The following is a 288358-nucleotide window of genomic DNA, read 5'->3' as shown; positions in this document are numbered from 1 at the left end:
GAAGTGAAGTAGATGAGAATAAAACAAAGGTTATTCTGTTGATGGCCTACCCATTAGCGATAATGACTGTATTTGAAAACTCACATTTATTGACACAAAATAAAACGGTTATTTTCTGTAAAGAGTCCTTTAACTTGAGCAGAGTTCAAAGGTGGCTGGGGTTACAAATGAGACAACCAAAGGTTGGTAAGCAGATCACACCACTGCCTGGCCTAACCTTGCCTGATAAAGCAAGGTCAACTCTATGATAAAGTGTACTGGTGCTGTGGGTGCATGTTTTATGATGTGCCGAGAGCACTACAGCCATGGTAGCATTATAGGGTGAACATCTCATTAACATTAAATTCGGAAGCTGAATGAGCCCAGTGCATGGCTTAGACACAGGTTTCCAATCCCCTTTTGCACTGGTTTATAGCACTGGGAATTTAAAAGGAGAAGCTGCAGCAGGATGGAGCATACTGAGCATCTCGGGCACATTATTGGACTCAAGCCTTTATGCCCAATTTCCCGGTTTCGATGCACTGAAACACATTGGGCACCACCTATCATATGAATGGCCTACGTGTGTTTATTTATTTATATGCCTCACACATACACACACACACACACACACACCTTCCAGTAAACAATCAACAGAAACCAGTTCAAATTTATCATTAATATGTAATACTTCCAAGTGTAGTTGGACATAAGCCTTGCCTATAAGTTCTCAGGCTAAAATAACAAAAGTACATTTGATTGAAGTAGTATTTCTGGTGTGCGTTTTAAAAAACCGCAGAGTCTAGCTTCAGTGAAAAATAATTTAATATTAAAAATCTTATGTACACACCCACGTCCTTTCCCAAAAACATAAATTCCTATTGTCACAAATTTTAAGTAAAGCATTTGTTATGTATGAATAAAGAGTCTGACTAGATACTGTGAGCTCAAAGTAAAGTATGACCTTAGTCTTTTTTGCAGGTCTCCAGAGTGCCTCTCCAGCCTGTGAGGCCTCCTTAAATACTCCCAAGGGATTGTGGGATCCCGTGGGATCCCTTGGGACTCCAGGGGATGAGCCCTCCGGTGGCTACACAAGGTATATACAGGTTTACACATATATAACAACATCGCCCCCGCCCCCAAAGTCAATAGTGAAACTATTTACAAGGTGAGTCGATCTGGGGCCTTTCTTTCCCTGATTGATCATCTCGGTGAAAATGCTGGTTTTGGTGAATCGTTTGCTGGGCCCTCGCTAGGCTGCTGTGCAGCTGGCCTTGCTGGACTGCCTGGTGTGGTGAGTCCTGCTGGGCTGCTGCAGGTGCTGGGTTCTGCTTCGTGGTCAACCGTGGTGTCGGTTGCCACTGGTGTGTATGTTGGGGAGGTCAGAGAAGGTAGGGTCCAATGTGGGTTGCTCTGGATAGTCCGTAAATCTGAGTTTGATTTGGTCCAAGTGTTTTCGGTGGGTGAGTCCATTTGAAAATTTGACCCGAAACACTCTACTCCCCTCTTTGGCCACAACAGTGCCGGGAAGCCACTTGGGACCTTGTCCATAGTTCAACACAAATACAGGATCATTAATTTCAATTTCGCGTGACACATTTGTGCTATCATGATATGTACTTTGTTGAAGCCAACTGCTCTCTACCTGTTCATGTAGATGAGGGTGGACTAACGAGAGCCTTGTCTTAAGTGCCCTTTTCATGAGCAGCTCAGCGGGTGGAATCCCAGTGAGCGAGTGGGGTCTCGTGCGGTAGCTAAGCAGGACTCAGAATAGGCTAGTATGCAGTGAGCATTCAGTTACCCTCTTCAAGCTCTGCTTAATGGTTTGCACTGCTCTCTCTGCCTGACCATTGGATGCTGGTTTGAACGGGGCAGATGTAACATGTTTGATCCCATTATGGGTCATGAACTCTTTGAACTCGGCTCTGGTGAAACATGGTTCATTTTCGCTCACAAGGACATCAGGCAGACCGTGTGTGGCAAACATGGCCTGCAGGCTTTCAGTGGTGGCAGCGGACGTGCTTGCCGACATTATCTCACATTCAATCCATTTGGAATATGCATCTACAACCATTAGGAATATGTTACCCAAAAACGGGCCTAGCATCGTCGACGTGGACCCTGGACCACAGTTTGGAGGGCCAAGACCATAACTTAGTGGCGCATCCCTGGGTGCATTGCTTAACTGCAAGCATGTGTTACATTTGTGCACGCAGGACTCTAAGTCCGCATCGATACCGGGCCACCACACGTGGGATCTGGCTATCGTTTTCATCATTACAATGCCTGGGTGAGTACTGTGGAGATCACTGATGAAAGTCTCCCTGCCCTTCTTGGGGACCACTGTCCAATTGCCCCTCAGAAGGCAGTCTGCCTGTATAGACATTTCATCTTTGCGCCGCTGGTACGGCTTTATCTCTTCCTGCATTTCCACAGGGACACTGGACCAGCTCCCGTGAAGCACATAATTTTTTACTAGGGACAGTAATAGGTTCTAATCTGTCGGGCTGTGACGGGTGATTGCTCATTCTCGAATGCTCATAACCATGAATAAATCTGCAGGCTGTGCCATTTCCATCCTCGTGGTGGGCAATGGCAACCTACTGAGAGCATCTGCACAGTTTTCTGTGCCTGACCTGTGGCAGGTGGTGTAGTTGTATGCGGACAACATGAGTGCCCATCTCTGGATGCGGGCCGATGCATTCGTATTTATCTCCTTACTTTCGGGAAAATAGGGATATCAGTGGCTTATGGTCAGTTTCCAATTCAAATTTGAGCCCAAACAGATATTGATTATTTTCTTTACCCCATAAACACACGCTAACACTTCTTTTTCAATCATGCTGTCGGCTCTCTCAGCCTTAGACAGACTTCTGGATGCATACACAACCGGTTGCAATTTCCCAGATTCATTAGCTTGTTGCAATACTAACCCGATGCTGTACGATGATGCTGTACATGCTAGTACCAAACACTTACATGGATCATACAACACAAGCAATTTGTTTGAGTGTAACTATTTTCTAGCTTTTACAAAGGCATTTTCTTGGCTTTTGCCCCATTCGTCTCCTTTATGCAGTAAGGCGTGCAGTGGTTCTAACAGTGTGCTGAGACCCGGTAAGAAGTTACCAAAGTAGTTCCAGAGTCCTGCAAACGACCGCAGCTCCGTCACGTTCTGCGGCCTCCGATTGCCTCCGTCTTCGAATCGGTGGGCCTGATGCCATCCGCCGCGATTCTTCTCCCCAGGAACTCCACTTCAGACGCCAAGAAAACGCACTTCGAGCATTTTAACCTGAGCTCCATGAGGTCGACTAAGAACCTCCTCCAGATTCTGCAGATGCTCGACTGTGTCCCGACCTGTAACCAAGATGTTGTCCTGGGAGACCACTGTGTGCGGGACCAACTTCAGTAAGCTTTCCATGTTCCTCTGGAATATCGTCGCGGCTGATCGAATTTCAAACATGCATCTGTTGTAAATGAAGAGACCTTTGTGCGTGTTGATGCAAGCAAGGCCCTTCGATGATTCCGCCAGCTCCTGCTTCATGTAGGCCGAGGTCAAGTCCAGCTTCGTGAAAGTCTTCCCTCCCGCCAGCATAGCAAAAAGGTCGTCAGCCTTTGGTAGTGGGTATTGATCCTGCAGGAAGAAACGATTGATAGTTACTTTGTAATCACCACAGATTCTGATGGTGCCGTCTCTCTTGAGGACTTGAACAATCGGACTGGCCCACTCATTGAATTCGATAGGCGAAATGATGCCCTCTCGTTGCAGTCGATCTCTACCCTTTCTCTCATCATGTACGGTACTGCTCTCGCCTTGTGATGGATGGGTCACGCCTCCGGAATTAGGTGGATCTGCACTTTTGCTCCTTGGTACTTCCCGATGCCTGGTTCGAACAGCGAAGGAAATTTGTTTAAGACCTAGGCGCACGAAATGTCATCAGCGGACGAGAACGCTCGGACGTCGTCCCAGTTCCAGCGTATCTTTCCCAGCCAGCTCCTGCCGAGCAGCATGGGACCATCGCCCAGTACCACCCGGAGGGGTAGCTTGTGCACCACTCCACTGTAGGAGACCTTTACAGTAGCACCGCTGATTACAGGAATCAGTTCCTTTGTGTAAGTTCTCAGTTTCGTGTGAATAGGAGTCAAGACTGGCCTTGAGGCCTTGCTGCACCACAATTTATCAAAAGTCTTTTTGCTCATAATGGACAGACTCGTGCCCGTGTCCAGCTCCATTGACACCAGGAGTCCATTCAATTCAACCTTCAGCATTATTGGGGGACACTTTGTGGTAACTGTGTGCACCCCATATACCTCTGCCTCCTCGGACTGAGGCTCTGGTTCATCGTGATCTGCTGTGGATCTGTCCTCCTCTGCAACATGGTAGTTTGCAGGATGAACAGGGTTTGCAGCTCGCCTGCACATATTGGGAGGTGTCCCATTGTTCCACAGCCCTTGCAAATGTACCCTTTGAAGCGGCATGAATGGAAACAATGGTCACCCCCACAGCGCCAACAAGAAGTTAATGGCCTTCCATTCATCACCCTTGATGGTGGACTCTGAGACATCTGCGGATGTGCAGCTGTAGGCATATGGGGCCTGCCCTGTACGTTGCGATTTGGAAACAACATCACTTTGTTCACAGTACTTGTAGCAGCACTTGTGTGCTGAGAGATTTGCTTAGTATTGTCACTAGTGGCAATGAATGCCTGGGCTATCACTATGGCTTTACTCAAGGTTGGTGGTGTGTTCCAAACACAGATGAGACTGCACACAGGGAGGTTAAAATAACAGTGACCTCAGTCTTTATTAAGACACTCCAGAGGGCCTTAGGGGCTGGCTAATATACAGTACTCCCACGGGATGCTGGGATCCCTTGGGACTCCAGGGGAGGCGCTCTCTGGTGGAGGAATATAGGAGTGCATGCTTTACAGATACACAACGTCACTCCCTCCCAAAGTCAAAGTGAAAACTATTTACAAGGTGAGTCGGTCGGGAGCCTTTCTTTTCCTGGTGGACCGCCTCGGTACAAATGTCTGTTCTGGTGTGTTGGCTGTTACCTCGCTGGGCTAGCGTGTTGTTGGCCCTGCAGGGCTGCTAGGTGAGCCTGGCCTTGCTGAGCTGTTGGGCGTGATGGGTTCGATTTCCTGGTCCGGCGTGGTGTCGTTGATCCTTTGGGTGTGTGTTGTGGGCTTGAAAAAGGTGGTGTCTGCTGTGGGTTGTTCAGGGCGGTCTGTGAATTGCAGCCTCGTTTGGTCCAGGTGCTTTCTGCAAATTTGTCCATTGTCTAGTTTGACTACAAACACCCTATTCCCTTCTTTAGCTATCACCGTGCCCGCGATCCACTTGGAACCATATCCATAGTTTAGCACATAAACAGGGTCATTCAGATCAGTGGCGCGACCATCGTTTACATTTTGTTACTGCCGCCTGCTCTCTACATGATCATGCAGGTTGGGGTGAACCAGTGAGAGTCTGGTTTTAAGTGTCCTTTTCATGGAAACGGGGGCACCCCTGTGAGAGAGTGGGGTTTCATGCGGTAGCTGAGCAGTACTCGGGACAGGCGGATTTGGAGTGAGCCTTCTGTGACTCATTTGAGGCTCTGTTTGATTGTTTGTACTGCCCGCTCTGCCTGCCCCTTGGAGGCTGATTTAAACGGGGCCGAGGTGACATGTTTGATCCCATTGCGGGTCATGAATTCTTTAAATTCGGCACTGGTGAAACATGGCCCGTGTCACTGACCAGTATGTCAGGCAGGCCGTGGGTGGCAAACATGGCCCTCAGGCTTTCAATGGTGGCGGTGGCGGTGCTAAACGACATTATTTCACATTCAATCCATTTTGAAAAAGCATCCACCAGGAAAATTTTACCGAGAAACGGGCCCGCATAGTCGACATGGATCCTCGACCATGGTCTGGAGGGCCAGGACCACAAACTTAGTGGTGCCTCTCTGGGCGCGTTGCTCAACTGAGCACATATGCTGCATTGCCGTACACAGGACTCTAAGTCAGAGTCGATACAGGGCCACCACACGTGGGATCTGACTATCGCTTTCATCATTACTATACCCGACTGTGTGCTGTGGAGATCCGAGATGAATATCTCCCTGCCCTTTTTTGGTAGCACTACGCGGTTACCCTACAACAGGCAGCCTGCCTGAATGGACAGCTCGTCCTTTCACCACTGGAATAGCTTGATTAGCTCTTGTATTTCAACAGGGATGCTGGCCCAGCTCCCATGCAGTACACAGTTTTTTACTAGGGACAGCAGAGGATCTTGGCTGGTCCAAGTTCTAATCTGGCAGGCCGTGACTGGTGATTTATCATTTTCAAACGCTTCCATGACCATCAACAAGTCTGCGGGCTGCGCCACCATCAACAAGTTTGCAGGCTGCGCCATTTCCACCCTCGTGGTGGGTAATGGTAGCCGACGGAGAGCATCCGCACAGTTCTCGATGCATGGCCTGTAGCGGATGTTATGGTTATATGCTGATAGCGTGAGTGCCCACCTTTGTATGCGGGCTGAGGCATTAGTATTTATCCCCTCGTTTTCAGCGAACATGGATATGATCGGTTGTGATCGGTTTCCAGCTCAAATTTGAGGCCAAACAGGTACTGATGCATTTTCTTTACCCCGAACACACACGCTAATGCCTCTTTCTCAATCATGCTGTATGCCCTCTCAGCCTTAGGCAAGCTCCTGGAAGCATAGGCGACAGGTTGCAACTTCCCTGCAACGTTAGCTTGTTGTGATACACACTCCGTACCACGATGCATCACATGCTAGCACGAGTCTTTTACACGGGTTATACAATACAACCAGCTTGTTGGAGCATAAAATGTTTCTGGCTTTCTCAAAAGCAATTACTTGTTTTTTTCCCCATACCCAGTTCTCACCTTTACGCAATAACACATGCAGGGGCTCTAATAGGGTGCTTAACCCTGGTAGGAAGTTACCAAAATAGTTGAGGAGTCCCAGGAATGACCGCAGCTCCGTGATGGTCTGTGGCCTGGGCGCATTCCTGATAGCCTCTGTCTTGGCATCTGTGGGCCGAATGCCGTCCGCCGCGATCTTTCTCCCCAAAAACTCCACTTCTGTTACCATGAAGACGCATTTCGACCTCTTCAGCCGCAGCCCTACACGATCCAGTCGCTGGAGGACCTCCTCCAGGTTTTGTAGGTGCTCGGCAGTGTCCCGACCCATGACCAATATGTCATCCTGAAAGACCACCATGTGTGGTACCGACTTGAGTAGGCTCTCCATGTTTCTCTGGAAGATCGCTGCAGCCGACCGAATTCCAAACGGACATCTGTTGTAGATGAACAGTCCCTTGTATGTGTTGATGCAGATGAGGTCTTTCGAAGACTCCTCCAGCTCCTGCGTCATGTAGGCCGAAGTCAGGTCAAGCTTGGTGAACGTCTTGCCTCCTGCCAGCGCCGCAAATAGGTCATCTGCCTTAGGTAGTGGGTATTGGTCCTGTAGCGAGAAATGATTAATAGTTACTTTATAATCGCCGCAAATCCTGACCATGCCATCACTTTTGAGTACTGGAACAATCGGGCTGGCCCACTTGTTGAATTCCACTGGAGAGATGATGCCCTCGCGTTGCAGCCTATCCAGCTCGATTTCCACTCGCTCCCTCATCATGTGAGGTACCGCTCGCACCTTGTGGTGAATGGGTCATGCCTCTGCGACCAAGTGGATCCGCACCTTCGCTCCGAAAAAGTTTCCAATGCCTGGCTCAAAAAGGGAAGGAAATTTGTTAAGAACCTGGGTACATGAGGCCTCATCAACATGTGATAGCGCTCGGATGTCATCCCAGTTCCAGCGGATTTTATCCAGCCAGCTCCTTCCAAGCAGTGTGGGGCCATCGCCTGGGACAATCCAGAGTAGCAGTTCGTGCACCGTGCCCTCGTAGGTGACCTTGACCATGGCGCTGCCCAGGATAGTGATAAGCTCTTTGGTGTACGTTCTCAGTTTCGTGTGGATGGGGCTCAGGGCTGGGTCTGAGTGCCTTGTTGCACCACAGTCTCTCAAACATCTTTTTACTCATGATAGATTGGCAAGTGCCAGTGTCCAGTTCCATGGCTACGGGTAAGCCATTCAAATTTTCATTTGGTATTATAGGTGGACATTTCGTCAAAAATGTGTACACCCCATGTACTTCAGCATCTGCCTCCTCTCTCTGAGGCTCGAAATTGCTTTGGTCCACCATGGACCGATCTTCCTCTGCCACGTGGTGGTTAGCAGGTTTTGCAGAGCGTGAAGCTCATCTACGAGCTCGTTGGAGATGCCCCATTGTTCCACAGCTCTTGCAAACATACCCTTTGAAGCGGCATGAATAGGCTGAATGGAAGACTCCACAACACCAACAAGGTGTGAATTGCCTTGCATTCATCCTTTGTTGGGGACTCTGAGTCATCTGGGTCACCTGAGGCCTGCTGGCAGTTGCAGACTCGTGGTTTCTGTCCTGTACATTTCTGCTCGCAAACACAGTTCCAATTAATTTATGAACATTGCTAGCACTTGTGTGCTGAGAGATTTGTTTGGTGTTATCACTGGTGGACATAAATACCTGTGCTATCGCGATGGCCTTACTGAGGGTCTGTGTCTCTACAGTCAAAAGTTTTCGTAGGATGGTCTCGTGGCCAATGCCCAGTACAAAAAAGTCTCTGAGCATTTGGTAGCCATCAAACTCACATTGTCCTGCAAGTCACCTTAGCTCGCCGACGTAGCTCGCCACTTCCTGACCTTCAGATCGCTGGTACGTATAGAACCAATACCTCGCCATCAGCATGCTCTCTCTCGGGTTAACATGCTCCCGAATCAGTGTACACAGCTCCTCACCGGAGCCAGAAGATTCTTCATGCGGCTGTGGGTCGGTGCCCCGCAGACCGTGAGGAGGACCGCTCTCCTTTTTGCAGCGCTTCCTTCTCCGTCCAGCTCGTTGGCTACAAAGTACTGGTCTAACCGTTCAACATAGGCTTCCCAATCCTCACCCTCCGAGAACTTCTCCAGGATGCCCACAGTTTGCTGCATCTTTGCGTTGAATTCGTATACTCGTCGCCAGTAATTGTGTTCCTAACACAGATGAGACTGTATTTCAAGTTAGAGACTTTAATAAATAATCCTTCAAATATCTAAAGGATAATTGACCCATCACAGACTTTTCTCATTGTATTTCAGGTAATATTTTGTACTGTTAGTATTGAACTTTTATGCTTCAAATCGCTAATGTAAACAAACATCTTAGTCTGTCAAAGCTAATCTAAGTCTAATACCCATCATTCTGAAGTGAGTGTGATAGCGCAGCACAAGACTGTTTAAGGAAGTAAACAAATTACTGGAAATTGGGTGATTATTAATTTTCAGGTGATGAAAATCTCGAAGGGCAGATTACTGAAAATGTTTTTCCTTGTGTCAGTTGAGGCAGCTTAAGTTATGTGATTCACGATCAATGTGGTTCACCACCAATGTGGGTTCTCACGAAGGTTGTGGCTAGCCTTGTGCTACAAAAACAAAACAAACAGAATCTAACACAAGGGTTCAGTCCTACATTACATAGCCTCCTAGAAATGTTTTGGTCATATAGGGTTCTTCATTATCAAACCAATGCAGAATTATACAATACTCCATGTGACCACTTTACGAGACAACGTGCGACTGAACCTAACTACACAGCTGACTCTTTGAATCCTGGGGGCCAATTTTCATCAAGGCCTCCGCCCGCCCAAGTGCTACCCAAATCATCATCATCATCATCATAGGCAGTCCCTCAGAATCGAGGAAGATTTGCTTCCACTCTAAAAGTGAGTTCTTAGGTGACTGTACAGTCCAATACGGGAACCACAGTCTCTGTCACAGCTGGGACAGACAGTCATCCAAGGAAAGGGTGGGTGGGGCCTCTGTGCCACCAATGGCCACCGAGGTACCGGACGGTACTTTGGGCAGGATATTCATTGCCGAGGTCCCTTGAAGATCGGTGGGCGGCAAATGGGTGACGTACGCCGCCAATCTGAGCAGCAGCGGGTGGGAGGTCTCATTCTCGGCGGCAGAGGATGGAGTCGGGCCCATGGAGGGTCAAAGATCTGAAAAAAAATCAACAGTAAAAAATAAAAAAACTATCCGAAGACTTTCGGGGATCCCAACCAAGTAAGTCGCCATTGCAAATTTTAAAAAAAATGTTCAATTACCTTTTTTCAGGTTCTTCAAACTTACCGTCAGGGACAGACCAGCCTCCTCGCATATTTGCATTGGAGGCTGTTCAGTGAAGGTTCACCAGGTTGATTCTGGAGATGAGGGGATTGATTTATGAAGATAAGTTGAGTAGGTTGGGCCTATACACATTGGAGTTCAGAAGAATGAGAGGTGATCTTTTTGAAACTTATACGATAATGAGAGGGCTCGACAAGGTGGATGCAGAGCGAATATTCCCACTCATAGGGAAAAATAAAACTAGGGGACATAGTCTCAGAATAAGGGGCCGCCCATTTAAAACTGAGATGAGGAGGAATTTCTTCTCTCAGAGGGTTGTAAATCTATGGAATTCTCTGCCCCAGAGAGCTGTGGAAGCTGGGTATTGAATATATTTAAGGTGGAGATAGACAGATTTTTGAGTGATAAGGGAGTAAAGGGTTATGGGGAGCGGGCAGGGAAGTGGAGCTGAGTCCATGATCAGATCTTATTGAATGGTGGAGCAGGCTCGAGGGGCCATATGGCCTACTCCTGTTCCTATTTCTTATGTTCTTATGTTTTCGCAGTGGTTCACCCCCGTTCTGTCGCCGAGTCCCGCCGACTCCCGCCCACAGGAATCTGGGAGCTCGGCGGATGGGAGCTCAGTTGCACCATTCGGCCGTCCGCTGACATCAGCGGGTGGTTCCTGGCAGCTCTCTACTCCTACCTCCTCCAGCCCACTCCAGGCCACCTCAAGTGGCACTGGGCAGATCTTCAGGAGGAATGTCGGTGGCAGTCAGCGTCAGCGGGCGGTGAGTTGATGAATTTCAGCCCCCAGATTTCTTTTGATTTCTGATGATCAAATAAGAACACCAGAAATAATAGAAATTTGAGTTGGGCAAAATTTAAGCACTGGTATTTACACATTAACCTCATAGTCCAATGTAAGTACTTTGTATAGCCAATGCAATTCAGGCAACAATACTTGATCAAGGCTAAATACTGCATTGCTTTGTAAACACCGTAGTAATGTCATGGTGCATTGATATAACACTTGTAAGAACTTTGGGCTGGATTTTCAGCTCATTGCCACCTCTGTTTTCACTCTGGAGGGGCACCAATGGCGGCAGTAAGCTCTTCTGGGCGGGCAGCCAGCTTCCAGCCGGGGTTTTCGGGGCTGGTTTTGGCAGGGCGTGGAGCATTACAGCCTGGAGGAGGCGAGCCGGTGTGCAACGCCCCTGGTTGCAACACCGGCTCGATCTTTGGCTCCCGCCCGACCCATAGCACTGCGTAGAGCGCCGTGCTGGGACCGCCTGTGAAAGTGGGTGGTCCAAGCTGTACAGTTGCAGTGAGGTAAGTAATGTCGACCTCAGGTAAGTGTCATTGTTATTTTTTCTTTGCAATTTATGTTGTGGTGGCGTGAGTTATTTATTGGGAATGTTTTTGGTGTATTATTTCAGGTTTTTATTCTCCCCAGGCCTCTCTTGGAGCGCTTCTGGCTGGCTGTTTAGCTTGGGATTTTCGCATGCTCAGCCAGCCTAGCGCCCCAAGAGAGGTGTGCAACACCTCCCTTTTACCGCTCCGCCCTACACTCAGGGCTCAGCTGCCCAATTTTGTTGACTAAGGCACAAACCTTTTCCAGGTGGTATCAGGACCGCCCCGTCTTCATTAACGCCCTAAAATCCTAAAAGCCGAAAATCCAGCCCTATGGATATCAGCTTTCGGTATCCTCATAAATATATGCCAAGGAACCAGATGAAAGTGTAGCTCCCTCATTTTCACTCCTCTCTAAGGAACCGTCTGGGTTTTACAACTCGTCTTAGGTCTAGGAGTGAATGGGCGATGCACGCCTAAATACATATGAATTTTGACGAATAAAAAAAAATGGGAATTTAGTGGGAATGACTATTTTAATTCCTGTGCCTATTAAGGATCAGTGAAAGCAGGGCAGCATGTATGAATGGCATTTGAATATATTATTGATGATTCATAAAATATGATTTACACAAATAGATAGAATTGAATTTTACTGCCTGTCCAAAAAAATTACACTTAGCATTAGTGCTGAAGCAATTTGTAAAAATAAAATTTACCACAGAGGTTCTTTTCATTTTTTTGTGAGTGAGCCTATCTCTTTAAGGTATTTTTTCTCTTGCCATTGGATTTATTTTGCAGTTGAGAAGACAGGTGGATGGATGACCTGTTTCCAGTCCTATGCCAAATCCACTCACAAACTGACCACTCAAGATAGAAAAGACAACTGCCCCTTCAAATTTACCTCCCTCCTCTCGTAAGGTGCCACTTGCATGGCTGGGATATAGAGAATGGTGCACCCAATATGAAAAAATTGCTTTTAGCTAGTTAAACTCCAACAAATGTTGTGCACAGTTGTGCTCCCTAAGCCTGGGCTCTGCTAACCTATGCCTAAAAAGCTGTCCAAGCTTAGTTAGGTAGGGTGTGTCTGTAAGGGGAGGGAATGTGCATTCTCTATTGGACAAACAGAAACTCAACAGGCTTAGTTTTCTCAGTAGCTTGGATTATAAACATGGCTGTTGAACATAGTAAAAATATAGTTGAAGCTGCACACATATAGAAACATTGCTAACCAAAAATAAATGTTGCAAGCTGGATTTCTCTACAACATAGCTGTATTTCATTCACAATATTTCGTAAAAGATTTTATTTGTGAATAAACTATGGAAATGTACTGTTTTTAAAACATGGTTTTGGGTTCCTCTCTGAAGCAATATTAAACATTTAAATCACAGTTCTGAATGTAATTTGGATCACTAAGCAGTTTCAGCTGTATTTTTGCTCTCTTTATTAATGGTCATTAATTCTACAACAAAAACACAGTTGTGATTGAAATACTATATATGGAAAGCATGAACAAAATGCTATTTTCCGTTAAAGACTTGAGGTCTTATTTTGGAAACAGGATACCTGCTGAGATTTTAAAATCTGCTTTCGAAAACAAGGTTGTATTTGATAATAAAACATGCATGTGAAACTAGCAACATGCAAGAAAGGGAGAGTATAATAAGGTCACATTGAGTATTGCTTCAAGTAATGGAGACCAAAAAGAGGGGAAAGTGCTCGTAATGAGAATGATTTGGGGTAATATTTCATCTATAGTACCAATTTTAACTCTGAGGAGGATCGGGGGCTGGGACGAGCGAGAATCGCCCATGACAGCGCTGATGTGAAGCTCGGGTCATTTTAACCCCGAGCCTCGTTGCCATGCTGCAGGTCAGATTCCTGCCTGAGCCCATTGTCCAGAGGGTGGGCGCCACCGCCAGGGACCCAAGCAAACTGTTGTGTCCTTAGATGCTCTAGCAATGACTCCACGAGGCTGTATGTTGTACTTGAACTGTAGTGACTTTAGTCCTTTATTGATAACTCCAGAGTGAGGATCACACCTGGTGGCCTGCCTTTTATACTAGGCCAGGCACACCTGTACAGGTAACCTACAAGTCTCCCACTGCTGTGCCCTCTGGTGGCACACCTTGATATGGTACCAACAGTAGCCATGTAGAATACGTGACATCACTCCCCCGTGAACCCTCAGTGCAAATCACCTCTGCATTATTTATGCTCTGGGTTTAGCTCTATATGGGTTCTGTCTGCTAGATCTCTAGCGGGCTGGCTCAACCTCGGGTGGATAGTTGGTGCAGTAGCGTGCTGGTGGCTGCTGTTTGTGTGTGTGTGTTCCTGACCACTCCATTCTTTCCCCTTCCCACGTTGGTGTGGTGGGGGCTCCTGGCATTCAAGTACACACAAGTTCAGGTAAGTGGGTTTTGCATGTTTTTTTTGAGTGTTTCCGTGGTGCAACAAGAGCGTTAGGTGCCCTGCCGATGCGGTGACCAGTGCGTAAGGACAAGCTAGTTCTGGAGCTGCTGTGTGATGTTCCTGCAGTCCAGTGGCGGTTCAGTGCCCGGTGCTGGCAGTGGGAAGACGGTTGGCTCGCGTAGCCTGCTCTCGGGGCTGTTGTCGTGGTTCCTAGCGTCAGGCAGGTTCACAGATGTCTGTGACTCCCCCCTTCCTTTCTTTATGCCCTGGGTCCCAGCTGTTCCCTGAGGAGCTGTCGTCTAGCAGTGCACAGGGAACCACTGGCTCGCTGGCCTGAGCGTTGCTTGGTTTGAGATCCTGACTGGTGCTTGTTTCCTCTGGGGAAACAGTGGCGGGTGACCCTACATCAGTGGGTATGGCCTTAGTGCAGTCTACTCCTTCAGGCTCATGGCAGTCGGTGCCATCGATTGCCTGAGAGATGCAACTGACCCAGGGCGTGGTATCACCACCGCTGCCTTTGCCCTGCTGAGGCCACTTGCTTAGCGGCTCGTGTGTGTTGGCTGCTTGTGGCCACACTTCATGGTGCATGGCTCTGGTCTCTGGGATGCAGGCTACTGCATTGGGTAGCTTGCTGGACCTGTGTGCACCCGATGGGTGTCTGTCCACTGCATTGGCTGCTTGTGGTGGTAATCCTGCATCACACAGCTTTTCCTTACTTATGATGGACACTCTAGGGTTCCAATCGCGATCGCGCGACTTTTCCTCGCTGTTTGCGTATGCACAGTTCAAATCATCAATTACACATTGTACATAATCGCGTGACTTTTACTCATTGGTTGCATGTATACAATTCCGATTGTCAGTTACACATTTTAAATGGTCAGTTACACACTTTATATAATCCGTTACACCTTTAGTCTCTAACTAACAATTCTTGTTACATTGCTTAATTGTGTGGAACGGTCCCTTTATTTTGTAGTGGGTTGCCGGCCTCCTTTAAAAGAGCCTGGCTTGCTTTGCCCCAATCCGCTTCTCCGTTTGGTGCTACGTGTTGCTCCATCAGCGCTGCACCTCGTGGTCTGGCCGCGGCCATCTTTGTCTTCAGCGCATTGCCTTGTGGTGCGGGCGTCATCTTTTCTTTGTCCACGATGTCGACTGCAGCGATCCTCTTCTCCCCGGGTTCTGCCTCCGCAGTTGGGAAGTCGCTGCTGGATCCGATTTTCTCCCTCCTGAGTCTGCCACTGGAGCCTGGACGGTGCGTTCGGGTCGCCTCAGCTGGATCATCTCCACGCAGTCGTGCTGAACAGTCTGTGTCTCGGGTGCCGTGCTGGTCAGCTCATCGGTGCTGGATCCATCCTCAGGTGAGGGCTGGCTTTTCTTCTGAGCGCAGAGGGCTTCGATCGCTGGAGGGGTGAAATCTTCCCACTTCCCACTGGATCTTCTCCATCCACCTTCTGCCGAGCAGCGTTGGTCCATCACCTGCAACAATCCACAGAGGTAACTTGTGCACCGCGCCATCATGGAGTACCTTTACATTCACACTACCAACGACTGGGATAATTTCATTGGTATCGGTGCGCAGCTTTGCCTGAACTGGGGCCAACTTGGGTCGTTCAGCCGGATTGTCCCATAGCCTCTCAAAGGCTTCTTGACTCATCACTGACTGGCTCGCCCCCGTGTCCACTTCCATGAAGACTGGAATTCCCTCTATTTCAACTTCCATCTTCAGCGGGGAGCACTCGTTGGTGCAGGTAAACATGCTATGTACCTCCCCGTGGGACTGGGCTGCCTCTCTGTCTAACAATTCATAATCCACGCTGGATTCATGGCTATCTGCAAACTCCTCATTGACACAGTGAGTCCTATTTCTCTTACACATTCGCTGGAGGTGGCCCTTTGTGGCGCAGCCTTTGCAAACATCGTTTTTAAAATGGCACTGGTGAGCCCTGTGATTCCCTCCGCAATGCCAGCATGGTGCTACTCAATTTGCCCCCCTCGGCGGACTGAGTTAAGGGACTCGGGTGTTATATATGTGGACTTGTATTTACTCTGTACAGCCACCAGAGGGCTCATTCCCCGGAGTCCCAAGGAATCCCATAATCCCTAGGGAGTGCAGGTACTTAAGAAGGCTACACAGGTTGGAGAGGCATTCTGGAGACCTGCAATAAAAGACTAAAGTCACACATTACTTTGAACTCACAGTATTCAGCCTGACTCTTTCTCCATACACAACAACTGGCGACGAGATACAGATAGCGAACCCAAAGATGCAGAGAACAGTGGGCATCCTGGAGAAATTTTCGAAGGGAGATGATTGGTTGGAAAACTTTAGTGGAATGATCCGACCAATACTTCATGGCCAACGAGCTAGATGGGGAAGAGAGTGCTGCCAAATGTAGAGCGATCCTCCTCAGTTTCTGTGGGGCACCAACGTATGGCCTCATGAAGAATCTGCTCACTCCAGAAAAACCCACAGAGAAATCGTACGACAAATTGTGCACACTGGTCCGAGAGCATTTGAACCCAAAGGAAAGCGTTCTGATGGCGAGGTACCAGTTCTACACCTACAAAAGGTCTGAAGGCCAGGAAGTGGCGAGTTATGTCGCCGAGCTAAGACTCCTTGCAGGACATTGCGAATTTGATGGACATTTGGAGCACATGGTCAGAGACTTTTCATACTTGGCATTGGCCATGAAACCATACTTCGTAAACTTTTGACTGTAGAGACCCCAACCTTGAGTAAGGCCATTGCAATAGCCCAGGTGTTCATTGCCACCAGTGACAATATGAAGCAAATCTCTCAGCACACAAGTGCTGCTACAAGTACTTTGAACAAAGTGATGTTGTTTTCGAATCGTAATGTACAGGGCAGGTCAAACATACCTGCAGCTACACGTCCGCAGATGTCTCAGTCCACCATGAAGGGTGATGAATGCAAGGCCATTAACACCTTGTTGGCACTGCGGGGGTGATCATTGTTTCCCTTCATGCCGATTCAAAGGATACGTTTGCAAGGGCTGTGGAACAATGGGACACCTCCAATGAGTGTGCAGGTGAGCTGCTAGGCCTGTTAAACCTGCAAGCCGCCACATTGCAGAGGAGGACAGATCCAGGGAGGATCACGATGAACCAAAACCTCAGATAGAGGAGGCAGAGGTACATGAGGTGTACACATTCACCACGAATTGTCCCCCGATAATGCTGAATGTTGAACTAAATGGACTCCCGGTATCAATGGAGCTGGACACGGGCGCGAGCCAGTCCATCATGGGCAAAAAGACTTTCGAAAGGTTGTGGTGCAACAAGGCCTCAAGGCCAGTTTAACTCCAGTTCGCAGGAGACTAAGAACTTACACAAGAGAACTGATTCCTGTAATCAGCAGTGCTACCGTAAAGGTCTCCTACGATGGAGCAGTGCACAAGCTACCATTCTGGGTGGTACCGGGTGATGGTCCCACGCTGCTCGGCAGGAGCTGGCTGGGAAAGAGATGTTGGAACTGGGACGAAGTCCGAGCGCTATCGCCCGCTGACGACACTCCGTGTGCCCAGGTCTTAAACAAATTTCTTTCGCTGTTCGAACCAGGCATTGGGAAATTCCAAGGAGCAAAAGTGCAGATCCACCTAATTCCGGAGGCATGACCCATCCATCACAAGGTGAGAGCAGTACCGTACATGATGAAAGAAAGGGTAGAAATTGAGCTAGACCGGCTGCAACGAGAGGGCATCATTTCACCGATCGAGTTCAGCGAGTGGGCCAGTCCTATTGTCCCAGTCCTCAAGGGAGATGGCACCGTCAGAATCTGTGGTGATTACAAAGTAACTATCAATCGTTCCTCCATGCAGGACCAATATCCACTACCAAACGCTGACGACCTCTTTGCAACGCTGGCGGGAGGAACAACGTTCACAAAGCTGGATCTGACTTCAGCCTACATGATGCAGGAACTGGAGGAATCATCGAAGGCCCTCATCTGCATCAACATGCACAAAGGTTTTTTTGTTTATATTCGGAATCCGATCAGCGTCAGCGATATTCCAGAGAAACATGGAAAGTTTACTGAAGTCGGTCCCATCTTCCAGGACAACATCTTGGTCACTGGTCGGAACACAGTTGAGCATCTGCAGAACCTGGAGGAGGTTCCTAGTCGACTCAACTGCGTGGGGCTCAGGTTAAAACACTCGAAGTGCATTTTCCTGTCACGTGAAGTGGAGTTCCTGGGAAAGAGGATCGCGGCGGCCGACATCAGGCCCACCAATGCAAAGACGGAGGCAATCGAGAACGCACCGAGGCCACAGAACGTGACAGAGCTGCGGTCATTTCTGGGACTCTTGAACTACTTTGGTAACTTCTTACCGGGTCTCAGCACATTGCTAGAACCACTGCATGTCTTACTACAAAAAGGGGGCGAATGGGTTTGGGGCAAAAGCCAAGAAAATGCCTTTGTAAAAGCGAGAAAATTGTTATGCTCAAACAAATTGCTTGTGTTGTATGATCCATGTAAGCATTTGATACTAGCATGTGATGCATCGTCATATGGCGTCGGGTGTGTATTGCAACAAGCTAATGCTTTTCGGAAACTGCAACCGGTTGCTTATACGTCCAGGAGTCTGTCTAAGGCCGAGAGAGCCTACAGCATGATTGAAAAAGAAGCGTTAGCGTGTGTCTCTGGGATAAAGAAAATGCATCAATACCTGTTTGGGCTAAAATTCTAATTGGAAACTGGCCATAAGCCACTTATATCCCTGTTTTCCGAGAGAAAAGGGATAAATCCAACGCATTGGCCTGCATCCAGAGATGGGCGCTCACATTGTCCGCATACAACTGCGCATCTGCCACAGGCCAGGCACAGAAAACTGCGCCGATGCTCTCAATAGGCTGCCATTGCCCACCACGGGGGTGGAAATGGCGCAGCCCGCAGATCTAGCCATGGTTATGGAAGCATTTGAGAGTGAGCAATCATCCGGCAGATCAAAACCTGGACAAGCCAGGACCCCTTACTGTCCCTAGTTAAAAACTGTGCGCTTCATAGGAGCTGGTCCAGTGTCCCAGTGGAAATGCAGGAAGAGATAAAGCCATTTCAGCGGCGCAAAGATGAAATGTCTATACAGGCAGACTGCCTTCTGTGGGGCAATCGCGTAGTGGTTCCCAAGAAGGGCAGAGACACCTTCATCAGTGACCTCCACAGTACCCACCCAGGCATTGTAATGATGAAAGCGATAGCCAGATCCCACGTGTGGTGGTCCGGTATCGATGCGGACTTAGAGTCCTGTGTTCACAGATGTCATACTTGCTTGCAGTTAAGCAATGTACCCAGGGAGGCGCCGCTAAGTTTATGGTCTTGGCCCTCCAAACCGTAGTCTAAGGTACATGTCGACTATACAGGCCCGTTCTTGGGTAAAATGTTCCTTGTGGTTGTAGACGCGTACTCCAAGTGGATTGAATGTGAGATAATATCGACTAGCACGTCCGCTGCCACTATTGAAAGCCTGTGGGCCATGTTTACTACTCACGGCTTACCCTGGTGAGCGACAACGGGCCATGTTTTACCAGTGCTAAGTTCAAAGAATTCCGTAACGGGATCAAACATGCCACATCTGCCCCGTTTAAACCAGCATTCAATGGTCAGGTAGAGAGAGCAGTGCAAATCATCAAGCAAGGCTTGAAGAGGGTAACTGAAGGCTCATTGCAGACTTGGCTATCCCGAGTCCTGCTTAGCTACTGTACGAGACTCCACTTACTCACTGGGATCCCATCTGCTGAACTGCTCATGAAAAGAGCACTTAAGCCAAGGCTCTCGTTAGTTCACTCTGATCTACATGAACAGGTAGAGAGCAGGCGGCTTCAACAAAGTGCATACCATGATAGCACAAATGTGTCCCGCGAGATTGAAGTCTATGATCCTGTATTTTTATTAAATTATGGACAAGGTCCCAAGTGGCTTCCCGACACTGTCATGGCCAAAGAGAGGAACAGGGTGTTTTGGGTCAAACTTTCAAATGGACTCATTCACCGGAAACACTTGGACCAAATCAAACTCAGATTCATGGACTATCCTGAGCAACCCATCTTGGTCCCCATCTTTTTTGATCCCCCAACATACACACCAATGGCAACCGGTACCACGATTGACCACGAAGCAGAACCCATCATCCACAGCAGCCCGGCAGAGCCCAACACACCAGGTAGCCCAGCAAGACCAGCTGCACAGCAGCCCAGCGAGGTCCCAACAAATGATTCAACAACACCAGCTTTCACACCGAGATGATAAACCAGGGCAAGAAGGGCCCCAGATCGACTCACATTGTAAATAGTTACACTAATTACTTTCGGGGGGAAATGTTGTTATATATGTGGACTTGTATTTACTCTGTACAGCTACCAGAGGGCTCATTCCCCGGAGTCCCAAGGGATCGCATAATCCCTTGGAAGCACAGGTATTTAAGGATGCTTCACAGGTTGGAGAGGCACGCTGGAGACCTGCAATAAAAGACTAAGGTCACACGTTACTTTGAGCTCACAGTGTTCAGTCTGACTCTTTCTCCATACACATTGGGGGCCTGTTCTTTCTTCCCTGAGAGGATTCGCGCTCTACGTCCACTCCTGAATGGCGCCACTCTGTGCACAGTACCGGAGGGGTTTGAGTCCTGAGAGTGAGACATCTGCCTAGAGCCACAGGTCGATGTCATGAAAGACTGGCTCACAGAGATGGCCTTCTGCAAGGTGACTGTGGTATCCGCCGAGAGTAGCTTGTGAAGAAGGCTCTCGTGGCCAATACCAATGATGAAAATGTCGCGCAGCGCTTCCTTAAGATGAGTGCCGAACTCGCACGGTGCCGCCAGCCTCCTGAGGTCTGTGGCGTACTTCGCGACTTCCTGGCCTTCGGGCCATCAGTGTATATAGAACTGGTGTCTGGCTGTGAGGATGCTCTCCTTGGGCTTGAGTTGCTCCTGGATCAGGGTTACAAGCTCCTTGTACGACTTGGTCGTTGTTTTCGCTGGTGCCTGCAAGTCCCTAATGAAGCCATAGACGTTGGGCTCACAACTGGTTAGCAGGATAGCATGGCGCTTATCAGCCAGTCATCTCCTGGTCATCTCCTACCAAGTCGTTTTCTGTGAAAAAGTGTTCTAGCCTCTCCACAAAGGCATCCCAATCATCACTATCGGTGAACTGCTGCAACGAACCAAGGGTAGCCATTTCCGCGTGAAAGTTCGTATTCTCGTCGCCAGTTGTTGTGTCCTTAGATGCTCTAACAATGACTCCACAAGGCAGTGTTTTATACTTGAACTGTAGTGACCTTAGTCCTTTATTAGTTAATTTCAGAATGAGGATCACACCTAGTGGCCTGCCTTTTATACTAGGCCAAGCACACCTGTACAGGTAACCTACAAATCTCCCACTGCTGTGCCCTCTGGTGGCACACCTTGATATGATACCAACAGTAGCCATGTAAGATACATGAGAGAAACAATCCCTGGCATTAAGGTAAGTTGTCTGGGAGGGGGCAGGAGTCTTGAAGTGGATCATGGTCGGGGGTAATTCTGAGCATGGGAGGTCTGAGGTTTACATGTGGGGCCAGAGGAGCACTCCTGCTCCTCCTGACCTATAAGGAAACCTTAAAAAAATGTAAAAATTACAACTTATCTGGGCCTCTTCTGGCAACAGCAGTGCTTGCTATCAAGTGGGTCCAGCACAGTGCACGACTTGCGCAATTCTCAGTAAAAATTGAGATGGTGTCTGAATGGCATCATCAGAGAAGACGTTTACATTTAATGAGATCTCCACCTGCTTGTGACAGGCACCTTTAAAGGCTGCTGAAGCTTGAAGAGTCAGAAGGCCTTGGAAGTGTTAAAGATCCTAAATCATAGAAAGAGCACAGGAAGCGAAGAATGACAGAAGGTGGACTTCCTGTGGTCAAGGCCCTAAGATTCTCAGAAACTTCCATAGAGTTGATATCGCCAGAGATATTTGGAACCCAAGGCAGGAAGCTCTAGAAAAGGGTGGTGCAGGCAGATCTGGAGGGAGGTGATACAGGCATTTCGTGCAACACCAATCACCCCACAAAGAGTGCCACAAATATTGCAATGTTGGCCAAAATAAGAGAAGGCACAGGTACCTATGTACATCTTGAAATAATCTGGAAGCAAGAATCACCCCTGCACCATTCATGTCCACACGGTGGAAATGAAGAGATGATTGAGACAGTTAATATGCACCACATATTCCTCCCAAACATAGCAACACATACCTCGTCCACTATTCCGCTGCTCCTTAAACCACTTTCTGAGTGCAGGGGGTGGTTTTTGAGTTAAAAGTGAAACGAATGCTGTATAGCCTGCATCTGCGAGCATGATCTTAATGGAATGTCTGCAGACATTGTGGTGACATTTAATTCCTCGCTTTCTATACCTTTATTGCAAAGGAAAATCTCGGCCACAATCCGTGGCAATTAAATGACACGGGGAGAACCTGCAACCATCAGGTCATTAAGTAGGAATGAGGAGCAAGGTCTACTACTCTTGGGTAGATACAGTGGGAGGCAATGGGAGATGGAAAAGCTGAAGGAAAAGCTCTCGGGTACAGGTCGGCAATGGGGTAACCTGCATGCAGTACTGTGAGTGGTTACATTCTTCAGAGATTGAATATTGCCCAGTAACTTCTTCTGAATCACAAGTGTGAATGCACCCTCCTAGATGCTGGACTTTACAGAAAGAATGTAACATTCAGCAGCATTTTAAGTCTTGAAGCACAATTCCATTGCCAAGATCACTGAAGGGGAATACCTTGCAATACACCTCAGTGAATGTGTCCAAAACAATAATGGTGTGCTGTTTGTTCCATTATATCACAATGACGAAAAGTATCTGCATGCAGGACAGCAGTCAGGTTCCTTCAGGACAGAGGTTCCAAGCTTTATTATGCTGAGCCCCCCTTTGACATTCATGTCCCATTCATGTTCCCCTTTTTCTAATAAACAATATTTTGCAGTCTCCAAGAAGATGGCAGAGTTTGATCCTATTGTTTTACAAACTGGGAATAAAAATTTGAAGAAGTTCAAAATGCTCACCCTGCCTTCAGTCATGAAGGATTGTGTGCCTCAAATTGCCACCTGATTTAAGGATCTGTATTTTCATGCAGCAATCGGGAGATGCCATAGAAATGTCTTTCACTTTAAATAGTACAGCCTCACGTAGCCACAGGAGGTGCATTATGGGACGATCTCAGCACAGAGCGGGTCGTTTGAATCTTTGCCACTTTCTAGAAGTGGGCGTTGGACCTTGGACCTATCAGGGCTACTTTTGGTGCAACAGTAATCGGTTATTTTCCTCCGAAGAGTTTGTATTGGAGAAGTGACACCTGAATATCCGCTGTGGGTATGGCCTCCTGCACACGCCATCCTCCTCCTCCCTCTTGTCGCAGCTGCTCCTGCTCTCTGCTGTCTTCTTTGCTGCTCCCTCCCCTCCTCTAGCCCCATAGACAGTTTTACCAAACCACCCATGGCTGCAGTTAAACTGTGCAACACCATTCAAATCTGTTTCTCAGCAGTCAAAATTAAGTTTCCCGAGTCGGATAACAGCAGCCTGAAATGACAAGCCAGCAACTAACCTTGTAAGTATTGCATGATCCCTTTATAAGGCACCGGTGAAGGGTCCTTCCTGCTTGTTAGTGCCACAAGTTGCTGGGCAAGTTTATCACGTGGTGAGTCCGGCACTGGGGCTTGCCAATATAGAAAAGGGTCCGCCAACAAACCCAGGACCCTAATTTAAATACATTATTCAGTGTTTTCCATAGTTCTGGCTTGTAAGAACATAACATAAGAAATAGGAGCAGTAGTGGGCCATTTGGCCCCTCAAGCCTGCTCCACCATTTACTGAGATCATGGCTGATCTAATCTTGGGCTCAGCTCCACTTCGCTGCCCGCTCCCCATAATCCTTCACTCCCTTATCATTCAAAAATCTGTCTATCTCCATCTTAAATATATTCAATGACCCAGCCTCCACAGCTCTCTGGGGCAGAGAATTCCACAGATTTATGACCCTCTGGGAAAAGAAATTCCTCCTCATCTCAGTTCTAAATGGTCGATCCCCTATTCTTAAGCTATGCTCCCTAGTTCTAGATTCCCGCACGAGTGAAAACATTCTCTCTGCATCTACCTTGTCGAGCCCCTTCAGTATCGTATATGTTTCAATAAGATTACCTCTCATCCTTCTAAACTCCAATGAGTATAGGCCCAACCTGCTCAACCTTTCTTCATAAGTCAACCCCTTCATCTCAGGAATCAACCTAGTGAACCTTCTCTGAACTGCCGCTAATACAAGTATATCCCTCCTTAAATAAGGAGACCAAAACTGTATGCAGTACTCTAGATGTGGTCTCCCCAATACCCGGTACAGTTGTAGCAGGACTTCTCTGCTTTTATACTCAATCCCCCTTGCAATAAAGGCCAATATTCTATTTGCCTTCCTGATTACTTGCTGTACCTGCACTCTAACTTTTTGTGTTTTATGCACAAGGATCTCCTGGACACCCTACAGAAAAGCTCAATCCAATATGACGGGCGGCACACTTCAAGCTCATAATGAGCACATGTTTCCTGCCCGCCATATTGGACACTTAAGTGCCCATTTAGCACCAGAAAAAAGGCTTGGCTCAATTGAATTTCTAGGCCACAATCTCGTATAGGTTGGCTATAATGTCTCCAATAACTGTACCATATATTGCTTTAGAAATGCACTAAAGATATCTTAGGGCATTATATATTCGCTGGAGGGCAGCAAATTCCTTATAGAGCAAAAGAAAAAAGAACATGAAAGAAAATAAAAGCTTAGCCATTGCAGCTGCAGACAAATCCATCTGTACTTATTTCTCCTATCAATAATTAACAAAACTGTTGTAAACAGTCCATTTTTCTAGTTGCTGAAATTTTTATTATGAAACAAATAGAAAAGGCTCTGAACAAGACAAGGATTTGAAATGTAATATTTTGGGGACAGGAGAACCAATGTAAGTCAACAAGGATAGAGGTAATGGGAAATCAGGATTGAGTGTGGGACAGGATGTGTGCTGTAAACTAGTAAAGCAGATTGCTCACCCATTATGGAACCCGCCCTGTTTTCATCTCCATTGAAATCAATGGAAATTAAAATGGGGTGGGTTCTACACTGGGTGATCCGCTCCGACAGTCTACCGCCTGGGTTGTGAAGGTGAAAATTAACACTTCCGCTCCCCCGCCCACCCCCCCACCCCCGCCCTCCATATCATTCCAGCATCTGAAGTTATTTGCTTTTTATTTCACCGTATTTAAGCTTGTATTTCAGATGATCTTTCCGCAAATGTAGTGCTGAACAACACAAGAGAAGGTAACCTATCTTTCTCAAGGGGAAGGATAATGGAGTTGAGCTTAATGTTGAAAACAGTTTGATTTTCAGCAAGTCTCTGTTCCTCTCGAAGATTTATTTGGGTTTGTACCTCTGAGAAGTTGGTGAGAGACACTTTTCATATTGGGACATAATGTAAAGAAGGATTTCATCTCTTTTTGGTTGTTGCATATCCCCATCCACTGTATTTTGGCATTTTTCTTTTTTGTTGTTCCCTTTTCTAATGCTGCAGGATATCTTTCATTAAAATCACAGCTTTGAGTGGATGCCAAGTTTAACCACTTTAGACAACTCCCCTAGCCTGAGGAATGTATATTAAAGGTGCTTGGACTGGTTTCAATTATAATAGACTTGGAAATGCATGATCAGGCAAATGATTACTAGTTCTGTGATGAACCACAGCCACAGTTATGCATTATATAGCTGCAGGTATCAAATACTGTAAAATGTTTATACAAGGAAGGTAGATGTGATTTATTAAAATATGTACATGTAACTACTTATGAACGAACATAGAAAAAGGCCAGAAAAAGATCAGTTCCATCGAGTGTCCCATTTAGTCATGTTGCAACTAAGCAACATGACCCCCAATGTTCCCCACCTACTAGCAGCAATGTAACCTCCTTGGAGAGGCTGAAAACAGATTTTTTTAAACTCTAGGCCAACTTCGAAAAAAAACTTCTGGGAATTTCCTCTCTGATCCCTGAAGACGAGTTCCAGTAAATAACATTAATAACGAGGTACAGTACTCAACATCCCAACTACCTTTTATATGCAGCGATATCAGCCTTTTCCAGGAACTTGGCCAGCATACTTCTGAACATTTGCAGTGAAACTGAATCCATTACAGGAGCCGTCAACTTATTCCAAAAGCCAGTGATCCTCTGGGAAATCCTAATTCAATGCTTACGTAGCTTTTACGTATGTTCTCCTTAGCTTACCTGATTTAAATAGTCAGTCATATGTACACAGGCTAGTCCATTCATCATTTTAAATACATCGATCAAATACTCCAAAGTCTAAACTTTTCTAGAGAAAGAAAGACTTGCATTTATATAGCGCCTTTCATGACCACCAGATGTCCCAAAGCTCTATACAGCCAATTAAGTACTTTTTGAAGTGTAGTCACTGTTATAACATAGGAAACATGGCAGCTAATTTACAAACAGCAAACTCCCACAAACAGCAATGTAATAATGATCAGATAATCTGTTTTAGTGACTTTGATTGAGGGATAAATATTGGCCAGGACACTGGGTATATTTCCCCTGCTCTTCTTCGAAATAGTGACATGGGATCTTTTATGTCCACCTGAGAAAGCAGACAGGGCCTCAGTTTAACGTCTCATCTAAAAGACGACACCTCTGACAGTGCAGCGCTCCCTCAGTGCTGAGTGTCAGCCTAAATTTTTGTACTCAGGTCTCTGGAGTGGGATTGAATCCATAACATTGTGTGCGCAAATTGGCTGCCGCATTTCCTACATTACAATGATGACTACACTTCAAACAGTACTTCATTGGCTGTAAAGTGCTTTGGGACGTCCGGTGATCGTGAAAGGTGCTGTATAAATGCAAGTCTTTCTTTTTTTCTTTTCATTTGATGGAGGTCATGGGTTTTGCTGTCAAAGAATTGTTGGTGAGCAGATAGTACACACTGCAATTGGTGGTACACTGATGGTGGAGGGAGCACATGTTCAGGTTAGTGAATGAAGTCCTGGATGGTGTTGAGTTTCTTGAGCGTTGTTGCAGCTGCACCCATCAGGGCAAGTGGAGAGTATTGGGTCACTCCTGACGTGTGCCTTATAGGTGATGGAGAGGCGTTGGGGATGCGGACAGTGTGTTACTCATTGCAGTGGTGTGACATTTTTCATATTAAGTTTCTAATCTCAGTATAATGCAGATTTTTTATTACTATCCAAAATTTTGTAACAGGAAATTTTGTATTGGAAAAATTATATCTGTGAGGAGCTTGAAGGTAACTTATATATATTTTAATTATACAGTCAAGAAAGTTATTGTTATTTTTCTGAATTCACTTTAAATTACATATATAGAATAATTCTGTGTCCTTTTAAATAGACTTTTTCATACGAGATTACTGAAGTGTAATGACTGCTTGATTAATATTCAAATCCAGTATAATGAAAATCTCTGAACTTCTTTGCCAATTTTTCTAAGCTACCATCCGATAAATTCAAGTTCAGAACCTGGCATGAGCTCGAAGGAAATAACATCAAAGGCACTCAGCTTCATTGTCCAAGAGTCAGAACAGGTAATATCAATATTAAAAAAGAAATCCTAAAGATTGTAAAAATGATAAATTGTATACTGTTTTGGTTACATTTTAACTGGCACATTTACTGCAAGGTAAGGTCAATAACTTTATAAGATCCATAAATTACTTTCTCTCAAAAATACTGCATAGACAGTGGGGGCTAGATTGAGCTGTGTTGTGCCCATTTCTCAGGTGCTACATAGAAACATAGAAGCATAGAAAATAGGTGCAGGAGTAGGCCATTCAGCCCTTCTAGCCTGCACCGCCATTCAATGAGTTCATGGCTGAACATGCAACTTCAGTACCCCCTTCCTGCTTTCTCGCCATACCCCTTGATCCCCCTAGTAGTAAGGACTTCATCTAACTCCCTTTTGAATATATTTAGTGAATTGGCCTCAACTACTTTCTGTGGTAGAGAATTCCACAGGTTCACCACTCTCTGGGTGTAGAAGTTTCTCCTCATCTCGGTCCTAAATGGCTTAACCATTATCCTTAGACTGTGACCCCTGGTTATGGACTTCCCCAACATTGGGAACATTCTTCCTGCATCTAACCTGTCTAAACCCGTCAGAATTTTAAACGTTTCTATGAGGTCCCCTCTCATTCTTCTGAACTCCAGTGAATACAAGCCCAGTTGATCCAGTCTTTCTTGATAGGTCAGTCCCACCAGCCCGGGAATCAGTCTGGTGAATCTTCGTTGCACTCCCTCAATAGCAAGAATGTCCTTCCTCAAGTTAGGAGACCAAAACTGTACACAATACTCCAGGTGTGGCCTCACCAAGGCCCTGTACAACTGTAGCAACACCTCCCTGCCCCTGTACTCAAATCCCCTCGCTATGAAGGCCAACATGCCATTTGCTTTCTTAACCGCCTGCTGTACCTGCATGCCAACCTTCAATGACTGATGTACCATGACACCCAGGTCTCGTTGCACCTCCCCTTTTCCTAATCTGTCACCATTCAGATAATAGTCTGTCTCTCTGTTTTTACCACCAAAGTGGATAACCTCACATTTATCCACATTATACTTCATCTGCCATGCATTTGCCCACTCACCTAACCTATCCAAGTCACTCTGCAGCCTCATAGCATCCTCCTCGCAGCTCACACTGCCACCCAACTTAGTGTCATCCGCAAATTTGGAGATACTACATTTAATCCCCTCGTCTAAATCGTTATTGTACAATTTAAACAGCTGGGGCCCCAGCACAGAACCTTGCGGTACCCCACTAGTCACTGCCTGCCATTCTGAAAAGTACCCATTTACTCCTACTCTTTGCTTCCTGTCTGACAACCAGTTCTCAATCCACGTCAGCACACTACCCCCAATCCCATGTGCTTTAACTTTGTACATTAATCTCTTGTGTGGGACCTTGTTGAAAGCCTTCTGAAAGTCCAAATATACCACATCAACTGATTCTCCCTTGTCCACTTTACTGGAAACATCCTCAAAAAATTCCAGAAGGTTTGTCAAGCATGATTTCCCTTTCACAAATCCATGCTGACTTGGACCTATCATGTCAGCATTTTCCAAATGCACTGCTACGATATCCTTAATAATTGATTCCATCATTTTACCCACTACTGAGGTCAGGCTGACCGGTCTATAATTCCCTGTTTTCTCTCTCCCTCCTTTTTTAAAAAGTGGGGTTACATTGGCTACCCTCCACTCGATAGGAACTGATCCAGAGTCAATGGAATGTTGGAAAATGACTGTCAATGCATCCACTATTTCCAAGGACACCTCCTTAAGTACTCTGGGATGCAGTCCATCAGGCCCTGGGGATTTATCGGTCTTCAATCCCATCAATTTCCCCAACACAATTTCCCAACTAATAAGGATTTCCCTCAGTTCCTCCTCCTTACTAGACCTCTGACCCCTTTTATATCCGGAAGGTTGTTGGTGTCCTCCTTAGTGAATACCGAACCAAAGTACTTGTTCAATTGGTCTGCCATTTTTTTGTTCCCAGTTATGACTTCCCCTGATTCTGACTGCAGGGGACCTACGTTTGTCTTTACTAACCTTTTTCTCTTTACATACCTATAGAAACTTTTGCAATCCGCCTTAATGTTCCCTGCAAGCTTCTTCTCGTACTCCATTTTCCCTGCCCTAATCAAACCCTTTGTCCTCCTCTGTTGAGTTCTAAATTTCTCCCAGTCTCCGGGTTCACTGCTATTTCTGGCCAATTTGTATGCCACTTCCTTGGCTTTAATACTATCCCTGATTTCCCTTGATAGCCACGGTTGAGCCACCTTCCCTTTTTTATTTTTACGCCAGACAGGAATGTACAATTGTTGTAGTTCATCCATGCGGTCTCTAAATGTCTGCCATTGCCCATCCACAGTCAACCCCTTAAGTATCATTCGCCAATCTATCCTAGCCAATTCACGCCTCATACCTTCAAAGTTACCCTTCTTTAAGTTCTGGACCATGGTCTCTGAATTAACTGTTTCATTCTCCATCCTAATGCAGAATTCCACCATATTATGGTCACTCTTCCCCAAGGGGCCTCGCACAATGAGATTGCTAATTAATCCTCTCTCATTACACAACACCCAGTCTAAGATGGCCTCCCCCCTAGTTGGTTCCTCGACATATTGGTCTAGAAAACCATCCCTTATGCACTCCAGGAAATCCTCCTCCACCGTATTGCTTCCAGTTTGGCTCGCCCAATCTATGTGCATATTAAAGTCACCCATTATAACTGCTGCAGCTTTATTGCATGCACCCCTAATTTCCTGTTTGATACCCTCCCCAACATCACTACTACTGTTTGGAGGTCTGTACACAACTCCCACTAACGTTTTTTGCCCTTTGGTGTTCTGCAGCTCTACCCATATAGATTCCACATCATCCAAGCTAATGTCCTTCCTAACTATTGCATTAATCTCCTCTTTAACCAGCAATGCTACCCCAACTCCTTTTCCTTTTATTCTATCCTTCCTGAATGTTGAATACCCCTGGATGTTGAGTTCCCAGCCCTGATCATCCTGGAGCCACGTCTCCGTAATCCCAATCACATCATATTTGTTAACATCTATTTGCACAGTTAATTCATCCACCTTATTGCGGATACATGGCCTCCTAAGGCCCCAAATAGTGGGCAGAAAACAAGCGCACATTTCCAGCATCACCCACCTTATTGGGTAAGGACAAACTAGAGGCGTCCTTCACCCATGCCTGAATCAGGCATTAGGCACTTTGCAAATCCTGCAACATTTAATTGACTTAGGGAATCCAATACTAAGCATCACCTAAACAAAAGGTAAGTACTCACTACAATCAGCATCCCTATCACTGTGGCTCCCAGTCTTTTGAGGCTCCAATTCCCTCCCACCGGCCTCTAAACCCTCCTATGCGGCCCGATCCCCCTCCCAATGCTCTAGAAACAGCCCAAACTCAGAGTATTTACCACTTCCCACAGCATCGTTTTCATTATGATGATATCTGAGGTCCGATATCCAGGGGTCCTTAGACCTCACCATTTGTGCGTGGGAAAATAAAGCTGAACCAGGGAGGTGCCCAAAAGTGGGCGCTCCCAAATTTAATCCCCAACAACATTCAGTCTGTAATATTCGAACTACAATAGAATGGAGTACATCCTGAAAATGTTGTAAGATTTTACGGACAATGCATAGAACAGATGGAATGTTTTACACTTGTTAATGAATACTTTGCTACAATACAATGCTAGCTTTCTGCATTAAAATATATAGGGGGTGAAATTGGTCTTCGATGGTAGCACAAAACCGATGATAGGGAATTGGGAGCCTGTTTTACATCCCAGCTGATTCTCTTTTTTGTTGAAGTCAATAGAACAGAAATCAATTCAGGGTATAAAATGGGCCGCCGATTATTCCGGATTTTATGGTCAGCGAGGAAGGGACGGCGTTCACTGCTGACCTCAAAGAAAGCTGCCAACAAAGATTTAATGGGCTTTGAGGCGTTGATTTTCCCTATTACGTCATCAATTTCATGCTGGTGCCAACTATAGGGTGCCATTTGGTGAATAGAAACAGTGAAGTCATCAAACAGGCTGAGCAGCTAATTAGATTGAAGAATTCTCACATACAGCAAATCAGGAAGTAAAATGAAAGGATTATAATTAACGTTTTAACAATTTTGCAGAGAGCAAAATAAAGATTGGGACATACACATGGGATTAAGGTAGCATAAAAAAACTTTAAATATTTTTTTTCAATTATTTAAAAAAATCTTTGGAACTTTATTGTGGAATGAAGGGAATGATACTCCAGAATTATAATGTAATTTTTTCAGGGCCAGAGAGGTTGTTCAGCAGTAATTATGACTTTGTACACTGTTTAAAAACTCAGTTACACCTCATTCAGGGAGGCTTAACTTTTTCAAAAGTTTTCACAGTGAGAATAATGGTGAAAAATCTGAAGTTCACATCAAATCACTGATTCTGTGCTGATTGCATCTGCAAAGACTACAACAGTGCAGCCTGTGGAGGAGCAGTGTATCACTGACAGCATTTTCCACATTTCCACCTTTAACTGCGTGTGTGCGGATGGAAGAAGTTGCTGTCAGTTTTACACAGTAATGACAGCGAGCACTGACAGTTTCAGCATTATTACAACTGCAAAATCTGGGCCAGTATAATTTATTTTGTACTACCACCAAAGACCAAATCACCTCCAGACATTCTTTACATGATTCATTCTTCAGGAACTTTAAAAATATGAACTTGAACATACCTGTTTTAAACTGCGGCTTTAACTTCAGCAAAATATTTTTCAAATATTAGTAAATGTAAAAGTGCAATATAGATAATTAGCGCCTGGTTAACATAGCATAGGATTTTTTTTGAGACTTGCAAATTGTAATACTGCTGCCTTATATTAAGATAGAAACAATTTACAATCACTATCAGAAATTTACTAAATGAACAGATCATTTTGTGGGCACTAAATAAAAACTACTAATTATTAAAGCGCACTTAGAGAATAAAGACAGGATGATTTAAAGATTAGTCTTTAAAATTAATCAGCAACGTATATAATTCAATAAAATCTGTACATTATAGGCCCTTCACCAGAGGATCTGTTTTTCAAAGACAGAGGAAGAGTTTCACCTGTGAGAAAGGAGAAACAGAACGAAGGTGCACTAGATCAAAGATTATTGGAAAACTGGGAGAATTGTTTGGTGAGATTCAGTAATAAGACAATTTTTTTTTGCATAAGTAAAAGAATCTAAAACATTACACAATATTTACCTTATTCAATTGCCAAATCTTCTTTCATTGACAAAGCATTCAGCAAATAAAATACTGCAGTAGAGTTAAAGGGCCAATATTTCAAAATCATACTGTCGGCAGAGCCTCACGCACCAGAAGTGCACATCTGTAAAATTGGCCATTAAATTTTAAAATGTTGGAGCAAGTGAGCCAAGGTTTTAGTTACAGTTCTTTAAGCCCACTAAGGGCACGTTATGCTACAGATGACGTTGGTTAGCTCCATGTTGCTCAGAGCAACTTGTGGCTAACAACACCACATTATACTCTCAGCTTCATGACAGGAAAAACAGAGCTGTGCGTTTATACCACAGTGGGTGTGAAGCTGATACAGTGTGCATGACTATCTCTCTCAGAGCTGCCACAGGCAAGGTGGGCCGAATGGCCGCCTTCTGTGCTGTAAGATTCTATGAAGTGAATGCATTGGTGGTAATTTACCAAAATTCCCTGAATTCTGGGGAGTTCCCAGCAGATTGGAAAACTGCAAATGTAATGCCCCTATTTAAAAAATGGAGACAAAAAGCAGGAAACTATAGACCAGTTAGCCTAACATCTGTAGTTGGGAAGATGTTGGAGTCCATTATTAAAAAAGAAGTAGCAGGACATTTGGAAAAGCAAAATTCGGTCAGGCAGAGTCAGCATGGATTTATGAAGGGGAAATCATGTTTGACAAATTTGCTAGAATTCTTTGAGGATGTAACGAACAGGGTGGATAAAGGGGAACCAGTGGATGTGGTGTATTTGGACTTCCAGAAGGTATTTGGCAAGGTGCCACATAAAAGGTTACTGCACAAGATAAAAGTTCACGGGGTTGGGGGTAATATATTAGCATGGATAGGGGATTAGCTAGCTAATTGAAAACCGAGAGCAGAGAGAAATGGTTCATTCTCGGGTTGGCAATCAGTAACCAGTGGGGTGCCGCAGTGATCAGTGCTGGGACCCCATCTACTTACAATCTACAGGCAACACTCGATTATCCGGGTCTCTCGGGAATTGGGCAATTCCGGGTAAACGATTTTGCCGCTAGGGCGAGTGCATGTCTCAGAGCTGAAATTTGACGATGATAGAACCAACCACGTAGACTTAGTTCGTGTTATCATAGCGTGAACGTAATAAAATACATGACAATGGATTCATATCGTCTCGAAATTATAAATTATTTTATTATGTTAGCTTCATACTTCTGCCAGCTTCATACTTCTTTTAATTTCTAACTTTTGTTAAATGCACAATACCTTTCTTTTCCTTTTACTGCCTCCACAAGATATTTTAAATTGTGCACCCGACTGCTTGGCAGTTGCAAAGTGAGAAAGAAGTACACACCTGCTTCAATTTATGTGTGCTTGCTAGTTGAAGTGATCGAGATTTTCAAGTGTGTGACATTTATTTAATGCCTGTGTCAGTTGTGAAGTGAGAAAGGAGTGCACGCCTGAGTCAATTTATGTGTGATTGACACTTGAGGTGATCGAGATATTCACATGTGCGACAGTTTTTAAAAACGCCGTTACAGCGCTTCTCCGTTAGATCCGTGTACGGATAATCGAGAGTTGCCTGTATATTAATGGCTTGGAGGCAGGGACTGAGTGTAATGTAGCCAAGTTTGCCAACGATACAAAGATGGGAGGAAAAGCAATGTGTGAGGAGGACACACAAAATCTGCAAAAGGACATAGACAGGCTAAGTGAGTGGGCAAAAATTTGGCAGATTGAGTATAATGTTGGAAAGTGTGAGGTCATGCACTTTGGCAGAAAAAAATCAAAGAGCAAGTTATTATTTAAATGGAGAAAAATTGCAAAGTGCTGCAGTACAGCGGGACCTGAGCGTACTTGTGCACAAAAGGATAGTATGCAGGTACAGCAAGTGATCAGGAAGGCCAATGGAAATCTTGGCCTTTATTGCAAAGAGAAAGGAGTATAAAAGCAGGGAAGTCTTGCTACAGCTATACAAGGTATTGGTGAAGCCACACCTGGAATACTGCGTGCAGTTTTGGTTTCCATATTTATGAAAGGATATACTTGCTTTGGAGGCAGTTCAGAGAAGGTTCACTAGGTTGATTCCAGAGATGAGGGGATGGACTTATGAGGAAAAGTTGAGCAGGTTGGGCCTCTACTTATTGGAATTCAGAGGAATGAGAGGTGATCTTATCGAAACATATAAGATTATGAGGGAGCTTGACAAGTTGGATGCAGAGAAGATGTTTCCACTGATGGGGGAGACTAGAACTAGAGGGCATGATCTTAGAATAAGGAGCCGCCAATTTAAAACTGAGATGAGGAGAAATTTCTTCTCTGAGGGTTGTGGATCTGTGGAATTCGCTGCCTTAGAGAGCTGTGGAAGCTGGGACATTGAACAAATTTAAGACAGAAATAGACAGTTTCTTAAACGATAAGGGAATAAAGGGTTATGGAGAGCGGGCAGGGAAGTGGACCTGAGTGTATGATCAGATCAGCCATGATCGTATTGAATGGCCTTCTTCTGCTCCTATTTCTTATTTTCACATGTTATTATGATCTCCTGGAGGTGCTGCCAAAGTACTTGCTTGGATTTGATTTAGGTAACTCTATTACACATTTTGTACCATGAGTAGACAAAAACACTGTATAACAACACAAGCTGTATGGTATAATTGGCTGATTCTTGTTCTAATCAAAAGCAAAACTGGTCATTGTAAATTTTGAAATAAAATGGTCGTCGTACACTAGTTTTGAAACCAATTCAGTCAATTACTTCGGGGATAATCACGATATTTTGCTGTACTCTATGTTAATCACTATGAGATCATATTTCGTGAACTTGTTCCGTATTGATCAGGATCACATTTAAATACTATGAGTTACAGGTAAATGTTAACCATTTCAGCTTCAGTGATAAACATGTGTGTTTTTGTGTCAAAAATGTGCAAACTAACATATCTTTCATTTTTTCAATTAGGAAGTAAACCTGTCATACCAAGGCCTTGGTGATACCTATCAGTTGGAAAACTTTTATAAAATTCTTCGCAGGTTGATTCGAGTGGAAAAGCTTCAGCTGGTGGACAATTTTCTGACAGACCTTAGATCTATCAGGCTGCCAAGGTAGGGAGTACTGTGCTTAACTATTGATATCTAACTCCTCTATAGTTTCCGATTTCAACATTTTATTTCCAATAATTCTAACATTTATATGGAAATAATAAGGTCTTCGTTACATGCTCCACATGTTTCTATTACTTGAAGGGGCTGTTCCTAAATTTTTGGCTCCATTTTTTGTCTACGCTCTTTACTTTTGGTCATCTGATGCACAGGGCAAGACGATCAGAGGAGCCCCGAGAGGTTCTGCTCCTGGGCCTGGTGAAATCCCCCATCCACAGTTCCAGAATGCATAGCATCATGGGCAGGATCTCTCCAACTGCATGCCATTGTTCCGATCCCTAATGCGTGCGTGGGTGACCGTGGAGCAAATAATGCGGTGTCCACCGATTTATTTTGAACCTTCTGAGACTGGTTGGCATTGCAGGACTTTGCCTAACTAATTGACAGTGATAACCAAACTGTTATTTAAAGTTATCTATTTATACTTTTGGATTGATTAATAATGGAGTCTTCCTTCTGGTATTTATCCTGAACTTGGCCTGGATAAATTAGTACATACCCCGTACTTAAATCGTTTTTATCCCTCTGATTTAATCTCAATAAGACTTTAGTACTACCAGCAGCTATACTGTTGTCCCTTATCCTTAGAAATTACACACGGAGTTAACCACATTAGCTTTCATCACAATTAGTTCAAATACGTTCTATTTCTACATTCAGGACTAACCTTCTTCTCAAACTCGTTTATTTCCCTTCTGAGGCTGCGGTCCTTTCTGACCTGCAGTTCTTTACTGGGAAAATAGCCATTCTGGTTTCAGTTAAAAGAACAAAAGGTTTAATTGTCCTGGCCTTAGTGCCTTGTTCTTAACAACTCTTTGGGCTAGAACTTCAGCTTTTAGCGATTTCACCCGTTTTTAGGCGATAATCGGGGCGAAATGTTTTTTTCTAGCGTGAGATACTGCTACCGCCAGAGTTCTTAAAATTTGCCAAACGGTGAAGAGTGATAGTGATAGTGATAAATCCGGCATTGCACAACTGAATTTGTGCGCCAGAGCCTAAATTTGCGATCGAAAAAAAAATTGGACCATTTGCAAATGTTTTTTGGGAGAATTTTATTTTGCCATTTTTTTCTTCCCGTGTTTCTGGTCAGACGTCAGGGAGTGTCCACACATGCGCAGTACACTCAGAGTTGAATCATCTATTTGTAGATTGTATTCATGATGGAAGGAGGTGGGAGCAGGCAGCAGGCCAGAAAGTTTACTAATGAGGCCCTTGTTACTGCTGTGGAGAGGAGATGGGGGATTTAAACAGGAAGGGTGCAAGTAAACCCATCCCAATGGTTTTTCGATGTATTTGGACCAGCATCGCTGAGGAGGTGTCTTGTATCGATGACATCCGAAGGACCCACACCCAGTGCCGCAAGAGGTTCAATGACCATTGCAGGGTCATTCGAGTAAGTAATATTTTTATTGATGCACTCCTTGATTACTTAAATTATAAATCTGACACATGTTGGTATAGGTAGGCTTAGTGTTGCACCTTATTTGCCATGAATGATCTTTACACATTGTTAAGATTGCTTTCTGAGATCTTAAAAAAGATGTTTCTGCACTTCGATGTCTTCCTCATGAACCACGTGCAACTTCCAAGGCCATTAACCAGAGGACAGTATTTGTCATGTATGTAACCACAATGTAACACTGAGTGTATTACTGTATACACTCAACCTAGATGCACACCTTGACCACAAGGGGTGAACTTGTGGGAGACACTCCTTACCTGATCACACAGGTATAAAAAGGGAAGTCCCACGCAGGGTCATCATCTTTGGAGTCCTGTGAATAAAGAGTTAAGATCACAGAGTGACCTTGTCCCCAGAATGTGCCTCGTGTGGTTTCATACTGTAGAGCAAGGACTTTACATTGGCGACGAGAAACAAGAAACCCATGAGAATGACCACCGGTAGCACAGAGGAACAGTACTGTGTTGGGGAAGACTGGGACGATTTTGTCGAGAGGCTTCAGCAAAGCTTTGTTACAAAAGAATGGCTTTGGGATGCAGCGGCCGACAAGCGAAGGGCTCATCATTTGACCAGCTGCGGACCAAAGACTTACGCACTCATGAAGGACTTACTAGCATCCGAAAAGCCGGCGGACAAAACCTTTGAAGAACTTAACAAATTGATCGGGGAGCACATCAAACTGGTGAGTAGCATACATATGGCCCGACACAGATTCTACACCCACCGACGCTGTGAAGGACAGAGCATACCGGACTTCGTAGCGGACCTCCGGCGTTTGGCCAGCCTCTGTAAGTTCACAGACGCCTGCAGGGGGGAGATGCTAAGGGACTTCTTTATCGAGGGCATCGGTCATGCGGGAATTTTCCGCAAATTAATTGAGACCAAGGATTTCACTTTGGAGGCGGCGGCGTTGATGGCTCAAACTTTCATGGCGGGGGAGGAAGAGACAAAAATAATATACGTCGCAATTCTGCCCCTAACGCGGTGATGGATCAGGGAGTCAACATCATCAATGCGACTTGGAACCCCGCAGGCAGGCAGGGACAGTCCGACATTTCCCAGGCAGCAATAGACCCCAGAGTAGGACTTCAACAGAGACAATGGCAAGCTGAACGGACATTTACGCCATCACAGTGGACAATGCGGCCCGGGATGGGGCCATTGACACCCACCAATAGGGTACTTAAGAGCAGTCAAAGGGACAGTCAGCGCGGAATGCCTGGCCATAGTCCCTTTGTTTCAAACAATGGAAACTTTAACTCACGCTGGAGGTGTGGGCGAAAACACTCAGCTAGATCTTGCAGATTTCAACACTTTGTCTGCAGGAACTGCAATCTCAGTAGCCACTTAGTTCGAATGTGCAGGAAGTCTGCAACCAGACTAATATATGAGACGGATGGACCAGAAGACGGTTCTTTGAGGCAGGATGACTTTTGGGGCGAATCGATGGACGTCGAGGTTCAGCGAGTCAATGTGGCGAATACTCACAGTTCAGACACCAAAACGCCACCAATGATGATGATGGTTTTATTAAACGCTATCCCTGTACGCATGAAGCTGGACACTGGGGCCAGCCAGTCACTCATGGGCGTTCAGCAATTTGAGAAGCTATGGCCACTTAAAGCCAGTAGACCCAAATTAGCACGTATTGAGACACAATTACGGACTTACACTAAAGAAATCATTCCGGTGCTAGGCAGTGCAATGTTGGCTGTCGCACACAATGGGTTAGTGAATCGGCTGCCGCTCTGGATTGTCCCGGGCAATGGTCCCGCACTGTTGGGGAGGAGCTGGTTAGCCGAGATGAACTGGAAATGGGGGAATTTTCACGTGATGTCATCTGTGGAGCGAAGTTCGTGCTCACAAGTCCACAGCAATTCGATTCACTATTCCAACCTGGCGTCGGGACTTTCAAAGGCACTAAAGTAAGGATACATATCACGCCGGACGCCAGGCCAGTGCACCACAAAGCCAGAGCGGTGCCGTATGTGATGCGGGAAAAGATCGAGAGCAAATTGGACCGGCTGTTGAGAGAGGGCATCATATCGCCTGTTGAATTCAGCGACTGGGCGAGCCCCATCATTCCTGTCCTAAAAGCGGATGGCTCTGTCAGGATCTGTGGCGACTACAAGGCCACCATCAATCGGGTGTCCCTACAAGATCAATACCCGCTCCGGAAAGCGGAGGACCTCTTCGCCACGCTGGCAGGCGGCAAGCTGTTCACCAAGTTGGACCTCACTTCAGCCTATATGACCCAGGAACTGGCCGATGAATCTAAATTACTGACCACCATCACCACGCACAAGGGACTGTTCGTTTATAACAGGTGCCCATTTGGCATTCGATCAGCTGCCACGATTTTTCAAAGAAACATGGAAAGCCTGCTTAAATCCATTCCTGGAACGATCGTATTCCAGGACGATATCCTCATCATGGGTCGAGACACCGAGGAACACCTCCACAACCTGGAGGAGGTGCAATGCCGACTGGACCGGGTAGGCCTGCGACTCAAGAAGTCTAAATGTGTGTTTTTAGCTCCTGAGGTTGAGTTTCTGGGCAGGAGGGTTGCTGCAGATGGGATTCAGCCCACCGAATCTAAAACAGAGGCGATTCAACGAGCACCCAAGCCCTGCAACACATCGGAGATGCGTTCATTCCTGGGACTGTTGAACTATTTCGGGAACTTTCTGCTGAACTTGAGCACGTTGTCGGAGCCGCTACACGCGCTCCTGCGTAAGGGTTGCGATTGGTTTTGGGGGGACTGTCAGGAACGGGCTTTGGATCGGGCGCGTAATCTACTTTGTTCAAACAAGTTGTTGACCCCTGTACGACCTCTGTAAGAAATTGGTTCTGACATGTGATGCATCGTCCTATGGGATTGGGTACATGTTGCAGCAGGGCAATGCTCTGAGGGTCAACTACAACTTGTGGCTTATGCCTCCAGGTCGCTCTCTCAAGCAGAATGGGGATATGGGATGGTCGAGGAGGAAGCGCTTGCATGTGTCTATGGTATAAAAAAAATGCATCAGTACCTATTTGGTAGGAAGTTTGAATTAGAGACGGACCACAAGTCATTAACATCCCTGTTGTCAGACAGCAAGGCTATCAATACCAATGCATCAGCTCGCATACAGCGATGGGCTCTCACGTTGGCTGCGTATGACTACTCCATCCGGCACCGGCCCGGCACTGAAAATTGCGCTGACGCGCTCAGCAGGCTTCCACTGGCCACCACTGTGGGGGCAGCGGAGCAAAGCGCCGAGATGGTCATGGCTGTCGATGCCTTTGACAGCGCAGGCTCCCCCATCACAGTCCGCCAGATCAAAATCTGGACTAACAGAGATTCCCTCCAATCCTTGATTAAGAAATGTGTCCTGACTGGGGATTGGGCGCCTGCATGCGGAGCATGCCCTGAGGAGGTCAGACCGTTCCACAGACGGATGGATGAGCTCTCCATCCAAGCCGACTGCCTACTATGGGGCAGCCGGGTAGTTATGCCCCAGAAGAGCAGGGTGGCATTCATTAGGGAACTCCACAGCGAGCACCCAGGCATTGTGCTGATGAACGCCATTGCCCGATCACACGTTTGATGGCCTGGAATTGATTCAGACCTGGAACACTGTGTTCGCAGGTGCGTGACGTGTGCCCAGCTGGGTAATGTCCTCAGGGAGGCCCAGCTCAGCCCGTGGCCCTGGCCCACCAGGCCATGGTCACGCATTCATGTTGACTACGCGGGCCCGTTCATGGGTAAAATGTTCCTTATTGAGGTAGATGCGTACTCGAAATGGATCGAGTGCATCATTCTGAATTCATGCACGTCATCCACCACCGTGGTAAGCCTACGTGCGATCTTTGCAACCCATGGCTTGCCGGACATCCTGGTTAGTGATAATGGCCCATGTTTCACAAGCTACGAATTCCGAGAGTTTTTGTTGGGCAATGGCATCAACCACGTCAGGACTGCGCCGTTCAAGCCGGCCTCCAATGAAACAGACACTCAAAACTCGGTTGTCCCTCATTCACCCAGTCCTGACCGACATAGTTGAGGGCAAGTCACAAAACGACATGGGGCCCAAATGGCTTGAGGGCACTGTAATTGGCAAAGAGGGGAATAGGGTCATTGTGGCAAAACTCAACAATGGTCAGCTATGCCGTAAGCATCTGGATCAAGTAAAAAAAAAGATTCAGCATCGACACGGAGGAACCTGAAGAAGACCATGAAATGGAGCTCACAACACTGCCAGTGAATGAGCAACAAGAGCAATCAGAAGAATGCACAGTCCCTGCGGTCAGCCCGGACAGGCCGGAATCATCACAGGTGACAGACACTCACGTCAGTGTCCAACAACCAGAGCCCCAACTGCGGCGCTCTACGAGGGAGCGTAAACCAACTGAAAGACTAAACCTATGATCCCAATAAGACATTGGGGGGGGGGCGGGGGGGGGGGAGGTGATGTCATGTATGTAACCACAATGTAACACCACTGTATTACTGTATACACTCAATCTAGATGCACACCTGGACCACAAGGTGGGAGACACTCCTTACCTGATCACACAGGTATAAAAAGGGAGGTCCCATGCAGGGTCATTGGCTTTGGAGTCCTGTGAATAAAGAGTTAAGGTCACAAAGTGACCTTGTCCCCAGAATGTGCCTCATGTGGTTTCATGCTGTAGAGTAAGGACTTTACAGTATTAAATGCACACAGTATGCTATGTGCTTTGATGACTATCTGTGTTTGCCACAAGAGCAGATGGGCCCTCTGGTAACCATTCCCATTGTCATCTTTGCAGGGAAAGTTGTCCCACAAGCGCCGAGAGCAATAGTGGTGGACAGGCGGCGGTCCACCCAGAACCATGCCTCTGACAGACCTGGAGGAATGAGTGGCCGATCTGATCAGTGCCTCAGGGAGGTCAGCTATCCGTGGGGCTGCTGAGCCCTCATTCAAAATTGAGGGTAAATCCTGCAAAATCCCCGGGCTGGGTTGGGGCAGTGTGATGTAATGTCTGTGTACTACGGTTGGGGCAAGGTGATACACTGTCTGTGGACTAGGATTGGGGCAGTGTGATGTCATGTCTGTAGACTAGGGTTGGGACAATGTGGTGCAGTGTCTCTGGATTACATATAATGGAGTAGTGGCAGTCCTTCAAATGAGCCTGTGCTATGTGACCTTACTCATGTCACCCTGCCCCCTCACCTTCTGCTAACCACGTGTCTGTTGTTTTCTATTTCCAGATGAGGTGTCGCATGCGCCACATCCTCCAATGGAAGCCTCCACCTCAGGCCATCAGGAGGAGGGGGATGATGGCAAGGAACTTCAAGGAGAGGAGCAGCTTATTCTGGGGTGGGGGTTGGGTGGGCTGCTGATGCACTCAACACCTCTTTTTTTTTCTCCAGACAGCACCTCATCCGAGGAAGAAACATTCCCGTGCTTTGAGCCATCCGAGGCCCTCAGTACAAGTGGTGTGCAGCAATGCACTACTGGGGTTGAATCCCATGTGCTGTCTCTCCGGAGGGTGAGTCGGTAAAGCCGGTCTGCTGACAGACAGGCAGACACACACCTGGACATGGTGGGACTGTCCAGGGAGAGCGTCCAGCTCACCCGACAAATCCTCGAGGTATTGGGTAGGATTCCCGCAACCATCGCGACACTATCTGTGAAAATGATGGAGGTTAGGTCGCAGACTGTCTGTGTGAGTTACATAACCACTGAGGTTGTCAATGCCCACACGCAATTGATGGTCTCCATCTTTGACACTGCAGTCCCCAGTGTCACACCCAGATCCACATTACCTGTGAGTGGCGACGCCGAGCAAGAGGCTTGTTGTTTTGTTGTTGTTGCTATTTTATAAATGTTTTAAAATGTTTCCAATTCTGATAAGTTATAAAAGTTCACAATAATGTTTAATAAATGTTATTCAAGTTACAATATTTAATTAATTCTTTTGTTCACCTTAACTATTCCTGTGTAGTGTCTCATTTGTAGAATAAGAGGGGGAATAGTCAACATGGTGGGATAGAGTGGCCAGGCAATGCTCAAACGTGCTGTTCACTCTTCAAGCAAAGCTGCTGACGTAAGGCTTTTGCAGCGGCGAAAGCTCCACAAGGCCTCTCCTGTGGTGGTGGGGGTGGTGGTGGCATGGGTTCCTTGCCAGGCTCCTCGTCCTCATCCTCCTCCTCTTCCTCCTCCTCTCCTCTCTCCTGAGGTGGTCCTGCAGTCCCCAATGGCAAATCCTGTTCCCTCATGATGGATAAGTTGTGTAGCATGCAGCACACTACAATGAACTCAGAGACCTGCTGAGGGGAGTATTGCAGGCAGCCTCCAGAGTGGTCCAGGCATCGGAAGCGCTGCTTGAGCACTCCAATTGTCTGTTGGACGATGTGTGTGGCTATATAGCTGTCATTATAGCGATGTTCAGCTTGTGTCTGAGGGTTCCAGAGGGGAGGGGGGGTCATGAGCCAGGTGGCGAGGCCGTAACCTTTATCCCCCAGCATCCAGCTCTGGCCTTGTGACTGACGCTCGAACAGCCATTAGACACTGCTCTCATGCAAGGTGAAAGCATCATGGATGCTGCCTGGAAATTGGGCATTTACTGCCATGATGCGCTGAGTATGGTCACAGACGATCTGTACGTTCATGGAGTAGAATCCCTTTCGGTTTCGGTAAACCTCTGGATTGAGTAAAGGTGCTTGCAAGTCGATGTGTGTACAGCCAATGGCACCCTGAACCTTGGGGAAGCCAGCAATTCATCCAAAACCTGCAGCCCTCTCATCTGTGCCTCCTTGGTCATTGGGAAGTTTATGAAGTCCATCCTGCGTGTGTACAGTGCATTAGTCACCTGGCAAATGCAGCAATGTGTAGAGTACTGCGAGATGGAGCATATGTCCCCTGCTGATGCCTGAAAGGAGCCAGAGGCATAGAAGGCAAGTGCCACAGTCACCTTCACCTCGAAGGGCAGTGCAGTCCTATTTCCGCTGGTAAGCTGTAGGTATGCCTTTATGAGCTGGCATATCTCTGTGATCATCTCTTTTCAGAATCGCAGCCTTCTAATGCACTATGCTTCAGAGAGCTGCAGGTATGAATGCTGCTCCCTGTAAACTCACGGGGGCTAAGGCCTCCTCTTCATACATCTGTAAGCTCTTCGATTACGCTCAAAATGCTCATGAATAAGCCATCTTCCAGCTCAATGCTGCATAGAAAAAGAAGCCAGGCATAATGGCTGACACAGTATAGCCCCCATTTTTTTTAAATGTCCTTAAATATCCTTTAAAACTAACTATAAACTCACATAAAACTTCACTGTGTAAAACGCAGCCTTCTCCCAATTGTTTTATGCATTGAACATCTGCTCCATTTTCAAGATGGTGCCGGGTGCGTCCTGGGTCCGAACTGGGTTTGACTGATTTTTTTGGGGCAGATTTCCGGGTGGACGGTAAAACGGGCGATATCGTTGAATTTTCCACCTGGGGTAATAGCGCAGCATTGCATGCCGATTAACGTCATCAAAATGCTTAAAACATCGGATGGGCGATAAGTTTTAGCACCGGTGCAAAACCATTGCCGAAATTTCCACTTGGGCACAAAATGTTGTGCAACTCGTTTAGCACCAAAAAGAAAATTCCGCTTCGCCCAAGCGGAAAAACAGTCGCAAACCTGTCAAAATTCTAGCCCCTTATCTTTCACTAGGTATCTCAATCTTTCATCATTGAGAAATTTAAGCAATGCATTGCTTTGGTCTGCTGAATTTCTATACAATCTTACAGATTCTAACTGAACACTATGGGCCAGAAATTCAGCATCGTAACAATCGATTTAGCTCCATTTTTTTGAAGCTAAAAGGTTTTTTTTTTGAAGCTAAATAAATTTAGCTAGTTTTGCTAGTTTAGCTAGGCCATTTTGCTAGTTTTGTCAGTGGTGTAATGCCGTCCTTAAAAAAAAAAATAAGGGCCGATTTTTTTGAGAACCATTTTTGTGACATCACTCGGGGTCAAACCCAATGATGACGCTGTTTTTGCAAGTTTCCCCAATGAGGATATTTTTAAGGACAGTGCTAAATACCATTTTTAAAAAGCTTGCCTTACCAAGTCGAGTCCGATTGAAATCGGCGTTAACGGGGCCATCTTGGGAAACAGAGTGAAAAGTTAAAGCTTTTGGAAGGAACAAAACCTATATTTTACATAAAAACTACTTACAAATGTTTACAGCATTTCCTACAAATGTATATCCAGCATTCTAGATAGTGCAGTCAGTTAATCGTGACCTGTATCTGATTATTAATTGATCCGTTGGTCAACCGTTATAACTTCTTGAGCAAATTAATTGAAAAGATACAACCTGTATACAAAGGTAATTTAGAAATAGTAAAACATAATTGAAAGTTTCATAGACGGGACGTGAACAGTTCGGTGATGGCCGAAATCTCTGCCATTCATAATCGGGTCAGTGGGATTCCTTCCAACTGGGGGTTTTGTGAACAAATCCCTCCTGTTTAATATAGCTGTTATTAGTTTAAGGAGCTGGGGCGAAATGCAAACAGAAAATGTAATTTAAGGATATGTTAAGATTGCCGATAGCCCCATCTTTTTGTGAACAAATTCGCCGAGTTGCAATTGTGCCTCACGTTTCATTGAACAACATTACCCTGGAAACCTAAATGCTTCGAATGTTGGGCATGCGCAGAATGGGTGTTATTTTTAAGGCGAAAAAATTTAGCTCCGTCCTTAAACACTGAGGTATTTTAAGGCTACGCTAAAATTAAAAAAACTTTTGGCAAAACTTAGGGGTTTTTTTGGCGTTATTTCGGTCTAAAAAAACGTCCATTAATTGGAAATAACGCAAAAACTAAACCATTTTTCAATGTGAAAAGTCTGGTCCAATATGCTTATTTTATCTTTGCAGGTGTAAAGAACTTAATCTCAACAAAAATCATTTAACATCCTTTAAACAACTGCCGAAAATTCCTCAAATCCAGCATTTGTCACTAACTGAAAACAATATAAAGACATTAAGAGGACTTTACGAACTAGGAGCAACTCCAATAGAATCACTTACTTTGAAAAGGAACCCTTGTGAATTTCAGGATAAGTATCGATCCAAGTATGTGCAATTTAACTTTGCTGGGAAAATATAAATTATATGGGGAGAAATCATTAACTGCTTAAGTGTGAGGTTACAGAAACCTCTAACACCATTATTGACAAAGATTGGGGAAAAATTACAACTATTACTGAGAATTCTGTATTCTAAAGTATGATTAATCTATATATCATATGAAGTAAGTAAAAAAAAAATCCAGTAACAGAAAGCTGTTTTGCATAATACAGTTTTGAGAATTCAGAATTGCCACATAAAATTTAATCCCTGATTGTAATGCAACACTTTTGTTTTAGCAGCAATCAAGGGGCATAAAAGATGGTAATTCTTGAACCTTGGGACAAGCCAGACAAATTACTATAGTCTTTTTTGGTCATGTATTTTCCATTGTATCTAGCTTCCTAATTGTATTCTATAGACATCCTTGTACTCCAGGTACCACTTTACGATCGCTACCTTTAGAGCACAATGTGCAGTTTGCAAACCCAAGTTACACTGCCAGCTGCACCGCACACTCCCCATCTCAACAAGAGGGATTTCTGAATGTCTGTAAGGATGCATGCACACAGTTCCACTTATTGGCCAGTTACATTTTAATGTTAGGAGTAAGTGTATTGGAGCATCAACACCCTACTAAGTTAAGATGGTAAATATTCAAGTTTAAGCTCAGAATTTCCTTGGAGCTGCTCCCGCTCTGTCACAGTAACTCTGTCAGAAATGTAGCTGAAGCTCCATTTACGCAGGGACACGGATTTTCCGCTGCACTTCCAGCGAAGTTATGGTGGCGGAGCAGGAAGAGCTACGAGGAAATACCAGACTTAAGCTTTTCAAATTTAGCTTTGCACTGTCTTATACTTCTGGTGTGAAGCTTCGAATGGAGGTGATTTCACACCACTTGGTTTTAATGCATTTGACAATCAGATTGCTGAACTGTCACCTGAGTTATAACACCACTTTCAAGGTAATGTGCACCTGAAAATGCTTTGTATTGATGCACTAGCAATATTTTGGGCCAGCCACTAGGAGGAGCTGAGAGGATGTCTGAAGGAGGTTCTGCCATTTGAATGCAATTTTCACAAAGTGGAATCAATTTTTCTTGTACTAATCATATATGGCATATCTTCTTCATGTGCTTTGCTGATGATCAGAATGAAATAAACACTATCCTCATTAATGAGTGAATGCAATGCCAGGTAACACATCAGCCTCCATTATTAATGCATATTGTATGAGGCGTGAATTGGCTAGGATAGATTGGCAAATGATACTTAAGGGGTTGACAGTGGATGGGCAATGGCAGACATTTAGAGACCGCATGGATGGACTACAACAATTGTACATCCCTGTCTGGCGTAAAAATAAAAAAGGGAAGGTGGCTCAACCGTGGCTATCAAGGGAAATCAGGGATAGTATTAAAGCCAAGGAAGTGGCATACAAATTGGCCAGAAATAGCAGCGAACCCGGGGACTGGGAGAAATTTAGAACTCAGCAGAGGAGGACAAAGAGTTTGATTAGGGCAGGGAAAATAGAGTACGAGAGGAAGCTTGCAGGGAACATTAAAACAGACTGCAAAAGTTTCGATAGATATGTAAAGAGAAAAAGGTTAGTAAAGACAAACGTAGGTCCCCTGCAGTCAGAATCAGGGGAAGTCATAACGGGGAACAAAGAAATGGCAGACCAATTGAACAAGTACTTTGGTTCGGTATTCACTAAGGAGGACACAAACAACCTTCCGGATATAAAAGGGGTCAGAGGGTCGAGTAAGAAGGAGGAACTAAGGGAAATCCTTATTAGTAAAGAAATTGTGTTGGGGAAATTGATGGGATTGAAGGCCGATAAATCCCCAGGGCCTGATTGTCTGCATCCCAGAGTACTTAAGGAGGTGTCCTTGGAAATAACGGATGCATTGACAGTCATTTTCCAACATTCCATAGACTCTGGATCAGTTCCTATGGAGTGGAGGATAGCCAATGTAACCCCACTTTTTAAAAAAGGAGGGAGAGAGAAAACAGGAAATTATAGACTGGTCAGCCTGACATCGGTAGTGGGTAAAATGATGGAATCAATTATTAAGGATGTCATAGCAGCGCATTTGGAAAGAGGTGACATGATAGGTCCAAGTCAGCATGGATTTGTGAAGGGGAAATCATGCTTGACAAATCTTCTGGAATTTTTTGAGGATGTTTCCAGTAGAGTGGACAAGGGAGAACCAGCTGAGGTGGTGTATTTGGACTTTCAGAAGGCTTTCGACAAGGTCCCACACAAGAGATTAATGTGCAAAGTTAAAGCACATGGGATTGGGGGTAGTGTGCTGACATGGATTGAGGACAGGAAGCAAAAAGTAGGAGGAAATGGGTACTTTTCAGAATGGCAGGCAGTGACTAGTGGGGTACAGCAAGGTTCTGTGCTGGGGCCCCAGCTGTTTACATTGTACATTAATGATTTAGACGAGGGGATTAAATGTAGTATCTCCAAATTTGCAGATGACGCTAAGTTGGGTGGCAGTGTGAGCTGCGAGGAGGATGCTATGAGGCTGCAGAGTGACTTGAATAGGTTAGGTGAGTGGGCAAATGCATGGCAGATGAAGTATAATGTGGATAAATGTGAGGTTATCCACTTTGGTGGTAAAAACAGAGAGACAGACTATTATCTGAATGGTGACAGATTAGGAAAAGTGGAGGTGCAACGAGACCTGGGTGTCATGGTACATCAGTCAATGAAGGTTGGCATGCAGGTACAGCAGGCGGTTAAGAAAGCAAATGGCATGTTGGCCTTCATAGCGAGGGGATTTGAGTACAGGGGCAGGGAGGTGTTGCTACAGTTGTACAGGGCCTTGATGAGGCCACACCTGGAGTATTGTGTACAGTTTTGGTCTCCTAACTTGAGGAAGGACATTCTTGCTATTGAGGGAGTACAGCGAAGGTTCATCAGACTGATTCCCGGGATGGTGGTACTGACATATCAAGAAAGATTGATCAACTGGGCTTGTATTCACCGGAGTTCAGAAGAATAAGAGGGGATCTCGTAGAAACGTTTAAAATTCTGACGGGTTTAGACAGGTTAGATGCAGGAAGAATGTTCCCAATGTTGGGGAAGTCCAGAACCAGGAGTCACAGTCTAAGGATAAGGGGTAAGCCATTTAGGACCAAGATGAAGAGAAACATCTTCACCCAGAGAGTGGTGAACCTGTGGAATTCTTTATCACAGAAAGTTGTTGAGGCCAATTCACTAAATATATTCAAAAAGGAGTTAGATGTAGTCCTTACTACTGGGGGGATCAAGGGGTATGGCGAGAAAGCAGGAATGGGGTATTGAAGTTGCATGTTCAGCCATGAACTCATTGAATGGCGGTGCAGGCTTGAAGGGCCGAATGGCCTACTCCTGCACCTTTTTCTCGATGTTTCTATTGTTGTTATATTTAAAGGGTCATTATACTAAATATTAGGGCAAGGAATGCAACATATGGCAAATACAAAGGATTACATAGGATATACATCACAGAAACAGGCCATTTGACCCAACCAGTCCATGCTGGCATTTATGCTCCACTCGAGCCTTCTAGCATCTTTCCTCATCTAAATCTATCCACATATCCCACTGTTGCCTTCTGCCTCATATACTTGTCTAACCTCCTCTTAAGTGCATCTATACTATTCGCTTCAACCACTCCCTGTGGTAGTGAGTTCCACATTCTCACCACTCTTTGGGTAAAGAAGTTTCTTCTGAATTCCCTATTGGATTTGTTGGTGACTATTTTATATTGATGGCCTCTAGTTATGTTCTTCCCCACAAGTGAAAATATTCTCTCTATATCCACTCTTTCAAAACCTTTCAGAATTTTAAAGACCTCTATTAGGTCACCCCTCAGCCTTCATTTTTCAGGAGAAACAGACCCAGCCTGTTCATCCTTTCCTGATATGTATACTCATGCATTTCTGGTATCATCTTTGTCAATCTTCTCTGCACCCTCTCCAGTGCCTCTATATCCTTTTAGTGATTTATGTATTTGTACTCTGAGATCCCTTTGTTCCTCTATCCCACCTAGACTCGCATCCTCCAAGTAATAAATGACCTCCTTATTCTTTCTTACAAAATGTAGTACCTCACAAGGTATCAAACTTCATTTGCCAATTATGGCCATTCTGCAAGTTTATTAATGTCCTTGTGTAATTTGTTGCAGTCCTCCTCAATATTGACTATCCCACCCAATTTGGTGTCATCCTCAAATTTAGAAATTGAGTTTTTGATTCCAAGGTCTAAATTGTTAATATAAATTGTGAACAGCTGTGGTCCCAGCACTGATCCTTGTGGAACACCACTACCCACCTTCTGCCATTGTGAAGCTACCTTTTACCCCTACTCTCTGCTTCCTCTCTTGAAGCCAGCTTAGCTACCCATTCTACTACTTGTGTTTTATCCTCTTTGAGTTTGATTAGTTTATTAAATATATCCCCTCTTTTTATTTTAAATGCACTAATTAAATTACTAATCTCATCATCCAATGTCATGTCCACCTGTTCCATCTCCCTGGTAAATACTGAAACAAAATAATTATTTAATATTTCCGTCATCTCTCTATCGTTAACTGTGGTATTATCCTGGCTAACCCTCAATGGTCCTATTCCCATCTCAATCTTCCCTTTGTTATTGATGTGCTTGTACAATATTTTACTATTTTGTTTTATGTTCCTTGATAATTTAATTTCATAGTTCCCCTTTGCCTTCCTAAATTTTTTTTTACTTCTCTCCTAATTTCTTTGTATTCTCCCTTATCATGTACTCCCCTGTTGTCTATGTACTTCATATATACCTCTTTTAGTGTAGTTTCTTCTTTCCTTTTCGCGGAATATATTCTTCCTGCACTCTGGTGAACACCATTTTAAGTGTTTCCTAGTGCTGTTCTACATCGTTGTTTGCCAATATTGTTGCACATTTTATTTTTCCAAGTTCTATTCTCAGCCCCTCAAAATCAGCTTTTCTCCAGTCCATTACCCTAGTTTTCATCATACTTATGTCCTTCTCAATTATTATCTTAAATTGTATTATATTATGGTCACTATTGCCTGGATCTTCCCCTAATTTTACTTCTCTTATCTGCTCTGGTTCATTCCCCATTACTAGATCCAATATGGAATCCTCCTTTGTTGGGCTTTTTACATATTGGGTTAGAAGTGGGGTTTACAGAACATGAACTGTACATGGTGTAATTCATAGGGAGGGAGGTTCTGGGAAGACATTGGTCAACAGGAGGGCTGCATGGATCACTGGTATATGCTAGATTAATCAAGTATGTGCTATGTACCATTTATTATATTAACATGTACATACATAATCATTGTCATACTTTAGATAATTAAAGCATAATTGCCAAGTTGATAAGCATGAATGGATGCTAATAATGTCCAACCGCCTCTCTTAGCACATCATGGTGAACCTAGCTTTCATCAGGGCACAGCTGCAGAGGAACAATCATCATGCTAGCACAGATATTCTTAATCAGTCAGCAGTCCAGATACAGACACTTTACGTCAGTTAGTTATTGGGGATGAGATACCATAGGATGAAGCACGTCACTGGTGCAGAACATTTGGTCATGCAACAGCTGCTGAGAGGCTAGCAGATAGAAGGCAAGGTTAGTCATACAGAATGCCTCCCGTGAGTTGCCTCAGGACAGAGAGATTAGTTGGTTTGCTTTCCAACAAAGGACATTAGAAATATGCATTCTCTTTGGAAAGTACTTGGCTTCATAACCTTGATAGTGTAAGAGATGGACAACTGGTTGTGTCAGCTGTAGTACCCCAAGCCAGTGCCACAACGATGAGAATACCTCTCATGGATGTTCATGCTCTTGGTTTGTCTGCCTTGGGGTCCAGTCCAAGAATCATTGAAGGCCTGTCTTGACAGACTTGGATAATGCTTAAAGATAATCATGAAAGGTGGGTTTGAAAACATCTGAGGTTAACTGCTCTGCGCTCAGGCAAAACATTGAACCTTATATGATGATGGCCTCCAGCAGTTACTGTGATGTCATTGGTAGTTCTGAGCCATTTGCTCTGCATACATGACTGTAAGCACCACCTCAGGAATGCCCCCCTAGTGACTGCAGCGCAAACCCACCTGGCACTGTTGCACATAAATTGGAATCGGTCACAGTTGCAGGTAACAGACCTTCTGAATTGCACACAGCTCACCAATTGACTCAACCGACAACCACCTTAGATAAGCAAGCAATTAGGAATAGGGCAAACACATATTGGTACACTAATTGCAAGGGGTAATTTAGAACAACTTGAACACTTACATTTACGTAATAAAATATATATTTACTGTATATTGTAGTCTGTGATTCTTTCATTGTGATGAACAAAGGAGCATATATTTCTCAACATAGAACTACACAGCACAGAAACAGGCCATTCGGCCCAGCAGGTCTATACCAATGTTTATCCTCCACATGAGCCTCCTCCCACCTTACTTCATCTCACCCTATCAACATATACTATTGTAGGTATTACTTTCTCCCTCATGTACTTATTGAGCTTACTCTTAAATGCATCCAAGCTAATTGCCTCAACGACTCCATGTGGTAGCAAGTTTCACATTCTCACCACACTCTGAGTCATTCTCTGAGTAAAGAAGTTTCTCCTGAATTCCTTATTGGATTTATTAATGACTGTCTTATATTTATGGCCCCTTATTTTGGACTCCCCCACAAGTGGAAACACCTTCTCTATTTCTACCCTATTGAATCCCTGCAGAATTTTAAATACATCTATCAGGTCACCCCTCAGTCTTCCCTTTTCGAGAGAACGGAGCCCCAGTAGTTTAGACTTTCCTGATAGTTGTAACTCTCAGTTGTAAATTTTTTTTTGCACTTTCTCCAGTGCTTCTGTCAAGAATTTTCTTGACAGATCCAACACATCCCTGAGAAAAGGGCACCTGCAGGTGGAGAGTTGGGCTATTTGCCCAACTTCTGCCCAGCGAATGCCCGTGAAATTCTTTGCCTGTTAAAAGCAGGCATAAGGCCTGCTTTTAGCAGCATAAGGGTTTATAAAAAAAACATTAAAATAAAATGTTATCATTTATACAATAAAAATCTTGTGCATAAGGTAAGTTTATTTTTAGCCCCATTAAAACATAAATATTTTTTTTTAATAAAATAAAATTTTTGTTTAAAATATTTATTTAAATGCCATCTTAATTAATTTCAAATATGTAATGTTTTTTTATTTATTTGATGTCTAGATGTATTTTTGGGGGTATTCCAATTCATGCATATGGGCTTTCCATACATACGGAATCCCTATAAGCATGATTGGGGATTCCCTTCTTTCATTCGTTGGGCCAGCCCACGTGATCCCAGGGGCGCTTGCGAGCTGCATGCGCCGCTGAGATACGTGGGCCTCCACCTGGGGGTACCCAGAGTGGCCCAGGATCACTAATCTCTATACCTCCTGGACCACCAGGTAAGTGACCATTTTATTTACAGATCGGATGCATTTCCCGACGGGAACCCTCCGACCGCAAATCCAGGGCCATCATTTTGATAATATGAAGACCAGAACAGTTCTAATTGTGGTCTAACCAAGGTTCTACATATATTTAACATAATTACTCTGCTTTTAAATTCTATTCCTCTAGAAATTAATCCCAGTGCTTTATTTGCACTTTTTATAGCTTTGTTATCCTGTGCTAATACTTTTAATGATTTGTGAATCAGGGCAACAATATTCAGTAAGGCCTTATAAAAAAAAAATGGGAAAGAGTAGGGATAAGAAAAAAGTCTGAATTTGCAGACCTTTAAGGCCCATTTTTTGGTTGTACCTGTACCACAATGATAGTATAATTTTCAGCTAAGGTGAAAATACTGGATTTTGCTGGGCTATGAGGAAAGAGCAGATAAGCAGAAATAATTGGATAACTCTTTCACAGACATGTCCAATTAGCCTCTTTTTGTGCTGTATCATTCTATCTATGATTCTATAAATTCTATAGTTCTAAACCTAAAAGTGTAATCTTAGAGGACTTGCACCTCAAAAGTGTCACACCCCAAGGAATTCCACATTGAGATGACTGAAAATAGATAACCAATCAAATATTGGATTAACTAAATGTGAATGAAACCAAAAATACAAGTAATGAACAAATAATCAGCAGAGAGCAGAGCATTTCTCATCCTTTCAGTGAGCATGTTGTTTGCTAAGTACCGTATAATTCGCTCATTTAAATAAAATACAATTCATAACATAAGGAAAGAACAAAAATTAAATCATTTGCATGACAATGTCTCATTGTACCGTAAATTTCCTCTGCAGTGTTGCTAATGCCTGTAACATTTGTTTTATTTCCAAGCCTGGGCTTGAATCCAAGTCGGCGTGGATTGGTTGGGCCAAATGATTTGTTTCCGTGCTGTATATTCTATGCATTTCGGTGCTTCCTTAAGTTTTGATTCCTTAGCTTTGCTTTGATGTCTTTTTTTAGTCCAATACATTTTACATGCTTTTAATTATTTTTGATCTTTTGTTTTTATTTATTTTTAATTATTGTTGATGTGTCTCTCTTTTTGTTTGTGTGTGGTTTAAAGTTTGTTTCTTCTGAAAATCAGCCTGTACTTATGTATGTGCCTGTTGTCCTTTCATTCAAATGTAGGTTCGCTTTCCTTTCCCAGAGGTATTTTTGTATAATTCACACAAATATCTTTCATGCCATTTTTTGTTAAGTGTTGGTATAGTTCTTGTAAGGTTTTGAACAGCATAAGTATTGGAATTTCATAATTAGGTTTAATTATTTGCTTACTAGAATTTTTTCTTTCATATTATAAGATCGCCTATGTTATTGTTTGGAGGTTTTATAAGAACATGTGTTATGTCAAGTAGAATTACCAGGGACACTGACTTCTCAGCATTGGGAGTGGCTCTGGTATCTAGGAATAGTGGGAAGGCATCACAGGATTTTGCATTATTTTGAGGAAGGTCCCAGAGTCTGAGGGCAGTGGGAGGGATTTCCAGGGTTCTTGGAACACTGAAGCGTGGGGCTCTGGTAACAATGTGGCAAGTCCTGGATTCTCAGATCATAGGGAGAGGGGCGAATGTTACATATTCACCATCAGAGATGATAGAAATGAATGTGTGTTAATGTGTGCTAATCATGGGCAAACTGTGGGTTACTAAATGTTATCCGCTGTAAACTCCTATCATGGTTTACATATGATTTAGCCTCTTTCAGAATGTGCATCAATATGTGGTAAATCTCTTCCACAAAGTAGTCCAGCCAATACAAGGAAACAAAACTAGGGCCCAAAATTCACCACCATTGAGCTCCATTTTTTTTGAGCTAACAGCAATTTTGGAGCTAACTTAATTTAAGGCGATTTTGCTAGTTTCGCCAATGGTATAACGCCATCCTTAACGGATAACAGCCATTTTTTTTAAGTACCGTTTTTCTGGCGTCACTCGGGGTCAAACCCACCCATAACGCCATTTTTGTGAGTTTCGCCAATAAGAATTTTTTTAAGGACAGCGCTAAGGACCACTTTTTAAAACCTTGCCTTACCAAGTCGGAGTGCGATCAAAATCGGCATTCCCGACGCTATCTTGGGAAACGGAGCTGAGTTACAGCTTTTGGAGGGAGGGAACAAAACTTATATTATATACAAACTACTTAAAAATGTTTGTGCGGAGGGAAAAGACGAACTTTATTGCAGTTCAAAACTGAAATTGTGAGAGGTGCATAAGTTCCACCACCGAACTGTTGACGCCCGTCTCTGCTGCTCACCGGGCTCGAAGGTTGGAGCACCAACCGGCAGGATCGTTCCCTCAGCCGGACACAGGAACTCGGCGCTTGGCTTCCACCTCCCCGTGGGCTTCTTTTGAAGCCGAGTGTTGCGCATGCGCAGAACGGGCCTCACTTTCTCGGCGGTAAAAATGAGCTCCACCCTCAAAACCGGAGGTATTTCAGCACTGTGCCAAAATGAAAAATAATTTTGGCGAAACTTCAGACTTTTTTTTGACGATATTTTGGACTATAAAAATGGCCATTAATCGGAAATAATGCCAAAAAACAGTTATTTTACAATGTGGAATTTTGGGCCCCGAGGTACCCTGAATCAGCTACAAGCTGTAATTAGGAGCCAATTAATAACTTGAAAAAGCAATGAGTTAACTAGCCACTCATCAAATTGTTGTATATTTGGGTGTTGTTGACTGAAAAAAGTTAGTTTGATTGGCTAAGATCTGTAATCCCTTTTGCCAGGAGTAAGTGAGAAAAAGCATATACTTCAAGGGACTGATGGACATCTTCCTTTACTCAAAGTAGTTGGTGTACATTGGATGGAGGAAGAGCTTGAAACAGTCAATAAAACTCAGCCACAAACATTCTTGATGTGGCTGACTCACCAGAAGAGCACTGACCCTAGGAACATCTAGCAATATCAGAATTTCAGTGAAGTCCTGTGGCCAACCAACTCACTTACTCCTTCTACAAGGGTGTCACTTAGGACTGGTAGACTAGATATCACACCATGTCAATATAAGCTGCTAACATTCACACACCATATAAAAAAGTAAATAAATACCCTGCATTTGATTTTAATATTGTGCTGACTATTTACTTGTCATTGGTTACAATATAGCAGAATAGGATAGCAATAAATGGTAGTTTTGGCACTGTTACTTGGAAAATGTGGTTTGACCATTTAAAAATGGTGTAGCTGTGGCATTTCTTTGGAACCATGTGGGATTAGTGTCTGCCTCAACAATCTTCCTTGCTGCATTGCTGGTATACTGACATAGTATAGCACACAATGAATAATAGATCAAATAGGGGTAGATTGAAATCCTTACGTTCAGAGATTTAGTGCATAGGCTACAAAGTAGGCAGTAATGTCAGCTCCAAAGATCTTTTAACTGTGCTCTCACAAGTTGTAACAGTGCTTACATCTCTACTTAAAAATCTAGTACCCATATATCAACACTTCATTCCTGACATGTGCAAAATTGGATGGCCCCTAGTGACCATTTCATATGACTGAGATTATTGACCAAAGAAAAAGGCATCTGTCATGGTGGCCTCCATTGCAGATTTTCTTGGAGCTACTACATGCTCCTGAGTGGACTGCAATGTTGAGAAGCCATTCATCAGAGTCCCAGTTGCAAATAGTGGATTTCTTTAATTGATCTGCCCTCTGTTGCAGTGTCAGAGATTGTCTGCTCTCTCTCTCTCTCTCTCTCTGCTATTTAACTTCTAAGAGAAGCACTTCAAAGGCATGATCAGAGAATCTGGGAGTCTTCTGTTTTCCAGCAGACCTGACAGACTGCTTGCAAACCAAATTGTATTATTGTTTTTTTCTTGTGTGCTGGCACCTTAAAGCTCCTTCAGGCCTTTACTTCTACAGCAACATGCTGGTCCCTGCCCACAAGTGGTGAGCTCTCAATTGGAGGTGGTAAAACTGCCAAGGATTTGCCTTCATTCTTATAATTGAGCTGACTGGAAACTGCGGCAGGGTCAGTCATTTGAGTTTTGGTATTGGCACGCTCGGTACCCTGGCAATACTCTACTTGGGTTTTCACCTGAGCAGAAAATCTAGGTGGTGAAATTGGACCTCGTTCAGACCATTTTTTGGACATGAAACGTGTTCAAAAACCTACCAATTTTTGTTGGTGATCGCACACGACTAAAGCACACAGGAAGTGTCGGTTGTCATATTAGTTAGGGCGCCTCTTAGTTGTCCTGGGTGCCTGCCAGAAATTAGCTTTAGGTCCATTGTCTATGCAAATAGGGGGTCAAACCTCGTTTCAGGCCCCGTTTAGAAATTGGATTGCAACTGACTACAGCATGTGCATGTTAGGGTCAGTTTTCTCAGGCCTTACAGCAGCCAAACCAACTGTTCTTAAAGAGCCCCCGGGAGTCTGCTACAAAAAGTCAAGTAAAAATGTTTATTAACCTGAATGCAGAGCGAGGAGAAACAACATTCAGGGAAGTAAAAATTGAAATTGAGGGCTACTGCTGGCTATCGCTCACCCATCTCCCGATGTACACCCATGGCACAAACCATTTTCTTCTCCCATGCTCTTATTTAGTAAGTGACTGCCAAGTAACTCTTATATGACCCAGAGTTAATAAAATGTAAGCCATTAGGGAGCTAGATGGCTGTTTTATGACTGGCTGATTAAAACTTAGAAGTAATACATTGAACAAACAAAAATCCTGAAAATATTTGAAATATTTAAAACTGCGTATTTTATTATTTCCAGAGTGTTCTCCTCATTGCCAAACCTGAAGACACTGGATGGAATTCCTAAATTGCCAGCTGATTGTGCACCTGTGGACAGTCCTATAAACTCCAGAATGTGCACTATTTCATGACTACAAAACTATTAATGAAGTGCTGCCTTTACGAGACTTCAATTGTTTTTTTTGACAAGTCATTGTAAAACTATTTTTAATTGTGATACTGAGAAATAATGAGCTTCGAGTATTTTTGTATCAAATTATTATATTCATTAAAGAAGCCACTTTATAAACTTATTTATCTTCCACAAATGTGCTAAATTTACAAAATTATTGACACATATGTATAAGTTATTGTTTGTACATAAATATATCCACAGAATAATAATTTACATTTATGTGTAATAAACAAATTCAATTTAATTTCAAAAATTATTTTGTCCAAAAGTGCTTGAAAAAAGTGCCTGTAACAAGATTACAGGATGGTTTACGGATGAGGAAGATCATTCTATCCATCTTAGCTCATCACCCAGCAGATCCTAAAGTCCCTCCATTTCAGCATCAAATTTTTTTCTTGAGATTACAGAGTGTTTGCCTCCACTATGGTGGTCTTGTCTTAGTGATCAGATTTGGACACAGGACTCGAGGTGTGGTCCAACAGTGCATCGGACAATTCAATCACAACTTCCCCTGAATTGTAGTGTATTGATTTGGCGATGGAGTTCAGCAGCCTATTGGCTTTGTTAATTGATGTTCTGTATTGATTAGGCATGTTGAGCATCATTGGACAAGATACACTAGTGTAATGTTACTGGACTAGTGTCAGCTGTGGCTCAGTGGGTTGCATTCTTGCCTTTGAGTCAAAAGGTTGTGGGTTAAAATCCCATTCCACTTTGGCAGAAATAATAGAAAAGCAAATTATAATTTAAATGGAAAAAAAATTGCAAAGTGCTTCAGTACAGAGAGACCTGAGGTTCCTTGTGCATGAGGCACAAAAGTAAGTGTGCAGGTACAGCAAGTAATCAGGAAGGCAAATGGAATGTTGGCCTTTATTGCAAGGGGCATGGGGTATAAAAACAGAGAAGTCCTGCTACAACTGTACAGGGTATTGGTGAGGCCACACCTGGAGTACTGCGTACAGTTTTGATCTCCATATTTAAGGAAGGATATACTTGCTTTGGAGAAGGTTCACTAGGTTGATTCTGGAGATGAGGGGTTTGACTTATGAAGATAGGTTGGGCCTAAACACATTGGAGTCCAGAAGAATTGAGAGGTGATCTTATTGAAACAGATAAGATAATGAGAGGGCTCGACAAGATGGATGCAGAGAGGATATTTCCACTCATAGGGGAAACTAAAACTAGGGGACATAGTCTCAGAATAAGGGGCCGCCCATTTAAAACTGAGATGAGGAGAAATGTCTTCTCTCAGAGGGTTGTAAATCTATGGAATTCTCTGCCGAAGAGAGCTGTGGAGGATGGATCATTAATATATTTAAGGTGGAGATAGACAGATTTTTGGGAGTAAAGTGTTATGGGGAGCGGGCAGGGAGATGGAGCGGAGTCCATGATCAGATCAGCCATGATCTTATTGAATGGCGGAGCAGGCTCGAGGGGCCAAATGGCCCAATCCTGCTCCTATTTCTTATGTTCTTATATTCCAGGACAAAAGAAAATTGCCACTTCCAGCTTTGAGGAACAACTGCATACAGCTTTACAAACCAAAAGTTCCAACATAAAGGTTTGCAGGAAGGTTGATACCCTCAGCAAACCAGATCATGCCCTCTGAACTATAAAATTAAAAATGATGTTCCACTATGGCTATTCATGGTTAAGGAGCTACGCAAAATGTTTAGGGGAAATAACTGGTTTTGAATTTTTTCAACCTCTATATTTATTGGAAATAACTAGCATCAAAGATTTAGCAATTTAAATAAAGCACATAGTTCATTTCAGAAAGGAATGGGATTGATTCACTATTGATCTTTTCTACAAAATAGTAGATTCATAAGAATCTTTCATGCTTATGATATTTCCAAGATTTTTTCTAACCACCTCCCATCTTATATGTTGTGAATATCCCTGTGTGCTCATTCCGGCTCCTCCTGTCTCAGGAAGGATGTCTTCAACCCTATATTAAAAATGCAGTTTAGATAAAGGAAACATGTTTACAACTCAGAAGTTATGAATAAGAAAAATCTTGAAATGTAATTTTCTGAATACCCAATGTACCACTTGTCATCATCAAAGCCCAGCGATCTTCCTGGAACTCCAGAGCGGATCTTCAGAAACCCTGGTACTCGTTGCTCTAGAAGCAGTATGGTGGCTGCAATCTGAAAAAGATAAGAACATAAGAAATAGAAGCAGGAGTAGGCCACTCGAGCCTGCTCCGCCATTCAATAATATCATGGCTGAACATGCAACTTCAGTACCCCATTCCTGCTTTCTCGCCATACCCCTTGATCCCCCTAGTAATAAGGACTTCATCTAACTCCTTTTTGATATATTTAGTGAATTGGCATCAACAACTTTCTGTGGTAGAGAATTCCACAGGTTCACCACTCTCTGGGTGAAGAAGTTTCTTCTCATCTCGGTCCTAAATGGCTTACCCCTTATCCTTAGACTGTGACCCCTGGTTCTGGACTTCCCCAACATTGGGAACATTCTTCCTGCATCTAACCTGTCCGAACCCATCAGAATTTTAAACGTTTCTATGAGATCCCCTCTCATTCTTCTGAACTCCAGTGAATACAAGCCCAGTTGATCCAGTCTTTCTTGATAGGTCAGTCCTGCCATCCCGGGAATCAGTCTGGTGAACCTTCGCTGCACTCCCTCAATAGCAAGAATGTCCTTCCTCAAGTTAGGAGACCAAAACTGTACACAATACTCCAGGTGTGGCCTCACCAAGGCCCTGTACAACTATAGCAACACCTCCCTGCCCCTGTACTCAAATCCCCTCGCTATGAAGGCCAACATGCCATTTGCTTTCTTAACCGCCTGCTGTACCTGCATGCCAACCTTCAATGACTGATGTACCATGACACCCAGGTCTCGTTGCACCTCCCCTTTTCCTAATCTGTCACCATTCAGATAATAGTCTGTCTCTCTGTTTTTACCACCAAAGTGGATAACCTCATTTATCCACATTATACTTCATCTGCCATGCATTTGCCCACTCACCTAACTTATCCAAGTCACTCTGCAGCTTCATAGCATCCTCTTCGCAGCTCACACTGCCACCCAACTTAGTGTCATCCGCAAATTTGGAGATACTACATTTAATCCCCTCGTCTAAATCATTAATGTACAGTGCAAACAGCTGGGGCCCCAGCACAGAACCTTGGGGTACCCCACTAGTCACTGCCTGCCATTCCAAGGCCACCTCCTTAAGTACTCTGGGATGCAGTCCATCAGGCCCTGGGGATTTATCGGCCTTCAATCCCATCAATTTCCCCAATACAATTTCCCGACTAATAAGGATTTCCCTCAGTTCCTCCTCCTTACTAGACCCTGTGACCCCTTTTATATCCGGAAGATTGTTTGTGTCCTCCTTAGTGAATAGAAGTTTGTATGTTTCAATTAGATCACCTTTCTTCTAAACTCAACAGAATATAGAGAATCTACTCAATCTCTCCTCATAGGTCAATCCTCTCATCCCAGGAATAAGTCTGGTGAACCTTCATTGCACTCCCTCTAAGGCAAGTATATCCTTCCTAAGTAAGGAGACCAAAACTGTACACCAGTGTGGTCTCAACAAGGGCCTATATATTTGTAGTAAGACTTCTTTACTCTTATACTCCAATCCCTTTGTAATAAAGGCTAATATACCATTTGCTTTCCTAATTGATTTCTGTACCTGCGTGTTAACTTTCTGTGATTTGTGTACAAGAACACCCAGGTCCTTCTGAATACAAACATTTCCCAGTCTCTCACCATTTGAAAAATATTCTGCTTTTCGATTTTTCCCACCAAAGTAGGTAACTTCACATTTCTCCACGTTATATTCCATCTGCCATGTTCTTGCCCACTCACTTAACCTGTATATATCTCTGCAGCCTCTTTGCATCTTCCTCCCACCGAGCTTTGTATCATCAGAAAACTTGGATACATTACATAGAAACGTAGAAAATAGGTGCAGGAGTAGGTCATTCGGCTCTTCGAGCCTGCACCACCATTCAATAAGATCATGGCTGATCTTTTTCCTCAGTACACCTTTCCTGCTTTCTCTCCATACCCCTTGATCCCTTTAGCCGTAAGGGCCATATCTAACTCTCTCTTGAATATATCCAATGAACTGGCATCAACAACTCTCTGCGGCAGGGAATTCCACAGGTTAACAATTCTGAGTGAAGAAGTTTCTCCTCATCTCAGTCCTAAATGGCTTACCCCTTATCCTTACACTGTGTCCCCTGGTTCTGGACTTCCCCAACATCGGGAACATTCTTCCTGCATTTAACCTGTCCAGTCCCGTCAGAATTTTATATGTTTCTATGAGATCCCCTCTCATCCTTCTAAACTCCAGTGAATAAAGGCCCAGTCGATCTAGTCTCTCCTCATATGTCAGTCCAGCCATCCCTGGAATCAGTTTGGTGAACCTTCGCTGCACTCCCTCAATAGCAAGAATGTCCTTCCTCAGATTAGGAGACCAAAACTGAACACAATATTCCAGGTGAGGCCTCACCAAGGCCCTGTACAACTGCAGTAAGATCTCCCTACTCCTATGCTCAAAACCTCTAGCTATGAAGGCCAACATACCATTTGCCTTCTTCACGCCTGCTGTACCTGCATGCCAACTTTCAATGACTGATGTGCCATGACACCCAGGTCTCGTTGCACCTCCCCTTTTCCTAATCTGCCACCATTCAGATAATATTCTGCCTCCGTGTTTTTGCCCCCAAAGTGGATAACCTCACATTTATCCATATTATACTGCATCTGCCATGCATTTTCCCATTTACCTAACCTGTCCAAGTCACTCTGCAGCTTCTTAGCGTCCTCCTCACAGCTCAAACCGCCATCCAGTTTAGTGTCATCTGCAAACTTGGAGATATTACACTCAATTCCTTCATCCAAATCATTGATGTATATTGTAAATAGCTGGGGTCCCAGCAGTGAGCCCTGCGGCACCCCACTCGTCACTGTCTGCCATTCTGAAAAGGACCAGTTTATCCCGACTCTCTGCTTCCTGTCTGCCAACCAGTTCTCTATCCACGTCAGTACATTACCCCCAATACCATGTGCTTTAATTTTGCACACCAATCTCTTGTGTGGGACCTTGTCAAAAGCCTTTTGAAAGTCCAAATACACCACATCCACTGGTTCTCCCTTGTCCACTCTACTAGTTACAGCCTCAAAAAATTCCAGAAGATTTGTCAAGCATGATTTCCCTTTCATAAATCTATGTTGACTTGGACCTATCCTGTCACTGCTTTCCAAATGCGTTGTTATTTCATCTTTAATAATTGATTCCAACATTTTCCCCACTACTGATGTCAGGCTAACCAGTCTATAATTACCCGTTTTCTCCCTCCTTTTTTAAAAAGTGGTGTTACATTAGCTACCCTCCAGTCTATAGGAACTGATCCAGAGTTGATAGACTGTTGGAAAATGATCACCAATGCATCCACTATTTTTAGGTCCATTTCCTTAAGTACTCTGGGATGCAGACTATCAGGCCCCGGGGATTTATCGGCCTTCAATCCAATCAATTTCCCTAACACAATTTCCCGCCTAATAAGGATATCCTTCAGTTCCTCCTTCTCACTAGACTCTCGGTCCCCTAGTACTTCCGGAAGGTTATTTGTGTCTTCCTTCGTGAAGACAGAACCAAAGTATTTGTTCAACTCGTCTGCCATTTCTTTGTTCCCCATTATAAATTCGCCTGAATCTGACTGCAAGGGACCTACGTTTGTCTTCACTAATCTTTTTCTCTTCACATATCTATAGAAGTTTTTGCAGTCAGTTTTTATGTTCCCAGCAAGCTTCCTCTCATACTCTATTTTCCCCCTCCTAATTAAACCCTTTGTCCTCCTCTGCTGAATTCTAAATTTCTCCCAGTCCTCAGGTTTGCTGCTATTTCTGGCTAATTTATATGCCTCTTCCTTGGATTTAACACTGTCCTTAATTTCCCTTGTTAGCCACGGTTGAGCCACCTTCCCTGTTTTATTTTTACTCAATGTTCCCCTCATCTAAGTCATTGATATAGATTGTAAATAGCTGGGGCCCAAATACTGATCCTTGCGGTACTCCGCTAGATACAGCCTGCCAACCTGAAAATGAACCGTTTATTTGTACTCTCTGTTTTCTGTCCATTAACCAATCCTCAATCCATGTTAATATATTACCCCAAATCCCATGATACCTAATTTTGTGTAATAACCTCTTGAGTGGTACCTTATGAAATGCTTTTTGAAAATCCAAACACACTACATCCACTGGTCCCCCCTTATCTACCCTACAAGTTACAACCTCAAAAAACTCTTAACAGATTTGTCAAACACAACTTCCCTTTCCCTAAAAATAGATTCTAGCATTTTTCCTTCTACTGATGTCAGGCTAACTGATCTATAATTCCCTATTTTATCTCTCCTTCCTGTCTTGTATAGCGGGGATACATTTGCTACCTTCCAATCCACGGTGACCATTCTAGAATCTAGGGAATTCTGGAATCAAAACCAATGCATCCACTATCTCTGTAGCTACCTCTTTTAAAACCCTAGGATGTAGGCCATCAGATCCAGGGGATTTGTCGACTTATAGGCCCATTAATTTCTCCAGTACAATTTCTTTGAGGAATAGACCCTTGGTTCCCCACTATTTTCGGAATATTATTTGTGTTTTCTACCATAAAGACAGACATTAAGCGCTGGATTTTCCAGAGGGGCAGGGTGTGCGATCAGTGGTGGGTCGGGTAGGGAAGTGTTTTTTGTCCCCCAGCGGGTCAAGACCTCACTGTGAACCCGCTGCCACACGCTTTTCCCCGATGTCGGGTCTGTCAGCACTGAGCAGACCCAACACGCAGTGGTAGGTTCGAAGCGGGGGAACCAATTCAGGTAACTAGTGGGCTGTTGAGAGCTGTACACCATGGCTGCCACATGATGTGCCAGGTTAGCACCACCCCACACCAACACCATAAACCATCCCTACAATGACTAAGCCATCTTAGACTGGGTGTTATGTAATGAGAGAGGATTAATTAGCAATCTCGTTGTGCGAGGCCCCTTGGGGAAGAGTGACCATAATATGGTGGAATTCTGCATTGGGATGGAGAATGAAACAGTTAATTCAGAGACCATGGTCCAGAACTTAAAGAAGGCTAACTTTGAAGGTATGAGGCGTGAATTGGCTGGGATGGATTGGCGAATGATACTTAAGGGGTTGACTGTGGATGGGCAATGGCAGACATTTAGAGACCGCATGGATGAACTACAACAATTGTACATTCCTGTCTGGCATAAAAATAAAAAAGGGAAGGTGGCTCAACCGTGGCTATCTAGGGAAATCAGGGATAGTATTAAAGCCAAGGAAGTGGCATACAAATTGGCCAGAAATAGCAGCGAACCTGGGGACTGGGAGAAATTTAGAACTCAGCAGAGGAGGACAAAGGGTTTGATTAGGGCAGGAAAAATGGAGTATGAGAAGAAGCTTGCAGGGAACATTAAGACGGATTGCAAAAGTTTCTATAGATATGTAAAGAGAAAAAGGTTAGTAAAGACAAACGTAGGTCCTCTGCAGTCAGAATCAGGGGAAGTCATAACGGGGAACAAAGAAATGGCGGACCAATTGAACAAGTACTTTGGTTCGGTATTCACGAAGGAGGACACGAACAACCTTCCGGTTATAAAAGGGGTCGGGGGGTCTAGTAAGGAGGAGGAACTGAGGGAAATCCTTATTAGCCGGGAAATTGTGTTGGGGAAATTGATGGGATTGAAGGCCGATAAATCCCCAGGGCCTGATGGACTGCATCCCAGAGTACTTAAGGAGGTGGCCTTGGAAATAGTGGATGCGTTGACAGTCATTTTCCAACATTCCATTGACTCTGGATCAGTTCCTATGGAGTGGAGGGTAGCCAATGTAACCCCACTTTTTAAAAAAGGAGGGAGAGAGAAAACAGGGAATTATAGACCGGTCAGCCTGACATCAGTAGTGGGTAAAATGATGGAATCAATTATTAAGGATGTCATAGCAGTGCATTTGGAAAGAGGTGACATGATAGGTCCAAGTCAGCATGGATTTGTGAAAGGGAAATCATGCTTGACAAATCTTCTGGAATTTTTTGAGGATGTTTCCAGTAGAGTGGATAAGGGAGAACCAGTTGATGTGGTATATTTGGACTTTCAGAAGGCGTTCGACAAGGTCCCACACAAGAGATTGATGTGCAAAGTTAGAGCACATGGGATTGGGGGTAGTGTACTGACATGGATTGAGAACTGGTTGTCAGACAGGAAGCAAAGAGTAGGAGTAAATGGGTACTTTTCAGAATGGCAGGCAGTGACTAGTGGGGTACCGCAAGGTTCTGTGCTGGGGCCCCAGCTGTTTACACTGTACATTAATGATTTAAATGAGGGGATTAAATGTAGTATCTCCAAATTTGCGGATGACACTAAGTTGGGTGGCAGTGTGAGCTGCGAGGAGGATGCTGTGAGGCTGCAGAGCGACTTGGATAGGTTAGGTGAGTGGGCAAATGCATGGCAGATGAAGTATAATGTGGATAAATGTGAGGTTATCCACTTTGGTGGTAAAAACAGAGAGACAGACTATTATCTGAATGGTGACAGATTAGGAAAAGGGGAGGTGCAAAGAGACCTGGGTGTCATGGTACATCAGTCATTGAAGGTTGGCATGCAGGTGCAGCAGGCGGTTAAGAAAGCAAATGGCATGTTGGCCTTCATAGCAAGGGGATTTGAGTACAGGGGCAGGGAGGTGTTGCTACAGTTGTACAGGGCCTTGGTGAGGCCACACCTGGAGTATTGTGTACAGTTTTGGTCTCCTAACCTGAGGAAGGACATTCTTGCTATTGAGGGAGTGCAGCGAAGGTTCACCAGACTGATTCCCGGGATGACGGGACTGACCTATCAAGAAAGACTGGATCAACTGGGCTTGTATTCACTGGAGTTCAGAAGAATGAGAGGGGACCTCATAGAAACATATAAAATTCTGACGGGGTTAGACAGGTTAGATGCAGGAAGAATGTTCCCAATGTTGGGGAAGTCCAGAACCAGAGGTCACAGTCTAAGGATAAGGGGTAAGCCATTTAGGACCGAGATGCGGAGGAACTTCTTCACCCAGAGAGTGGTGAACCTGTGGAATTCTCTACCACAGAAAGTTGTTGAGGCCAATTCACTAAATATATTCAAAAAGGAGTTAGATGAGGTCCTTACTACTAGGGGGATCAAGGGGTATGGCGAGAAAGCAGGAATGGGGTACTGAAGTTGAATGTTCAGCCATGAACTAATTGAATGGCGGTGCAGGCTAGAAGGGCCGAATGGCCTACTCCTGCACCTATTTTCTATGTTTCTATGTTTCTATTCCTTTTACAATCATCACTATTGTGGGGGGTACTGTTATGTCTCATCATTCACTGCAACTCACTAAGCCACTTGCAAATGTGCGCACAAATCTGTCCCAAGAACGCAGTGTTGAAAATAAAGGTTTCAATGTTTGACACCACATTAACAGAAACTTCATGTGAACATTGCATAAAACAGTGTGTTATTAGTTGGTATGATTGCACTAGGATGAGGGTGAGTGTGAGGGATGGCTAGTGAGATGGAGATGTGATCATATAGATAGATAGAGAGGGATGGGTGGAGTTGCAAGGTAAGTTGGTGTGAGTAAGGATGTACAGGAGTAGGGTAGGGAAGGCAGAGTGAGGGGGATGTGATGAGTGTCACAGCAGGATGAGGTTGAGTGTGGCTTTGTACTAACGTTTCGTGATCTTCGAGATCATTGAAAGGTTTGCGGCATTGCACCCAGTTCCTCCTGACAACATCCCTGCATGTGCTCTCCTCTGCAATGTGCAACCAGGCTGTGTTGATCTCCTGGGGAGGTCTCTTCCACCCATGCGAAGAGAAAATGATCTCCCTGCATGCTGTGGCTCCCTCCATAAGCATATGGAGGGAGTCATGGGAGAGCCTGGGTGCGGCCCTGCACTACTGAGCAGTGTTTGTCAGTGTTTGCAGCATCTCAATGCTGTAGAATGTATTACAGTGTAGAGCCTCAAAAAGCTAGTGCCAAAGGCAACGGCAGTCTGTCCCAAAAAGGCAAGCGGTGTTAGGGCTCAGTACAGATAACATTCCCTCCCTTCTGCTCTATTTGATCTGCTGTAGCTCACAAACTACATTAAAAGAATGCAGATTTTACCTGTACTTTCCATAGTTCCTCTGTTTCTGGTACAATTCTCCAGTATGAATCATCCATCATCGCAATCAGCAGATTTAACAGTAGAAGGTATACAAAGAGCATATACATGATATAGGCAATATATATATTGGTGGGAGTCGGCTTGCTATAAGGAAGAGGAATATCCATCAATCCCATCATTAGCTCAAATGTGGTGCGCAATGTCATTGCAAAATCACTAAAATATGGATAATCTGCCAGATCCACAGTCTGAAACAAAATGTAAAATGCTGCAGGAAAGAAATAAAACACAAAGTCATTCAAGGAAGTGTAGAGCTTTCAATTATAATTTCTACAAACACTTCAGCATCTTGAATGTTATTTTTTTAAAGAGTAATTTATCAATTGGCAGTAAGGTCTAAGGATTAACATAAATTAAAACGACTAAATTAGATGCAAACTTTTGGCACCACCATGCTATACATTACATTCGAAACAAGGCTAAGACCAACAGAATTTGTTACTAATCTATACACTACAAAAAAGGGGGAACAGAAATTAAAATATGTCCCAGCAAAGCATTGTTATAATTGGACCTAAAGTCAAGGTACTGATAATAATAACTAACATCAAATCACATATATTTTAACATTTTGAGCAGGATAGGTCAAAGGGATCCTAGAAAATATTCAGGGGGGCTCAGGTGGAAATTGCAGTGCATATAGTAGTTCAAAAACAAACAAAAAAGGAGAGAGTAGAGTAGCAGTCAGAAATTGTGCTTTAGACACTACAGGTAAAGGGAAACTAAAAGATGCAAAGCGATTAAACCAGGAGAGAGAAATAAGAAACAAGTGAGTAAAACATCAGAGCTGAAGGACAGGCTAGGGTGTGTGGCCCAAATAAGCTTTCTTTATACAAACACACAGAGTATAAGGAGTAAACTGAATGAACTGTAGGCACAGATTCGAATTTGAGGGTTTGACATGGTAGCCATCACTGAGAAATGGCTGGAAGACAGTCATGACTGGAAACTAAATATACCACGGTATAAGGCCTACAGGATAGATAGTGAAATGGCAGAGGGGGAGAAGTAGCTTTCGGGATTAAGGATGAAATCACTTCAATGATAAGAGAGGATTTAAAGAAAGGTGAGCAGCCAGTGGAGACTCTTTGGGTTGAATTCAGAAAAGGAAAGGATCTCAGACTGCACTGGGAGTTGTGTTTCGGCTTCCTGGTAGCAACTTTGAAGTGCTAGATTGGCTAAATGCAGAGAATAGACAAGCGTGTAGTAAAGGCAGAGAGGTTGAATGGGGAATTTGAACTTTCATAAAGATTGGGAAAAGCAGACCAGCACCTGCCAGAAAGGTAGTGAATTTCTTGAGTGTGTCCAAGATTGTTTTCGACAACAATATTTCCTAGATGTAACAAGAGGGCAAGCCATATTAAATTTAGTAATAAATAATTAGCCAGATTTAGTTAACAACCTAACCGTGCGTGAACATTTATCCAATAGCAATCATAACATGATGAAGATCAACGCAGCATTTGAAAGGGAGAAACGTGAAACCACTACAAAGATTCTAGATTTAGGTAAAGCTGACTTCAATGGGATGAGGCAGAGACTATCCACAGTAAACTGGGCAAATCTGTTCATGGGTAAAACGATAGAAGATTAGTGAGCGATGTTTAAAAAATAATTTAATGCGATACAGAACCAGTTTATACCCCTGAGGGGCAAGAGACCTACGTGCCAAACAAACAGCCATAGACAACTAAACAGATAAAGGACAGTATAAAACTAAAGGAAAGGGCAAACAAAAAGGCAAAAAAAACCAGAGATCCTGGTGATTTGGAGAGATATAAAGAACAACAACGGGTCACAAAACAGATAGTAAGAGCTACAAAAAGGGAGTATGAAAAGAGACTTGCAAGGGATATCAAAATCAATGTGAAGAACTTTTATAGTTACATTAGGAGCAATGTTGGCCACTTAAAAACTGAAAGTGGTGATATTGTCAATGATAATGGGGAAAAGGCAGACATGTTGAATAACTTTGCATCAGTATTTACAGTAGAAGAGGATAGCATGCCAAAAATCCCCCAAAAACTAATATTGAATCGGGGACAGGAACTCAATAAAATTAACGTAACTAAATTAACAGTAATGAAGAAAATAATGGCAATAAAGTGTGGCAAATCCCCAGGGCCAGATGGTTTCTATCCCAGGGTTTTAAAGGAAGTAGGTGAGCACATTGCAGATGCCCTAACTATAATCTTCCAAAGTTCTCTAGATTCAGGAACCATCCCTCTAGATTGGAAAATTGCACATGACACTCTGCATTTTAAGAATGGCGAGAGAGCAAAACCAGGGAATTATAGACCAGTTAGTCTAACATCTGTTGTCCAGAAATTGCTAGTGTCTATAATTAAAGATAGGGTGACTGAACATCTCGAAAATTTTCTGTTGATCAGAGAGAACCAGCATTTATTTGTGAAAGGTAGGTTATGTCTGACAAATCTGATTGAATTTTTTAAAGAAGTGACTAAAGTAATGGACAGTGGAATATCTTTGGATGTTATTTATATCGATTTCCAGAAGGCATTTGATAATAACATAGAAACATAGAAAATAGGTGCAGGAGTAGGCCATTCGGCCCTTCGAGCCTGCACCGCCATTCAATGAGTTCATGGCTGAACATGCAACCTCAGTACCCCATTCTTGCTTTCTCGCCATACCCCTTGATCCCCCTAGTAGTAAGGACTTCATCTAACTCCTTTTTGAGACTGTTATTTATGGTAGAAGCCCATGGTAGAGTACCAATTATTAACCTGGTTAGGGAATTGGTAGGATGTGACTAGTGGTGTCCCGCAGGGATGTGTGTTGGGGCCTCAACTATTCACATTGGGCTGGATTTTTGAGGGGTTTGAGACTGGGTTTTCACTGCATTTTGACTCTCCGTGGCGAAAACCCGGTCGCAAAGCCTGGATTAGCTGTTTGCAGCGATGAAGGGATGTACCGCTGGGGAGAGCTGTGGCGGACGTCTAACGATGCGGATTGTGTTACCGTCTGAGTTTCGGCACTCTCCCGACCCGTACGTGCGCCCAGAACAGCGACAGGTAAAACCTGTCGATGCAGCCCTGCCAGCAGCGGTAAGTTAGAAAACCTGAAAAAAGGTATGTTAAAGTTTTTATTTTTTAATTTTTGGCAATGATTAGTTAGTTAAGGATCTTGGTAATGATTTTTTGAATTTCCCCCCACCGCCATCCTAAGGCCTCTCTCGCAGTGCAAACGACCCCGCACTAAAGTTGGCGAAACCCACGTTTTGCGCCACGATTAATCATGGAACGCCTCCCTTTGCGATGCGCCCCTGGTGCAGATCACAAAGGCTGAAAGTTCAGCCTAAAATCGGTACCGCAGTGAAAATGGTAATTTTCATATATTGCTACCGTTTTCGCCCAAAAGACCCAAAGCCCGAAAATCCAGCCCAATATGTATTAACGACTTAGATGATGGCATAGAAAGTCATATATCCATATTTGCCAATGACACAAAGAGAGGCGGAATTGTAGCAGTGTAGATGAAAGCATAAAATTACAAAGGGATATTGATTGATTAGGTGAATGGGCAAAACTGTGGCAAATAGATTTCAATGTAGGCAAATGTGAGGTCACCACATTGGACCTAAAAAGGATAGAACAGGGTACTTTCTAAATGGTGAAAAACTAAAAACAGTGGATGTCCAAAGAGACTTGGGGGTTCAGATACATAGATCATTATAATGTCATGAACAGGTACAGAAAATAATTAAAAGACTAATAGAATACTGGCCTTCATATCTAGAGGACTAGAGTACAAGGGAGTAGAAGTTATGCTACAGTTGTACAAAACCCTGGTTAGACCATACCTGGAGTACTGTGAGCAATTCTGAACACCACACCTTGGGAAGGATATATTGGCCTTGGAGGGAGTGCAGCGTAGGTTTACCAGAAGGATACCCAGACTTCAAGAGTTAAGTTACAAGGAGAGAGATTACACAAATTAGGGTTGTATTCCCTAGGATTTAGATGGTTAAGGGGTGATCTGATCGAAGTTTTCAGGATATTAAGGTTAACAGATACACTAGATAGAGAAACTATTTCCGCTGGTTAGGGATTCTAGGACTGGGGGCATAGTCTAATAATTAGAGCCAGACCTTTCAGGAGTGAAATTAAGAAACACTTCTACATACAAAGGAAGTTTGGAACTCTCTTCCACAAATGGCAATTGATGCTAGATCAATTGTTAATACCTTTAATCTCTGATTTGAAATTAAGCTATATGGGCCAATGGCGGGTATATGGAGTTAGATCGCAGATCACCCATAATCTCATTGAATGGCGGAACAGGCTCGAGGGGCTGAATGGCCTACTCCTGTTGCTATGTTCGGTGGGAACATAAAAATTAAACAGCTGAGAATGACTTGCCAACCAAACTGAATATGTGAACTCTATTATTTTAATATAGTGGAGCAGATGTGCTACAAAACATTCCTCTCACCGGATGTTCTGGCACTCACACCATTACAAGGCACACACAGATCGTGCATATGAAGTCCTGCAACTAAAATTATATTTAAAAACAATTTTTTTTAAAACTACATAAAATGAATATAGGGATGAGCACACATCTGTCCTATTCTAAAGTTCCTCTTCAAATCCAGCAACAGTTCAGCTTATAAAACCGGACCAAAACGTTGAGCTTTTCAAGCCACCATTCTATTTTTCATTAGAAAGTAGTTAAAATTGACTATTTATTCAGATGAAGCACATACCAAAGGTAAATCCAATGATGCAGATAAATACCAGACAGCACCAATGCATAAAATCTCCAAATAGTAGCTGTGAGGAAATGAAAATCCACAAATGTGATGCTCAGGTACAATTATACAATTTTACATAAATTAAACTATATTTCTCTCAGTATACATGATGACTGAGTGCCGTAAGCTCATAAATGATGAGAATGTAAATATAAAGGATAAATTTGTAAATTGACACTCTAAATGAATTCCCCCCACCAATAAATTATGAATTTTTATCTAATACTCATTAATAAATAGTGACCTAAACTTAATCTTGATTTTTTATTATTTTTCAATAAAATATCACATTCAAAATTCAAAGTTGAAGTCCAAGTCTCACAGGAACCAATGCCCATTTAGCCAGTGGAAAGGGTTACCTCCAGAAATTAAACTGTAAGGCCTAGAAACTTATCTTGGGCAGTGATGCAAAACGAACGGTATTGGATGGGCTGCCCATTATACGCAGCGCCTGGTATTCAATTCCACTGCAGTCAATGGAACTGATTATCAGGTGTGGTGTAAAACGGGTGGCCGGTCCAATATCTCCCGCTTTATGCCACCGCCCGACACAAATTTCTAGGCCTAATTATATTCTCCAATTCAGACTTTCTTCTGTCTTGTGTTTTCCAAACAACTCATCAACAGAATTTTTGTGAACTAAACCATGGTTAGATCTATATAACAGGTGATAAACATCATTGCATTTATTTAGTTTGAGTGGGGTTTAGTAAGCTAGATTTTCAATTTGCCCCATGGCATAAAACTGGCCATTGTGGATACTGTTCAATTTTAATTTCCATTGATTTCAATGCCAGTTTTATGCCCGGGGCGCAAGTTGAAGATTTACCACGATATGTCCAAAGAAAGAGATGGAAGGTTGTTACTATGACAAATTTCTGCCTTAATCTGGGAATATTGAACTTATAAAAATTAAAGTACATTAATGCAACCTCCAGAATGGGATTGTTAGATTTCACTACATATCCTCAGAAACATATTATGCAGCAATAAATATTTTAATTGCAGTTTTTTGATATTTTCTTGTGGAGAAAAATAACATGTGATCTGTGCTCAAATTTGTGACAATTCAAAAACTCTTCCTTCTAACAATTAGTGGACTTAATTTTACTGTTGGTGATAAAGAGAAGCATTGCTCTACCTTCGGAGATTTTAGTTTCAACTTAGTGGAAGCGTCTCTACACCATGTTTCTGATTCATCCCCATTCCTCCTCCTGCTCCCAAAGAACCGATGGTGAAGCATGATTGCTGGGGCTTAGAAAACACAGCAAATAGTGGAAATAATGGCCTCTTTGGGCCAACAATTGCAGTCGGAGGCTTCCCGTAGGCGGATGCCTCCAATCAAATTTTTCTTTTACGCAAGTACATGGTGATCCCGGATGAACGCACACTTCAAAACCGAGGCCTAGATGCAGAGTCCAGCGCAGAGGCCCATGCATCCCAGGAGCGTAAGCGCATCCTGGGATCAAGTGGGCCTGGACCAACAATGAAAATGGAGTATTCTCATTGATAATGATAGTGAGTTCTGTTTGTACGAGCTCCTATTACTACCAATGGGAATACCACCAAAAACACAGCAACACAATACATAAATAAAAAAACACTTCATATATTTAAAATTAATTAAAATTGAATTAAATTAAATGTAGGAAAAAAAATATTTTTTAAAAATGTGTTTTAATAAGATTAAAAATAAAATTACCTTAATGGACATGGTTTTTAATATAAAATTAGTAATAAAATTTAATTTTTCTATCTTTTAAAACTCTTGCGCTGATAAAAGCAGGCCTTACCAGGCATAAGAGTTTGAAGGACATTTGCTGGGCAGGTGTTGCGCAAATAGTCCAAATCTCCACCCGTGAAGGTCCTTCTCCCAGGGATGCGTGAGATCTGTCCGCAATGCCAGGTTTAGGCACATGCGCTTCGCATGCCTCAACCTGGAACCTGCTGGGCCTCTTCAGGCACGTGCGCAGATTGTATACACCCAGAGAGGCTGCAATTTACAGCCCATTGTCTTTCATTAGAGGCTAGCTCTATGCTTATTGTAGTATTCTTATCATTTTAGGCTCCCTGTCACATCATGCATAGTATGACTTCTATTCTCAGCAGAACACAGCTCCAAATGATTTTTTTATTGGCTGTCATTTGGGTCAAGTAAAATAAAATTAATTAATTTTCAAAATGGTGTGTTCTTCCTACTTGGTTTAACATCTTGGTTACTTTATCTGGCCTATGGAGCCGAGAACATTTTGTAGTGGCCAATTTTTTGGTTGCTAAAAGTCAGGTGGAAATTACTTTTTCTGGGAAAACTAGCAGTGAATAAAGCATAACTATTTGTGTCAGCTTGGCTCCTTTAGTAGTATTACTCTTGCAAGAGTTAGAAGATTGTGGGTTCAAGTCCGACTATAGAATCAGCGGCTGAGGGCGTGTGGCATTCTCAAATGTGCTGACATTCAGATCAGACATTAAACTGAGGCTGTGCTTATCTCCTCCGGTAGATGTAAAAGATCCCATGGCATTATTAGAAGAAGCACATCAAGTTTTTGCAGTAAACTGACCAATATTCCTCCCTTGACAAACAGTAATAGAATATTGATTATCCAGCCATTAATTTTCTGTTCATGGGACCTTGTGTGCAAATCAGCTGCTAAATTTGCCTACATAATAACAGTGACTTCACTTCGGAAGTAATTTGTTGGTTGTAAAGTGCTGTTGGACATCCTACTTACATGATAAAGCACTTTATAAATGCAAGTTATTTCTTTCTTCACACTGCTCACTGGTGGAAGTACCAAAGAAGATTACAAATTGGCTCAGAATTTACTGTAGCTGGTGAACAAATGCCACCTGCCTTTCATTAGAGCTTTTGTATGAGAAGTTGCTGAAAGTGGGGGATCGAAACAGTACGGTGCACTCTACGGGGTGTCTAGGACCTGTGTGAATAGTGTAAGCAACTGTATGTCTCCTTAACCAATCAGATTGAAGATTGTCAATGAACAGCGCAGAGTCTGAACCAGGAAATGTAAGTTAGAACAATGTCAAATCAGGTACAGAAAGTGAAATAAAGAGAGGCAAAAAATGATTGGATTGAGAGAGAAAAAATAAAAAACTCCTACAATTGAACTCCTAAAATCTGAAAGAATGAGATCCCACATTTGTAATAGTTAATTTTCAATGCCAGAGAGGTTGTTTGGCAGTAATTAAGACTGTTAAAAAGGGTACTTAGACTGAAATGGACAAGCCCTAACTTTCTGCAGCAAGTTTAGTTCATATCTACCACACAAGTACAGAAACTTCACTCCATTCAATGCATGTCAATGCAAGATGCTGTTTTCGGGAAGCTAACGGTGAAACGCTGTATCTTGGACAGCAACTTCTGGACTTTCGCGTTTAACCACTAATCTGCTCTTGCCTGAAGTTGCTGTGTGATTTGTGTATAAATAACGGTGAGGGCCATTCGTCTCACCATTATTTTGACAGTAATTTCTGGCCCATTATGTTCCAAGTCCTGTCAGTCTTACTAAATTACCTCAGTCTGTTTTCCTACCTTTTGTATCAAAATAGAAAATTTCGCCAATGTTTTAAAACCTCGGGCAAAATAGATTGTGTTGCACCATCCAATGATCAGAGCAAAGGAGATTGGAACTGCTTCTCCAACATCAGCATGGATTCTCATGATAACTGCCACAGCAATCAAGAGGCAGTAACAGACCCTGGAACATAGGAAAAAGCTATAAAAATCAAACATGCACTTGAATTTTACCTTCGAGTCTGGGCAGGTGCGTGAGGGTTGCGTAGTGGGTTGCCATCCTGAAGTTTCCAACAATGCGTTCTGCACTGCGCGTTTAACTCAACGTCATCAATTGAAACAGTCATGTGGGCTTCTCAGCGAAATAAATGGTGCAGGTCTGATGACATCACTGATGATGTGCCTTCAGCTCAGATAGTTAAAGCAGACTTGCATGAGAGTTGAAGGTATTTGGAGGAAGTATACAAGTGGTGGGGAGAGATAGCAATTGCTACATTTCAAAGAGATTCGTGTGGGTGTGAACAAGGATGGAGTCACAGTGACAGAAAGCTGCATCCAGGTTCTCCAATGCTTCCCTGGCAGGAAAAGAGCAGCCAGAGCAACCATGGCTGAAGATCATCCAAGAAGTGAGCAGCAGGGGTGTTGTCAGCCGCTCTTGGATTCAATGCCGGAAGAGATTTGTTGGCCCTGAATTTGTGGTCGGAGGCATACTTCCAGAGTACGCCACTGACCCGTAAAACATCTACGAACTGACCTCCAGGCGCCAAAGCACGGAGAGTTCGTGTCTTGGGCCTCCATGCATAAAGTCTGTGTAAAGGCCCATGGATCCCAGGGATGCAAGTGGTTCGGAAGCGTCCCTGGGATCACGTGGGCCAGGTTTTCCAATAAGAAAGGAGGATTCCATTGCAGTCATTTCCGAACTGCATCCCCTAATGACATGCAATGGAATCCCCAAATAATTAAATAATTTAGACAATTCTAATAAATATAAATGTTCTGATTCTCAAATTTGATAAAAGTCTCTTCATTACATCAAATACAATAATTTTTTGAGAAATCATTTTAAACATTTTAATCCAGGTCAATATTTGCATAAACTAATTTTCAGTGTGCATCGTTTTTTTTCTTTACATTTTTAATTTATGATTTATAATAACCCTTACACTGGTGAAAGCAGGCACTACACTTGTTTTTACCAGCTATGAGTTTCATAGGCAATTCCTGGGCTATTGTTGGACAAATAGCCCAACTGTGATTTTCCAGTTGGTTCGTATGATTATTTCAACCGCAAGTTCTGAGTTTTTGCGCATGCACAGCAGGCCTTTCAGAAGGATTACGATGGTGTATCCTGACCATCAATTCTAGCCCAATAATCTCATGAGGTCAGGGAAGGTGAGTATAATGCTACAGTCAAATACATCCTGATGTGTGTGTCACCCCAACCCCATCACTCTGCCTTCCCAAGCCTACTCCTACAGGTCACTCTTCCTTACAGATACACCCATCCCTTACTGTCTATGCATTTACTCACCTCCCCAGCTGACCATCCACCACTGACACTCACCCTCCGCCTAATGCTACAGAAGAGGCCATTTGGTAATGTCATGCCACTCCCTCAATCACCCTCTACAGATGCAGCCCATAGAGCCCTTAGACTCATTTCATCACTCTCATTCAACAGTCCCTTCTTTCCTCTTTGCAGAAGAGAGTGCAGAACAGGAGAGAAAACGAACCAGAGGTAGCCCTTTAATATATACAAATTTAACACCAGCACAGGAGGAGGCTCTCGAAATAAGTGGAGTGGCAGAACTGCTAGCGGTGTGAGATGGGTAGAGGGGGACCTCCCAGTAACCTGGTAACATGGCACACAACAATCACTCATTGTTGTCTGATATCAGCAGCCAATGAAATATCATCATGTTGATAATGTTAACGTTACACAGTATTATTATGTCTAATTCTTTACTCTCCCACAGGTCCATCAAGTGCCCCTCCCACTGTCCAGCCGGGAGGAAGACGACTCCGCAGAGGAAGCTCCAGTCTCTGAGGGTGCACTGCCACCAGACTCATGCGCACCCAGGTGCTGTTCAGCTCCCTGCTAGCAGGGAAGTGCGGGTGGCCCATGAGCAGGAGGGTGGTGAGAGGAGCATGGAAGTAGGGGTTCTGCGCAAAGTGCTCTCACGTCTCCCTCATTGCCTCCCACTCAGTCAGAGCCCCACATGTTTCCTCAGGTCCCGATGGCCCAGTCTGCCCTTGCACAGTTGCAGGAGGAGCAGTCTTTGGTGGGGCCCTCACAGGCTCCAAAACCCAGAGAACGTCCACCAAAAGTGTCACAGCAGTCACGTGAGCAGCCTGCCTCTACTCTCCTGGTACAGCATCTGGGAGCTAAATGGGTGCACTGGTGCAACTTAAGTAAGGCGGACCATTATGGGACTATCCTGGGTCTCCCAGTCAGCAATTTGCGACGCTGCTGGTGCCATTTCCACCTCAGGTTCCTCCTCCTCCTCCTCATGTTCCACCTCAGGTTCCTTCTCCTCCTCATCATGTTCCACCTCAGGTTCCTCCTCATGTTCCACTTCAGGTTCCTCCTCATCCTCCTCCTCCACCGATGAGGTTGTGCACTCTGCGCCTTGGTCCTTCTGCAGCTCCAATCCTCGCTGCTGCGCTATGTTTTGTAACACGCAGCAAACGACGATGGTTCTAGAGACCCTAGCTCATGCATACTGAAGAACTCCTCCAGATCTGTTAAAGCATCTGAAGCGCATTTTCAGAATGCTGATTGTTTACTCTATGACACATCTGATGGACATGTGGCTTTCATTCTAACGCTCCTTGGCGTCATTGGCCTCCTCAAGGGTGTCATCAGCCATGTCTTCAGTGGATTGCCCTTATCTCCAATCAGCCAGCTGGTAAGTCTGTTTGAAGAGCTGAGGGAGGGTCGACTGACACAGGATGAAAGAGTCAGGACAGCTCCCTGGGAATCTGGCGCACACATGCATGATAATCTTTATATGGTTGCAGACGAGCTGTACATTGAGGGAGTGGAAACTCTTGCGGTTCACAAACACCCCTGGGTGATGTGGGAGTGCCTTGATGGCCATCTGTGTGCAGTCAATGATGGGAACCAGCCAGAGCTGCAAAGCCAAGCATCCGCTCGGTAACACTGGCTTCATCAGTGGCAAAGTTTACATAATTGTCCGACTTGTGCAATGTGGCATCGGTCACCTGGGTGATGCATCTGTGGGTGGCCCACTGTGAGATGCCACAAATGTCTGCTGCAGATCCCTGGAAGGAGCCCAAGGTGAAGAAGTTGAGGGCGGTGGTGACTTTGCAGCTACTGGTAAGACATGTCCACCAGGTTCTCTGGGAGGCAGGTCTTCTCCCAGCAAGCTACAAATGTCTGTCATGACCTGGCATGATAGCCTGAGTCTCCTGAAGTACTGCTGTTTCATCATATCCAGGAAGCTCATCTTCTGCCTGTATACCCTGTGTTGCGGCTATTGCCTCCGGTATGGTGCACCCCTGTGCTGATCCCCTCTGTCCTGTGGAGCATCAGGTCGGTGAGGAGAAGGCTGCTAGTGTGGTCATTGCTACTGCGGTGTGGCTTGTGTTGTTGGTTCTGGGACTCATCCAAATCTGAGGTCCAAGGTGAGACAGCATAAGCGGCACCTATGTTGATCTGACAGGTAAAGTGAAGATCAGAGGCACAATCCTCCAGTGTAGTGAGAGCGAGTTTCAATTTGGTGAGCGTGGTTCCCGAGTTTGCAGAAATCACCTGCAAACTCCTGAAAGCAAAATGGTGTTAGCAAGAGCCTTTCCCTTAGGCAAGGAAGCAGGTGTAAGGTCCGTGTAATTATGTGCTTTTTCCAGCTGTCAATTAATGAAATAGCGCAATGGCCGCTGAGCTCCCATCTCCCCTTCACAGGCGAGCTTCAGGAAATCCGTGAATTCCATGTGAAACCAGTTAAAGTTTAAATGCCACGTTAAAAACGCTGTTAAGGGTCTCTCAATGAGCAGTTAACAACTTCAACGTGATCGCCCGCCTATCCCAAGCGAGTCTGTAGTGCGCTTCGAAATGCGACCCAGTTAAATGCGAAAGTCGGCGGGATGACGGCGGATTCCTGACATGCTGTCAATTTCAGCGCCTTTAACTGCCAACCCACTTGCAAATCCACACGCACTGCAATGGGAAAATTCCAGCCCTAAACACTGAACTTTGTCAGACATTACTCAAACGCTCCCCTAGCCTGACAACATTCCTCTCATTTGTACTCTCTGGCTAGGAAATTGGCCTACAATGTATACTCAAAGATAAAGAACCGAGGCCCACTGAAAATGAGGCCTTGGGTCTCATTTACATAATACTGCGAGCTGCAGACACCAAACTTTCATCCTGATGCAGCTAGCCAATCGGGGCCTTCTCAAAATTGCTTGGCTCAGGCAGTAATCCAGCCGACAGCAAGGGGGAAGGGGAGGCGAATGGGAAGGGCTGGCAGTGACCCACAGTATTCACATGGAGCCAGGAGAAGTTGTTCCTGCTCCCCCTGGCGCCTCATTAAGGTATGTTAAAAAAATGAAAGCTTAACCTGTTCTTTGGTGGACTCCAGCGGTTTCTTTAAGGACTGCTGGTTAGGCAGATGTAGACCTAGAAAAGCTGAGCGGAGCCTAGTCTTGGCTGAATTTGGTATCAGGGCCCCAAAATAGGCTTTAAGCCCCTGATAGGCACCTTGAGTATGTCAAACACCTATTTTAGACAGGCAGCCTGGGCAGTGGGAAGCTCGAACAATCACCAATTATTACTCTTTGATGATACATTCCAATAGATCCTCACAAACAGGAAGAGTGAAAAAAATGATTATGCTCTTACGTTAGCAATGGAAAAGGTCCTCCAATTGATGTATTCCCAAAGTAATTTTTTGGACCAATCTTGTATAAATGCTGGATCTAAAACAAAGGTATATTTACATTATAGATGTGTTTTTGTAACTACTGGAGAGAATGGACGTTTCTACTTTAGTTTTATAATAAAACGTTCGGTAACCACTTCTCAGCTTACCTCACTGATGAGTATTACCACTGCTCCAGCGATAGTTATTAGTTCACCCAGAAGTCTCAGGTAGTCTTCCTTTGTTTGATAGGATTCCTAAAATGTTTACTTTTAAAATAAATTATTGTTCAAACAAATAATTTTATAGCATAATATACAAGCATAAAAGAACAGCGACTAAACATGAATTGTACTGGGTATAATCTGAATTTTGGGATCACAGACAGAGAAGCAGCGCAAGAACACTGAGCGACAATGCCCATTAGGAATGATAACTCCACTATGTGCTATGTGCTGATATTACTAATCATACATTAATTGCTAAATTAACAATAGCATTCAGTCAGTGATCTGACAATACCAGGACCTATAGTGGTGAGGTTTTACATGAGTGTTTTGTGCAGCTTGGAGATAGTCAATTTGTTTCCAAAATCATTAATTACATAACTGTTTGACATTTATTTGACAGTTTTAAGTTAAAATATACCAGTGAATCTTCCACAGCACTGCTTGCAGGTTTTACATGAACTGGACTCTTGTATTTCACCAGTGATGCCAATGACTATGCTTAGTACATGAGCCAAGGTTTAGGCAGAAATCAGGTGGGGCAGATTGCATGACCTTTATAGAACACGTCTGAGTTTCATTCCATTGATTTATCCTACTGATAATCATAGGACCCTGATTTCAATGGGCTAGGTACTCCCATTTCAAGGCTCCCAACAAAATGACAGAAACCCTGACATTGGGAGCAATGGGTGAGAAGTACTGCGCTGCTATTTTCATTGCACTACCACCCTGTTCCCGCTTGATAACTTGGGGAGGTGGGGGCTGGCGAAATCTGTCCCATAGAAATTAAAGCACAGGGGGAGGTAATTCAGCCCTTCTTGCCCATACAGCATTAGGCGTGTCCCCTCCCATTTTCCTATTTTTGTCCCAAAACCATTCAAAAAGTTGAATGCAGTCAGTCATTGATTTAGCATTGATCAACACTTGCGAGAATAGAGCACTAGTTGCTCTAGCCTTTGCTTGTATCTCAGATTTCTCATCACTGGTATCATCCTGGTAAATCTGCATTGCCCTTTCTCCAGAGTTATTATATCCTTCCTAAAGTTAGGAGCCTAAAATTGAAGGTATTATTTGAGAGAAGGCCTTACCAGTCTCTTTACTTGATATAAAGCTCCTTAATAGATTTTTTAATCTGTTCACTCTAATGTAAGGAATTACATATTTGCATGCTAGATACCTTTATCCCTTACACTGTATTGAGAAATGTAACATTCAAGGTATATTTCCACTCTATGTTAAACTGCATCTGCCTCTTATTGGCTGATTTCCCTAGCCTGTTTATGTTTGTAGTCTCTTACATTCTTTCTAGTAGTTTTCAATACCTTCCAGTTTGGTATTATCAGTGAATTATGATATCCATCTCTTTACATTTAAGTCCCGAACCTTTATATATTGTGTAATACTTTGTACTTGTACTGTTTCGTACAATATGAAAGCAGAATAACCAAATAGAAAGGATAAAAAGAGAAGTTTAACCAATAAGAACGAATAGATACTTAGACAATGAAGAAGAAAATTAGCTGATGAACTTGACTTTCACAACACTGACAATAAGTCTATCTCTCACACACACGTATACTTTTACATTCTTTTATTTTTACCTTGGCAGGGATGATCATTTGGTTTGAATTTGAGGCATATCTATTTATTAGCGCCAGCACCCTATCATCAATTCATAATGAAATGCTTTTAACAATTGTGACTGATTGTATCTTATGAAACAATGTAAATACATCACAGCTGTGATAATTGAACATCTTATGCAACCAATCCACTTTTCCAATTAACTGGTTCTGCCCACAACTCCTGAGGTCTATTATTAAATCCTACTGATCTGCTTGGATTTAAATTCTTTATAAGGTCATCCTCCTTGTTCTTTCTTGTAAGCAGCATTCGGGATTAACTAAAACATGAACATTTCTCACTGGAACAGGATATCTTATTCCAACTTGTTTTAACTAGATGTGCAGCCTTTGAACTTTCCAACAGGTTTGCGGGTAACTCAGTATCCATGAAAGTCTTCATTATAGAATAACAGTAACTTGTTACTGTATTTCATAGAGATAGAGTTTACCAATTCACAAACTTTAAAATATTTAAATCACAAATATTACATTGGACATTATAGTACTGTACTATACTTACTACTAAAGTCTTTTGTGTTTTAACAACGTATTCACCAAATTGACCAGGTGGAACTGGTTTCAAGGGCCGGTGCAGGCTTGAGATGGTAAATATCATGATGTACATACTATAGGAAAACATCCATATTAGGAAATACTTGTATGCAAATGAAATCCACTTCTGATGCAGTAATTCCTTCACTGGTTTAGCATCAATGAGTTTATAAACCTACAAAAAAAAATTAATTTCTTTCTGAACATTTCCATAAGGAATTCAAAATCGTTAAATTTCAGTGGGTATCAAGAGCCTATCATGATCAGCCATAAAAATGATTTATGTTACATAAGAGTGACTGACCCAGGATAGCCATTTGTACCTCCATCGCTTATCGATTATTCAGTCAGGTTCACTTGCAGTTGAAATCATATACCACAGCTGGCAGCGTATAACCATGAGAAAAAGTCACTAATTCTGGAGAAAAATATTTTCACTTTTTATTGCAGGGGAAATTTTAGGTCTCTGCTTGCCTCAACATGGCAGTTTCAAAAAATTCATTCACGGGATGTGGACATTGCTGGCAAGGCCGGCATTTATTGCCTATCCATAAGTGCCCTTGAGAAGGAGGTGGTGAGCCGCCTTCTTGAAAACTGAGTGTCTTGCTAGGCCATTTCAGAGGGGCAGTTAAGAGTCGACCACATTGCTTTGGGTCTGGAGTCACATATAGTTCAGACCGAGTAGGGCAGATTTCCTTCCCTAAAGGACATTAGCGAACCAGACGTTTTTTACAACAATCCGATAGTTTCAGGGTCATGATTACTGACGCTAGCTTTTTATTCCAGATTTATTTAATTGAATTTAAATTCCATGGTGGGATTTGATCTCACATCTGATCATTAGTTCAGGCGTCTGGATTACTTGTCCAGTAACATAACCACTATGCTACCGTACCTGGTTGAAGTGTTCAAATATTTGCCTGAAAAATATAGGTAATACTCAAAGACTACAATAGTGGTAACTATTCTTAGTTCTCTTGTAAGAATACTCAATTAAACTCAAGATTGAAGTAACTACCTTTAGTGTACAAAAGCAATTAATTAATAGATCAATTACCAACATGAGTGGAATTTTAATCCTGGCCCTGAATTTGCGGTCGGAGGGGTACCAGAAGAAAACGCCTCTGAACCAAAAAAAAAATCCAAATGTACCTGGTGTCTATAGAGCTTCGGACTCTTCGGGTCCTGGGCCTGCACGCGTACGCCTATGTAAAGACCCATGGATCCCAGGGGCGCATGTAGTTCGCAAGCATCCCTGGGATCACGTAGGCCCGGTCATCCAATCAAAAAGGGGGATTCCTATGATGCATATTAGAAATCCCTAAATAAGTAAGAATTCACACCACTTAAATAAAAATAAATGATTACATGTTGAAAATTAATTAAAATACCTTTTAATTAAGCATTTCAACTAAAAAGTTAATTTTTTGAAAAATAAATTTAAACATTTTAAATGGGGTCAAAATCTACCTAAACTATTTTTAAATGTATGTATATTTTTTAACCATTTAAAACATTTTATTTTAGCATTTATTTTAACCCTTACGCTGGTAAAAGAAGGCCTTACACTTGCTTTTACCAGGCGTAAGTGTTCATGGGCATTTGCTGGGCACAGTAGTTGGGCAAAGAGCGCCAACGAATGTGTTTTTGCAGCAGATGCGAAGGATTTGTCAATGTGAAAGTTACAGATCGCAAGTTCTGGGTTTTTGTGCATGCGCAGCGCATGCAGAGACCCAGAACCTGTGGACTATTCTGAGCACTTACTACGCTGTGCGTACACTGTCATCGGCCCGATAGAATCCATATTTATCAGCTGCTATTACATGTTCTGAGACTAAATACTGATTTTATTTTGTATTCTTTTTCAGGGTAACTATTACAATGCAAATAGTCATTTGATAATCTCCACTGGGTTGTGTTCAGTGCCTCATATCTCTTTCCAGAGGTGATTTTTCACCAACTTAAAAGCTGCCAGAGCATGAAGTTAAGAAGTAACAGGAGGAACATTTCCAAAATGTTACATTTCATTATGTGTCATGAAACTAGTTTCAATTTCTAGTCCTGTGATAGAAAGTGAAAACTTTTTTAGGAAATCAATCAAAGTTAAAGATCATTGGCTGAGCTTCTGATTGGGGAGTCATTACCAGTAAGGCCACAATCTTTACTGAAGTCCATACACATTAAGAATGTAAATACTTATTTATGGAGTTGTACAGTAAAGAAGTCAAAGTCAAAGAAAATGGAAAATTATCCCATGGAAATGCATGGTATAATTGATAATGATAGCAAAGAGCAGGCTGGTTACCTCTCTATTCCTGCTTGTTGTTATGATGCGCAGAACTGATTTTTGGTCACCCCATGTATCAATGTTGGTGAGATCATAGACACAATAAGAAATTGTCCCCATTGTCCAGTATATTTTCTTCTGTTTTTGCACCAGATAGTTGAACATCTACAAAATAAAGTTCAATTAATGTATTAAAACATATGTTAAATTAAATGTGATCATTTTTTTTTAGAAAGGTTTGAACTGATTTGACTTCAACGAGAGTTCACTAAGCATATTTTTCCAACATTTGTTTTGAAATGTGTAGAACTATTAATGCTGCTTCTCCTACAGTTACTGACCTGAAAGTAATGTAAATAATATTAATGGCCACAATATTGGAGCGGAAAACAAAAAATACAATAGCAACTATGTCAATGCAGGTAATTATTCTGAATGTTAGGTAAAAAGTTGTGCTGAATAATGCAGCTACAGATAGACCAAGTACAGAAAAGGCTATCTTCCATTGCACAATAGAATTAGGTTCAACCTTAACTTACTGAGGAGTATGAGTACGAACTAAGTCACTTTCACAAGAAATTCCAATACTCACATTGTTGAACGGATACGTGCTCATTATGGGCTCGAATTTGGCCCACCCCTTTTTTCGGCGCACTTACCAGAGATGCGCTGCTTTTCTCCGTTGATAAGTGCGCTGAAAAAATCGCTCCCCACTTTGGCCGCTGTCCGGCCTCTCCTCGGTCTTCGCGTAGCGTGGCCAGTCGAGTCGGGGGCAGAGCCAACGTCCTGCGCTGAAAACAGTGCCGGGACGTCTGCACATGCGCAGTGGAGTGTCCGCGCATGTGCAGTAGCTCCTCACCCCCAGCCTCTCTGTGTGCGTGCTGCAGCCGCTGTGTGTGTGGGACCTGATCACACCTGGAGCACTGTGGGGAAGTAGAAGCCCAGTCATCTCCTAAGGGGGCCCGAACGCCTGGACGTCGCTGGGGAGAGGTCTGGACTCTGCCGGGGGGCCCGAATGCCTTGGCCCACTGCAATCCCGGGCCAAATGGCCTCCCCGCTCCCCATGAAGTACAGCTGAAACTACATGATACCAGGGACGCTTGCGAATTACTAGTTTTCGGCGCTACTCGGCGTCGAGCTTGCGGCCAACACTTCGCCGTAGGCAAGTGGGCTTATACAGCTGTGCCTGGTCTCCAATTGTCTTGGACCCCCTTGCCACTGGACCAAGATCTTGTTCAGCTAAGCCCGTGTGGTTGCCAGTGTTCAGCGACCACCCCATGTTAAACAAACTCACGAACAGGCATCTTCCACTTCGTCAGTATGAAGTTTAGGACCTAGAACGTCAGGACCCTCATGGACAATTCCAACAGCAACAAGCCGGAACGCCGCACCACCATAGTTGCCCGGGAACTCAGACGTTTTGACATTGACATCGCCGCCCTAAGCGAGACCCGGCAGGCAGGGGAAGGCCAGCTGAAGGAACATGGTGGAGGTTATACCTTTTTCTGGAAAGGAAAGCCAGAGGAAGAACACCACCTTCATGGAGTCGGCTTTGCCGTCAAGAATGAGCTGGTCGACTGCCTCAAAGACTCCCCCTGCGGGGTTAACGAACGCCTCATGGCTCTTCGTCTCACTCTATGCCGGAACCAATGCGCCACAGTCATCAGTGCGTATGCCCCTACACTCGATGCAACGGATGAGGCTAAAGAGGGTTTTTATTTCAACCTCAAGACATCCTTGTCCCCCGTCTCCATGGGCTAGAAATTGATCCTCCTGGGTGACTTTAATGCCAGGGTCGGCAAAGACACAGCCCTCTGGGGAGGCGTGATTGGCAGAGAGGGGGTAGGGAAAGCCAACTCCAGTGGTACCCTACTCCTGACAAAATGTCTAGAACATGAACTCCGCATCACCAACACCCTGTTCCGCCAGAGGGACAAATACAAGGCATCGTGGTAACACCCTCGCTCCAAACACTGGCACCTGCTCGACTATGTCATCGTCCGAGCCAGGGATCGCAAGGATGTGCGCATCACCCGCGCTAGGACAGGAGCTGACGACTGCTGGATGGACCACCGTCTAATCCGATCCATCACCAACATTAACATTGCCCCAAAGCAGAGGGGACAGCAGAAGCAATGCCGCAAAAAAGTTAATGCCGGGGCACTGAGAGACCCAGCCAAGAGAGCCCGATACAGCCAGCGCCTCACAGTCAATCTGCTGTGCCTCGATGACCCTGAGATACTGAATGCCCATAGTGCTTGGTCTGCCCTCTTGGCCTCTATAACCACTTGGTCACTCAACCAGAAAACACCAGGACTGGTTTGATGAAAATTATCAGGAAATCGAAGAACTAATAGATCGCAAGCGCAAAACATTCCTGAGCCTCAAGCAACAACCCAACTCAGGAGCTGCAAAACAACATTATAGACGGCTCAAGGCTGAGGTCCAACAAAAAACCCGGGACCTAAAGAACAGGTGGTGGATGGAGAAAGCACAGGCGACACAACAACCGGCTGACAGCCATGATATGCAAGGATTCTTCATCGCAGTCCAAACTCCCAAGGCCCAACCCCACTCCTGGCCAAGAATGGGGAAACACTCATCAAAGGCACCAAGGCTGTCAGGACCCGATGGAAGGAGCACTTTGAAGATCTCCTCAATCGAGATTCTGCCTTTGATTTGAGTGTTTTCGACTCCATCCTGCAGCATGCCACCTGCCACCAACTCAGTGAAACTCCAATGTTGCACGAGGTAGGCAAAACCATAAAACAGCTCAAGAATAACAAGGCTACGGGTGCAGATGGAATCCCTGCTGAGGCGCTAAAGTATGGCGGAGAGTCGCTGTTGGCACGGATACATGACCTAATTTCTCTCATCTGGAGGGAGGAGAGCATGCCGGGAGATCTCAGAGATGCAGTAATTGTGACCATTTTTAAAAAGGTGGACAAGTCCGACTGCGGCAACTACAGGGGAATCTCCCTGCTATCAGCCACTGGGAAGGTTGTCGCTAGAGTTCTTCTCAACCGTCTTCTCCCTGTGGTCGAGGAGCTCCTCCCGGAATCGCAGTGCGGATTTCACACCCTATGGGGCACATCGGATATGATCTTTGCAGTGTGACTGCTGCAGGAAAAATGAAAGGAGCAGCATCAGCCCTTATATATGGCCTTCTTCGATCTTACAAAGGCCTTTGATACTGTCAACCGTGAGGGTCTATGGAGCGTCCTCCTCTGTTTCGGATGCCCCCAAAAGTTTGTCAACATCCTTCGCCTGCTTCACGACGATATGCAGGCCGTGATCCTTATCAATGGATCCATTACAGACCCAATTCACGTCCGGACCGGGGTCAAACAGGACTGCGTCATCATTCCAACCCTCTTCTCAATCTTCCTCGCCGCCAAGGTCCGCCTCACAATCAACAAGCTCCCCGCTGGAGTGGAACTAAACTATAGAACCAGTAGGAAGCTGTTTAACCTACGCCGCCTCCAGGCCAGGTCCAAGATGACCCCAACCTCTGTCGTTGAGCTGCAGTACGTGGACGATGCCTGCGCACATTCTGAGGCTGAACTCCAAGATATAGTCAATGTATTCACTGAGGCATACGAAAGTATGGGCCTTACGCTTAACATCCGTAAGACAAAGGTCCTCTACCAGCCTGTCCCTGCCGCACAGCACTGCCCCCCAGTCAGCAAGATCCACGGCGCGGTCCTCGACAACGTGGACCATTTCCCATTTCTCGGGAGCCTCTTATCAACAAAGGCAGACATTGATGCGGAGATTCAACATCGCCTCCAGTGCGCTAGTGCAGCCTTCGGCCGTCTGAGGAAAAGAGTATTTGAAGATCAGGCCCTCAAATCTACCATCAAGCTCATGGTCTACAGGGCTGTAGTAATACCCGCCCTCCTGTATGGATCTGAGGCATGGACGATGTATAGAAGGCACCTCAAGTCGCTGGAAATTTATCACTAACAATGTCTCTGCAAGATCCTGCAAATCCCCTGGGAGGACAGTTGCACCAACATCAATGTCCTCGTCCAGGCTAACATTCCCAGTATTGAAGCATTAACCACATTCGATCAGCTTCGCTGGGCAGGCCACATAGTTCACATGCCAGATACGAGACTCCTGAAGCAAATGCTTTATGCGGAGCTCCTTCATGGTGAACGAGCCAAAGGTGGGCAGCGAAAACGTTACAAGGACACCCTCAAAGCCTCCCTGGTAAAGTATGACATCACCACTGACACCTGGGAGACCCTGGCCGAAGACCACCCGAGGTGGAGAAAGTGCATCCGGGAGTGCGTTGAGTTCTTAGAATCTCAACACAAAGAGCGTGAAGAGGTCAGGCGCAGACAGCGGAAGGAGCGGGTGGCAAACCAGCCCCACCCACCCCTTCCCTCGACGAATGTCTGTCCCACCTGTGACAAAGTCTGCGGCTCTTGTATTGGACTGTTTAACCACCAGAGAACTCACTTTGGGAGTGAAAGCAAGTCTTCCTCGATTCCGAGGGACTACCAATGATGATGATAATGGGACCCGATGCCCGCCCCTATCCCTGGCTGAGTGGCGCCCGGTGCGATTGACCTCAGGTTTGAAATTTTATGCACTGTAGCTATTTTTGAACTTTCTTAATGGCTTGTCATTTTCCTGCAATTTTGGATATTTTGAAAAAATTATGTAAATAAGTTTTGTCTCTTGTGAATAGTGCTGACCATTTGTCAAACCTATTCACCTGGTGCTATTGTAAGAGAAGAACATAAGTGACGGAGGAGCACTAAAAGAATATTTTATTTATTGAAGTAGACTTTATTTAGATAATATGGGCTCAATTTTGGCCCAGTATAATCATTGCAAACAAATAGTTGTTTAAATTAGTTATGAGATTAGGGCAATTTAATTCAACTATCTTTTACTTCTTTTATTTTTGTAGTTTAAGCTTCCATTAATGCTTCTGTTGTATAGTAAATTAACTTTGCGAAGTTTGTCATATGATGTTCTGCAGAGCTGTTTGATCCTATTCACATTCTTTAATCAAGTCATTAAGTTCTGCTGGCCTCTGATCTACCAACCTGCTCTGATTTCTTAACTCTCCACAAGGGTTTTCTGAAATGGCCACATACGCTGGCCTAAGTAGATTTGGAGTAACTATTAGCTGGCCAAAGTGGCCTAAATGGCCAAAACTGGCGTAGGTGGCTGGTAACGTCCCCTTTTGAGAAAAACTAAACTAAACTAAAAAAATCGTAACTAACTCACTTACACTGGCGCAAATTGAATGTGCAAAATTGGATTTTTAAGATACTCCAGAAAAATCAAGTTGCTCCAAAAAAAAGAGCAACTCCTGGTCAATTTTGAGCCCAATGAATGGGCTCCTTAATTAAACAAAATCCCTCTTCTTATACAGTTTAGTGAACAATAACTTCATATTGTATTATGGAGCCACAATTTACTTACCTCCAAATCACCCTCAGCTGCTGCGAGCTTCAGTGGAGTGTAGCCATCATTGTTCACGATGCTCTCAAGACTTGGCTGTTGTTTCTCAGACACAAGTGTTGTGATAAGATCGTACATGGAATACATCTGCCCTTTTTCCGCTTGTATAACCAACACATGAAGCACCGTATTACCTGCCCAAAAGAATTCTAATTTCTAATCATACAAAAGCAGTTTGTTTTCTGAAGGAAAATTGACAAGGTAACATTTACTCTTTGTGGGTTCCTTTGTGTTAGAAGTATATTGTAAATAATCTGAATTATGTGGATTTACATGATTGTATCTGTGAGTGAGCTCTTCAATCAAATTGAAAACCCCAAGTCGCCTCACTATGGTTCATTCAGGTTCATTTGAATATGACTAAACCAGACTCACATGGGATTTCAGTTAGCTTCTCTCTTTAGAAATGGATGTCTACACATGCAAAGAAATATGAATTCCCATCCCTTGTAATGATAGGTTTATAGTTATTGCTATAGATTACCTTTTATTTGAATTTAAATTAAATTTTGATTTGTAATGGTTCAGATTTTTATTATTTGTGAAATCTAGATGAAGGGCAAGGCCTGTTGTTTAGAATATCATCAAGATTGGAAGGAGTAGAAAAGAAGATAAAATAAATAAGTTGTGACAAATGATGCCAGGCTTGACTTTCAAATGCGTAAAGAAAGAAAATATTGATTAGGTAATGAATTCCACAGTTTTGAGATATAGGAAAAGAATAAGTTAAGAATAGGAGACCCTATGATCACTCTTGATTTCAACACAATGAGGATGCAGGTTGGCTGATATATTGTGGGATGGTATATTTGCAGTTCAGGAGAACGAGCGAAAAGCAAAGAGAAATATTGACTATCATAGCATCAATCAATTAGAGAAAGAGGTTGGAGGACAGAGTCAAGAGTGGGATTACCTACCAGGTGACAAGCTTTTAATTCTTTGTTTCCAAGAGTGAGAGAAGTGTAAGAAGAATCTCAACAACTTTAGTAGTATTCTTTTTTTTCTTTTCCTATATAATCCTATTACCTCTCTGCATAAAATAGCAAATAGGCTGTCAGTTAGTGCTATGTTTGTGCTGTCTACAGACCATATACCCACTAAGAAATGGACTGTGACTGTACAAGCTCACTTCATATAGGACCTTTAAAGTCAGTTAGGAAATTTTTATCCTATTAATCAGGGTTGAGAACTTAATGCCAGAAAATGCATAAAATAACATTTCAAAAATCCAACTGTCAGCAAAGTTTCCTGACAGGTTTCTGCTACATTCACTGGAACTGAGACCACGCTGAGTCCCAGACACAAGGTGCCAACTTTCGGTGAGGAATACTCCTAGATTCCACATGAAAATAAATCTCATAGCTTCAGCACTCATGTGCCCCTTCAGTCATTTCTAAATCCATCACTGTTGTGTATTTAGTTTTTCTTTCTGCAATAAAAGTGATTGAATGTTAGGTATACCTGCCAGTTAAGTTATTACCAGTCCATGTCCCACTTCAATTTTAGTCGAACTTGTCTGGCATAAGGACTATAAACAGGTTTGTTTCTGGTTCTATGTGATCTCTTTTGGACGTTGATCATCACTTTTTGATGGTTTTCTAGATGTGAGTGTATAAAGGATTTTCGGAATTCTCTGAGTTCTGCACTGTGTTATGTAGTTATTCCCATAATGAACTTTCTGAGGAGGAGCCTTCAATGAATCCACAGGTAGATAGAGGTTTATGTTCACTACAAGGAATCATTCTAATTTTATTATGGAAGAGTTACAAAGTTTAATTTGTACTAAGCTATCCAGGATTGTTGTACAGCGTCAAAAATCCGAAGTTTCGAAATTCAGAATATTCCAGAATCAGGGCACTGGGCCAATCCGTTGCGGGGTCATCTGGAAACCGGAAAATGTTCCGAAATCCGGACTCCCTCGCCTCGGCCGCCCGACCTCTGGCTGCCTCGGCCCCCCGCCTCGGCCGCCCGATCTCCAACCCCCACTACCTTGGCCGCCTGACCTCCCCCCGCCTCGGCCCCTCGACATCCCCCCGCCTCGGCCGCCCGATCTCCAACCCCCACTACCTTGGCCGCCTGACCTCCCCCCGCCTCGGCCCCTCGACATCCCCCCGCCTCGGCCCCTCGACCTTCCCCTGCCTCGGCCACCCGACCTCCGGCCGCCTCGGCCCCTCGACATCCCCCCGCCTCGGCCCCTCGACATCCCCCCCGCCTCAGCCGCCTGACCTCCCCCCGCCTCGGCCCCTCGACATCCCCCCGCCTCGGCCCCTCGACATCCCCCCGCCTCGGCCCCTCGACCTTCCCCTGCCTCGGCCCCTCGACCTCCCCCCGCCTCGGCCCCTCGACATCCCCCCGCCTCGGCCCCTCGACATCCCCCCGCCTCGGCCCCTCGACCTTCCCCTGCCTCGGCCACCCGACCTCCGGCCGCCTCGGCCCCTCGACATCCCCCCGCCTCGGCCCCTCGACATCCCCCCCGCCTCAGCCGCCTGACCTCCCCCCGCCTCGGCCCCTCGACATCCCCCCGCCTCGGCCCCTCGACCTTCCCCTGCCTCGGCCACCCGACCTCCGGCTGCCCAACCTGCCCCCCAGCCCCCTTAACTCAAAGCACAAGCTGCATTCAGAAAAAAATACAAACAAAAGTCGGCACCTGCTTCATTTTAAAAAAGAAAAGAAAGCTTACTCACCTGTCACTTTGCCAGAATGGGAATTCTCGAAAAAGGACATTTGGTAAAATAGTCTGAAATAATGAGCTACATGTTTAGGAGTTTAATAAAGTTAACCTGTTTTGGGCTAGTTTTTAGTAAGAATATGAAAGAATGGAAGTGGAAGTTTCCATACATCTAGTACCGTACTCTCAGAAATATCTCGGCTGCCCGACCTCCCCTCCCCTCTCCTCCCCTCTCCTACCTACCTTGGCCCAGGCGTTTCCAAGCTCGGGATGTCGGAAAGACGTTCCAAAGTCTGGAAATACCTGAACCTGGGCTCGAACCAATTGGTTTTGGACCCTCTGTGAGGAAAGAATTGAGTTCCCAATGATAATTACACATGAAATAGATCTCAACTACTTGGTGGCTGATGAATGATGAAGTATTTACCCAAGGAATCCTGAGCTTCTAATGGAGCACTGTGTTTAATAAGAGTTCTGACAATCTCTTCATTGCCAACGCATGCTGCAAACGACAACACATATTCACCTGCAGGTAATAAAAAAATGTGGTCAAAATTCTTATCATCAATAAAATATTGACAGCAAAATAATTTCTGCTGCTGAGCTGTTAATCTTGTAGATGTAACATAAACATCCCCGTTATAATTCATCAAACCATGCCATATCAAGAACATTTCTGTACAGTATGAGTGAGGCATTCAACACAAGTTAGTAACACATCAATGGTAGCTATTGCAAAGACAGTAATGAATATCACAGGGGGGTTGCTGAATTAATAAATAAAGCTGCTGTCTCAGGCCAGTATGTCTACTTTGAAATTGCAAAGTTAACAGGCCCCAGTTAATCTACCTCACACTGGGCTCCACTCCCAGGTTGTTTACTTTATAATGTTACAAAAAAAGTGGATAAGAGAGTTGTTTTCTTGTGTGTGAAATAACAAAGTTAAAAGTATGTTTGTAAAATTGCCATGAGGAGAGTGGATTTCCAGAGCACTTTTAAACATCGGCTTTCCACTGGTCTGGAATTAAATCTGTACCCGGTGTGAAGCCGAAATGGTGATTAATGAGTCATATGGTCACTTTTTCATTGATGCACCTGAGACTGCTTCCTATCAAAAGTGGTAGGGTTGACAATTGTTGCACATCGAACATCATTCTTCAAATCTTAAGGTACTTATATTTTACTATTACTTCAAAAAATAGCATTCAATATTTGTTACATTCTTATGTAAAGCTAACGTGACCTCCTTGCATGTTACTGAAGATTATTGAACAACTCTAAAATCGTAAACATAAAGTTGTGTGACATTAGAGGACAATTTATTTACAGATTTGAAAGATTTTTAAAGGAAACTGAAAATATATTTCACAGGCTAAGGGCTAGAACCTCAACTTTTTTTGTATGTTTAACGCCCACTTAACACCCATTTTACCGCTGAAATGACGTATAACACCCAGATTTCGCCCATTTAGCCACAAAATGGAAACTGACGGGCATTTTTCGGAAACTTATCGCCGAGCGTTACTTTCCCCATGTGCTTAACGCTGGGAAAAAATAATACTGTCCGCCCACTTTTTTTGGGCAGAATCATCAGAATGGGCGAAATCAACACCCATAATATTGACCAGTGTTACTTCCTGCACTGATTTAACGCTGAGATTCAATAATACCACCCGCCCACTTTTTTTTGTTGTAAAGATCATATTTACCAAAACTAGTGGCCATGAGATCGCCCAGTGTCAATTTCAACACCTCGCACACATATCGGCCACAATATCGCTCGCCCAAAAAAATGCCCAGAAAAAGTGGAACTAACCGGAACTAATCACAGCGTTATGGACGCCATGTTCTAAATCGCATGTCGCATCCTTTAAAAGGCTGCTGTGCTTCAACCTCGGGGGAGTTTGGATGTACTCTGGAGGTCGTTGGAGTTGATGTGAACATCTATACAAACATCTTGACCATACTGTGACCGACTGAAATTGAATAGGTGTCTTGGTCAGGACACTCATTGTTTGTGATCAATCGGTGGAAAACAGAGAGCTACTGCAATGGGGCCTGTCCTTTCTCACCCTCTCTTGATGACCAATTACATGCAGCAGACTCGAGATCACCGAAGGTATGCTCCACAGCATTATGTGCCCAATGTAAGACATGCCAGACTGATGAGGAGGACCAGATGTTACACCCCTCGCAAGTAGAGGGAGAAACAGTCTTGCCTCGACTTGCCCGACAGCACCTGCCTTCGGAGACTGCGCTTCCACAAAGAGGTTATCACTGAGATATGCCAGCTGATAAGGGGAGATTTGCAGCCTGCCAGCACCATCAGTATTGCACTGGCTGTCGAGGTCAATGTCACTGCGGCACTACCGTTCTACGCCTCGGGTTCTTTTCAGGCCACGGCTGGCGACATTTTCAGACTTTCTCAACATGCCACACATTGCTGCATTATCCATCACTGAAGCCCTGTACGCATGCAGGAGGGAATTGACAAGCCTCCCCATGACCAGGGAGGCAGAGAATTGCAAACTTCCCCAAGGTGCAGAGAGCAATAGACTGTACGCACATTGCACCTTTTCATGATGCAGAAGTTTTCAGGAACTGCAGGGGATTCCACTCCCTGAATGTCCAACTAGTCGACCACCAGCAAATTATAATGGCAGTGAATGCTAAATTTCCGGGCAGCATCCATGATGCGCACATCCAGTGTGAGAGCACTGTATCTGACTTGTTTAACAATCAGCCACAAGGTCAATGTTGGATGCTTGTTGACAAAGGATATGGCCTCACCACCTGGCTGATGACCCTCCACCCGGCGTGACAACCACTCCAAAGCCGAAAGGCGATACAACGAGAGCCTCTCGCAATAACGTGGAGAAAACCATTGGAGTGCTTAAGCAGTGCTTTCGATGCCTGGACGACTCAGGAGGCAACCTCCAATACTACCCTGAGCAGGTAGCTCAATTCGTGGTGGTGTGCTCCATGCTGCACAACTTGGCTATCAGGAGGGGACAAGAATTGCCTGATGAGTCTGAAAATCCATCTCACCAGAGAGAGGAAGAGGAGGACGAGGAGGCGGACGCCGACATCGGCCCAGACAATCAGGCTGACGCTGAAGCCATGCTCCCACCCCCCTGTAGGCCACATGAAAGGGCCCATGGTAGCATGATAGCTGCAAGACCCATATGTCAGGAGCTCATCAATGATCGCTTTGCCTGAAAGAACGTTGGTGTTATTTACAAGACTGACACACTGCTGGGTGTGCAGGTCATACATCAATGGTGGGCATCACCTTGGTGACAGTTAAAGTTTAAGTTGATTGAAGTTAAGTGTCATTATACCCTTTGATGTTAAGGAATCACCAGCGTGTAACGGTGCAGCTGTCTGAGCCAATGCACAACAAGATTTTGTCAAATAAAAAACATTTAAACCGATCATTTGTCTGAAATCAATATTTCTGTAAAAACCAATCCTTGTCCCCCACCCCCCCCCCCCCAATCCCCCCGCTTCTCTTTCCCACCTCTACCCCTTCCGCTTCCGCTCCTGACTCCAAACCGCCGAGCTGGGGAGCTCCTCAGGTGGTGGATGACGGCCGAAATGCTGCTTGGACGGATACGGAAGAGAATGGTCCCGAGGTGGGAATGTGCTCCGAGCCAGAAGCAAGATGTTGCTGCTGGCTCTCATGTATGGTTGGCAATGGGGCTGCGGCACCTTGGGGTGCAGTGCCGTGCTCCGGGACCACTGGGAGCCCTCTGCCACCAGTGTTCCTGGCTACCAGCTCCAGTGACTCCACCATCCCTTCCATGTTAGATCTTATTTGTTGGACAAAAACTCAGTGCTAATTGTGTTCTTGGTGCTTAATAGGCTTTTTGCTGTTGGTGAATCTCCCTCATGCCTCCCACAACAGCCAAACAAGCACACACCACAGCCACCCATGCCTTCAGTCCCTCTGAGCTCCCTCTCTCTCTGTCTCCTCTCCTGTGCATGTCATGATTACCCTTGACCTCCTGAATCGCGAGAATCGAGTGTTGCCATGCTGTTGCTAAGGGCAGTGACACTTTACGGCAGAAGGTCAGTGAGATTTAATGCGACCGCCCATTTCATATTGCTCGCAGTAACACCCATTTATAAAAATGGAGACTAGGTGCTTTGAGAATGGGCGAGAAGCCGGCGATCTGAAAGATCTTTTTTACTGTCCATCATCATCGGCAGTCCCAAAATAACACCCATTTTTGGGCGATAAGCACAAAAGTGAAAAATCTAGCCCCAAGTATTTTAGTTACATTAATTATGCAGATATTATTCTCAAACAATTCGGGACATGGTTGGACAATAAAAGGTTACTGAGGATATATTGAAACATTACACACACAAAACTATATAATTATGTTGCAGATACAAAAGAGTCTTCATCTTTCAGCAATCCACAATAATACTTCAAAAATGATCTCATTTTAACTCTCAGAACAAAATCTAGACCTTACCATAGTAACACTGACATTGATCTCCTGGGACAAAGCAGGAACCGGTTGCACGTGCATTTACCACATCAGCACCTCGATACAACAGTTCTTTAACCATTTCCACGTCTTGTTTCAGAACAGCAATGTGCATAGGTGTCTCACCTATAGATCGAAAAAAATTGAAAGCGTTCACTCATATAAACAGAAGAAGAAAGGCCTAGTTAACGTACTAATTAAGGTTCACAGTGTACTAAAGTAGCCTGGTCCTTTAAAATTTCCTGCCCTCCATTTCGTGTGGTATTTCAAGGAGGTTCTTCTCATTTAGAAGGGATGCATTACAAACACAAATGTCGTCAAGACTTAGTATTGGTGACAGTCATACATTTAAAAGCTCAAACGCATTGTAATTCTATGCAGCCTCAACGTGTTTATTGGCAGATAACAATTTCTGTATAACGGTGTTTGTGCAATGTTGCTGATTACTTGTATATTTAATGATCCCATAGCAGTAATTTTACTATGTGTTGCAGAAAACATTTACAAAATAATAATGTAAATGTACTTACAGGACTTATGAATTAGTAAATTAGGGCTCCTGCACTGTTTACTATGAACCCTAATAAACAATGGACATAAAGTATTTTTACCTCTGTACATGTCAGATGTCATTGGTTCATCGATCAGTGATGGTATCTTATCCAGAATGAACTCTGCAATTTCCTTATTGCCATTGAACAATGCTGTATGCAGTATTGTTTCTTCTAAATTCCCTTTAAATGGTATTTTTGAATATTAGTTTCAGAACAAATACATAGAAGAATATCAAAACAATTAGAGCCAAAGAAGTTTACAGCACAGAAGGAAACCATTCAGCCCACTGTGTCTCTGACAGCTTTTTGCTTGTGTAATCCAGAACTATTCATTCCACTGCTCTGCTCTCTCCTTAGCTTTCTATCTTCCACTGCTTCAAATGCAATGGTTTCTCCTCAACTCTGCCATATGGCAAAGCAATCTATGCTGTAATAACTCTCTATGTAAAGAAATTTCTCCTAATCTCTCTCCTCAGTGACAATTTCAAGTTGATGACCCCCTTGTCAGTGACTAGCCAACCAAAGAAAATAGTCTTTCCATATTCACTTAACAAAAACCTTTTCTAACGTTATTAAGTCTGAAGGAATACATGGGTACCCTCAAAGATCCCCTGGGCTTTGGGGAATCTAGCAATTAAATCAATTTGCACAGCTGTGCCAAGGTACTGTCATTATTTAAACATTTTTTTTTCGGGATGTGGGCATCGCTAGCAGGGCCAGCATTTATTGCCCATCCCTAGGTACCCTTGAGAACACGCTGGTGATCCTTCTTCTTGAACCGCTGTAGTCCATGTGGTGAAGAGACTCCCACAGTGCTGTTAGATACAGAGTTCCAGGATTCTGACCCAGCGACAATCAAGGAACAGCGATATATGTCCAAGTCGGGATGATGTGTGACTTGGAGGTGATGGTGTTCCCATGCACCTGCTGCACTTGTCCTTCTAGGAGGTGGAAGTTGTGGTTTTGGGAATTACTGTCAAAGACAACTTGACGAGCTACTGCAGTGCATTTTGTAGATGGTACACACTGCAGCCATGGTGCGCTGGTACTGCGGGAAATTGATGTTTAAGATGCTGGGTGGGCTGCCATTCAAGTGGACTGCTTTGTCTTGGATGGTGTCAAGCCTCTTGAGTGTTGTTGCAGCTGCACTCATCCAGGCAAGTGGAAAGTATTCCATCACACTCCTGACTTGCACTTTGTTGATGGTGGAGAGGCTTTGGGGAGTCAGGAGGTGAGTCACTCGCTGCAGAATACCCAGCCTCTGACCTGCTCTAGCAGCCATGGCATTTATCTGGCTGGTCCAGTTGAGTTTGTGTCAATGGTGATGCCCAGGATGTTGATGGTGGGTGATTCGGTGATGGTAATGCCATTGAATGTCAAGGGGGAGGTGTTTAGACACACTCTTGTTTGAGGTAGGGATTATTTACCAGGAAAGGAGTTACAAACGCTGACCCTTCTGAACACTTCAGCAGTCATTTGTTTGATAAATCTATAAGACTGACTGATTTTCAGGCTATATTCTAGCCTCAAAGAAGATTGCAGCCATAACTGTTGAGGCAACCATTAACAATGCCACCCCTATGTAGATGGCCTCACAGCAGATGGTACAGATCTGCAATGCCTCTGTACTTATCCAAACCTTCCGAGGCAGTTCCCCTCAGTCATTACCAGATATGTACACCAGGAGCTGCAATGATGGTTGGTGAGATTAATCTGCCGCAAACTTTGATGTTAATCCAACCAGAATATGTGACACCAGGGGGCAGTTCTCTATATTCATTATGAGGTATTAGTCCTGGTGAGTTTATTTTATGTCGACAAATTGTATTGTCAGTGTACTTTCATCATGAATGTATTTTTCCTCTTAAAATATTGCAACACTGGACATATGTCACTTTCATGGGTTTAATTTGCATTACTAGGAAGCCTCTCTTTCTTTCCCTTTCAGTCTTGTTCAAGCTACTAAGTACAGAGCTCAGATTAGTGGGCTTCCTATGCTACAAGAAGCAAATGTAATGTATGATCGCAGAGTGTAGTCTGACAAATCCAATTATCTGTCTGAAAGAGGTACACAATGGTGGGTGATTGCTGCAAGGAAATATAAGCAAGAAAGGACAGAGGCTGAACTATGCCAAATCTGCAGGGCAAAATGATGAATAGTGTTTTCCACGATTCTCTATAAAGTGCTAAACAGAGAGGAGGCATTTCTGGGGCAGAATTGAAGCAATATACATGGATCAGTTAACCTGGACTATGCTCATGCATCTATTCTGAGATGGCAATAGAACACCACTGGCAGACATCTACAGATGGTTGTTTTACCAGCTTCTTCACTGGTAAATGATGGGGGTTGAAAAAGCAGAATTAATGTTACAATACCTAGAGAAATCAAACTTCTAATTTTTATTAACTAAATACTCACCTCGAATGTAAGGGTCAAAATCTTCACTTGTCAATAAGGCTTTCATGCTGATAGTGTCATTTGTGTGAGCTGCCTTAAAAAACTCACTCCCGCGTCTGTAAAAATAACATTGTTGCATTTATTCAAAAGAGAAACAAGCATTTAAATCTCTTTAAAATTCATTGATTGTCAGGTAACTTCAAACATGTCAAAGAAAATCCATGCTTTCCCTCTTAGACTTCATTGAAATTGTTGCTTTAGTTTGAGGACTGTCAACATTTCAAAGCTGTGATTGTGACTGAAACTCAATTCATTTATTTATCAAAATTGTGTTGAATAGCCTGAGATTTTAGGGAGGATTGTAACAAGACTTTTACACCATAGGGTTTAATTTGCTCTGAATGTTCGAGCTAATTCACATGGTAAGGTATAGTCATTTTGTTAGTTGGCACTAATAAAGTGAGCACCAACTTTTGTCCACATCCCTCAAATTGTAAACAGCTGTGGTGCACATTAATACTGACCACATATTGGTGTTCTTTTTCTTATTAAGGACCAATTAAACTGAAAGGTATAAATTTACTAAGGCTTTATACATCATGAGGTATACCTTGACTTTGTATGATGGTATAAAATGAGTGATAGCCAGTCGGCAGCCCGTTTTACATCACTCCCGATTTTTATTTCCATTGAAGAAGCTCCAAAGAAGTCTGGAGAGCAGAACACCCTTGCCTGGTGGTAGAAACTGCAAATCTATCTTGAGTCGCTTGTGATGTCTTGTGCAATGATCTAAGTGATTTGCTCACTAGTTTATGTTTGTAAAGAATCTTCTGTTCCTTCAATGGCCCATGTGTCCAAAGGCATAAAATGACTCAGTAAGGCCAATAGCTGTGTTATCCCTCGGCAGATTAAATAGTGTAGGCTGTTGAAAGCAATGTGCAATAATTGACAATCATCCTCATTGCTTACTTATCTTGGCACTTTCTTGAAGTTGGACACCTTCTTCAAATTCTTTCAAGTGTAATGGTTGTAGACACCAAACCCTCAATTTTAACCTAACCCAGCAAGAACGGGGCATGTTCGGTCGGGTGTCCAATTCACATCTTGTCTGATTGAAGTTAATGGAGCTTAAATTTGTGCCTGGTGTAAGTTAGGCGTCCGACCTGAATCCACCCTGTTCTTGCTGGATGGGATGGGTTAAAATTAGGGTTCAAGTTTACCTTCGATGGGATTGCTACTTACACCTGCTGGATACTCTGTTTAGTAGTCACTTCCTTTTAGACCTACATTTTGTTATTTCATCATACCATTTGAAGCGGACTTTTTAAGATCCGCTTGCTCTATAAGTTAGCACAAAAATTTGCATGACACAGCTACTCTAAGATAATGACTATCCGTTAGAGTATGCATATGCCTATTAAGGGGATTAACAACAACAACTTGAATTTATATAGCGCCTTTAATGTAATGAAACATCCCAAGGCGCTTCACAGGAGTATTATGCAATAAAAATCTGGCACCGAGCCGCATAAGTAGAAATTAGCGCAGGTGATCAAAAGCTTGGTCAAAGAGTTTTAAGGTGTGTCTTGAAGGAGGAAAGAGAGGTAGAGAGGCAGAGAGGTTTAGGCAGGGAGTTGCAGAGTTTGGGGCCGAGCCAATAGAAGGCACGGCCAACAATGGATGAGCGATTACAATCAGGGATGCTCAGGAGGGCAGAATTAGAGAAGCGCAGACATCTGGGGGGTTTGTGGGGCCGGAGGAGATTACAGAGATAGGGAGGAGCGAGGCCATGGAGGGACTTGAAAATAAGGATGAGAATTTTGAAATCGAGGCGTTGCTTAACCAGAAGCCAATGTAGGTCAGTGAGCACAGGGGTGATGGGTGATCAGGATTTGGTGCAAGTTAGGACATGGGCAGCCGAGTTTTGGATGACCTCAAGTTTACGTAGGGTGGAATGTGGGGAGCCATCTAGGAGTGTGTTGGAATAGTCAAGTCTAGAGGTAACAAAGACATGGATGAAAGCTTCAGCAGTGGATGAGTTGAGGCAAAGGCGAAGACGGGCGATGTTACGGAGGTGGAAATAGGCGGTCTTAGTTATGCTGCGGTGATTTAGTAGTATTACTGTGTGTACATTCTAATTTATTGCTCTATTGTACATTAGTTATACATGGAAGCTACAAGTAAACACACTTGGGGTAATGTTACAAGTCTGCACTCCTGGCTGGGAGTCTCACCCGGCGGAAGTGTATATCAGAAATTAAGGTGTGCACTGTCCACAATTCTTTGATTATTAGAATGAATGGTTGGAAATTTGTGGGTAGTGTGCACCCAAATTCTCCATATGCATTTCTGGCGAGTGATGCTCTTCAGGAAGCAGACTTAAAAATGATCACCATTGAGTAAATTTGGGCATTTCTGTAAGTACGGAAAAAAAAATCAGAGAAAATTCAACCCACATTTTTATTAGAGCAAATAAAACTCCGAGGTCTACAGTGAATTAAAGATTAAAATTTGACATTTTTTCCCCAGAGTCAGGGTTATCTCCATTAAATTATCTCTTCTCCTCACTCCCACATTCTGTAATATTCAGCACTGTGCTTTTTGCAGCCAACTATAAAATGATTTTTTTTAAACATTATATTTCATGAATTAAAATGCCTGTTGTTAATTTCATTGATATTTATGTAAGTTACCTTGTTGTGTCATTCATATCCATTGTGATATGCATGTGGACTTTGTCAAATACTTGGAGCAGATCCGGGCCCCAGCAAAATCCTTTAAAAAGTGAAAAAACTGATATAAATATGTGCTTTAAGAATTTAATAAATCTTATGAAAGGTTTGCCATTCTTATTCTGATTATTTGAGTCCTGTACAACTTTCAACATATGATCCACCATTCTGAGATTAGATTAGTAAATGTTTAATTTTAATGCTTCCATTTTTAAGTGGAATAATATGACCTCTTTATCATGATAATAGATTTTTATTTGAAATCCTCTTTCTGTGCTCAGATAATGAATCCATTTAAGTTTGACCAACAGTGCTTTGTCTATTTAATAATTCTACCTGACCAGTTGAAGCCACAGTCTTCAAGTTAATAGAACTAAAGAATTCTCCATTTCCACAGCTATATTTAAATTCTATTTATATTTCAATTATGAATGGGGAAAGCCTATGTTTTCTTTGATGTATGGATATTCAAGAATTACAACAGGATGACAGCTTTAGGAATTAAATGCTACAAGTCAATCCTAAGACTGACATAGAATTAGCAGCAAAGTTTAGCCCATATGTTGAATTGCAATTCTAATCACAGTGGAAAATCAATTGTGCTGCTTTGGAAGATCGTGATCACTTAATAAGAATAGCTTCTTTTAGTATTCCTAACTTGTTAATTTTACATTGGTGTTATTCAAACCTTTTGCTATAATCTGGATCAATCTCATCTTTAATCTTGAAAATTTTAATTGAGTTAATCCAAAGAGCAAATTTCAAATCTTTCATAGGATTTTTATTCTTAAAGCAAATGTCTGTATGCTGTCTGTCCATTTTTCATGGATTTTACTGGGGCCCTGATGTGCTCAAAGTCACTTAACCGAAGCAGTCCCATTGCTGATACCTGGGATTATTTTCGATGATTATCTCTGTATCTTCGCTTGGGCAACAATATCCTTCCTATGATTAGGAAAACAGAACTGTGTACAATGCTTGTGATGTGTCTGATAAATGGTTTATTATGCAACAATGCAGCCGCTTTTGATTTTTAGTCTATCCTTCTGATAATACAAGCCAGTATCTCATTTACGTTTTCTTTTTACTACACCCAAGCATTTCACAATAATCCCTGTATCTCTTCAGCACACTGTAATTATTCCACTTATTTCCTCTCCTGGCTGCTTGCTGAACTGTTAATTGTTTTAGACATTCATTTTGACGGGATCTGTCCCACTTAACAAAATCATCAAAATGCTGAATAATTTGCCCTGTCCTATTTAGGTATCGGAAGTAGAAAATGGAAATATTGATCTAAGTTAGACTAGATTTCAGAATTTCTTTTGTGTGAGTCTCTTGTTTCTTTCTTGACTATTGTTTTATGCCATATCCCACATAGTATCCCTCTAACTGTAGTTTTGCTTTGAATCCTCAGACTCTCGTTTTTTTCTAAAATTCAGCTAGCTGAATGTGCTATTTTGACAACAATCTGCTATTTATTCTCACAATTAATATCCTTGTAATCTGCACATTCATGGAGATTCCTTTTCTTGTAATCTTGCACTGCCAATATGATTGTTTGTTCCAATATTCTTCAGTTCCAATAGACCACTCAGCTGCATAGTCCAACTTCTCTGAAGCAACTTCTCTGAGGCCAATATTCAACAACAGAAATAATAAGTAGGGAAAGTAGGGAAAAATTATTGTGCATTAAAAAATGAATAAATGTTTAAATGAAGGGGTCAATTACAGGGAGTGTACAGAATTATTAAGATACTAATTTGCTCCTCTATTAAATTAACTTTTCAGAATTTCTATACAGATACATATTTTTCTGAAGTTGCTGTACAATTTGCCTCGCGGTGCAGCACTAGGCATTTTCTTTACTTGAACGAGTATAAATTTAAAGATCAAATTTTAGAATGCAATCCCAAGTAATTTCTAGTTACTTTCTAACAGTTACTGATCTTCAAATTGTCTTGAAACCAATTCTCTTGTTCATAGAATCCGAACCATGCCACACAGGTGGCCATTTAGCTCATCGTGCCTGTGCCAGCTCTTTGAAAGAACTATCCAATTCACAGAATCATATCATAGAAACATAACAGAAGGTCATTCAGCCTGTCGTGGCTGTGTTGGCTCTTTGAAAGAGGTGGTGTGCTTAGTCCCACATCCACGCCTTTTGTCCGTAACCCTGTAAGTTCTTCATCCTCAAGAACCTGTCCAACTCCCTTTTAAAATTATTTATGGAATCAGTTTCCAGCACATTTTAAGGTAGAGTGTTCTAGATCCCAATAATTAGTCCCACTCCCCTGCTCTTTCTCCATAGCCCTGCAAATCTTACCTTTTCAAGCATATATTTAATTCCCTTTTGAAACTTACTATTGAATCTGCTTCCACTACTCTTTCAGGCAGTGCATTGCAGATTATAAAAACTCGCTGCATAAAAAAAATCCCCCCCCCCTCCATCTCCCTTCTGGTTTTTTTGTCTTAAGTCTATGTCCTCTGGTTACCAACCCTCCTGCCAGTGGAAACAGTTTCACCTTATTTACTCTAACAAAATCCCTCATAATTTTGAACACCTCCATCAAATCTCCCCTTAACCTTCTCTGCTTTAAGGAGAACAATCCCAGTTTCTCTAGTCTTTTCATAGAATTGAAGTTCCCCATTCCTGGTATCATTCTGGTAAATCTCCTCTGCATCCTCACCCAGGCCTTGACATTCTTCCTAAAGTGTCGTGCCCAAAATTGGACACAATACTCCAGGTAATGCCTAACCAATAGTTTATAAAGGTTTAACATAACTTCCTTGCTTTGCCTCTATTTATAAAGTCAAGGATCCCGTATGTTTTAAAAGCTTTTATCAATTTGTCCTGCCACCTTCAAATCCCTAGGTCTTTCTGTTCTGACACCCCCTTTAAATTTGCACCATTTAGTTTATATTGCCTCTCCTCATTCTATCTCTAATGTCTAAATTATATTTTTACTGTTTTATGTAAATTGTATGTTTTACTTTCACATTTTTCCCCCTCAAACATATTGCAGGATTTGGGTTTTCATCCCAGCTTTTATGCACAATACTATTCCTGTCACCAACTATTATAAAGTCAGGGAGAGCATTTCTGGTACTAGCTAATGTAACATGAGTTTCAATTGCTTGGTGCATAAAAACAAGTTTAACATTCTTACCTTACACGCTCTTATTGATCATTTCTGCAAAAGCTCTCGCAGCACAATGTGGCATTGACTACAGACAGCTCTGCGAGGACAGACTATATGTGATGAATTGTTTTGGCAACATACAGGCCAATTTCTTGCAACGGTTTCTGTGTATTATGGGAAATGTACTGATTATTTCAGTAACTAACAGAAAACACCAGTCTAAACTGATCTATCATATTCTCTTGGCATTTAAATTGAATTCACTAAAGGCGAAACTGAATTGCAAATCAAAACTGAATTGAACATCAGTTATCTGCACTCCCATAATCTTTACACTTGAACATCCACACATTAATTTTTGTGGGATTTGGTATTTAGCTTTGCATTGACCAACTAAAGGCACCTTATTGGCTTTTGCAGATGTTGCATTATTGATCTAGCAGGAAAAATGACTGAATGCGTGATCAAATGTTCTGTCTGTGCAGCTATGATATTTAACTATTTAGATCAGGAAAGCAGCTGAATTCTGGGTTTTATGTCTTGGATGAGCAACAGGAATTGGACGGTCAGAACTTTTTCGAGAATACTGTGTATCCCATTTTTAACTGGAACATGTACCTCTCATCTGCACATGCTGGAAAGTTAACGGGTACTGAAACCAGAAGCTAAAAATGATCTCTGTCATGGTATAATCCACCAATTATAATCCACTAGATTATCCACCAATCTCCTGCATCGGTCTGGTGTGCGTGTGTGTATGGCGGGTGGGGGGGTTGGTCTTTCATTATATTATGTTGGGTGATTGAGGTTCCACTCTACTACTCCTAGGTTGTATGCGCTCTACGTATCCATTCATTGTCATGTTAGTATCCATGTCAGAAAAAAATAAAGCTCCCTCTATTTTACAAACATACGAAGATGGCAAGAAATGACAATAACTTCATCAATGCTCACTATATCCTTTGGACAGTGCAATCTTGTAAACCACCCTCCCCAATTGCTAGTGGAACTAACTCGAGGGAGGAAATATAAAGAGAAAAACCCTTGATTTTTTGAGGCAATAAGATGCAGTGAGATTGTTGAGGTGCTGTTAATTTATTCCAAATTTCAGGCATGTGTGTGCTATGGTTCCATATCTAGCAGTCCATTCTCATTAGAAACTGGCTAAGCTGGTTCAAACTCACTTCATTGTTGGCTTTTACACCAAAAAAAGGAGCTAGTCTATGTTGAATTCTGAACCTACTGTCAGAGGTGAAGGGTCATCTTCTAACCGTGAGTTCAAATCCCACCATGGCAGCTGGGGAATTTAAATTCAGTTAATTATAAAAAATATCTTGAATTAAAAAACTAGTATCAGTAATGGTGACAATGGACCCAAAGTTCCACATGGAACTTTTTTGGCGCAGTTGTAGAGGTACATCCGATTTTTTTAATGGCCCAACTGCGCCAAAAAAAAAGTTCCAGGTTCCGCCGGCATAATTTTTCATTTTGGAGCGGTACAGATTGTCCTTAAGCTCTGTGGGTGCAGCTTAAGGTCTGTGCCAAAAAACTGATGTCGCTAGGGTAATGAGGGACACACTGAAGGGCTGAGGCAAAAATAAAGCATTTCCCTTTTGTAAAATAGATCACTAAGTGAAACTTGGAACAACAGTGAAATCTCAATATATGAAACAATATGAAATTCCTTTATTCCTTTTTAGCATTTATAGATTTTTTTCACCTCTACAGTATCGGTGCTGCTGCAATCCTGGGCCAAAAGGACCCCCTCCCCTGCCGGTGCCATTGCAATCCCTTGCCGAAAGGCACCCCCCACCCCCCCCGCCGCTGCAATCCCGGGCCGTATACCCAGCAGGTTCCGACCCCAGTAATGTCAGAAAATTGGGAACTAAAAAAATCTGACGTAAGATGGCGCAGAAACTTTGGCGAAACTTGCAGATTTTAATCTGCTCCAAAAAAAACGCGTAGGCCAAAAAAATGACACAGAATGGTGGCGAAAATTCAGCCCAATGAAACCCAACTGGTTCATTAATATCCTTTAGGGAAGGAAACCTGCCGTCCCCACTCGGTCTTGTCTATATGTGATTCCAGACCCACAGTAATGTGGTTGACTCTTAACTGCCCTCTGAAATGGCCTAACAAGCCACTGTTATAACAAACCGCTGCGACAAAGTCAGCACTGTGGGTGTACCTTCACCATACGGACTGCAGCAGTTCAAAAAGGTGGCTCATCACAACCTTCTCGAGGGCAATTAGGAATGGGCAATAAAAGCCGCCTTGCCTGCGGTGCCTACATCCTGTAAAGGAATAAATAAAAACATAATAAATAAAACCTCCCAGCTGAAAAACAAATCCATAATGCACATTCTGAACAATATAACTAATTCACTAAGAAAATCATCTGAAAATTCAGTGTTGAATGAGTGAAGGTGATTAATATGAAGGAACAGTTATTTTTATCATTATTATACAGGTGCAGCGCCACAAATCCGGAACCCGCAGAACTGAGGCAGTTCCGGATTTTGCGCTTTGCCGGATTTTGAAACGTCTTTCTGACGTCACGAATCTGGAAACACCCGAGCCCAGGTTTGGGTATTTCCGGATTTCGGAACGTCAGCAGGAGGTTGGCCGGACGATGAGGTCGTCAGGGGTGGTGTTCGGCAGGCGATGAGGTCATTGGCTGGAGCCCCCCCGCCGGGGAAGAGTTCGGGCGGGCCCCGCCATCGAGGAGGTGGTCGGGTGGGCCCCGCTGAGGAGGTGCTCGGGCAGGCCCTGCCAGTGAGGAGGTGCTCGGGCAGGGCCCGTCACCGAGGAGGTGTTCAGGTGGGTCTCACCATCGGAGAAATGTTCGGGCGGAGCCCCGCCACCGGGGAAGAGTTCGGGAGGGTCCCACCGCCGAGGTGGTGGTCGGGTGGGACCCACCGAAAGGCTGGTCGGGTGGCTCCATCACAGAGGTGGTGTTCGGGCAGGCCGACGAGGAGGCCTCGAGGTAAGGGCAGTGACAACGAGGCGAGGCCCGAGGTCGGGCGTCGGCAAGGCGAGGCCCGAGGTCGTGCAGTGGCGAGGCGAGGGGCGGTGAGGCGAGGCCCGAGGTCGGGCAACAGCGGGACCTCAAGGTCAGCAGGACCGGCGGGTCCGGATTCCGGAACATTTTACGGATTCCGGACGACCCTGCCACCAATCGGTCCGGAGTCCGGATTCCGGAACTCCGGATTTTGGACGCTCAACCTGTATTTCAAAATATTGCTGCACAGATGTATTGTCTATATAAATGCAAGTTGTTGCAAAGTCACGCAAGGAAATGTACTGTATAAGAAAAAGTGATTCAAGCCATTATGCGTCTTTAACAAAATAAGCACATAATACAAAGCATTGAACAATCACCCAGTTTAATGATGATCAATAATTTCACATAATTACTTAATTTTCCTTAGAAATCATAGTATTTTACGATATATACTTCCATTTTTGTTGATCAGCATTAGTATTTACATAATATACACTTTACACTGATATAAAGTTCAGTAAACAGGAGCTCTCACATGTACCTGGCTACATGAATATTGCTGACAACAAATCCTGGAAAAAAACCTATCCTGAAAAGCTCTTGGCATTATCAATCCTAGCCCCCCCCGCTCTGCCCCCCCCAAAAAAACTTAAAAAGCAATACATGAATGGACATCTATGCTTGAGTTTGGTTAGAAATGTTTGCATATTTGTTCATAACAGCATTATACACTTTGGTAACTAAAATATCCAAGTTATTTAGTAACACAGAATATCAAGCTAGTTCTACGATTATTATTAAAAAAGTGTTCTGGCAATGTAAAAATAAAATAGCCAACCTACAAATCTGAATACAGGACAGAAATGTTAAATTTCTGCATGTTACAACAGAACAATAACTGCCCTATTGTGCCCTTAAAGCAAATTAACATCTTGAAAAACATATGTTCTAAGTAGTTATTCGAAATGAAATGGTTATAATACATTTCATTACTTATTACTTCAAAATCGATTTGACTGAAAAAATGTTTGTTTAAAAAGGGAGATAGAACAAGTCCAAGGAACTATAGATCAATTAGCTTAACAATGTTGGTAGGAAAGATTATGGAATCCTTAGTCAAAGATGCAATAGAAAAACATCTAGAAACTGAAAATATAATAAAAAGTAGTCAGCACGGATTTCAAAAGGGAAAGTACATGCTTGATCAATCTTATTGAATTCTTTGAAGAAGTAACAGAACGGGTAGATAAAGGCAATTCAGTAGACATAATATATTTGGATTTCCAATAGGCCTTCGATAAAGTACTACATAGTAGACTCATGATAAAAGTCATAACATGTGACATCAGGGGACAAGTAACAGAATGGATAGCAAGCAAAGTACAAAACAGAAACAGCGGTTAAAGTTAGTTACTCAGACTAGCAAAAGGTAGGAAGTGATGTTCCACACGGTTCAGTGATGGGATAACTGTTGATCACCATTTACATAAATGATTTGGACTTGGGAATCGGAAGTCCAATTTCAAAACTTGTGTGTGACACCAAATTGAGGCGTGTAGATAATTCAAAGGAGGACTGTGACAAAAGTACAGGAAGACACTAATAAACTTACAGAATGACCATGTAATTAGTAAATGAATTCAATGTAGATATGTGTAAGGTGGTATATGTTGGTAGTAAGAATAAGGAGGCCACATACTCCTTGGAAAGTAAGTGTCTAAAAGGGATAGTGGAACAATAAGTTTGACAGTGATTTAGTTAAATCTGAAACTAGGGTCTTAAATCTAAACAAAGGAAATTACATAGGTATGAGGGGAGAGTTGGCTAAGGTAGATTGGGAAACTACATTCAAAGGTATGATGGTAGACAAGCAATGGCTAGCAGTTAAAGAATTAATACATCATTTACAACAAACATACATTCCTTTAAGGCACAAGCATCCCACAGGAAAAGTGGTCCAACTGTGACTAACAAGAAAAGTTAAAGATAGTATTAGATCAAAGGAGAAGGTTTATAATGTTGCCAAAAAGAGCAGTAACCCTGAGGATTGGGAGCATTTTAGAATTCAGCAAATAGGACCAAGAAATTGATAAAGAAAAGGAAAATAGAATATGAGAGTAAACGAGCGAGAGACATAAAAACAGACTGTAAAAGCTTCAATAGGTATGTAAAAAGGAAAAGATTAGCAAAAGTAAATGTGGGTCACCTACAGGCTGAGACAGGAGAAATTATAATGGGGAATAAGGAAATGGCAAAGAAATTAAACAAATACTTTGTGTCTGTCTTCACGGAAGAAGACACAAAACACCTCCCGGAAATAGTGGAGTACCAAGGGTCTAGCGAGAATGAGGAACTGAAAGAAATTAGTATTAGTAAAAAAATAGTACTGGAGAAATTAATGGGATTAAAAGCCGATAAATCCCCTGGACCTAATAGCCTACATCCTCGGGTTTTGAAAGAGGTAGTTTTAGAGATAGCGTATGTATTGGTTATCATCTTCCAAAATTCCATAGATTCTAGAACGGTTCCCACAGATTGGAAGGTAGCAAATGCAACCTCGTTATTTAAGAAAGGAGAGAGAGAGAAAAACGGGGAACTACAGACCAGTTAGCCTGATATCAGTAGTAGGGAAATGCTAGAATCTATTATTAAGGACATGGTAACAGGACACTGAGAAAATAATAATAGGATTGGGCAGAGTTAACATGGATTTATTAAAGGGAAATCATGTTTGACAAATCTGTTAAGAGTATTTTGAGGTTATAACTAGCAGGATAAGGGGGAATCAGTGGAGGTGGTGTATTTGGATTTTTAGAAGGCATTCGATAAGGTGCGACATAAGAGGTTATTGATCAAATTAGGGCTCATGGGATTGGGGGTTTTAAACTAGCATGGAATGAGGATTGATTAACGGACAGAAAACAGAGAGTAGGAATAAATGGGTCCTTTTCTGGTTGGCAGGCAATAACTCATGGGGTGCCGCAAGGATCAGTGCTTGGCCCCAGCTATTCACAATCTATATCAATGATTTGGATGAGGGGACCAAATGTAATATATCCAAGTTTGCTGATGATACAAAGCTAGGTGGGAATGTAAGTTGTAAGGAGGATGCAAAGAGACTTCAAGGGGATATAGACAGGCTAAGTGAGTAGGTAAGAACATGGCAAATGGAATATGGGTCCAAGTTTCGGGTGAAGTTGCTCCTATTTTTTTGGAGCAACGAGTTTAGTTTGGAGTATCTTAGAAATCACAATTCTCGGCATTTAGTTTGCTCCAGTTCTAGTGAGTTAGTTTAGTTTTGTTTTAGTTCAGTTTTTTTCCCAAAAGGGGGCGTGACCAGCCACTTACGCCTGTTTAGCAAGTTTAGGCACCGAAAAGTTACTCCAAACTAATATAGAATGGAGTAAGTGTTGACTTTTGTACACTTTAGAATTACACGCAGGTAGCCAGAGATAGAGGGGGGGGAAGGGAAGTTAGCGGATTTTCCAAAGCATTAAACACTTCACTTTTAAAAATAAAGAACCATCATCAATAATAAATGATAAATAAATCAATAAATAAAAAAATCATTCAATAAATCAATAAATAAAAAATAAAAAGTTCCTACCTCACCTATCCGTTCGGGAGCACCGGGAGCCTGGCCAGGGTTGGGGGCTGCGTGCTGCAGGCTGGAAATCGGCACTCTGCAGGAGCCCAATCGGCCAGGGCTAGGGGCTGCATGCTTTGGGTCCCTCCCACACAGCCAGCAGCAAACGCATACAGAATCTGGGGGCCAGGAGCCACTGATCTCGTTGAAACATACAACATTCTTACAGGGCTTGACAGGGTAGATGCAGGGAGGATGCTTCTTCTGGCTGAGGATTCTAGAACCAGGGTTTACAGTCTCAGAATAAGGGGACGACCATTTAGGACTGAGATGAGGAGAAACTTCTTTACTCAGAGGGTGGTGAATCTTTGGAATTCTCTACCCGAGAGGGCTGTGGAGGCTCAGTCTTTGAGTATGTTGAAGACAGAGATCGATAGATTTTTGAATATTAAGCGAATCAAGGGATATGAGGATAGTGCAGGAAAGTGGAGTTGAGATAGCAGATCAGCCATGATTTCATTGAATGGCAGAGCAGGCTCGAGGGGCCGAATAGCCTACTCCTGCTCCTAATTCTTATGTTCTTATGTTATGTTATGATCTGGGGGTACAGATACATAGATCACTAAAAGTTGTGACACAACAAGGTCAGAAAAAAGCAAACAGAGCACATGGGTTCATTTCTAGAGGGACAGAATTGAAAAGCAGAGAAGTTATGTTTAACTTGTATACAACCTTGGTTACACACTTGGAGTAGTGTGAACAATAATAAACAGGATATAGAGGCACTGGAGCAGATGCAAAAAAAGATTTACTAGAATGACATCAGAATTAAGAGGCTATAGCTCTTAGGAAAGATTGAACAAGCATGGGTTCCTTTCACTAGAAAAGTGAAAACTGAGGAGTGGCCTGATAAAGATCTTTAAGATTATGAAATGGTTTGGTAGGGTAGACATAGACAAAATGTTTCCACTTACAGGGGAGACCAGTACTCGGGGTCATAAATATCAAATAGTCATTAATAAATCCAACAAGAAATTCTTTATCCAGAGAGTGGTTAGAATGTGGAACTCACTACCACAGGAAGTAATTGTGGCAACTAGCATAGATGTATTTAAAGGGAAGCTAGATAAACACATGAGCAGGAAAGAAATAGAAGGATATGTTGATGGGGTTAGATGAATAAAGATTCTTGGAGGCTTGTGTGTAGCATAAACATCGGCATGGACCTGTTGGGCCGAATGTCCTGTTTCTGTGCTGTAAATACTATGTACTGTGTAACTATGCAATTGTACTTACAAGTTTGATATAAAAAAATCTGCATTCCTTGGCTTCAATTACAGAAACAAATATTAATTGACTCATCAACACATATGTTAATTAAAAACCCTTTTGAAAAAGCAAATTTTTTGCCTTTATAGAAATTTCTGTCACCTTGACATTAAAAGAGTCATGATGACTTATGTATTTAATTTTAAAGCTTCAAATTTTAATCTATCACAATTATTAAAATATCAGCACCGTACCATGTGTTGCAAATTGGTACACCTCATGAGTTAGGTGATACATGGTTCTTTATACACACTTTTATTCTCATAACTTACAAACTGCCACATGGGCTCAAAAGTAAGATTATTTAAATTGCACCAATTTTACTTGCTCAGGAGCAAGACGAAAGTTGAGGACATTTATAGAGTAACCAAACTAATAATTGCTTTTCCACTTATATCTTTATGGGCTTTCTAACTTGTTTGATTGTCATTCAATAAGTTTTAAAACAGTTTTAAATACAACATAATTTCCTTCAGAAAAAGGGACAAAAATAGAAACAATAATTTATTGAGCACAAATGGATCTTTTCTGTATTGAATCTCCCTATTACACAGAAAAACCTTGCTCAATATCCATTGATCAAAATCTCACTCAATAACATAATGGTATTAGATATGCTAACATTGGAGAAATTACTAACTACAATATAAGGAACAGTTCTTTATGAAGCACATCTTGTACTGAAGCTGAGAACAAAGTTAAATGCTCCAACTTAACTTTGATATGCGGTTGTGAACACAGTGGGATAGATCTTGAGTTTGTGCGAAAGTGTAAAACAGGCGATAGTGAATCAGCAGCCCATTTTACAACTTTCCAGATTTTTATTTCCACTAACTTCAATGGAAATAAAAATGAAGAGAGATGTAAAATGAGCTATCATCTCACTATCGCCCATTTTACACGATCGCACAAATTCAAGACCTACCCCACTTTGTGCAATGCATTGAGCAGTGCTTAATACCTGATCAGTTATCAGGTATACAAATTAACCTTTCATCATAATGATGATAAATATCACTCAAGTTAGAAAATAGGCTTTGAACTTCAGAAATGATCAAGCATTGCTTGCTATAATTGGCATTGCATTGAAATAATTACTCTCATATGAAGCACATGTAACAAAATACCTCAAACAAATATGATCCAACATTTTAACATTTAAAAAAAAGTTTACTATGAACCTTTTGTGGACTATCCTTTCACATTGAACCTATTATAAATTATATATAATCAGAAAGCAGATGTCTTTGAAGGGCTTTAATACATTACCTTTAAATATGCCAAATTTAAATTAATCTGAAAGAACACCATATTAAATATATTTATGTGAAAGTATCTATAAAAGATTGTAGATCAACTCAAATCGGGCAATGAAACAAAAACAATAAAAAGTCAGTTATAAAAAAGTCACATTTCCGCTCGTCGATTTGACTTTGCGTCAGGCACTTCTCCTTCTTCTTCTTCTTCGTCTTCTTCATAATTTTCATCCTCTTTCTCCCCTTCCTGGTTGGTATCATCAGCCACGGCTTCTTCTTCCTGCTCATTAGCTTCCCCTTCCTTCTCATCAACCTGCAAAAGCATGAAATCACATACCACTGTGAGAACACATTTGCGTATGATATGATACAACTTGACAGATTGATTGGGGGGAAAATTGCGATCAGAGGCTTCCTTCATACGAATGCCTCCGACCCGAAAAAAATTACAGAAAGTACCTGGTGGTCCCGAAGCAACGTAGGATTCCAGTTGGAGGCCTAGATTCGCTGCGCAGCGCATGGGGCGATGTCGTTCACGTACATACGTACATGCTGGAGTCACGTGGGCCTGGACCACCAATCACTATGCATTGATAAAAATGGGAGCGCTGTTTGTACGGGCTCCCATTACTATCAATGAGAAATCCCCCTAAAACACTGAAACATAGCATAATAAATAAATAAAACACCTCATATTTAAAATTAATTGTAATTAAATATTTTAGAAAAAATATACATTTTTGGGACTTTTTTTTTAACGTGTTAAAAACAAACTTGTCTTAATGGACAGGATTTTTAATATAAAAATGAGTGTTTAAGTTTAATTTTTCTATGTTTTAAAAGTGTTACGCTGGTAAAAGTAAGCTATGCACCTGAAGGACATTCGCTGTGCATGAGTTGGGCAAATAGCCCAATCTGTGCCGCGCGGACGTCCTTGTCTCGGGGATGTGGAGGATCTGTGTGGAGAAATCTTGACAGAGCAGAAAAAACGTTTCTTGGCACATGCGCATTGCATGCCAAGAAGCAGCTTTTGCAAGGCCTTGCCGGGTCTGTGTGCACTTTGTACCAACCCGGCGAGGCCGCAATTTTCGGTCTAAAAATGCAGACACACAAGTGAAAATCTTATCTCTTTTCTCCACAAATAAACATGGCACAGATACTGTTAAACATAAAACCAGCAATATTCCCACCGTTAAAAATTCTGGTTTCCTAATGTGAATGCCTTTCCTTCAAGTCACGAGTGCACAACTTCTATTTGTTTACGAGATATGGTAACATTCAAAGCTTATTTTACCATTTTTGATAATATCTCTCCCAGTTATTCAGGTTCCCTGGATCCTTTTCACGATGATCAACTAATTATTAATCACCTTTCCTTGGTGTCCACCAAACTCGTTCCTCTTTATTGAAAAACATCCTAAGACATCTTCCAGCAAGTGTGGGTGCTATATAAAAATCAGGTTGTTTACCTGTACTTGGCTTGAACAGAACACATATTGATTTTTTTAAAAAATTCTGCAGATCGCCCTTCATCAATAAATCACGGACATATTCATACATTATGCGGCACTGTTTGCCAAATTTCTAACACGCGGCAGCCAATATAATTAGGTTTACCTGAAATGCAATTGGTCTAGTTTAAGATTTTTATTTAAACTCCCCCAATTCTGGGAGTTACCCATGGCCTGGAGATGCTCAATTGAAAAATGCCTAAGGATACAGATGACCGGAAACCAAAACTGACTGGGGTAAATTATTGGACCACTTTGTGCCGTTTTATGGGCATATTGAATGCCAATTTTGGGGACAAATGGCTGCGCCAGGGGTTCGGCTGCTATCATGTTGGCATAGGCATCTGTCTAGGCACCTGTGGCACCCATCTGAAATAGGCCCCTTACATATGTAAATGAGGGACCTGATGCCTGCTTCAGGACCCCTGCACCAAATTATTTGTTTGAGTGGAGGAGGCTCCGGGATTGCTCCACTCAGGATTTTACAGCGGTCACTGAGGCCGCTACCAGAAAGTGTGGAAAAATGCTTACCTGTGGAGTCAGGAGGAGCAGGAGTAGTCCTTTCGGCTCCACAGCACTCTTGAGAGCCGCTGTTGGCCACGATTGGCAAACCTCCCATTGTCCTTCCACTTTTCTCCCAATATACACCTTCATGATACTGCCGGAGAAATTAACGCCCTTACAATGGGCGAGCTGCCTATGGAGGCGTGTATCAAATTAAATCGGCTACATAAATTAAATGTCTTATTCTTACAAATTCCACATAAGCATAAAAAATGACTACCATCTATTTATTGCTGTACTGACAGCTATTATCGGCTGCCATGTTTGCTTATATAATAACAGTAATCTAATTTAAAAGTAATGCATTGATTGTAAAGTGTTTTGGGATATCCTGCAGATGTGATAAGATGCTATATAATTGCACTATCTTTTTTTCCTTCATTGACAGGTGTGGTCTTAGGTGGTTATGAGGTGAATCAGTTGGGCTGTCTTTGGTCCTGGTCAGTCTTGGAGTAAGTATCTGCTCTTTTGCAGATTAAAGCTCCTGGAAGACAGATGGATCTGTGTCCAAACCGTGGCACTTTGATAGCGGTTATGCATTGCTCTTCGCTAGTGGTCAAGTTGGAAGATTGTGCCATTCGGACGATTCCGCAATACCAGCCATACTTGCAGTGAGCGCAGCTGTTGGAGAAAGAGTTACAACAATGTAGCTGCGATTCTCCGACCCGTGCTACTTCCAAGCACAGCTTCCCGCTGGGTGCACAGGATTATGGAGTCAACCTTTATATTCCCCACTAGTCCAGTGGGAGGCTCACATGAAACCTGAGTTTAAGGATAGCTTTAGTTTTGCACTGATCTACTTTATGATAATTAAAGCCAAAATAATCAAGAATATTTGGTTTGTTTAAGATAGCAGCTTCAACATTTTGTGCTTTGTTGCATATTATGGCTCAATGTTGAGACACAGAAAATGGCATGCCATTCTTGCCGAGAAATATCACAAGGTGAATTTTGGGGTTTCTGTAAAGATCAGTAGGGTAGATACAGACGAATGGATCTGCGCTCACTGATTGGAGGTGGGCTTTGAGTAGCTTCAACAAGCTCCTTGACTATATTGGACTTGATGCTGGGAGCTTTCTGGAGAAAGGCAAGGAGTGGAATTTGAATGTCAACTTCTGTTGTTAGTCAGTAGGAAAGAAGATGAAATATCTGAAATATGCCGACCAATGTATCAGTCAGTTGCACGTTGGTTGATTATGCAGACGATGTCTATGCTGGACTGGAAGAAGGCAGAGCAAAAACAGTTGATTGCAAGGGTAACTTTACCTGCCACCAACAGTGTAAACCCTATGGTGCAGATTGATTGCAAGTGTCCTTGCAACAGATGGCGTGGCTTACCAACTGTCTTCCTGTTGGCTCATCGGCCCCGATTTTAACTCCCCCGGCTGGTGGAAAACAATGCCACTCCCACAGGGATGGGGTTCATCACTTCCACTGATCTGCGGAAAAGCAGACTGCCGAAGATGATACTTTGAAAGACCCTATCTATTTGCTCCACCAATCTCTCCAAGGTGGATGGCTGTTTCTGCAAGGTTTGCCCCTCCAAGACGAAGCACAGGTTTGAGCTTAGAGTTTGTATGGCAGCCGTTTGAGCTTTCAACAAAGCTGCAAAGGCTGTGAACATTGACTTCTGTTGTGAGAGCCTGGCTGTAGCATCTCAGGGTAGAGTGGTGTTGCCCTGAGAGATGATACCGCACATCCTGGAAGTAGACTCCGCCATACTTTCAGTTATGATGGTGAAACTCCTTGGCAAGCCCTCCAATACCTGATATAAATGCTTGTGTGAAGCAAACTCTTCCCATAGCTGGGCCCTTGAAGTCAGCATCTCTGTCCTCCTCAGCACAGCTGGGAGAGGACCTCGATTTCTGACAATCTGCCTCCTGGGCTATCGGTGCCACCAGTACCTGCTGCTACTTACTGGTGCTGAGTGTTCCACCACATGCTAAACCCCTCCAACTCATTCACTAACCCAGCCAATCTCGGTGCTGTCACTTGGGAGTAATGCAGTGCACGATGGTGCCTCCTCAGAAGGACTCTCCTCCTCTGAGATGTCTTCTTCTACGGGCTGCGGCCTTTGAGAAGGACCTCGAGGAAAGAGAAAAGAGACAAGCGTTATCATGGCACTGAGAGGATGGGCAGTAACAGATGTGAGGCATCACAATGCAGCTTGATATAGTTAAGCAGCACGATTGTGAGCTTTGCTGAGGTTCATGAAGGGATGAAAGTAATAATCATAGACCCTGTTTAGAGAAGCCCCCGGGCATGAAATCCCCTATTCTGACAACTCTGGAGGGGCCACTAATTTCCAGTGCTTGTGGCTCCAGCACGGAGATGTTGATAATGTTGCCTGGTCCTTCCTCCTGGTCTTACTCTTCTCTCTTGTGTTGTGCACCGTCTTGTCTTACAAAGAGAGAGTGCAAGAATCAGTGAGTGTCTCCTACAAAGGAGAGTGCAGATGTGTGGAGCTTCTTCTCGTTGTGCAGGGACAAAAAGCAAGATGGAATGAGGATGGGGAAGTGTTGAATGGAAAGCATATATGAGAAGTGTGAATTGAGGATGGAACTATGAGACAAATTGGTGATTCTGCAAAGTCTAGCAAGTGAGAAGAGAAGAGAATACGGCTAGTAGCCACTGTGACAGGAGCAAGGATGAGTTGAGTATGTGAACATAAGAACATAAGAAATAGGAGCAGGAGCAGGTCATTTGGCCCCACGAGCCTGCTCCGCCATTCAATAAGACCATGGCTGATTGGATCATGGACTCAGCTCCACTTCCCTGCCGCTCTCCCTAACCCTTTACTCCCTTATCGCTCAAAAATCTGTCTATCACCGCCTTAAATATATTCAATGACCCAGCCTCCACAGCTCTCTGGGGCAGAGAATTCCACAGATTTACAACCCTCTGAGAGAAGAAATTCCTCCTCATCTCAGTTTTAAATGGGCGGCTCCTTATTCTGAGACTATGCTCCCTAGTTTTAGTTTCCCCTATGAGTGGAAATATCCTCTCTGCATCCACCTTGTCAAGCCCCCTCATTATCTTGTATGTTTCAATAAGATCACCTCTCATTCTTCTGAGCTCCAATGAGTATAGGCCCATCCTACTCAACCTATCTTCATAAGTCAACCTCCTCATCTCCGGAATCAACCTAGTGAACCTTCTCTGAACAGCCTCCAATGCAAATATATCCATTCTTAAATACGGAAACCAAAACTGTACGCAGTACTCTAGGTGTGGCCTCACCAGTAGCCTGTACAGTTGTTGCAGGACTTCTCTGCTTTTATACTCCATCCCCTTTGCAATAAAGGCAAACATTCCATTTGCCTTCCTGATTACTTGCTATACCTGCATACTAACTTTTTGTGTTTCATGCACAAGGACCTCCAGATGCCTCTGTACTGCAGCACTTTGCAATTTTTCTCCATTTAAATTAGAATTTGCTTTTTTATTTTTTCTGCCAAAGTGGATAACCTCTTTCCCAAATTATACTCCATCTGCCAAATTTTTGCCCACTCACTTAGCCTTTCTATATCCCTTTGCATATTTCTTGTGTCCTCCTCATAATTTGCTCTCCCATCCATCTTTGTATCGTCAGCAAACTTGGCTACATTACACTCTGTCCCTTCATCCAAGTCATTAATATAGATTGTAAATAGTTGAAGCCCCAGCACCGATCCCTGCGACACCCCACTAGTTAACGGTTGCCAACCGGAAAATGACCCATTTATCCCGACTCTCTGTTCTCTGTTAGTTAGCCAATCCTCTATCCATGCTAATATATTACGCCCAACCCCGTGAACTTTCATCTTGTGCAGTGGCACCTTATCGAATGCCTTCTGGAAATCCAAATACACCACATCCACTGGTTCCCCTTTATCCACCCTGCTCGTTACATCCTCAAAGAACACCAGCAAATTTGTCAAACATGATTTCCCTTTCATAAATCCATGCTGACTGTTTGATTGAATCATGCTTTTCCAAATGTCCTGCTGCTGCTTCCTTAATAATGGACTCCAGCATTTTCCCAATGACAGATGTTAGGCTAACAGGTCTATAGGTCCCGGCTTTCTGTATGCCTCCTCTTTTAAATAGGGGCATTACATTTGCAGTTTTCCAATCCGGTGGGACCTCTCCAGAATCCAGGGAAAGTGCTTGGAATGAGAATCAGAGGTGGTATAGTGTTCCCTTGTGCTGGGTAGTGAAGGATGTGATTGAGGGGAGCGACTTGTTGAGAGAGCTGGGAGTGGAGGAGAGGACTGTTACCAAGTGTTGTTGAGAAAGGTGGCGAAATTGAGAGCTGTACTCACCCTTGCTACTCTTGTGAGGTCATTGAAGCTCTTCCTCCACTGGCCCTGGGGTGATGACCTTGGAGCTGATAATTTCTGCAATGTTTCTCCATGCCTGGGAACCTGCTGTTTTGAGACCCTCCTCTCACTGGAAAGAAAGAAAACTTCCCTCCTTGCCCTGACTTCTTCCAGTAGTCCTCGAACGAGGCTTCAGAAAACCTCATCTGGAAGCAGTTTTTTCCTCCACCACTCCACAGCAAAATTAGGCAAAAGGCAATGCAATCTTGCTTTAAGAAATGCTTTGCTGGTGAGAGTGACTATAGGTTTTCTCTTTTTTTGGAATTGCATGTATGAAACCAGATATAAAACTACCTACTATAGCATAGTTAGCTATATGAATTATCTGGCACAAAGTAAATTACCTTCTAATGCATATTAAGGCAATCAGTAACCAGATAATAAAAGTACTCCATTGGTCCAGAACGCTGCAGAAATTGAAAGTGCTGAACATAGAATCATCTCCGAGCACGACTTCTGCACTTTTTTCTTCAATTGTAATTGGTAATTAGTTACTAGGCTGGTTGAAAGGTAAACTGGATCCAGTGAAATACATTTTAGCAGGTTGTTAACAATTTCAAGTATATGTCTTTTTATGCAGCGAAAAATTTTAATTCATTATTAGCACTTACCAAACTACATACTAACTGAGATCAAACTCAGCGAATCAGATTCTCATGAAGTTAACATCGGACTGAAATAATGCAAGAGTTCTGCACAATCCACCCAGACTGTCCGAGAGACACTAGACGAGCTCTCATGGACAATGGAAAGAAGACAGATAGCAGTAGACTAGTGTTGTCAAGCAGATTGGCTCTGCAGTCAACCTGCTCAATTAACTGTTCCCAATTACTTGCATACAATGATGTATAGAGTGTTCTATCATTGTGCAACTTGAAGAATGTATAGCTTCTTAGCATGTTCTGTGTGTTAAGTCCTCAGAACACTTCCAGTATTCTGTTGCTTGTAGTTGTGTGGTGGATTGGTGGGTTGAGGTATTCTAAGTTCAATGTCTTCTTTTATACATTTCAGATGGTTTTATGACCTCTGCCTTTTGAAAAGTGACGCCACAAAGGATCCTGAAGCAAGGGTTATACTTCAATTTATCGCAGGTATATTATGCCTCTTGAATGTTGGCTGCTGCACATCAGATACCAACATCACCTGGGCATTGTAATGCTTGGGGTAAAATAGCTAGCTGATTCTCCTTCTCTTGATTGGTCAATGGGTTCTTCAGAAGTCAGCCTTGGCTAGGATCTGGATGGCTCACCTGTGAAGTTACGAAGATACAAACTGAGACATTGGGGCTGAAACTGATCAACTTATCGCCGATTGCTGTCAACTGAAGGGTGCAAAATTCGTGGCCCCCCCCCACCACCCCCACCCCACCCCAGTGTTTGGAAAGGAAATTTAATTTGGAACTATCTACCTGAAAGTCTGAAATTCTAAAGTACACATGGAAGAAACTACGAACTTTAATTGAATTTTGGATTTTACAAGACAAATTTTGTCTGCGTGGGCAGGGCTAGAGATCTAAAGGATAGCTATCCTACAAAGAAACGAGTTTGAGTATCGAAGCTATCTGAGGTATTGAAACTAAAGTAAATGGTGTGGAGAATTATGGATACTCGAAAATCCTTCTCCACAGGAGACATTAACATAACAACAATTAACCCAGAGATCGCTAAGCATCAGACTGAATCTGGAAAGCCATTTCAGTATAAGCATAACAAACAAAGGCCCATCCAGTCTGCATGAAAAAACCCAAGCACAAACAGACATTGCAAATACCAAGCTAATACTTCCATCAAGAAACAGATTTAGAAGATCGACACACCTGAGACAAGTTAACATTTTAATGAACCCGCCAAAATATGATAAAGAAATAACAAGCCCGCCAAAAATTAAACAAAGAATCTGGGCTGATTTGGCGCGAAGATTAGAACAGCTTCAACAGTATAACTGGGCCCTGTTTTAACAAAGGGTATGCTATGCAGATTCTACTGCCTCAGAAGACATTGCTAGGGACACTTAGCATCAAGAAGGGAGAGAGACCACCGTAGCAGTTGTAACTAACTTCTCCTGTTGGAAAAGGAAGGAAGAACACCACCATCGCGGCAGCAACAGACCACAGCCAACGTGATATCACCAAAACCACCACGTTCGACCAACTTCGAAAGAAAACTCCACAAGGAAGAAACCGAAGAATCAAACGTTTCCACTCTACAATCTAAGTCCTGACTACCAACAGATGAAAACATGACCTAAAGAGACTTTAAACTTATTTCTAACGAAAGAAAACGGGTACTTACCCCATAAGTCCAAAACGCACCCTATCGCATCAGCGGCCACCACCCAACTGAAGATTGCGCAGTAAGAAGTCTTCTCTAACGTTCGTGGTACGGCAAGCAGAACCTACAGAATCCAGCGAACCCCAAAATCGCGAACTACCGCCAACTGACCATAAAGTATTGGTAAGCATAGTCCCTGTTTGCCCTGGAGTCTAATCTAGTCAGTGTTAGGTATTGGGAGGTGGGAGGTGTATTATTCACTGTAACCCCTTTGAATGTGTGATGTACTGTTCTTCGTTAGAGCAATTATAAGCTTGACATTGCATTTTCTTGTCTTTAATAAAATCAAAGTTCTTTTGCACCAAACCAGTTGCCTCTTGCACTTTATCATGTCCCCCTTAGAACCGAAGGGAGAGGGAGCGATTCGAACCGCTCAGAAGGTCAGAGGTGAACCTGACCCCCGAGACCACCCCTTACACATTGTCGCCGACATTCTTCTGCTCGAACCACCCAGTGCCACTTTCGACGTGGCATGGAGCGGGTGGGAGGGGAGAGCCGCCGGGAAGCGCCTGCCAACGTCAGCGGACGGTCGATGCGCGTAAGGAGACTCCTGCCCACCGAGATGCCATATTCATGCGGGCGGAAGTCGACTGGAGTCGGTGGCAGGACGGCAGTGGACCGCTGTGTGGAGGCTGACTGTCCTCAACGGTAAGTGTCAAGATCCTGTACAAAAGGTAAGTGGAATGTTTTAAAATTATTTCTTTACAGGTACTTACCTGGATGGGGTCCCCTGAAGATCCTCAGATGTTTTTGTTTTGCTGATGATTTTTATTTTTAGGTCTTCGACCCTCCGTGGGCCTGACTCCAGCCGAGAATGAGACCTCTCGCCTGCTGCCGCCCGGATTGGCAGTGGTACATCATTGATTTGCCACCCGCCGACCTTCAAGGGACCTCTGCGATGAAAACCGAAAGTACTGTCCAGCACCTCGGCGGTGGCCATCGGCGGCACTTTGGGTGGCACTTGGGCAGGCGGAGGCCTTTACCAAATTCGACCCCACTATAGCTTAATACGGTGCATCATCCAAAAATGAGTATTTTAATTACTCGTACATTATACTTTAAATTCTATTTATTTTTAACACTTTATGGAAAGCTACAAGAGAATAATGGCCAATACCTATGAAGTGACACTGACATCCATATCAAGTTATCAAACTTGTATAATGTCTGTGATCTGCACAAAGTAAATTGTGGTATATAACTTTTGAAAATGAACTTATGATTTTCCTGAGTCAGGTAATGAATTTACGGTGCTCCCTCAGGGTATGGGATATTAGGGCTATCCTCCTTTGTCTTATTTTTTTAGGTGCCACAGTTCCACCCTATTGTCTTCTTTGTCAGCCTTGGTTATGAACCACCTTCATTGTGTGTCTGCGAAGGAGTGGCGAGAGACTGTAGAGGGACGTGATCGGGGCCCAGGAGAGGCGTGAGTTCGGGGCCAAGCGCCCAGAGGCAGCATGGGCCAGCCCATACTGCGATATGTGTGCGCACTAGGTCCGTGCAGCAAAGCAGGTCGACAGTCGTCTTGGATAACCCTTGCCACTGGACCAAGACCTAGCTCTGTTAAGCCCGTGTGGCGGCTGGTGTGCAACGGCCACCCCACGTTAATAAAATCCACACACAGGCATCTTCCACCCTTCAGGATGTAGTTCAGGACCTGGAATATTAGATCCTTCATTGAAACACCTGTGAACTCATCCTTTTTTGGCATGGAAGCAAGTCATTCTCGCTTTGAGGGACTGCCTATGATGATGCATCCTTTTTATATTCAGCATTAATAGCTTTTGTTGTTTTAGCCCATGTACTTTTATGTATCTTTCCAGGAGATCACAACATCTTGTGAATTTGGAGGGAAAGGCAGAGTAAGAGAGAGAGAAGCAATGAGAGAGGGAAGAATAACAGAAGCAGGGAGGTGGTACTGACATTTCCTGTCTTCATTGGAGAAAATAGCACTTTATACTTTTTTGGGTTCACATTTCCCAAAACAGGAATTTTAGCCCCAGGGAGAGAGAAAAATATAAGAAAAGAGATTAACACAGAGTAAAAGGTTACAGAGATTGACCCATCCACATCTTTAAAAGAGTGATGATTGTAGCAAGTGAATCTTGTTTGAATACAATTGGGAACCCCTTTATTATATATGTTATCTTATGTCTGAAACTAAATGAATTGAAAAGCAGCAGCAGATTGCACCACTTTAACTATAAATTATTGAATGATCTAGCATTGCATGCCCAGACATCCTAGAATAACATGCTTGCCCTCCACTGTTTGACTACCACTAAGGTAGAGGAGCGGGTAGTGAGCAGTTCTTATAGGGGTACCCAAATCTCAAGATGGCCCTGATACCAGTCTTTAGAAACATCTCAGTAGTGAAAAGTGACTGATATGCTAATCAATGTTAGTGTGTGCACCAGGAATGGAACCTAGGCACAAGGAAGGGAAATCACTCGAACCCTTCCTCTTATCAGCTTTAAAGTAACATTGAAAAGCTGAATCAAAAGGTGCCGATAAGAGTAAGAAATTATCTCGAGTTAGTGCTTTATGAAGATAGACTAAAATATTCTTTTCAGTGAAATGAATGCAGAATGAGGTTAGATCAATATAAAAAATTGAGGGCAGCAAATAAAAGTATTTGAAATTGAAAAGCTGACCTGCAGTAAGAAAAGAAGCTATTGCTTAATAGCTCACAAGGAGCTTCTCGCATAAATTCTTAGATATTGCCACATGATTGAATGTTAGGTCGACACAGCTTTTCAGGGAGAATTGAGCAGAGTTTAGTGTCAGCATAAAATCTTCAATGTAAAACAAGATTTTTTAGAAAGGCATCATCATGGCATCTCTCCCGATTTTCATTTCCATTACAGTCAATGGAACTGAAAATCGGGAGCGATGTATAACTTGCAGCAGAATTCAAGCGGATAATAACAGATGGGCGTTGGTGATTACACAGTGTAAAATTAATTTTATGATTTTGTCTTTTCTTGATTTTAAAGTATCTTAGCCTAGATTTTCTGTGGGGTGCAGTTCACATGCGAATGATTTGAAATAGATGTTACACTGACCCACAGTTGGGTGTACTTTTTGCACTCAATTTTCTGTGGTTAGCTGATTTTCATAATTATGTATCGGTCGAGAGGCAGAAAAGTAACTCTTGTCTCACTTTTTCCTCCTGTCAAGTGATGCTGCCCAACTGTGAATGTTTATGCTAAAACAATTGTGACAGCTGTGACAGAATGGCATAATATGGCAGCAGTAGCAAAATACAACCAAACGGCAAAATATCAGATCCATAAATAAAACATAACAGCTGACTCGGATAGTGTTTTGCAAAGCTGTACTGTAATCTCAGAATTCAAACTACTCCAGCTTCACTTTCTTGTCATTCAGGTCATCATCAGAACCTCTCAACCATGTTACAGCCTGTACAATCCTGGCCAGCTACAGTTCACCAACAAAAACATTATTATATATGTAAATTATGAGGATAGGCCCCATTATGCATCTCTCCCTATTTTCATTTCCATTACAGTCAACTGGCAGCTGAATCGATATTGCCCATTTTACACTATCATACAAAGTCAAAATTACTCCGTGTCTGAGCTCAAACATGAACAATAACTACTTGGCAAGCTGATGGAATCATGTGTCATCATAAGATAGGAAAGGAGCAAATTGGAAGAAAAACAAAATTAGATTCAGAGAAGCAGAATTTTAGAACATCTAAATTCAAAGGTTCAATTTAGTGCATGGCATAACATAGTGGAGCCAGAGAAAATCATAATGAGGGCAGAAGTTTCATGAAACTGAGAAAAGCAGCAAATATTTTGGGTGCACTGTATGTAGAGTTTATAACTAATATCAGTTGACAATTTAATTTGCAAAAAGTGATAATATAAAATAATTAACGATTGAGTTATCAAAATCAACAATTCTCTGTGGTTCTTTTTCTCCAATAAATATCAGCACCAAGGATGCAGCTAAAAATGCTGACAACAAAAGATAAGAATTTTAAAAGAAAAGTTGAACAGAACTTTCAGGAAGACAAAGTCAAACCTAGAAAGCTAATACATTTAGGGAATGAATGAGGAATGAGGAATGTAGAGAGTAAGAAGAGGCTGAAATGTAAAAGTGTGAGATATATATGTTCAGATATATGAAAAAATAGGGGTTAGATGGAAAGTTGAAAGAAGGCAGCTTGTGAATGTTAAACAGAAATCAATTTAAGATGGAGGTGACTGAATTAGAACCATGTGAAAAGACAGGAAGACCAGCATGAGAAGTAGAAGTACAACAAAAATATTTTTAAAGCACTTTTACACTAGAGGAATACAACAAATGGCAGATATGCAGTTCATGATCCATCTAATACAGTACACAGAGCAATCAAGACAATATTCACAAAACTGATGGCATTGTCCATGATGTGCTGTTGGATTACAACTGCCTGTTCCAGTAAATGTGGGTGCAGTTCCATGCAATTACGGTCTAGATCTCAGTAGCACTGAATAGATTAGCTACTGATCTCAAATTAAAAATTAGGATACAAGCCCATGGAAGCATAAAAATCCAGAAAAGTGTATGAATGTCTTCATCTGATACATATTTTGCATTCCTGGATGAATAACTATGAGGGGGCCAAATCCCTTGGCCATTCCACCTAACTCCTGCCAATACACCAACCTTCAGTGGGAATTGCTGCTTGTAAGAGGCAGAGCCTCTGGCCACCCCTTACAAGGCTTATTATACAGAGGAGTCGGACCTGGGGACTTCCTATGCTGGGTGTTCCTGCTTCTTTAGCCCATAAGGGCCCCGGAGAATATTGGTGGTTGATATGTCCAGTGAGATGAGATGCATGAGCTTCCTAAAGGGTGACCTCCAAAATGGGAAGAATTTTTTTTTAAATTCTGGATCCGCATCCAATCAGGAAATGCATGAGATCTTGAGAGATGGGAGCTTGTCCCCCATTGGCGTCAGGCAGCAGAGTTTTCGGCAGTGTGAGGAAAGCGGACACCCAAGATGCATCCCTGGTGAAGTAGGTGCTTACCAGCCCCATCCAAATGAAGTAAGCTCCCACTGATCCCGAATTCAGGGTCAGCACTGATAGGCACATTCCTGACATGACTGTCAGGATCATGGCCTATGCATTTCAAGTGACAGGTAAGTGAAAGACAGTAAAAGACTGAGAGCCAAAATGAGAAGTTAATTTAAGTAAAGCAAATAAAGTGGCAAAATGAGGCTTGTGAATTGGTACTTAGTGTCAGAAAAGCTACAGTAATACAGGATTTACCTGATCTATGAGGGGCATTTTAAGTGCCGTGTATTGTTTTTCAGTGGTAAGGATTATAGAAATAAGTGCTGTTCAAATAATGAAAGTATGTTAGGGTTGAGGAAGGGAAGCAAATATACAGTGCGATTACATGTAAAGACAAACAGAACCATTTCATATTTCTAGGAAGGTTTCCTATATGAAGAACAGAAATTTGCAACTGCTATTCTGCTAATTCCTTTTGCCTGTTCTGAGATGATACATAAGAACATAAGAAATAGGAACAGGAGTAGGCTATACGGCCCCTCGAGCCTGCTCCGCCATTCAATAAGATCATGGCTGATCTGATCATGGTCTCAGCTCCATTTTCCCGCCCGCTCCCCGTTGCTGTTGGGGGAGTGCAGCGAAGGTTCACCAGACTGATACCCGGGATGGCAGGACTGACATATGAGGAGAGACTGGATCGACTGGGCTTATATTCGCTGGCGTTTGGAAGGATGAGAGGGGATCTCATGGAGACATGTAAAATTCTGATGGGATTGGACAGGTTAGATGCAGGAAGAATGTTCCCGATGTTGGGGGGGTCTGGAACTGGGGGTCACAGTCTAGGGATGGAGGGGTAGGCCATTTGGGACCGAGGTGAGGAGAAACTTCTTCACTCAGAGAGTTGTTAACCTGTGGAATTCTCTACTGCAGAGAGTTGTTGATGCCAGTTCATTGGATATATTCAAAAGGGAGTTAGATGTGGCCCTTACGGCTAAAGGGATCAAGGGATATGGAGAGAAAGCAGGAACGGGGTACTGAAAGAATGATCAGCCATGATCATATTGAATGGCGGTGCAGGCTCGAAGGGCCGAATGGCCTACTCCTACACCTATTTTCTATGTTTCTATAACCCCTGATCCCCTTATCGTTTAAGAAACTGTCTATTTCTGTCTTAAATTTATTCAATGTCCCAGCTTCCACAGCTCTCTGAGGCAGCGAATTCCACAGATTCACAACCCTCAGAAAGAAGAAATTTCTCCTCATCTCTGTTTTAAATAGGCGGCCTCTTAATCTAAGATCATGCCCTCTAGTTCTAGTCTCCCCCATCAGTGGAAACATCCTCTCTGCATCCACCTTGTCAAGCCCCCTCATAATCTTATACGTTTCGATAAGATCACCTCTCATTCTTCTGAATTCCAATGAGTAGAGGCCCAACCGACTCTGGATATGGATAGCATCAATACCACGTCACCGCTATCTATTTTTTTTAAGTGGACATCTGATATTGTAACAAAAACACAGACACTGCTTAATGTAAATTCCTATGAGGATTTATAACAACAAAGATGGTAACTACATCAAAATCTTAACTGGTTTTTGATGGTAAGAAATCTAAGAAAATATGGAAAAATAAAGACCTTATTTCCCCATCAAGCCCATGGACTCAAACTTTCTAATGAATATCCTGAGGGGAAGTTCTACATAAATAATACTCCCTCATTTCCAACGGTACTTGTGCAAAATTCCAAAATATTCATCCATTCTTACCTCTTCGTGATTGAACCATGGTCCATTTCCTCCACAAACATCCCCACTCCCTCCCCCATGCTCCTAAACCATTTCATTTATTTCTCTGCTTTTTCATGTCTCTTCTTAGATTGTGTGGCTGCTGGTGTGTGGGGTGTGGAGAAGGGCATGATGCTCAGTTGCACCATGACGATATGAAACATTCTCAATGGACCATCTGGCTGCCATTTTTGATTTGCTTTGTATATATCCATTTCTTCACAATTTAAACCTACTCTTCTGCCTTCTGTAAGCAGCATTCCCCAACTCCTGCACACAGCAATACAGGAACAATTATGTTCTTAGAAGTATGATGTCCTGTGTCGATAATGTTCAATCCAGTTCCCAATAACACTATCTGCCAGATCCTATCTCTATAGCCCGAAGGATGAAACAAACTCGTGTTCAAGCAAAACTCCGATTATATAATCAAAAGATCCCCCCAAAACTTTGCGTTACAATATCTCACAAGGTCATGGGCCTAGAAATGTAGCGGCGGTGGCGGTGCTGCGCTCCCCAATGTTGAGGGCAGCACAGCCGGGAACAGAGACCATTGTTGTGGGCTCTGTATTGAAAGGAGGTCCCTTGTCGCCGACAGAAGCTGCAATCTGCGACAATCAGCCCCAAGCACTCTAGCAGAGTGGCGGGGGGGGGGGGGCGATAAAGGGGCGCTACCGGCTCTTGCCGTAGAGGTTTGCGGTGGCAATAACCACGAACACCATGGTCTCCTGTGACCGGTGGTCTTGACGTCATCATGCTGTGCACCGCCCCGGACCCTAACTTCAGTTCCGCCCCCTGCAGGATCGCTGGATGACAACACCTCAGCTGCTGGAGGCGTTGTTAGGGAGGCTGGCCACTTGGGGAGCGGTATTTAAAAGTGATGATGGTTGCGTCAAATAAAACATTTTCTTGATTCCTTACGTCCATTTTTCAGCATTTTCTTCGGCCGTGATTGATCAGCCTGGCACTCTGCTAGAGTGCATGGAGCTGATCGTCGCGGATCGCAGCTTCTGTCAGCGACAAGGGACCTCCTTTCAATACAGAACCCACAACAATGTTCTCTATTCCCGGCAGCGCTGCCCTCAAATTGGGGAGTGCAGCACCGCTAATGCTCCTCTTGCCGGCTTTAGCGCTCCAAGAGAAGTGGTAGTGCTTGATTTAGCACTCCATTTCCTTCCTGGAGCGCTAAACCGGAAGTTCGTGTCAGAGTTGCTCGTGTAGCACCCAGCGACGCTTTTGCGCTACCCCAAAAGTTATCATTCCAAACTGGGCGCCCTGTAACTCCTCCCCCATAATCTTATCAAGGCACCATACCAACAGAGTACTTCACCAGAATGTATTACTTTACAATCGACTGAGCTGTAATCGTGCTGCGCAATATTTATATGACATTTCTTTGTCCACTATTTTAATCAGGAACTAAAGCCAATTATTTTAAAATACTGCAGGTGCTGGAAATCTGAAATAAAAACAGAAAATGCTGCAAACACTCAGCAGGTCCAGCAGCATCTGTGGAGCAAGGAAGTTAGGGTTAATGCTTCAGGTTGATGGCTTTTAGTCAGAGCTGGAGGATGATACAAATGTACCATGTAACATCTGTAACTTCACCTATATTCTTCGATCCACAGGTGCTGCCTGACCTATTTATTTTAAATTGATTAATGCCTTCGCTAAACAGGTGAATTTTGTATAAATTTGTTGGTATGTTCATTACTAATATTCATGACTAATATTTTGAAAAAAGCAACTTCTTAACACAATGAAGGTGCTGACTATATTTCAATGTATAAGTAAAGTTATATTACAGTGCCCTCCCACCAGCTAACTAGCATGCATTTCCTTACCTCTTCCTCTCCCTCATCCTGGTACTGTTCATCTAGATTATCCTCCTGTTGATCAGGATTTCCGTCAATCTGTAAACATCAATATATAGAGATTATATCCAAACATTCAAGAAAACAAACAAACCAGCTACATAGGACAAAGTTAAAATGTTGCAATCTAATACAATGAAATCCTAGGTTCAGACAGTTCATACAAACTTCAGCTTTGAACTTTATATTTCAGATATCTTGTAACTTTCTATTAACCCCAGTTATCCATTTTTCTCTGTAAAATTTACCTTGCTTAGTAGAAGCTTAGAATTTAACCAGTGTTATATTTGTCCAAGCTGAAGCAGAATGAATTATGTTCACTGAAACTAACTTCAATTGAACATGCATAAAGCTCCTCACATCTACAGGCGTGATCTCACAGAAATAAAATAGTTTTAGTGGCTCAGTGTTTTGAAACACCATCACACTGCGCCAGAGGAATAGGATGTGAATTCACACAATGACTAAACACGTGCGAGAGGCTCATTCCAGTCTTGCCACTGAGGGGGTGACTCGAGAAAAAGTGCCACTTTGAAAGGGGGGAGGGGTAAAGAGATGGAAATCAGAGCACAAGTCTTTCTGGGTTGCCCTCACGAACTTCTTAATCGTTGGTTTAAGAACAGCACTAGCAGATGTGTGTGAATAGGTTGTAGTTCTATTCTCTCAACTAGGGAATGAGACATGACACAGAGAAACCTAAGAAGGAGGCAGAGGACTTAGAAAGAGTATTATTATTGATGAACAGATATAATTTTTATATATACTTCTGTAAAAATTAAAACGCACCGCTACCTTTCCCAAATTTTATAACCCATTATTTTTAAAGTTTTCTGAGGACTAAGGACACCTTTGGAATCACAGACTGAGTAGAATAAAGTATCCTAATAATCATTAACTTTAATCCACCATCCTTCTTTTTTGAACATTCCAAACAGATGAGACAGCAGCACACTGAGAAATGGCTTACAGGGAGGATGCACTATTTGGAGACTTCCTAAAAATTGCAAAAGTAGAATTTTTAGTATATAAAGATTATGAATAATTTCCTGGGCTGTATGTCTTCTTAGTTACTGTGCAATATTATTGGAAGCAAGAGAATTGCTAAGGCACTGAGACATTTCACCTCACCTAATATGGGGAAATATAAGGACATTTCCAGCTCCAATAGGGAGGCCAACCATAGGCAAGTAATACTTCATTATTGTACAAGATATAAACAAGTGTACAAGTAAAACTTAATCTTAGAAACCCTTTCAACAAATGCTTTTCTTGCATGTGCAATACTCAATTACTATAAACACGTTTTTTTTTGTGTTGAGATTATAAAGGCAAGTAGGATTTCCCCCACAATATCTAGATTATAAAAACTGTTGAACAAGATAGCAAGGACAATAAAACCATCAGAATTATCAACTTCTTCCATACAAATTACTCCTGAACACAGAGGATTGCCTCAGGGTATAAAAATTACAGTGAGGCTGACATGATAACTGGTGTTCAAAGAATATTTATTAAAAGAATATAAAAATCAAAAATTGCAACTTATAATTAAAAAGCAACTCAGGACTTTTCTTCCTTCCATTAATGTAAAATGAAGAGTCACCCACACGTAAATCCAGTTAGCAGTAACCACATGCTTACTTGTTGCACCTTATCCTAGTGTTTGTGCTTAATATACAATTTTAGGGAGGAGATAATGCTCAAGGAATCTCCTGCCCTCATGTCATGCTAACACAACCTCCAGCAGGAATAATATAGATAGGTGTTTTTTTTAGGTTTTATCTCCATTAAAAAAACATTTTTTATTATGGGTAAAATGCTTGTGATGTTTGATGAAGCAGTGTTAAGTATTCCTCAATTCCAGTTCATTTAGAACAGCAGTTAGAATATCAGTCTCTAGTTAGGCATCATCAAAATTGGTCATGTTCACAAAAGTATCCTTTTAGCTTTTCTCCCTTCTCAAAAATAAAGTTAAAAATAATTTTCCTGTAAAAATAATACAAATGCTGACAAATAAGCCAATTGTTGACTCATGCTTATATCTATGAAGAAAGAATTGGCATTTCCATAGCTCCTTTCACATCCTCAGGACATCCCAAAGCGCTTTACAATCAATGAAGTACTTTTTAAATGTAGTCACTGTAAGCAAACAAAAGCAGCCAATTTATACACCGTAAAATCCCACAAATGGCAATGAGGTAATGGACCAGTTAATCTGTTTTTGGTGGTGTTGGTTGAGGGGTAGTCATTGGCCAGAACACCAGGTGAACACCCTGCTTTTCTTTAAATAATGCAAAGGACTCTTTTGCATCTACCTGTTAATGTCTCATGAAAAGAGTCATTGGTTTTACTCGGATTCTTACTTTCAGAACTGCACATACCAATCAATCAGATTTGCTGAGTTCTGTGCCAAATTGCTTGTTATAGATGTGCAGATTGGATGCATGCCCATTTTGTAAAAGAAGGAAATATTCTTACAGATGCTTTAGTGACAAGCCAGTACTTGTGGACAAACATTACCATTATGATATGGGGCGGGGGCGCGGGAGGGAAAGAGATTTAAAAAAAATAGATCAGGCCACTTTGCGAGGCTTATTGCTTAACAAATTACTGTTAATAATTTTTAAAGCAGCAGAAATTGACTGGTCCTGTATTATTAACATATTAAAAAATTAACAAAACTTAATAGCCTAAATTATATTATTTTTTGATTTTCCTCTTTATTTTTCTTATTGTTGTTTTCTCTTTTGTTTTGATCGCAGCTTCTTTAATCTTTGGGGCTTCATTTCCCCCTTTCACCAGTTTTTGCCTGTGTTTTCTTACTGTCTACGTACTGTTGTGCTTTTTCTCTCTCATGTGTTTATGCTTGTTCTATTGCTTCCTTTTCCTTAATCATTTCACTTCTCCAATTAGGTTTTTGAAAAACAACTTTGATTTGTTTAATAATATTTATCTTTAATTTTTTTTCTTGCCATTACTCCTTTTATCCTCTTATTTTACCTACAATACATTGTTCATCAGGAAGAGTGAGTTCTCTTAGGCCTATCTGTGATGCATTCACAAGGCTTCCTCCTTGATCCTAGCACAGGCTAACATAATGGGATGCAATCTAGCAATGCCTGTGACAAACAAGTTAATAGGTAAATATTTAAGGTCAGAGATGACAACATAGTGGCACCCTAACTTTAAAGTCATACCTCATTTTTTATGTAATGTAGTTTATTATCCTTACCACTAGTTGGTCCTCTATCTCATGTTTGTCATGCAGTTGACTGTCCATTTTTTGTTGTGGATTATTTTTATCCTGCGGACTTTCCTCTTGATCCTGCTCAGCCTCCTCAAACTCATCCTCACCCTGATTATTAGGATCATCAGTTGGAATTAGGTCCTCCCCCATTGGCTTCTGCACCAACACAGATATCAATCTTCATATTGCTTTTTGTACCTTCTCTTAAGTTATATTATGTTCAATACATCAGAATCAAATGAACAGAGTTACCAAAAGTAAAGAGTGTCAAGTTTTGCTCTTATCCACACTCACACAAAACACTGCAGTTTCCTCCATATCAAAGGAAAAATAGTAGGTGAGCAAGACTTTGAAGGAAGTGGAATTGATGTATCACAATGTATTCCTCCTCCATTTTTCTATGGGAATGATTGTGTATGTGACCTGCACATGACCATTTTGATCCAATTGGATCTTCTCTTGCCCACCTCTTGCAGAATTTATTTTCACTTATATTGATCCCTTTTTGGTTTGCTTTCAGAACTCTTTCCGCCACAAAGCAGTACAAATTTCAGACTGCACACTAAAACTTAGAAACTACAGAAAGTGGAAACATTCAAAATAATCTCACTTCCTAAAACAGATGATGCAAATTAATACTGTTGATCATTTCTGAGAATTCATACATAGTTCAATTCAAAAATCTATTTTATTTTGCCTTTTCATGTTATGACTTTCACAGGTTTTTGTACTTATTTATCTTCATCTTGTTCTCTCCAGCTAGTGTTGGAGTGGTGCATCACAAGCCTCTATTTTAACAGCATTGTTCCATCAACATATTGAAAAGAAACAAGCAATTTTAGATGTGGCTATATTGTACCCCACATACAGCTTTTATTTTCTGGGGATCCAAGGGTCTGCCCCCATTTTGCACACTCTATTTGGTTCATTTTCAAGTATATTGGAACAGACATATATGTGTAAAATGTTTAACGTGTATACTATCTCATATGAGAGAGGAAGCTCACAGCTTGACTTGGTAATAGTAATTAAGCGAATAGCCTAAGACAGTACCTCAAGTGAGAGGAGTCACAACATGATTAAGTGCAACATGATTTTGGATTCAACACTGCTTCGGTCCAAGAGCAAGATATACAACTTTAAAATTATTGATTGAAGGAAATGATTTAGTAACAGCTTAATAGAGGACAACTGGCTCAGCGCTCATTTTTTCATTATGCCTCTGTGAAGTGCCTTGGGATGTTTTATTCTATATTAAAGGTGCTATATAAATGCAAGATGTTGTTTTTGTGCTTTTGGATCCAGAATCAGATGTACTTTTGTTCTCTTTGGAGGGGAAGGAGATGGCCCATTCAGATTCCTAACTTGAAATCTGCTTGAAATGACAAAGGCTGTTCTAGTGACATCTCCATTTATCCATCACCATATCATAATTATTCTGCACCTCAGGTATAAGTAACGCTTTGAAATTTGGGTCAATCAAAATTAAGAGCGGATCAATGAGCTCATTAAGCATGCTATCGGTGAAAAATCTTAAATGAGAAACATGTCTTTTAAGACAGGCTGATACAGTCAAGCTGGTGATGTACCTAAATAATTAACCAAAATAGCAAGTTTGAGCAATAGGTGGGGTAAGTCAACCTATGTGCCACATCCATTTATAATTATCCATTTAATAGTGGGTTGGGGATTTCTGATCAGACTGAAATAATAATTGTGAATGGGAAAAAAAAATCATGAAAGTATGGAATATATGAATGAAGTTTAAGCATAGTAATGCAATGGTAATAGAAAATATATATGAATTATACAGAGGGGATATATTTCTGTTGGTATTCTCTCACTTATCTGCCATAATTTTGGTGGAAGAAGAGCAGAAATCCCAGAAAAACAGTGCAGATAATGGGAATCAGGTATCAGATAATGGGAATGAGGATTAAACATAAAAGCAGAGATTTTATGATATGGGTGCAATTCCGAACCCAATGTTTAGAAGTGGACTACTGACGAACTCAAAAGAGTGTTGCTTGCACTAAACCTTTTGACGTCAGCTTGCTGCCACAGCTTCAGGTGCAGACTGGGACGTATACAGGGAGCACAATAGGTGGGTGACATTCCACTTCAGACTTGAATCCAATGGAAAGGAAAATCAGGCAGGGTACATAACAAGCGGTTAATCTGCTGTCAGCTGTTTTATGTCCCCCTTTGAAGTGATGGCAGCAGAAAGTTGTGTTTATGTACAATTTAAAGGGATGAGGACAATTAAAGTGAAGTGGCAGAATCAGGGATTTAAGAAAATCCGAATGCCTTAAGATAGGCTCAAACATCCCACAAATAATTACCAGCCTTTTCCAAGGCTGAAGACAGACAGGAACTAAGATGTGCCAGATAAAAATAAAGAGAAATGTAACCCAAAGGGTAGGCATGAGTCTACGGACAAATGACTGTTCAACCCAGCACTTGACCCTCTGTCTGATGACTCCTGAAGTAGAGTAATGCTGCACAATATGGGTGACACTCTCTACTGATCCATGGGGATAATGTCATAGAGTGGTATTGCAGCGTACCTATAAGGAGGTTTAGCCAAGTGGTGGCTGCCGCATGGACTACATCAGCCATATTTAGTTTCCCACCGTTGGCACCATAAGGTGCAACAATGCCTGTTGATATGGTTTGTGGTATCTTGGTGGGTGCAGCCAATTAGAGTATGCTGACTATTGCCACAGGCATACTTTCTTTCACTAAAAGCAAGGCATACTAAATGAAAGTGTTACATCGAGTTGCATTGAGTGTACAGCACAGAAACAGGCCATTCGTTCCACCTGGTATATACTGCCATTTATGCTCCACACAAACATCCTCCCACCCGACTTCATCTAACCCTATCAGCATATCATTCTGTAGCTTTCTCCCTCATGTGCTTATCTAGCTTCCCCTTAAATGCATCCTAAAAGGTATTCCATGGCTTTTACTCTGATTCTCGTAGTTTCTGCAGATCTTCTGCTGAAGTTACAGTGGAGGAGCAGGAACTTCACCCCCAATCAGTTTAGATGTTGTGGAGGAACATATAGCTTGTTCTATAGATTAATCTAAAGTCAACATAAAGCTCAGGCTTCACTGTCTCAAGCAAAGAAACCGAAACATTGATTTTAAAGTTTATTGTTACTATGTTACTAACTTGTGTACGGATAGTACAGAGGAATGCTAAAGTACAAGTAGTTCAACAAAATTAAAAACATTAGCTTCATTCATTGTGACACTGCTGCAATTAATTGCTTTTAATGATGTATTAATTAAAGTGTTTTTGGTACTTTGTTCTTTTTTAAAAGATATTACTACATAGCAGGAAGTCTGCATATTTTTAAAGCTGTAAAATATTTCCATAAATGCTCAGGAACAAGCCACACATCAACCTATCTTTCTTCCTGGAAGATATATGGGAGTGACTTATACAGAGATTGAGGAATTTCACTGCACATGTAGGGCAATACAACCACAAAGCCTTCAGAGCAACATTGTCTCAAGATTTTCTATTAAATTCAGTGATTCTAGATGTCTTTTAAAAACAATATAATATAGAAGTGCATGGGAAGGATGGTGAGGAGAAAGACTGTGTATAACTGTTTATCTAAATTCCCTGGATTCTGGGGAGATCCCTGCAGTTTGGAAAACTGCAAATGTAACACCCCAATTTAAAAAAGGAGGCAGACAAAAATCAGTAAACGATAGACCAGTTAGCATATCGTTGTGGTTGGGAAAATGTTGGAGTCTATTATTAAAGAAGCATTAGCAGGATATTTGGAAAAGCAAAATTTGGTCAGGCAGAGTCAGCATAGATTTATGAAGGGGGAGTCATGTTTGACAAATTTGCTGGAGTTCTTTGAGGATGTAACGAACAGGGTGGATAGAGGGGAACCAGTGGATGTGGTGTATTTGGACTTCCAGAAGGCATTTGACAAGGTGCCACATAAAAGGTTATTGCACAAGATATAAGTTCACAGGGTTGGGGGTAATATATTAGCATGGATAGAGGATTGGCTAACTAACAGAGAACAGAGAGTCGGGATAAATGGTTTATTCTCTGGTTGGGATGCTGCAGGGATCAGTGCTGGGACCCCAACTATTTACAATCTATATTAATGACTTGGAAGAAGGGACTGAGTGTAACGTAGCCAAGTTTGCTGATGATACAAAGATGGGAGGAAAAGCAATGTGTGAGGAGGACACAAAAAATCTGCAAAAGGCCAAAGACAGGCTAAGTGAGTGGGCAAAAATTTGGCAGATGGGAGTATAATGTCAGAAAGTGTAAGGTCATGCACTTTGGCAGAAAAAAATCAAAGAGCAAGTTATTATTTAAATGGAGAAAGATTACAAAGTGCCGCATTACAGCGGGACCTGGAGGTACTTGTGCATGAAACATAAAAGGATAGTATGCAGGCACAGCCAGTGATCAGGAAGGCCAATGGAAATCTTGGCCTTTATTGCAAAGGGGATGGAGTATAAAAGCAGGGAAGTCTTGCTACAGCTATATAAGGTATTGGTGAGGCCACACCTGGAATACTGTGTGCAGTTTTGGCTTTCACATATATGAAAGGATATACTTGCTTTGAAGGCAGTTCAGGGAAGGTTCGCTAGGTTGATTCCAGAGATGAGGGGGTTGATTTATGAGGAAAGGTTGAGTAGGTTGGGCCACTACTCATTGGAATTCAGAAGAATGAGAGGTGATCTTATTGAAATGTATAAAATTATGAGGGGGCTTGACAAGGTGGATGGAGAGAGGATGTTTCCACTGATGGGGGAGACTAGAACTTGAGGGCATGATCTTAGAGTAAGACGCCGCCCATTTAAAACAGAGATGAGGAGAAATTTCTTCTCTCAGATGGTTGTAAATCTGTAGAATTCGCTGCCTCAGAGAGCTATGGAAGCTGGGACATTGAATAAATTTAAGACAGAAATAGACAGTTTCTTAAATGATAAGGGGATAAGGGGTTATGGGGAGTGGGCGGGGAAGTGGAGCTGAGTCCATGATCAGATCAGCCATGATCTTATTGAATAGCAGAGCAGGCTCAAGGGGCCGTATAGCCTACTCCTGTTCCTATTTCTTATGTTCTCATGAGTTAGTGAAAGATATTAACAGACACAGTAAGCGAGCATGAAAGACAAACTGATTAAATCTACTATCTTGTCCAATTAGCTTTATTTTCATTTATGACGGAACCAGCAGTGTTAAGCATGAAGTAGGAATTGTTGCTGTAGGAAGAGTAGTGGATTAAGTACCACATCAGAGAACAAAAAGATAACATACTAATAATTGTGCTTTTGCTCCATGGGAAATGCTGTGCTACAGCGAGGAGTTTTAAAAAACAGATAATAACACAGTACTGAAATGTTAATATTTTTAATGAAGCAAACATTAGAAATGGGACAAATGTTAATCAGGTTAAATAGTTCATTCAGAGACCTAGCCACAATTTAACGTTGCTAAAATTGAAGCAATCTTGTTTGACTCCTGCCAGTATTACAACATCGTTGCCTCTGACTTCATCCCTCTCCCCAGCTGTTCCCTGGGGAACAGATGGTGCACAACCTCATAATTCAGTTCAACCCTGAGCTAAGCTTGAAACCCCATAGCCGATCCATCACGAAGAGTATTTACTTCTGTCTCCACAACATTAACTTTCTTCTGCCCTAACCTTACCACCACAGAAACTCACACTTCTGTTATCTTCAACCTCGGTTTAAATACATAAGAACATAAGAAATAGGAGCAGGAGTAGGCCATTCGGCTCCTCGAGCCATTTAATAAGATCATGGCTGATCTTTTACCTCAACTCCATTTTCCTGCCCTATCCCCGTAACCCTTAATTCTCTTAATATCCAAAAATCTATTGTTCTCAACGTCTGAGCCTACACAGCCCTCTGAGGTAGAGAATTCCAAAGATTCACCACCCTCTGAGTGAAGAAATTCCTCTTCTTTTCAGTCCTAAATTGCCGATCACCTTATTCTGAGACTGTAACCCGTGGTTCTAGACTCCCCAACCAGAGGAAACGTCCTCCCTGCATCTACCATGTCTAGCCCTGTAAGAAATGCATTTTGTTATTAAGCTATCTCTTTTGTGTATTTTATTCTAAAGATTTCTTTCCTCCGTTGCCCACAGCAAATTCAGTTGTTTCAGAGACTGTATGGGAGCACATACATCTGGGTGCGGTGCACTGAGGAAATCTTCTTCTTCTTAGGCTGTCCCTTGAATCGAGGATGACTTGCTTCCACACCAAAAAGGGACAAGTTCAATGAGTTCACAGGTGTTTCACTGAAGGACCAGATAATCCAGGACCCGAACTATGTATTGAAGGGTGGAAGATGCCTGTGCGTGGATTTTTTTAACATGTGGTGACCGTTGCACACTGGTCACCACACGGGCTTGACAGAGCTAGGTCTTGGTCCAGTGGCAAGGATTAACCAAGACAACTGGAGACCAGCTCTGCTGCACGGACCTAGTGCGCACACATATCGCAGTGTGGGCTGGCCCGTGCTGCCCCTGAGGTGCAGCTGAGGAAATATGGGTGCAGAGGATCACATATACATAACTTGGCCTGCCAGATTTTCCTCTGGCCCTCAAGCTCAAGCAATCCTTTGCACAATGGGAGGAACATCTGCCTTTAGTGATTTGCCACGGAGTGAATTTCAGTTTCTAATTCCTGCAAATTATTAGAAACTTTACAAGAATTGAAACTCATTCTTATTCTAGTGTTATGGGTCTAGGCCTTTCCTATTCGTGAATTTGGTTGAGTTGCAAGCACTCTTACTTCTGAATCAGATGGCTGTAAAACTTGAAATCCATGCCAAGGGTGTGAGCTCATAATCTAAAATGATTTCTTTCGGATGAGACATCAATCCGAGGCCCCCTCTGCTCTCTCAGGCGGATGTAAAGGATCCCATGGCACTATTTCGAAGAAGAGCAAGAGAGTTCTCCCCGGTATCCTGGGACTAATAATTATTCCTCAACCGACATTGCTACAATACAGATTATCCGGTCATTATCACAGTGCTGTTTGTGGGAGCTTGCTGTGCACAAATTGCCTGCTGCGTTTCCTACATTACAACAGTGACTATACTTCAAAAGTACTTAATTGGCTGTGAAGCACTTTGGAATGTCTTAGAATCTGGGGGTCTTTTCTCTAGAAAAGAGAAAACTGGGTGGCCTGATAGAGGACTTTGAGATTATGAAAGAGTTTGATAGAGTAGACAGGGGACTTTGCTGTATGCAAATTGGCTGCCACATTTCCTATATTATAGAAAAATACTTCAAATTGACTTATTTGGCTGTGAAGTGCCTTTGGGACATCCTGATGTTATGAAAGGCACTGTAGAAATGTATGTTTTTCTTCCTTTCTCTCTCCTGTTAGAGGTGCTGTCACTTGGATGAGATATTTAAACCAAAGATCAGTCTGTCTGGTTCTGGTGGTTCAGGTGAAGGCACTATTTGAATAAAATATAGGGAGCTGTCCTGGGTATCAATTTTTCCTCAATACTATGGGGAAAAAAAACAGATTACCTGATTACTCATTCCACCTGCTATTCGTGAGATATTAGTGATCCCTGCACAGACTAGTTGGGCTGAATGGCCTGTTTCTGTGCTGTATATTCTTTGTAAAATAGTTGCCTGTTTTGCCTACAGAACATCTACTGCACCTCAAAGCAATTCATTTTTTGTGAAGTGCTTTGCGATGTAATAAGGTGCTTTATAAATGCAAGAATTGTTTCATTATACTAATTTATTTCTAGTTATATCCTAGTAATGAGGAAGTCCATTTAATTCAAAGTGTCAGTCAAGGGGAAAGTCCATTTCTGATTCAGGTCCAAGACCTTGCCAGCCTTGTCCCCTTCATTCCAAATATTGGTGCCTTGGCCCAACACACTGGAATCTCCTCAGTAAATTCCTCCGTCTAGTTACCTCTCTCCCCATCTTCATGCACACAATCATATTCCCTAATTCTTCTACGACATGACATCCATTTCTCTACTGCAAATGCCCTGGAATTATATCAAAGGCACTGTAAAAATACCAGCTGCTATTGCGAAGATGTACACACGGGATTTTAAGCAGTAGTCAAAGGGATACATTCCTACTCCATGTAGAAACTAGAATAGAAAATCAAATTGATTGTATGTCCTTTTTTATTCAAATAACAGTAAATTTCTGTATTTTTATAACAATTTAAAGAATGATACAGGTATACCAGTAGTAGATTAATATTACAGTAAATCCATCTCTTTTTTTGCATGAAAGCCCTTGCCAGTGGCAGAATCTGCCCTCCGCCATTGCTCATTGATTAGATATTTTTAAAGGACTCACAAATTCTGTGCAGCAGGAATTCAACCATCAGATTGGCTGGTGGTTTAACCTGTTATTGAGCATACTGATTCAAACTTCTTGAAATTGATCGTTATAAATCACATTGTAGTAATCTTCACCTGCTGGTTGATAGACTCGCGTTCTGCATGATGATCCTCATTTACTATTTCTGGGTCCTGATCTTCTGCTTCCTCATGTGGGTTGTTCTCATCATCAGCTAGCATGCAAAATGATGGAAAACCTCGTTACTCAATTCAGTCAGTTTCCACTGTTAATAATCCAAACTATTCTCAACATCTTTGCAGTCAAACCATGTTTAATAAACCAAATTTGGAAAAACTATTTTAGCTACAATATTTATGTGGCTGGTCCAGTTAAGTTTCTGGTCAATGGTGACCCCCAGGATGTTGATGATGGGGGATACAATAATGGTAATACTATTGAATGTCATGGGGCGGTGGTTAGACTCTCGTTTGTTGCAGATAGTCATTGCCTGGCACTTGTGTGGCGCGAATGTTACTTGCCACTTATCAGCCCACACCTGGATGTTTCCCAGGGCTTGTTGCATGTGGGCATGGACTGCTTCAATATCTGAGGAACTGAACACTGCAATCATCAGCGAACATCCCCACTTCTGACCTTATGGTGGAGGGAAGGTTGATGAAGTTGATGAGGCCTAGGACACTGCCTTGAGGAACTACTGCAGTAACGTCCTGGGGCTGAGATGATTGGTCGCCAACAACTATGACCATCTTCCTTTGTGCGAGGTATGCCTCTAGCCAGTGGAGAGTTTTCCCTCTGATCCGCATTGACTTCAATTTTGCTAGAGGTCATTGATGCCACACTCGGTCAAATGCTGCCTTGATGTCAAGTGCAGTCACTCTCCCATCATCTCTGGAATTCAGCTCTTTTGTCCATGTTTGGACCAAGGCTGTAATGAAGTTTGGAGCCGAGTGGTCCTGGCGGAACCCAAACTGAGTGCCAGCCAACACAGATTTGGAGGAACGCCTCCATTTCAATCTCAGGAAGCTCTGTCACTCGACTTTGGCCTGCAAGTTTATACGGTGCTCTTTTTGGTCTTTGGACTAATTAAGCCAGCCTTCCCCAGTTCCTAGCTTGGTCCCCTTCCTGCCAAGTCGTCCAAAGCGCGAGTTCGATTCCCCCACTCCCAGACTAGCTTTGCCACTGACCAGATGAATATACAATGTATATTATTTACAATTTTTGTCTGCTGTTATAATAAAGGCACCAAACCAATAATTTTAAATGACTTAATAACTGCACTAAAATAATGGACAAAGGAACAGCATACAAATGAATTAAACCTTTGTCCACTGGTACCATCAACAGTAATTTGTTTTAATAGAAATAGTAACATTTTAGAGCAGCCCACAAAAAAGTTAAAGTAAAATTATAGATTGAAGGTCTATGGTTGCATTTTCTGTTTGAATGTTTCAACCAGAGTGTACCTCCACTAAAATAAACTTATGTACAGTTTTGCTTGGAGGCTGAGATTACCCAAATTCTGAAGTAATTGCCTATCAATCATCTCTGACCAAAATTCAAGGGATTAATTATTAATCCTTTGCAAAAGTAGTGAAACAGTTATATTTTAAAAAATGTATTAGTTCACAGGATGTGGGCGTCGCCAGCAAAGCCAGCTTTTATTGCCCATCGCCAATTGCCCTCGAGAAAGAGGTGGCGAGTCATCTTAAATGGCTTTCTAGATCATTTCAGAGGGCAGTTACGAATCAACCACATTGCTGTGGGTCTGGAGTCACATGTAGGCCAGACTGGGTAAGGACAGCAGATTTCCTTCCCCAAAGGACATTAGTGAACCAGATGGGTTTTTACGACAATCATGGTCACCATTACTGATGCAAAATTTTTAATTCCAGATTATTTAATTAACTAAATTTAAATTCCGCAGCTGTTGTGGAAGGATCTGAACCACTATGCTACCGTACCCGTAAATGAGTAATAGCAGTCCTTCAATTCCCTTTTTTGAATAATTGAAAATGCACTAGCAGGTGCAGTTTAATCCAAGGAACTTCCAATGATTAGTAGGACATGGTGTTCTTAGCTAAACCGCCAAGGAAAAGACAAGACAGAATTGCTCTGACATGTCGCCAAACAGATAACTCAAAATGGCACAGGTGAAAGATGGGAGGGAGCCTTCTGTCCTCTTTGTTGGGAGATGGGTAAAGAGAAAAGCAGAGTAGGAGAGAAAGTCACCCAACACACACAGCCACAAATATATATATATTTTCGTTGATCCAAAGACTGTTAGTGACTAGCTCTGGTATGCAGTTTAATTAACACCTCACTTTTGGATAGCCAAGCCTAGTATAGTGCACTGGATTCTCCACTAGACAACTGGGTATCAAGATTGATGCACAGCAACCATAAGAACACCAATTGCTTTCCAAAAGAAAAAAACTTTGTCATTTTGGGGCTGAAATTTAGTAACGCCCTGTTTGGGGGCAGTAACCAAGGCGCTGCCGGACCTCCTGCATCCAGTGCGGAAGTATCGCCCCAGTCTCTAAATTGGGGTTACCGCCCCCGAGAGGAAATAGAGAGCAATGTCAGGTGGAACCAGGTTGGTAAGCACACAAATTTTCTAGCGCTATGCGGAGCGCTGTGTAGCGCTGGCGCCAGCACAGGACTCTCTTCTTCCGTTAAAGGGGAGGGGACGCTGCAAGCTCTGCAGTGGGGTGAGGGACCACCACTATCCCATCGAGGGGCGGGATGCCGTGGCCACAGCCCGGCATAGAAGCAGAGTGTCAGATTGCACCATTGCGGCATGAACCTTGCAAAATCGTAAACAAAAGGCCGGACCGGTAATCCAGCAAATAAAAAAAAAATGGCGGCACACACCTCCCCTTTACTTTTTGCCCTGCGAGCGGAGTGGGGCCTGGTTCATGACCCATGAGGCTAGCACAAACATCACCTGCGCTACCCAATTTCTGCTCCGGGGCGAAAACGCAGCAGCCAAGGGCACTGCCAGCAAGAGCGGGGTGTTGCCGGTTTGCACCTCTGCTAACTCCTGCCCAATTTCGTGGGAGACAGTAGAGGCCCTGCACCCTGGGTGAAAAATTGTTTGCGCCCTGTTAGCTCCCCGAGGTACAATCGATGCAAATTTCTACCCCTTTGTTTTGAAATTTCACATTCATTGCTATGGCTCCTGCAAAATTGTCGATGCCATGACTCAATGAGTGGAAATCATGTGGTAGAATTGAATTAAGGGTCCAGAGTATTCATTTTTGCTTTAGCATTATTTAAGTGTTTGCACCTTTGAGACATTCTTCACCAATTTAAATTCACAAAACATGCTGCGAATTAAATCTCTCACAATAGTTTTCTGTTAAAGACAACAGGAGTTTTGTGAAAAGTATTTCAATTCTTGCCAGCTATGCTAGTTCAAGACTGTATTGTGCACAACTGTGAAACAGCTTAATTCATCCTATCCTATCCTTAGATCCAACCTTACCCTCTTCCTCCTCTTCACGCACGTCTTGCTCATTATCGCCTTCAGCACCATCATCGTTGGTATCAAAGTCCGACTGTCGCCTGTGAGATCAAACATCCAGTGTCAGCAAAATGTACATACACAGTACAGTATTATTTCTATGTAGAAACGTAAATGCATGACCAGAAGATGTCCTGCAGAACACAGTGGAATTAAGATAGTAATTGCAAAGGAATAAAATGTTAATTGCAGGAAGATTTCACATTATGAGTTAATTTGTACAAATACTGCAATCTGTAGAATCTTTAGAACATGTTATACTTTTGCATCATTGATTAAGTATTCCTAAATTAAAATAATCTATCAGAAATATTTGTCACACATGGTGGATAGCACTTTTTTGAATTTATGCTACTTAGGTCTGTAAAGCTTGCTATCAATTTAAATTCACTAAAACTGAGTTATCTCTCTTGTGACCCTTTCAAGTCATCAGAGAAGAAATCTTTATTCCATTTACCTGTGTTGGACTTTAGTTCACTGTCAATAAAACCAAAACCATCCTTTTCAGTTCCCACCTATGGACCTATAGCTTTAGCTGCAGCTCCATCAGCCTCCCCAGCTGCCAGCTCAGGTTTACCAGGTGCTTTGTGTTATGTATGAAAAAAGAGTCTGACTGGATACTGTGAACTCAAAGTAAAGTGTGACCTTAGTCTTTTATTGCAGGTCCCCAGAGTGCATCTCCAACCTGTGAGGCCTCCTTAAGTACCTGTGCTCTCAAGGGATTATGGGATCCCTTGGGACTCCAGGGGATGAGCCCTCTGGTGGCTGTACAAAGTATATACGTTTACATATATAACAGCACTCCCCCCCCCCCCCCCAAAGTCAACAGTGTAACTATTTACAAGGTGAAATGATCTGGGGCCCTTCTTTCCCTGGTTGATCGTTTCGGTGCAGATGCTGGTATCGGTGAACCGTCAGTTGGACCCTCGCTGGACTGCTGTGCAGCCCGCCTTGCTGGACTGCCTGGTGTGGTGAGTCCTGCTGGGCTGCTGCGGATAATGAGTTCTGTTTCATGGCCAACCGCAGTGTTGGTTGCCACTGGTGTGTGTGTTGGGGGGTCAAAAAAGGTAGGATCCAAAGTGGGTTGCTCAGGATAGTCCGTGAATCTGAGTTTGATTTGGTCCAAGTGTTTCCGGTGAATGAGTCCATTTGAAAGTTTGACCCGAAACACCCTGCTCCCCTCTTTGGCCACTACAGTGCCAGGAAGCCACTTGGGACCTTGTCCATAATTCAATATAAATACAAGATAATTGATTTCAATTTCGCGTGACACATTTGCGTTATCATGATATGTACTTTGTTGAAGTTGCCTGCTCTCTACCTGTTCATGTAGATCAGGGTGAACTAACGAGAGCCTTGTCTTAAGTGCCCTTTTCATGAGCAGTTCAGCAGGTGGAATCCCAGTGAGTGAGTGGGGTCTCGTGTGGTAACTAAGCAGGACTCGGGAAAGACGAGTCTGCAGTGAGCCTTCAGTTACCCTCGTCAAGCCCTGCTTGATGGTTTGCACTGCTCTTTCTGCCTGACCATTGAATGCTGGTTTGAACGGGGCAAATGTGACATGTTTGATCCCGTTGCGGGTCATGAATTCTTTGAACTCGGCACTGGTAAAACATGGCCCGTTGTCATTCACAAGAACATCGGGTAGTCCGTGCGTGGCAAACATTTCAGTGATGGCAGCGGACATGCTTGCCGACATTATCTCACATTCAATCCATTTGGAGTACGCATCTACAAACACAAGGAACATTTTACCCAAGAATGGGCCTGCATAGTCGACATGGACACTAGACCACGGTTTGGAGGGTCAAGAGCATAAACTTAGTGGCGCCTCCCTGGGAGCATTACTTAACTGCGAGCATGTGTAACATCTGTGAACGCAGGACTCTAAGTCCGCATTGATATCGGTACACCACACGTGGGATCTGGCTATCGCTTTCATCATTACAATGCCTGGGTGGGTACTGTGGAGGTCACTGATGAAGGTGTCTCTGCCCTTCTTGGGATCTACTACTCGATTGCCCCACAAAAGGCAGTCTGCCTGTATAGACGTTTCATCTTTGCGCCGCTGAAATGGCTTTATCTCTTCCTGCATTTCCACTGGGACACTGGACCAGCTCCTGTGAAGCGCACAGTTTTTAACTAGGGACAGTAAGGGGTCCTGGCTCATCCAGGTTCTAATCTGTCGGGCTGTTAAGGGTGATTGCTCACTCTCAAATATTTCCATAATCATGACTAAATCGGCGGGCTGCGCCATTTCCACCCCCGTGGTGGGCAATGGTAGCCGACTGAGAGCATCGGCACAATTTTCTGTGCCTGACCTGTGGTGGATGGCGTAGTTGTATGCGGACAACGTGACCGCCCATCTCTGGATGCGGGCTGATGCATTAGTATTTATCCCCTTACTCTCGGAAAACAGGGATATGAGTGACTTATGGTCAGTTTCCAATTCAAATTTTAGCCCAAACAGATATTGATACATTTTCTTTACCCCTTGGACACACACTAACGCTTCTTGTTCAATCATGCTGTAGGCTCTCTCAGCCTTGGACAGACTCCTGGATGCATAAGCAACCGGTTGCAATTTCCCAAAATCATTAGCTTGTTGCAATACACACCCGACGTCACACGATGCATCACATGCTAGTACCAAACATGGATACAACACAAGCAATTTGTTTGAGCATAAGAATTTTCTAGTTTTTACAAAGGCATTTTCTTGGCTTTTGCCCCATACCCATTTGGCTCCTTTGCGCAGTAAGGCGTGCAGTGGTTCTAAAAGTGTGCTGAGACCCGGTAAGAAGTTACCAAAATAGTTCAGGAGTCCTAGAAACGACCGCAGCTCCTTCACATTCTGTGGCCTCGGTGCATTCTTGATTGCCTCCGTCTTCGAATCGGTGGGCCTGATGCCGTCCGCCGCGATTCTTCTCCCCAGGAACTCCACTTCAGGCGCCAGGAAACCGCACTTCGAGGGTTTTAACCTGAGCTCCATGCGGTTGAGTCGACTAAGAACCTCCTCCAGGTTCTGCAGATGCTCACTTGTGTCCCGAGTTGTAACCAAGATGTCGTCCTGGAAGACCACCGTGCGCGGGACCGACTTCAGTAAGCTTTCCATGTTTCTTTGGAATATCGCCGCTGCTGATCAAATTCCGAATGGGCATCTGTTATAAATGAAGAGACCTTTGTGCGTGTTGATGCAGGTGAGGGTAGGCCGAGGTCAAGTCCAGCTTTGAACGTCTTTCCCCCCGCCAGCGTAGCAAAAAGGTCGTCGGCCTTTGATAGTGGGTATTGGGCCTGCAGGAAGAAACGATTAATAGTTACTTTGTAATCGCCACAGATTCTGACGGTGCCGTCTCCCTTGAGGATAGGAGCAATTGGACTGGCCCACTTGTGAATTCGATCGGCGAAATGATGCCTTCTCTTTGCAGCCGGTCTAGCTCGATCTCTACCTTTTTTCTCATCGTGTACGGTACTGCTCTCGCCTTGTGATGGATGGGTCGCGCCCCTGGAATTGGGTGGATCTGCACTTTTGCTGCTTGGAACTTTCAGATGCCTGGTTTGAACAGCGAGGGGAACTTGTTTAAGACCTGGGCACACGAAGTGTCGTCAGCGGACGAGAGCGCTCGGACGTCATCCCAGTTCCAGCGTTTCTTTCCCAGCCAGCTCCTGCCGAGCAGCGTGGGACCATCGTCCGGTACCACCCAGAGTGGTAGCTTGTGCACCGCTCCATCGCAGGAGACTTTTACAGTAGCACTGCCGATTACGGGAATCAGTTCCTTTGTATAAGTTCTCAGTTTTGTGCGAATTGGAGTCAAGACTGGCCTTGGGGCCTTGTTGCACCACAATTCCTCGAAAGTCTTTTTGCCCATAATGGACTGGCTCGCGCATGTGTCCAGCTCCATTGACACCGGAAGTCCATTTAGTTCATCCTTCAGCATTATCGGGGGACACTTTGTGGTAAATGTGTGCACCCCACATACCTCTGCCTCCTCGGTCTGAGGCTCTGGTTCGTCGTGATCCGCTGTGGATCTATCCTCCTCTGCAACATGGTGGTTTGCAAGATTAACAGGATTTGCAGCTCGCCTCCACATATGTTGGAGGTGTCCCATTGTTCCACAGCCCTTGCAAACATATCCTTTGAAGCAGCATGAATGGAAACGATGATCAACCCCGCAGCGCCAACAAGTTGTTAATGGCCTTGCATTCATCACTCTTGATGGTGGACTGTGAGACATCTGTGGACGTGCAGCTGCAGGCATGTGGTCCCTGTCCTGTATGTTGTGATTTGAAAACAACATCACTTTGTTCACAGTACTTGTAGCAGCACTCGTGTGCTGAGAGATTTGTTTAGTATTGTCACTGGTGGCAATGAATGCCTGGGCTATCGCTATGGCTTTACTCAAGGTTGGGGTCTCTACAGTCAAAAGTTTGCGAAGTATCATTTCATGGCCAATGCCAAGTACGAAAAAGTCTCTGATCATGTGCTCCAAATGTCCATCAAATTCGCAATGTCCTGCAAGGCGTCTTAGCTCGGTGACATAACTTGCCACTTCGTGGTCTTCAGAACTTTTGTAGGCGTAGAGCCGATACCTCGCCATCAGAACGCTTTCCTTCGGGTTCAAGTGCTCCTGGACTAGTGTGCACAAATCATCGTACGATCTCTCTGTGGGTTTCACTGGAGCAAGCAGATTTTTCATGAGGCCATACGTTGGTGCCCCGCAGACGGTGAGGAGAATTGCCCTTCGTTTGGCAGTGTTCGCTTCTCCTTCCAGCTCGTTGGCCACGAAGTATTGGTCGAGTCGCTCCACAAAGGTTTCCCAATCATCTCCCTCCGAGAATTTCTCCAGGATGCCCACTGTTCTCTGCATCATTGGGTTTGTTATCTGTATCTCGTCGCCAGTTGTTATGAATGAAGAAAGAATCTGACTGGATACTGTGAGCTCAAAGTAAAGTGTGACCTTAGTCTTTTATTGCAGGTCTCCAGAGTGCCTCTCCAGCCTGTGGGGCCTCCTTAAGTACCTCTGCTCCCAAGGGATTATGGGATCCCTTGGGACTCCAGAAGATGAGCCCTCTGGTGGCTGTGCAAAGTATATACAAGTTTACATATATAACAGTTTGCATCTTTGCTTTTCTGCTTGACCCTGAGCTGACCTTTATACCTCACAGTTCAACCAGTTGCCAAGAATTTTCACTTCTGTATCATTCACAGTTTCTGCTCCAATCTCTCCATCTCTGTTACCAAACCCTAATTCACACCTACATCGCCTCAAGGATTGACTTCTTGAACATTCTTGCTGGCTTTCCTTCCCCATCCTTCAAAAACTTCAGTTACCCCAGGAATCTGCAGCCCGTGTCCTCTCTTGCACAAAGTTTCACACATCTATCACCCTCATTCTTGACCAGCTCCACACGTTTCCTGTACACTAGCAGAGTAACTTCAAGGTCATTGCCTCTTTTTCAAATCACTTCACTCTCTTGCAACTATCTATCTGAACAATCTTCTCCAGCCGTATTTGCAAGCTCATATTCTCTACTTCTCAGGCTCCGTGTCAGTATTCATTTCCTCCTGTTCCGCCGTTAATTGTCAATTGTTCAGTCACAGCACCCCTGCTTTTTGGCACTCTCTTTATTTCCTCACTATCTTCCTTCAAAGGCCTCAACAAAATCTCAGTTTGACCATGCCACATCATTCAATTGTTTTCATCTCCTGATTGGCATCCTCCTCTCCTTCCTTGGCAAGTGATTGGAAATAATGATGTGAGGGGCCCAAGCGTCAGTTTGGCCCAGTTGATAGTATTCTCATCTCTCAATCATAAGGTTGTGGAATCAACTCCAACTTCAAGGGCTCAATTTTCCCCATGCCGTTTTTTGGCGGATTGCCAGAGTTATGCCCATTTTTTGGCCCCAACTGCTCCAAACAAAAGTGGCAAGTTTCCCCGTTCTATTTTTTTAAATTGGCGCCGCGCAGCCTGTCCTGTAGCCTCGGGGGGTGGAGCCAAATGTCTGCGCCGAAAAAATGATGCCCCCCTTCTGCACATGCGCGAAAAAAAAGAACGTTTTTGATGTGATTCCTATGGGCGCGCATGCACAGTACAGCTCCCGGTCTGCAATCGGCCATTTTTAAAGAGCCAGTTGTGTGTGCGAACTTTAATTCTCTTTGGAAAAATCGGAGCTGCAATACAAGATGTAACGCCGCGCAAGGACCAAGAATTTATTACAGGATGAAGTGGAGGCACTAGTTACTGTGATTGAGAACAGATGGCACGAGCTGGACACCAGCAGAGGTCACATAAAAGTTCCACCAAAAGAAATGAAGAAACGCTGGAACCAACTTGCAGAAGATTATTGGGCAATGGTGACCACCCTGAGGTCTGGAAGCCAGTGCAAAAAGAAATGGCAGGACCTGGTCAAGTAGATAGTGTAAGTAATATTTTCATTTATTCAATGGAATTGCAATTGTAAATGTGAGCAGCTTTATATGTCCCACCCAGCAGAAAGACACCCTCGCTTAAAAAGTTATATTTTCACCTTTGCAGAAGAAGTTGGCACACAACAAATGAGAAAGAACTCGAACAGAACGAGGCCCGACAAATCTGCAGCCACTGACACCCTTGGAAGAGAGGGTCGATGCTTTGATGGGTCCTGCCTGGAGAAAATCAACCACTACTGTACAAGCTGGGCCCACACTCGAGGGAGAGGGTAAGTCCTGCAAATTCCACAGTCTGACTTTGCTAAATGTTAAGTACTGCGCGGGCTAGCCAACCTTCGGTTCATGGGGATGTCCCCCTCAGCTACACTTCGGTTGATGCAATGTACTATCATTCATTGTGGTCCTTCAAATCAGCCTGTTGCCTGTGCTGTGTGAGCCTACACATGCCACCCTGCCCCCTCCTCTGCTGCTAACCATTTGTCTGTTCTGTTATATTTTGTAGAAATTGAGGCCAACCCTGACGAGGCAGAAGCTGATGCAGAAGATGGTTCAGACACGGACGAGCCTGAAGGGGAGAACATCGTCCAATCCGACTTTCCAGACCAAGAGCATGGGGGTGAGGGTGAGGGGGAGGTGATGGATGAAGCCCACACTGTTGTACTCGCTCTGGAGGTGCAGGTGTCACCCATTAATGTGCCAGCTCCTTCCCTGAGTGGAATGAGTGTTGGTGGGACATTCCATGGTTTCCCACCGTCCGAGGCTGCGGGTCCGAGTGTGATGCAGCGAGCCAGGGTGAAGAGGGGAAGGAGAGCTCGACAGCGCGCTCCTGACATGCAGGATCTAACATATGTGATTCAGATGATGGCAATAAGTGCAGAGAGCATTGCCCTTACCCGATCACTCCTGGGCACCATCAGTGAGGTGGGTGATGAGGTATTGGGACTGTCGGGAGAAGTAACAACACTCTCACGAGAAATGGGAACACTGTGCGGGAACATGAGAGAGGGAATGTCTCAGTCAGCTGAAACAATGTTGGTGCACATCAGGGAGGGAATGTCGCAGGAAGTTGACACACTGTTGCTCAACATGAGGAACGACATGTCACAGGTAGCTGAGACACTGTCGGCGAACACGAGGGAGGGAATGTTGCAGGTAGTTCACACACTGTCAGGGCACACGAGGGAGGAAATGTCGGAGTTAGCTGGTGCAATAAGAGAACACTCCCAGACCCTGCGCCCATTGACAGAATCAACTGCCACTCCCGTTCCAATCCCCAAACCAGCCTCTGAAGAGGCCCAAATCGAGCTCTCCACATTACCGCCTGCCCACCCACCGCTCCCGCCCCCCACCCAACCATCAAGAAGTGCGCATTACCCGAGATGTTCGAAAGAATAAGCTTTATCTCAACCCGAGAAACACTGAGCCACCGCCTGCGGGCAGGGATGGAGTCACCAAGACCAAGCGCAGCGGGTGGTCTTAGAATAAAGTGGAGGAGAGATGAGTGCAGCCTCTCTTTGTTGTTGTTGTTATTATTGTTGTTACTGTTGTAACTGTTCTCAAATTAAAAGTTTCTTGTAAGTTATGTAAATTTACAAGTTTAAAAATTTGTAAGTGATCTTAGTGTTTGTAAGTGATCTTAAAGTTTGTAATTGATCTTAACTGAAAACTTTAAAGTTTGATACAAGAATATTTTTTATTGAAGTTAAGGTAAGTACAAACAAATGTTTGTTAAACTTGAATAAAATATATTTTAAATTATAACTGAATCATTTCCATTATTTGTTCGATTATTAACACAACTTTTTGAAGTAACCGAGAATCATTTCCATCATTTGTTTCATTAACACAACATTACGGAACAGGTCCAAACAGTAAACATGGTCCATGTGTAATAGTTGCCGCTGAGCCTTCAGGCAGCGAAGCGTTCACGGATGAGCTGCTGCGCAAGGCTCGAGCAATCATTAAAAGGGCACAACGGCCCACCTTCCTCTGCCGCCGTGCTCCAGGTTCAGGTAGGTGCATGGCTTTATCGTCCTTCTGCTTGTCATCTGCATCTGCCTCGTCGTTATCAGCCACTCTCACCTCAGGTGGGTCTTCTACTACCAGCTGCTGCTGCCTCATGGTGGCTAACTTATGCAGCATGCAGCACACAAAAGTGAACTGACTAACAATCTCAGGGGAGTACAACAAGTAGCCTCCGGAATGGTCCAGGCATCAGAAACGCTGTTTCAAGATGCCAATGGTCCTCTCTATAGTGCTGCGCGTCGCAATGTGCGACATGTTGTATTCCCAGTCAGCTTCCGTCCGGGATACGTGAGCCAGGTGGCGAGGCCGTACCCTTTGTCTCCCATTAGCCAGCTCTGCCCTTCTGGCTGCTGTTGAATCATGGCAGATATAACGCTCTCGCATAGGATGAATGGATCATGGCTGCTCCCAGGTTATCTTGCATCAACTGACATGATGCGATGCATGTTGTCACACACGAGCTTCACATTAACGGAGTGGAAGCCTTTTCTGTTCCTGTACATCTCGGAATCCTCCAAAGGTGCTTGCAAGGTGATGTGTGTACAATGCAGCCCTGTAACTTTGGGAAGCCAGCAATCCTGGAGAAGCCCAAACCTCCTTTATGCATTGCCTGGGCGGTCATGGAGAACTTTATGTAGTCATTCCTCTGGACATATAGTACAGCAGTCATCTGCCGAATGAAGATATGTGTTGCATGTTGAGAAATGGAGCACACATCCACAGTTGTGGCCTGGAACGATCCAGATGCATAGAATAAAAGTGCAGCTGTAACCTTCACTTCAACTGACAAAGCAGTCCTCCTGACGCTTCTAGTTTGCAGGTCTGCTTTTACTAACTCACAGATCTCAATTACAACTTCTTTGCAGAAACGCAGCCTTCTTACACAGTTTGCATCACTCAGGTGCAGGTATGAACGCCTGTCTCGATATACCCGACGTGGGTAAGGCCTCCTACCCATCACCCTAAGTGCTCTGAGGTTCCTCATGCGATGACGTTGAATCAATTATCTCCTTCACAGCACCATCATGCAGAAGGCTTGCACAAGGTATGGTATTGTCAGTATTGCCCCCATGATTGTACCTTTGCAAGAAACTCAAAACAGCAGGACAAGGTTCTTTGTTCTCTCTCCCCAAGGTCGACGTCCTAGTATCGACCACATCCAGGTCTGAGCAGGCGCAATGATCAGGAAACTCTGCCCTCCCGCCCCCCCGTCCCTTCTCCCGGGTTTCATTTGAAGCATAGTGTAAGGCTTCTCATGCTTTCCGTTCGCCTTCCACACATCCCCCCCCGCCCCCCTCCAAGCTTCTTTCAAGCCGAGCCCCGAGCCCCTGTGTTCAGGCGAGGGACTGATTCTGCCAGCCGCCGCTCCGACCCTCGAGCCCGGTTTGGAGCCGTTTGGTGGTGGCTTGTCCATTTAAAAAAAAATCAAAACTTAAAGAATTCCACTAAATTTCCATGTCCTGCATTTTACGTTTTAAAAATGTAAGCTTGATTATGCATAATTATGTGTTCTTAACTATCTCCAAAAATTCGACTATAAACAATGGCGTCGTTCTGCGCTGATTTTCCTTAAACGCCCAGAAGGTTTTACGGGAGTGGTCACATATGCCGTCCTAGGAGAAATTTAAATTGGCCAAACTTGCATAATGGTGAAAAACTGGTTCAGACATCAAAATGATATGACGCAAAAAAAACCCGAAAAAATCGGAACTAACTGAGTTACGTTGGCGCAATCTATAGGGAAATTTTGATTTTTAAAATTTAGGCCAAAATAAGCGGCGCGCGCCAAAAAAAATGACGCAAATCACTGGCGAAATTGAGCCCCATAATCTAGGCTGACACTCCAATGCAGTTCTGGGGAGTGCTGTATTGTGTCAGTGGTACCGTCCTTCGGATGAGATGTTAAACTGAGGCCCAACCTGCCTGCTCCAGTAGTCCATGAGGTTAATAAAGAGCACAAGGCACTATTAGAAGGAGAGTAGTGTGTTTGTTATATTCAATTGGCGGGTATTAATTGGAGGCTCTCTTGTGCACATGTGCATTTATGGGAGTAGGCTGGGGAAGGGTTGTAAACTTATCTTGGGGTGCACAGTTTATAATGTGTGCCTCTGTAAATACAGGCTTGGAAGCAACTAAAGACTAGGCTCTAGTGCACTATTCTTCACCACCTGGCTATCTGATTTTTACCAGACTTGCTAAATGTCCTGGCTAACAACATCACCAAAAGCAAATTAACTGGTCATTGATCTCACTGCTGTTTGCGAAACCTTGCTATGTACAAAATGGCTACCACATTTGACTTCATAGCAAAAGCCTCTGCAGTTTGTGAAACTGTGAAAATTTTCCGACAGACTTGCTAAAGCACTATATAAATAGAAGTCTTTGTCCCTACAAATTCAAGTTGCTTTTGTTGATGCACAATATTGTCTAACTATTACCAGAACACTTTCCCAGTTTTGATCCATCTTACATTCAGAATATTAGTACACCAAATTTTCAAAATTTAAATGCTAGGCATACAGATAACGTTTGCTGCACTTTACTGGTGCACTATGCTACTTTTCCGACCTCATGAAATTTAATTTCATTTGTGTCATACAGTTAATGGCTTGGAAATTGGATCTCATGGTTGCAATGAGGGCCAATTTCAGCGACTAGTAGGACCCCTGAAACATGTCCGTCCCCATATTGGGTTGGGCCATTTTTCAGGTATCCCTGGCGGCTGCCTAAAACTGGTGTAAGGCCCCTTACATGTGTAACTGAGAGGCCAAGGCCTGTTTTAGGCCCCCTCTATGTAAATGGATATCGCAGAAGCTGGATCTACGCTGCTGTGGATTCTTCAGCCGTCTTTTGAGGTCGCCACCAAAAGGTTAGTATTTTTCAAAACAAAAATGTTAACACTTTTTGCTATGGAGCCAGAAGGAGCGGGAGGGGGGAGGGTGCTTCTCCAAATCCACTGTATTCTGATCACCCTCTCTTGTTGCCACTCTACCCCTCCTCTCCTGGGACTTACCTAAGGGCTGTTGCAGGTGACCCAAAATTCATCTTCTTAAAATGGGCGAGCTGCCTGTGAACCTGTGAGCGGTATAGTGAGCTGTGAGCACTGAACCAGTACTCACACGCAGCTCGCCAATCGGGAAGGTTGAGAAATCCAGTGACGATTTTTATGAAGCTAAGAGGAGCATTCATGAAAATCAAACATGGCTCATGTTCTGCCCATTGGTACCTGAAAATTGCATCAAGTTCCTACAAAATGGCGGAGGACCCATATTAGCATATTAAATGTACCCTGAAACAGACAGGCACTTCGGCCACCCATTTCCAGGATGGGACTAAATTGGCGGAGGCTCGAGCAGCAGCGGTAACAAGTCGATTAAATAAGGCCCTGAAGATTGGCCCCAGTGTTTTCTGGGAAATTAACTTCCAGCAATAAATGCCTCACTGTATAAGGATGAAGACATATCAAACGGAAAGACTGCAGCAGAGAAAGATTCACCTTAACTGCTCCTGTCGCAGCAACTCTTCCCTGCGTTCTGCTTCTTGCTGGAGGCGTTGCTGCCGATTCATGTATTCCTTCAGTCTATGCTGGTGCAGTGCATCCTGCCTTTCTTTCAGTTTGCGAGCTTCTTCTGCCCGTAGCTCCGCGAGATGCTGCTGTTCCAACTGTTCCTCATATGGCGATTTATGTTTCAGCATTTTAATCTATTCCAAAAAAACAAGGCAACTAAATAGGCATATGAAGGCTATCCAATTCAGATTCATGAGCTTTTAAAAGTGTGCTTTTTTAAATGCACCCAAACAACTGTTTAGTAGTGGTAAACCAACTGTAGCCTAAAAAATAGCAATAAATTACATTAATAAATTATTCCTAATACAATATAATGTCATTAAATAAACAAAAGGCATTGGTTAAATACCAGTACAGTATTGGTCGACTAAAACTAGATGGCCCCATTATTTACTTATTGCGCCATGCCTTCTGTATTTTGCCCCCTTTCCTAATTTATTAATTTCTTCTTCCTCCTCCCTCCACATAAGTAAAGAGACCTTTACTTCAATACACCCTTAAACATGAGAGCAGCAATCATGTCATTACATGATCAACTGGGTGGAATTATTGCAGGGCTCAACACAGAGCTGTTAAGAACTCTACTTTTCATTACTCCATATTTTGAAGTCATCTTCGCAATCAGCTGGGGAAAAAACCTTCGCGGATGGGCCACCGGAAAAGTGAAAAATTCCAGGTATCCTCCACTAGCCAGAAGCAATGGGCTGTCATGTTGCTGAAGCAAATTGAAGACTTCAGTGCAGTACCTGTAATGCTAATATAATTTTCTAACCCAAAAATTAATTAATTTTGAAAGAAATCAGTAATGTAAAAAGCTGGAGCTGAACACGTTTCATTATATTTGCCCCCTAAATCTACAATAAAGCATAACAAAGTACAGAATCACATTAGTGGCTAGTTACAAATTTACAATGGGAATTAGTAACAGGGAGGTATATAACAAGCAGACAACTGGCACTCAATCCCAAAAGTGGAGCAGTTCTCAGGTACGGGCAAGTAAGATGGCTGGAAAGACTGTAAAAATCCAGGGATGCCTTTTTTGACTTTAATAGAGTAATATTTAAAAATATGCATCAAGTAATAAATAAGAGAACCTTCAAAGGGATCTCTTATGTTCCTCATATTATTTATGTGCATGTTTTAGGGTTTCCAACCCTCCCAGATTGTCCAGGAGTCTCCCAGAATTGACGATTGATCTCCCGGATAGAGCTGTGAGAAACCCGGGGGGAAATATATCCAGTTCAACTGGTGACTGCCGTAATTTGTTCTTTCCCTGCTTCTTCCCGAATCGGTGTCGCTGCTCCCACAGCCAGCCCAGAGTGTGCATGTGCGACCGCGCTGTACATTTAATAGAACGGTTTCAGTAGCAGAAGGCATTGTGGTTATCGGGAACCACCATTGTGACTGTGCTATTAAAAAGCGCTTCAGTGACAGGGATTTGGATATGGAAAGGAACACTATCCACAGTTAAAATGGAATCAAAACTTCATTCTGACATTATCTCAAACACCCTCCTTGCTCAGTGGCATGAATTCTAAATGGTCAAAAGCTCATAAACCGCTACTGGCACATTACGTGTTTCACCTATGTTGCTGAATCTGCCCCCTCCCTGGATCTCGCCTCAACACTTCTCGACTCTACCAATGCCAACACCTCTAACACACTCCTTGACTGGATACACCAAAAAGGTCTCCAACTCACTTCTGACCTCGCATTCTCCATTACATTCTTACCTGTCTTCCGATTACATCAATACACCTATGTTTGTGTCAACTTGCTTGTTCCTTCTGAATTCCAATGCATCTACAATCTCTTCCACTTGCTTGCATCCTCCTGTGCTGAAAGCAAGCCTTGTCTCCAGGTCTCCCACTCTGACTAATTCTTTCCCAGGATCTTATTACTGGAGCTTCACACCTGTAGCTTGTACCTGTGCACTTTCTGGGCCTGCGAGCGGACAGCCTCCTACCTCTCCGAATTTTTCATGTGACAACTGCTGGCACAAAACCAGGAGCAAAGACACTCCGCGACAGAGGACCCAACCTTTACAATCACGTTAGTGGGCAAGTGTCATGTGATCATTGTCACATCATCACCCCTCCAGGAATATGTCCAATAAGAGCTGGCAATCCTATTGTGGGTGGGTGGGCAACAGCCTCAATCAGTACAACATGGATACTAAAGGAGACTGTCGAAAATGTCATGTTATTTTGCTACACCTTAATTTATTTACATATTTCATATGGTGACTAATATTAACTCTTAGACCTTAAATTAGAATTAAGAACACCAAACCGTAGTCAAGTCATCTAATTTTTGCCAATTAGTAACTAAGGTAATGGCTATACCAAATGAGAACTTTTTCTCTATCCAGTACATTGTAGCTAATACAGAGCTGTAGTTAAGAATGTACGTATCTCTGAGAGTAGAGCTTAGTTTGTAGCACTCTCACCTCTGCTGGAATGCTATGGGCTTAAACCCCACTCTAAGATTAAAGGACACAATCTAGGCTGACAAACTAGTGCAGGACTAAGAGTGCTGCATTATCAGAGGTGGTAGATATTGGAGATATTAAAACAAGGTCCTATCTGGTTCAGAAAAATGTTAAAGATTCCATGGCTCAGTTTGAAGAGCAGGAAGTCCTACTGCTGTTCTGGACAACAGTTTCTATCAACGAACAAAAAATAAATTAACTTAAATTAACTGACAAAATGTAAATCCACTGCAATGGTCATTGTTAAGTAGTGAAGGCTGTAAAGCGCAGTGTCAGCTCTGGCTCGATTGGTTGCACTCTTGCCAGAAGGTTGTGGGTTCATGTCCCACTCCAGAGACTTGACAACAAAAATCTAGGCCGGCATTCTGGAACAATGCTGAGGGAGTGCTGCACTGTCAGAGTTGCTGTCTTTTAGATGAGATGTTAAACCGTCTAATCTCTCAGGTGAATGTAAAAATCCCATGGCACAAGTTCAAAGAACAGCAGGAGAGTTATCCCCGATGTCCAGACCAATATTTATCCCTAAATCAACATCACTAAAACAGATTATCTGGTCATTATCACAATGCTGTTTGTTGGAGCTTGCTGTGCACAAATTGGCTACATTTCAAAAAGTACTTCATTAACTGTAAAACGCTTTGGGTTATGAAAGGTGCTATATAAATGCAAATCTTTCTTTCAAAACTATCCTGCATATTGTTTTGTTTAAAGATTTTAAAATAATGCAGTTGAAAGGATCATCTGTAATCCACTCTCCAGTTATGATACACAGTGCAAAATGAATGATAATTCAGGGATGTCTCTTTCCAAAATTAAAATAACAGGTAACAGACAAGGACAATATTTTCACTTATTTATGAGAACAGGAGTGTGTAACATTAATTAGACAGTATGTTACTCCTCTGCTGCCCTCTTATGCCACTTTTGAGCAAAGCAGAGATACAGAAAGTCATATCAAATTACTGAAGCATTTGGGAGGATACTTGGATGTAACTTGACAATGGCAAAATTAGGCAACATTAGGTGCATTTGTGTGTCTAATCTCCTGGTTGCGCCCAAAAAGGAAACTCCAGGCCCCTAAATCTGCTTCTATTATAGCTGAGAAGAAAAGGAAGGACAATGTGAGGCACAGAGAAAAAGGAAACAAATTGTGAGAGACATAGAGAGAAAATAAGATACATGCACAAAAAAGAGATAAGGACACACTGACACAAATGGGGGTAGTAAGAAAAAGTCATTAACAAACACAGTGTTGACTACTGTAACAAGAGAAACTGTGAAAAGAATATATGAAAGTGAGACAGAGGGATATAGGCCCCAAGTTTCCACACGCGGCAAAACAGGCGCTCCTCCGAGCTGGGCGCTCGTTTTTCGTGCCGAAAACGGTGCCTGAAAAAAAACGCGCTATTCTCGAGCGCTTTGCAACTCGATGTCAGCTTGGCGCGGCGCCCAGGGGGCGGAGCCTACCACTTGCGCTGATTTTGTAAGTAGGAGGGGGCGGGTACTATTTAAATGAGTTTTTTTCGTGCCGGCAACCCTGCGCGTGCGCGTTGGAGCGTTCGCGCACACGCAGTGTGAAGGAAACATTGGCACTCGGCCATTTTTGTAGTTCTTTGTAGCTGTTCAATTTTTAACATTTTTTAATAAAACCACATTGCCCTTCCATGATCAGCACTGAGGCTTCTTGCAGCAGTGAGAAGGCTGCAGGAAGCCTCAGAAGTTGAGGCAGCCGTTTCCCGACGGACCCGACCGACGGCAGGGGGGCCTCCCTCCCCCTGCCGTCGGGAACGGCTGCCTCAACTTCTGAGGCTTCCTGCAGCCTTCTCACTGCCTCCCCCCGCTGCTTCCCCATCCCCTGCCGTCGGGAATGGCTGCCTCAACTTCTGAGGCTTCCTGCAGCCTTCTCACTTCCTCCCCTCCGCTGCCTCCCCACCCCCTACCGTCGGGAACGGCTGCCTCCTCCCTGCCTCCCCCCCGCTGCCGTCGGTCGGGCCCTTACTGCCTCCCCCCCCCGCCGTCGGGAACAGCTGCTGCCGTCGGTCGGGCCCTTACTGCCTCCCCCCACCGCCGTCGGGAACAGCTGCTGCCGTCGGTCGGGCCCTTACTGCCTCCCCCCCCCTGCCGTCGGGAACGACTGCTGCCGTCGGTCGGGCCCTTACTGCCTTCCCTCCCCTGCCGTCGGGAACGGCTGCCTCAACTTGTGAGGCTTCCTGCAGCCTTCTCCCTGCCTGAAGCACTTTCACACAGGTAGGAACATGGTTTATTTAATCTTTACTTTGCTTATAAATTTTTATTCAGGTTGGAATTATTTGTATAATATTTGTATAAGTATAACTAAGGATTTATTGTAGAATGTAATGACTTCCCTTCCCCCCCTCCCCCCAACCCCCCACCTCGTTCCCGACGCCTAATTTGTAATCTGCGGCTGATTTTTTAATGTGGAGACAAGGTTTTTTCAGGCCTACAAAAATCTTCACTTGCTCCATTCTAAGTTAGTTTGGAGTACGTTTTCACTGTGGAAACTTTCAAATCAGGCGTCAGTGGCGGGACACGCCCCCTTTTGAAAAAAAATTCTGTTCAAAGGTGAAACTGTTCGAACTGACTAGAACTGCAGAAAACTTAAATGTGGAGAATTGCGATTTCTAAGATACTCCGTTCTCCACCAGTTGCTCCTAAAAATCAGGAGCAAATCATGTGGAAACTTGGGGCCATAGGGCCCAAATTTCCCCAACCTCTTTTTCCGGTCCACTCTCCCGAGATGCGCCGGCATTGTGCGCTCAAAACGGCGCCAAAAAACATCCTAACGATTCTGGCCGCTCTGCTGTGTGTCCCGGGTCCTGGCGCGGCGTTTCTCATGGAGTGGGGGGCGGAGCTACAGCCCTGTGCCGAAAACAGTGCCGGCAGCTGCGCACATGCGCAGTGGAGTCGGCGCGCATGCGCAGTAGCTCCTCGCCCTCCCAGCGCGTCCGGCAGGCTGCGAGCTGGACGCGATGCCGCTGCCCCTATCCCTGGCCGAAGGAACGACCCGATGTTCGCTGCCCTTATCCCTAGCCGAAGGGATGACCTGATAATCTTCAACAGCACCTCCCGATAAAACATAGGCCAGAAGGCAGCAGTGTGGAGAGAACGTTGCATTTTGTGTGAGCACATGTCAAATCGTTATGACCCAACACTGATTAAGTTTTCCCTGGAGAGAAGTCCAGTCCCTCAGAGAGAAGTCCAGTCCCTCAGGGGGGGCTGAGTTAGGAAGGTAGGAATTAAGTTATTATTTATTTATTTATTTATTGTTTATTATTGATGGGTTTTTATGCTTCTTTAATGTTGTTGTGAAGGTGTTTAGTGCTTTGCAAGATCCTCTGTGCTTCCTTTCACCCCCCTATCTCTGGTTATCTGCGCTGATTTCTTAACTCTCCGCAAAGGTTTTCTGTGCGGCCACAAATGACCACATACGCTGGCCTAAGTTAGTTTGGAGCAACTATTAGCTCTCCAAACTGGCTTAAATGGCCAAAACAGGCGTAGGTGGCTGGTACCCAACGCCCCCTTTTGAAAAAAAAACGAAACTAAAAAAATCCTATCTAACTCACTTGCATTGGCGGAATTAAATGTGCAGAATGGGGATTTTTAAGATACTCCAGAAAAATCAAGTTGCTCCAAAAAAAACGGAGCAACTCCTAGGCAAATTTGGGCTGTAGAAAGGGAACAAGCAAGAGACGTGCAAATAGACAGAAAGAAAGAGGATATGAAAAAGAATGAAAGACAAACAGAAAACAGAGTTTGATAGAAATTATTAGAAACTAGGATTGAGAACATTAGAGGAGAGAAGCCATTTTTAAATTTTGGTAATGTCACAGAAACATAGAAACATAGAAAATAGGTGCAGGAGTAGGCCATTCGGCCCTTCGAACCTGCACCGCCATTCAATAAGATCATGGTTGATCATTCCCTCAGTACCCCTTTCCTGCTTTCTCTCCGTACCCCTTGATCTCTTTAGCCGTAAGGGCCATATCTACATCCCTCTTGAATATATCTAATGAATTGGCATCAACAACTCTCTGCGGCAGGGAATTCCACAGGTTAACAACTCTCTGAAGTGAAGAAGTTTCTCCTCATCTCAGTCTTAAATGGCCTACCCCTTATCCTACGACTATGTTCCCTGGTTCTGGACTTCCCCAACATTGGGAACATTCATAGAAACATAGAAAATAGGTGCAGGAGTAGGCCATTCGGCCCTTCGAGCCTGCACAGCCTGTCAATGACTTCATGGCTGAACATGCAACTTCAGTACCCCATTCCTGCTTTCTCGCCATACCCCTTGATCTCTCTAGTAGTAAGGACTATAGCTAACTCCTTTTTGAATATATTTGTTGAATTGGCCTCAACAACTTTCTGTGGTAGAGAATTCCACAGGTTCACCACTCTCTGGGTGAAGAAGTTTCTCCTCATCTCGGTCCTAAATGACTTACCCCTTATCCTTAGACTGTGACCCCTGGTTCTGGGATTCCCCAACATTGGGAACATTCTTCCTGCATCTAACCTGTCTAAACCCGTCAGAATTTTAAACGTTTCTATGAGGTCCCCTCTCATTCTTCTGAACTCCAGTGAATACAAGCCCAGTTGATCCAGTCTTTCTTGATATGTCAGTCCCGCCATCCCGGGAATCAGTCTGGTGAACCTTCGCTGCACTCCCTCAATAGCAAGAATGTCCTTCCTCAAGTTAGGAGACCGAAACTGTACACAATACTCCAGGTGTGGCCTCACCAAGGCCCTGTACAACTGTAGTAACACCTCCCTGCCCCTGTACTCAAATCCCCTCGCTATGAAGGCCAACATGCTGTACCTGCATGCCAACCTTCAATGACTGATGTGCCATGACACGCAGGTCTCGTTGCACCTCCACTTTTCCTAATCTGTCACCATTCAGATAATAGTCTGTCTCTCTGTTTTTACCACCAAAGTGGATAACTTCACACTTATCCACATTATACTTCATCTGCCATACATTTGCCCACTCACCTAACCTATCCAAGTCACTCTGCAGCCTCGTGGCATCGTCCTCGCAGCTCACACTGCCACCCAACTTAGTGTCATCTGCAAATTTGGAGATACTACATTTAATCCCCTCGTCTAAATCATTAATGTACAATGTAAACAGCTGGGGCCCCAGCACAGAACCTTGCGGTACCCCACTAATCACTGCCTGCCATTCTGAAAAGTACCCATTTACTCCTACTCTTTGCTTCCTGTCTGCCAACCAGTTCTCAATCCACGTCAGCACACTACCCCCAATCCCATGTGCTTTAACTTTGCACATTCATCTCTTGTGTGGGACCTTGTCGAAAGCCTTCTGAAAGTCCAAATACACCACATCAACTGGTTCTCCCTTGTCCACTCTACTGGAAACATCCTCAAAAAATTCCAGAAGGTTTGTCAAGCATGATTTCCCTTTCACAAATCCATGCTGACTTGAATCTATCATGTCACCTCTTTCCAAATGCGCTGCTATGACATCCTTAATAATTGATTCCATCATTTTACCCACTACTGATGTCAGGCTGACCGGTCTATAATTCCCTGTTTTCTCTCCCTCCTTTTTTAAAAAGTGGGGTTACATTGGCTACCCTCCACTCCATAGAAACTGATCCAGATTCTATGGAATGTTGGAAAATGACTGTCAATGTGTCCGCTATTTCCAAGGCCACCTCCTTAAGTAGTCTGGGATGCAGTCCATCAGGCCCTGGGCCTTCAATCCCATCAATTTCCCCAACACAATTTCCTGACTAATAAGCATTTCCCTCAGTTCCTCCTTCTTACTAGACCCTCTGACCCCTTTTATATCCGGAAGGTTGTTTGTGTCCTCCTTAGTGAATAGCGAAGCAAAGTACTTGTTCAATTGGTCTGCCATTTCTTTGTACCCCGTCATGACTTCCCCTGATTCTGACTGCAGGGGACCTACATTTGTCTTTACTAAGCTTTTTCTCTTTACATATCTATAGAAGCTTTTGCAGTCCGTTTTAATGTTCCCTGCAAGCTTCCTCTCGTACTCTATTTTCCCTGCCCTAATCAAACCCTTTGTCCTCCTCTGCTGAGTTCTAAATTTCTCCCAGTCCCCGGGTTCGCTGCTATTTCTGGCCAATTTGTATGCCACTTCCTTGGCTTTAATACTATCCCTGGGATACTAAAGTACAATAGTAAAAGGAGACTAAAGACAGATGCTATACTGTGTTTTCACAACTAAATTTATCTATGTATTACCTCAGTAGGGCTGCTTCTAGCCAGATTCTGTTCCTCTGTGTGGTCATTTTCATTGTCCTGATCCTCAGTCAGATGATTTTCAGTTTCTTCTTCCTCTTGATGTTGCCCGTGGTGCTCTGTATGCTCCATTGTATGATCGTCTTTCTCCTCCTGCTCCCACTCACGGTCATGCTCCCGTGTTTCATATCCACGTTTTTCCAAATCTGAATGTCCGAGCTGTTCATTCCTTTCCCAGTTGTCATGTTGCGCATATTGCTTCTCTGGTACTTCTTCATTATCTTCTCTTATTTTAGTGTCATCATTCTCCCCTGTCATTGACTTAATATGTAACTGTACATCATCATTCTGAAATAAAGACATTTGTAATTTTATTCTGTGCACTGAATCTGTTGTATTACCCCTGCGCACAATTCATTACTTCTTATATGACCTTATATGAATTTAGCAATACAGTTCTTCTAATAATTGTTCAGTCCATCAAAGTAAAAGTTGTTACTCCTACGGAATGTAATCATTTTAGCGCCCACCACTAGCCGCAAGCCCTGCCATATAATACAGATTAGAGTATAGGCTTCCTCTATTACCCCAAAAACATGCCTCAAGCTCAGGCTCAGAAAGTCACCCCCTACTGCACCATTGCGAATTTTTTCAACACGAGCCATTCTTTTGACAATCTGACTCAATTTATCCAGAATTACAGACAACTTTGTACTGTGACACTGTGGAGCAGGCTCGAGGGGCCGTATGGCCTACTCCTGTTCCTATTTCTTATGTTCTTGTAAAAGGGAACATATTTCAGGCTACCTGAACTACTTTTATAGTGGTTGCTCATAAACTGGCAGACAGACGAGTCTTTCATCCCACAGTTTCCCTACATTATAACAGAGACTACACTTCAAAAGTACTTAATTGGTTGTGAAGTGCTTTGGGACGTCCATTGGTTGTGAAAGGTGCTACACGAATACAAGTTCTTAATTTTTTTCATAATTATCGGTTAGATCAGAAACAAGTAGGTCACCATGTAACAAATTATTTAGTCACTATGTAGCAAATTTATAAACACATGCAGGGAGATTCAATCCGTTAGTATTTGTAGGTTACGATTTCATTGCAAATATTGACTGGAAGAAATAGTTTTGGATTTCTTCACGGTGTTACTTCACAAAACAATGACAGGAAATACCCCCACAAATGTCAGAGGAATTGCATGTTTTAATTCAGTGTGCAAACCAACCTTAATTAATTTAAAATGGGTAATTTTGTTTAACCATTTCTTCGAAAAAACATAAGATTGGGCTAGATTTTACACTTTTGTGCAGATCGCCCAAAAATGGGCGCTATTTCCAGCGTGGGCAGTAAAAATGGGTTTTCAGATCGCCGGCTTGTCACCCATTCTCAAAGCTCCTAGTCTCCATTTTTGAAATTGGGCGTTACCACGAGCGATATGAAATGGGCGATAGCGTTAAATCTCTCTGACCTTCTGCCGCAAAGTGTAGCAACGGCATGGCAACGCTCGTTTCCCGCGATTCAGGAGGTCAGGGGTCATCATTACATGCGCAGAAGAGGAAACAGAGAGAGAGGGAGCAGAGAGGGATGGAAGGCATGTGTGGCTGTGGTGTGTGCTTGTTTGGCTGTTGTGGGAGGCATGAGGGAGATTCACCAGCAGCAAAAATCCTACTAAGCGTCAAGAACATAGTTGGCACTGAGTTTTTGTCCAACAAATAATATTTAACATGGAAGGGATGGAGGAGGCCCTGGAGCTGGTAGCCAGGAACACTGATGGCAGAGGGCTCCCAGTGGTCCCGGAGCGCCGCACCCCATTGCCAACCACACACGACAGTCAGGAGCAACATCTTGCTTCTGGCTCGGAGCACGTTCCCACCTCGGGACTGTCCTCTCCCGTATCCGTCCAAGCAGTGGTTCGGCCGTCATCTGCCCCCCCCCCCTCTCCCCCCCAATGAAGCATCGCCTGAGGAGCTTCTCGGCTAGGCGGCTTGGAGTCAGGAGGGGAAGTGGAAGGGGTAGAGGTGGGGAGGAGAAGCGGGGGGGGAGGGTTGTTTGTTACAGAAATACTGATGATTTCAGACAAATGTTTGGTTTAAATGTTTTTTATTTAACAAAACCTTTTGCGCATTGGCTCAGATAGCTGCACCGTTACACGCTGGTGATTCCTTAACATCAAAGGGTATAATTATACTTAACTTCAATCAACTTAAATTTTAACTGTCACTAAGCTGATGCCCACCATTGATGTATGACCTGCACACCCAGCAGTGTGTCAGCCTTGTAAATAACACCAACGTTCTTTTTGGCAAAGCGCTCATTTATGAGCTCCTGATGTTTGAATCTTGCAGCTATCATGCCACCACAGGGCCTTTCATGCGGTCTACAGGGGGGATGGGGGCATGGCTTCAGCGTCAGCCTGATTGTCTGGCCCAATGTCAGCATCCACTTCCTCGTCCTCCTCTTCCTCTCTCTGCTGAAGTGGACTGTCAGACTCTTCTGGCAATTCTTGTCCCCTCCCTGAGTGGTCCAGGCATCTAAAGCGCTGCTTAGGCACTCCAGTGGTTTTCTCCATGATATTGTAAGTGGCTCTGTGCTCTGGTTGTATCGCTTCTCAGCTTCGGTGTGGCTGTCACGCAGGGGGGTCATCAGCCAGGTGGCGAGGCCATATCCTTTGTCACCAAGCATCCAGCATTGATCTTGTGGCTGATTGTTAAACAAGTCAGATACAGTGCTCTCAGGCAGGATGTGAGCAGCATGGATGCTGCCCGGAAATTTAGCATTCGCTGCCATAATAATTTGCTAGTGGTCGACAACGAGTTGCACATTCAGGGAGTGGAATCCCTTATGGTTCCTGAAAACCTCTGCATCCTGAAAAGGTGCCTGCATCACGATGTGCATACAGTTTATTGCTCCCTGCACCTTGGGGAAGTTAGCAATTCGGTAGAATCCTAAAGCCCTCTCAGTCTGGGCCTCCCTGGTCATAGGGAAGCTGATAAAGTCTATCCTGCGTGCGTACAGGGCTTCAGTGACCTTTATAATGCAGCAATGTGTGGCATGCTGAGACAGACCCCAAATGTCGCCAGCTGAGACCTGAAAAGACCCCAACGCTTAGAACGACAGTATCGCGGTGTCTTTGACCTCGATGGACAGTATAGTACTGATGGTTCTGGCAGGCTGTAGATCTCCCCTTATGAGCTGGCATACCTCAGTGATAACCTCTTTGTGGAAGTGCAGTCTCTGAAAACAGGTGGTGCCCGACAACTTGACGTAAGACTGCTTCTCCCTGTACTTGCGGGGGGTGTAACGTCTGGTTCTCCTCATCAGTCTGGCACGTGTTACATTGGGCACATAATGCTGTGGAGCATACCTTCTGCCATCTCGAGTCTGCAGCATGTAATTGGTCACCAAGAGAGGGTGAGAAAGGACAGGCCCCATTCCAATAGCTCTCTGTTTTCCACCGATTGGTCACAAGGAATGAATGTCTCGACAAAGACACCTATTAAATTCCAATCGTTCACAGTATGATAAAGATGTTTGTTCAGATGTTCACATCACCTCCAAGGACCTCCAGAGTACATCCGAACTCCCCCGAGGTTGAAGCAGAGCAGCCTTTTAAATGATGCAACATGTGATTTAGAACCTGGCGTACATACCGCTGTGAGTAGTTCCGGTAAGTTCCACTTTTTCCCGGTGGTTTTTTGGGCGAGTGATATTGTGGGCGAGATGGTGAAAGTGACGCTGGGCGATCTCCTGGGCATTAGTTTCAGCAAATGTGATCTTTAGGACAAAATAAAGTGGACGGTCGGTATTATTGAATCTCGGTGTTAATTACATGTGGAAAGTAACGCTGGGTGATATTATGGGCATTGGTTTCACCCATTCTGATGATTCCGCCCAAAAGAAGTGGGCGGGCGGTATTATTTTTTCCCGGCGTTACACACATGGGGAAAGTAACGCTCGTCGATAAGTGTCCGAAAAATGGCCGTCAGTTTCCATTTTGTGGCTAAATGGGTGATATCTGGGTGTTATACGTCATTTCAGCATTAAAATGGACGTTAAGTGGGCATTATGCAGGCAAAAAAAGTGGAAAATCTAGCCCGTAAGGATTTGTGAATAAGTTATAGAAGCTGAATATGAACTTTCAATTCTGTTTTTTCTATTTTTGATGTAATTTCAGGGCATAATATTCATAAAATGTGCCTGATCAATGCTACAACAACATAATCCAACTACTGGTTCACAGATAAAAAGAGGCTAGAAATAAACAGCAGGTCCATCAGCATCTGAAACAAAAAAGTTGAGTTAATTTTTTGAGTAAATTCCTTCCCCAGAATTGATGAAGGGTTTCTACCCAAAATATTCATTCATTTTTCTTTTTTTCCAATGTTGAGAAGCTCGAGTGCATTTTCAGTGTTTTCTGTTTTTATTCTGACAATTGTTCCTCCTTGTCACCAGGATTATCGATTGTTGCTCAATTCTAGAGTTTGTTAGTTCAATCAAAAGGAAGTTTAATTCAATTTTCTTCACCATCTCAGTTACACTTTGACATACCTCATCGTGTTGGTTAACGTCACTTCTATATGGTATCTGGTCGTGTGCTCCCAGCAAGGGCTCAACAACATCTTGCTGTGATTTCTCTGCATTGGAAAGTGACTTTTGGTCAGTTTGTCTTAGGCTGGGCATTTTATTTAGGGTTTCTCTTAGCTGTTTGTATTCTTCTACCTGAGCCTATAATTTTAAAAAAATCATAATGTGGTAATTGGTAATACAGACACAAGCCAATGCGATAGACTTGACATTACCACTAAAGCACATTCATAGAATCATACAGCACAGAAGGAAGTATCTTGCAGTGTCATAGTCACTGGATGCCCAAGGGGCCATTTTCACATTCTTTTGTTTTCACGTGGGAACCTAGACAGCGAATGTTGGCAGACTCTTTGATCACAGTGTTGGGGCAGTGAGGGAAAGGGCACAGTAGAGGACAATGACACTACAGCAGGCCTGGCCTGTTTGTCCTCCAACGTCTACATGTGTAGTTTCCAGAAGGGTTATTGGATAATAATCCAGAGCAGGTACTTGGATTACCATAGCCCATGGCACTGAAGTCAATTGTAGCACCCTACTATCTGAAGTATTGAACCAGCAGTCCTAAACAGACTGTTGCATGCCGCTCCAGAAACAACCATAAAAAAGCTGTGTCACTGATTCTTTTGCTCCACCTAGCCCCACAAAAACCTTTTCACTTCCTGCCAGTCACACAGTGCCCGTCACCCCCCAGGATTGCCTCTCCCCGCCATTTAAGGGCTTTCTTGTAGCTCAGCTCCACGGAGTAGCTGCCAGTATTCCCCACCCTCCTTAACTGGAAAGCAGCCTGTGAGTGCTCGCAATAAGTACTGTAATGATGTCCAACTACGAAAAGGGTTCGGGACTTTTGCTGATGCCACTGGATGATAGCTGTGCCCACCACCTGATCTGTGTGTACCCAAACCAAAAATCCCCCCAGTGAAGCAATCCCAGTTCAAGGGCAGTCGCGTTATGTGAAACTGTCGTCCACAACATAGGAGTCATTACCTAGGCTCCTATCTCTACATTAGTGAATCATCTCCATTCTGCCTGGGAATAGTGGTGTCACTATAGCCTTACCTGGAGGACTTGTATGGAGTTGAAGAGCATCAGACTAAATCAATAGTTCAAAATCAGGAAAGAAAGTCTTCAGAAAGAATCGTTGCATTAAAACATAAATGGATTTTCCTGATCTACAAATCAAATACTATTAAGTCAAATGTTAGTAGAAATCCTCTACACTGGAAGCATAACATAGGTCATGGGAAGATCACACTCATTCTCAATCAGCATGCATGTATTTGGAAAAGCAATTGTCAACAAAATAACAAACAACATTTTTGTTATTATACCCAAAAGCATTAATTTTAAAATTGTCTTTGTTAAAAGGCAGCCATGCAGAATTGCAGCACTTTCAAGCAACTTCATCAACTTATGTGTCGCCAATTTAATTTGTAGGTTGTGTAATTGTGTATTGCAAAAAGCAGTCGTACAGAATGCTGAGTAAGGGGAGTGAGATTAGAGAAAATCCAGTTTTCCAGTTGCAAAGTTTATATATATTTTCATTCCATATGAATTGGTAATTTTTGATCACATCTTCTCACCTGTGCAACCGATAGGGAATTCTTGTGGTCTTCTAAAGTCACCTGCAGCTGATCATGTTGCAACAATAAATTCTTATGTAATTGCTGCAGGAAAAAAAATAATTCATGTTGTATTTTTGTTTATATTGATTAGACATAATCAAAACTATTCAAAAGGTTATCAAGAATAACTGAAAACTCATTTTTTTTTATCTCTTCAATATTTATATTGTTGGTGAAGTTTTGTGCTATGTAGTTGGGAAGTCACTGCTAGGAGTGGGATATTTTGTACTTCTTGTCCCAGTTCAGGTACAGCATGGACCAGCTGCAGAATGAAGCTTCTCCCAGTGTGCCTCAAATTCCTAGTCCCAATTTCAAAAATGGAGTGACTCCTGACAACGAACCGGAAGCTGCGCAAATGAAAAAAATATCATTCACAACAGCTCGTGTAGCCCTGCAGTTGAGAGCCCCCAACCACCATGGCTCAGCAGAAAACCATTCTTAAGTGCTCAGTAATTAGCATCATGTCTCTCCTGCACTAATCTGTACTTTCCTGGAACCTTAAACACTTGGAATTCATTCCCTCCCTCAATCTTCCCTCCTCCCACAATCTACAAGTGTTTAAAAGCCCAGACTATTACCTAGTCTTCTCGTTCCTTCTCAACCTCTGGTATCAAGGCCCTTTGCTCTTCACCCCGCATTGTCAATTTAAAAACAATTAACCGATTTTATCACTTGTCAGGGCTGTCAACACGGGAGCTATTAGGAGAAATGGCTGATCATAAACACTGAAGCAGATCACAATCCCGTTTCAAACAAGTGGCTCACACCTGAATACATTCTACAATTCACACAATTAATAAATGAAACCACAAATGAACAAAATTTTTTGCTATCCGCTTCTTTATTCCTCATTTTGGGAAATCCGGCAACAACAAACAAAGAAAACACTACAACTGTGCACGTACAATGACTTCCGGTTTGTTGGCAGTAGTCGCATCCTTTCAAAAAAAGGGCTGAACATTTCCATTTTCCACACAAGGGGGCCAATTTTGAAGTGATCGCTTCCATCGGGCAGAAGGTGTGTGGAGTGAGCCTACTGCACAGCTGACAGAAGCACTCCGGGGTTCAATCATTTCCATGATGGGGCTTCAGTTTAATTTAGTAGGCCAACTGCTTGTGCACTTGGGGAGGGCGGGAACTCCAGCAGATTCTCAATGGAGTACAGCTATTGCAGCTAAATTAAAGAGTTGGGGAGGTGATCGCACGGGAGGACCATGGAGGGCCTTATAATCGGGTGGTTTGGGGGTGGGGGGGTGTTGAGGTGGACTTTTGTGGGGCCAGATGGTGTGTTAATGCTTGTCCTGACCACACAAAAATCATTATATTCTCTGGAGTTTTGAAGATTGAGAGGTGATCTCATTGAAACATGTAAAATTCTGAAAGGAATTGACAGGCTAGATGCTAATAGGTTGTTTCCTTCCCCTAGCTGGATAGTCTAGAATTAGGGGGCATAGTCTCAAGATAAGGCGTCGGCCATTTAAGACAGAGATGAGGAGGAATTTCTTCACTCAGAGGGTTGTGAATCTTTGGAATTCTTTACCCCAAAAGGCTGCGCATGCTGTGTCATTGAGTATATTCAAGGTTGAGATAGATAGATTTGTGGACTCTAGGGGAATCAAGGGATATGGCGATCGGGTGGGAAAGTGGAGTTGAAGTCGAAGATCAGCCAGGATATTATTGAATGACAGAGCAGGCTTGAGAGGCAGTATGGCCTACTCCTGTTCCTAATTATTATGTTCTTATTTTAAAAAAAATTTTGAGCGATCTGCAGTCGACCTCTCTATGCCAAGTACCAGTGGGCAGAGTGTACACGTCACATGCTCTGTCCATTGGTTTTCAAAATTGCATTGGATCCTATTGACGTCATATGACCCAGATTTGCACGAACTAATGAGTTACAAACCTAGGCTGTCCATTTCACCCCACCCCCCCGCAAAATTGCGATGAACTGGACACTGGCAGGAATGGGGCAGTAAGTGCTTTGCCATCATTTTCACTGCACTACCACGCTGTTCCCATTTGACAAGGAGGTGATGAAAATCATCCCAAGCTGGTCTTATAGCAGAGTAAACTTGTGAATTTAGTGCAAAAGTAGGTGCACATTTGTGAATAACAAAGTGCCCAAATTCATAAGAACATAAGAAATAGGAGCAGAAGTAGGCCATAAGGCCCCTCGAGCCTGCTCTGCCATTTAATAAGATCATGGCTGATCTGATCATGGACTCAGCTCCACTTCCCCGCCTGCTCCCCATAAACCCTTTTCTCTTTATCGTTTAAGAAACTGTCTATTTCTGTCTTAAATTTATTCAATGTCCCAGCTTCCACAGCTCTCTGAGGCAGCGAATTCCACAGATTAACAACCCTTTGAGAGAAGAAATTTCTCCTCATCTCTAATTTAAATGGACAGCCCCTTATTCTAAGATCATCCCTCGAGTTCTAGTTTCCCCCATCAGTGGAAACATCCTCTCTCCATTCACCTTGTCAAGCCACCTCATAATCTTACACGTTTTGATAAGGTCACCTCTCATTCTTCTGAATTCCACTGAGTAGAGACCCAACCTACTCAACCTTTCCTCATAAGTCAAGCCTCTCATCCCCAGAATCAACCTAGTGAGCCATCTCTGAACTGCCTCCAAAGCAAGTATATCCTTTCGTAAATATGGAAACCAAAACTGCACGCGGTATTCCATGTGTAGCCTCACCAATACCTTATATAGCTGTAGCAAGACTTCTCTGCTTTTATATTCCATCCCCTTTGCAATAAAGGCCAAGATACCATTGGCCTTCCTGATCACTTGCTGTACCTGCATACTATCCTTTTGTGTTTCATGCACAATACCCCCAGGTTTTGCTGTACTGCGGCACTTTGCAATCTTTCTCCATTTAATTAATAACTTGCTCTTTGATTTTTTTTTCTGTCAAAGTGCATAGCCTCACACTTTCCAACATCATACTCCATCTGCCAAATTTTTGCCCACTCACTTAGCCTATGTCCTTTTGCAGATTTTTTGTGCCCTCCTCACACATTGCTTTTCCTCCCATCTTTGTATCGTCAGCAAACTTGGCTAAGTTACACTCAGTCTCTTCTTCCAAGTCGTTTATATAGATTGTAAATAGTTGGGGTCTCAGCACTGATCCCTACAGCACCACACTAGTTACTGGTTGCCAACCAGTGAATGAACCATTTATCCCAACTCTCTGTTCTCTGTTAGTTAGCCAATCCTCTATCCATGCGAATATATTACCCCCAACCCCATGAACTTTTATCTTGTGCAGTAATTCAATTCACATAGGATCCTTACAGCCAATGCAGACAGAAGACTTTCATACCATTGGTCTAACTGGATTCAAACTCAACTCCCAGATAGGAAGTTTATTCACTGTATAGTCTTATCCTTCACACTATAAAATAATCTCTTTTTGTGAACACAACATATTAAAGGTTGCTCCTTAGCAATTATACATCGACTGTAAAATATTGCATACTCTCCAATCGTAATCAAAAATGGATGAAGACTTATCATTTTAGATATCCACTTGTTATATTGCTGCACCATATCAAAAATAGCAGACACGTAACAAGTAAAACTGATTTATAGAAACTTGACTTTACCCTCACATCCTGGAGCTGTACATGGACATCCTGGTGGGCTTTCCTTAATTTTTTATTCTCTTCGAGTAGATTATAAATATTCTCTGTGAACAAAGATGCTGTAAGGTAAGTTTCAGCTCCAGGTTATCAGACCAACTTTGAAGACATAATGACCCAGAAATTGTGGTCGGAGGCCTCCGACTTAGAACATTTCTACAAATTTAACTGGTGGTCCAGGAGGCTTGGAGACTTGGGGTCCTGGGCCTTTACGCGAAAGCCTGCGTAGGTAGAGGCCCACGTATCCCAGAGACTTAAATGCTTACCACATGTCCCTGGGATCACGTGGGCCAGCCCAACCAAACAAAATGGGGATATTCCCATTCATTCTTGTGGTGGGTTCTGTATGTGCAGAATCATCATAAGTATGAATGAGAATACCCCCCAAAACGCGCAAACACTTAAATTGTTTTTTAAATCACATATTTAAAATTAATCAAAATGGAATTTAATTAATTGGTTAAAACAAAAATGTAATTTTTTGAAAAATAAATTTACTTATTTTAAAGGGTCTAAAAATAAACTTACCTTATTTAACAGGATTTTAAATGTTTAAATTATTGAAAAAAATTGTCTTTTTCTGACCTTTAAAAGTCTTACGCTGATACAAGCAGGCCTTACGCTTGTTTTTATTAGTCGTAAGAATTTCAAAGGCATTCGCTGGGCAGAAGTTGGGCAAATCGCGTGCGATCTGTCAAGAGGATTCATGACAGATTGCAAGTTCCAGGTTTAGGCGCGTGCAGTTCGCATACCTGAACCTGGAACTTGCAGGGCCCCTTTGGGCGTGTGAGCACCTCATACGTGTCTGTAGGAGCCGTGAATTCAGGGCCAATAAAGTTAAACATAACTTTAAGCTTCCTTTAGAGTTTTGTTGCTTCAAAACTTTGTTCTCCAGATGGTCGAGATTACATGTTTCTATTTAGTAGTCAAAGCTTTAGCAGACAGCTACATAGTTCAAAACATCTAACACCTGTGGGATTAGTAGTGCCATTTAATTGTGTCTCAACCTGACAATTTAATGAACAACACTATTTGAAAACTATTCAAGTGCAATTCTCTGTGATATACAGATAGCGTGGGAGGGGAAAAATTGAAATCCTGGCTGAAGCACCAGTTTAATATCGTACTTTTCATATTTTCATATCAATAATGTATGAGTTTTAAAGGACCTCTTAAGTAACATGATTAGCATTGCATTATTCAACAGCAATATTGTGATTGAGCCCATTCCAGTCAGATTAACAACACACTCAACATTACATCATAGCCACTAAAATGCACAATCTCAAGTGGATAATTCATCAATCAACCAAAGTATGTGGAAAGCAGAGCAGAGCATTGCATTTACAAGAGTGTACCATAGCAAGATGGAAACAACTACATGAAGTTAGCAACCTTTATGTGCTATTTGCAAACCGTTTCAAAGAATATAAAGAAAAACGAAAAAAACTGAAAATGTTGGACAGAAATATAAAATTACAAAGAGATATTGATAGATTAAGTGAATGGACAAAACTGTGGCAAATGGATTTCAATGCAGGCAAGTGTGAGGTCATCCACTTTATACCTAAAAAGAATTGAACAGGGTACTTTCTAAATGGTGAAAAGCAAGATACAGTGGCGGTCCAAAGAGACTTGGGGCAGAAATTCATCCCTGCCAGAAACGGGTTGCACCTATCGTCTTTGTAATGTTTTGGCCGCCGCAGCTCTTTGTCATTTTATTTCGAGTGGGGCGCAAGTCGCTCATAATGGGGGCGGAAGTGGGTGGGAAGGACAGAGTGACCATCATAGTGGGGGCAGAAGTGGAGGCTGGACGGATTCTCTGCCGCTGTCCGTCATCAGCGCCGGGCTGGTGACATCATCGCACTGGTGCGTCAAAACATCTCTTCACTTCAGTTAAACGGGGAGGGCCGCTGCGAGCTGTGCAACTTTTTAAGTTAGGTCCACTGGGCCATCAGGGACGGTTTCGGCCAGGCCAATGGGGGTGCCGGACTGAACCTAGGAGCATAATTGTCGGGTCGACCTGGCAGTTGGCTGACAAGAAAAATAAGATGGCGGCCACGGCAGTGCGCCCTCCCCTTCAAACACAGTGCACCCACAGAACAAAGCTGTCGGGGCACCGGCCAGCAGCCAGAAGATCTTCCCTGCTGAATTTCGCTTCCGGGGCAGGACATTAGCTGTGCGCGCTTTGATGACACACTTAGGAGGCTTTGGCATCAGCGAGGCGGAAGTAGGGCGGATATGCTCACGGCTGAAAAAACCTCCAAGGAGAATTTTGCGAGCGGCGAAAAATCGCTGGCCATTCGACACTGCCGCATGGCCGCTGAGGCTTTATCGGGCGCCTGAATTTCAGTCCCTTGGGGTTCATGTATATAGATTACTAAAATGTCATGGGCAGGTACAGAAAAAAATGTAAAAGACTAATGGAATGCTGGCCTTTATATCTAGAAGGCTAGAATACAAAGGGGTAGAAGTTATGCTACAGCTATACAAAGCCCTGGTTAGACCACACATGGAATACTGTGAGCAGTTCTGGGCTCCACACTGTAGGAATGATATATTGGCTTTGGAAGGAGTGCAGCGTAGATTTACCAGAATGATACCCGGACTCCAAGGGCTAAATTACCAGGAGAGATTACACAAACTAGGGATGTATTCCCTGGAATTTAGACGGTTAAGGGGTGATTTGATCAAAGTTTTCAAGATATTAAGGGGACCCGATAGGCTAGATAGAGAGAAACTATTTCTGCTGGATCGGCAGTCGAGGACTGGGAGGCATAGTCTGAAAATTAGAGCCAGACCTTTCAGGAGTGAAGTTAGGAACACTTCTACACACAAAGGAGGGGTAGAAGTTTGGAACTCTCTTCCGCAAACGGCAATTGATGTTAGATCTAATGTTAATTTTAAATCTGAGATCAATAGATTTTTGTTAATCAAAGGTACTAAGGGATATGAGGCAACGGTGTGTATATGGAGTTAGGTCACAGATCAGCCATGATCTTACTGAATGGCGGAACAGGCTCGAGGGGCTGAATGGCCTACTCCTGTTCCGATATTCCTACATCTGAAACAATAACAGAAAACATTAAAAATACATAGAATCTCCAAAGAGCGGCAGTACAGATATCATTCTTCGGAACTGAATATTGAGCAATAAACAAGCATTTTGATAGAATCAGAAGAAAAAGGGGTGGAATTGGGGAGGGAGGAAACATAAGCAAACAACAGATGCTGCAATTACACAGTTGTTTTCTTTTAACTGAAATGTACATTAAAAAAACATTAGAAATTAAAATTAAACTATTTTGCAAAATTTTCGTTGTCACTGCATGGGTGGTAATCTGGTGGAGCAGAGCATCTATCCGCCATGGAAATAAAAATCGATGGATTCTATAATGGGCCAAAAATCCATCCACCAGATAACCACCTATGCGATGTGACTAAATTCTCATCATTACCCTTCAGTTTAGCAATCTCCTGTTCCTTCTCTTGCTGTAGGCTCAGATATCGCCGGCCATGCTCATTCATTGCTCGATTGTGGTCCTCTCCAAGTCTCTGATGTTCCCCATGTAGGTCAGTATATTGTTTTCTCAGATCTTCGTGTTGATTCTGTATGCACAAATCACAGGACTGGTTGAGAAAAGCAAGCACAAGGACCCTGGAAATCCACTCGGGTTCTGCCAGTCTCCAGCCATAACATCCACCAGAAAATGGCAGCAACCTGGTTGCACTGAGGCTCCATTCTTTCTGGGAGTTTCCAATATGCCTAGTAAGGGGAGGAATCTCTGCCTTTCCCTTACAGCAAACGTCCTGTGTCAAGTGTTCCCACTTCATTGGCTCAGTTGGGACCTGGCGAATTTCTGGAGGCCAGTACACCAAATGGTACCGGAAGTGGATCCCATTGAGGGGTGTGTAAAAATCTAGCTAACAGTTTGTATGTTACTCACTAATAGGTTTGAGAGTTTAGTGTCAACAACTTTAATATTTTACTAAGAAATATATCAGGGCCTGATAGTTGCATCCCAGAGTACTTAAGGAAGTGGCCCTAGAAATAGTGGATGCATTGGTGGTCATTTTCCAATATTCCATAGACTCTGGATCAGTTCCTATGGATTGGAGGGTAGCTAATGTAACCCCACTTTTTAAAAAAGGAGGGAGAGAGAAAGCAGGGAATTGTAGACCGGTTAGCCTGACATCGGTAGTGGGGAAAATGTTGGAATCAATTATTAAAGATGTAATAGCAGCGCATTTGGAAAGCAGTGACAGAATCAGTCCAAGTCAGCATGGATTTATGAAAGGGAAATCACACTTGACAAATCTTCTAGAATTTTTTGAGGATTTAACTAGTAGAGTGGATAAGGGAGAACCAGTGGATGTGATGTATTTGGACTTTCAAAAGGCTTTTGACAAGATCCCACACAAGAGATTAGTGTGCAAAATTAAGGCACATGGGATTGGGGGTAACGTATTGACGTGGATAGAGAACTGGTTGGCAGACAGGAAGCAAAGAGTGGGAATAAATGGGTCTTTTTCAGAATGGCAGGCAGTGACTATTGGGGTACCGGAAGGTTCAGTGCTGGAACCCCAGCTATTTACAATATACATTAATGATTTAGACAAAGAAATTGAATGTAATATCTCCATGTTTGCAGATGACACTAAGATGGGTGGCAGTGTGAGCTGTGAGGAGGATGCTAAGAAGCTGCAGGGTGACTTGGACAGGTTAGGTGAGTGGGCAAATGCATGGCAGATGCAGTATAATGTGGATAAATGTGAGGTTATCCACTTTGGTGGCAAAAACAGGAAGGCAGATTATTATCTGAATGGTGACAGATTAGTAAAAGGGGAGGCGCATCGAGACCTGGGTGTCATGGCACATCAGTCATTGAAAGTAGGCATGCAGGTACAGCAGGCAGTAAAGAAAGCAAATGGCATGTTGGCTGTCATAGCGAGAGGATTTGAGTATAGGAGCAGAGAGGTCTTGCTGCAGTTGTATAGGGCCTTAGTGAGGCCACACCTTGAGTATTGTGTGCAGTTTTGTTCTCCTAATCTGAGGAAGGACATTCTTGCTATTGAGTGAGTGCAGCAAAGGTTCATCAGACTGATTCCCGGGATGGCAGGACTGACATATGAAGAAAGACTGGATCGACTAGGCTTATATTCACTGGAATTTAGAAGAATGGGAGGGGATCTCAAAGAAGCATATAAAATTATGATGGGATTGGATAGGTTAGATGCAGAAAGAATGTTCCCGATGTTGGGGAAGTCCAGAGCCAGGGGTCACAGTCTAAGGATAATGAGTAAGTCATCTAGGACCGAGGTGAGGAGAAACTTTTTCACCCAGAGAATTGTGAACCTATGGAATTCTCTACCACAGAAAGTTGTTGAGTCCAGTTCGTTGGATATATTCAAAAGGGAGTTAGATATGGCCCTTATGGCTAAAGGGATCAGGGGGTATGGAGAGAAGGCAGGATACTGAAGTTGCATGATCAGCCATGATCATATTGAATGGCGGTGCAGGATCGAAGGGCTGAATGGCCTACTCCTGCACCTATTTTCTATGTTTCTATAACAGCAGATTTTCTGTTCTCTACCATGTGTTATATTGATACATAAGTCATAGTAAAAATGCAAGTCCTGCGCATCCACGGTAACTTAAATCAACCAGCCTGCTGGATGAAACCTTAAGGGTTAGAAATTGGCCAGCCTTGCGCCCGGTTTTTGGCAATATTTTGCCTTTTTTGAAGGTAAAAGGTGCTCACCTAAATTGGCCAAAGTTGTGCGCCGGTGGTTTTGAACGACCGCTGAAAAGCGGACCGCCATTGTGCAACGCCAAAAAACACAATACCGCTTTAAATTGGCTATTTGACGCACCCGTATTCTGTGCAAAAAAAACGGCAGGTAAAAAACCTGCATTGCAGCCCCAGAAACAGCAGTAAGTACGAAGATCTAGAAAAAAAGATATGTTAATTTTTTATTTTTTAATTCTTTTGCAGCGATTACTTAGTTAAGGGTCTTGTAAATGTTTTGTGATTTTTGACTTTTCGCAAATTTTTCTTTTGTGTTTTCCGCCTCTCCCAGAGTCGTTTTTTTGTTAGCAGTAATTGGCCTCGGACTAAAGTTGGCAAGGACCGCGGTTTCCATTACGAATCCTCGTGCAATGCCGATATTTACCATTGGGGTCATTTTGTTGACAATTTTATCCCTTTAAAAAATAGCGGTATTTGTAATGGTATTTTTCTGCAAAAATGCCGAAAAAAATGCTGATATCGTCAAAGGTCCAATTTCTAGCCCTTTGTATCTTAAATTCAAGATGCCCGCCTTACATCAGGATACTCTCACTTTTATACTTTTTAGTGAACAATCTATGTCACCTGACAGACCTTTGACTTCATGCTTGAGAAACTACAACTGCAACTGGGCCCCTTTATTTATTTTCCTTATTGTCAGAGTGTCAGCTGCAGCTCAGTGGGTAGTACTCTCACCTCTGAGTTAGAAGGTTGTGGGTTCAAGTCCCACTCCAGGGACTTGAGCACTAAAAATCTAAGCTGATATTCCAGTGCAGTGTTGAGGGAGTGCTGTCGGAGGTGTCGTCTTTCAGATGAGATGTTGAATCAAGGCCCCGTCTGCTCTCTCAAGGGGACGTAAAAGATCCCATGGCATTATTTCAAAGAAGAGCAGGGGAGTTATCCCCAGTGTCCTGGCCAATATTTATCGCTCAATCAACATAACAAAAAAACAATTATCTGGCCATCATCACATTGCTATTTGTGGGAGTTTGCTGTGCGCAAATTGGCTGCTGTGTTTCCTACATTCCAAAAGTACTTAATTGGCTGCAAAGCGCTTTGAGGCATCTGGTGGTTGTGAAAGGCGCTATATAAATTACAGTCTTTCTTCTTTCATATTGTTCAAGAATATCTCTCCTATCTGTACTGTACTTCTGTGTCCATGGTAACTTTGTTTAATTATTTTAAACTTTTAGGCCTAGAAATTGGACAAGGCCCGAAAACGGGTGCAGGGATCACGATGCGCGATCAACCCGCGCCCATTCCTTCCAATGCAGGCAGCACACAAACTTGGTGTTGCCTGCTAATTTAAATAATAGTAGTGTGCAGCCCAGTGTTGAACACGCTACTGAATGGCTGCATACCTCAGTAAGGGGCCCAAGTTCGTGCAAGGATGGCACCACTTAAAACTAGCTGGCACTACTTAAAGGCAGCCTGCAACTTTTGAAAGGGAGGTGCATTCTGCCTGCAGCAAGTGCTGGAAGTGCATGGGGAGTAGAGTCTGAGCAGGAACACTGAGTAATGGTACAACAAGGCAGAGAGTGTGTCCCAAGGTTCTCTGACGCAGCACTGGAGGCCTTGGTACAGGAGGTGGACAGAAGGAGAGGGGTCCTGTAACCACAGGGAGCCAGGAGGCCCTCCAGACAAACTGAGCAGGCAATGGGAGCAGATAGCTGTCGCGGTCAATGCCAACAGTATACCCCCAAGCACCTGGATGCAGTGCCATAAGAAGTTTAATGATCTCACACGAGTCGTCAAGGTCAATGAATTCATCTTCGAATGCTAGATCGTTACAACTAACCCACTCGGCTCAGAAACTAAATTCACCATATCACCCCCCACCTCACTCACTTACTAACAATCTCTAGCAATCACGACTCATACCTCACATTCAAAGAGCCAGAAATTGCGGCCTCTCTGGGTGCGTAAAATGGGGCCGAAATTCAGGGTCCCGATCAGGCCCGTTACCCCCGGAATGCAGTGGATAGGCGGCAGAATCCAATGGCCGCCGATTTCTGGTCGAATGGCCGCCGCCAGCCAAATTCAGCAGGAGGGGTTTTCTGGCGGTCCCCACTTACGCCCCGCTGCTGCCGAGCGGCCGTAAGTGCGTCATCAGTGCGCGCACCGCAGGGATCCCCACCTCCCTCAAAATTAAGCCCGAAAAATCTAATGCCCAGCGAGCGATGCCCCCGACAGCTTTCTCTGCCGGTGCACCTTTCATTCTCTCTGTCAGGCATGCTTTTTCCAGGCATAAGAGTTTTAAGGACATTTGCTGGGCACGAGTTGGTCAAATAGCCCAAATCTCCGCCCGCGAAGGCCCTTCTCCCAGGGAGGCCCGCAAACTGCCAAAATAAATTTTGACAGATTGCAAGGTATGCTTTTACCAGCTTAAGAGTTTTAAAAGATAGAAAAATTAAATTTTATCACTGAGTTTTATATTAAAAATCCTGTGCATTAAGGTAAGTTTATCTTTAACCCTGTTAAAACATATTTAAAAACATTTCAGCATGCCTGCCCGCAATGTCCAGGCCTATGTGACCCCAGGATGCTCAAATGTTCCTGGGATGCGTGGGCCTCTGCGCTGGGCTGTGCATCGAGGCCTCGGAGCCGAAGTGTTCGTTCCTCCGGGACCACCAGATACTTTTGTAAAACAAAATTTTCTTCGGGAAGCCTCCGACTGCAATTTCTGGCCCATTGTTTCACTTCACCCTCACACACTTAGCACAACTGCAAGACTCGCAGTCACATCTTACAGCGTGTGAACACTGTCAGCTATTCAACCATAACAGGCACATCACTCAAACACACTGCGGCACACTCATTGACACACTTTCCGCTTTCTTGCAGGACAGGGTGGCACATAACCCGAAGCAGCATGGTCTACCTGCAGGGAGACAGGCATGCCTGCTTGGCCTAACTCCCATGGAGGAGACAGGGCTGGAGGTAATTGGAGTGGTCATCACTGAGTCTATGGTCAGTGGCGGGGTTGAAATAACTGAAGACGATGGTATCCTCATACCTAATCCTCCTTCTCACATTCCACTTCACTCTCATCCCACAATCTCTTCTGATTTACAAGCTGCAGATGGTGTGAGCATAAACCTCTTGCTTCCCCCCCTCCCTGCAACCTTACCCTTGTGCCTGTCTCCTTCCAGATAGCCAAGAACTGCAACCTGGCCAGGCAGTGGTGGAAGAGCAGGAATTGCAAGAGGAAGAAAGCAGTGATGCCGAAGACAAAGCACCATTACTCAATTTCACCCTCGCAACCACCAGCTCAGATACTGACACTGCGTGTAATTTAGAGGGTAGCATAGAGGCGGGAACTGCACGTGGTGAGTCACCGGGCACGAATGGCCTGCAGTCAGGGCAGGGAGAAAGGGTAGCGCAGGTGCCAGCACTCAAGTTCTGATACAGAGGACTCAGGTGAGGACTTTGATTCGGCGGCCTACAGAAGAACATAGATGGGAATGCACAATGAAATGCTTGGTGTTGGCAGGCCTGCTTACAATGTCAAGGAGCATGCAGGAGTCTGGCACAAACCTTGCGCTTGGAGCCCATCCATTCCAGCATGGAAGTGGCGGGCAACTCCATTAGCACACTTATGGACCCAATCATGATGCAGCGCCTGCTGGCCGTGTCTCACCTTACATTGCATCACAAGCAGAAGCAACCCAATGTTTGAGAGCCGCAGTGGAAGCTCAGACTGAAATCATGCAAGCTTAGATTGTTGCCATGCAAGAACAGACTGCTGCCATAATGGCTGCAGTTACCAGTGTTTGACAGTCGAGCAATCTGTCCTCCAGCAGATACTCAGATTGCTGAGGTGCCGCCCTGGGGAAGTGGCAGTGGCTCCATGGAGCATTACCTGCTGTCCTCTCTCAGGATGACAGCATTCATCCTCCCACCACTGCCACTCTGCCTGTCAGCCATCCCGGACTGCCGCCACCCATGCCGAGATGGTGCATTCTGAAGCTGGGCTTTCTAGGCCCAGAGCTGCTCGAGGTCATCCTCCAAGACCATCTGCAATCTCCCCCACTGAAAGTCAGCAGCCTTCCACCAGCAATGCTGCAGCCACTGGGATAGCACTGTGTAGGAGCACTAGAGCAGGCAAAGGCTCACGGAAGACAGGCACTAAGGTAACGCACAAAGCGATTAGTCGACGTTGGTATGGAATATTGGATGATTTGATTTATAAATTAGGTTTTGAATGTTTGTTTTGTGGTGGATGTTATTGTAGCATTGTGGCCAAGAGGACACTGTGATGGTCAGTAACAGAGGGAAGGTAAGGTGTTGGACTGTTGGTGAATAGGGAATTGGGGTTGCGTTCACTGGTACTGCAGTCAAATGAGTCGATCATGGACAGTGCAGCCAGAAGGTGGCTGTGTTGGTTGCCTCCTCCCCCTCCTCCTCAGCTCTTTGCCGTATACATGGTGACAAGGGCTGTGCTCTCATGATGGCGAGGTTGTGGAGCATGCAGCAGACCATGATGGATCTTGGGACACATTTGGTGAGTACTTCTGGGCTCCTCCAGAGCGGTCAAGGCAGTGGAAGCGTTGTATAAGAACACCGATGGTCTGCTCTATCAGATTCTGTGTGGCTTTTGTCATATGCATGCTGCCCAAGTGTGTTTGGGTTGCACATCCGTGTGGTGAGTCAGGTGGTCAGTGGATAGCCCTTGTCGCCCAGTAGCTATCAATGATCCCTTTAAGCTGCGTAGTTGCACAGCTCTCTGAGGGTCCCACGCAGCCGTCTTTTAAATAGAAAAACCGCCCATGCGCTATTTCAAAGGGGCTGCACGGCCCCCCCCCAAAAAATTACAGGGAACATTGGTGACCGGCCTCTGGTTTGTCATGGTGGCTAAAATGCTGATGGTACGGCGTACTGCCGCAGAATTAAGGCATTATGACTGCTGCCAGGATACCGTGCATGATGCATTGAGTATGGTCACATACCAGCCCACAGTGAGGGAGTGGAATCCCTTCCTGTTGCAGTACATCTCCGAATTCACATGCGGTGCCTTCAAAGTGACGTGTGTGCAATCAATGGCACTCTGCACCCTGGGGAAGCCTGCTATCCTGGCGAAGCTGTGTGCTCGCACCGCCTGCTTCTCTCTGGCAAGAGCAAATGAAATGTATTCAGCTCTCTTTGCTTATAGAGCCTCACTGATCTCCCTTATGCAACAATGCGCAAGAAACTGGGAGACATTGGAAATATTGCCTGCTCCAGCCTGCAAAAGGCCTGACACACACAAATTCATGGCCACACTCATCTTAACAGCCACTGACAATGCTGTCCTTGCCCTGCTCTGAGGCCGCAGTTCTGCCTGTAACAGGTGGCAGATTTCCGTGAGCACCTCCTTAGTGAAGCGGGGATGTCTCATACACTGTTCTTCGCTGAGGTTGAGGTAGGAGAATTACTCCCTGAAGACCCTAGGTGAATAAGGCCTCCCGCTGAAAGCCCTTCTCCTCTCCTCCTCCCTCTTCAAATAGCTTTTTCTCCTCTGTGTCGCCTCTGCTCATTCTCCCCATCATGCTGAAGGCCAAGTGGGATACAGAGTACTGCACCCATGTCTGGGAGCAACTCCTCTGAGCAGAAGCTTTTAAGTAACCTGCCCCACCACTCCCTGGACACTTGAACAACTTCAAATAAGGTAACAAACCACCAAACACTTTTACAAACTCACCAAGAGCCAGTCGGAATCAATCAGCAACTAACCTGAATGCAGTTGATGAATCCCTTTAAATAGCATTGGCGGGGCGTCCTTCCTGCTGCTGAACGCGTGTTCAGCTGTGTGTGTTAGCTGGAGGGTTGAGGTCAAAAATGGCAGCAGTGGGTCAAATCAGCGTTACACGCTGACTGACATCATGATCTGCGTACTCTGCATACTTCTGGAGCACAGTCCCAGTGCCCACGCAACAACCTAGCCAAAATGACATCCGGCGTGGCCCGCACCAGAAGTGTGCATGCATGAACGCCATTTTGAACCCAAGACGGGACTGTAGCACCAAAAAAACAGGCATTGCAGAGCCGAATTTAGCAGCGCTACACTCCTAAAGTCATGTGCTCCAATTCTCATCTAAAGGTCTATTGTCTACAGGAATAAAGTTACTTACATCTAAACAGCTGCATTTATCTTACTCAGGCTACTTACTCTGCAAAGAGATGTTTTAGATACAAAATGTACCCACTATATTGCTTCACCCATAATGCTTTGTGCTCCTGTCAAGTTATCTGAACTTTGTCATGTTCTTACTACAGGGTATTACTCCTAAAATCTACAAGGTCTAAGCCAGGCTAGTGGCCCAGATCCCTGAAGAAAGCACTAATTGACCTCTTCACACAGGGGGCCAAGAGGGAAGTGGCTGTGTTTTGGGGCGGGCTGGACAATCTCCATGGCAGGTGGGTTACTGGAGATGTGCTTGCAGTGGCACGTGCAATTGTCTACTCCTTGTACTGGCACTTGTGCTATCCTGCCCTCCAGACATAGCGAAGTGGCCGCTTGTAATACACTTAAATGGAAAGGTAAATCGGGTGGGGGTGTATAATGGGTGGCCGATCTGATAGCACCCGTTTAAAATCCCAGCTTAAGTTGAAAGCTCCGCCCATAGTTTGAAGTACATTTCCAATTTAGATTATAATATGAAAAAATAGGTTTAGCATGTGAAGCTGTTTATTGATCGATAGATTAAAATAGACAGGGCAATCCTATTAATGAAATTGTGGTCATTAAATATATTAAATAAACTAATTACATAAATTGTTTATCCACCTTCCTGTTATCTGCTAATCTGATCAGTGAGAGTCAGGTCTTTTGGGCTGGGTTGGGATGCATCTCTGGACTACTGAGCTGCACTTTTGGATTGAGTCTAGTACTCACTATGGGCCCAAGTTTCCACAAGAAAAAAAACGGGCGCCCCTCTGAGCTGGGCGCCCGTTTTTCGCGCCGAAAAAAATCCTTGGTATTCTCCACCTACTTACAGGTCCTCTGGCCCTCGGCGCAGCCAGCACGAGCTGTGGGGGGGGCGGAGCCAGGTCCCGGCGCTGAAAACAGTGCCGGGACCTCCGCACATGTGCGCTACAGTGGGCACGCAAGTGCAGTAGCTCCAGGCGCCGAACTGTGTGGGAGGGACCCGAAGCACGCAGCCCCGAGCCCTGGCTGAATGGCCTCACTGGGGCTGCATGAATAAGGCTCCTCCCACGGCCAGCTCCTGCTTCCCCCCCACCCCCCCCGACCGGACCCGACACCCGCTCCACCCTGCCTCCGGACCAGACCCGACACCCGCTTCCCCCCACCCCCCCGCCGCCGACCAGACCCGACCCGACACCCGACACCGATCTCTCTCCTCTCTCTCCTCTCTCTCTCTCTCAGCAACATGAACGGCTTTCTCCCCCCCCCTCTCTCTCTCTCCCTCCCCCCCTCCCTCTCTCCCCCTCCCTCCCCCTCCCGCTCAGCGGCACAAACGGCTGCAGAATTCTCCCTGGCTGAAGCACTTTCACACAGGTAGGAAGATGGTTTATTTAATCTTTTCTTGGCTTATAAATGTTTATTCAGGTTGGATTTATTTGTATAATATTTGTAGAAGTATAAATAAGGATTTATTGTCGAATTTAATGAGTTCCCTTTCCCCCCCCCTCCCCCCCACCTCGTTCTGGACGCCTAATTTGTAACCTGCGCCTGATTTTTTAATGTGTAGAACAGGTTTTTTCAGTTCTACAAAAATCTTCATTGGCTCCATTCTACTTTAGTTTGGAGTACGTTTTCACTGTGGAAACTTTCAAATCAGGCATCAGTGGCCGGACACGCCCCCTTTTGAAGAAAAAATTCTGTTCTAAAGTGGAACTGTTCTACGTGACTAGAACTGCAGAAAAAAAAATGTGGAGAATTGCGATTTCTAAAATAGTCCGTTCTCCACCAGTTGCTCCTAAAAATAAGGCGCGAATCATGTGGAAACTTGGGCCCTATAGGTCAGGATCTCAGGTCAGGTTGTGCTGTGTCTGTTGTTGGGGCTTTTTTAGCTGCGGTGCTGCCACTTTGGGTCAGATGAAAGATTTGAGTTGGTTCTTTTATCAGAACAGAGGTGTAACTGAGTTGTGTGTCAATTTCCATTCTCGACCGGGTGGGATAGGGTCCTCTCCCTCCATTATAGTTGATAATTGAGGTGCTACTGTGGTTATTTGTTTAACGTTTTACAATGTGCATATAAAAGTCAAGATTTGACAATACAAATTCAGAGGACCACTCTGCTTTCCTTCCATTTTCTACATTTTATCATATGCCCAGGCACCTCCTCTCTGTGTTCCTTACTACAGCGCAGTTTGTACCTGTGTGAAACAAAACTCCTCAAACTGCTCCACCATGTGCCAAGTTAGTTCTCCATCATTGCAGTCAAGCATGAGAGCTTTTGGCATACTATGAGGAGTCTGCCATGCAGAAAAGCTGGAGGTTCATGTACTACTGGAGAAACATTAATTAATGGAAAACCTGGAACCAGGATCCATAAAACTGCTACAGCGTAGTAGGGTTAGTTGGAAAACAGCACTGGAGCTTTGGGCATTCTTCATTCAGTTTTACAAGATTTGCAAATAATTACAAAATAATTACAAGAGAGAAGTCAATGTTAGGTTATGAATGCATAAAAAGATATTATTTATTATATACTCCCTTCATGGATGAAATTCTCCACTTTGATTCATTTTCTCAAACTGTAAAATTCTTAAATTTGTTACTTCATATCCAGTTAAAATTGGTATTTTATTTAAGTATGATTCTAATGATTAAAATTTAAGATAAAAACAGAAAATGCTGAAAATGCTCAGCAGATCAGGCAGCATCTGTGGAGAACCAGAGTTAACGTTTCAGGTCGATGACCTTTCATCATTTCGAGAGTTCTGTCCAAACATCATTGACCTGAAACATTAACTCTGTTTCTCTCTCCACAGATGCTGCCTGAGCTGCTGAGCATTTCCAGCACCTTCTGTTTTAGTTTCAGATTCCAGCATCCGCAGTTTTGTGCTTTTGGATTAAAATGTAAGTGTTGATTGGCCATGCTTTTGTTATAGATATCACAAGATTGTATATTAACTGTTTTTAACAGCTTGTCCTGATACCTCATAGCAGTACTGCACAATTTTAATCTCAGAATAGAGGGGATTCGCAGTATAACAAGAACTGACTATATACAATTACATTTCAATAGATATTACTGGTGTTAGCCTTAGCTCAGTGGTAGCAGCTTTACCTATATATGAGATAGTCGTAGGTTCAAGCCCCACGACAGAATCTTGAGCGCATAATATAGATTGACGCTTCCAGTTGGAGGCTATCTTTCAGATGATATCTTAAACCAAGTCCTTGCCAGTGAACATAAAAAGATCCCACTCACCCATCAATCCTACTACAACAACAACAGCTTGTATTTATATAGCACCTTTAATGTAGTAAAATATCCCAAGGCACTTCACAGGTGCGTTATAAAACAAAATTTGACACCGAGCCACATAAGGAATTATATAAGAGCAGATAGTCAAAGGCTTGATCAAAGAGGTAGGTTTTAAGGAGAATCTTAAAGGAGGAAAGAGAGGTAGAGAGGTGGAGAGGTATAGGAAGTAAATTCCAGAGCTTAGGGCCTTGGCAGCTGAAGGCACGGCCACCAATGGTGGAGCGATTAAAATCGGGGATGCACAAGTGGCTAGAATTAGAGAAGCGCAGATATCTCGGAAGGTTGTAGGGCTGAAGGGATTACAGAGATAGGGAGTGGTGAGGCCATGGAGGGATTTGAAAAAAATGGACAATAATTTTCAAATTGAGGCATTGCTTAACCGGGAGCCAACGTAGGTCAGCAAGCACAGGGCTGATGGGTGAACGGGATTTGGTGCGGGTTAGGACATGGGCATCAGAGTTTTGGATGACCTCAAGTTTATGGAGGGTAGAATGCGAGAGGTCGGCCAGGAGTGCATTGGAATAGTCAAGTCTAAAGGTAACAAAGACATGGATGAGGTTTCAGCAACAGGTGAGCTGAGGCAGGGCGGAGTTGGGCGGTGTTCCGGAGGTGGAAATAGACGGTCTTAGTCACAGCGAGGCCATCCCTGACCTACACTAACTCCTTATTCTCCACAATGTTGGATTTAAAATCTTCATCCTCATCTTTCATTCTGCTAATGGCTTCATCACACTCTCCCTCTGCAACTTCGTCCAGCCTTACCTTCCCTCCTGCACCTTTTAATCCTCGTGCTATGGCATTAGGTGCATCTCGCACTCCCTTTTCCACACCATGGCTGCGCTTTCTCCACACGCGGCGGGATCGATGCGGTCGGGGTAGGCGGTGTGTTCAAAGCCCGCTCTCCGCAATCTTCCCACGATTTGCTCGTCAAGCTCACCCTTCGGGCTTCCCAGCCAATTAAGAGGAAGCCGGTCTGATGACATCATTTGATGATGCGTCATCAGCCGGTTTCCTTAAAGGGATCATGCCCACAATGGTTTTGACAGTTCTTCTGTCACTATCCTGCAGCATTTGAGGAGCTGAAAACACTGAGACAATGCACAGAGGTGCAGGGCTGCACTTGGGCTCTTCCATGATTCCCTCCATATGCTTATGGAGGGAGTCACAGCACGCAGGGAGGTTCTCTTCCTTTCCCATGGGCGGGAGGGCCCTCCCCAGGACACTAGCACAGCCTGGTTGCACATTGCACAGGAGGGCACAAGCAGGGACGTCATCACAAGGACCAGGCTGCAATGGTGCAAGCCCTTCAATGATCTCAGCAGATCACAAAACGTTACTGCAAAGTCACACTCAACCTCAGCCTGCTGTGCCACTCATCACATTCCCATCACTCTGTTTTCCCTACTCTACCCCTGCACATCCTTTCCCACACCAACTTACCGTACACCTCCACCCATCCCCCTCTCTCTCTCTATCTAGATTATCAGTTCCCCATTTCATTAGCCACCCCTCACACTCATTCTTGTCCAATCATACCAATTACAAGGGAATGCACTTGGGTCCTTTAGCCAATGTTCATGTCTAGTTAATGTTGATGTATTGTCAAGCATTGAAATCTTTATTTTCAGGACTTTTCATTCTTGGACAGATTTGTGAGCACCTTTGGAAGTGGGTTAGTGAGTTGTAGTGAATGGTGAGACATAAGGGCACCCCCCACAATTGTGGTGAGTGTGAAAGGAATTGCGGGGATTCTTTATGGAGCTGGCGTCAGGTGGTGCCAACCTGGCGCATCATGTGGGCAGTCAGGGTGTACAGCGTCAAGTGAACTAAATGTGACCATGGTGAGGCCATCACCGGGCAGCAATGTGGTCAGGTGCTGATGTCCTGTGTACTGTGCAGCATCAGGTGATTGCGGAGAAGGTTGGTGTTGTTGGTGGTGTTGTTGGTGTATTTAGTGATGTTGGTGTTGGAGCTGGGACCAAGGTGGGACTTTTTCATGGGCACTGATGCTGCTGGAATAGATGGCAGGTGAGGTTGAGGTGACAGAAGCGCCCTGTCAATGGTGAGAGAGGTTGCCCTGAGATGACAGTGAATAGAGAGTTCACTGCAAACACTTCCAAAGTGCATACAGCTCAAATATGCTTCCAAAACCTGAAGAATTCAGCTTCTGACATTAGAAAGTAAATAGCTGTGAAATGGTAGATTTTATACCACTTCTGCAGCTGTCAACTAGCCAAAGCAATAGAGAGTCACTGAGAACCCGACACACTTGCCTGGTGTGAAACTCGAGGGCTAGCAAAGCCGTCAAAGGGTTGGTGAAATTGTAAGTGCCAGCTTTTAAGCCTCTTAACCAGCATATAAGTAGGTTTTAATGATGTTAATGGTCTGTCCTGCTGCTTGCTGTCGGGTCTGCTCTCCGAACACCAACCTGACAGTTGAGAAACTCACACGAAGGCGGGTTCCGAGTGGGATCCCAACCCGTCTCCAAACCCGCACTCGCAGAGCTGGGAAAATTCCGGCCCATAGGTGGCAAAACCTTTGGCACACTGGAGGGCCGAAATTGCCCTCCGCCCGAAATGGGTTGCACCTATCGATTTCGAAGGATTGTGTCAAATCCGGAGAAATTCAGGTCTTTGTGTTATTTTTGTGGAGTGGAGCGGAAGTGGTCTGCTCCTCGGGGTGGAAGCGCGGTCAGGTCGGAGTGGCAGTCAGTAGCGGGGCGGAAGTGGGGGAAAGTTGGAGTGGCCGACGCTCCAAGTCATCAGCGTTGCGCTGATGATGTCATCGCGCTGGTGAGTCACAACGTCCCTTCCCTTCGGTTAAAGGGGAGGGCCACTGCGAACTCTGCAAACACTGGGCCACCAGGGTGGGTTTCGGCCAGGTCTGTGGTCTGGCACCCAAGAGGCGGGAAAATGGGTGGGGCGGTCCCCTACCCCGCTCCAAAATATAAAAAATGGCAGCCCCTCTGCGGCCAGTCCGCACCGACCTGAAGGCCTGGGCCTTTGAGGAAGGGGCAATTTCGGCCTCTGGCACTACCATTGTTAACACTCTCCATCTCTCTACTCTTTCTGACTTTAAATGGCTTCATAACAGTGATTGTAGTATGAAACCAATTCATTGGTTGTGAAGTGTAACGAGGATGCTCGAGACAAACACATGCGCTTTCATCTTAAACTCTTTAAAAACTCAGCTTCTTGACCAGACTTTCAGTTAGCTCTCCTACATTCTCCCACCATGGTTCAGCATCTATTGCTTTATTTTCCCTCTGCAAAATGGCTTGAGACTATTTGTCTAAATTAACAAGTTTATAAATGAAAGTTGTTAATTTCACGCATATTGAAATGTAAATTAAAGATGAAATATTATTATTTAACATGAATCATTGTATTGTTCAATTTCTTCATTTTTAATTGACCGTTCTTTTAGTTTTCATTCCATTGTTGTTTAATGGGTACAGAGACAACTAGGAACTAAATAGACCAAACTGAGCATTCTAATAAATAAACACAATTGAAACATCAGATCTAAGTACAGATATCAGATGGCCACACACTTCAAAGATCTCTGGATCACACTAGATTATATACATGTAATCATATGTCTGTAGAAATCATCTCACAAAAGTTTCTGTCTATTTCCTCCTAACCATCTGGGAAGAATGAAAGTGAATGAAGAAAGAAATATATCAACTAGGGATACAAATTGCTGTTAATGTTAATCCTGACCATATCTGGTTATACACCCATCTGCAAAATGCTGTAAAATTACATTTTCATGTTATTTTAAAGAATGATGTGCACAAGAGAAGCAGATGAAAAAAATATCCGGAGCTCCACATTTTGAGCGATTCTGCTGTCCAGATTGTACAAAACCCTTTATAAACATGGATACAGGAATCAATACAGGTGCAACGTCCCGAATCCAGAACTCCAAAAACCGGAATTGTCCAAAAACCGGACATTTTGCATTTAGCTGATGGAGTCGTCCAGAATTATTGTCTGAAAACTAGACATTTTTGAGGCAAAATCCAAAATTTGGTCGAGGATTCTGGATTTCAGACAAGAAAATCAAGTCTGAAATCCGGAATCCTCGACTGAATCCATGCTTGATTTTGGGTTTCGCTGGATTTCAGACTGCGCCGCTTAAAATCCGGCACGGATTCAGTCAAGGATTCCGGATTTCAGACTATTGATTTTCTTGTCTGAAATCCGGAAAAAAACAAAAACGGAATTCCGGATTTCGGACATTGAACCTGTAATTGGGAAAAAGTTGACACACAAACTGTGACAAAAGTTAAATGGTGTAAGCAATAATTGTGCTCAGATACAAGAGTTTTAATAAGATACTGAGAGATTATTAAGAAATATAAGTGGTATATTGCAGGGAACCACAAAGAATAAAAGTGTGGGAGAGAAAGGAAAATCAAGAACTAATAATTAGGTAAAGCCAAGCTTGAGTTTTAAAAGATTATTGGATGAAGGGAAGACTGAGGAAGGTAAGGTCTACCATGGTTTCCATGCTCTGAGAAAGAATGTGTTATATTCGGTGATGTTAAGAGTATTTTGAAATTTCAAAGAGATAATATGAATCGAATCTCTGGAGTTGGGTCGAACTTTGAAGCAATCTCTTCGTCACGTCTTAACTGTGATATCTTGTTAGTCTCTAAAATGGCATATCCTTTAAACTTCACACTTACCAATCTGAAGTTTAGAGTGCAGAATACGTAGCATTGGTTTAGCGAATACATTTGCTGCATCATATCGGGTGGGTAGCCTGCAGACATCCTATTGTGCATCAATGCCTTAGGATACACTGTACACAAAAATGGTGATTTTAAAAACCAATTATATATTGAAAAACACATGAAGTGCTCAGCTGAGAGGGAATGAGGTTTACTAGCTCTATATTCCCATCAAAGTAACCTGCAAGGAATAGCTAGGTCTCAAACCATGCTCTCAGTTTTTATAAAACTAGTTAAAAGGGGGAAATGTGATATGAAAGAAGAAGGGTTCTTCAACATAATACATAATTTATATAGTGCCTTGTCTTGTCCTCAGGCCGTCGGAAAACACTTCACAGCCAATGGATTACTTTTGAAGTGCAGTTAGTGTTGTTATGTAGGTAATGAGAAAATTACTGAAAATAAGATTAAGCAAAAGATAAAAATAAACTCTGATGTGTCTGGCAAAGCTGTAAATGTTTGGAAATGGACATCCTAAATGGCCTTGTGCAACTAAAGAAATTCCTATTATAGCAAACCTTTCAAGAACAATAGGAATGCTCCCAAAAAGCAGCTGGCAGAGACAACAGCTTTGTCGGAAAGCTCTGGGATAATCAAGAACAATGTATCAGTACATGGGATACAAGAAGCTCCTGTGCACAAGGGTGCAGTAAAGTTGGAGATCTTTCAAAATAACATTAGGAGAAAGGCTCCCTAGTGATTTAGGTAGTTTTACAGAATTATGAGAGAAGTCAGATAATTGAGGTACCTCAAGAAGCAATAGCATGGGAACACCATCACCTCCAAGTTCCCTTCCAAGTAGAATCATAGAGCACAGAAGGTCATTTGGCCCATCGTGTTTGTGCTGGCTCTTTGCAAGAGCTATCCGATTAGTCCCACTCCCATGCTCTTTTCTTATAGCCCTGCATATTTTTCCTTTTCAAGTATATATACAATTCCTTTTTGAAAGTTACTATTCAATCTGCTTCAACCATCGTTTTAGGCAGTGCGTTCCAGATCATAACAACTCGTTGCATAAAAATAATTTTCCTCATCTGCCCCTAGTGCTATCTTGACTTGGACATTGATCAGCATTTCTTCATCATCACTAGGTCAAAATCCTGAAATTCCCTACTTAATATTCCCTGGTTAACAGTATTGTGGGAACAACATCACTATAAGGACTGTTGTGATTCAAAAATATGGTCCACCAATTCCTTCTCAGAACAACTGCAGATCAGGAGTAAATGCAGTATTCCTAGCAGTGGCAATATCCCGAGAATAAATTAAAACATTCGATAATAACTTCCAATTTGTGTCCCCTAATCTTTAAATTCCCCTACCACATTGATCTATTGTGTTAATGTTTTTCATAATCTTCAAAACTATTTGGGTCGCTTAGAATTGTCCCCTTTTCCAAAGAGGACAAGCCTAGCGTCCTTAATCTTCTTTCCTAACTTAGATTCCTGACACCCAGAATAATCCTGATTGTATCCTTACAAGGGCAATAATATCCTTCATATGATTAGAGGACCAGAACTTCACAAGGGTCTTCCAATGCAGATCGAACAAACTTGTAGTTTCTAAGTATAAAGCTTCCGAACAAATGGTTAATTCAAAGGAATGTTCCCTACAGATTCTGCCATCAATTCCATTAAGATTTCTGGTCGAAGGCTATGCAAACAACAAAACCTTTATTTTCTCCTGGAGTGGGATTCAGGCGAGCGTGATGGCAAGGTGAAGCGAGTGCCAAACCCCACACCCGCTCTTTGACCTCAGCAGCGTGAGTCCCGGTCAGAAAGCGGCAGTTGCCCGCAGGCAGGAGCAGAATTTCGGGCAGCAGCTGGCCACCAGCCAGCTCTAAAGAGGGGTTTTCAGGAGAGTCTCTAAGGCAAGAATGCGAGGGAGCCCAGGTTAGTACAGGCCTAAACTTTCCTTATGGAGCCAGAGGAGCTCTCCTATGCATCCTGACCCCATAAGGAAAGTAAAAAATAACTAACCTTATATGACATCTCCTGGTTCCGGATCCTCTTCAAGCTATCTTCACGTGGCGGGAAAGCCACAATGGTTTCCCTGTTCCGGCCACAGTTAAAATTGCAGTCAGGGCCTGATGACTACTTCGGACCCTGAGCTGCATGTTTAAAGAAGGACCCCACTGACGTCAAGTGAGTTCCCTTCCTGCCTGCACAGAAGAGCAGGTTCAAATTGAACATGGTGGGACCTGTGCAGGATGTTGGCAGGTAAATCACCCAGCCAATTTTAACTATGTGCCTGCCAGATTTATACTAGGAGGGTAAGGTTAAAATCACCCCATAAATCTTTCAGCATGAAGGCAACACCTATGATGCTATAGGAGGAACTTGGAACTAAAAGAGCAGCTTCAATATGAGTGAATCTCATTATTCTTTCTTTGACTATGTCATACCAAAAATTAAAAATAACATTAATGCATTGTATGCAACCATAATTTCAATGAAGGTTGTAGAAATAACGCATCATTAGGGGGGTCTACAGGCATACTATTTTGTCCGAAATAGACAAAATAATAAAAGAAATGTTCAGATTTAAACAAGGCAGGTTATGACCTCATTATAAATATGTTATTCCACTCAGTCACATAGTACGTGAAGTGACACACTAGAATGTTCTCTATATAACATGTAAACTCACTACAAACAGGGACACTGTACAAAGTTTTCTTCGTTTGCTAAAGTTGTGAAATATTTCATGCACATTATGGTTTCAGGCCCATTTTGCATTGTAAATCTGTGAGTGTTATATATGAAAAATGAACATACTCTGATATATTTCAATATAATGCATTTACCATATGGGGTATGAATCACAATGTTCAAGAGGAAGAATATAAAAAGGTTCCTTTCTTTCATTTACAAGAAACCTACTCTCCCAATATTAACATTAGACATGCTGGCTACTGAATTTGTGGAGTTAAGCATATAAATGTGTTGTTTATTCATAATAGTAGCCATTATTACAGGTTCCATATGTTATAGGTTATCGAAAAGACTAATTCTGAATATTCCTATTTGTGACATTGAATAGTTAGTTCAAGTCCACAATGAAGCTACAAGTATGCAAATAGTCCCCCAAAATGCTCTGTACATGAAACGTAGCAGTGCCTATTTAAGGTAGCAAATTTACCTTAAATATAGGCAATTATGCTTTTAATATACTGTCATTTAATAACCCTTCCCCAGCAAAAGTGAAGTAAAGTGATTTGATAACATTTGTTCAAAAATACTATATATCCAATTGTTGTCATAAAAAGTCAGTTCACCTACCTTCAGCATTTTGTGTTGTACACTAAGTGCACTGTATCGGTTATTGGAATCTTGCTGCAAAACAGAAATTAATAAGAAGGCCAACTTGTCATTTTGTTGGCATTTTAATATATTCATAGTGAAATTACATCAGAAAGCAGAACAAAAGACCAAAATCAAAGGAAAGTGGCAACGAAAAGGTAGGCTTATTTTTATTAATAGGGTGTCAAATGCAGATATTTATTGATGCAGTGGTAGCCTTTGGCCTTGAACAATGACAAGAGTGATGTGAATTTCTCCAGGCTACTGTAGATCATTGGAACACAGGGCTACTAATCAGACAGGGAACGGAATCCAGATAAAACAATTTGCTACACTGACATGAAAAGTTTTACAGGCGAGTTGAAAATGAAATGCAGATCAAAACATGAAGCACAGGTTCTGCAAATTTAGACGGCTATTCCGAAGAATGCCAGTAATTTATTTAACTATCATAGAGCATTGGCCAGTTAGTTTTGGATCATTTCAACAGCAAAGAATTTGACATTCTACTTGCTGCGAAACCTTATTCTGTTAATTCATGTAAAAATATCAAATAGCTCTATTTTTGAGTTGTTAGCAACAACTGATATAGCACAACATAAATGAAAGGGAAAGGGAACAAGACCTGGGAATGTCAGCAGGCATCACAGAACTGATGGCCACAAGATTAAATCCCAGTTTAAAACACTTTAGTTACCCAGGTAGGCTCAATGAGCTTGGCTCTATAAACTTTGGAGCAGTGTAGACTTAGAGGTGATTTGATTGAGGATTTTAAAATAATGAAGGGATTAGATTGTGTTTATATCGACCAATTATTTCAACTGAATAGGTTAAGGAGGACCAGGGATCACGTTTACAAGTTATATAAGGGCAGAACTAGGTTGAATTTTAGGTGGTTCCTCTTTTCCTAGCGATAGTGGACCTGTGGAACAGGTTGTTGGCTCATGTGATGGATGCTGATTCCCTCAAGTGAAAGCTTTCCCTCAAGTGAAAGTGTTCCTGGCTGGGGTGACGATCACCTCGTACAAGAGGTAGGTATCTTATAACATAAACCATAAACTAGGGCTAATGTGATCTCATGGACTAGTTTTGATTGTTTAAGGAAGCCGGAGAGGAATTTTTCAGTCCCCATCCACAACTGTAATTGACCTGGGTTTTAAAATCCGTTATTTTTCCCACCTCTTCCAGGAGATTGTCTGGCTCTGGGTGGAGTTGGGAGTATATGTGTGGCAATGCCTAAGGCACCACAACTGTGTGTGACAAGCTGAATGGACCAGTAGGTCTTTTCCTGTCCGTCATTTTGATATGCGTGTTACTAATATTACACAAATACGTTTTTCTCCAGCTGCAAATTATAAGAAAATATTCTGTGCAGATATAGGTAAAATAAATACAATGCGCCTTGCCAATACAATAAGGCAAAAACCAATCTTAGACATTTCAGCTTGTATTAGGTTCAAACAACTGATCATAAATAAGTTTGTAGATGTATTTAAATAATGCCATGAAAAAGTTATTCAGTTAACAATAACTAAAGGTATACACTAAAATGTTTCATTAGTGCTGAAAGCATGCGCATTCTGTTCTAAAGAAAAAACCTTTATGACAATGTTATAGATAGCATTCCTTAGCAACAGATTACTCACCTTTTCTTTGTTCAAGGCTTCTTGTGCTTCTAACTTATAAACCAAATAATCTAAAGTAGAAATTTTAAAAAGTAGTTAATGTTCCGACTGAACTGAAATCAAAAAATTCTAATCAATTAGGCAGCATATTGGTAAATCAACACACTGCAGCACAGAATAGTGGGGGACAGGTTTGATACTTCACTGAAGTCCTGATTCAGTCACTTGGGTATGTGGAGGCCAGGAATCTCCAAGCGACAAGACGACAAAAAGAGTATGTTTAGGGTGTTTGCACCAAACCAGCACTGTGCAGCATGCAGCAGTGGCATTGGAACTGGCCAGCCATGGCAATCTCGGAGTTATGAGAGATTGTCCTCCGGTGAGATTTGTAAAGGGAAGGAAAAATAAAATGGTACAAACCTAAAAACATTCTAACCAGTCAACCCCATTCTTCAATGGTCAGTGAAGGAGACAAGAACTATCCCACATTATTGTATGTGTCAATGCCCAAATAAAATTAGAACTATTTATATTAATAAGGATGTTTTTTATTTTTGCCAGATGCAGGTCCCTGGATGTCTGACATTTAATGACACTGATGTCTATTATGGAGAAGTATGAATTTTTTTGCAATGCAATATAATAAAACAATAAACAGTCACTACTGCTTTTTTTTAAAACACTTTAACAACTATTTGTCAGCAGGATGGCATCATCATCGTAAAATTGCTGCACTATATTTTGTGGAGTAGTTTCAACCAATTCCGAGTAACAACAGCCATGTTTCATGACCTGCTCTTTCCTACATTGTAAACAATGGTGATACATGTACCACTATTTCCAGCATTCAGGAACTCACCAAAAGTGAGAACACCCATAGCTAAGCATGTAACTAAGCTATACAGACCAGGAGGTTCCACGTCTCATTCCAACTCTTGCCTGAGTCAGCTGATCTGAGTTGGGTTGGCAATGAGAGCACCAGAATTAGCCTTGACACTGCAGGTCGAGGTAGGTGACAATTAGCCAGGGTTCCATATCTGGTTGCAACCCTGATGGAGGTGCACATTGAGTGAGGACAGGATCAGGTTCAGTTCATCTCTGCTATTTTAAAACAAATCGGTTATTTCTTGCACTAAATCACTGAGAGAGAAATCTTGAATGAATGTACTAAGCATTTGTACATTAGTATCACAAGGCATAATTGACTTCATGAGTAGAAGAGAGAAAGCTGGCTTAAAGATTCCTAAAAAGTCTGATCTTTTTTGATAAAATCATTTTATTTATATCCTATTTCTCCTTACAAAACAAATTGGCGAAGAGCAATGATCGATTGAACTTCATTTGCTTATACTCCTCCAGGTTGCTCGCTCAAAATCCTTGTCTCCCTCCCTAACAGCACTGTAGAGTATCTTCACCTCATGACTGCAGCGGTTCAAGAAGGTGGCTCACCACCACAAGGGCAATTAGAGATGGGCAATAAATGCTGGCCTTGCCAGCGATACCCACATCCCATGAATGAATAAAAAAGGGTCCATGAACAGATAGATACACATATTATTTCTGCTGCACTTATTTAAGAAAGGAATCAACAACATGGTTTAAAAGGTCACTTCACAAAACTGATAATTCAGATTTTCCATTAGATGGTTAAGCTACTTCTAATTTTCAGAAGCGCTTTGCTACTTATGAAACCTTTCACCACTAATACTGTCAGTAAAATGCAAGTATGCAGTTTCCTACTGTAAATATAAAAGATTTGACCTACAATATTCCAGTAGTCTGTTCAAAATGATGCTTCCTGCATACCATATCAACTTGAAACAATGAAAGTTCATTGAAACATTTCACAAAGCATTCACATACAATATGTTAGAATTACTTCATTTAGTCAGTTCAGTGGATTATAAGAACATAAGAAATAGGAGCAGAAGTAGGCCATTTGGCCCCTCGAGTCTGCTCCACCATTCAATAAGATCATGGCTGATCTGATCATGGACTCAGCTCCACTTCCCTGCCCACTCCCATAACCCTTTATTCCCTTCTCACTCAAAAATATGTCTATCTCCACCTTAAATATATTCAATAACCCAGTCTCCACCGCTCTCTGGGGCAGAGAATTCCATAGATTCACAACCCTCTGAGAGAAGAAATTTCTCCAGTTTTAAATGGGCGGCCCCTTATTCTAAGACTGTCCACTAGTTTTAATTTCCCCTATGAGTGGAAATATCCTCTCTGCCTCCACCTTGTCAAGCCTGCTCATTATCTTATGTTTCAATAAGATCACCTCTCATTCTTCTGAACTCCAATGTGTATAGGCCCTACTTACTCAACCTATCTTCATAAGTCAAACCCCCTCTCTCCAGAATCAACCTAGTGAACCTTCTCTGAACAGCCTCCAATGCAAGTATATCCTTCCTTAAATACAGAGTCCAAAACTGTACGCAGTACTCCAGCTGTGGCCTCACCAATACCCTGTACAGTTGTAGCAGGACTTCTCTGTTTTTATACTCGATCACCCTTGCAATAAAGGCCAACAGTCCATTTGCCTACCTGATTACTTGCTGTACCTGCATACTAACTTGTTGTGTTTTGTGCACAAGGACCCCCAGGTCCCTCTGTGCTGCAGCACTTTGCAATTTTTCTCTATTTAAATTATAATTTGCTGCCAATCTGCCGAGAGCCCACACCTAGGAGGGCTGTAGCAGCATTAAATGGCAGCTCAATTGGTCAATCTCCAGGCACGGAGAGTTGGAGGAGGACCTTAAGTCAAGCTATGAAAAAAGTGACAGTCTGCAGAAATTCAGTGTGAAGGGCAAGACAGTGGGAGAAAAAAAAAATCTCCTTTTTAGCACCAAGTAGTGAGAGCATTGCTAATCAGAAAAGTGAATTTAACCTGCTAACAGGGACAGTATAGAGTGCTTGGCTATTTTCTATGTTATGAGGAGTGTTATGTAATAGATTAAAATTCATTGTAAAAATTATCCTGTTCATTTATATACTTTATGTAAAATAAATTATCCTTTTAATTTATATTATCATTTACTCACTAGAACGTTCATCAGTCCACCTTCTGGTAGATAGAAGAGATAAATGTGGGGCATGTGCAAGATCCCTGTATGACTAGATATTGGGTAGTGAAGGTGAACTGATCATAAAAGGACATAAAGGGGCTGAAATTCAGGGTCTCAGAAAGACCTGTTACTGCCCGTTTGCGGTGGCCACGGCTTTGTGGCCAACTGGCCGCCCCGACCCGAATTCAGCCTGGACCCAATTCCACCCCGATGCTGATGACCGCCGCAAGCGCATCATCAAAACGTGAACCACCGCTCTCTCATCTGAAAAATAACCCGACAGAAAATCAGGTAAAAAAAAAAATCGATGCCCCATCACGCGGTGCCCCCGACAGCTTTTTCTGTCGGTGCATCTTGAATCCTCTCTCTCGGCCCTGGCATTGCGGCGGAAATTAAAGGGGAGGGCCGAATGCCGCGGTCACCATATAATTTTTTTTTGACGGCCGACATTGAACTATTGTGCCCCCTGGTTTGGCCGGGCAGCCAACAGGTAGCCTGGCACCCCCTCTTGGGTGCCTGGCCGCTGGCCCAGCCGCAACCATCCCTGGTGGCGTCGTGGGCCAAAGTTTAAAAATGCCCGATTCTCTCCCCTTTAAAGGAGGGGAGAGAGCGCGGTGACGCACACGCGCTGTGACGTCACTACCACTCCACCGCTGATTGACAGAGGCGGAATCCCGATCCTGCCTCAAATTCAGCCCCTCAGCCTCACTTGCCGCCGCACTTCAACTCCCTTCATGACCAGCTTTGTTGCACATCTGAATTTTGGCCCCAAAGTCTGCTTATGGGTGAGACCAGTGATGCTGAGCAGACTCAAAATTTTAACAGCTGCACATATGGACAGAAAACTCTCAATATTCTGAACTGATATCCTATGGACATATGGCGAACAATGCAGGCAACTTAAAATAAACCAGTATGAGTGATACAGGGCAAGAAAAAATAAATGCCTAGGGCAGTACAGAGCAAGATAAAAATATGGGGAAGAGTGACATAGGCCGGAATCTTACTGGTACTGCGAGCGCAAGTTTGGAAGGTAGAGCGCAGTCAAAATGGCCGTGATTGATAGCAGGGTGAAGTCCGCACTGAACCCACCTCCTTGTGAATTTCCAAAGTGCCAGCTCTGCCTGCGGTTTGTAGACCCGGCAATAAGCGACGGGTCAGGCAATTGAGATAGTTAAGAAGCTACTAAAGGTTATTTAAGTAGCATTTTACCAGGTCCTAACGATTTTTCCAAGTTTTGTAGGAGATTCCCATCCCTCGGGGATCACGTCAAGTAAGTGTGTTGGGTTCTCAACAATTCTGGATTGGTTTGAATGGTTGATAGTTGCAAATGTGGTATAAAAGCTACCATTTCATAGCTGTTCAATTTCCAATCTTAGAAGCTGGAGCCTTCAGGATTTGGAATGCACTTTTCAGCTTTATGGAGGTTTGAAATGTTTGTAGTGAACTCTTTATTCAGTGTCACCTCCTCGGAGCAACTTCTCTGACCATTGACAGATCGCTTCTGTCATCTCAACTTCAGCTGCCATCTATTCCATCAGCATCAGTGCTGTTGAAAAAATCTCACCTTGGTCCTCAGAATCCCATCACGATCAGCCCCAATACCAACATCATTAAACACACCAGAATCACCAACAACAACACCAACCTTCTCCGCAATCAGCTGATATTGTACAGGACACAGGGCAACAGCACATGACCACATTGTTGTCTGGGACGCCAGAGGTGTCCTCACTATGGCCAGATTTGCTTCACTTACTTTCGCTGTACACTCTGGCTGCCACATGATGCATCAGGTTGGCACCACCCCACACCAATACCATGAAGCCTCCCTACAATGCCCAAGCCATTCCTTTCACACTCATCACCATGGGGGAGGGCTGGTGACCGTTATGTCTCACCATTTACTGCATCTCACTAAGCCACTTCCAAAGGTGCACACAGATCTGTCCAAGAAGGCAAAGTGTTGAAAATATGATTTCAATGTTTGACAACACATTAGCAGAAACTTTACATCAGCATTGGTGAGAACACCCAAGTTCCTACCCTTATGTGTTGTTATTTGGTATGATTGGACAAGGATGAGGGTGAGTGTGAGGGGTGGCTAGTGAGATGGGAATGTGATAATGTAGATAGAGAGGGATAGGTGGAGGTGCAAGGTAAGTTGGTGTGAGTGAGGATGTGCAGGAGTAGGGTGGGGAAGGCAGAGTGGTGGGGATGTGATAAGTGGCACAGCAGGATGAGGTTGAGTGTGGCTTTGCAGTAACCTTTCGTGATCCAGTGAGGTCATTGAAAGGTTTGCGCCACTGCAGCCTGGTCCTCCTGACGACATCCCTGCTAGTGCCCTCCTGTGCAATGAGCAGCCAGGCTGCGTGGTGTCCTGGGGAGGTCTTTTCCGGCACTTTAGTTCGCGAGGTTTCCATCCTTGCGCCACGAGAACTGTACAACACCTCCCCTAGCGCTGCGCCCCTAATACAGGGCCCAGATGTCCAAACTTCCTTACCAAAGCGCAAACTATTCCAGGCCAGTAACTTTCCCGCCCCACCTCTGTTTTCGCCCCAAAAACAGAAAAGCTTAAAATCCAACTCCAGGTTTGGTCTAACCAGGGCTTTGTATAGCTGCAGCACAACTTCTATCCCCTTGTATTCTAGTCCTGAAGATATAAAGGCTAGCATTCCATTAGTCTTTTGGATTATTTCCCGTACCTATTCATGATATTTTAATGATCTATGTACCTGGACCCCCAAGTCTCTTTGGGACTCCACTGTTTTGAGTTTTTCCCCATTTAGAAATACCCTGTTCTATCCCTTTTAGGTCCAAAGTGGATGGCCTCACATTTGCCTACACTGAAATCCATTTGCCACAGTTTTGCCCATTCACTTAATCTATCAATATCCCTTTGTAATTTTATGCTTTCATCTACACTGCCTACAATTTCGTCTATCTTTATGTCATTGACAAATTTGGATATGTGGCTTTCTATCTCATCCTCTAAGTTGTTAATAGATACAGTGAATAGTTGAGGCCCCAACACAGATCTCTGCGGGTCAGCACTAGGCACATCCTGCACTTTATCTGCTCATTATCCCTACTCTCTATCTCCTGCCACTCAGCCAATTTCCTAACCAGGTTAATAATTTGCCTTCAATGCCATGGGCTTCAACCTTAGTTATCAGTCTCTTATTCGGGACTTTATCAAATGCCTTCTGGAAGTCCATATAAATAACATCCATAGACTTTCCCCTGTACACTACTTTAGTCATCTGTTGATTGTCAATTAATTTGAAATTCTGCAACAAATACCCCATGATCAACCCAGGTGTGGTAACTCTCCCCCACCTGAGTACAGTGCATCAGCAGGTGGCTATAGAGAACACTTTAAGAACATGGCTAGTCAGATGTAGATGGCTTTTACCACTGAAGAAAAATATAAGATCATCAAATAGGTGGGGGTGCAGGCAGGAGAAATGAAGATAGTTGCAGCACAGAAATATAACATTCCACATTCTACCCTCTCTCTCCATCGCAAAAACAAGAATAAAATCAAAATAGAAGGCAGTACGCACACGAACAAGAGGCCTGACGATCGATAGAAACTAGTCCTCGGGCCTCTTCTGACTAACTGGATTGAGCTGTCGCCACTGGTCATGCAGTTCGCCCGACAGGAACAAACAATTTCGGGACGCTGGCAGCATCCCTAAGTTAAGTCCCGGGAACGGGATGCGGCGGCAGACCCCTGGCTCCACTGGGAACATTATTTTTTTAAAGATTGTTTAAAGATTTGTTGGCGGCCGCTGAAGAATCCTGAGCGTGGCCGGGCTGCTCCACTCACCAGGAAGTCAGTTTGAAAAGGGGGTCCTTCAACAGGCATTAATCTCCTTGTTAATATATTCAAGGGGCCGAATGCCTGTTTTTGACTTCCACCCGGGACACCTAAAAAATGGGACCCATGAACTTAGCAGTGAGTCACCTGTGGGCACCTGCGCAGATTAGCCGCAGGCTGTCCTGCTGGTAAATTGATATATTTTGCACACGTTTTACACCCAAACATGGGCACAACATAATTTCTACCCCAATCTTCATGAATTATCCAAACTCGTCATGCTGGAAAAGGACAATGAATTTTAAAACCAATCCTATTTCTACATCATACATCAGTCACTTCAAAAACTGCCATGCAATTAAGTCCAGGCCCACATATGGTAGATAATTACGCCCTTACAGAAACCATTTACAATTGGGTATTGTGCAACAAAATTCCTGAAATTTTAACTCAAGCCTAAAGATATCTTTAATGCTGATGAAATTGGCCATTTTATGAGCTGCAGCAAGCAGATTGCTAACGTTCATCAGCAAAAAATGCTCAGGTGAGAAAAAAACAAACTGGGTAAAACAAACTGCTGGTGATTGGAAATTCCAAAACCCCAAGTGTTTTTTACCATCGTTACTCTGCTTGCAAAGGCATGGATGACTGGTGCTCTTTTCGAGGCGAACCTCCTTCACTTTGACTGAAATGTGACATTGTAAGGCAGAAAAGTCACCATACTGGAGATCTGTGGGGCTCGTATGAAGTGCCTGGGTCTAAATGTGATGCAGGTAATATTTTTACTTACCAAACATAACATCCATGAATCAGTCAATTGATGCTGATGTGATTTATATTTTGAAACAGCATTACCAGAAATGTTTGGAGTGAAAAGTAATTGCTGCACATGAAGCTGGCATTGACATTTTCATCTGATTTTCTTGTGGCAATCCACATGATCCATTCATCATGGAAGATGCTGAAAGCAGACTCTATTGCTGACTGCTTTCGGCACTGTAAATTCATCGCACCAGCAGAGGAAGCAGCTGAATCTGACAGTCAAACAACCCACACAGACATTTGACAGCCAACTTTGAAGCCAAAATCCTATTTGAGCAGGTTAGTTCTCTGCTGTGGCTGTCATGAGTTTTGAATCCATTGTTTGCTTTGATAAGGATCTCTGAACATTCAGATTGCTGAGAGATATGGAAATTGTTCATGTTGAATGGTAGAATGCTGCTGCCACTGGGTGTGAGACTGAGAGAGGCCCAAAGACTACATTGAGTGAGCTAAGACGAGGTAGAGGAGCCAGTCTCCACAAGCCATGGATTCCAATTATGTGTAATTGCTGATAGAACGGCTCACCACTGAGCCAGATGTCTGAATGGAATGTTTCTCTGTACTAAACAGAATTGAGAATGTTGTGAACGAATGTGAAGTCTGCCGGAAGCAAGCCATAATCATGGAGTATTTCAATAAATGATTTACCTTTGTGTTACTCAGCTAATACAGTGCTCAAGTTTTGATCACGCACATTACAACAGCTGCTTTGATGTTTAATTGCATTTTTTTAGTGTTCCTGTAGTGTTTTGGTGTGGTGTTTCATTAAAAGTGCTTAATTTCCGCTGCAGGATAATTCAATTTTTTTCACACAAAAAACTTTGAATTAGGAAGAGTAGACTATAAAACCATGAGCATGGAATTATATCACTGTTACAACACAAGGTACATCTACAAGGAAACGTTTAAACAAAAGGGCAATTAGACATTAAATAGCTCTGCTGCTCAATCAAGGGTTTACTTTAGTATGAATATGAATTTTAAGACTTTGCTTTACATAAGAACATATTGAATTAGGAACAGGAGTAGGCCATCTAGCCCCTCGAGCCTGCTCCACCATTCAACAAGATCATGGCTGATCTGGCCTTGGACTCAGCTCCACTTACCCGCCTGCACCCCATAACCCTTAATTCCCTTATTGGTTAAAAATCTATCTATCTGTGGTGTGAATCCATTCAATGAGCTAGCCTCAACTGCTTCCTTGGGCAGAGAGTTCCACAGATTCACAACCCTCTGGGAGAAGAAATTCCTTCTCAACTCGGTTTTAAATTGACCCCCGCGTATTTTGAGGCTGTGCCCCCTAGTTCTAGTCTCCCCGACCAGTGGAAACAACCTCTCTGCCTCTATCTTGTCTATCCCTTTCATTAGTTTAAATGTTTCTATAAGATCACCCCTCATCCTTCTAAACTCCAACGAGTAAAGACCCAGTCTACTCAATCTATCATCATAAGGTAACCCCCTCATCTCCGGAATCAGCCTAGTGAATCGTCTCTGTACCCCCTCCAAAGCTAGTATATCCTTCCTTAAGTAAGGTGACCAAAACTGCACGCAGTACTCCAGGTGTGGCCTCACCAATATCCTGTACAGTTGCAGCAGGACCTACCTGCTTTTGTACTCCATCCCTCTCGCAATGAAGGCCAACATTCCATTCGCCTTCCTGATTACCTGCTGCACCTGCAAACTAACTTTTTGGGATTCATGCACAAGGACCCCCAGGTCCCTCTGCACCGCAGCATGTTGTAATTTCTCCCCATTCAAATAATATTCCCTTTTACTGTTTTTTTTCTCAAGGTGGATGATCTCACATTTTCCGACATTGTATTCCATCTGCCAAACCTTAGCCCATTCGCTTAACATATCTAAATCTCTTTGCAGCCTCTCTGTATCCTCTACACAACCCGCTTTCCCACTAATCTTAGTGTCATCTGCAAATTTTGTAACACTACACTCAGTCCCCTCTTCCAGGTCATCTATGTATATTGTAAACAGTTGTGGTCCCAGCACCGATCCCTGTGGCACACCACTAACCACCGATTTCCAACCCGAAAAGAACCCATTTATCCCGACTCTCTGCTTTCTCTTAGCCAGCCAATTCTCTATCCATGCTAATACATTTCCTCTGACTCCACGTACCTTTATCTTCTGCAGTAACCTTTTGTGTGGCACCCTATCGAATGCCTTTTGGAAATCTAAATACACCACATCCATCGGTACACCTCTATCCACCATGCTCGTTATATCCTCAAAGAATTCCAGTAAATTAGTTAAGCATGATTTCCCCTTCATGAATCCATGTTGCATCTGCTTGATTGCACTATTCCTATCTAGATGTCCCGCTATTTCTTCCTTAATGATAGCTTCAAGCATTTTCCCCACTACAGATGTTAAATTAACCGGCCTATAGTTACCTGCCTTTTGTCTGCCCCCTTTTTTAAACAGAGGCGTTACATTAGCTGCTTTCCAATCCGCTGGTACCTCCCCAGAGTCCAGAGAATTTTGATAGATTATAATGAATGCATCTGCTATAACTTCCGCCATCTCTTTTAATACCTTGGGATGCACTTCATCAGGACCAGGGGACTTGTCTACCTTGAGTCCCATTAGCCTGTCCAGCACTACCCCCCTAGTGATAGTGATTGTCTCAATGTCCTCCCTTCCCACATTCCTGTGACCAGCAATTTTTGGCATGGTTTTTGTGTCTTCCACTGTGAAGACCGAAGCAAAATAATTGTTTAAGGTCTCAGCCATTTCCACATTTCCCATTATTAAATCCCCCTTCTCATCTTCTAAGGGACCAACATTACTTTAGTCACTCTCTTCCGTTTTATATATCAGTGAAAGCTTTTACTATCTGTTTTTATGTTTTGCGCAAGTTTACTTTCGTAATCGATCTTTCCTTTCTTTATTGCTTTCTTAGTCATCCTTTGCTGTCGTTTAAAGTTTTCCCAATCTTCTAGTTTCCCACTAACCTTGGCCACCTTATATGCATTGGTTTTTAATTTGATACTCTCCTTTATTTACTTGGTTATCCACGGCTGGTTATCCTTTCTCTTACCGCCCTTCTTTTTCACTGGAATATATTTTTCTTGAGCACTTTAAGTTATTACATAAAGAACTTACAGATTATGAAGCAGTTGGAATTCAACATGACAGTTGTTAAGGAGGTTGTGGTTACAATGAACATAAAATAAACTTTTCTGTAATTAAAGTGATGCACCAAGATAAGGTTTCAGCATGTCCAAAATAACACCTTAATTGACTCTCCAAACCAATTTGTTGATTGTAGAAAGCGTAGTGGATTTAACGGTAACCCCTCTGTGACGAGCCAAGTGGTTCTAACAGTAGTAAATATGCTTACTGTGGATTAAATTGAGGACTTGAAAATCCATCATTTTTTCACCTAGGAATTTCAGAGCCTAACAAAATGTGCTACATCAGGATTTTGAACATTCCCACCAGAAAGCAGTTTGAATGCTGAGTAAATTAAATGTTTTGTTAGATGCCAATGTCTATGGACTTCCTTATGTACTGGCTGAAATCAATGAGCTTTGTGTAACAGTATGTCATATCCACAACAAGCACTCAAGGGCAAACATAACCTCAAATCACATTAAACACATACACTACAAGCAGTGCAACTTAATAAAATGAATCCACTTGCAATCTATCATTCTTTCATTATACAAAAAATAGACTATTAGTTTCCAGAGGCCAAGTAAAATGTAGGCAGTAAGCAGCAAAAACCTAACATGGCTGGCAAATAACAGTTTGGTAACTGAAATTGTGTCCAAAAAGAAAATAGTGCCCAGTTACAGAGTTGAGTGGAGGACTGGCACTGAGAACTTTATGTTTCCATTGCTCTACCCAATGCAGCTTGTTTTCTGTGGTTCTTAGTAAGTTGCATGTATTAGGTGAATAGCTTTGCAGCACTTCAGATACGTCCTTAATGAAGCAGTACGTGCTAAAGCAGCTCATTCATCAATTATCCCCCTGGGAGATCCTTGCAATGTTAAAATTGAAGGCAATCATGACCTTCACTTCAGGAAGGATAAATAGAAAGGAAAAGGAGGTGGGGTAGCGTTGCTGGTTAAAGAGGAAATTAACGCAATTGTAAGGATGATGTGGAATCTGTATGGGTGGAGCTGCGAAATACCAAAGGGCAGAAAACGCTAGTGGGAGTTGTGTACAGACCACCAAACAGTAGTAGTGAGGTTAGGGACAGCATCAAACAAGAAATTAGGGACACGTGCAATAAAGGTACAGCAGTTACCATGGGCGACTTTAATCTACATATAGATTGGGCTCATCAAACTGGTAGCAATACGGTGGAGGAGGATTTCATGGACTGTATTAGGGATGGTTTTCTAGACTGGGTGATGTGTAATGAGAAAGGACTAATTAGCAATCATGTTTTGCGAGGCCCCTTGGGGAAGAGTGACCATAATATAGTAGAATTCTTTATTAAGATGGAGAGTGACACAGATAATTCAGAGGCTAGGGTCCTGAACTTAAGAAAAGGTAACTTCGATGGTATGAGGCATGAATTGGCTAGAATAGACTGGCAAATTATACTTAAAGGGTTGACGGTGGATAGGCAATGGCAAACATTTAAAGATCACATGGATGAACTTCAACAATTGTACATCCCTGTCTGGAGTAAAAATAAAATGGGGAAGGTGGCTCAACCGTGGCTAACAAGGGAAATTAAGGATAGTGTTAAATCCAAGGAAGAGGCATATAAATTGGCCAGAAAAAGCAGCAAACTTGAGGACTGGGAGAAATTTAAAATTTAGCAGAGGAGGACAAAGGGTTTAATTAGGAGGAGGAAAATAGAGCATGAGAGGAAGCTTGCCGGGAACATAAAAACTGACTGCAAAAGCTTCTATAGATATGTGAAGAGAAAAAGATTATTGAAGACAAACGTAGGTCCCTTGCAGTCACGATTCAGGTGAATTTATAATGGGGAACAAAGAAATGGCAGACCAGTTGAACAAGTATTTTGGTTCTGTCTTCACGAAGGAAGACACAAATAACCTTCCGGAAGTACTAGGGGACCGAGGGTCTAGTGAAAAGGAGGAACTGAAGGATACCCTTATTAGGCGGGAAATTGTGTTAGGGAAATTGATAGGATTGAAGGCCGATAAATCCCCGGGGCCTGATAGTCTGCATCCCAGAGTACTTAAGGAAGTGGCCCTAGAAATAGTGGATGCATTGGTGATCATTTTCCAACAGTCTATCGACTCTGGATCAGTTCCTATGGACTGGAGGGTAGCTAAAGTAACACCACTTTTTAAAAAACAGGTAATTACAGACCGGTTAGCCTGACATCAGTAGTGGGGAAAATGTTGGAATCAATTATTAAGGATGAAATAGCAGCGCATTTGGAAAGCAGTGACAGGATCGATCCAAGTCAGCATGGATTTATGAAAGGGAAATCATGCTTGACAAATCTTCTGGAATTTTTTGAGGATGTAACTAGTAGAGTGGACAAGGGAGAACCAGTGGATGTGGTGTATTTGGACTTTCAAAAGGCTTTTGACAAGGTCCCACACAAGAGATTGGTGTGCAAAATCAAAGCACATGGCATTGGGGGTAATGTACTGACCCCCAATTGAGAACTGGTTGGCAGACAGGAAGCCGCGAGTCGGGATAAACGGATCTTTTTCAGAATGGCAGGCAGTGACTAGTGGGGTGCCCCAGGGCTCAGTGCTGGGACCCCAGCTCTTTACAATTTATATTAACGATTTAGATGAAGGAATTAAGTGTAATATCTCCAAATTTGCAGATGACACTAAACTGGGTGGCGGTGTGATCTGTGAGGAGGACGCTAAGAGACTGCAGGGTGACTTGGACAGGTTAGGTGAGTGGGCTATTGCATGACAGATGCAGTATAATGTGGATAATTGGGGGCAAAAACACGAAGGCAGAATATTATCTGAATGGCGGAAAATTAGGAAAAGTGGAGGTGCAACAAGACCTGGGTGTCATGGTTCATCAGTCACTGAAAGTGGGCATGCAGGTACAGCAGGCAATGAAGAAGGCAAATGGTATGTTGGCCTTCATAGATTGGGGATTTCAGTATAGGAGCAGGGAGGTCTTAATGCAGTTGTACAGAGCCTTGGTGAGGGCTCACCTGGAATATTGTGTTCAGTTTTGGTCTCCTAATCTGAGGAAGGATGTTCTTGCTATTGAGAGAGTGCAGCGACGGTTCACCAGACTGATTCCCGGGATGGGTGGACTGACATATGAGGAGAGACTTTATCAACTGGGCCTTTGTACACTGGAGTTTAGAAGGTTGAGAGGGGATCTCATAGAAACATATAAGATTCTGACGGGACTGGGCAGGTTAGATGCGGGAAGAATGTCCTGATGTTGGGGAAGTCCAGAACCAGGGGACACAGTCTTAGGATATGGGGTAGACCATTTAGGACTGAGATGAGGAGAAACTTCTTCACTCAGAGATTTGTCAACCTGTGGAATTCCCTACCGCAGAGAGTTGTTGATGCCAGTTCATTGGATATATTCAAGAGGGAGTTAGATATGGCCCTTACGGCTAAAGGGATCAAGGGGTATGGAGAGAAAGCAGGAAAGGGATACTGAGGGAATGATCAGCCATGATCTTATTGAATGGTGGTGCAGGCTCGAAGGGCTGAATAGCCTACTCCTGCACCTATTTTCTATGTTTCTATATTTCTATTAGTCCATTGTAGATGGTTGATTGTCCCTGTAGGTTATTGTGGAACAAGTAAAAGTTATAACCTCCCTGGTCAGCCTGAATCTTCTCAATCTTTGCCATGCAGGCTCTACTTTGTAGACCTGCTGCATTTATACTCCGAGATCTCCCTCTCCTTCTCCACTACCACCATAGTCACGACCATAATTTACCTAGTTATGACCACTACCAACATTCTTGTGGTCAGAAGATCCTAGTACTAATCTCTGTTCTCCTACTACCGACGCTTTACAAATATAATCATCGCCTATGCCAGGAATGAATTTCTGTAAAATATTAATCTTTCAATGTATTTTTACAACTGCAGAATTCTACAACAGTTGCTGATTCTTTGCCACTGACGGTGATGACAATGACAACAACGGCTTCCATTATCTTTAAAGAAAAATAGATCCTTAAGCACTTCACCATTGGCTGCCACCAATGATGAGATTAAGGGATGAGGGGAACACAAAAAGCCAGGATCAGAGGAACAGGATGTTAAAAGCTTGCACCAGAAAAAAAAAATCCTTGTTTTTTCGGCCGTCACGGACATGATGGGCCGAATGGCCTCCTTCTGTGCTGTAAATTTTTATGATTGTAAATTTCAATGATGATAGCCTATGCCATTTGTATGTGGAGAGTAAATGAATAAGTAAAAATGAATGAACACATTTATAAAATGACAATGTGATTCAATGTTTCCTTACCTTCTTTAGCCTTTTTGTGTTCAATTCTTTCTTTTTGTAGTGATTTTTCTAATCTTGATCGATGTTCATAAACAACTGCAAGAAACAATCAGCAGTTAAAGGTCAGCTGATATAGTGAAATATACATCTTATATTTAAATTTTGAACTTGGATCTAATCAGACATTGCTACCTCCTACTGCTGACAAAAATGTTTATCTCTATAATAAATATCGGAATCTGCGAATAGTAAAAATAACATTAATTATGTCTTATCTACCATTACACATTTGGAAATCCCAAATAATCTTTAAATTACTCGTTTACAGATTTTAAAGAAAAATTAATTCCATTTCACTTTTTCATTGATTACACTACTGGCAGCTGGATATTATAACTGTGCAGCAATTACAGGAGATATTTTCCTTGTATGTATTTACTGAAGTAACAGACTTTAATTGATTTTATTAACATGGCGATATCAAAGGCTATTGTGTACAAGACAAAAGCATCATGAATTTCAATAGTGCTCAATCATTTTGGCAAACATTCTCCACTACACATATGCAATAAATATCAAGTTAACAGGTGCACCAATTCCTGAATAGAGGATTTGTACCACCATAGCACCTTAATAACAGTAATTAAATCAACCATATCAAGCAATTAACGAAAAACTATTTCGACTCATAAAATCAAGCAGCTTTCTCAACAATATAAGCCCCAAGTTTCGCCATGATTTGCTCCTGATTTTTAGGAGCAACTGGTGTAGAACGGAGTATCTTAGAAATCGGAATTCTCGCCATTTAGTTTGCTCCAGTTCTTGTCAGAACAGTTTCACTTTGGAACCGAATTTTTTTTTCAAAAGGGGGCGTGTCCGGCCACTTACGCCTGTTTTCAAAGTTTCGTCAGTGAAAACTTACTCCAAACTAACAAGATTTTTGTATGCTTTAGAAAATCAGGCGTAGGTTACAAATCAGGCGTAGGGAATGGGGGGGGGGGGGTTTAAAGGGAAATTTACAAACATTAAATACTTCAGTTTTACAAATAAAGAGCCATCATCAATAATAAATGATAAAAACATCAATAAATCAACCAATAAATCAATCAAAAAAAATTAGTCAGAAATTTTTTTTTTTTTTAAATCAATAAATAAAACATTTTCTACTTACCGACTGCAGCATCGGGAGCCCTCCAACAGCGTGCTGGGATGCCCCCCCAGTATGTCTCTGTCAGTGTCTCTATCTCTCTGTCTGTCTGTCTGTGTGTGTCTCTCATTCTCTGTTTGTCAGTGTCTGTGTTTCTGACAGCGAGGGGAGGGGGATAGAGGGAGGGGGGGGGAGCAGAGGGAGGGAAGGGGGAGGGATGGGGCAGAAGGGGGAGGGGGAGAAGGGGGAGGGGGAGAGGGGAGGGGGAGGGGGTAGAGGGAGAGAGGGGGGGAGCAGAGGGACGGAAGGGGGAGGGATGGGGGGGAGAAGGGGGAGGGGGGAGGGAGGGGGGAGGAGGAGAAGGGAGGGAGGGGGGAAAAGGAGATGTGGGGGAAAGGAGATTAGGGTGGGGGAAAGGAGATGGTGGGGTGGGAAAGGAGATGGGGTGGTAAGGAGATGGGGGTGGGGGGGGAAGGAGATGGGGGGGGGAAGGAAATGAGATGGGGGGGAAAGGAGATGGGGGAGGGAGGCTGAACGGGCCGGGCCCGGTCGGGCCCGAGACTTCGGGCAGGGCCCAAGACTTCGGGCAGGGCCTGTCCCCAGCACCAGATTTACAGGTTGGGTCGGGTCGGGGGGTCAGGTCGGGTCCAGTCCGGGGGGCGGGGGCGGGAGGGGGAGCGGGAGTCGGGTCGGTGTCGGGTCCGGAGGCGGGGGGGGGAACCGGGAGTCGGGTCGGGTCCAGTCCGGGGGGTCGGGTCTGGTCCGGGGGCGGGGAGGGGGGGAGGGGAGGGGGGGAAGCGGGAGAGCGGGAGTCGGGTCGGGGTCGGGTCCGGTCCAGGGGCGGGGGGAAGCGTGAGTCGGGTCGGTGTCGGGTCCGGAGGCGGGGGGCGGGAAGCGGGAGTTGAGTCGGGCCGGGAGGAAGCAGGAGCTGGGCGTGGGAGGAGCCTAATTCACGCAGCCCCAGTGAGGCCATTCGGCCAGGGCTAGGGGCTGCGTGCTTCAGCCCCTCCCACACACAGTTTTGGGCGCCTGGAGCTACTGCACATGCGTGCCCACTGTAGTGCGCATGTGCAGAGGTCCCGGCACTGTTTTCAGCGCAGGGACCTGGCTCCGCCCCCTGCAGCTCATGCTGCGCTGCGCCGAGCTGCAAACGACCTGCAGAGAGCTGGAGAATCTGGACATTTTTTTTAGGCGCACTTTGTGGCGCGAAAAACAAGCGTCCAGGTCGGGACTGCGCCGTTCTAGGCGCGGCTCGAAACTTGGGCCCTATATGAGGGCATTTGACTAAATGAAAATAAGTTATTCTCATCTCTCGTGAGGCACATTTGGATACTGTCGGCAAATTTGGGCCTAGAAATTCTGCCCACCAACACTGTCCTAAATCCTAGGAATAGGGCATTAAAATATTCTGAGCACCCACCTTGTGGATCTGACAGGATTTCTGAGTAGCGCTTTGTGGTGGAGAGAGAGAGGCCAGTCTGCCATTAATTTGCAGGCCCCACCTCTTCCTACGGTTACTTTCTTGCTACCAGCTCCTTGCTCAAATGGAAATCGATCTCTCTGGGATCGATTGCCAGTTGAATATGACATTTTACATATATCTCATTCTTCTAAGTTCCAGTGAATATAAGTCGATCCTGTCTTTCTTCATATGTCCTATCAAATACCAATTTGGGTTAACAACCACACCAGAGCTTCACTTACACAGCAACAGTTATTTTTAAATTAGAAGGGATGAGAGTAGAAATTGGAAGGAATGTGAGTATATGTAGTGCTGCAACCCATAACCTTCTATCTCAGATATGAGAATTATACCGTTGAGCTAATGTAACAAGTCTTGGCTCTATGGTAGCTTTTGTGCTTCTCAGGCAGAAGGTTGTCGGTTCATAGATCCACTCCAGAGACTTGAGAACAAAATATAGGCCAATATTTCAGTACAATACTAAGGGAGTGCTGCATTGTTGAGGTGCTGTCTTTTGGATAAGACCCTTTTGTCTTCTCAACTGGGTGTAAAAGATCAAATAGCACTATTCAAATAAGAGCAGTGGAGTTCTCCCAGTGTGCTGGCCAATATTTATCTCTTTACCAAAATCACAAAAGTAGATAATCTGGTCATTAATCTAATTTCTGTTTGTGGGACCTTGCTGTGTGCAAATTGGCTGTCGCATTTCTCTACATTATAACAGCAGTTACACTTCATTGGCAGTGAAGTATTTTGGAATGACCTGAGGTGCTACTTAAATGCAGGTTCTTTCTTCCTTCATTTGACTGTAGCTGTCCGAGGCTGAATCAGACTGTTCACAACCTCGGCATCCAATGTGACCCTGATCTGAGCTTCCGACCACATATCCTCTCCATCACCAAGAATGCCCATTTCCACCTCTGTAATATTGTCTCAGCTCATCTGCTGCTGAAACCCTCATCCTTGCCTTTGTTACCTCCAGATTTGACAATTCAAAATACTCTCCTGGACGGCCTCCCATCTTCCACCTCCTGTAAACTTGAGCTCTGCCAAAACTCTGCTGCCCATTTCCTAACTCGCACCAAGTCCTGTTCACTTTTTGCTCACTGACCTACAATGGTACCCAGTCCAGAAATACCTCAAATTTAGAATTCTCATCCATATGTTCAAATCCCTCCTTGGCATCTCCCCTCCCTATCTCCCTAACCTCCACCAGCCCAACAACCCTGTTGGAGAACTCTGCATTTCTCCATTCTGGCCTCCTGTGCACACCAATTTCCTCCGCTCCACCATTGGTGACCGTGCCTTCAGCTGTTTAGGCCTTAAACTATGGAATTCCCTCCCTAAACATTTCTGTGTCTCTCCCTCACTCTCATCCTTTATGATGCTCCTTAAAACCTACCTCACCTGTCCTAATATCTCCTTATGTGGCTCGGTGTCAAATTTTGTCTGACAATGCTCCTGTGAAGCACCTTGGGGTGTTTTATTATGTTAAAGGCTATATAAATGCAAGTTATTGTGTTGTTAACTGAGTTATCTGGAACTGCTTTCTTAAAACAGTTTCCCCATGTTGTAAGGGAATCCACATTAAAGTGCTACTGGGGTTGGTTTGCTTTCCTTACTGCTGATACTTATAAACAATCCCCTCAACTTGATATCAATAAACGGACATGTACTGAGATATTACAAATCTGGATTTTATATGCAGAGATCACAGCAATCAGGTTCTCAAATTCCCAGAAATATGAACTCAGTAGCCTGGTTTTTAATGCTGGGGTTGTTCCACAGGTATCTCCACGGGAAATGGGTAATTAACATCTCCGTGCACAGACATTTTTGCCAGTTCAGCAATTCTTCCTGTTCTGCTGTATTGCAGGCTGTATACGGCTGAGCATGCAAAGCCTCATTGAGGGGTTCAAATTTGCATTGAAAGTTTACATTACAGATTCTGATCCACGTTCAGAATTACTCGGGTGATTAGTGAAGAGTCACATTTTACTATTTTGCAAGATGTTATTGTTTAATATTATAATCTACTAGAATCTAATGCGTTGATATTTTGCTATTGCTTAATTTATATGTTTGCTAAACCCAATTTGTAGCTGAGGGCCTCTATTGCATGGTATGCTGGAGACGGATTTTGTGCATTATCTGAAGAATTAGGCTGATGTGAGCGGGTTTATGTCATTTCCTGCAAATTACAGTAACAAGGGTGTTCTTTTTGACTCACACAGCAAGAGACATTTTTTCTGTCCTTATGCATGGTTAGTAAATGAAAACTTTTGCAGGGGTGCACAATAATATCTATTAGCACAGTAATTTCCTTCAGAGACAATTTGCAGCAATTATACTACTTCTAGTTTTATATGGCAATATATTTATAGAGGGTGCTTATGAGCATCAGCACTGCATGACTTCACTATGACAGTGAATTCAGACTCCAATGCAGCAGATCAACAAACCCCAGATAAATAACCTTTTCGAGATGATCACTATAATGATTAGGTTTAATCCCATTGGGTATATCATTCTTCACGCACCTACCACCACCTCACCTCCCCACTCCTCAATGCATGATTTATCTAAGTAGATTTGCCATGTAGTGCTGAAGCAAGATTACTAATCAATCTTTGCCATCAATCTTTGGGATGCTATTTATCTATTAGATCCAAAGATATCAGTCATAATAAAACCATGAAATATCTATTCACTGAGCCAACATCCCATATTTATGCATCTATCTAAATGACAGTTTTTCACAGGAATGTTTTGATGGCATAGTAATTGCTTATACCTAAAGGAATTTATATATCGGACTCAAGCTAATAGCACTATACTGCCATACATTCGTTAAGTGATGGCCTACCAAACAAAATGTTGCTGATTAATCGCCCTCACGCGTTCAATGTGGCTTTACTTGGCACATTCCTGATCAATACATTAATATTCATTTAATCATTTGCTCCTGTGCAGCATTAGCCTGCCACTTTATAAAAAGCTCTGCAAATATAGTGTCTAATATCCAAAATACAGAGTAAAAATGTTAAGGATATTTTGATTATGAAGCTTACAACAGTAAAAAATACTGAACAAAGATCGATTCTCTAATCTAATAATCAATGTTTCTTCAATCAAGCTTGGTCGTCCTAAATAATAAAAAACCTGACGCCTTTCTTAAGCAATCAGGTTTCAACATTTAAATAAGTAATTAAAAAACTATTTTTAACTGTAAGTACTATAAACAAATATTTCATAATTTCTAAATACTTGCTGCACAGTATGATCCAATGTTCACCTTAATCTTTGTAACGGTGATCATTTTAAGACAGGTAAAAATATCAAAGCTCGCAATTATGGCAACATACCAAGTAGAGCTCAGCACTTAGAGGGGGTCTATGACCTTCTCTAGTGGCAGAATTGTGCCAAACGGAGCTGAAGAATGAAAAAGGAATGTTTTTCTTTGGCCCATTTGGACTTTGTATGACCAGAAATGGAGTGGTAAGGTGCTGTTGCACCTTATAAGGGCAGATCAGGTTGGGCTGCGATGATTACTGCTGATGTGACCTTACAGGCACCAGTAGCCCAACCTGACTATACAAATAATCCTGTCACCAGGATTTCAGACAAGGTGTCCAGCCTAACGGGGACAGGAGATCTATTCTGGCACATGTATACTGGTGGAGCAGGCCCCAGGAGGTTTTGGACCTGTGAGTTTAAAACAGACTTTAACCAATGAAATCTTTAGTAGGGTGACCATGCGTTCCTGTTTTCCGGGGAAAGTCACTAGATGATGAGATACTGTGTCCCCGGACAAACAATATCCCTAGAAGAGTCCCCGGTTCATAAAAATCATCCCCGAATAGATAGAGCAATAGTCACTGGAATATACGCATATTATACTGTTAGACAGAATCACAGTTTCAGGTCAATGGACTGAAGAGTGTTATTGGGCTAGAACCTCCACTTTTGAGCTTATCGCTCAAAAATGGGCGTTATTCCCGGCGTGGGCATTAATAAATTGTTTTCAGATCGCCGGCTTCTCGCCCATTCTCAAAACACCTAGTTTACATTTTTGAAAATGTGCATTACCGCGAGCAATATCAAATGGGCGGTAGCGTTAAATTTTTCTGACCTTCTGCTGTAAAGTGTCGCCGTCCTTAGCAACGGCATGGCAACACTTGATTCCTGTGATTCAGGAGGTCAAGGGTCATCATGACATCCACAGAAGAGGAGACAGAGAGAGAGGGAGCTGAGAGGGATTGAAAGCGTGTGTGGCTGTGGTGTGTGCTGGTTTAGCTGTTGTGGGAGGTACGATGGAGATTCACCAGCAGCAAAAAGCTCACTAAGCACCAAGAACATAGTTGGCACCGAGTTTTTGTCCAACAAATAACATATAAAATTGAAGGGATGGAGGAGACCCTGGAGCTGGTAGCCAAGAACACTGGTGGCAGAGAGTTTCCAGTGGTCCCAGAGCACTGCACTGCACCCCAAAGTGACGTATCCCCATTGCCAACCACACGAGAGCCAGCAGCAACATCTTGCTTTTGGCTCAGAGCACGCTCCCACCTCGGGACCGTCCTCTCCCGTATCCTTCCAGGCAGCGTTTCAGCCATTGCCCCCCCCCCCCCCGCAATGAAGCATCACCTGAGGACCTACTCGGCCAGGCAGCTTGGAGTCAGGAGGGTAAGAGGTAGAGGTGGGGAGAAGAAGCCAGAAGTGGGGGGGGGAGGATTGGTTTGTACAGAAATACTGATATTTCAGACTAATGTTCGGTTTTTAACGTTTTTTATTTAACAAAACCTTGCAGCACATTGGCTCAGATAGCTGCACCATTACACGTTGGTGATTCCTTAACATCAAAGGGTATAATCACACTTAATTTCAATCAACTTAAACTTTAACTGTCACCAAGGTGATGCCCACCATTGATGTATGACCTGCACACCCAGCAATGTGTCAGCCTTGTAAATAACACCAATGTTCTTTCAAGCAAAGCGATCAATGATGAGCTCCTGATGAAAGGCTCTTGCAGCTATCATGCCACCATGGGCCCTTTCATGCGGTCTACAGGGGGATAGGGGCATGGCTTCAGCGTCAGCCTGATTGTCTGGCCTGATGTCAGCATCCGCCTCCTCGTCCTCATCTTCCTTTCTCTGGTGAGGTGGACTGTCAGACTCATCAGGCAATTCTTGTCCCCTCCTGATAGCCAAGTTGTGTATCATGGAGCAGACCACCACAAATTGAGCTACCTGATCAGGGTGGTATTGGAGCTCGCCTCCTGAATGGTCCAGCCATCTGAAGCACTGCTTCAGCATTCCAATGGTTTTCTCCATGATATTGCGAGTTGCTTTGTGGTTCTCATTGTATCGCCTCTCGGCCTCGGTGTGGGTGTCACGCAGGGGGGTCATCAGCCAGGTGGCGAGGCCATATCCTTTGTCCCCAATCATCCAGCATTGACCTTGTGGCTCATTGTTAAACAAGTCAGATACAGTGTTCTCATGCAGGATGTGCGCATCATGGATGCTGCCCGGAAATTGAACATTCACTGCCAGTTTGATTTGCTGGTGGTCGACAACCAGCTGGAAATTCAGGGAGTGGAATCCCTTGCAGTTCCTGAAAATCTCAGCATCCTGAAAAGGTGCCCACATCGTGATGTGCGTACAGTCTATTGCTCCCTGCACCTTGGGGAATTTTGCAATTCTGGAGAACCAAGAGCCCTCTCATTCTGTGCCTCGCTGGTCATAGGGAAGCTGATCATGTCCCTCCTGTGTGCGTACAGGGCTTCAGTGACCTGTCTAATGCAGCGATGTGTGGCATGCTCAGAAAGTCCGCAAATGTCGTCAGCTGTGGCCTGAAAAGAACCCGAGGCACAGAACGACAGTGCCGCGGTGACTTTGACCTCGACGGACAGTGCAGTTCTGATGGTGCTGGCAGGCCGCAGGTCTGCCTTTATCAGCTGGCATTCCTCAGTGATAATCTCTTTGTGGACGTGCAGTCTCCGAAGGCAGGTGGTGTCAGGCAAGTCCAGGTAAGACTGCTTCTCCTTGTACTTGCAGGAGATGTAACGTCTGGTCCTCCTCATCTGTTTGTCACTTCATACATTGGGCACAAGGAAGCGTTCCTTCGGTGATGCCGAGTCTGCTGCATGTATTTGGTCACCAAGAGAGGGTGAGAAAGGACGGGCCCCATTGCAGCAGCTCTCTGTTTTCCACCGATTGCACACAAACAAGGAATGCCCTGACGAGCACACCTCTTCAATTCCAATCGGTCAGTGTGGTCAAGATGTTTTCAGAGATGTTCACATCAATTCCAACAACCTGCAGAGTACATCCGAACTCCGCCGAGGTTGAAGCACAGCAGCCTTTTAAAGGACGCGACATGTGATCGACAACATGGCATCCATAACGCTGTGATTCGTTCCGGTTAGTTCCACTTTTTGAGGGCGGTTTTTTGAGCGAGTGATATTGTGGCCGAAATGTGTGCAAGGTGGTGGAATTGACAATGGGCGATCTCCATGGCTGCTGGTTTGGGTAAATATGCTCTTTGCAACAAAAAACGCTTGCCGGGCATTAATAGTGAATCTTTACTGTATGTCTCTGGGTTTGATTTCGAAAATATGGTCACCCTATTTTTTAGGGAAATATTATTCCAGTAGATTGGAAAAAAGTTGGGTTGTTTGGATCACAGCCCCAATAGCCTTAAACTACAGCTAACCAAATTCAGAATCTTTTGAAGGACGATGGACGTATATTGCAATCGGGCAGGTGCCAGTTAAAACTACTAAGTAATCTTTGTGCTGCAGAACAGTTGCTTTCATTTGCAAATACTAAAGCCACTTTACAACTTCAACGGGGGTGGGAAACTGTCGATAGCGAATCTGCCCCCATTACAAGTGCCACACAATTTTCTTTTCCATTGAAGTCTCTGCTGAAGTTGAGAATTACCCCCAATGCCTCATCAAAGCACTAGATGGTTATGCAAGCCTTGGATGAGTTGTGAACTGTTCTCATCAAGTGGTTCTTTATCACAGCTGCTCCAGTGTGTCTTTGATCTGCCTTGATTGACAGCTCTACCGTCAGAGGCTTCTTAGACTGAACTATATGCTGCAGGCTCTTCACTATTTTGAGTCCAGTTTCAGATATGTTTAATGGCAATTTCTGAGCTCCATGTGGATGTGTCAAGGCCATTTGCAGTAAACACAATTAAAAAGAATTGGAAGAGAGCCTAAATTGTAGCAATGACCACCTCCGGGATACGCCCTTGCTGCCATAGCCTATGAATATTTGTACGATATAGAATTAAAAGTGAATCATTCCCTAAATATAGATGTACACCACAGCATCAACATTCTTTCTGACTGCGCTTATAATTCTTTGATATTCTTTCTGACTGCGCTTATAACTCTTTGATCTCTCCACAGTATTAGACGTGACCAACCATTCTATCCGTTTCTACCCGATCGCCTCCACGATCCAACTCAGTAACACATCCCGATCCTGTTTTCCCAATGTAGCTACCATATTATCTGCACTGACTTTTTCTCCCACGCCCACAAGCTCACCACAGGAGTACCCAAAGGGTCTTTCTTCCATTATTTTCTATTCCTCATTGATATGGTATCCCTCAGTAATATTTCAATTCAGTGCTTAAGAGATGGCAAGCCAATAGAAGTCAGCAAAGTCTTGTTGCGGTGAAGTGCCACAGTTGGTTTACGAGACCCAACAACAGATGTGATCACAGGAAACGTGAACAATGTGCACCATTTCCCATACCTCAGGAGCCTCTTATCAACAAAAGCAGACATTGATGACGAGATTCAACACCGCCTCCAGTGCGCCAGTGCAGCCTTCGGCCGCCTGAGGAAAAGCGTGTTCGAAGACCAGGCTCTCAAATCCGCCACTAAGCTCACGGTCTACAGGGCTGTAGTAATACCCACCCTACTGTATGGCTCAGACACATGGATCATATACAGTAGACAGCTCAAGTCGCTGGAGAAATACCACCAACGATGTCTCCGCAAGATCCAACAAATCTCCCGGGAGGACAGACGCACCAACATTAGCATCCTCGACCAGACCAACATCCCCAGCATTGAAGCACTGACCACACTTGATCAGCTTCACTGGGCAGGCCACATTGTGCGCATGCCAGACACGAGACTCCCAAAGCAAACCCTCTACTTGGAACTCCTTCATGATAAATGAGCCAAAGGTGGGTAGAGGAAATGTTATAAGGACACCCTCAAAGCCTCCCTGATAAAGTGCAATATCTCCACCGACACCTGGGAGTCCCTGGCCAAAGACTGCCCTCAGTGGAGGAAGTGCATCCGGGAGGGCACTGAGCACCTCGAGTCTCATCGCCAAGAGCATGCAGAAATCAAGCGCAGGCAGCGGAAAGAGTGTGTGGCAAACCTCTCCCTCCCTTCCTTACACTCAACGACTATCTGTCCTACCCGTAACAGGGACTGTGGCTCTCGTATTGGACTGTACAGCCACCTAAGGACTCATTTTAAGAGTAGAAGCAAGTCTTTCTCGATTCCGAGGGACTGCCTATGACTGACTGACTCACAGGAAAGGATTTGAGCAGCCATGAATGGTGGGGAGATATTGTGATTGACACGTAGTCAGGTGGAATGATGTTAACCTAACCAGAATGTCTGACTAATAATCTGCAAATGTATTTCGCTGGCACCTTAGACAGTAACCACCTTTGAGTCAAGATCCTCCTTATATTGGCTTCCAAGATGCCACCCAATTTGCATTGAAATCAATGGAAATGAAAATCGAGCAGCTTGTATAACGCGAGGCCGATCCACAATGGCAGTTTTGCATGCTGGCGACAAATTGGAAATAAGAACATAAGAAATAGGAGCAGAAGTAGGCCATATGGCCGCTCGAGCCTGCTCCGCCATTCAATTTAGATCATGGCTGATCATGAACTCAGCTCCACTTCCCCTCCCATTCCCCTTAACCCCTTATTCCGTTATCGTTTAAGAAACTGTCTATTTCTGTCTTAAATTTATTCAATGTTCCAGCTTCCACAGCTCTCTGAGGCAGCAAATTGCACAGATTTACAACCCTCTAAGAGAAGAAATTTCTCCTCATCTCAGTTTTAAATGGGTGGCCCCTTATTCTAAGATCGTGCCCTCTAGTTCTAGTCTCCCCTATCAGTGGAAACATCCTCTCTGCATCCACCTTGTCAAGTCCCCTCATAATCTTATATGTTTCGATAAAATCACCTCTCATTCTTCTGAATTCCAATGAGTAGAGGCCCAACCTACTCAACCTTTCTTCATAAGTCACCCCCTCATCCCCTGAATCAACCTAGTGAACCATCACTGAACTGCCTCCAAAGCAAGTATATCCTTTCATAAATATGGAAACCAAAACTGCACGCAGTATTCCAGGTGTGGCCTCACCAATACCTTGTATAGCTGTAGCAAGACTTCTCTACTTTTATAATCTATCCCCTTTGCAATAAAGGCCAAGATACCATTGGCCTTCCTGATCACTTGCTGTGCCTGCATACTATCCTTTTGTTTTTCATGCACAAGTACCCCAGGTCCCGCTGTATTGCGACACTTTGCAATCTTTCACGATTTAAATAATAACTTGCTCTTGATTTTTTTCAGCTAAAGTGCATGACCTCACACTTTCCAACATTATACTGCATCTGCCAAATTTTTGCCCACTCAATTAGCCTGTCTATGTCCTTTTGCAGATTTTTTGTGTCCTCTTCACACATTGCTTTTCCTCCCATCTTTGTATCGTCAGCAAAGTTGGTGATATGTCCTTACTATACAGTACAAATGCACACGAGGCCCATACTAGAGAGAAGGTCACTCTGTGACCAGTAACCTGTATTAGCCAGCATTGAAGTGGAGAAGATGGGTGGAGCTTCCCCTTTTATACCTGAAAGTCTAGGTTAGGAGTGTCTCCCACAAGTTCACCACCTAGTGGTCAGTGTTCTCACGGCGTACAACTTAGGTCAATTTATACATGGATTACAATGACAATTGAATACATGACATCACCTCCCCCATCAAAGCCTTATTGGGATCACAGGTTAAGTCTCTCTGGTGGTTTACGCTCCCTTGTAGAGCGCCTGAGTAGGGGCTCTGGTTGTTGGGCGCTGGCCTGAGTGTCTGCTGTTTGCGGTGCCTCAGGCCTATCTGGACTGCCCACAGTGACTGGGCTCTCCTCCACTTGGTTCTGGTGTTCGGTCACCTGTGGTGGAGTGAACTCTACATCGTGTTCTTCGTCTGTTTCTTCTACGGGGTTGCTGAACCTCCTTTTTGTTTGATCCACGTGTTTGCGACAGATTTGTCCATTGGCAAGTTTAACTACCAGAATCCTATTCTCCTCTTTGGCAATCACAGTGCCTGTGATCCATTTGGGCCCTGCAGCGTAGTTGAGGACAAAGACAGGGTCATTGACATCAATACATCGCGCCCTCGCAATCCCGTCATGGTAGTCACATTGTGACCGGCGCCTGCTCTCAACAATATCTTTCATGGTGGGGTGTATAAGGGATAACCTGGTTTTGAGCATCCTTTTCATTAGCAGCTCTGCGGGTGGAACCCCTGTGAGCAAATGTGGTCGGGATCTATTGGCCAATAGGAGGCGTGATCGGCGACTTTGCAGGGAACCCCCTTGGATTCTGAGCATCCCCTGTTTGATTATCTGCACTGCTCGTTCCACCTGGCCGTTGAACGGTGCCGTCCTGACATGGTTGATACCATTTCTTGCCATGAAGTCCTGGAATTCAATACTTGTAAAGCACGGGCCATTGTCGCTGACCAAGACGTCCGGTACACCATGGGCGACGAACATTACCCGTAGACTTTCTATCGAGGCAGAGGATGTGCTTGAATTGAGAATGTCACTCGATCCATTTGGAGTAGGTGTCTACTGCAACCAAAAACATTTTTCCCATGAAAGGACCTGCTTAGTCCACATGGATGCGTGACCATGGCTTGGCGGGCCAGGATCAGGGGCTAAGGGGGGCTTCCCTAGGCACATTGCCCAGCTGGGTACACGTGTTGCACCTGCGAACACAAAGTTCCAGGTCTGCATCTACCACTGGCCACCAAACGTGTGACCTGGCAATTGCCTTCATCATGACAATGCCCGGGTGCTCATTGTGGAGTTCTCGGATGAACGCCTCTCTGCCCATCTGGGGCAAGACTATTCGGTTTCCTCATAGTAGGCAATCGGCCTGAATCGAGAGTTCATCCTTGCGCCTGTGAAATGGTTTAAATTCCTCAGGGCATGCCCCGTAAGTGGCTGCCCAGACCGCATTCAGGACACATTTCTTGACTAAAGACAGTAGTGAGTCTCTATTTGTCCAGACTTTGATCTGACTGGCTGTCATGGGTGACCCTTCGCTTTCGAAAGCTTCAACAGCCATGACCATCTTAGCAGCATGCTCGGTTGCCCCCTCGGTGGTGGCTAGTGGGAGCCTGCTGAGTGCATCGGCGCAGTTTTCAGTTCCCGGTCTGTGCCGAATTGTATAGTCATAGGCGGCTAACGTGAGTGCCCACCTCTGTATGCGGGCCGACGCATTTGCATTTATGGCCTTGTTGTCAGCCAAAAGGGACGTTAGGGGTTTGTGATCTGTCTCCAGCTCAAATTTTCTGCCAAACAGGTACTGGTGCATTTTTTTTACTGCATATACACATGCAAGCGCTTCCTTTTCTATCATCCCGTAGCCCCTTTCTGCCTGGGACAGACTTCTGGAGGCATAAGCTACCGGCTGTAACTGACCCTTGGCATTAACATGCTGCAACACATACCCGACCCCATAGGACGACGCATCGCACGTTAAAACAAGTTTCTTACTCGGGTCATATAGCGTTAACTGATTGTTGGAGCATAACAAATTGCGTGCTCTATCAAAAGCCCTTTCCTGGCTGTCCTACCAGACCCATTCGCGACCTTTGCATAGGAGCATGTGTAGCGGCTCTAACAGCGTGCTCAACTTGGGAAGATAGTTATCAAAATAGTTCAGGAGCCCCAAGAACGAACGCAGCTCCTCATGTTACGGGGTCTGGATGCTCTCTGGATCGCTTCCGTTTTGGACGCAGTAGGTCTGATCCTGTCTGCTGCTACCCTCATCCCCAGGAATTCTACCTCTGGAGCTAGGAAGACGCACTTCACCTTTTTCAGTGGAAGATCTACCCAGTCCAGTCTGCGTAGCACCTCCTGCAGGTTGTGGAGGTGTTCTTCAGTATCGCAGCCCGTGATGAGGATGTCGTCTTGAAAAACCACTGTCCTTGGAATCGACTTAAGGAGACTTTCCATGTTCCGTTGAAGGTTCGTGGCGGCTGAGTGAATCCCGAACGGACATCTGTTGTACTCAAACAACCCCTTGTGTGTCGTGATGGTGGTCAGCTTCTTCGACTCACTCGCAACCTCCTGAGTCATGCAAGCTGAGGTCAGGTCCAATTTTGAAAACAGTTTGCCACCAGATAGCATCGCAAAGAGGTCCTCCGCTCTTGGTAGCGGGTACTGGTCTTGGAATGACACCCGATTGATGGTGGCCTTGTAACCATTACATATCCTGACCGACCCATCCGCCTTGAGCACCGGCACAATCGGGCTTGCCCAGTCACTGAATTCGACTGGCGAGATGATGCCTTCCTTCAGCAGGCGGTCCAATTCACCTTCTATCTTTTCCCGCATCACGTACGGCACCGCTCTGGCCTTGTGGTGTACTGGCCTGGCGTCCGGGGTTATGTGAATCACTACCTTGGTCCCCATGAAAGTGCCAATGCCGGGTTGAAATAGTGAGTCAAATTTGTCCAGGACCTGTGAGCATGATATTTGCTCCACAGAAGAAATTGCATTGACATCGCCCCATTTCCAGTTCATGACAGCAAGCCAACGCCTCCCCAGCAGTGCGGGACCGTCCCCCGGGACAATCCAGAGTGGCAACCTGTTCTCCGAATCTTTGTGGGTCACGACTACCGTGGCGCTGTCTAGCACCGGAATGATCTCCTTTGCATATGTCCGTAGCTGTGCGTCAATCGGCAATAATTTTGGCCTCCTGGCCTTGGACGGCCACAACTTGTCATACTGTTTGTAACTCATCAGGTACTGGCTGGCCCCCGTGTCTAGCTCCATTGATATTGGGATGCCATTGAGGAGCACTTTCATCATTATCGGTGGCATCCTGGTGTATGAACTGTATATGTGCTCCACATGAACTCGCTGAACTTCAGCATCCAGCGATTTCCCCCAGTGTCCATTTGGCCTCGTAGGGCTCACATCGGGCCCATCCTCCTCGTACATCAACCTGGCTGCAGGCTTCCTGCACATACGCGCCAAGTGATCGCTGACATTGCAATTTCTGCAGGTATATTGCTGATACCTGCAAGCTCTGGCTGTGTTTTTGCCTCCATACCTCCAACATGAGCCATTGTTGGTAACAAAAGGTCCACTACCAGTCGATCGTCTCTGACTGCCTCTATAATTGTCCTTAAACGCACCCTTGGCAGGTGTTGATGGCCCCATTACTGGCCGCATTGTCCCTTGCGATGGCATGAATCGCCGTTCAGCAAGCCATTGTTGAATTCCCCCTTTGGGTTCGACTACATGCTGGGGCATGTCCGATTGCCCCTGTCTGCCTGGAGAACTGTGTGTTCCGCATTAACACTGTTGACTCCCTGTCCATTTGCTGCATTTAAACCAAGATTTTTGGCAAACATCATTCTGGTCTCTTCCTCACCTGAGATAAATGTCTGGGCCATCAAAGCTGCCGTTTCCAGGGTCAAGTCTTTGGTCCCAATCAGTTTTCTGTAAACCCCAGCGTGCCCGATGCCCTCAATAAAAAAGTCTCGCAGCATCACCGCTCTGCATGTATCTGGGAAATTATAAAGGCTCGCCAGTCGCCGGAGGTCTGCCACGAAGTCTGGAACGCTTTGCACTTCTCGCCGCCGGTGCGTGTAAAACCAGTGTCTCGCCATGTGCATGCTGCTCACTGGTTTAAAGTGTTCCCCGATCAACTTACTGAGCTCTTCAAAAGTCTTGTCCGCCGGCTTCTCTGGCGCTAGAAGGTCCTTCATCAGGGAGTATGTCCTGGATCCACACCGTCAGGAGATGAGCCCTGCGTTTGTCGGCCGAATCCTGTCCCAGCCATTCCTTAGTGACGAAACTTTGCTGTAGTCTCTCAATAAAATCGTCCCAATCATCACCAACACAGTACCTCTCGTCTCTGCTGCTAGTTGCCATGTTCGCGTGGTTTAAATCCCCGTTTCTCGTCGCCAATGATATGTCCTTACTATACAGTACAAATGCACACGAGGCCCATACTAGAGAGAAGTTCACTCTGTGACCAGTAACCTTTATTAGCCAGCACTGAAGTGGAGAAGATGGGTGGAGCTTCCCCTTTTATACCTGAAAGTCCAGGTTAGGAGTGTCTCCCACAAGTTCACCACCTAGTGGTTAGTTTTCTCACGGTGTACAACTTAGGTCAGTTTATACATGGATTACAATGATAGTTGAATACATGACAGTTGGCTACATTACAGTCAATCCCTTCCCTACCCTATAGTGCCTGGTAAGGTGCCTGGAAATTTGAAATGCACAAAGAAAGAAATGGATTGGAGTTGAGAGTGGATGTTCATGTTCATGCATTACATATCTGGGCAGGTATCATGAAATTAATTGTTCGGTATCACCAAATGATGGAGATTATTTGCAAGCGTGATGTCAAAAGTATGAGAGACTTTACTCACCTTGAGCTCCTTTATAATTCCACATGTATGACCATGAAATAGTTTATTTATTCATTTTATGTCTTTGTAAAGAAAAAGAAAGGGTGACCTCTTACTATAATTTTGGCATAGCTTCAAATATTGTGGTTAGTTGAAAAGATGATGCATATGATTTGCAATATGCCTCATTAATATACATTCTCTGATAAGTTAGAGCAATTTTATTCTTGTTGCTATCCCTTTATTGAAAAGAACAAACTACAACTGGCAAGAGTGAAGGTAAGAAACAAACTAAATATTTTTTAAAGTATTAATCCTAAATAAATGCACTGCACTGCAGTATATTTTTTAATTCAGAATATTCTTTGCATGAGTTCACTGAAATTTTGCAAAAACAATTGATCATTTCCCAAATTTTGTAAACATGAAACAAGGCCGTGAATGGTATCAAAAGGAACATAAGAACATAAGAAATAGGAATAGGAGTAGGCCATACGGCCCCTCGAGCCTGCTCCGCCATTCAATAAGATCATGGCTGATCTGATCATGGACTCAGCTCCACTTCCGCCCGCTCCCCATAACCTCTTATCCCCTTATCGCTCAAGAAACTGTCTATTTCTGTCAAATTTATTCAATATCCCTGCTTCCACAGATTTACAAATCTGAGAAGAAATTTCTCCTCATCTCTGTTTTAAATGGGCAGCTCCTTATTCTAAGATCATGCCCTCTAGTTCTAGTCTCCCCCATCAGTGGAAACATCCTCTCTGCATCCACCTTGTCAAGCCCCCTCATAATCTTATACGTTTCGATAAGATCACCTCTCATGCTTCTGAACTCCAATGAGTAGAGGCCCAACCTACTCAACCTTTCCTCATAAGTCAACCCCCTCATCCCCGGAATCAACCTAGTGAACCTTCTCTAAACTGCCTCCAAAGCAAATATATCTTTTCGTAAATATGGAAACCAAAACTGCATGCAGTATTCCAGGTGTGGCCTCACCAATACCTTGCATAGCTGTAGCAAGGCTTCCTGCTTTTATACTCCATCCCCTTTGCAATGAAGGCCAAGATACCATTGAACAAGTACCCCCAGGTCCCGCTGTACTGCAGCACTTTGCAATCCTTCTCTATTTAAATAATAACTTGCTCTTTGATTTTTTTCTGCCAAAGTGTATGACCTCACACTTTCTAACATTATACTCCACCTGCCAAATTTTTGCCCACCCACTTAGCCTGTCTATGTCCTTTTGCAGATTTTTTGTGTCCTCCTCACACATTGTTTTTCCTCCCTCCCATCTTTGTATCATCAGAAAACTTGGCTACGTTACACTCAGTCCCTTCTTCCGTCGTTAATATAGATTGTAAATAGTTGGCCTCCCAGCACTGATTCCTGCGGCACCCCACTAGTTACTGATTGACAACCAGAGAATGAACCATTTATCCCGACTCTCTGTTTTCTGTAAGTTAGCCAATCCTCTATCCATGCTAATATATTACCCCCAACCCATGAACTTTTATCTTGTGCAGTAATCTTTTATGTGGCACCTTGTCAAATGCCTTCTTGAAGTCCAAATACACCACATCCACTGATTCCCCTTTATCCACCCTGTTCATTACATCCTCAAAGAACTCCAGCAAGTTTGTCAAACATGACTTCCCCTTCATAAATCCATGCTGACTCTGCCTGACCAAATTTTGATTTTCCAAATGTCCTGCTACTGCTTCTTTAATAATGGACTCCAACATTTTCCCAACCACAGATGTTAGGCTAACTGGTCTATAGTTTCCTGCTTTTTGTTTGCCTCATTTTTAAAATAGGAACATTACATTTGCAGTTTTCCAATCTGCTGGGACCTCCCCAGAATCCATGAAATTTTGGTAAATTACAACCAATGTATCCACAATCCCTGCCGCTACTTCTCTTAAGACCCGAGGTGCAAGCCATCAGGTCCAGGGGATTTATCTTCCTTTAGACCCATTATCTTACTGAGTACCACCTCCCCTGTGATTGTGATTGTGTTAAGTTCCTCCCCCCCACCCCCCTATAGCCCCTTGACTATCCACTGTTGGAATATTGTTGGTGTCCTCTACCATAAAGACTGATACAAAATATTTGTTCAGAGTTTCTGCCATCTCCATGTTCTCCATTACTAATTCCCAGTCTCGTCCTCTAAGGGACCAACATTTACTTTAGCCACTCTTTCCCTTTTTATATAGCTATAGAAACTCTTGCTATCTGGTTTTATACTTTGTGCTAGTCTACCTTCATAGTCTATGTTCTCTTTCTTAATCATTTTTTTAGTTGTTCTTTGCTGGCTTTTAAAAGCTTCCCAGTCTTCTGTCCTCCCACTAGTTTTGGCCACTTTGTATGCCCTTGTTTTTAATTGGATACCGTCCTTTATTTCTTTGTTAGCAGGCGATGATCCGGCCACACTGGCTGATAAGCGCAGAGCTATCCTGCTCACCAGTTGTGGGCCCACCGTCTATGGCCTCGTCAAGAACTTGCTGGCACCAGCGAAGACAACGACCAAACGTACGAGGAGCATGTAATGCTGATCCAAGAACAACTCAAGCCCAAAGAGAGCATCTCAAAGCCAGACACCTGTTTTACACACACCGACAGCCCGAAGGCCAGGAAATCGCGAAATATTCTGCAGACCTCAGGAGGCTGGCGGCACCGTGTGATTTCGGCGAACACCTCACCGAAGCGCTGTGGGATATCTTTGTCATCGGAATCAACCACGAGGGCCTTCTTCACAGGCTACTATCTGTGGATACCACAGTCACACTGCAGAAGGTCATCACCATGAGCCAGGCATTCATGACCTCGACCTACGGCTCTCGGCGGATGACTCATCCTCAGGACTCAAACCCAACAAGTACTGTACACAGACTGGCGCCTTTTAGAGGCTGGACTGTAGAACGTGAATCTCCTCAGGGAAGAGAGAACAGGCCCTTACCTCTGAGTCCACCAAGGGGGGTTAATCGGTTAGCACCATGCTGGCGTTGCGGAGGAAATCACCGGGCTCACCAGTGCCGTTTTAAGGACTATGTGTCAAAGGATGCAAAGAAGTAGAACTCACCGTGTTGATGAAGAGTCTGCAGAGGGCCATGAATCCAGCACGGATTATGAAGAAGTGGTCAGAGAGGCAGCTCAGCCCCACGATGAGATGTACGGAATGTTTACCTGCACCACAGAATGTTCCCCGTTGAAAATGGAAGTTGAGATAAACAGCATTCCAATCTTCATGGAGGCGGACACGGGGGCGAGCCAGTTAGTAATAGAAACATAGAAAATAGGTGCAGGAGTAGGCCATTCAGCCCTTCTAGCCTGCACCGCCATTCAATGAGTTCATGGCTGAACATGCAACTTCAGTACCCCATTCCTGCTTTCTCGCCATACCCCTTGATCCCCCTAGTAGTAAGGACTTCATCTAATTCCTTTTTGAATATATTTAGTGAATTGGCCTCAACAACTTTCTGTGATAGAGAATTCCACAGGTTCACCACTCTCTGGGTGAAGAAGTTTCTCCTCATCTCGGTCCTAAATGGCTTACCCCTTATCCTTAGACTGTGACCCCTGGTTCTGGACTTCCCCAACATTGGGAACATTCTTCCTGCATCTAACCTATCTAAACCCATCAGAATTTTAAACGTTTCTATAAGGTCCCCTCTCATTCTTCTGAACTCCAGTAAATACAAGCCCAGTTGATCCAGTCTTTCTTGATAGGTCAGTCCTACCATCCCGGGAATCAGTCTGGTGAACCTTCGCTGCACTCCCTCAATAGCAAGAATGTCCTTCCTCAGGTTAGGAGACCAAAACTATACACAATGTAATAAATCAAAAAGCCTTTGAGAGGTTATGGGACAATCAAGCTGAACGACCTAAGTTGGTCCCAGTTCAGGCAAAGCTGTGCACCTACACCAATGAACTTACCCCAGTCGTTGGTAGTGTGGATGTAAAGGTTCTCCATGATGGCGCGGTGCACAAGTTGCCACTGTGGATTGTTGCAGGCGATGGACCAACGCTACTCGGAAGAAGGTGGATGGAGAAGATCCATTGGAGCTGGGAATATTTCATCCCTCCAGCGATCGACGTCCCCCACACTCAGAGGCAAAGCAAGCCCCCACCTGAGGTTGGTTCCGGCACCAGAGAGCAGACCAGCACAGCACCCGAGGCACAGACTGCTCAGCACGACTGCGTGGAGATGATCCAGCTGAGACGACCCGAATGAACCTTCCAGGCTCCAATGGCAGGACTCCGGAGGAAGAAAATCAGATTCAAAGGTGACTTCCCAGCTTCAGTGGCAGAACCCGGGGAAAAGAGGATCACAACAGTCGACATCGTGGATGGAGGAAAGATGGCGCCCAAACCACGAGGTGATACGCTGATGAAAAAGATGCCGGCGGCAAGACCACGAGGTGCAGCGCTGATGGAGCAACACGTAGTACCAAGCGAAGAAGAGGATTGGGATAAAGATAGCAAGGCTCTCTTAAAGGAGGCCAGAAACCCACTACACTTAAAGGGTCAGTTCCACATTCTCAATCAATGTAATAGCAATTGTGAGTTAAATGTAAAGCTTGTAACTGATGATCAGAGTTTTATACGTATAATAAGCAAAGTCGTGCGATTGCGATCGGAGCTACAGTTTATCTACAATGAGTAATGAAACGTTTGCGATGCAGGATTTCAACTGCATTCAGATAATGTAGTGGGCAAACACCCATCGGGAGCACACAGGTCCAGCGAGCTACCCAATGCTGTAGCCTGCGTCCCTGGGACCAGATTGATGCACCACGGAGCGTGACCACAAGCAGCTAATTTGGACAAGCTGCAGAGCAAGCGATCTCAGGAGGGCAACAGCACTGGTATCGATACCCTGCCCCTGATCGGCTCCACCTCTCAGGCACCCGATGGCACCACCGCCACAAGCCTGAAAGAGCAAACTGCGCTAAGGCGCAGCCCCCAGACCTAGCGTCACCAAGGCTACACCCGGGAACAAAGGGTCACCTGCAACGGTTCTCCTAAATGGGACCGGGACCAGCCAGGATCCCAAACCAAATAATGCCCAGGCAAGCGAGTCAGCAGTTCCCTGCGCACTGCCAGATGACTGCTCCTTAGGGAGCAGCAGTGACCCGGGGCACAAGGAAAGGACAGGGAGGTCACAGGCATCTGTGAACCTGCCTGACGCTAGGAACAACAGCAAAGGCCCCGAGAGCAGGCAACTTAAGCCAACCGGGTTCCCACTGCCAGCACTGGGCACTGCGCCGCCACCAGACTACCTGGACATCATCCAGCAATTCTGGAACTAGCTTGTCCTCACGCACCAGTACTGACACCAGTACGGATTCCAAGTATGTATCAAGAATGTATCTCACCAGTCAAATGTACTTGCCTCACAACTGTGCCACAAATGTAATGATGTAAATGCAAATTTTTTTTTCTGGACTTGAATATATATGAATGAAATGAGCCATCGGCATAATCTATATTTGGGGGGGAGAGAATGGAGTGGTCATGGACTCACAAAGAGAAAACACCAGCACCTCCACTGCCAACGAAACACCACCTACTCACCCAAGATAGAAACGACCTTCCAAGGGCCAACCAGATAGAGCTAAGCCCAGAGCACAGTCAATGTATGAAGGCGATTTGCACTAAGGACTTGGGGGAGAGTGATGTCATGTATCCAGACATGTTTACTACTTGTACTATTACATAGTACCACCAGAGGGCACTACTATGAGAAACTTGTATGCCAGCTGTATGGTCACTAAAGTGTGCTACCAGAGGGCACTACAGTGGGAGACTTGTAGGTTACCTGTAGAGGTGTGCCAGGCCTAGTATAGAAGGCAGGCCACCATGTGTGATCATCACTCTAGAGTTATATTAAATGGACCAAGGTCACTACAGTTCAAGTGCAATACTTTGCCTCGTGGAGTCATTTTCAGAGCGTCTAAAGATATAACAGATTTGTTCAATCAATATGGAGGTTAAAATCACCCATGATTATTGCTGTTCCCTTTTTACAAGCCCCCACTATTTCCTGATTTATGCTCTGACCAACAGAGTTGCTACTGTTAGGGGGCCTATAGACTATGGCCATCAGTGACTTTTACTCTTATTGTTCTTTATTTCCACCCAAACTGTTTTAAAACCCTTATCATTTGAGCCAATATCGTTTCTTACTATTCCAGTGATTCCATCCTTTATCAATAGAGCTACCCCACCTCCTTTTCGTTTCTGTCTGTCCTTCCGGATTGTCAAGTACCCCTGAATATTTAATTCCCAGTCCTGGTCACCTTGCAACTATGTCTCTGTAATGGCTATCAGATCATACCCATTTGCCTCAATTTGTGCCAACTCATCTATTTTGTTACAAATGCTAGGTGCATTTAGATAAAGTGCCTTTAAGTGTGTTTTTTTACCTTTTTTTCCTGTTTGTTTCCTCTCTTCTTCAAACTCACTTTCTTTATTTTTGCTTGCTAATTTCAGCTTTACTCCACTCCCAACTGAATCTATTTTCAGGTTCCCATCCCCCTGCCAAGCTAGTTTATACCTTCCCCAACAGCACTAGCAAACCCCTCCCGTCGCGAGGATATTGGTCCCTGCACTGTTGAGGTGCAACCCGGCCGGCTTGTACAGGTCCCACCTCTCCCAGGAGCGGTCCCAATGCCTCAGGAAACTAAAGCCCTCCTGCCTGCACCATCTCTCCAGCCACATATTCATCTGCTCTATCCTCCTATTTCTGTATTCACTAGCTCATGGCACTGGGAGTAATCCGGAGACTACTACTCTTGAGGTCTTGCTTTTTAATCTCTCTCCTAGCTCCTAAAGGAGGCTAGCTAGCATCTGCTGAGTGAAGACATTGGCCTGGATTTTGCGGTCAGTGGCGCTCGCTGCTCATTAAGCTTACAGCTGCCCACAGACACTTTTTGTGGGCTATTGCATGGCAAGTTACGGTAATTAGAGATCCATTTTAGCACGGTGCCCTCTATAGGGGATCTGGGACCTGTGAGATCTGGGAAAGCAACAGTGTGTCTCTTCAACCAATCAGATTGAAGAATCCTTACTGAAACACATAGAGAGGGATTTTTAATCCCAAAAAAACGGGTGGGTTTGGGTCGGGTGGGAGGTTAAAGTGTTAAAAATCTGAATGATGACCCCAACCCGCACACTTCCGGTTTTAACAGAAGTGGGAGGGGATGCGGGCAACCAACCTGCTCACAATTTAAATATTATAATGAGGCTATGCCTCATATTGATTCACCATTTCAAATTTAACTCTGGCCGACCAGGTTTCCTGGGCCTCAGCAGATCTAGCGGCTAAAGGAAGGCGAGGACTGCGGGATCCAGGAGGTAAGTGCCTTACTGCGGGATCCAGGAGGTAAGTGCCTTTCCGAGGCTCTGACCTCACCCTCGATCCCACCCCCTGGCCTACGATCTCCCACCACCCCAAATCTTCCACTCCCCTCCGCCCTCCCGCCGGCCTCCGATCTCCACCACCCCTTGCCCCGGCCTCTGATCTCCACTCCCTCCCTCCTCTCTGCTCCCTGGCTGTGGCCTAGTGCTGAAGGCCTACCCACCCGACAGCCAACCAGCACCTGATTCTGGCAGCCTGTGGCTGGGAAACGGATAAAAGAATTGTTAATCAGGTCCTGCTGTTAAATTCGGCAGCGCTCAAGAGAAACCCAAAACCCATTCTTCCGGGTTTCCCAACCTCAATTCAATCCCCACCCCTCTCCCCACTCCAACCCTCCCCTTCCACCCCCGCCTCTGAGTAAAACTCCAGCCCGCAGAATCTAAACCAGGAAGTATAAATTAGAATATTTAATTCAATGTAAAATTATGTACAAAAAGCGAATTAAAGAGAGGGAAATAAAGATGGGATTAGGAGGGAGAGATAAGAGACAGAAAGAAAAAGTTTAAAAAGTGTTTTATTTTAAATGTTATTAAATCTCCAACAATAATTAAAATCTGAAGGTATGAGATTCCACACTTGTTGAGGTAAATTTTCAGTGCCAGAGACCTTGTAATTAAGACATATCACATCGTTAAAAATTCAGTTACCCATGAATTAACAAGCCCTAACATTTTCTGGCATATTTCATGGGTAGCTAGTGGGTAAGTACCGCAACGTCATGTCCTTCATGTGTTTGAATGTCGAGTCTCTCGCTGAGGTACCGTAGTAGTAAAGCTTGTGGAACAGCAGTGCAACTCGGGCAGCAACTTCCTGATTTCCACGTTTAACTGTACATGTGTGCATGCCAGAAGTTGCTGTTTGATTTACTCCTTAATAACGACGAGCAATGAAACCCTGACCATTATTCCAATCGCAAAATGTGGGCTTTTCACATTTGATTAAAGTTACCAAGTGTTTTTAAATTATTGAGGTAATAAGTTAGTGTTTGAAACCAGCTCTTTACAATATACATTAACGATTTAGATGAAGAAATTGAGTGTAATATCTCCAAGTTTGCAGATGACACTAAACTGGGTGGCGGTGTGAGCTGTGAGGGGGACGCTAAGAGACTGCAGGGTGACTTGGATAGGTTAGGTGAGTGGGCAAATGCATGGCAGATGCAGTATAATGTGGATAAATGTGAGGTTATCCATTTTGGGGGCAAAAACACAAAGGCAGCATAGTATCTGAATGGTGGCAGATTAGGAAAAGGGGAGGTGCAATGAGATCTGGGTGTCATGGTTCATCAGTCACTGAAAGTGGGCATGCAGGTACAGCAGGCGGTAAAGAAGGCAAATAGTGTGTTGGCCTTCATAGCTAGGGGATTTGAGTATAGGAGCAGGGAGGTCTTACTGCAGTTGTACAGGGCCTTAGTGAGGCCTCACCTGGAATATTGTGTTCAGTTTTGGTCTCCTAATCTGAGGAAGGACGTTCTTGCTATTGAGGGAGTGCAGCAAAGGTTCACCAGACTGATTCCAGGGATGGCTGGACTGTCATATGAGAGACTGGATCAACTGGGCCTTTATACACTGGAGTTTAGAAGGTTGAGAGGGGATCTCATAGAAACATATAAGATTCTGATGGGACTGGACAGGTTAGATACAGGAAGAATGTTCCCGATGTTGGGTAAGTCCAGAACAAGGGGATATAGTCTTAGGATAAGGGGTAGGCCATTTAGGACTGAGATGAGGAGAAACTTCTTCACTCAGAGAGTTGTTAACCTGTGGAATTCCTTACCGCAGAGAGTTGTTGATGCCAGTTCATTGGATATATTTAAGAGGGAGTTAAATATGGCCCTTACAGCTAAAGGGATCAAGGGGTATGGAGAGAAAGCAGGAAAGGGGTACTGAGGTGAATGATCAGCCATGATCTTGTTGAGTGGCAGTGCAGGCTCGAAGGGCCAAGTGGCCTGCTCCTGCACCTATTTTCTATGTTTCTATGAACACAAACAATAGAATAATTATGGCTCTCCCTCTTCCCTTCCCAATAAATTTCAAGCTGAACAGGTAATTAAAGAAAAATAAAGCTGGTGTTTGAAAAATGTAAGTTGGCAGGTTAACACAATAGTAGATTTGTTTTGTTTTTAATTAATAATTAATTGTAGCACTGAACACTAACCCCAATTAATTAAGCAATATTTTTCCAAAGTTTTTCACCAATTCTGTTATTTTGTCGTATCTTTATAAGCAATCCTGATACTTTGATAAAACGGGCATAAAACCTGGTTAATACTGATCACAAAACTCTGAATTATAATTTGCAGCATACATACAGGTCCTGTGATTAGTCAGTATCCAAAGCAAATAAACAACATTTTATTGCTGCAGCATGTCTCAGGCATAACTAAATAAAATCATTTTTGACTTTTCCTATCTGATAGAAGTGAAGATTTTAAGTTCTTCAAAATTAAAAAATGTAAATTTAATGAACCCGCATGTTTCTCGTACGTGAATTGGTTTATTTTTCTTTTACTGTAAGTTTAAAATAATTAGGAAATTAATTGAGCAACTTCCATCTTCTTCCAACTTAATACTAAGTCATTGAGAGTAGCAGAAAGTTTACAGTAAATATGATTATCCACCAGCATGCATTGAACTGAGCAGAACTATACAACTGCAATCTACCCATATGCAAAGTGCTCTAGTGGTGTAGCTGGAATGCTGATCTGATTTGAAAAATAACGGAAGATTTTCATGAGTTCTGTATTTGTTAAGATAAATAAAGCAGTAAAAGAAAAAAGAAAATTTTACAGTCTTTTGCACCTAATGGGTCTGAAATCGCGTTCTCCACGGGGTACACGCCAGTGGGGTGCACGAAAGTTCCGGGTTTAAGTATGCGAAGCGCATGAGCCTAAACCCGGCACTTGCGATCTGTCAAAAATTTGACAGATCCACCGCATCCCAAAGTAAAAGTCCTGCGGGCGGAGAATTGGGCTATTTCCCAACTCCTGCCCTGAGAATGTCCTTCAAATTCTTACGATTGAAAAAAGGTGTAAGGCCTGTTTTTATCAGCGTAAGACTTTTAAAGTACAGAAAAATACATTGTTTAAAATAATTTAAACATTTAAAATCTTATTAAATAAGATACGTTTATTTTTAGATCCTTCAAAATACGTAAAAATAATGTTTTAATTTACATTTTTGTTTTAAATAATTAATTAAATTCCACTTTGATTCATTTGAAATATGTGATTTTTTTTTGTTATTTTCAGAGTGTGTGTGTTTTTGGGGGTATTCCCATTCATAGTTATGGCAGCTCCATATGTACAGAATTGCCATAAGCATGAATGGAGATTCCCCATCTCTCATAGGTTGGGCCAGACCACGTGATGTGATCCCATTGATGTGTACGAAAGCCGTTCGCTCGTGGGATACGTGTGCATCTACAAAGGGCTTCGCGTAGAGCCCCAGGACCGCAAGCCTGCGAACCTCCGAGAACACCAGGTAGATCGTAGAAATTTTTCAGGTCAGAGGCATCGCCCACAGGCTGCCTCTGTCCGCAATTTCTGGGCCAATGTCAACATCAGGCAGATACAGGGTCTGTATCAATGGTGTTGGATGCAGAGCAAAACAGCTCTAAACTACGTTTTGTATCATCAACTTCAAAAAAAGCACCCTCTACTAGAATGCCAAAACATTTTGATTTCCCTCACTAGCCATTCTTGTAAATTCTTTCACGAACGATATTTATTTCTAAATTAATTGATATTTGTACTGCAGACTCAGTTACAGGGAACTCTGAGCTTTATGTCAGATATATATTTATGTACAAAATGTGTCAGCTGTGGCTCAGTGGTAAGACTGTTGCCTCTATCGCAGAAGGTTGTGGGTTCAAGCCCCACTCCAGGGAATTGAGCATATAATCTAGGCTAAAACTAAGTGCAGTACTGAGGGAGTGCTGCAATTGTTGGAGGTGCCATCTTTTAGATGAGATAGTAAACTGAGTTCTCTCATCCTCTCAGTTGGGCATAAAAACATTTCACACACTATTTGAAGAGCAGGAGGAGTTCTCCTCATGTCTTGGCCAACATTTATCCTAAACTAATGCCACTAAAAATAAATTATCTGGTCATTTGTCTCATTGCTGTTAATAAGACCTTGTAATCTGAAAATTGGCTGTTGCATTTGCCTACATTGCAACAGTGACAACATTTCAAAAGTACTTCATTGGCCTTGAAGTGCTTTGGGATATTCTGAGAATGTGAACAGTACTATATAAACACAAGTTCTTTCTTTCAAGTTGTTGGCAGAAGAATCACAACATCTGTAATCCTACAGCTAATGATGCATAGAGTGCTCCTTTAAATCACAAGTCCATTAAATGGTCAGATTGTGCTTTGTGAGGGAACTGCATTTATTAAAATTTTTTTTAAAGTTTAAGTTAAAAATAGCTTAATTTTGAGTTCAATAGTTGATGCTATGTAAGCAATGAACAATCTCCACAACTGTCATTTTGTTAATATCATTCATTTTGAATAAATCCAAAATTCTGCAGCAGACCAACTGCCAAAAATGCTTGGTTTGGGGAAGGGGAGTGAAGAGAGAAGAGAGAGGACTTACATTCCTGCAGTTGAATAGCTATTATATATTAAATTCACTGGGGTCAAGTTTTGGCCGCCCGCTAGAACAGCGCACATCGGAGAGGCCTGCCTAATTTATAGAACAAAAATTGCGCCGAATACTTACCTCGCGATTCTCCGATAGCTGTAGGCCCATTTCCACCTCGGCGCGGTGCAGCAGGAGCTGCTGGGGGCGGAGCTACAGCCCTGCACCGAAAACAGTGCCGGCAGCTGCGCGCGTGCGCAGTAGCTCCCGGCCCTCCCAGCGCGTCCTGTCTCCGGGGCAACGACCCTATCCCAAGCCAAAGGGACGTCGCCCCCATCACCGGCCGAGTGGCCTGCACATCTTACCGCGGCAGGGGGACCCGCCCGCCCGGCCTCTTGCTGGGGGCGGCCGCGACCGAAGTCCTCGGCGGCGGCGGCAGCCAGGCATCGGCGGGGCCCGGCTTTTTCGTCGGTGGCAGGGCCCGCCCGCCTCGCATCTCGCTGGGAAGAGTCGGCGGCAGCGGCGGCGGCCCGGCATCGGCTGAGTGTGGGCCCCGCCTGAAGTCCCTGGCATCGTCATCGTCTTCTCTCTCCCCCCCATCTTCTTCTCTTCCCCCCACCCCCATCTTCTTCTCTCTCCCCCTGCTCCCTCTTTTCCCCGGTGCTGTTGTCGGTGAGTAGAAATATTTTTTTATTTATTGAGTGATTTTTAATTTATTTAAATGTTTTATTTTTTAATTTATTTGGATTGATTTATTGGTTTATTTATTGATTTATTTATTATTTATTATTGATGATGGCTCTTTATTTGTAAAAGTGAAGTGCTTAATGTTTGTAAACCCACCCCCCCATCTCTCGTTCCCCAAGCCTGATTTGTAAGTGCAGGCAAGGTTTTTCTGAGCATACAAAAATCTACACTTACTCCATTCTAAGTTAGTTTGGAGTAAGTTTTCGCTGCCTAAACTTGAAAAACAGGCGTAAGTGGTTGGACACGCCCCCTTTTGAAAAAAAAATCTGTTCTTAAATGAAACTGTTCTAACTCACTAGAACTGGAGCAAACTAAATGCCGAGAATTGCAATTTCTAAGATGCTCCATTCTAAACTAGTTGCTCCAAAAAAATAGGAGCAATTCAGGCCGAAACTTGAACCCAGTATGTGGGCACACATGTCATTGAATTCTCATTGTAAATACCTCCAGTACCTGTTACTGCTGTAGGTGATGCTGTGTTAGATATTCTCAATGTTAAAGCTGTTACGCTTCCCTGTCACAGCCTGTGACAAACAATAGCTATTATTTTCTCGGGAGACTAACTGCTATGGCCACCAGATTCTCACAAATCGCACAAAATTCTTTCTGAAATGTTTTTTGCATCAAGCATGTTTCCTCAGTAACTAAAATTTCAACAGTTTAAATTTGAGTTTAAACAAAATTTTAAAAATCAAACAGTACTTATTTCACAATAGCATGATTATATTTATTTATTGAATTGTCTTTGGAATCTGATAATGCTTTCATTAAGGTTCTATGTGAAGACCTTGGCCTCTCCCAAGGCTCTAGGACAGGATTACATAAGAACATAAGAAATAGGAGCAGTAGTAGGCCACCTGGCCCCTCGAGCCTGCTCCGCCATTTAATAAGATCATGGCTGATCTGATCTGATCACTTCCCTGCCTGCTCCCCATAATCCTTTATTCCCTTATTGCTCAAAAATCTGTCTTATCTCGGCCTTAAATATATTCAATGATCCAGCCTCCACAGCTCTCTGGGGCAGAGAATTCCATAGATTTACAACCCTCTGAGAGAAGATATTCCTCCTCATCTCAGTTTTAAATGGGCGGCCTCTTATTCGGAGACTATGTCCCTTAGTGTTAGTTTCCCCTATGTGGAAATATCTTCCCTGCATCCACCTTGTCGAGCCCCCTCATTATCTTATACGTTTCGTTAAGATCACCTCATTCTTCTGAACTTCAGTACCGGCACAACTTACTCAACCTATCTTCATAAGTCAACACCCTCATCTCCGGAATCAACCGAGTGAACCTTCTCTGAACAGCCCCCAATGCAAGTATATCCTTCCGTAAATACAGAGAACAAAACTGTATGCAGTACTCCAGGTGTAGCCTCACCAATACCCTGTACAGTTGTAGCAGAACTTTACTGCTTTTATACTTTATCCCCCTTGCAATAAAGGCCAACATTCCATTTGTCTTCCTCATTACTTGCTGTACCTGCATACTAACTTTTTGTGTTTCATGCACAAGGACCTCCAGGTCCCTCTATACTGCAGCACATTGCAATTTTTCTCCATTTAAATTATAATTTGCTTTTCCATTTTTTCTGCCAAAGTGCATAACCTCACATTTTCCCACATTATGGCCCCAAGTTTCGTCCCGCGACAAAAACGGCGCACCTCCGAGCTGGGCGCCTGTTTTTCGCGCCAAAAACTGCGCTTAAAATAAACTCCGATATTCTCGAGCTCCTTGGAGCTTGATGTCTGCTTGGCGCGGCGCGCTCTTCGCAGCAGGGGGCGGAGCCTAACACTCGCGCCGATTTTCTAAGTAGCAGGGGGCGGGTATAATTTAAATTAGCCTTCGTGGTGCCGGCAACCCTGCGCGTGCGCGTTGGAGCGTGCGCGCATGCGCAGTCTCAAACAAACATTGGCACTCGGCCATTTTTAAAAGGACTGCAGAAAAAGTGAAGATTTGATTCTTGGACCCTTGCAAAGGCTTGTAATTTAATTTTTTTGATATTTCTGTGTGTGAGGGAGTGCTTTTAGCAGCACTGCTGAATAAATCACCTGCTGAAATCAGTGAGTTCAGCTTTTCACTGCTAAACTTGCAGAACCGGTGCTGCATTGGTGCATGCAAATTAAGGACTGTGTGTTTGGAGAAATAAGAGTGCCAATTCAACTTTGCAATGGATCAACGTCCACCATTGCATAATACGTGGTGTTGACAATGCAGCACACATTCTGCAAATTTAAATATAAAACTGTCGATGTGGCTGCCTCTCCCTGTCCAAATGGCCTCAGTCCCCCTCACAGCTCGAAGGCTGCTGCTGTATTTTTGGCTGCCGTCGAGCGACTGACGCCGCCCCTAAAGCGTGGCTGAATGGCCTCAAGCACCATAAAGAGCTGCGTATGTCAGGTGTTGATTCTTCGGCTGCCAGCCAGCCACTGACGCCGCTGATATCCTATGGCCGAATGGCCTCACGTCCATCAGCTGCTGATTCTTTGGCTGCCGGCCAGCCACTGACGCCGCTGCTATCTCATGGCCGAATGGCCTCACGTCGGTCCGCTGCTGATTCTTCAGCTGGCTGCCGGCCAGCCACTGACGCTGCTGCTATCCCATGGCCGAATGGCCTTAATGCCGTCCGGGTGTTGCTTCTTCGCGGCCAGCCACGAAGAGAATGAAGGCCTGCCTCAAGCACCGCAGCTCAGATCGAAGCTTGCTGCCGCTGCCATCGAGACACTGACGCCACACCCCTGCCTGTCTCCAACATGAAAGGCCTGCCTGAAGCACAGCAGCTCGAAGGCTGCTGCTATTTCTCACAGGTAGGAACATGGTTTATTTAATCTTTTCTTTGCTATAAATTTTTATTCAGGTTGGATTTATTTGTATAATATTTGTATAAGTATAACTAAGGATTGATTGTAGAATTTAATGACTTACCTTCCCCCCCCTCCGCCCCCCCACCTCGTTCCCTACGCCTAATTTGTAACCTACGCCTGATTTTCTAAAGTGTAGACAAGGTTTTTTCGAGCGTACAAAAATCTTCACTTACTCCATTCTAAGTTAGTTTGGAGTAAGTTTTCACTGACGAAACTTTGAAAACAGGCGTAAGTGGCCGGACATGCCCCTTTTGAAAAAAAATTCTGTTCCAAAGTGAAACTGTTCTAACTGACTAGAACTGGAGCAAACTAAATGGTGAGAATTCCAATTTCTAAGATACTCCGTTCTACACCAGTTGCTCCTAAAAATCAGGAGCAAATCATGGCGAAACTTGGGGCCTATACTCCATCTGCCAAATTTTTGCCCACTCACTTAGCCTGTTTACATCCCTTTGCAGATTTTTTGTGTCCTCCTCACAATTTGTTTTCCCACCTATCTTTATATCATCAGCAAACTTGGTTACATTACACTCGGTCCCTTCATCTAAGTCATTAATATAGATTGGAAAGATTTGAAGCCCCAGCATCAATCCCTGTGGCACCCCACTAGTTACTGTTTGCCAACTGGAAAATGACCCATTTATCCCCAATCTCTGTTTTCTGTTAGTTGGCCAATCCTCTATCCATGCTAATATATTAGCCCCAACCCGTGAGTTTTTATCTTGTGCAGTAACCTCTTATGTATCACCTTATCGAATGCCTTCTGGAAATCCAAATACACCACATCCACTGGTTCCCCCTTATCCACCCTGCTCGTTACATCCTCAAAGAACTCCAGCAAATTTGTCAAACATGATTTCCCTTTCATAAAACCATGCTGACTCTGCTTGATTGAATTATGCTTTTCCAAATGTCCCGCTACTGCTTCCTTAATAATGGACTCCAGCATTTTCCCAACGACAGATGTCAGGCTAACTGGTCTATAGTTTCCTGCTTTTTGTCTGCCTCCTTTTTTAAATAGGGGCGTTACATTTGCGATTTTCCAATCTGCTGGGACCGCCCCAGAATCCAGAGAATTTTGGTAATTACAACCAATGCATCCGCTATCTCTGCAGCCATTTCTTTTAAGACCCGAGGATGTAAGCCATCAGGTCCCGGGAACTTGTCTGCCTTTAGTCCCATTATTTTACCGCGTACTTCTTCTTTAGTGATACAGGTGCAACGTCCCGAATCCGGAACCCTCGGGACCGAGACCGTTCCGGATTTTGCATTTTCCGGGCATTGGAACGTCTTTCTGACGTCATGAATCCGGAAACACTCGAGCCCAGATTTGGGTATTTCCGGATTTCGGAACGTCAGGAGGGAGGGGGGGGGGCGGGAGCGTGGTGGGGGTCTACCTGCCGAGGAGCTGTTCGGGCCGTCTAGTTGTCGTTGGGCGGGTCCCCACCAAGGAGGTCGGCGAGCCGGCCGGCCCCACCAAGAATGTTGTTAGGCGGGGCCCCACCAAGGAGGTGTTCGGGCGGGGCACCGCCAGGGAGGTTGTCGGGCCAGTGGGCTCCGCCAAGGATGTCATCGTCAGGCGGGGTCCCGCCAAGGAGGTGTTCAGACCGGTCAGCGTGGAGGCCCCGAGGTGAGGGCAGCGAGGCAAGTGGTGGCAAGGCAAAGCGCAAGGTCGGGAGCTGCGAGGCCCGAGGTCGGGCAGCGGCGAGGCCCGAGGTTGGGAGCAGCGAGGCCCGAGGTCGGGAGCAGCGAGGCCCGAGGTCGGGCAGCGGCGAGGCCCGAGGTCGGGCAGCGGCGAGTCCCGAGTTCGGGCAGCGGCGAGGCCCGAGGTCGGGAGCTGCGAGGCCCGAGGTCGGGCAGCGGCGAGGCCCGAGGTCGGGCAGCGGCGAGTCCCGAGTTCGGGCAGCGGCGAGGCCCGAGGTCGGGCAGCGGCGAGGTCCGAGGTCGGGAGCAGCGAGGCCCGAGGTCGGGAGCAGCGAGGCCCGAGGTCGGGAGCAGCGAGGCGAAGCCCAAGTTCGGCAAGGTCGTCGGGTCCGGATTCCAGTACATTTTAAGGATTTTGGACGACTCTGCCACGGACCATCATGGAGCCCGGATTCCGGAACATTCCGGAACTCCGAATTTTGGACGCTACACCTGTAGTGATTGTATTAAGTTCCTCCCTCCCTATAACCCCTTGCTTATTCACTATTGGGATGTTTTTAGTTTCTTCTACCGTGAAGACCGATACAAAATATTTGTTCAACGTCTCTGCCATTTCCCTGTTTTCCATTATTACTTCCCCAGTCTCATCCTCTAGGGGACCAACATTTACTTTAGCCATTCTTTTCCTTTTTATGTATCTGTAGAAACTCTTACTATCTGTTTCTATATTTCACGTTAGTTTACTTTCATAATCTATCTTCCCTCTCTTTATCATTTTTTTAGTCGGGCCTTGCTGGCTTTTGAAAGTTTCCCAATCCTCTGGCCTCCCACTAGTATTGGCACATTGTGTGCCCTTGTTTTCAATTTGATACCGTCCCTTATTTCCATAGTTAGCCACGGATGGTTATCCCTTCTCTTACAGTCTTTCCTTCTCATTGGGATATATTTTTGTTGCGAGTTATGAAATATCTCTTTAAATGTTTGCTGCTGCTCATCAACCGTCCCATACTTTAATCTATTTTCCCAGTACACTTTAGCCAACTCTGCCTTCATATCTTTTAGTCTCCTTTATTTAAGCTTAGGACACTGGTTTGAGATCCAACTTTCTCACCTTCCAACTGAATTTGAAATTCAACCATGTTATGGTCACTCATTCCTCGAGGATCATTTAGAGCTGTTATTTTGTGAGCCGCATTTATTTTGTGCAGTCTGAGCATGTGCAGTGGACCTACTTTCCCAGGATAAATTTGTATTATTAAGTCAGCTGCACTGATGGAATATTCTTGCAATATCTGCTCAAGATTTTTCAAAACTATTTGAACAGGACAAATTTCTAACTCTTTATATCATGTCCTTTGCACCTTAGCAGAGCTGGAAACAAGATAGAAATATAGGGGTCAAGTTTCGGCCTGAGTTGCTCCTATTTTTTTGGAGCAATTAGTTTAGAATGGAGCATCTTAGAAATTGCAATTCTCGGCATTTAGTTTGCTCCAGTTCTAGTGAGTTAGAACAGTTTCATTTTAGAACAGATTTTTTTTTTCAAAAGTGAGCGTGTCCGGCCACTTACGCCTGCTTTGTAAGTTTAGGCAGCGAAAACTTACTCCAAACTAACTTAGAATGGAGTAAGTGTAGATTTTTGTACGCTCAGAAAAACCTTGTCGACACTTATAAATCAGGCGTAAGGAACAGAGATTGGGGGGGGGGCGGGGAGGGAAGTTTATAAACATGAAACATATCACTTTTACAAATAAAGAGCCATCATCAATAATAAATGATAAATAAATCAATAAATCAATCAAAAAAAATTAAAAAATTAAAAATATATATTTTTTTAAATCAATAAATAAAAAATTAAGTTTCTACTCACCGACTGCAGCACCGGGAGCCCTTAACACCATGCTGGGATGTCCCCCCCCCCCCCCCCCCCCCCGCCCCCAGTGTGTGTCTCTCTGTCTCTGTCAGTGTCTCTTCTCTCTCTCTCTCAGTGTCAGTGTCGATGTGTTTCTGACAGCGATGGGAGGGGGGGGAGGAAAGGGAGGGGGGAGAGAGGAGAGGGAGGGGGGGAGAGTAGGGGGGGGAGAGGAGAGGGCGGGGGGAGAGAGGGGAGAGAGGGGAAGAGATGTGAGAGTGAGAGAGAGAGAGAGAGGGAGGGAGGGAGAGAGGGAGGGAGGGAGGGAGGGAGGGAGAGAGTGAGGGAGGGAAAGAGAGGGGAAGAGAGAGAGGGGGGAGAGAGAGGAGGGGAGAGAGAGGGGGGAGAGAAAGGGAGGAGAGAGAGGCAGGGAGAGAGAGGGGGGAGAGAGAGAGGGAGGGGAGGGGGTAGGGAGGGGGTAGGTGGGAGGGGGAAGGGAGGGGGAGAGGGGAGGGAGGGAGGAGAGGGAGGGTGAGGGAGAGAGGGAGAGGGAGGGAGAGAGGGAGGGGGCGGAGGGGGAGGGGGAGGGAGGGAAAGAGAGGGGAAGAGAGAGAGGGGGAGAGAGAGGAGGGGAGAGAGAGGGGGGGAGAGAGAGAGGGGAGAGAGAGGCGGGGAGAGAGAGGGGGAGAGAGGGGGAGAGAGAGAGGGAGGGGAGGGGGTAGGGAGGGGGTAGGTGGGAGGGGGAAGGGAGGGGGAGAGGGGAGGGAGGGAGGAGAGGGGAGGGAGGGGGAGAGGGAGGGTGAGGGAGAGAGGGAGGGGGAGGGAGAGAGGGAGGGGGCGGAGGGGGAGGGGGAGGGAGAGGGGGAGGGAGGAGGGAGAGGGGAGGGAAGGGGAGGGAGGATTGCGGGAGGGGTTAAGGGGGGAGAGGAGAGGGAGGGAGAGGAGAGGGAGGGAAACGGGGAGAGGAGAGGAAGGGAGGGGGGGAGAGGAGAGGGAGGGAGGGGGTGAGAGAAGAGGGAGGGAGGGGTGAGGAGATGGGAGGGAGGGGGGAGAGGAGAGGGAGGGAGGGAGGGGAGAGGAGAGGGGCGGGGGAGAGGAGAGGGGGAGAGGGAGAGAGGGAGGGAGAGGAGGGAGGGGGAGAGGAGGGGGGGTAGAGGAGACGGATGGGGAGGGGGGAGAAGAGGGAGGGAAGGAGAGGGAGAGAGGTAGGGGGGATGAGGAGAAGGAGGGAGGGAGGGGGTCAGGGGGAGGGAGGGAGAGGGAGAGGGAGGAGAGTGGGGAGGCTGAATGGGCCCGGCCGATGAGGATAAGCCGGGCCGAAGACTTCGGGCGGGGCCCGCGCCCAGCAAGATGCCGGGCGGGCGGGCCCCGCCGAAGACGTGAAGAGGGAGCGAATCAGACTTGAATGGGCGGAGAGCCGGAGCGGAGCGGGAGCTGGAGCTGGGGGCGGGGGGGAGCGGCAGGCAGCGGAGCGGGAGCTGGGGGGGGGTGGGGGAGAATAGGAGCGGGAGCTGGGGGGGGGGGGGAGGGGGAGAGAGCCAGAGGGAGCGGGAGCTGAACGGGGGGTGGGGCCGGAGCCAGAGCAGGAGCTTGAGGAGGGAAGTGCAGTCTGATCTTCGCCGCCCCAAGCGCCCATTCGGCCAGGGCTAGGGGCGGCGTGCTTCGGGCCCCTCCCACACAGTTTCGGGCGCCTGGAACTACTGCACATGCGCGCACACTGTAGCGCGCATGTGCAGAGGCTCTGCCACTTTTTTCAGTGCTGGGACCTGGCTCCGCCCCCCCACAGCTTGTGCTGCACTGCACCGAGGGCCTGGATCAACCTGAGGGAGTGGAGAATACCGAGGTAAGTTTTCGGCGCGGTTTTGAGAGCGGAAATCAGGCATGGCTCGCGGGGCTGCGCTGTTCTAGGCGTGGCCCGAAACGTGACCCCATAGAAACATAGAAAATAGGTGCAGGAGTAGGCCATTCGGTCCTTCGAGCCTGCACCGCCATTCAATAAGATCATGGCTGATCATTCACCTCAGTACCCTTTTCCTGCTTTCTCTCCATACCCCATTGATCCCTTTAGTCATAAGGGCCATATCTAACTCCCTCTTGAATATATTCAATGAACTGGCATCAACAACTCTAAGTGGTAGGGAATTCCACAGGTTAACAACTCTCTGAGTGAAGAAGTTTCTCCTCATCTCAGTCCTAAATGGCTTATCACTTATCCTTAGATTATGTCCCCTGGTTCTGGACTTCCCCAACATCGGGAACATTCTTCCTGCATCTAACCTGTCCAGTCCCATCAGAATTTTATATGTTTCTATGAGATCCCCTCTCATCCTTCTAAATTCTAATGAACACAGGCCCAGTCGATCCAGTCTCTCCTCATATGTCAGTTCTTCTATCCCGGGAATCAGTCTAGAGAACCTTCGCTGCACTCCCTCAATAGCAAGAACGTCCTTCCTCAGATTAGGAGACTAAAACTGAACACAATATTCCAGGTGATGCCTCACTAAGGCCCTGTACAACTGCAGTAAGACCTCCCTGCTCCTATACTCAAATCCCCTAGCTATAAAGGCCAACATACCATTTGCCTTCTGCACCGCCTGCTGTACCTGCATGCCAACTTTCAATGACTGATGACACCCAGGTCTCATTGCACCTCCCCTTTTCCTAAATGCTCACTGATCTATAGGCCAGAATTTTGCTGGTGCTCAGCCGACGGGATTGGTGGCAGGTCAACAGTTAAATGTGAATTGATTGAGAGGGGATCAGGAACTCGCTGCCAAATTGCCTCTCCAGATGTCGGGTCTGCCAGAGCCAATTTACATCATTAGTGGCTTGTTTACAGCCATTTAATAATGGTTTTAAACTTACCTTTTTTAATTTGACAGCTTGCCCACGGATTACACGCTGTTGCTCGAGGTGAAGCTGAGGCAGGAGGTCAGTGGCCCTTGAATCAGCTGATGAATTGATATCTTCAAATATCAAGTCAAAGCTCCCACCTTACAGCGATATCTTCCCTCAGCCACAAGCTCATCCTCACTGCATTTCCACAAAAGATTCATCATGCTGTCAGTCTTTACACAAATCTCCATCCAGTCTGACCTCTCTCACCATTGACTGATCACTTCTGTCATCTCTACTTCACCTGCCTTCTATTCCATCAGCATGGGTGCCCTTTATATTCTCTCACCTTGGTCCTCAGAATCCCACCACGATCAGCCCCAAAACCAGCAGCACCAACAACAACACCAAACTTTTCCGCAATCACCTGATACAGCACAGGACACAGAGCATCAGCACCCAACCACATTGCTGCCTGGGAGGCCAGGGATGGCCTCACCAAGGCCCGATTTACTTCACTTGACGCTGTACACACTGGCTGCCACATGAGGTGCCAGGTTGGCACCACCCCACACCAGCATCATAAAGCATCACCTCAATGCCCAAGCCATTCCTTTCACACTCATCACCATTGCGACGGGTACTGTTATGTCTCACCATTCACTGCAACTCAATAACAAATTCTAAAGGTGCACACAAATTTGTCCTAGAAGGCAAAGTGTTGAAATTAAAGGTTTCAATGTTTGACACCACATTAACAAAAACTTTGCATGGACATTGACTAAAACACGCTAATGCCTATCCTTGTGTGCTGTTAGTTGGTATGATTGGACTCGGATGAGGATGAGTATGAGGTGTGGCTAGTGAGATGGGAATGTGATAATGTAGATTGAGGAGGATGGGTGGAGGTGCAAGGTAAGTTAGTGTGAGAAGGATGCGCAGGAGAAGGGTAGGGAAGGCAGGATGAGGTTGAATGTAGTTTTGTACTAACATTTTATGATCTACTGAGATCATTGAAACGTTTGCAGCACCACACCCATGTCCTCCTGACCACATCCCTGCTTGTGCCCTCCTGTGCAATGTGCAACCAAGCTGCGTTGGTATCTGGGGAGGTCTCTTCCACCCATAGGAAGGAAAGAGGACCTCCCTGTGTGCTATGACTCACTCCATTAGCAACTGGAGGGAGTCATGGGGGAGCTTGGGTGCAGCCCTGCACTTCTGTGAAGTGCACGTCAGTGTTTGCAGCACCTCAATGCTGTAGAACACTGACAGCACAACTGTCAAATTAAAGTTGGCCATAGTCCCTTTAAGGAAACCGGCTGATTACATGTCATCAAATGACATCACCAGACCCGCTTCCTCTAATTGGCCAGGAAATGCATTGGGAAGCCCAATCAAGGGAAATTCATTTCAGAGGCTGGAATGGAGCCAGCAGCGCGGGTCGGGACTCGCCACCGATGTTGCCCACCAACAAAATCACGACTATAGTGTCCAGTATTGCTATGGTGGAGGAGGGAGGCCTTTTAATCTTTAAATCATTGACAAAGCCCGTGCAAATGCTTTCAGATCGATGGATGGCACAGGCCACAGGAGGTAGCTTTTAAATTTTCACAAAAAACTTGCCAGGTTTACCAGCAGCTCAGAAGCCCACTTGCACCATAACAATGTGGCTGGCCTCAACCATAGGACGGACCCAATAGAACACTAACCCTATTTCGAGCATACTCATCAGTGTAAGCAGGAACCCCTCCGAAAATATGGTTCTGATCTCAGACCAGAAGATTGGCTGGTGTTATGTACTGCAAGTTTGAATATGCGCTCCAATTCAGCTCCTGCAGGGCAGGAAACCTAGGCCACTGCCTTTCATTTCCACACAGACCTCGAGGGTAATTTGGAAGAACTGCAACATGATATAAAGGTCCAAATGCAGGACAAAAATTGGTCCATAATTTGCTGGAGAGGGGCATGTCCCATTGGAGTTTTTTCCTCATCCTTTGGCTCGATAAATCTTTGCACCGCAAACTGCTGGAGGTGCGAGCTGATAATGGGCCATGGGGCATCTGGGTGCTTTGTGAACGACTGGACCAACAGTCTATCTCCTTAGCCAATGATACTTAAGGATTGAGAAAGAAACAGAGGAACAATAGAGAAAGAAATAGGACCAATTAGAGTCAAATCAAGTACAGAAAGAGAAATCATGAGGAAAAGAAAGATTGGATTAAGAGAGGGAGAAAAAAAGAGACAGAGAAGTAAGAAAACAAATGTTTTAAGTTTCAACTATTCCCTTTCTGGGCTGGAGGAGTATGAGTGGCATTGCAGGAACATAAATCTGTAATTAAAATGGTTCTTACGCGGTTAAGTACCAGCCCTAACTTTTTGTAGCAAATGTAATTGTTAATTAATGCTCAAATGCAGCAATTTCTTGAAACGCCCGTGGAGGTTGACAGTGAGCTACCATTCTTGAGAGGCTAACAGGGAGCAGCACAAATTGTCCAGCAATTCACAACTCACAGGGCATCTCTTCCTCTCCACAAATTGCTGGATGATTTACACACTAATAACGGTGTGAGCATTAAACTCACAGTTATTTTGTCAGCAAATTCTGGCCCATTCACACTGCAACGACAGGGATAATTAAAATGTTGTAATTTACAAGGTAATGAATTGTTTTGTTTTCAACTTCCAAAGCCAACAAGCTAACTTGCCCTTTGCTAGTTTGTTAATGGACTTTTTCCACACTAAACACAGATCTTGATCTTCCCACAACTTAACTAGTTAGATGGAATATATCCAACGCTGCATGATCCAGTTCTCAATCAAGTCGTTATGTGTGTTGTGGTAGCCTGCACAGTGCGCAAAAGGAAACTGCACCTTGACCATTACCTAAAAAATTGACAAAGTACACAATCTGCGGTAAATGCAGGCTTAATGGGAAATGCAAAGATTTCTTAAGATTTTACTTTACAATTAAAAGAGATCCAAAATGTACCAAAAATGTGCAAAGTAGGCAATAACAAAAACGTTTTTCTGCAACTAGTTAAAACAGAGAATATTATGTCAATAACCATCCTACAATCCTCTTGAGTAAAATAAAAGCACATCAAATTCACAGAGCTCCAATTATCCAATGTTTCCAGTAGCTGGCGCTGTTAACAGCATATCTTATCAAGATGAAACAAGGGTTGGTGCCCACTAAGAGTTAAGTAGTAAATGGACACTTTCAAGTTCATTCTACAGTTTCGATTAAGTGATAACAGTGAATTCCTGCCACTGCAGGGGTGTTTGGTAACATCATTTAAAGCTCAGACTTCCATTAATAGGAAATGAACTGTCCCAGACATTATGGCCCAGAAATTGGGCTACTTACTGGCATAAACTACCACCGCAATCCTGGAAAAAAATGACGGCCACCACTCTAAATTCTTCTCGGCCGCTATTTTGGTGTGCCAATAGCAGCACTGGCCCTGGAGCTGCAAATATGGAGAGTGTGACGTCAGTTGAGCTGCAACGCCGACTTAACATCATGCTCTGCAAACTTGGGCCTTAGCACGCGGTCCCAAACTCGCTGTGAAAAGCGAGCGTGCAGCAGACTGACAGAGACAAGGTCCGCTCATCTTAAACGGACACATACATCTTTCAGGTAAGTTCGCATTTAAGCTTTTGGACTAGATTTTTAGGGCCTGAAATTCAGTACCGCTGGAAAGCTGGTGCTCCCCCACCTTTTTGTGGCCATTAGCGCCGAAATTTTTTCGTGACTGGGCCACCCCATATTCAGCTCCAAAAGTGAACAAATGGGTTCCAGCGCTAATGAACCCTTCCAAAGTGGATTTTTCAGTGGTGTGGCTATCTTAATTTGAGCGTTATCACCACTGAGAAATTCAGCATGCAGGTAATGAGCCAGCTGTTCTCTGGCCTTTTTAAAGGCCAGGATTTGCAACAAGGTCCTGAGGGGGGGGGGAGGAGTTTGAAAGGATGGCTGGTGTAAGTGTTGTAAGGAGAGCCAACAGGTTCACTGATATGGAGCTGGAGACACTGATGGACGGTGTGGAGGACAGATGAAGAATACTGTTTCATGACGTGGGGAGAACTGGCAGACCGCCAGTACATAATGCATGGAAGGGGATTGCAGGGGAGGTGTCAGGGAATGTGAGGATGCTCCCTCCCAGGAGTGTGCTGGCCAGTCTGCACCCAGCCCTTCCAGGGTGGCGATGGGTCGCGCCTCCTAGTTCTGGGTCGACGGGAATCCTCCTCCTCTCTTGTGCCTCCTCCTCATCAGGTGGTACTGCTGCCTCAACCTCCAGCAGCTCTCCCCTCATGATGGCCAGGTTGTGCAACATGCAGCAGACCACGACGATTATGGAGACCCATTGAGGAGAGTACTGCAAGGAGCCACCAGAGCGGTCCAGGCACCGGAATCTCTGCTTAAAGATGCCTATGCACTGCTCGATGATGCACCTGCTGCCATGAGCGCCATTGTATGCATGTTCTGGCGCTGCCCTGGGGCTCCGCAGAGGAGTGAGCAGCCACGTGGACAGAGGATATCCATTGTCCCCAAGCAGCCAACCGCAATCCTGATTAGGACCAGTGAAGATGGCGGGCACACTGATCTGGCACAGAATGAACAAATCATGGCTGCTGCCTCCCTTGCCCGCTGCCTGTCTGCATGGTGCTGACGGTGACGCCATCTCCTGTGTGCCGCCCTGCTTCTGACCAGGTGTACCAGATGTCGCCCTCCCAACACTCTTCCCATTCTCCAGGTGAACCCTGCCAAGTAGGTCTCTGCAGCCCACTAAAGAGTCAGACCTGAAAGTTGTACAAAAGCACAGGGGTACGTGCAAACCTCTGAGCAGCACTCAGCAGGTTTAATGGAGCCAAAACAATTAATAAAACTGTATCAAGAGATAAATACTGCGGACCAGGGAAAATGAAATAAAAACACTAATAGTTAATAAAACTTTAAAAAAAAAGATAAATACTGCAGATGCATGCTGAAAAATGAAATAAAAAATAATAAGTAATAAAATTGTTTATCTACCAAAGGGCCCCAGTGGTGTCGTGTTTGAGCACCGCATCGAAAACCTCGAGGGGGCACTGCCGGGAAAAGTCCTAGCTTTTCCTCGGTGAATTTCGCTGTGGTAGTCCCTTTCCAGTGGCCCAAATGCTGCAGGGCTCATCGCTGGAAACCTTCCTTTACAGCGACTTCACCATGCCATTTCTGGTGGAAGTGAACACTGCTGAAATCCTTCCCGAGCTGAATATGGCTCGGGGAGGGAAAAGTACCCGACCGCGGCAGCCGATCGATTTTTTTCGGTTGACCGGCCAAACTCCGTAGTAGCCAATCCTTCTGGGACGGTGAATTTTGGCCCCTTAATATTTTATTGAAATAGTGGCTTGATACAATACATGTTAAAAAAAAGTTTTTAAGTGTGCAGGGAGTGCTGCTGGACGCTTACAAGGCCTCAGATGGTAAAGGAAGGACTCTGAGAAGACAGAAAATTCTGCAAATACTCAGCAGGTCAGGCAGCATCTGTGGAGAGAGAAACCAAGTTCCGTCTCAGGTCAAGATGCTGCCTAATCTGCTGAGTATTTCCAGCAATTTCTGCTTTTATTTCAGACTTATACCATCCACTTGCAGAGGGAAGAGGAAGACACAGAAGAGGAGGAAGCAGAAGAGGAGAAAGTGAAAGAAGATGAAGCAGAAGAGAATGAAGCAGAAGAGGAAGCAGAAGGAAGGAGGCAACTCAGACTGCTCCTTTCTGGCCGGGATATCCGGGATGGAATCATCCACCTGCGGTACCAGTGACCACAACACCAATTCCCCTTTCAACATTTGTCCCACACCTTACCTTCCCTCTGTTACCTCAATGAATCAATTAATCACCTTATGCATTCACTTCATGACTGTCTTGTGTGTGTCTCTGCCTATCCTGCTGATGTCATGCATTGCTAACCCAGTGGCTGCAGCATGTTTGATGGAAGGCTGCTGACTTTCAGTGAGGGAGACTGCAAATGCCCTTGTAGGACGACATTGAAAAGCTGAAGATCTTCTTCTTCTTGAATTCTTCTTCCTCCTCTCCCTCTTCTTGGTCAACCACTGGCTGGGTAGGCTCAATTTCTTGGATGTGTGAAATGACGAAGATACAAGGGTGGATTTGTGGTGAGGGAAGGGTGGGAAAGCAGGAGGTGCAGTGAGAAGGAGGAGAACATATGAGGATACCAAAATCTTGTATCCTTTCAGCCCTGCCACTGGCCAAGGGCTCACCCATGCACCTGCCAAGAATGGCCTGCACCATCTGGGAGCTGGGAATGGGAGGCGTGCCTCATGTTTGGAACAGATTGTTAGTAGGCGAGTTATTTGGGGGGGGGGGGCGGGAAAAGTCGTGCATTGAGAAGTGTGCGAGGATAGTGGTGCAGCTGGTAGGTGGCTTTTGACCTTGACCACTGGTCTGAGGTCAAGAAGCTTCTTTGCACACTGGAGCCAGGTCGTGGGTCGACACTTCTGGCAGTGGCAGCCTCGGTAATCGGGTCCCACATCCTCCTTTCTTGAGGCCCTCCTGGCCCCCTGTGTGTAGAGAACCTCTCTTGCAGTGTTGACCTCCTGCACAAGGCTGGAGTACTGCTTGCGGACCCTGAGTGCCCCTTCCCTGGCTTGCTGAGCCATTTGTGTTGGTGCTGAAGCACTTTCCCCATTTTTTTAGGTGCGGAAGGCAATTCTTTTAATGTTAATTTTTTTTGGAAGGCAGTTGAGCTGTAAGGGCGAAAAACTGTTTATTTTTAAATGATTTTTACTTCATTCATTTTAGAATGCAGTTCCCCTTTAAGGGATCGCACTGCTTTCTGAAATGGCAGCCTTGCTTTAAGAGAAGCCTGATCTTGCTTCAATGACGCTATGGTCACGCTACATTGGACCAGCTGCCTTGCACGCTGAGTTAAGGACTGGGCTAATGTTAATTAGCAACCAGCACGAATATCCTGGTCCTGCCAGTGCCGTGAATTTCGCCAGCTGTTAGCACCGGCCCCCGGTGCCACTTGCAGGTTTTTAGCGATCTCGAATTTCTAAACCTATATTCCTTAAACAAACACCAACAACATGATTCATATGATTTAATGGTCAAAGTTTTCACTCTATCATTATTTAGTTATAATCTGTTATACTCTCCGAAATAAAATGCCATTGTTTTCTTTTCCTTCTGTAACTATATCAGCTTTCAAAGTTCAATGGCCCACTGGTTGATTTTCATTAAAGTGTAAATGTTAATCATCTGATATTCTTCAGTTTTTTGAGGGAACAAAAGTCAAAGTCATGGTATTCCAAAGAATCTTTTCCCACAGGCGAGCATTTCATTTTCAAGATCAAAAGATACAATGTATCAGAACTTGTAAAATGTTTTGAACTTTGTCAACAAAAAGAAGCAGTCTGTTTTCTAGTTTGGTAAATTGTCGGTGGAAACTAGAATGTTTTAATCCACTATTTCTGAAATATTGGGGGAAAAAACTCATTCGGTCCACTGTTCATTACCAACGGAAAAAAGTCAGAATACATCATTTTATTTTCATTCTCAAGATGTGGCAAGGCTGGTAATTATTGCAATCCCTAGTGGCCTTGAGATGATGGTGGTGGGCCACCTTCTTGAACCGCTGCAGTCCATGTGCAACTGAGTGGCCACTTCAGAGAACAATTAAGACTGAATCACATTGGTGTGGGACTGAAGTCCCATATAGTCCAGAGCGGCTAAGAACAGTAGGTTTCCTTCCCTGAAGGTCAATAGTGAGCCAGTTGGGTGTTTACCACAATCCAACAGTTGCATGGTCACTTTTTGACTGACACAGTATTTTTAATTGCAGATTTTTTTTAACTAAATTCAATTCTCAATTTGCCATGATGGGGTTAGTACTCATATCATCATCGAGTTTAACCTATTTTCAGCAACACTTATGGAGAGTTAAGTGATGTTTTTCACATAATGTAACTACTTTTATGGGTGTGAAAAGCACTGGTTGAGACTGTGAACAGATCAACAGTACCCATAGAATGGAAATGAACTTGTGGTTGGCAAACTATCAGTAAAAGTTAGACAAAAAAGTGAACCTCCGTAGTCCAAACAAGATATCAGTTTTAAATCATTATCGAGAAAATTACTCATGTTCTCTATAAATTGATCCAGAAGAGTGGAAGAGCAATAGTGGTAGGGAATTCGATTGTTAGGGGAGCAGACAGGCATTTCTACGGCCACAGACGGGACTCCAAGATGGTATGTTGCCTCCCTGGTGCCAGGGTCAAAGATGTCACCAAGCGGCTGTAGGGCATTCTGGGGGGAGAGGGTGAACAGCCAGAGGTGGTGGTCCATATCGGTACCAATGACATAGGCAGAAAGAGGGATGAGGTCCTGCAGGCAGATTTTAGCGAGCTAGGAGAGAGATTAAAAAGCAGGACCTCAAAGGTAGTAATCTCCTAGTGCTATGTGCTAGTGAGTACAGAAATAGGAGAATAGGACAGATGAATGCGTGGCTGGAGAGATAGTGTAGGAAGGAGAGCTTTAGATTCCTGAGGCATTGGGACCGTTTCTGGGGAAGGTGGGACCTGTACAGGGTGAACGGGTTACACCTCAACAGAGCCAGCACCAATACCCTCACCTGGGGAGGGGGTTTGCTAGTACTGTTCAAACCAGCTTGGCAGGGGGATGGGAACCTGAGAATAGATTCAATAGGAAAAGAAGCAAAGCTGGAATTGGAAAGCAGAAAAGTAGAAAGTAAATTTGGAAGACAGAGGAAACAAGTTCTAGAAAATAGACAACAAGGACGTTTGGCAGTGCTAAATGGTATATATTTCAATGCAAGGAGTATAGGGAATAAGGCAGATGAGCTGAGAGCACAGCTAGACACTTGGGAATATGATATTGCAGCTATTACTGAGACTTGGCTGAAAGAAGGGCAGATATGGCAGCTCAACATTCCTGGTTACAAGGGTTTTCAGACGGGATAGAGAGGGGATAAAAAAAGGAGGGGGGTCACAGTATTGAGTAAAGAAACAATTACAGCTGTGAGGAGGGATGATATGTTGGAAGGATCATCAAATGAGGCCATATGGGTTGAATTGAAGAACAAAAAAGGGGCAATCACACTGCTGGGAGTGTACTATAGACCCCCAGTCAGAGGGAGATAGCAGAGCAAATATGCAGGCAAATTTCTGAGAAGTGCAAAACCTATCGGGCATAGTAAGGGATTTCAACTACCCTAATATAAACTGGGATAAAATTAGTGTGAAAGGTATAGAGGGTGCAAAATCCTAAAATGCATTCAGGAGAACTTTTTTAGCCAGTTTGTAGCAAGCCCAACAAGGGAGGGGGCAGTTATGGACTTAGTTCTAGGGAATGAAGCGGGGCAGGTGGAAGGGGTATCAGTGGGAGAGCATTTTGGTGCTAGCGATCATAATTCAGGTTGATTTATAGTAGTTATGGAAAAGGACAAAGATAGACCAGGAATAAAAGTTCTCAATTGAGGAAAAGCCAATTTTGATAAGCTGAGCGGTGATTTAGCCATAGTGGACTGGAAACAGCTACTTGAAGGTAAATCAGTGTCAGAGCAGTGGGAGGAATTCAAGGAGGAGATCCTGAGGGTTCAGAGCAAGTCTGTTCCCTTAAAGAAAAAGGGTGGGACTAACAAATCTAGAGCCCCCTGGATGTCAAGGGACATACAGGGTAGGATAAAGGAAAAAAGGGAGACTCATGACAAATTCCGAGAGCTAAATACTGCAGAAACCTTAGACAAGTATAGAAAGTGCAGGGGTGCAATTAAAAAGGACATTAGGAAAGCAAAGAAAGAGCAAGAAAACATTTTGGCAAATGAAATCAAGGAAAACCCGAAGATGTTTTATAAATACATTAAGAGCAAGAGGCTAACTAAAGAAATAGGGCCTATTAGAGAACATAAAGGTAATCTGTGTGTAGAGGCGGAAGACATGGGTATAGTTTTTAATGAATTCTTTGCTTCTGTTTTCAGAAAAGAGAGGGGCGATGCAGACATTGCAATCAGAGGAGGAGTGTGAAATATTAGATGAAATAAACATAGTGAGAGAGGAAGTATTAAGGGGTTTAGCATCTTTGAAAGTGGATAAATTCGTAGGCCCAGATGAAATGTATTCCATCTGTTAAGAGAAGCAAAAGAGGAAATAGCGGAGGCTCTGACCATCATTTTCCAATCCTCTCTGGCTACAGGTGTGGTGCAGGAGGAATGGAGGACTGCTAACGTGGTATCTTTGTTTAAAAGGGGAGAAAGGGATAGACCAAGTAATTGCAGGCCAGTCAGCCTAACCTCTGTGGTGGGAAAATTATTGGCAAAAATTCTGAGGGACAGGATAAATCTTCATGTGGAAATACATGGAATAATCAAGGACAGTCAGCATGGATTTGTTAAGGGAAGGTCGTGTCTGACTAACTTGATTGAATTTTTTGAGGAGGTAACAAGGAGGGTTGATGATGGCAGTGCATTTGATGTAGTGTATATGGATTTTAGCAAGGCTTTTGATAAGGTCCCACATGGCAGACTGGTCACGAAAGTAAAAGCCCATGGGATCCAGGGCAAAATGGCAAGTTGGATCGAAAATTGGCTTAGAGGCAGGAAGCAAAGGGTAATTGTTGATGGGTGTTTTTGTGACTGGAAGACTGTTTCCAGTGGGGTTCTGCAGGGCTCAGGTACTTGGCCCCTTGCTTTTTGTGGTATATATCAATGATTCAGACTTGATGTAGGGGGTATGATTAAGAAGTTTGCAGATGATACTAAAATCGGATGTGTGGTTGATAATGAAGACGAAAGCTGTAGACTGCAGGAAGATATCAATGAACCGGTCAGGTGGGCAGAACAGTGGCAAATTAAATTCAATTCGGAGAAGTGTGAGGAATGCATTTGGGGAGGGCTAAGAAGGCAAGGGAATACACATTAAATGGTAGGACACTGAGAAGTGTAGAAGAACAAAGGAACCTTGGAGTGCATGTCCACAGATCGCTGAAGGTAGCAGGCCAGGTAGATAAGATGGTTAAGAAGGCATATGGAATACTTGCCTTTATTGGCTGAGGCATAGAATACAAGAGCTTAAACTGTATAAAATACTAGATAGGCCACAGCTAGAGTACTGCGTGCAGTTCTGGTCACCACATTACAGGAAGGGTGTGATTACACTAGAGAGGTTACAGATGAGATTTACGAGGATGTTGGCTGGACTGGAGAATTTTAGCTATGAGGAAAGATTGGATAGGCTGGGTTTTTTTCTTTGGATCAGAGGAGGCTGCGGACAGATCTTATTGAGGTGTATAACATTATGAGGGGCCTAGATAGAGTGATAGGAAGGACCAATTTCCCTTAGCAGAGGGGTTAACAACCAAGGGGCATAGATTTAAAGTAATTGGTAGGAGATTTAGTGGGGATTTGACAGGAAATGTTTTCACCCAGAATGTCTGGAACTCACTGCCTGAAAGGGTGGTAGAGGCAGAAACCCTTACCACATTTCAAAAGTACTTGGATGTGCACTTGAAATGCTGCAACCTACAGGGCTATGGACCATTCGGCTGGATAGCTTTTTGTTGGCAGAAATGGCCTCCTTCTGTACTGTAAATGGCTATGGTTCTATGAATCTTAACCAAACGTGAGAATCCCACTGCAGAGAACCAAGATTCCTGCATTGGAAACAAATGGCGCCCACCCTGGGGACTTCTGAGATCTCCAACATTTTGAATTACAGGAACTGATTTTATAAATCAGGACCTTACAGTCCCTGGGGAGTGACGGTGTATTTTGTGCAAACTCAAGCCAGTGTGGAAGAGCCTCCCGATGAGGGCCTCACACTTCAGGGTGATCTCGAGTTACACTGCCACTTTTAAGTCAATGCTCCCTCAAAAACCTTGTGTCTGAATGCAGAAGTCTACAGTACTACAGAAACATCGGTGTTGGCGATGATGCAGCAGAAAATGGTACACGAAGGGATTATTGTAAACCACCGATAGTTTGAAAAAACATTAAGGGAAGCCGAGGAGAGAGATCCGAGCTCCGGGAGCGCTATTTCCAGCCACAGTTGGAATCGATTCATGTGCTCCGATCATTTTAAACCATTGAGATCAGAGATCCGAAAACTGAGCAAACGTACACCAGAAACCGAGAAGGCAATTCCTATAATTGCGGGCATTGGCAGCAATGTCAGGTTTGCTACTCTCCCTGTCTCTGATCTGGTGCCAGTGACTGAAATATAACAGCGATTTCAGCAACACACCAGCCCACCCGCTGCCACTGCTCACGTCGGTCACGCCTATTTGCATTGTTAAATATTTACTCTCCACAAACTCAAACTCTGCGCCGAGTTTTTAAAAAAGTTTTGTGTTGTCGTTGTTCCTCGGCCCAACTTAAACACGCCTTGAAATAAAACAGGAGCTGCAAGGACCCTGTACAGATCAAGATGACACTGCGAGTGAATCTCACAGAAAATATCACCGCGCCTCCCAGTCCAGCCGTAAAAGAAAATCTGCTCGCAACTGTCCTGGGAATATGAGGAATGTCCAGAGTGTGGTGATGCACACCAACCAAGTGTTACACTGGTTGCAGCAACACCAGCTTTTTTCCATTTAAAAAGTTTGTGGAATTTATAGATGTATCTTGGCCGTAAATATTTACAAACTTGCGCTAAATTAGACACGATTACGCCACAAAGCAGCTGGAGAGCAAGTTTGGGAGGACGGACTCGTGCAGACACACACACATACACACACACACAGGAAAGACGCGGAGCTTCGTGACTTTACCTTGCAACTGTGCAGATAAAGCCTCCTGGTGCTGCTGGTATTTCACTGCCAGAGTTTCAGCCTTCTTTAACTGATTGTGCATCTCATAGTATAGCAACAACCCATAAAGAAAGCCAAAAACTATTGTAAGAAAGAACAAAGTTTGAAAAATCTTTTTCTGTCTCCTGGAACACATATTATTTCCCATATTCCCTCTTTCTCCCTCCAAAACGTGAACTTTGCGGCTCCAAGTCGAAGAATTCAGAATTGTTTCCCCTCCAGAATTCAGTCCAATGTTTATTTTCAATGAAACAAGAGCATATTAGGGTGCAGCACTCAGTTGCAGAGAGCCATTCCTGCAACTTGAGCTGTTTTTGACGCTGAAAATCCTGCCCAGGTTACAAGTTGCAAAGTCCCACACAAAAAAGTCTCCGATCCAGTTTTAGGGATGAAGTAAAATGTTGCCATAAGCCGTGCACAGCTTCCTGATCTGTCTAGTTGCCGTCAACCCGTATATTAAAACGCAGTTTTGTAACAACAAAGTAGTATTTGCGTTCAACTCCACACGACAGAAAAGTTCCAGGCCTTTTTCCCAATCTCCCGTCTTACGTGTCACCTCCACTCCGCTCCAGCCTCACAGCAGACAGGAAATCCCACCCCCTCCCACACGGATTGGTAGCATTCCCACCCTCACCATTACTATTGGAGGATTCCACGTCCCGAACCCTCTCCTGGATAGATGGTTAATATCAATCAGCAATCTCACGGTTACAGTACTTGTACATTGCAGGCGTTCGATAAACATTAGCATCCCAAGACGTTAGCAGTCTTCACAAGCAGCTTATGTTTAGTACCTAACGCATCTTATTTAAAGGACTAGGTGGTGCCATGTGTGCAAAAACATTCCTGTTTTACACGATAACACGGGGGGAGTTTGAAGAAATAGTCTTTTAAAAGTCGTTAAAGATTGCGAAGACGATGAAGCCTGGCTGCTCCAATGGGCATGTAGATGGATAGAATACAGTGTCCACAACGTGGATTTCGGAAATTTGTTCTCACGCCGGAGAGCACAAAAAGCAAAGGACACTGGTGTGCTGGAGCGTAATGGAAGCTGAGACTTGCATTAGTCTTCACAAAGATAGGGCAAATATTTGATGTTGTTACTCGCAGAAAGTGTTCTAATTTCGCATTACTTTGTATTTCTTATGACAGCACGTACAATTTTTATTTATTTTGCTATTCAGCTATATGATAAAAGCTCCATTATTTCCAAAGTTAACCTAAATATTGACAAGATGAAGAAAAACAACCGAAAAATACGGATGCATATTTTTTAAAGGTAGAAAGCTGAACAGATTAGTGTTGCAAAAAAAAGAGAACATCCAAAACTAACTCTGCGTGATATTTGGAAACTCTACTTCCTATTATTTACCACATGACAGAGTTGAGAAGCTGAAATAGCTTCTTGCATTGCTGCCAGGTTCCTGTCGTGATTTCTTACACATTGTTGAAAATGAAAGTCTGACTCCATAAATTGACTTCTGTGAATGGCCAGGATTTGATGCTGCAGAAGCTAAGAGCAGCCATGATGAAAAACTCAACATTTGAATGAAGTTCACAAAGAAAATGTAATTTTTAAAATAAAAGGAGGAATTTTTCACATTGGCTTTCCATATGTATCACTGATGTATGGAGAGTTTGATTCTTTCTTAGTTTGTGAACTTATCTTATATACATGCAGAGTTTAAATAAAATAGGATGGATAGCAATAAATTATAAGCTTTTGCCATTTATTTTACCCAAGGGTAAATCACCCACAAGATTTTACTCTTTCACTACAGGTCCTGTGAAATTACTGGACAAAGTCTTCACTATTACTGCTGCCACTTAGACTTTTGTCAAATTACCTCCACCAACTGGTCAAGTGATTTAGAAAAGTGCTGAATCCTGATCAGCATTTTCACCATGGCAAATATAATTTTATTTTTAAAATGTAGTGGCATAAATAAATGAGTATTGCAACAATAACTTGTATTTATATAGCACCTTTAACATAGTAAAATAGAAACATAGAAAATAGGTGCAGGAGTAGACCATTCAGCCCTTCGAGCCTGCACCACCATTCAATAAGATCATGGCTGATCATCACCTCAGTAACCCTTTCCTGCTTTCTCTCCATACCCCTTGATCCCTTTGGCCGTAAGGGCCATATCTAACTCCCTCTTGAATATATCCAACAAACTGGCATCTACAACTCTCTGCTGTAGAGAATTTCACAGGTTAACAACACTCTGAGTGAAGAAGTTTCTCCTCATCTCGGTCCTAAATGGCTTACTCCTTACCCTCGTTCTGGACTTCCCTAACCTCGGGAACATTCTACCTGCATCTATCTAACCTGTCCAGTCCCATCAGAATGTTATATGTTTCTATGAGGTCCCCTCTCATCCTTCTAAACTCCAATGAATATAGGCCCAGTCGATCCAGTCTCTCCTCATATGTCAGTCTGCCATCCCGGGAATCACTCTGGTGAACCTTCACTGCACTCCCTCAATAGCAAGAATGTCCTTCCTCAGATTAGGAGACCAAAACTGAACACAATATTCCAGGTGAGGCCTCACCAAGGCACTGTACAATTGCAGTAAGACCTCCCTGCTCCTATACTCAAATCCCCTAGCTATGAAGGCCAACATGCCATTTGCCTTCTTCACCGCCTGCTGTACCTGCATGCCAACTTTCAATAACTGATGTACCATGACACCCAGGTCTCGTTGCACCTCCCCTTTTCCCAATCTGCCGCCATTCAGATAATATTCTGCCTTCGTGTTTTTACCACCAAAATGGATAACCTCACATTTATCCACATTATATTGCATCTGCCATGCATTTGCCCACTCACCTAACTTGTCCAAGTCACCCTGCAGCCTCTTGGCATCCTCCTCACAGCTCACACTGCCATCCAGCTTGGTATCATCTGAAAACTTGGAGATACTACACTCAATTCCTTCATCTAAATCATTGATGTATATTGTAAATAGCTGGGGTCCCAGCACTGAGCCCTGCGGCACCCCACTAGTCACTGCCTGCCATTCTGGAAAGGACTCGTTTATCCCGCCTCTCTGCTTCCTGTCTGCCAACCAGTTCTCTATCCACGTCAATACATTAACCCCAATACCAGGTGTTTAATTTTGCAAACCAATCTCTTGTGTGGGACCTTGTCAAAATGTCCCAAGGCTCTTCACAAGAGCGTCATAAAACAAATTTGACACTGAGCCACATAAGAAGATATTAGGGCAGATCTTGGTCAAAGAAGTAGATTTCAAAGAGTGTCTTAAAATGAGGAAAGAGAAGTGGAGAGGTTTAGGGAGGATATTCCAGAGCTTAGGGCCTTGGCAGCTGAGGGCACGGCCACCATTGGTTGAGCAATTAAAATCAGGGATGCTCAAGAGGCCTGAATTAGAGGAGTGCAGATATCACGGAGGGTTGTGGGGCTGGAGAGATAGAGAGGGGCAATGCCATGGAAGGATTTGAAAATAAGGATGAGAATTTTAAAACTGAGGTGTTGCTTAACCGGGAGCCAATGTAGGTCAGTGAGCACAGGGATGAAGAATGATCGGGACTGGGTGTGAGTTAGAATACGGGCTTCGGGGTTTTGGTTGACCTCAAGTTTAAAGAAGGTATAATGTGGGAGGCCAGCCAGGAGAGCGTTGGAACAAAGGCATGGATGAGGGTTTCAGCAGCAGATGAGCTGAGGAAGGGACGGAGTCAGGCGATGTTCCGGAGGTGGAAATAGGCTGTCTTGTTGATATGAGGTTGGAAACTCATTTCGGGTCAAATATAACCCCAAGATTGTGAGCAGTCTGGTTTTGTCTCAGACTGTTGCCAGGGAGAGGGATCGAGTCAATGGCTCAGGAATGGAGTATGTGGCAGCGACCAAAGTCAATGACTTTGTTCTTCCCAATATTTAGTTGGAGGAAATTCTGCTCATCCAGTACTGGATGTCAGACAAGCAGTCTGACAATTTAGAGATAGTGGAGGGGTCGAGTGAGGTGGTGGTGAGGTAGCGCTGAGTGTCGACGGCACACATATGGAAACTGATGCTGTGTTTTCAGATGATGTCGTTGAGGGGCAGCATGTAGATGAGAAATAGGAGGGAGCCAAGGACAGATCTTTGGAGGACACCAAAGGTAATGGGACGGGAAGAGAAGCCATTGCTATGATTAGAGAGGCAAGAATGGAACCAGACGAGTGTAGTCTCGCCCAGTTGGATGACGATGGAGAGGTGTTGGAGGAGGCTGATGTGGTCAACTGTTTCAAAGGCTGAGATAGGTTGAAAAGGATGAGGAGAGATAGTTTACCTTTGCCACAGTCACATAGGATGTTGTGATTTTGATAAGAGCCGTTTTGGTACAGTGGCAAGGGTGGAAACATGATTGGAGGGAAAGATGGGCAACATGTTCAAGGACTTGAGAGCAAAGGGAGGTTGGAGATGGGGCAGTAGTTTGCAAGAGCGGAGGGTCAAGGGTTGTTTTTTTGAGGAGGGGGTGATGACAACAGATTTGAAGGAGAGGGGGACAGTACCTGATGAGAGAGAACTGTTAACAATGTCAGCTAACATGGGCCTGTAAGGGAAGTTGGGTGGTCAGCAGTTTAGTGGGAGTAGGGTTGGGGGAGCAGGAAGTGGGTCTCATGGACAAGATGAGCGTGGAATGGGCACGAGGGGAGATCGGAGAGAAACTGGAGAAAGATGCGAGTGCAGAACTAGGGTAGGGGGAAACCCAAGAGGAAGTTTGGCCCCGTGGGCTAGGGGAAGGGAGGGAAGTGGCAGAGGCAACTGATCGGATGATTTTAATCTTAGTGACAAAGTCGTCCATGAGCTCCTCGCACTTGTTGGAGTCGAGGGTGGAGGAGGCAGAGGAGGAGGGTTAAGAAGATAGAAGATGGTTTGCAGTAGAGAAAAGAAGCCAGGATGATGCTGGAATAGTGAGCAGTTTTGACAGACAGGACCCGAAAGTGCTTTATGTGGTCCAGCCAGATGTGGCAGTGAACAGCTAAACCAGTTGTCCCCCATATCCATTCAAATCTTACAGGGGGAAAGGCCAGGTTGAGAGAGTAATGATGTTAATGGGGACTAGGGCATCAAAGGTGGAGGTGAGGGTGTGGTTGAGTAGATTGTAGCTGCAGAAATATTGTGCTGAATGGGGAGCCAAATGCTCGAAAGTTGGGATTTTAAAAGTACAGTTGTAAGTGAATTGGGAGTTTTTTTCCCAGGGGTGGACACAGAAGGAAGTAGGGTGGGGAGAGAGAAGTGGCAGGTGGGTGGAAAGCGATACAAGGAAGTGATCAGAGATGGTCTTATCTGTGATTGACACAGTGGGAGTGGTGAGGCCATGTGAAATGGCAAGGTCAAGGCGATGGTCATGAATATGGGTTGTGAAGTTTACATGGAGGGAGAGATTAAGGGAGGACGGGAGGGCAGTGGACTCGGAGGAGAAAGAGCATGATTAATTGAAATCACCGAGGATGAGAAGTCGTTCGGTGCAGAGTCTGAAGGAGAAAAGCAGTGCTGATATCTCGGTGAGAAAATGTTTATGGTACTTAGGTGGGCAGTAGAGAAAGACAATTTTAAATGAGGTGAGGGGGTGGAACAAGGTGAGATGCTCAAAGGAGGAGAAAGTCCCAGAGGAGTAGGGGGTCAGACAAATGCATGATTTGGTGATAAAAGCCACATAGTCACTGCAACATTCTAGGCATGGCAAGTGCTGGAAGGCAGAGAGGTGTCATCACCTCTCAGCCAGGTTTCCGTCAATGCCATGATGTCGATGCAGTCATCCACAATAAGCTCATGGTTGGCAAGGGCCTTGTTCACAAATGAATGGAGATTCTGGAGGGAGATGCGGAGCGGGACGGTGATAGCTGATCTGCTGGAAGAGTTCACAGGGTCAGGATTGGAAGGGGTGAGTGAGACAGCAAGGAGATTGGCAAGATTAGCCCCCAGTGGGCACGCTTCGCGGGAAGGTCAGTCAGAGAATAGGATGGGGCAGTTGGAGTTTCTGTTCTTAAGGTTGCTGTGCCTCAATGGGCTCTTTGGAGGATGCCAATAGTGGCACAGAGGGAAGATGTAGGCTCAGCTAAGAGGGAGTCAAGCCTGGAATGGCGGCAGGGGAGTAGGATGGTCGAGAAGTACTGAAGGGTTGAAGTAGGGATTTGGGAGGGCAGAGTACCTGAGAGGGAAGAAATGAAAGGAGGCATAACAACAGGAGAGAGGGATCTAGGAGGGGTCGAGAGAAAAGAAGTAAAAAAGTGGGAGAAAAAGTGGAAATAGAAGTGATGGGCTCGGCTCTGGAGCGGCAGCCAATATGTGCACGCCAATGGACACAGGGAAAACTCAAGTTACATCGGCTTGGTTATTACAAGCAATCATAGTGCAAGTAAATCTATTGTTACTTTATCATAGGACAGGTAGAACAGTACAACATAGTATTTATGCTGCATTGTTGGTTACATATATTATTAAATCCTTGGATGGGTCAAAAAGAAATTAAGTTAAGGAATTGATACCTTTAGCAAGTCACAACTATCAATGATTGAAGGAAGAATTGACCCCATTGAGAGAAAGAACTAGCATGAAAATAGGATGACCATCAACCCGAGTAACTCTGCTATGCATCTAGAATAAGTAAGACCACCATTAAAGTCGAAAGCTTATATATCACAGTAACTCACAGTATATATGAATGGTCTGTAATTGGGTATATGAAAATTTGAAGATGACACAAAAATGGTTAATTGGTAAGAGGACTGTAAGCAACTTCTGGAGTTGGATAAGGTAATACATTGGGAAGATAGATTTCAGAATACATTTAATGCAGATAAATGTGAGGTGATACATCTTGGGAGGAGCATAAATAGAGGATATATACACTAAATGGCAACACTTTAAAAGGAGTAAAGGAGCAGAGAGACTTAAAGATTCAGATACACAAATCTTTAAAAGTGTGAGGACAAGTTGATAAAGCTATAAAAAAAAGCCTTTGTTTTATAAATAGGGACATCAAGTACAAAGCAAAGAGGTAATAGTAAACTTATATAAATTATTGGTTCGGCCAGTTAGAATATTGTGTTCAGTTTCGGCTCCTTACTTCAGGATGTTAAGGCTCGTGAGAGGGTGCAGAAGAGATTCACTAAGATAATACCAACCATGAAAGTCGAAACTGGGGCTCTTTTCATTAGAAGGTTAAAAAGAGATTTAAAAAATGTTAAACATTACAAAAGGTTTTAATAAAATCAGGAAAAACTATTTCCACTGGTTAGTGAGTTGATAATTAAAGGGCTTAAATTTAAGATCATAATTGAAAGACCAAAGGAAGAGGTTAGGAGATGTTCTTTATACAGAGAGTTGTGAGGATGACAAGTGCCCTACCCAAAACAATAGTTAAAACAGAAGTTGATAAATATTTAAGAGAAAATAAAAGGGTACACGTAAAGGACAGAAGATTGAGACCAAGTAGAAAACGATCAGGGAACTGGCATAGGCATGATGGGTTGAATAGCTGCTTCTATAATGTAAATGTCTAAGATTGTAAGAAGAAGAATGGACTATATAAAAGGTGAACCAAAAGTTCATTTCAGGGAAAGATTCAGCCAAAAGCAAAACTCACCAACTACAGCCTAGCAGGAGGAAAGAACAATTGGATTGGGTGAGAATGATCCCTTCTTTAGGGGAGTATAATCTTAGAGTACAATGAGGCAGCTGACAGTATCCTTTGCCTATGGCCAGAATTATAAACCATTCTACTAAAACAAGGACATTAGTTGATTAATGATGTTTCCACATTACACTGTCAGATTGTTTTACACAGATCAGCAAAAAAGGTAATTAATATCAGGATTTACAATGGCCAGGTGTAAGAGGAACAGAGACTGATGAAAATAGAGCCTTTAATTAAGAGGAAAAAGGAGCAATGGAAACAAGAGTATGAGAATTCCTTTATTTAATCAAAACAGACGTTTTACAGTACACAATAGAACAATTGAGAACTGGAGAAATTTGTGTATCCCATGAGAGAACCAGCCTTAGTAATACTATGGGGACAGTGTATCATCATCATAGGCAGTCCCTCGGAATTGAGGAAGACTTGCTTCCACTCTTAGCATGAGTTCTTAGGTGGCTGTACAGTCCAATACGAGAACCACAGTCTCTATCACAGATAGGACAGATAATCGTTGAGGGAAAGGGTGGGCAGGGAGCCTGGTTTGCCGCTTGCTCCTTCCACTGCCTGCGCTTGTTTTCTGCATGCTCGCGGCGACGATACTCGAGGAGCTCAGCGCCCTCCCGAATGCACTTTCTCCACTTATGGCGGTCTTTGGCCAGGGACTCCCAGGTGTCAGTGGGGATGTCGCACTTTATCAGGGAGGCTTTGAGGGTGTCCTTGTAACGTTTCCTCTGCCCGCCTTTGACTCGTTTGCCATGGATGAGTTCCGAGTAGAGTGCTTGCTTTGGGAGTCACGTGTCTGGCATGTGAACTATGTGGCCTGCCCAGTGGAGCTGATCAAGTGTGGCCAGTGCTTCAATGCTGGGGATGTTGGCCTGGATGAGGACACTAATGTTTGTGCGTCTGTCCTCCCAGGGGATTTGCAGGATCTTGCGGAGACATGGCTGGTGGTATTCCTTCAGCGACTTGAGGTATCTACTGTACACGGTCCACGTCTCTGAGCCATACCGGAGGGCAGGTATTACTACGGCCCTGTAGACCATGATGAGCTTGGTGACAGTTTTGAGTGCCTGGTCTTCAAACATTCTTTTCCTCAGGCGGCCGAAGGCTGCACTGGCGCACTGGAGACGGTGTTGGATCTCGTCGTCAATGCCTGCTCTTGTTGATAGGAGGCTCCCGAAATAGGGGAAGTGGCCCACGTTGTCCAGGGCCACGCCGTGGACCTTGATGTCTGGGGGGCAGTGCCCCTGCCACAGTTCCGAAACTGCTCTCATCAAAGTCACAATTGACATCCTTTGTGACTGTGACAAAGGTAAACTATCCCTCCTCATCTTTCTGGACCAGTCTGCAGCCTTTGACACGGTTGACCATTCTATCCTCCTCCAATGCCTCTCCACCAATGTCCAGCTAGGTGGGACTATACTCGCCTGGTTCCATTCTTATCTATCTAATCGTAGCCAGAAAATCTCCAGCAATGGCTTCTCTTCCCACTCCTGCATTGTTACCTCTGGTGTCCCCCAAGGATCTATCCTTGGCCCCTCTTATTTCTCATCTATATGCTGTCCCTTGGCGCTATGATCCGAAAACACGGAGTCAGTTTCCACATGGACGCTGACGGCACCCAGCTCTACCCCTTCACCACTTCTGTTGACTCCTGCTTGGTATCTAAAAATTGTCAGATTGCTTGTTTGACATCCAGTACTGGATGAGCAGAAATTTTCTCCAATTAATATTGGAAAGACCGAAGCCATTATCTTTGGTCCCCGCCACAAACTGCGTTCCCTAACCACCGACTCCATCCCTCTCCCTAGCATTAATCTGAGGGTGAACAAACTGTTCACAACCTAGGTGTCATATTTGACCCTGAAATGAGTTTCCAGCCACATATCCATGGCATAACTAAAACCGCCTTTTTCCACCTCCATAACATTGCCCACCTCCACCCCTGCTTCAGCTCTTCTGCTGCTGAAACCTGCATTCATGCCTTTGTTACAGCTAGACTTTACTCCAACTTACTCCTGGCCGGCCTTCCACATTCCACACTATGTAAACTTGAAGTCATCCAAAACTCAGCAGCCCGCGTACTAACCCGCACCAAGATCACCCATCACCCCTGTACTTTCTGACCGACATTGGCTCCCAGTTAAACAACGCCTTGATTTCAAAATTCTCATCCTTGTTTACAAATCACTCCATGGACTTGCCCCTCCCTATCTCTGTAATCCAGGAATGGAAGCAAGTCTACAAGATGTCTGCACTCCTCAAATTCTGCCCTCTTGAACATTCCTCATTATAACTGCTCAACCATTGGTGGATGTGCGTTCCGCTGCCTGGGCCTTAAGCTCTGGAACTCCCTCCCTAAACCTCTACACCTCTCTACTCCACGCTTGTTAAAACCTACCTCTAAACAAGCTTTTGATCATCTGCCTTAATTTCTTCTGTGGCTTGGTGTCAAATTTATCTGTTTGTCTGTAACACGGTTGTGAAGCACCTTGGGACGTTTTACTACTTTAAATGTGCTATATAAATAAAAGTGATTATCTATACTCTCTTCACACAGAAAATAAAAAAAAACAGATGACCACACTATATCCAAGATGAGTTAAGGCAGAGCTAGGGGACTGTTACAAGTTTGGGTCTAGTTGCAGATATTCCCTTGGATACGGTAGTATTAATCACTCCTTTTAGTGGCATGAGTGTCTTACATTGGGGATGTGCCCTAAAGCTAACTATATGATAGCATAATCCGTATGTAAAATTGCTAACCCCTTGTGCTCTGAACTAGATATTTGTGTCTTTCGTAAATGCCCCTATGTGCTCCTCTCCAAACTTTTCAAAGGCAGACAGAGAAAACACTTGGCAACACAAGACCAGATACAAGTAAATAAGTTTCTTTATTTGACAGCAACTGAACACACAGAGATAGTTATAATTAGACTCAATTCAATTAATACAAGTTGTTTTTGCATAATAATACAGAAATTTTGAACACGTTACTCTTCTCCACATCATTACCCTACCTTGCTTGACATAAAGAAAGTAACTTCTCACTACACTCCTGCATCCGAATCTACTGAGTCGAGGCAAAAGTTTGCTCTAGCAACTTGCACCTTAAAATCCTGTCAGTGAAAGTTTTGGCCCTGTTTTAATATGCCTGTGCATACAATTTGAGGGGCCGGTCTAAGCCAGGCAAAGCCTTGCTTTGCATCTGGGATCTCAACAAAATGAGGTGTCTATTGATTAGTGATGCAGGCTAACCATTTGATTATTGTTTGCAGGTTTTAGGGGAAACTACTTCAATGGCCAGACCATTAGCATTTCAACCACCTATCATCTCAGCATAAACAAATGTGAATGCACTTTGCTTTAAAAATCTAACATATAAATGTAATTTTTTCAAATATTTTCTATCGAAAACTAGCTACCAATCTCAAAAAATGTTTCAGTAAGATACTGGACAGCTTAACAAATATCCAGGAAGCTGGGGAAGTGAATTTTTCAGCCATATTTTTTGTTGGAAGCAAGGTACAATAACAATAACAAAATATAGAGCCTTTAAAACATCGTGGCACTTCACAGGTGCATAATCAGAAAAAACTGGCACTGAGCCATTGGAGGAGCTATTAGAATGGGTGACTAAAAGATTGGTTGAAGAGGTAGGTTTTAAGAAGGGTCTTAAAAGAAGACATAAGTGAGACCCTACTATAACTAAAGAAGGATATACTTGCCTTTGTGGGGGTGCAACAAAGGTTCACGAGATTGATTCCTGGGAAGGGAGGATTGTCCTATGAGGAGACATCGAGTAGAGTGGGCCTATACTCTCTGGGGTTTGGAAGAAAGAGGTGATCTCATTGAAACAGAGAATTCTGAGAGGGTAGATGCAGAGAGGCTGGAGATTCTAGAACTAGGAGGCATAGTTTCAGGATTGGGGGTCAGCCATTTTGAACTGTGATGAGGACATTTTTTCCACTCAGAGGGTTGTGAATCTTTGAAATTCTCTACACTTGAGGGCTGTGGATGCTCAATTGTTGAGTTTATTCAAGGTGGAGATCAATAGATTTTTGGACTTTATGGGAAGCAAAGGATATGAGGATCAGGCGGGAAAGTGGAGTTGAGGTCGAAGATCAGTCACTATCTTATTGAATGGTGGAGCAGGGCCAAGGGGCCGCATGGTTTACTCCTGCGCCTAATTCTTATGTTATGAGTCAGAGCAGTTTCGGGAAGGAATTCCAGAGCTTAGGGCCTATATAACAGAAGGCGTAGTCGCCAATGTTGGGGTGCAGGGAGTGGAGGATGCATGATGCCAGAGTTGCAGGAACGCAGAGTTTGGGGATTGCTGTAGGACTGGAAGAGGTCATAGAAATAGGCAGGGTGAGTGCATTTGAACATTTGGATGAAAATTTAAAAATCAAGGCGTTAGTGGACCGGGAGTCAAAGTAGGTCAACGAGCATGGGGGGGGTGGGGGTGGTGATGGAATGGGTGAGCTGGTTAGAACATGGGCAATACAGATTTGGATGAGCTCAAGTACATGGAGTGTGGAAGATCGAAGGCCAGCCAGGAGAGCATTGAAATAGTTATGTTTGGAGGTAATAAAAGCAAGGATTAAGGTTTCAGCAGTAGATAGGCTGAGGAAGGAGTGGAGATGGGCGATACTACGGAGGTGGAAGTTGGCAGTCTTTGTGATGGAGGGGATATGAGGCCAAAACTCAGCTCAGAGTCAAATAGGACACCGGCGTTGTGAACAGTCTGGTTCAGCCTGAGACATGGCCGGGGACAGGGATGGAGTCAGTAGCAAGGGAACAAAGTTTATGGTAGGCGACGAAGGCAATGGATTCGATCTTCCTAATGTTAACTGGAGCACTGAACTGGATATCTCTGAAGAAGCACACATGGTAAAGGTAGAATACTGAGTTGTCATCTAAAATTAGGATTGAGAGGTAAACATATACTGAACTAGCTATTTCAATATCCTACAAATCTCATGGAAATAGATCTAGTCCTGCATTACCCACTATTATCATGAGGTTTGTGGGATATGGAAATTGCTGGTTGGGAATCTAGATTTGACTAACTGGATTTGTGATCTAAATACTCATTCATTTGGCATATGCATATGTAATTTAAACATTTTTTGTGCATTTGTTGGTAAAATGATAAGTAAAACAGAAAGACTTGCATTTATATAGAGTCTTTCATGACCACTGGATGTCCCAAAGCGCTTTACAGCCAATGAAGTACTTTTGAAGTATAGTCACTGCTGTAATGTAGGAAACGTGGCAGCCAATCTTCACACAACAAGCTTCCACAAGCAGCAATGTGATAATGACCAGATAATTTGTTTTTGTTATGTTGATAATTATATTGATAAGACGAAAAGCAGTGTGTAAGAGTTTTATGATCATTGTTGACTGCATTATTTCCTTGGTTACTGAATGGTGGTAGATGTTTGTTAAGTAAATATACACACACGAGTACCATTTATCTGTATTTTGTGAGTGTATGTAAGGTACTTTCTACTAAAATTCATGCATGTGCTAAAACAATGTTGTCACAGCCAGACCTGTGGCTAGTCAGCAATTTCTGTTGCACAACACTAGTCTAGTTCATAGATGCTGCTACGATGCGTAACAGAATAACTAACGGATATGCTGTGAAAGCACAACAAAGGATGACAAAATCAAGACTCACATAGTCAAATTCCAGTAATTTTATGGAATTCAAGTGTACTGCACCTCACAGAAATATCTTCTCCACTAAACTAAAGTGCCACAGTAAACATTTTGCATGGCAAAGGAAAACCAGAGTACTATGCTAAGAGTAATATAATTGTACTCACTGAAGAGAAGGAAATTATTCACCCAATGTAAATACTGTTCTCAGAATTTCTAGTTAACATTAATTGCTAGTTTAGTTAATAAACAATTTGACTTAATTTCCTCGCAGGCTGAACATTCTTCATAACACATGTATTAATAACCTTCAAATATGTTATATGACCCATCATTACCTACCCCTATTCTCCCTTTATCAGGGAAAAAAATAATACACGTTTCCCCCTGGAGGGTCATGTATAAAAATTAATAGGTGTAAATACCTTGCAACATAACAATAAATGCTATTTGTGTTGTAGATGACTGTAATCAAAGTCTGAATATTGAGTGGAGGATAGGTTGCAGTTGAGGAGTAATGTTTCAATTCAACACATGAATTAACTAATATACATAGGAAATAAACTGATTGTAGGCAACTACCAGTATTAGGTAGATGTTAGGAGACAGAACTAAAGTGTTCTCTTCTCCTTTCAATCTTTGAAGTTATGGTGTTTGTCTTAAGGAGTAGAGAAGTGGAGTGCTCAATGGTCAGCTCAGCATTTAGGGAAAGAAAGAGAAGGGTAAATAATCCTCGATTAGGAATGAGGTCCCATTTCTTTGAGTGCTCTTGTTCCAGTCTAAGGCAATAGAATGCTAGGCTTGGAATTGGCACCAGTACGTGCTAGAGGAATGGCTAGACTTAATTCTTCAGATATCATGCCGTGTCAAAGGCTACTGAATCATAGCAAACTTTTCTTGAAGGTCAGCAATAAGGCCAAATTTATGAAATCTCGACTAAAATTAGTTTGGTAACATTAAAACACAATTTTGACAGTTAGTTTTCAAAAGACCAAGTTGGTCATGTGCTAGTCTTGAAATATAAATTGAATGTTGAATAGATTAATATTTAAGATCTGTTCTACCAATAGAGTTTAGAATGCATCCACCATATCATTGCAGAAAGTATTTTTTTAAAGTTAAAGAAATATTCATATATGCACAATATTTAATTAACTTTCATAAATTTTTATAAATAAATATATAGTAATAATTTATCAACTGAGATTACAAGTCAAGTCATAAGCAGTCCCCCGGAATCGAGGAAGACTTGCTTCCACTCCCAAAGTGAGTTCTTTGATGGCTGAACAGTCTGATATGAGAGCCACAGACCCTGTCACAGGTGGGACAGACATTCGTCGGGGGAAGTACTTTCCTGTGGAATGCCCATGAAGTTAATACAAATGAGGTGTGTTACAAAAATGTATTATATTTGTGTCACAGCAATGTCTGTATAGCCATATCTTCACACTGTAGCTTTTTGTGTATTTCCTGGAATAAAGATACTGATACATTAGGCTATATTACTCATTGTAAAGTGCTATGCTGATATGATCATACCACAACTAAAGGCTATGATCAACAGGGGCATGTACTGTTGTTTACCAGTAACAAATTTCTTTGGGCATACTGGTGTTACATTACATAATTGATTCTGCAAGACTACGGCTTTAATCATCACAGCCACCATTATGGTTCTGTAATCACTAGTCCAATTTAAAGATTATTTCAGGCATTATAAAAACTCATTTTTTAAATATGATATAGTAAAATAAGGAAAACCTGTACATTCGGAGTGTTTGAAGATAACAAATGTGACCTGCTGCACTTGGACCAAGTAATTTAGTTTCGGGAAATGAATCAATACAGGAGCAAATTGTAATTGCAAAATATTGCCGACAAAACAGAAATGAATCCCAGTAACACATTGCCACACACAATTTAAACAGCTGTGCATGCCTAGGCACCATCATCTTTACTGTTTTATTTGTAAGAAAAATTGGAAAG

At 43.9% G+C, this 288358-nt stretch overlaps 2 protein-coding genes across 7 annotated transcripts; both read right to left on the bottom strand.

Moving 5' to 3' along the window:
• Positions 1-60747: 60747 nt before the first annotated feature.
• LOC139265348 (transient receptor potential cation channel subfamily V member 6-like) lies at positions 60748-105401 on the bottom strand. The gene is made up of 15 exons (XM_070882321.1): positions 105367-105401; positions 102695-102789; positions 100330-100452; positions 99704-99844; positions 95647-95745; positions 92513-92685; positions 87086-87232; positions 84749-84955; positions 82544-82630; positions 82355-82431; positions 77506-77671; positions 73911-73977; positions 69121-69389; positions 60982-61091; positions 60748-60889 (listed from the first exon to the last, which is right to left on the bottom strand). Exons 1-15 carry the CDS (start codon positions 105399-105401, stop codon positions 60748-60750), a joined length of 1938 nt encoding a protein of 645 aa, XP_070738422.1.
• Positions 105402-117717: 12316 nt separating this feature from the next.
• Positions 117718-273619, bottom strand: golim4a (golgi integral membrane protein 4a). Of its 6 annotated transcripts, none has more exons than XM_070882315.1 (15): positions 273012-273619; positions 220979-221053; positions 205862-205911; positions 204195-204248; positions 184405-184555; positions 180911-180993; positions 177256-177339; positions 175637-175813; positions 171080-171424; positions 162265-162470; positions 150278-150357; positions 146907-147004; positions 138416-138586; positions 135154-135222; positions 117718-118036 (listed from the first exon to the last, which is right to left on the bottom strand). In XM_070882315.1, the coding sequence occupies exons 1-15, from the start codon at positions 273196-273198 to the stop codon at positions 117875-117877; spliced, it is 1992 nt and encodes a 663-aa protein (XP_070738416.1). In that variant the 5' UTR covers positions 273199-273619; the 3' UTR covers positions 117718-117874. The 6 variants fall into 6 exon arrangements, with proteins under 6 accessions (XP_070738416.1, XP_070738419.1, XP_070738420.1 ...); XM_070882317.1 differs by lacking the exon at positions 117718-118036 and adding an exon at positions 124749-125408; XM_070882318.1 differs by lacking the exon at positions 138416-138586.
• Positions 273620-288358: the final 14739 nt, after the last annotated feature.

This window comes from Pristiophorus japonicus, chromosome 6 (assembly GCF_044704955.1).
Source record: "Pristiophorus japonicus isolate sPriJap1 chromosome 6, sPriJap1.hap1, whole genome shotgun sequence".
NCBI classification, from domain to species: Eukaryota; Metazoa; Chordata; class Chondrichthyes; family Pristiophoridae; genus Pristiophorus; species Pristiophorus japonicus.
This window is presented reverse-complemented; position numbering and strand designations above follow the sequence as displayed.

Excerpts from the sequence above, each read along its gene's own strand:
- LOC139265348 (XM_070882321.1), bottom strand. The coding sequence starts at position 105,401 with ATGCATATCACAATGGATATGAATGACACAACAAG. Across the intron at positions 84,956-87,085 it reads CAACAAGCAGGAATAGAGAG|GTTTATAAACTCATTGATGC; the intron begins GTAACCAGCCTG and ends TTTTTTTTGTAG. Across the intron at positions 60,890-60,981 it reads GATGACAAGTGGTACATTGG|GGTTGAAGACATCCTTCCTG; the intron begins GTATTCAGAAAA and ends TTTTTAATATAG.
- golim4a (XM_070882315.1), bottom strand. The coding sequence starts at position 273,198 with ATGGGAAATAATATGTGTTCCAGGAGACAGAAAAAGATTTTTCAAACT. Across the intron at positions 180,994-184,404 it reads GGAGATTGCTAAACTGAAGG|AGAATATTTATAATCTACTC; the intron begins GTAATGATGAGA and ends CTTTGTTCACAG. Across the intron at positions 150,358-162,264 it reads CTGCGACAGGAGCAGTTAAG|GCGACAGTCGGACTTTGATA; the intron begins GTGAATCTTTCT and ends TTGATCTCACAG.